The 259,767-nt window shown below is 31.9% G+C and overlaps 1 protein-coding gene and 1 pseudogene across 3 annotated transcripts; one reads left to right on the top strand and one right to left on the bottom strand.

Moving 5' to 3' along the window:
* Positions 1 to 65,609: 65,609 nt before the first annotated feature.
* Positions 65,610 to 71,527, bottom strand: LOC118205780 (uncharacterized; annotated as a pseudogene). Its single transcript, XR_015040344.1, has 3 exons — positions 70,752 to 71,527; positions 70,063 to 70,380; positions 65,610 to 67,500 (listed from the first exon to the last, which is right to left on the bottom strand). The product of XR_015040344.1 is annotated as an uncharacterized LOC118205780 (transcript).
* A 314-nt stretch (positions 71,528 to 71,841) lies between these two features.
* On the top strand, positions 71,842 to 243,391 carry Spt6 (transcription elongation factor Spt6). 2 transcript variants are annotated; one of them, XM_085813573.1, is made up of 39 exons: positions 71,842 to 71,860; positions 117,519 to 117,652; positions 118,260 to 118,379; positions 121,331 to 121,404; positions 131,530 to 131,646; positions 131,728 to 131,803; positions 137,931 to 138,012; positions 141,453 to 141,549; positions 143,641 to 143,733; positions 149,397 to 149,483; positions 149,590 to 149,802; positions 150,338 to 150,427; positions 150,598 to 150,740; positions 153,752 to 153,981; positions 163,847 to 163,976; positions 167,318 to 167,468; positions 167,596 to 167,691; positions 170,901 to 171,005; positions 171,103 to 171,246; positions 185,961 to 186,091; positions 188,591 to 188,708; positions 195,885 to 195,961; positions 196,088 to 196,223; positions 196,733 to 196,870; positions 198,970 to 199,137; positions 203,098 to 203,225; positions 203,756 to 203,921; positions 209,587 to 209,776; positions 209,849 to 209,997; positions 212,319 to 212,459; positions 213,297 to 213,403; positions 213,559 to 213,647; positions 214,651 to 214,766; positions 214,892 to 215,014; positions 217,057 to 217,290; positions 224,728 to 224,926; positions 231,759 to 231,907; positions 232,739 to 232,872; positions 242,548 to 243,391. In XM_085813573.1, exons 2-39 carry the CDS (start codon positions 117,547 to 117,549, stop codon positions 242,726 to 242,728), a joined length of 5,028 nt encoding a protein of 1,675 aa, XP_085669699.1. In that variant the 5' UTR covers positions 71,842 to 71,860; positions 117,519 to 117,546; the 3' UTR covers positions 242,729 to 243,391. The 2 variants fall into 2 exon arrangements, with proteins under 2 accessions (XP_085669699.1, XP_085669698.1); XM_085813572.1 differs by lacking the exon at positions 71,842 to 71,860 and adding an exon at positions 93,708 to 93,850.
* Positions 243,392 to 259,767: the final 16,376 nt, after the last annotated feature.

Raw genomic sequence — 259,767 nt, 5'->3', positions numbered from 1 at the left:
TTTATGCTGAGATATAAGTGATTATGAAACGGTTTTACTCGAGATATATCAAGCCACCAGTTTCAGCAAATATAACTTAGACGAGAAAAATGTCATTTTGAGTAACAACGTGTAATTATGGGCGTTTTTAGCCAAATGCTTTGAATTGTACGAATGCTGTAGGAATAGATATTTTTACAACGAAATACTTTGAATCCTTTAGAATAAAAAGGTTAAAAACGACATTGGTTTTACTCGAAATATTTTTTGCTTTTGAAAGAAATAGAATTATTTAGCAGTGAATTATGGAGCTTTGGAATTTTAACATTAGCACTAAGCCGACTGCATTCGTGCAGTAAATACTGGAACTCGCTCTGGGTAACTCAAAACCCTACTACCATTTATCTCTCCGGGCATTTCAAACCTAGTACCATTTTTCTTCGTAAATAAAAATGATATATTACAAACAAAATAAGAAAACAATAAAAACATTTATTTTACAATTGCAAATATTACTTGCGTTCAGTTTATACAATTTTTATAGATAGCATGTTGATGTTTCATACAATTTTTTAACACTTGCAGAGAAATTAGGTTACTTTTATGGGGGAGACTTTAAAAATGAGCAATGCTTTCGTCGGGAACCGCGGACCTCTCTAGTACGCGCCGAGTGTGCTGGCCATTACACCACGGAGGCATGCTGAAAAGGCGGGAGAAATAGCTTATATACTCCCCTTTTAAAGGGCGACTGGGTTTTAGGGCACCCAATCGCTAAATCCTGGTAGTGAAGAATCATCATTCGACACCTTTTAGTTCGAACGCCACTGTAGAGACATTAGGATTTTTTCGAAACAGGGGACATGAAAAATGAGCAATTGCCTGGCCGGGACTCGAACCACGGACCTCTCAAATATGCACCGAGTGTGCTGGCCATTACACCACGAAGGCATGCTAAAAAGGCAAGGGGGAATATCTTATACACTTTTAGAAAATGAATCTAGAGTTTCTAGTTTTTTACTAGGACATAATACACATCTTTTATAAGTTTCTTTACGTTTTATATTAAGTGGTTCTTTAATACTGAAATCCGATTATTTTTCACTTCTTGAATACTTTGTTTGGTTTCCAATTCACTATGTTCTTCTCAATGATTCATGTCGCATGTTTTTCAGAAACAAGTGTCTGTTTCAAAATTTCTTTTTAAACCATTTGGTAATTTTGTCTTAAAACAATAAAATATTCTTTCTGAGAGACTGAAGATGCTAGTTCTATTTCAGTGTCTGTGCCATTTTCTCTACAAGGGCTGTGATTACTAAAATATTCTTCATCCAAAATATCTTCCTTATCATCAACAAAGAAATCATCATCACTCAACAGTTTCTAAAAAGATTTCGTAAACTTTTCATACCATCATCCTAAGGTAACATGCCATGTTGAACAACGAAGCAAAATGAGGAACAAAATCCAAATAACGCCGAATCTTGCACGAGTATTACACATCGGAATCATTTCCAAGAAATCTGCTTTAAAAACAGCTCAGTTATGGAAAGGATATGATCTTCAATTCAGCTACTAGAGATTTTAGCCTGGTACGATTAAGGGAACTTAATTAAACAAAGAAAGCAAACAGCTCGGGTATCTCAGATGGGATGCGAGATCTCACTGGTTAAATACTAGATTAAGAAGATGATAAAACGTTTACAGTATTCAGATTTTATAGCCCTGGAATTTAAGTTTCTTGACGATTGTCGGAATGATAGCGCATTATAGCGAATTTAAATATGCCATTTTGCATTAAGAAATGTGTATTAGGGATTAGAAGTTAATCTTTTTGACTATATTAGGACATATCCAGTCCACCAGTTTGTTTATTATTATTCGCCTGTTACTGTTAGTTTAAACGATTAACAAATGATATTGCTGTAGCAGTAATTTTCACTTTACTAATTACGTGCAGCAGTATCAACCATAGTAACAACAAAATGAAAAGAAACAGAATGTGGAAAACTAGTAATAAGTGCGGGATACAACAAGAAGAAGCATGCGTAAGGCGAATTTTTATTGCTTCATGTGTTCATGTCATGATAGCGCTGATAAAAGATATGTCCCGTTCTGTCACAGCCGTACCTGTATCACGTGTCGTATTTGTATCATGTGGTAAAACATTTAAAAGATTTAATGCGTGCGGGCAGTTGTTGTACCAAGTGAAAGTTTTCCGGGGAAAATTTTATTGGCGATTTTGAAAGTTTTAGTATCTCTTCCCGACATCACTCAGACGATTTTACGCTTGACTATATCATTAGAAAGATCGAAAAAGAGCGAAAAGATCCTTTGTTTCTCTAACCATTTCGAAATCTGTTTATCAATTTTACATCTCTCTGCGGGGGGGGGGGGAGAGAACATCACGGCGCACAATGAACTGGAAGTTGATCTGTCAGCACTATCGTTATATTCAGGGCAGATGTTTTTATTTTATTCGGCTTATAATTCCTTACTAAATGTAGTATTTCATCTCAATGTACTCCGTTTTTGATATGATTTAAATCAAATTTCTCGTCATTATATTACGGATACACATCAAATAGTTTTCTGATTGCAATTCTCTAATTTCGACTATGCGGAATGTATTCTTTACGCATGCGCGCATTGAAAGAAATGTTTAATAAAGTAAACAAATAAATAATTTTTATTGTATATTTTAATACCCTTTAGATCATAATTGCTTTTTATTTCATAAATTAAGTTTTCATATTTTTAATTTTATGTTTTCATCATGCCATCTTACCAGATTTAAATTGATGATCTGTAATCCGGAATCGCCGAAGTCCCGACGAGTCCGGATTAAAGACTTTTGAGTGTAGTAATTTTAGAAATTTATCTGAATGTCTCCTGTGGACTTTCATTTAATAGATAACTAAGGCCAGTATGGAAATTAGGACATTTTGATATTGAAGAATAATTCATTGCTGCCTACTCTCCTTTTTTTAATTTTTAGTCTTAACAAAGAAAAATGTTTCTCAGAAATAAATGGAATGTATTTAATTAATTAAACTTAAATTGGGCAAATTCCATTCTCTCAATCTCTAATGATTTTCAGAATTTTTAAATTCTATTTCATTTGAATTGTACTTGTTACATTTTATTGATGTTATTAAATTTCATTTGGTCAGAGTTGTCTTAATCTGTAGTCATTTCTAAATTTTTATATGAAGATTTAAAAAATGGAATTAGCCAAAGAATATAAGAATTAAATGTTAATGTATTTTACAACAGAATTGAATTTCAAATAGTTCAAAAATCTAGTCCATGTAAATTTGAATTGAATTTTAATTTGATTTTTCTATTAATTCATTACATTTATTTAGGCACCTAGAATGTGAACATGGTAAATAAAATGGCAAGTACCCATTCCTCAGTATATTTTGGTGGGGAAAACTTCTGAAATTTATGTTCAGTTTGTAGTAATATTATTCAGTTAAATTCATATTTGTTTAGGAATTTCACAGGGTGGGTGATCTTCTGTGCAAGATACTGAGAAAATTTTGATATTCTTTATGCTAAGAATAATTTTAAGAATTAATAAATTTCAGTTTTTTTTATATGATAGACTGATTATTCAAAGTAATATACACCAAGGTCACCTTGGATGATCAAGAGCTTGTATCATACATGCATATTAACTGTTATAGGATAGCTATGGACTTTGGTCCTTCAAATTGTTTTATTAATATATATACAGTATTCAAAGAACTACAAAAGGATGGAATGTAGTAAATAAAACATTTTTGCTTCTGATAGAAGTGTACGACTGACTGAAAAATGTAACAGCCATCATTAAAATTCAACATCATTTGAGAGATCTTTCTTAAGTATAGTACATACTTTTAAAAAATGAAACTGTATATATGAATTTTTGAAATAATGTAACATATTAAAAGAAGATATTATATATTGAAGTGAATTATGCATTCAGTATTCCAATAAATTTTCCATTTTATACATTCTTAAATCAATATAAGAATTATGAGTATTTTTAAAATCATTAGTGTATGTGTTTTAGGAAAACTTTGGTTTAAATTCAGGCTTAGATACTAAGAGTTCTGTTTTATGAAGCATAAGTATCTAATATTTGTTTTGCAATTAAGTTGAACTCAAATCATTAAATGTGAATGACATAATAGAAAAAAAATCAGAGTTATTTTATTGACTGTAATGATGATATGTTATCTCTTATCACAGGAAAATACTTGGTATTTTATTTCAAGGAAAAAAAAAAAAAAAAAACAGCTGGGATGTTCTGTGGAGCAAGGTTTTTAAATTTTTAAATCCTGTTCCTAGAGCAGACTTGCTAGTTCTTGGTTGTAGGCAAAGTTCAAATGGTATTTTTTAAGAACCTGAGGTTTAAAAAAAGGGGGGGGGAATAAATAAAAATTTATTTTTTATAGAAAAATTCATTTATATTTCAGTAGTAGTTATTATATTTTGTGGCTATTCATTGAACGAAATGTAAGCTTTTAAATATTAAGCTTTTTTTTTGTAAATTTTGATACGGATTAGATCATAATTGCTCTTTATTCCATAAATTACGGTTTCATATTTTTAATTGTATATTTTCTGCATGCCATCATACCAGATTTAAACTGATGATCTATAATCCGGAATCGCCCAAGTCCTGACGAGTCCGGATTACGGACTTTGTACTGTATAACAGACTTATAAAGGGCCCCATATCTCAAATAGCTTAGGACCTTATTAAGTCTAAATATGGTTCTGCATACCGTTAAGCACGAAGTTGGAAGCAAAATGGTTTGTATATTTCTCGCTGCTCCTGGGAATGGGAAATTTACCTTTGTAGGGTTTTTAAAAAAAAATTTTTTTTATTTATTTTTTTTATTTTAAACAGCTTTCCTGTTTTTTTTTTTTTTGTTTGTTTGTTTGTTTCCCACCTACAACTCCCTACCAAAATGAATTTTCAAAATCCCGTTTTATATAAACGAGGTGGAACCAGTATTTAATAAGAAGTCTCAGGGAAAAATAATGACCACGTCAATTTTTTTTCTTCTACGGAAGTTACTTCCGTGGAAGAGCTTAGTAATGCATGTCTTCCTTCTGGGCATGTCATTGCTTTAAGCTAAATCTTACTACGTTCAGCCGTATTGTTACGTGGCTGTTAGTATTCGCCAGTGAGGTTTAATTAAGGGCCAACTCTGTTAGTTATTTTCTGTACAGCTTTTTCTAGTTTTTAGTTAGTTAGCATTAGTTTCTTATTTTCTATCTTAGTTAAAGCCCAAGTGGAGACTTCATGTAAGCCCAGGATTGGCCAACTATAAATGGTCTCAAGTTAAATAAAAGGATATTTAAACCCTACTTTTGATTTGTCGCTCTAGACTTTTAGAAGTCAATGAATAGTCGCTACACAATTCTCAAGTATTCTAGATACTAAAGGCAGACAATTTTACTAGAATCTTGTATCATTTATAGTGGAAAATTATATAGATCAGTATATAACTATTATGAAAATTTGAAAGCATCTGCAAGAAAATTGGAATGCAAAATACATTCATGTTTTATCAGGATAATGATTCTAAACATGCAGCCCTAAATGTTCACATGTGGTTTTCATACAACTGTCCGGAAGTTATCACAACTTCTTCCTTCATTTAGTCTTCAGACTTAAATCAAATTGAACATGTATGAATGGAACAACAGTTACTCAAAAAATATAGATAAATGCATGTGAAAGTGTAACTTTAGCTAAAAGATATCTAACCATTATGAGTATTGAATGTCCCGTTATTTTATTAATTTATTTTTTTTATTGACTCTTTCTTCAAAGTATTCGAATACTTATATGAGTTCATTTTGAAAACATTTTGAATATCTTTTTTTTAACCAAAAATGCTTAAGACTAATTTTTTTTTTCTTCAAAATAATGAACAATAGTACATGTGAAAGAAAAGTCATTCTACTGATTATTATTAACTGATATTTGGAAATAAAATCAAAGAATGCAAGTGTTACAAAATTAATTTCATAGGTTTTATAATTTCATGAGTTAAAACTGATATTTTAAATTTAAAAATACAAAAACATGAATATTTGTCTTATTCAAAACATGTTTGTAAGTGCAAGTATATATGTCTAAATGGCTGGCAGTTACATAAGGCATAAGAACTTTTAAAGACATACGATATGTTAGACTTCATATCTTAAAATAATTTACATTAATGTCATAGTAGAAAGACAATTTGACTGCACTAAAGTGATTTCTTTAGGGTATGCTCTTTCCCACCTTATTTTACAAATAAATTGAGCAGAACGTAATTTTTTTGGCCATATGATACCTTCGGCTCTATCTAGTAATGCCGAAGTGGCACTTGTAGTAGTTCATTCAGGAGAAGGAAAATCTCGTAGAAGATTGAAGGGGAAAATTGATCGCAATCAGGCATACTGGTGGTCCTGGTACGTACGATGAGACAACAGTTCAGTGATTCTTAACACAAGTTGATTTTTATGTTATAATGTAACCTGCTTGTAAACAAGATTTTGCTGGAGCACAAAACAAATATAACAGCACAGAAGGGCTATTAAGTCCCAGAAGTATGTTTTTCATTCAATCTTAGCCATTTGGTTAGGTGAACGGATCAACAGATTATCATGGAGAGAGAGGAGGCTTTCAGAAGAACCGAGGAATGGTGTTTAAATCATACTATAGAATTACGTCCATCTAATCTTATGCTTATTATGCAAAAACTAGAGGAAGAATATTACTCAGAGATGTTCCCAATCAGTCTGAGGAATAATTAGCTTATCTTAATGATCTCAAAAATCAAATCGCAGCACTAAGCCAGTACATTATTGAACTCAAACTGAGGATGAATCCACTAATTACTCCCAGCTACCATGGAAACTAATAAATCTACCGAATCTACTAACGCTAAAATTAAGCGTAAGAAAAACATAACGGATAAAGAAGGTTTTACTACACCTCGCATAACACATAAACGCACTCTTTCAAACGCAGAGGTTAATGAGCCAGCACAGAAAAACAAATTCCAGGGATTAAATCTCGAAGACAATATGGATTCTATTAACGAGCAGGGTGATTTTATCCCCCTCCCACTGTCCTAGCCGACTTTGCAGGCGACTGGGACAAATTAAAAGATGCTATTGAAGAAAAGTTACAAATCAAAAAATTCCGCGGAAATTTATCCGGTGGAACTCTTACCATCAGAGTTTACGACTCTGAACATTACAGAATGCTGACTGATTTTTTAGATAAACTTGAACTTCCCTACCATACTTTTAAAATGAACATCGAGAAACTGCCAAAGACTGCTGATATTGAACGTATCAAATCTGAAATAAAAGAAATGGAAATACCCATCCAAAAAAACCGTTAAATCACTCATGTTATTGAGGGGAAAATTATCCATTTACCTATATACTTAGCTGAATGCACCCGCAATAAAGAAGGTAAAGCTATATATGACATAAAGAAATTAAGAGGACTCGACGTGTTCGTGGAAACCTTACAAATCTCGCCCTGGCCCCATGCAATGCCATAAGTGCCAGCGGTACGGGCATACACGGGATCGCCGCAAATACAAAGCATGCTGTTTAAAATGTGCAAAACCTCACGAGACCTATACTTGCTCCCAAACAAAAAATGATAAAGATAAACCTCCAGTCTGCCCTCTGCGGAGCAGATCACATTTCTTCTTTTAAAGGTTGCCTGCCCTGAGCACCCATTTAATATACAGAAACAGATTGAAGAAATTAAAGCCAAAATAGAAGCGACGAAGAATCTATTCCATTACGACAAAAACGAATTCCAGGCGCTCAATCCGAAGGAGATCCCTAAACGTAGTCCTGCCTGGCAACAATCATCCAGAGATGAAAACCAACCGAAAGGATCAAACATGACATTGATGTCATGTTAGTCAATGAAACACATCTTCGAGCTTGTGACAGATTCAGAATTCATGGCTATCAGAGAGGATAGACCCCAGAACAGAGGAGGCGAAAATGCTATCATAATTAAAAGCCATAATAGCCAAGGCTTTGATAATATCTCAAATGAAGGGCTACAAGCACTGCCTAACAGATGTATAGTACTTATCACCAATATTTTCAACGCATGCATTCGTCACTGCTATTTTCCCTCTCAGTGGAAGCATTCAATAATTATTAACATCTTGAAACCTGGAAAAGACCTTAAATATGCCAAAAATTATAGAACCATCAGCCTGGTACCGGCTCTCTGCAAAGTTTTTGAACGTGTCATCAGTACGAGACTTACCAAATTGGCATTGATAGGAACCAATTTGGTTTCCGAAAAGGACACTGTACTACTTATCAGATACTCCACCTGGTAGAATTTATCGCCCAAGAATTTAGAAAAAAGAATGGTGTAGCAGCATACTTTCTCGATTTTGAGAAGACATTTGACCGAATCTGGCATGCTTGGCTTACTCCACAAATTGTAAAATTTCCTTCTGCCTAATAGCTTCATTAAACTTACCTACTCTTATCTCTACTGTCGCACGTTTCAAGTAAAGATGTGGAGAAATTCTCTCATCAAGAAAGAGATTTTCCGAGGCGTCCCTCAAGGGTCTGTTTTAGGACCGAAATATTTTAATATTTTTATAAATGACATGCCTGTCCCACTACACTCAAGTATTTATAAATATGTGGACAATACAGTTATCTTAACCAGCTCTAGAAATCCACAAAATGGTCTTGACAAACTCCAAATGCAAGCTAATCTAATCAACAAATACTGTGAAATTTGGAAAATTAAACTTAACGCAGATAAATGTTGGGTTGTTTTATATCGCAGATACAGAAAAAATTTTCCAGTTAATTCCAATATTAAAATAGATAATTCACCTGTTCCAGTAGCAAGCTCATATAAATACCTAGGAGTGTACGTCGACAAAGCTTTAAATTTCAAAGACCATATCCAGTATACCATCAATAAAGCTAATGCAGCATTTATGTCTCTTTACTCCCTGCTTGGAAGGAAATCTAAATTAAATCTGAATACTAAGAGAAATCTTTATATCATCCTCATCAGACCAATTCTACTCTATGCAGTTCCTGCATGGGCAACTGCCGGATAAACTGAACGCTAGAAAAGAAACGTCTTACCTAATGAGATTCTCCGTAGCATAGCAAATGCCCCTTGGTTTGTGCGGAACGCGCAAATCCATAAGAATTTAAATATTCTCCCGATTCATGATCAAATACTAACTACAGCACACAACTTCTTTCAGAAAAACAGAAAAACTCACAATACCTAGCCATTAAAGAACCCACAGATAAAAGACCGCGAACTATACATCATAATGCATTATGGTGGTAGTGTACAGTGTATATCTTTTATTTCTACTTATTTTACGTATCTTATTATTCTTTATTACTTAAGATCAGTTTACGTTATGCACAAAGCTTATGGACTTTGATTGCAACTTATATTTCTTACTTATTATTTTCATTTAACCAAGAATTTATTTAGTACTGTGTATACTGTGTAGTGTTTTTAAGCAAAGACTTTGCTTTCAGTGAAAATTTTAGTTCGCGGTCTTATGACTCCTTCACTCGCTATTGGCCACCTCGCATCACGTGGTGTTTACTGTGCAACTTTAAAGAAATTAATTTTCTAACATGATTATTTAATTTTACTGTATCCAAATTGTGTTTCTGAAGAATAAGGACATTATTAAATCTTCAAATGTCTGTCGGATCATTTTTTTTTTTTAATTCTAGTGGTTTCGTGTCTCCTTTATCCTAAAAATCAGTTCAGTACCTGTTGCGCCTGCGCGCGCATTTCATTAACGTCGGCACATGCGTCTTGAGCTCTTGGAGTTTGTGACATGAGATTGTGAGCTAAGAGCGTGTGAGAGAATTCGTGGCTTCGAGTGGCCATGAACGATGTAAATTAATGAGAATTAAAGTGAGATATAATACAGTCAATTGTTCCTGAGTTTATTGAATTATAGTGTAGTGCATGTGCAAAACAGTACCTAATCTGAATATATTTTTATGAATATTTAATAAATAGATAAACAAATAACAGGTTTTAAACAATAAATTTATTACATTTCAGTTCATTGTAAATTAACACAAGAGTTCTATGTCTCAATAGGAAAAATTGGTAAAATTAGACAAATGCTGTATTACAATACAAATAATAAAACATAATACATAATCAAAAATAAATAACTTAGTGAATGTGTAAACATCTTAAAAAATATCGCTAGTCTTGTATTCTTTCAATAAACAACACAATCCCATTTAACTATAACTTCTTTGTTTTACTTCATAAATAATAATTACTTATTGCAGCAAAATCTGTATTAAAATCAGATAATAATCTATGAAAAAAAGCTTCCAGAAGCCGAAACCAAGAATACGAACAACTTTCTGAATGTAGAAATAATTTTAACCATATAAATTGATCCATTTGTGAAGCACCGATGACTCACACAGCTTTAAACAATACAAAATTTGAGTCACACTCGATGAGCATGGCTCCGAAAAGTAAGGCCGCTATGAATCATCGATGATGTACATGGCAGTCAATGTGTTAAAGTGCATGTAAAAACTCAATTACTAAAATAAAATAATTTTTTAGCTAATCGTGCATAGTTTAATATCTGTACAGCTTAAAAATAACTGTGTAAACTGTTTCATTTGACTTATGAATAATTTAGTGGGCAGTTTTTTTATTACGCACATCGGTGCTACATAAACTGCCATAAAAAATCAGCTAGAATAAGCTAATGTTTGGTCTTCATGACAGCTGGACGTGCTAGTCATGAGAACAGGCAAAGGCCAAATGCGATAATTCTTTATATCATGACCTGCATTCTCAAATATAATTTTTTAAAACTGTTTTCGATAATTCGAATAATGTTATATACCAAGTTCGCAATGCCAAAAATGAAAAAGTGGCAAGCATATTAAAAAATGTATTTAAATTATAGCGATTTAAAAATATGGTTAACTGATAAATGTACGAATTATTTAAAATTTATAAAAAGTATTGTCAGTCTGTTATTGAACAGTTACATTATTTATTATATTTGTGAGACGAAAATGCATAGTTTCTAGAGATTCTTAGATTCAATAACGGTAACTGTTAAAAGTTAGCTTTAAAAAAAAATGTGGATATTGTCTTTAAATATGATTAAAAAAATGGCATAACATTTGCATCATATTCAAATATCACACGAAATAATTTTAAAAAAGTTTCCCTGTGAAATCATTCACAAATATTCAAACGTGATGAAATCGTTCATCACCTTATTTGTGACGGAATAAAACAAAATGCAGTAAACTCTCTAGTTGCGTCCATCTCTGAAAAGAACAAAATATGTCTAAGACTAATATCGGTACTGAAAATCACTTTCGCACAAGATCGAAATCATATGGAACCTTGAGAAGTAGAGAGGATCACCTCAAAAACAGGTAAAATCCTGAATACTGTTAATTTTAAAAAAAGTTGAAATAACTTAATTTTTTAGAACTATCCTGAAACTGAAAGCGAAACTAACGATATATTATTTTAGTTAGGTGTTGCGTTGTTTAGAATAAAGACATAAATATATGAGAACTTCATTAATGTTTCTTAAACTTTTTATTTACACAGGAGTTCATCTGTCAAATTTATTGTAAATCACTTAAAATTGCTGAATATGAATTATTTTAAAATTACGCTATGAATATACATTTATAACAGAGAAAGGAATGTGACATTCCAAGTCATTTTATGTCTCATGATTATCAATAAAACATCGGTAAAATAAATTAACATCTCTCTAAGATCTAATATGAGGTATGGTTTTTTCTACAGCCAGACAGGTCGTGTATCGTGACGGCATAATAGACAGGACACAGATGAAGAGCCCCTATGGCAGTCGGTCTCATTCCTGCAACAAGACAGTTTTCAACTCCAGGATGGTTCTTGGAGGGGGGAAAATTGCCTCTTAAGAGCGTCCCAGACATGCTTTATATGGATATATTATTTCAGTTAGGTGTTCCGTTGTTTAGCCAGGTGGCAAATATCCTCACTTTCCAGGTTACTGTTGACCAGCTGAGCCCTATGTGGATGAGCTTTGTCATCCATTAACAGGAACACCGGACCAACTGCGCTCCTGAAACATACAATCTAAGATTGCCTCTCTATACCTCATAGAAATCAGAAAGCCTTTGTCAAACACATGAAGGGGGTGTGGGGCCGTTCAGCATAATACCTACCCATCTATTACACCTCCACCACCGTAATGATCCTTTCCCATGATAAGGGGAGGGATGGTATCGTGTTCCAGGCTCTTTCCAGATGCAGACACAATAAGAATCAATGGCCAGGCATATCTCGGCTCGTGTAAAAAGCACGCACTGAAGTCTGTGTATTGAAGTGAGCGGAACGCAAATAGCAGGTCTTTTGGCATACAGCCCTATCTCATGAAGCCTTCAGACAACTGTAAACCGTGAAACTCGGATTTCAGCGGCAGCATATAGCTCAGGTGAGAGTTGTGAATCTGTAGCAGTTCTGTGTCGCAGCGCTGAAAGAGGCAAATAGTGAGCTTCAATCGTCGTTGTGGATTTTGATCGGCTTTGGACCTTGGTTGTGGATCTTGGTCGAACTTTTCAAAGTCCTGAAACTGTTTCCATAAATTGCTGACGACACTGGGTGTAACATTGAGCTCTTTAACTACCTCCGCTTCTGATTGATCTGGCGACAATCTACCGTTAATTGCCGAGCGTGGCTTTGAAACAGGCATGTAACTAACTGGTTTTTACCCGAATCTGGGAGAAGTCATCTAGGCCATTGGCTTTATACATACACACCGTAATCGGCGTAAATTTATAACAAATTACTGTGTCTACCATTGCATTTAACTCTTTGATTCCATCGCAGAAGTGGCCGCTAGTCCGAACTGGTGATAAAAAATTTTCCAACATGTAGATAGGTGATTTACTGTAAAGTGGTGCCAACTAGTGGTTATAACTAGTGGTAAAACACATGAAATGGAGGGATGAAAAAATCCTCGAAGTCTCTGATATACACAGCAAAGGGGCAATGAAATAAGAATACAAATGAAGTGTAATATAATATAGATATTAAAAAAGGAGATATCAAATATACACCAATATATACAGGTGCAATCACAATGCAGATTAATATCCAGTATTGTAATGAATTGTTGAAAACCCCTCGTGCGCTGACATTCTTTTCATGATCATAGCTCCGCAGATACGCACATGTATGATTACGTATTCGACTCTGAATATTTGCATAATTCTTTCGCGGCATAATTAGTACCTTAGATTCAAAACTTTTCTTAAAAATAAACATAATTTGCAAATTCTCTTAATTTTGCCCACGAGTGACTTAATGAAAAGTTCATTGAATTAAATTCAGTAATTTTTTTTAATTCCTTGTGCTATAGTCATTACGTTTGTCAATTAAGGATGCAAAAATATCATTTCAAACAATTAATAGTAATCAAAGTGTGACATAATTCATGAAATTTTTCATTAAATCAGGATATTGTCAAGTCGAGGTTATTTTTACTTAATCATATTTTAGGAAAATGCTAAAACTTTAGTGTATGTTTCCAAACTGCCCAGGTCTTTTATGCATGCAAATAAAAATATTGTTTTTCTTTTTTATTTTAATATAAGATAAATTTTCCCGATTTCATACACTTCAGATCAAATTAATAAAATAAATTGTTAATTCAAAGTTGAAAACAGCATTCAAAGTCGGGAGCTTAATGAAATGACAATTCTCTTTCAGTATTGTCAGTGTATGGTGTCTAAAACTCAGGACTAGTCACCTGGTGAAGTACAGGTAACATAATTTTTAGAATTCAGGAAGTTACTTGATGGCAAAATCTTGAAGATATATAGATTACATTGGGAAGCCAGTCAGAACGTTCTCTTCCTTTTTTAAACCTCTTGCTACTGAACAAGGACAAAAATTCTTATGCATATATGACATGTTCTTGTATTGCCTTCTTTATAGAACTTAATAAATTTTAAAACAAATTGCAGTTATATTCCTTTGAAGAATTCTATCTCTTAATTATTATAAAAATCAAAATTAAAGAAAGATATAAAAAAGGATGCTCATTATTTTTGAAGTTTTAATGTGAAAGATAAAATAAATATTACATTACACTGAATTATAACTTCTGAAAACTGGCAATTACAGTTAAAAGTCGTTAATTCGGACACCCATAATCCGGAATAATCTATAATCCGGACCTCAAAGCTAAAAACTTTCTGCGCATGCGTCGCGTTCACGCATGCGCATAGGCGTTTACGCGTGCGCGTAAGACCTCTACGGCTGCGAATATGCATGTGCGCATGCGCATAATACCTTTACGCATGCGCGTTTAATGTATAAAGGATGGTATAAGCTAAAATTATCAATTTCAGTTAATGTTGCAGATTGCGTTGTTCTTTAATCTTCGAATTGGATATGGCTTATGATTTTTTGCAGACTGTTAGAGCAATTTTATAAAAGTAAGCTTGAACTTCCGATTATGTCAAATAGAATTTCCGATATATATTTACTGATATGTAAAGGATCTACAAAGCGAAAGTATGTTTCGAAGTCCATTAAACAGAAAGTGGAATTGCTGCAAAAAATGGATAAAGACATATCCTTTGATTATCTAATCATTCCGAAATATGTTTATCAATTTCACGCTGCTCTGTGGGGGAAGGGAAACGACACGGCGCGCAATGAATTGGAAGTTGATCTGTGAGCACTATCCTTATCTTCAGAGCAGATGTTTTTATTTTATTTGGCTTATAATTCTTTACTAAATGCAGTATTTCATCTGGATGTACTCGGTCTTTGATATGATTTAAATCAAGTTCCTAGTCATTATAATTCGCTTCCGATAGTGAAGAAAGTGATTCAGAGGTTATTGAAAACGAAAAAATTTCGATTGACAAATTAGTCGGTATTCTCGACACAGCAATTGTAGGATTTGAACAGCGGAACTTTGTAACTAAACAAGAAATTATGTCTGTTTAATAGAATTAAAGAGAAAGTATTATCACATGAAACGAAGCAAATTAAACAACTTACATTGAAAGAAATGTTTTATAAAATAAACAAATAAATATTTGGGTTTTTCTTTTTGTAAATTTTGATACCCTTTAGATCATAATTGCTCTTTATTTCATAAATTACGGTTTCATATTTTTAATTTTATAATTTCTGCATGCCATCTTACCAGATTTAAACTGATGATCTATAATCCGGAAAAATCGATAATCCGGAATCGCCAAAGTCCCGACAAGTCCGGATTAACGATTTTTGACTGTATTATGCAACAAGGATGATAAATACTTCAATAGAATAACAAAATGTAGCCCAATGAAGATTCAAGAAAAAGATTAAGAAATGCTCATGTTTTTTATTACATTGCTCCTTAAGCTAAAAAAAATTTAGAACTACCGCGAGTGATTCGTTTTCTCATAAGCTCAAGATTTGATTATCTCTGAAAACAATCATCTTGCAGAGGTAAAATGGCAGTATCGAATAAAAATTCTAGTGAATCTAAAGTAAAATGAAATAAGTTTTGTACACACACTGCAGTTAAAAAAAAAAGTTGTGGTTGGATAAAAATGCACTTGGTTACATATGCGGCATTAAACTGACATTTCAAGTTTAATAATTAAACGCAAAAACAAATTTAGATGGAAAAATCAAAATTTTATGCATGCACACACACACACACACACACAGGGGGGAGGGTAAAGATGAAACTTATTTGTTTATTTTTATTAACAATAATTTATCCTTGCACTGTAATACATAAGAATTATAACTATCTCTGCCATATTCACTAAATGGAAAAAATGAATAAAAGTTTATATTAGGATATTTGAATACAGCAAAGAATATGAGGGCTATCTGCCTACCCTAAGGAAAAATGGCTCACATTTACGTTACACACAGGAAAAGCCATACAGCCAGTACTTTCACCTATGATCAAACTTCCAGCATTCAGCAGTCTTAACTACTCAGCTACGTGTGGGACTAAGTAAATAATCAGAATTAATATTTAGATATTCTATGACTTGAACCTAAGTATAATATATAGTGTTTATTAAAATGTTTTAGGTAAATCTAATATAAAAAAAAAAAAAAAAAAAAAAAAAAAAAACTTAAATGTTTCATTTACTGATATTTTATGTATGAAATATATGTCTTCTAGAAAAATTTTAATTGCTTAGATAAGGAGAAGTCTTTTGAGTAAAAAAAATCAGTATGTTGGGATTCTCCATCCACACATTAATAGTTCAAAGCACATTGAAATCATTAGAAATGGGCTAGCCGTAAAGGTGGTTTTGTGGTTTTTCTGGATCCTAAATAGAATACCAGCCATAAAGGTAATTTTTATCTTTAGATAGTTAAGTCATTGTGTGCTTTTTCATAATCATTAAATGCTATGTTACAGAAATTTAGGTCAGTTATCTAATTTGTGATTATATTGCTCAAATGTGTAAAGCTTAGTTAAAATTTTGATGTAAGCACAATATAAAGATACCACACTATCTTGAACTTTTAATTATAACAGTCTTTGGAAGTTTTTAAGGTATTTAATTTTTAAATGTGTGAGTAGTAAACTAATACATATCCATGTCATAATACATTTTAAGCTAATAATGAAATGCAAGATCATTACAAAGAAATTGGATTATTTTTATAATTTAACTCAGAAACATTAAATCATTATTTAGCATTTTAATGTACATTTTTGAATAAGAAACTTGATTATACACAGATCTAATGCTTTTTTAGAATGAATTATAAATAATTAAGGACATCAGCATCTCCTCAGCTGGAAATATAACCAAAATTAACAAAACCACAGCACTAACAATTCTGTTATTAAATCAGCTATTAAATAACAAATATAATTACTAATTTTTCAATAATTTAAAGTTATTATAAAAATATTTCACATTATAATATAAATGTTTCTCCCTACAAAATGGTAAAAAAATTACTGACTAGCTTTTGAACAATTAAGTACTATGTGACGTCATTAGATTATTTTGAAGCAGGAGGTGTGAAAAATATGCAATGTTCTCACAGGAACCCTGGAACTCATGTATCAAGTCTGTTTTCAATTACACCATGAAGACATGTGGAAGGACAGGAGAAAATACTTTTTAACTATCTTACAAGTAAATGATCAACAAACATTTTGAAAGAAACAGAATACATCTACAAAGGGTTGTAGGAAAAAATGTCACCCGGAAAAAAGGGAAACGGAAAGAATATCCCCGGAAAATAAGGAACGGAAAAAATGTCACCCTTCGTTTGCAATGGGAAATATAAGGCATGTTTAGAAAGATCGCCAATCTGGGTGATAAAAGTTTTATCTCAACAACCGTAACTTCGGATGAACGGAAACATGTGCGAGTAGAAGCAAGAAGACGTGTTGGCTGCTTGTTTCTTCCATGGAGCCTACCTGCATAGTTTCTTCGCTAAGGTTAAAAATAGAGGGTTGTTTAGAGAGGGAAGCTTTCGCGATGGACGCCAGGGGGGAAAGGCGGGTTGTCCAGCGTCGGTCATTGTCAGGTCTTTAGTAACAGGGACGTAGTTAGAGTGGGGGCAATGGAGGCAACTGTCCCCGGGCGCAGAATCCAAGGGGCGCCAAACTGATGTTACGGCATTTTAGAATTAAATGTTTTCCATCCTTGGCAAGCAGTAGGGGGCGCGAAATCTTCAGTTGTCCCTGGGCGCTGAAAACCCAAGCTACGAGTCTGTTTAGTAATTACTCTCCTCGCACTGCATGTAGTTATAGCCTTAAGCTGCGGTTTAGTGAAACATTTATTGATGCACAACAGAAAACTAATTCACCCTGAGCTTTGGTATAAGAAACAGTTGTAGATGCAATTTCAAGTTACGGTTTGCGATAAGAATAGGACTACATTTTTTACCTAATTAATTTTCGCATAATTTTTTTTTTCTCATTTGATTTTAATTAAAAGTAACGCATCTGCCCAGGAAACATTTGTTTAAATTTGCACTTAAGTTTGAAAACAAGAATACCGCAATTATTAAAATTAAGTGGTTTATTTCAAAATTATTAGTCCAAAATTATTAGTCTCTGAGGGACTAATGTTTTCATTTTGCGTCGAATCACTCTGAATGTCCGTTTCACTTTTCAAACTGTTGCCACCAAATATTGTGATAAAACAACGGTACCTACAGCCATCGAGTTTCGAATGACGTAATCCTACTGCGAATATGGGCAACTGGAAGCCCAAATTTGAAATTTGGAATTCGTTTTATTATCGATTTTATATTTTGTAACGAATTTTTGATTAACAAACTCAAGAATTTCAAAGCGAGCCATGGCAATGTTGTACAGAAAAAACATTTTTATCTCCAGCGCGTGAGACTGTGAATCGGAAATTCTAAAAATGTGCTCAATTTAAAATTATTTTGCGATACTGCTCTTGAACTGAATTTTATGGTTTAAGTGCGAAGAATATGATATTTAATAAATAAAGATAACACACAAAATGTTAAAAAAAGGCCCCTTTGGACGTAATTTAAAATCTGAAACCTTTCAGATTTTTTATTTTACTAAAATTTTAAAATCTAATTAAAATGGATCCCATAACCACGCGATCTGGATTTAAACATTTAATATGCAATGAACCCTCTTATGGCGACCTCTTCCAAAATAATTTCTCAGAGTAGAAATTAACACTTGTACCGAGCATTATCTCTTTAAGATGACCACTTCCAGCAAAGACCAAAATAATTAGAAACGTGGATGATCGTATTAGAGAGGATTTAATGCATTTTACAATGCACCAATGCGTAACCTACTCAAAGCCAGACCATCTAGTAGCCCATAAACGATTGGCGACCATCTCCTTAAGACGATCACTTCCAAAAGTGACCGGCATTTCTATAGGTATAAACAAACACTTGCACTGAATATCATCTTTCTAGGGTGGTGATCTTCACAGATATCAAAAATCAACTAGAAACATGGATGGATTAGGATTATTCAATTATGGCAAAGCGCACGAGGGCTATCTACCGAAAGGGAGGGATGCCTTCGTGGAGGACTTTCTAAGTTAAACTGGCTCGTATACACGTTACACATGCGGAAAACCACGAAAACGCTCATGCAGCCAGCCCGTTCGCGGGATTGGAATCTCGGACCGAAATACCAGTGTTCAGCGTCTTTACCGCTCGGCCGCTGATAGGCTGAAATCTGATGGATGGCTGATGGATATCTTAGAAAGGATTTTTACTTATAGTAGTTATATTAATTACAATTACGTGTAGAGCTTATGAAAACTTAAAAGCGGCCGAGCGGTTAAGTTGCTGAATACCCTGGTTGTTATATCTGGGTACGATTCCTAGCAAAGCAGCTTTTTGTGGTTTTTCCCCTATATAACGTGGTTACGAGCTAGTTTTCCTTAGGAAGCCCTCCACGAAGGCAACCATTCTCTTAGGCAGATACCTTTCGTGCGCTTTGTTATAGTCAAGTAAACCAAACCAAATTAAAGAAGCTTATTTATTCTACTCTCCAAATTGAGCTCCAAATAAGTCATACGTGGTAGCTTTTCGTATTCATAACGTAAAACGTATCAAAATGGGGAAATTAAATAAATTTAATTATTTAACTTGGTTATCTAGAATTCCAGTTTTTAATTTATCTCTTGTTTCCAAAAATCTGAGCATGAATAAATGTGTAATAAAGCATAGATAGATAACTTTGAAATTCAGAGAATAACTTAAATGAGCTTTGACCACTAGCAGCCGAGAGGTAAAAATAGTTGAATATTGGTAGTTCGACTGGCACGTCACGAAAATTTCCTGTTAAGCAGCACATCCGCCATGGCGTTCAAACCATGGCGGATGTGCTGCTTAACAGGAAATTTTCGTGTTTTTCTCCATGTGTAACATAAATACGAGTCAGTTTCTATCAGACGTATGAAATAATTTTTGTCAACTACTCGCTATAAACAGTCCTCCATGAAGGCATCCATATTCACTTCGGCAGATAATCTTATGGTACTTTGCCATAACCTAAATAATCTGATTTGATGATCATGCTAATTTTTTCTCATACTGATGCTTTAATTAATGTTTTATTTATCATAAACTGTGTTAACTGCTTTAAATTAATCAAATCAGGATTTTTTTCTGTTAGATTTCCTTTTTGAAATTTTTCACATCATTTTAGAAGCCTAAATATGTCAGATCGTTTTAGTAAGACGTATTATTTGTAACTGTTTTACATATAAGTACAGAGAATCTCATGACGGCGAACTCTAAAAGTGTTTCCTACAACATAAATAAACAGGCTTTTATACATTTGCCTCTCTAATGCAACCATCTATATAAGTGGCTTAAAAATCGCTTGAAGCCGCCGTTAGTGGTCGCATTAGAAAAGTCTCATTATATTTGCATTTTTGTGGCATTTAATAATTTCAGTTACATGTCTGCCTTATAAATTATAATATTGATTTTTCAAGGTCGTGTAACAACTTTCAATATAAATTAGAATAGTAATAATCTTTTACATTCCATTCGGATTATTGTATTCGTGCGAAAGCCTTGAATCAATTGTTGATCATTATTTTGTACGTATGCTATTGCAAAAATTTAAAAATTCTTAATTATGATATTTTCCAATATTCGGGCTTTAAATGCCCAAGTTATTTAATTTTATGCCAAGATTTAAACTTTGTGCATTTACAATAAGAAGGTCTTAATTCTGGAACATTTTAACATCTGAAGCTGGTTAAAACTGGTTGAAATGTGTTGCAGTCGCAGTTCGTATGCAAAACCATTCTCGCATTGATTTGTTTTATGCTTAATTTATAGCAATTTCCTTAAGTAACCAAATTTTAGATTTATATCATTTTTTTTTAATTGTGAAAATAAACAAAAAGAAATGAGAAAATTTTTCTTTCTTACATTATAATTATTTTCAGTTCATCTTTTATGATAATTAGTGTATTTTTCAATTTTCCTCAACTGTCAAATCTTGTTGTATTTCTAAATATCTTTAGATTATTTACAGTCCCTGCAATTTTAGAGTTTTTATGTTAAACTCTAAAATACTTATTAGAATTTTTATTAGAAGCATTTAATGTAATTAATGACGTACGTCGCCCATAGATTCGCAAATTTTGAATTTTCAATATTGTTGCAAGCACTTGAGCAGAAAATTCGTCTTTTCTAGCAAATTGCAAATTTTAAAATTCAAAAAATTCAACTCCATCAATCCAATTTCCAGACTCAATTAAAAGCACTGAAGTTATTTAACATTTAAGAACTCTCGGTGATTTAGAACTCCCCGGAATTGGTACTCAAGAAATGATTTCAAAAATGCTCTTCTACATCTATTAATAATTGTTCTATCCCTTGAATAGCTAGTATCTACTGCATTTTCTCCTCATTTCTTCTTTGGTGGTTATTTGAATCATGGCAAAGCACGGGAACTGTCTGTCTAAGAGAAGGGATGCCTTCGTGGAGGACTTAACGAAGTATGAGAATGGGAAACTTGATTGTATTTACCTTACACAGGAAGAAATAACTAAATTATCTTGCAACCAGCTTGTTTGCTGGGATTTGAGCCCCTGTCGAACTGTCAGTGTTAAGCGACCGCCAGAGTCGTAGCTAGGGTTTTCAGCGCCCAGGGACAACTGAAGATTAATTCTACAATGTCGTAATATCAGTTTGGCGCCCCTTGGATTCTGCGCCCGGGGACAGATGCCCCCTTTGCCGCCTTCTAGCTACGGCCCTGGCGACCGCTGGAGCGCTGATGAGCTGCATTATGTATTCTACTTAAGAATATAGAACACAAATGACTGTCAATTTTATTATATCATCAGTGTTTGGTAAGTTTCCCTATGAAAATAAAATTGTTAGAAATATGAGTGAAAAGACATGTAAATATTTTGAATTTGGATTCAATTTAATCCCCTTCATGTAACATATAATGCTGTAGTTTACGTAATAGCATTTAAAATTTTTGAATATATTAACACAAAAGGATACGGCAATGCTGTTACGGCATTCGACAAAATATGTCTCGTTTACGTATGTATATATACGTATATATTCTTTGCAGAAGGAAGAAAATTATAGCCAATGCAGAAAATTTCTAAATTCAATTTCGCCAGATAAATTTTACATAAAATGAAAAAACAATTTTCAGTACATATAAATAATTAATTGAATGAATGTAAATTTTTACTGCAGAATACATAAACTTATTTTCAGCTCAATGTAAAACTGTTCCAACGCAAAATTTATATTATAAGAAAAAGTTAAATGTCTGTTATGTCGAATATTTCTTCATTTAGATTGCAGAGACATTCGATATTTTATGGAAGCAGGAGACTTGAAAAATGAGCAACCCCCTCTCCGGGAATCGAACTGCGGATCTCTGGAATACGCGCCCAGCGTGCAGACCACTACACCACGAAAGCACGTCAAGAAGGCTCAAGTCTAAAATTTATGCATAATTAGTATAATTCTATATTTTGCATATTAACATTTTAAAAATACCTGACTAAATTACTCCTGGACGGTTGTGTATAAACCTATGGTTTGTTTGATCAAGTGCGACTCATTTGTTAAGTATTGAATGGTGAACTCGCTTGCAAAACCTTGTGAATTTTGTTTTTCTTGAAAAATCGGCAATACTAAGTATGATTGCTAAATATTACATTCTTTTTAAGGGAACATTATAGTATAATAATAAGAATATTTTCTCCTGGGATATACTTTTATCAATGATATTTTACTGTAGCGCAGTTTTGCTAAATTCCTATAAATCAGTTCTAATTATTCTAAGCTGATTTACTAAGACTTGGAATGGTGCTCAAGGCCGGCGCTAGACGTTTTGCCGCACGGTGCCTGCTTTACAACTTCAAAATTCTGCCGCCCAGCTCTTTCCAAAGTTCTAAAAATTTTGCGTTCTCTCAATTCTGCCGCCCGGTGCGGCCGCACCGATTGCATATGCTCTGGCACCGGCCCTGATGATACTAGGAATGTCTAGGAAACGATAATTCAGATAATACTTATTATCTGAATTGTCATTTCCTCATAAACATGATGCTTATTAAAAATTACAGATGTTTTAATTAATAACAACCTTAAAAACTGGTTGTTAGTAGTTTTAATTTGACTCCATACACTTCAACAATTAAAAAAGCCAAAAGATAGGAAGTTTCCTTGTCATCTCTTTTTGAGTCCTTTTCTAATACTGCTAAAATTCTGCATGATATTTGTTTTAGAACTGCTAACAAACTGCTAACAAAATTTTAAATACAAAACTTATACTGCAATTTTAAGTCTGAAAAGTAATTAATTCAGACTTGAAAGCTCTTGAAACATAGAACTTGAGCTCAAAACAATAAGAATAGAATTTTGCATTCATTTTTTTTAATTATACGATTGTTGCTTCATTGATAACAATGTTATAAATAGTTCATTTAGAATTACACTACAATTGCTGCATTAGAATCCATATTTCTTACTAATTATTTAAACATGAAAAATGAGAACTATAATATTTATATGTACTTTTTAATCTCCAAAGTCATAATAAAGTTTTCTCCTAAATAGGAAATTGACTGTTTTCAACAGTTTTCGCCTCTTCGTCAAGATGCATTTCTTTTACGGTCCTAATTAAAAATTACAGAACAGCAGAACATAATCTTCTATCTCACGAAATTTGCTAAAACAAATTCTTTCGCATTAATTTTGAATTTTATTTAACTCTAACTTATTCAATATTTCGAGTTCTGGATAATCAAATTAGCGGTATCATTCTAAAGCTGCAAAATGTAATTAAGAAGCTCAGCTTCGTTTTTAATGATTCATTTTACCACGCCACTGGGGAAATAAAAATATCTGAGTTTTCAGATTTTCAATTACGTCCAAAGGGCGTTTTTTTAACATTTTGTGTGTTACCTTTATTTATTAAATATCATGTTCTTTGCACTTAAACCATAAAATTCAATTCAATAGCAATGCCGCAGCATATCTTTAGAATTTCCCATACACACTTCCGCGCTCTGGAGACAAAAAGGTTTTTCCCAGCCGTAGAGTGTTGCCATTGCTCCCTTTTAAATCGCTGAGTTTGTTACTCAAAAATTCGTTAAAGTTTTACAAAATATAAAATCGATAATAAATCAAATTCCAAATTTCAAATTTGGTCTTCCACATGCCCATATTCGTAGGAGGATTACGTCATTCAAAATTCGATGGCTCTATGTACCGTTGTTTTATCACAATGCGGGAAATATACATACATTTATGCAGATTTTTCATTATTTAAAGGAAAATTTGAAAGCTTTCATATTTCATATTGCACCCAAAAGGATTTTTTTAACGTTTTGTGTGGTACCTTTATTTATTAAATATAATGTTCTTCGCACTTTACCATAAAATTCAATTCCACAGCAATATCACAAAATATTTCAAAAGCGCAAAATTTAAGAATTTCCAATACACAGTTTCGGGCGCTGGAGATACATTTCTTTTTTCGTACAGTGTTCCCGTTGCACGCTTTTAAATCGATGAGTTTGTTAATTAAAAAATTCGTTAATGTGTTGCAAAATTGGGAATAGCTAATAAAACAAATTCCAAATTCGGAATTTCAAGTGCTCATGTTTGGTTGGAGTACTGCGTTATTCAAAATTGGATGGCTCTAGGTACTGTTGTTGTTTGAAAATGCGGAAACATTCATGCATTCATGCAGAATCTTCATTATTTAGTTTCTTTAAATATAATGCATGGCAATAATATTTTGTAGCAACAGTTTGAAAAGTGAATCAACGCAAAATGTCGTTTTGAGACTAATAGCCCTTTGGGTCTAACGCCCCTTTGGGCTTAAAAAAAAATAAATAAATGTTAGATTAGCAAGTTAAAAGTCAGAAATAGCAACATTTAACCGATAAGAAAGTCAGAACTCTTTACTACCTCGCTCGAAAAATGCAATTTTGAATAAAATGATAATTTTGCTTCTTTATTAAATTATTCTTATAACAGGGCTTGCATGAATGGATTATATTCTACTATAAGAAATTTTTTCATACCAATTAATTGCCACAGTTAGAGACAGAAAGTACAGTAAACCCTTTCTAAGATGACCACAGGTTCATAAGATTTTGGGCTTTTGCGAATTAGAGAAATAGCTCTCAGTACCGATGTCCAAGTTCTCAGAAATACTCATCATCATAGGAAGATGATCACCAGAAGAAAGTTCACTGTTCACATTCGGAAGTGCATTATTCTATAAATGAAAGTACATTAAGCCGATTCGATTGCGTGTATGGCCGTATCTATTTATATATAGGAAAAATTTTAATATAAAATAAATGTAGCGTAAAATATATGTTACCGTTAAAGCGTATAATTAAGTTATTTCCTCGAATAAGTAAGTATTTGGCGGGGGTGGGGAACTAGCCAAGCCGGTTTAGCTAATTATTTTAAAATAACTATATTAATTAGTACAGAATATAATATTCTATAAACTAACCAATGATAAATGCCGCTCAGACGGTGTAGTGGTTAGGGGAGCCAATTTCGATACCTAACGTCTTGGGCTCGAATCCAGGGGAATGCATAGTTCTAATGGTCCGTCCCTTCGTAGGAGGCAAAGGTGGCCCACCTATTAGGTGACTGCATAATAAAGTGACAACTGCTTTTGGTCAAGTCGAAGTCGGCTGGGGGACCATCATTCATAGTTAAAAAAAAAAAAAAAAAAAAAAAAAAAAAAACTTAATAACAAAAAAAAAAAATCTCAAAGGTTTCAGGTTTTAAACTACGTCCAAAGAGGGCGTTTTTTTTTAACGTTTTGTGTGCTACCTTTATTTATTAAATATCTTTGCACTTAAACCATAAAATTCATTTAAATAGCAATGTCGCAAAAGAATTTTAAAAAAGCATATCTTTAGAAGAATTTCCGATACACAGTTCCGCGCGCTACGGAGATAATTTTTTTTTCGTATAGTGTTGTCATTCCTCGCTTTTAAATCGTTGAGTTTGTTAATCAAAAATTCGTTAAAGTTTTACAAAATATGAAATAGATAATAAAACAAATTTCAAATTTGGGCTTCCAGATGCCCATATTCGCAGGAGGATTACGTCATTCAAAATTCGATGGACCATAGATAAACAATAACCAACCACAAATATAATATGTGGCGCCAACGTTAAGCCAACCATCATCAGACGTTAAACGGATTGTTGCTGTATTCAGCCAGATTAAGTGAAGTTACTCAAACTAAATAGTACCTACTTTAAATTCAAATTAGATTTAAATTTTCACATAGTAAAATAATTTTAATATTAATAATAACAATTTAGTAACATAAATTTATTCATACTAAAATGTACTCGCGGGCCGTAAAAATAATTTGGTGGGCCGTATATGGCCCGTGGGGCGACAGTTAGACAGCCCTGCAATATAACCCTTTAACGCGTTCGATATTATTTTAATAATTATTTTAACTAAAAACTCTAGAAACTTAATATTATGGTCCTAGAGACAAATAGTATATGAATTTAAAAATATCTACGCTTGCCCATTGTTCTGTGATTGGTGGTCGCACTGTGAAACCACCGCGCGTCTAGGACTTTGAAACTTACCGAGGTAAGTAGGATAAAAAAACTTAACTTTCTCCGTGCGCGTCTCCAATAAATGACGAAATTTACGAATTTAAAACAAAATGCATGTAGGAATTGCATAATATATAATATATATTTTTTTACATTATTTTACAAAGTACATCGTCAGAAAAAAATAAAAAATAAACATTTATGTAAATTTTCTATAGCAGTGAAAGTACCTACATAATAAGGACGTTCGGCTACATGGATTAAAAAACTCAGTAAAATAGGGATAAAAAAAGACTCAGTGTTTTTTTTTTAATTTCAAAGAACAAATATTTTTTGTGACACTGTTCAAAGCATATTTTGTCTTTTTGGTACATGCATGCCCACATTGCACGTTTCGCCACATGTATCTTCTTCTATGAGGTTTCTTCCTTGTGCTACAAAATGTACACTGATTGGATCTAAATTTCACTGGTATATGTCCAATTTAGTTTCTTTTCACCCGGCACATGAAATTTGTGGGTTTTTTATGTTAATGAGGAGGGGCTTGGTCTTTTTAGCTTTGATACGCATCATTCGTTTTCCATTCATACCTATTTTATTCGAATTTTGTCCCAAAATATACAGAAAATATTTTTAATTTAAATAAAACTTTACGCGATTTCTATTTTTAATTATAGCAAAGTATATTTGCATTACATTTAAACCACAGGAAATAATTTATAAAATCACAATACTAGCTTGGGGAGCAGGTGTGTTGAGCAGTGGCTTAGCTACGATTCCAGCGCCCGGGGACAACTGAAGAATTTGCGCCCCTTTATGTGTGCCAAATGGGAAAACATTCCATTAAAAAATTTCGTAGCATCAATTTGGCGCCCCCTGGATGCTGCGCCCGGAGACAAATGTCCCCCCTTGCCCCACCCTAGCTACGCCACTGGTGTTGAGGTCAGAGAAAAGTCTCTGGAAAAGAAAGACTTTTCACTGGGCAGGTGCATGTATTGTTTAGTAATAAAATAACTCTGTGATTTCAAAACCCCTTATCTATATCCGGGTAAAAATAAACATCCTATTTGAGAAGCAAGCAAACGCCATTGTGAAGAGCAGTTTCAAGGCGCGACCAGCATATTCACAAAGCCTATAGAACGGCAAAGAATCAATCTTGCCTACGGGCTGCTCTCATTAGAGGAAATATCTGCTTGGCGGCAATATTTCGAATGGCGAGTTATCGCCTTGTAGGCGTGGTAATTAACGCAAAACAAACGTTATTTCATTCGATATTTTTTTAGTTTATGAATGAAAGCTTAGAGGAATTGTGTAGAATATATTTTAAATAACCTACTGATCTTATTAATAGTTTATTTGTATTTGAATTTAAACTTTTAAAAGTACGTAATTGTTTTACAAGAAAAAGGTGTTTACATGGAGATAGCATATGCACTTTTTCGTCATTTCTGTTGTGTAAATTTCCATAGCGCATTAATTTATACAAATAAAGGAATATTAAAAAATTAACCAAAGGAAAACATTCAATAAACAGTTAAGGGCGTCGAATACCTATTCTTTTTACCTAAATTATGAGTAACTATAACTAAAATTATATTTTATTCCATTATGCGCTATTTCTATTGAAATGCTTTTCGGAATCTTGGATAGTAATCTTGCTACTGGTACCTACTACAAAGAGTACAAACCAGTAAATAAAAATAAGAAAAATTAAAATTAACAAAAATAGAAAAAATAAAGGCGTTTAATTTTTAACACCACAACCGAAGGCGAAAAGATAAAATCATTCAATAAAGTTAAAATAAAAATAAATCCGTGCAAAGCAGAGTTTATGAAAGCTACGAGCGGGGGTAGAACCGGCGATCTAGAAGCATGAGATTTTTTTCCCGCGCTCGTTACCGCTGAGCTTCGGTTTCTCCGATGGATTATGCTCACTTTTTGGTACACGACGCTGAAATACAAATTGTAAAGGCGATGAAGCAAAAGTCGCCAGCCAAGCACTCGATTCTGTAACCCTACCGTTTCCTGTTTTAAACGGTCTGTAGGTTTTGTGAATAAACGCGCGACCACCGAGCCTCTAGTGGCGCAGTGATCGCGCCCTGAAACCACAAAGCAAATGCCATACATATAGAGGTTTTTTTTTATATGCAGTTTAATTATTGCTATTTTTCATTGTTTATGATAGAAATCCTGATGTGCGATGAATAACTTTTGAAATTTAAAGTTGTTTATATTAATAAAAGGAAGTTATTTTGTCTCACTGAAAACGAATTTTAAAAGGCATCCGATTTGAAGTACTAAGACCTAAAACATGTATGATTCTGCAGTCATTTTGTGTTATTTAGAGGTAAAAGATCAGTAATCAATTGATTTTCACTCAAAAATTTCGGAAGAAAGAGGAGAAAAAAAATGGAATATTGGTGGTTTCAGGGCGCGACCACCGCGCGTCAAAGGGATAACAAATAATAACTGCAATCTTATAGGAGTCTGGAGTTTTCTTTTATTATGATTCACCAGCAAGTTGACTTGAAGCTCACAAATTAACAAAGAAAAAAAAAAAAAAAAAAAAAAAAGCAGACATCAGTTATGGCGGCAAGGAAGGAACCGGCGAAAAACCCATCCTTCACCCTCGAACCCCACGCGCAGAACAGAAGAAAACCCAGTTGGTGGAATTCCTTTCAAGAATGTTCTCATTCGATGACGAGTACAAAACGATGCGTAAATGTAACGTGCTTGTTTGCCTGCACACTATTGATAACAAAATTCTGAATGTGTTTGGAGATGATGATATTAAACCTTCATTAGCATCTTCTATAATTAGCTTTCCTGTCAGCAATCTCTTTAATTTTGATGCGCAATGTTTATTCCAGTTTATGAGCAGTGTGTTTTTAAACAATAGGATTCTTTTAAAGCCTCCTGAAACAACAATGCCGATGAATGATTTTAAAGTCGTGGAAAATTATTTTCGGCGATCATAGAATTTTCTTTATACAATGCCAAATAGAATTTTAGACACTGTATTATACAATACGTTATAGAATACATTGCATTATAGAATTTTTTCTATACATTTCCGGCTACACAGAAAATTTTGTATCACGTAAACTTTTGCAGGTAACGATCACGACTGAAGTATATCTACATTGTAAGCATTCCTGCGAAAGGAAAAAAAGAAGGCCTTAAAAATTTTTCTGTTGACTCTAAGAAGGAAGAAAAATTGCTACCGGTCACCAATCATTCGATGGCCAGTTGGAAAGCATCGCTTTTTTTTTTTCTATTATTTTTTAAACTGCAATGTTCAGAATCCCCACCTGATCTCTTTCTTGCTGAGAAAATTCACGATTCATTCATTCTTTGACCAGGATGAGAAGAAAGCACTAGTTATTGCGTCTGGTTTACCTTCCACATTTTCCAACCTTAAAAGGCTGCAAACAACAATTCAATTTTATTGGAACTGCAGTTCCAATAAAATTAACGTTACGAGAATTTTCGTTCTAAATATGATAGCGAATTTGTTACTTTTACTGCTAATTTGACTAGTGTTTCTGTATCACGGTACGCTATTCCGAATCAAACAACATGATGGTATAATTTTAGCAATACGAAGAAAATTTCAAGTTTTCGTTTTTCGGAACGAAATTGCTTCCGTGCAAGATTGGCAAAAGTTTAACCCATATCACACCAAACACTGAAAAAATTAAATTTTTTTTATAAATTTTTAAATATGTGGTTTTCTAAGACTCTGTATACATATAAAATCGAAAAACTTACCGAATTTGTCTTAGTTTGATTAATACAGCCTATCTTACAAATAATGCAATGGTATAATTCGCTGCTAATCATTCTTACTTTAGTGGATTGGAAGAAAGCATCTTAAGCATAGTCCAACGTTACATTTTTTACACATAAGTTGTTGGCTTTGCTGTGCAAGGTTTGTAGAGACATTAGGTTAATTTGGAAGCAGACAAGATGAAAAATTAGCAACCGCCTTCGCCGGGAATCGAACCATGGACCTCTGGAATACCTGCTCAGCGTGCAGAACCACTACACCACGAAGGCACACTAGGAATTTCCATTCCATTTTCCGCTGTTATACTGGACTTAGCCTGCGTGGATTGCAGACTTTTTGCCAGTTGTCGTTTAATAAGGGTTCCTGGAAGTACTAAAAACAGAACAAAGGTGTCGCAGAGACAAGATGTGAAAATAAGGGAAAGTGTAGCACTTTCCCAAGTAGCACCGGAACGTTCCAGAAACGTTCAGAGACGGTGTCACAGCGTTCTATAACGGTGTTAGGTGTATTTAGAACGTTCTACACAACGTGCTAAAGTGGTGCATGTAACAACTGTGTTTTTAGTACGTACATTTCGACGTACAACACTGGTGTTTTTTCAAACGTTCCCAGAATGTGTTATAAAATACGTTTGACATAACGTGCTAAAGTTGTTCGTGTTAGAACCGTGTTCTTAGGACGTACATTTCTACGTGAAATACTGGTACTTTTCGAAACGTTCTCAGCATGTGCCATAAAATACGTTCTAAACGACGTGCTAAAGCAGTGCGTATTATAACCGTATTCTTAAAGTGTACATTTGAACGTACAATTCTGGTACATTTCGAAACGTTCTCAACAGGTACTATGAAAAACGTTCTAAACGACGTGCTAAGGCGGTGCGTATTATAACCGTGTTCTTAGAACGTATATCCCTACGTACAGCTTTGGTACTTTTCGAAACGTTCTCAGCATGTGCTATAAAATGCGTTCTAAACGACGTGCTAAAGCAGTACGTATTATAACCGTATTCTTAAAATGTACATTCGAACGTACAATTCTGGTACATTTCGAAACGTTCTCAACAGGTACTATGAAAAGCGTTCTAAACGACGTGCTAAGGCGGTGCGTATTATAACCGTGTTCTTAGAACGTATATTTCTACTTACAGCACTGGTGCTTTTCGAAACGTTCTCAACATGGGCCATGAAAAACTCTCTAAACGACGTACTAAAGCGGTGCGTGTTATAACCGTGTTCTCACGACGCATATTTCAAAGTACAACACGTATACTTTTCGAAACGTTCTCAACATGTGCTATAAAGTACGTTTTACAGGACGTTCTAAATCTGTGCGTATTATAACCGTGTTTTTAGGACGTACATTTTTAAAGAACAATACTGGTACTTTTCGAAACATTCTCAGATGTGCTATAAAGTACGTTCTGCATGACGTGCTAAAGAGGTCTGTGTAGTTCTGTGTTGTGTGTGCATGTTCTTACAACGTGCATTTCGACATAGAATACTGGTAATTTTCAAAATGTTCTCAATATGTACTATAGAGGCCCCCCAGCGGCCGAGCGGTAAGTCACTGAACACTGGTAGTTCGGTCCGAGGGCGCGAACGGGCTGGCTGCATGGACGTTTTCGTGTTTTTTTTCCCATGTGTAGAGTGTATACGAGACAGTTACCTTCAGAAAGACCTCCACGAAGGCCTCCCTCTTCCGTGTAGTCCTAAGAGCGGAGCACGTAAATAAATAAAAATAATGTGCTATAAATTACATTATACATGACGTGATAAAGGTAACTGCACAGTGATCTTAGAATGTTCTTTTCAGAGTATCCACTGGTAATTTTCGAATCGCTCACAGCATGCTATCAAATGCATTCTACATGACGTGCGTGTTACACCTGTGTTCTTATGCGCATTTTTAATGTATATAATGTATAACATTGCAGTGTTGTACCATGGTCTTTGTTAAAACGTCTGGTGTAGTATAAAGTACATGCTACTCAGGTTACAATTATAGCAATTACCTAGCCTTCAGGCAACCGTTAAATTATTCACTTTCAATAAATACTTTAATAACATTTATTTTGCCGCAGTATTAGTTTTAGAAAACATTTTCATTAAATATGCATTGTAACGACAGTTTTATTCGTAAGGCTTTTATTCCAAATATAGATAAAATAATGTTACTTCAAAACTGTAGTCTCTTATTTAATGTAAGTTACTTAGAATTTCATAAAAAAAAATAATAATAATATTTAAAAGTTCCTGTACATTTTTTCAGATGGAATGATGGCGATTTTTTTTTAAAAATTTCGTATTAATTATATAAACAGTACCAGTTATTTAAAAGTAAAATTTGAAATTGCTTCATTAAGAAGTAACTGGAGCAAAAATATTCAGAACACTGAAAAATTGTAGAATCCTAACTATTTAACGAATCAAATTAAAAAGTTGGTGATGCAACTAAATAATAAGTAGAAGTTCGCATAAGTAGAAGAGCATCTCTAAAAATAAAGGAATTAATGTTTTACACTGTTATTATTAAAGTCATGCGGTAATTTCGAAGCAAAATAAAGTTATCTGTGGTAACCATACAGTTAGAATGAGAAGAATGTTTGGTCTTTTGTAGTGGTGGCTCCCTTTAAAGCGATGCTGTTTAATTCCACTGTTTATAGTCTCAAAAATGTTGCTTACTTTCAAAAGTAATTTCCTCAATTGATCACTCTGAGAGTATTTGTTCACTTGAGTCATATTGGCATCGCTCCACATTTTAATAAAAATAAAATCATTATTATTAAGTATTAACTATGTTAAATTTATCTCAGGTATAGAAAATACAGCAAAATAAGAATTTTGAATTGTGGAATAATGTAAAAAGACCTGTACGAATGTAGTCTTTCGCGGCATTTTGATACTAGCAAATTGCTAGTTCTTGAAATAACTGTTATACTCTTCGACCGAACGTAAAGACATTTCGAAGTCCACTTGGCGAATTGATGTTCAGTTATTTTGGTATGAATAAACTGTTCCGGAGTAGCAACAGAACGTTCTCCCAAATGTTCAAAGGGCGTGCCATTCGTTCTATCCCAACTACCAACTACCTCAAGAACGTTCAGAGGACGTTTAAAACAAGTGCTTCACGAACGTCTCGAGAACGTTAAAGCAGAACATTCTAAATTAATTGTATATGTTACAGTTCTAATATGGACAATAACGTCAAATACTTGTATTCGTAGTACATTCATAAAACGTGCCATGAACTTTCTAGTAGAACAACAGTGTGAATAGTATGTACATTTCTATGTGCGATATTGGTATCTTCCATAACATTTGGAACATGGGGTAAAAAATTACATGTTATTCGCGTTATAAATACTAATGCACATATTTAGAATAGCAACAGAATTATGATGATCTTAGGAATGGAAAATATTCTACACTGCGTTCCAATAAGTGTTTGCTACACCCTGTTGTTGGTGTGCAGGAAAGTACAATACTGATACGTTTGGCAGTGTACTATTCCCCCCCCCCTCCCTTCCTAAAATGAAATGTACGTATTATTCGCTTAATAGGTGTTAAATGTGGTTGGTGACGAACTGTTCCTTTCAAGTCGAAGATGAAAATAACCACTTAATGATTTTTATTAGTCCAAAGGGGGAGTTTGCCCAGATGGACTATTAATTTCGTTTTGGCATTTTACGTTGATTCATTTTTCAAATTGTTGCCACCAAATATTATCGCCCTCTATTATATTTAAAGAAATTAAATCGTGAAAAATATTATTAAATGTATGTATATTTCTCACATTGGGATAAAACAACGGTACTTACAGCCATCAAATTTTGCATGACGTAATCCTTCTGCGAATATGGGCATCTGGAATCCCAAATTTCAAATTTGGAAATTCTTTTATTATCGATTTCATATTTTGTAAAACTTTAACGAATTTTTGATTAACAAACTCAAGGATTTCAAAGCGAGCAATAGCAACGTTGTACAGAAAAAACAGTTTTATCTCCAGCGCGAGAGACTGTATCGGGAATTCTAAAGATACGGTCATTTTAAATTTTTTTTTTTTTTTTGCGATATTGCTCTTGAAATGAATTTTATAGTTTGAATTTGAAGAAACATGATATTTAATAAATAAAGGTAACGCACAAAAGGTTAAGAAACGCCCCTCCGGACGTAATTGAAAATCTGAAACATTTCGGAATTTTTTAAAAAAATTTTTGTTTAAAAACATTGTTTGAGGAATTTTGTTAATTTTACAAACATGTAAACACGGGCACAATAATAATTATAATATTAATAATAAAAGATACAGATTTGGTTCAACATAATCCATTTTCTGGCTTGAACATTTTTCACGATTCTCACCCCCTAAAACAGGCGTCATAAAGAGCATATTTGGCAGGCACTCAAGTCAAAATCTCTGGCGCGCCCCCTTCACATATTGCAATAACCTGTGATATTGTACAAGATTCATAATAAAGCAGCGTGATGTTATATCAAATTTAGGATAAAAAATAAGTCAATTTAAAATCAAACTTATTTTCGAGCGCATGTGAAATAATTAACAACACATGTTCCAAACATTAGAAGGGCACTAAGTAATTGATCAGTGCGTTACCGAATATCAGTTATAGTGAAAACTGAAAAGTGAATGACATCAATAGAAGACCATTATATAACAAGCATTAGTAAGTGCTAACAAAGATATTTTACTAGCCATTCTTCTTATCTAGTACACGCTAATGCTTAATTGCTTTTCTTTGGAAGAAATGCAAAAAGGGCTTGGGATTATTGCAAGATTCGGATCTCTAAAATATGCCACAAATGGAATCCCTTCCGAGTGACCACCAAAGGATTCACATGTACACAATTACATCTTCATAGGAAAATTAAAAATTGAAAATTAGGCAAAATAAGAAATTTATGAATTCAGAATATGTTGATATTTTACATTTGTTATTCATTTTCATTGACATAAAAAAAAAGAAGAGTATGTAAAAGATAGTTTTTTCAACAGCATTTTAATTTCATACTCTATATATTTGTTGCTTTAATTTTTTTTCCTGTTTAAAAACTCTGCGAAAATGAAAATTTAATCCTGTTATTTTTCACAAATTTAAATAATTTAATCATTATTCGAAACATCACATATATGAAGCTAAAATTTATCAATGATTTTTAATTACATGCGAGAAATTTATATCCGCATCGAAATTGTTAGGAATATTATTCATCTGTAGATTTTCAAATGAACTTATATAGTTTCTTTAATATAAATGTGTCCTTTGTTCATATCAACTTTTAACTCAGAATTTGATTTCCTGTATGAAAACCCTATCATCCAATTAACTAGAAAGCTGTTTATGTATTCCTTCTGGTATTCCTTGCATTTAGTAAATATTCGCTGTTTTAATGAAAAGCAATTTTTATTTGCATTGCTCACCTATTGGCAATAATATGTAAACAAAGTATTCTTGAAAACTCTTAATTTCTTGAACAATCGTGAAATGTAGACCAAGGAGAAATGAATCGCACATAAAAGCTTATGCACATTCGGAAAACATGGGAAATAATATTTTACTTTATTTTCGAAAGTTTTTCTCGCAGAAGCCCATAAGGACATGTTTTTCATTTCCTTAAAGTTTCCCTTTGTGACTATGACTCATTCTTGAGGATTCAAAGATTTGCACCAAACTTGGGCATAAAGATGAAAGGCCTCAGGTTCCCGCTGCTTTTGACCATTCTCAAACTGGCTGTTAAGACCATGGAGGTAGGAAGTAAGAAGGAGTCGCCCTAAACAAGTTTCTCCGTACCCTGCTCTGAAGCACCGGCGATCCCTACGTGGTGACCAAAACATTGGGTCATTTATCATTGAGTTCTATGGGATTTGACGCGTTCGGGTGTAAATATTTTGTAATTACGTCGCAAATATACATATAAATGTATATATTTTCTTTTTTTACAACACTTCAGAGTCCTAAGTATGTGAAAACAACATATTTTTAAACAACATTTCATTCTGAACGGAATTAAATGCTATACTTTTCACAGGACAGTTTTCTCAGAATGGTTTAATTTGAATGAAATATTTTCACAAGTTTTCCTTAATTACATTAGAAAAAAAATTAAGGTAATTTGATTTTATATGGTTAAGGTACAAAAATTAAGATCAAAGTTTATTGTATTATTAATATTAAAATTATGCATTATTTCTTTTCTATTTATAGAGCTTCTTCCTAAAATACTTTCTTAAATATGACATGATTTTTTGGCTTCTTTTAAATAGAAAAATGTAAGTCAATTTATAATTAATGCTCTATTCGGTTCATTTTAAATTAGAGAATTATTAGGAATTAAATAGTATTTGACTTTCTCTGAACATTTCTGAAAGGGAATAAAACAAGTTTTTTTTTAAGTATTATTTAAAACTTGTAACTGAGTTATTATAAAATGTAAAGGGAATAATTCTTTTAATTATACTTATCAGATTTTTTTTTTTACCCTTCATTTCAACAATACATATTCCAAAACTCTTTATTACGTTCTTAAGTGCGCATCTCATAGCATTTGCTTTACAATATCTTTTAACAGATTGCTTTCCAATACGAACAATTCTTGCTTAAATAGTTTTATAACGTATTTGTCAACAGGATTTCAATTTATGTTTACTATTCAATATTAAGGTTATTATATATTTAGATAACATTTATAATCATTATAAATTAGATACATTTAATCATTAGATTTCTTCACAGTACTTTTACAGTTGTTTATAAGTGAATAAATTCTTCATTTCAAATACATTTATAAATAATTTAATGAATATTTAAGTATTTTGTCAAAGGCAGATACATGCTTTTTGCAAGCACATGCATAAATACCCATACATATTTCCTATTTATCATTTCCGGCATGTGCAAATCTTTAATTTCTGTGCATTCACTATATTTTTCGTGTAAAGTAATTTACACTAATTTAGCATACACCCGAAAGTTTTACATAAAAATATATATGAATATAATTTGAATGAAAATTATAAGTATTATTTTTAATACCCACTCAAAGGTCAGTTTTTCTTCAAAATTCCTCCACGATGGCATCTCTCTCTTTAGACAGATAGCCCTTGCATGCGTTACTCTATTTAATAAAAACTTATCTGACCTATGTGCCTAATTACAAATATTTTAACATACATAATTTTATATTTACATTTAGCTATCAAGTTTCAAACTTTTCAAATCTTCTAGAAAATAAATTTTGGCAGATCTCTTTTAGCAATTTTCTTAAAATCTATATTTTTGTAGTGCAACAGCTTATAATTTTATAAAACAAATTCATAATCAAAATTGCTGTTGTTAGTTATCGAAAAATAACCAAGATGTGATTTTTGCGTAAATGTCACTAAACTATACAAATTGCTATTATCCATCCCACTATGAATGTTTCTTTCATGCGAAAGTGTCCCTTTTTCGATTTCTATGGAACTGTCGTGTGTTGAAATACTATCAGAATCTTGTCAAGCGAGCTTCTGAATGTAAACAAAGAACAACCCCGTCTGGTGACCCAAGCTTCAAAGCAGTGCTTCACTTCTAGCGCGGAATGGCCCCTCCTCCCTTTCCTACCTCCATGGTTAAGACCAAGGAGGTTAGAATAGAAGGAGGGAGGGTTCGCAGTTTCCTCCACTATCGGGGAATGAAACTCCGCCGAACAAGCGGTGTCCATGTTTGTGACTTCAAAACATTGCATTACGGCAGTGACATGTACGTGTTTCTAAGCTGATCCGTGCATTTATTTTCCAGTAAAATTACGTTAAATTTATAATGAAATCCCCCGCTATTGTTGAATTTTTGTTTTAAAGTAATAAAGATGATATCCATAATTTACTATGTACAGCAAATTGTTAAGAAATAGTTCGAAATCTAAATGCATGCGCATAACATTAAAGCCTTTAAAAAATGATGTTTCTGCATATTTCACGGATTCGCTTAGGTTAGAAAATAAATCTTAATAAAATAAAACAGAATTCATTGATTTCAGTTTATGCGCATTTCATAGTTATTAATCTCAAAGAAACTGCCTTTAATTAAGTTGAATTACAGAAATACACCTATATAAGTTTTTGGATACATCTTTCCACATGTTCATTTGTGTAAATATTTTACTTAATTTTATCACTATACTGCTCAGAAATTTGTAAGTTTATACAAAAAATTTTTAACAACAGAACAGTTTATCTTAACTTTAAAAAATGAATAATAATTAATATATAAAGAAAAGCATTGCTTTATTTAACACCTTTACAATTAATAAAAATAGTAACAATTGATTTCTTACTTTTCATGAAAGTTATAAAACGAATTAACTAAAACGTTCAAATTATACAATTTAAATCCTACCATATAGCATTGTATCTTAAGGAACGAAGATACCAGCTATAAACAGAAACATTAAAATGTATTTAATATATTTTGATTATAGTTATATTAATTAACCTATTTTAAGTCCTTTTTTTCACATCTGGAAAGAAAACCACATGACATTGTGATATTTTTTGACATAGCTGTCATATTACATAAAAAAAAAAAAAAAAAAAAAAAAAAGAAAATTAATACTTACGTGTGAAAAATAATGCCCGGAATTTTTTTCGAGAATCTATTTATGCATCCATATGCAATACAAGCTGACATGCTTCAAAAAGAAAAGAAAAAAATGTTGCAATGACAGGCTTCCTTGCACAAGTCACGGTGATAACAGGAAGATGGCCGCCAAGCTTCACCGTTTGAGTTGAACCTTCCCTCCTTCTATTCTAACCTCCTTGGTTAAGACATTGTGGGGCGCCAAGTGCCTCGCCTGTGGCTACGTCTGGTAACAATAAAGCTGATCTTTCCGGTTACCGACCGCGATTGTCAGGTCTTTAGTAATTACTCTCCTCGCACTGCATGTAGTTATAGCCTTAAGCTGCGGTTTAGTGAAACATTTATTGACGCACAACAGAAAACTAATTCATCCTGAGCTTTGGTATAAGAAACAGTTGTAGATGCAATTTCAAGTTACGGTTTGCGATAAGAATAGGACTAAATTTTTTACCTAATTAATTTTCGCATAATTTTTTTTTTCTCATTTGATTTTAATTAAAAGTAACGCATCTGCACAGGAAACATTTGTTTAAATTTGCACTTAAGTTTGAAAACAAGAATACCACAGTTATTAAAATTAAGAGGTTTATTTCAAAATTATTAGTCTCTGAGGGACTAATGTTTTCATTTTGCGTCGAATCACTCTGAATGTCCGTTTCACTTTTCAAACTGTTGCCACCAAATATTGTGATAAAACAACGGTACCTACAGCCATCGAGTTTCGAATGACGTAATCCTACTGCGAATATGGGCAACTGAAAGCCCAAATTTGAAATTTGGAATTCGTTTTATTATCGATTTTATATTTTGTAACGAATTTTTGATTAACAAAATCAAGAATTTCAAAGCGAGCCATGGCAATGTTGTACAGAAAAAACATTTTTATCTCTAGCGCGTGAGACTGTGAATCGGAAATTCTAAAAATGTGCTCAATTTAAAATTATTTTGCGATACTGCTCTTGAACTGAATTTTATGGTTTAAGTGCGAAGAATATGATATTTAATAAATAAAGGTAACACACAAAATGTTAAAAAAAAGGCCCCTTTGGACGTAATTTAAATTCTGAAACCTTTCAGATTTTTTATTTTACTAAAATTTTAAAATCTAATTAAAATGGATCCCATAACCACGCGATCTGGATTTAAACATTTAATATGCAATGAACCCTCTTGTGGCGACCTCTTCCAAAATAATTTCTCAGAGTAGAAATTAACGCTTGTACCGAGCATTATCTCTTTAAGATGACCACTTCCACCAAAGACCAAAATAATTAGAAACGTAGATGATCGTATTAGAGAGGATTTAATTCATTTTACAATGCACCAATGCGTAACCTACTCAGAGCCAGACCATCTAGTAGCCCATAAACGATTGGCGACCATCTCCTTAAGACGATCACTTCCAAAAGTGACCGGCATTTTAAAAAATATAAACAAACACTTGCACTGACTATCATCTTTCTAGGGTGGTGATCTTCACAGATATCAAAAATCAACTAGAAACATGGATGGATTAGGATTATTCAATTATGGCAAAGCGCACGAGGGCTATCTACCTAAAGGGAGGGATGCCTTCGTGGAGAACTTTCTAAGGGAAACTGGCTCGTATACATATTACACATGGGGAAAACCACGAAAGTGCCCATGCAGCCAGCCCGTTCGCGGGATTGGAATCTCGGACCGAACTACCTGTGTTCAGCGTCTTTACCGCTCGGCCGCTGATAGGCTGAAATCTGATGGATGGCTGATGGATATCTTAGAAAGGATTTTTACTTATAGTAGTTATATTAATTACAATTACATGTAGAGCTTATGGAAACTTAAAAGCGGCCGAGCGGTTAAGTTGCTGAATACCCTGGTTGTTATATCTGGGTACGATTCCTAGCAAAGCAGCTTTTCGTGGTTTTTCCCCTATATAACGTGGTTACGAGCTAGTTTTCCTTAGAAAACCCTCCACGAAGGTAACCATTCTCTTAGGCAGATACCTTTCGTGCGCTTTGTTATAGTCAAGTAAACCAAACCAAATTAAAGAAGCTTATTTATTCTACTCTCCAAATTGAGATCCAAATAAGTCATACGGAGCTTTTCGTATTCATAACGTAAAACGTATCAAAATGGGGAAATTAAATAAATTTAATTATTTAACTTGGTTATCTAGAATTCCAGTTTTTAATTTATCTCTTGTTTCCAAAAATCTGAGCATGAATAAATGTGTAATAAAGCATAGACAGATAACTTTGAAATTCAGAGAATAACTTAAATGACCTTTGACCACTAGCAGCCGAGAGGTAAAAATAGTTGAATATTGGTAGTTCGACTGGCACGCCACGATAATTTCCTGGTAAGCAGCACATCCGCCATGGCGTTCAAACCATGGCGGATGTGCTGCTTAACAGGAAATTTTCGTGTTTTTCTCCATGTGTAACATAAAGACGAGGCAGTTTCTATCAGACGTATGAAATAATTTTTGTCAACTACTCGCTATAAACAGTCCTCCATGAAGGCATCCATATTCACTTCGGCAGATAATCTTATGGTACTTTGTCATAACCTAAATAATCTGATTTGATGATCATGCTAATTTTTTCTCATACTGATGCTTTAATTAATGTTTTATTTATCATAAACTGTGTTAACTGCTTTAAATTAACCAAATCAGGATTTTTTTTCTGTTACATTTCCTTTTTGAAGTTTTTGACATCATTTTAGAAGCCTAAATATGTCAGATCGTTTTATCAAGACGTATTATTTGTAACTGTTTTACATATAAGTACAGAGAATCTCATGACGGTGAACTCTAAAAGTGTTTCCTACAACATAAACAAACAGGCTTTTATACATTTGCCTCTCGTATGCAACCATCTATAGAAGTGGCCTAAAAATGGCTTGAAGCGGCCGTTAGTGGTCGCATTAGAAAAGTCTCATTATATTTGCATTTTTGTGGCATATAATAATTTCAGTTACATGTCTGCCTTATTGATTTTTCAAGGGCGTGTAACAACTTTCAATACAAATTAGAATAGTAATAATCTTTTACATTCCATTCGGATTATTGTATTCGTATGAAAGCCTTGAATCAATTGTTGATCATTATTTTGTACGTATGCTATTGCAAAAATTAAAAAATTCTTAATTATGATATTTTCCGATATTCGGGCTTTAAATGCCCAAGTTATTTAATTTTATGCCAATATTTAAACTTTGTGCATTTACAATAAGAAGATCTTAATTCTGGAACTTTTTAACATCTGAAGCTTGTTAAAACTGGTTGAAATGTGTTGCAGTCGCAGTTCGTATGCAAAACCATTCTCGCACTGATTTGTTTTATGCTTAATTTATAGCAATTTCCCTAAGTAACCAAATTTTAGATTTATATCATTTTTTTTAAATTGTGAAAATATACAAAAAGAAAGGAGAAAATTTTTCTTTCTTACATTATAATTATTTTCAGTTCATCTTTTATGATAATTAGTGTATTTTTCAATTTTCCTCAACTGTCAAATCTTGTATTTCTAAATATTAGATTATTTACAGTCCCTGCAATTTTAGAGTTTTTATGTTAAACTCTAAAATAGTTATTAGAAGAATTATTAGAAGCATTTGATGTAATTAACGACGCACGTCGCCCATAGATTTGCCCATAGATTCGCAAATTTTGAATTTTCAATATTGTTGGAAGCACTTGAGCAGAAAATTCGTCTTTTCTGGCAAATTGCAAATTTTAAAATTCAAAAAATTCAACTCCATCAATCCAATTTTCAGACTCAATTAAAGGCACTGAAGTTATTTAACATTTAAGAACTCTCGGTGATTTAGAACTCCCCGGAATTGGTACTCAAGAAATGATTTCAAAAATGCTCTTCTACATTTATTAATAATTGTTCTATCCCTTGAATAGCTAGTATCTACTGCATTTTCTTCTCATTTCTTCTTTGGTGGTTATTTGAATCATGGCAAAGCACGGGAACTGTCTGTCTAAGAGAAGGGATGAATTCGTGGAGGACTTAACGAAGTATGAGAAAGGGAAACTTGATTGTATTTACCTTACACATGAAGAAATAACTAAATTATCTTGCAACCAGCTTGTTTGCTGGGATTTGAGCCCCTGTCGAACTATGAGTGTTAAGCGACCGCCAGAGTCGTAGCTAGGGTTTTCAGCGCCCAGGGACAACTGAAGATTTCGCGCCCCTTACTGCTTGCCAAGGATGGAAAACATTTAATTCTACAATGTCTAAATTCAATTTCGCCAGATAAATTTTCCATAAAATGAAAAAATAATTTTCAGTACACATAAATAATTAATTGAATGAATGTAAAATTTTACTGCAGAATACATAAACTTATTTTCAGCTCAATAAAAAACTGTTCCCACGCAAAATTTATATTATAAGAAAAAGTTAAATGCCTGTTATGTCGAATATTTCTTCACTTAGATTGCAGAGACATTCGATATTTTATGGAAGCAGGAGACTTGAAAAATGAGCAACCCCCTCTCCGGGAATCGAACCGCGGATCTCTGGAATACGCGCCCAGCGTGCAGACCACTACACCACGAAAGCACGTCAAGAAGGCTGAAGTCTAAAATTTATGCATATTTAGTATTAATTCTATATTTTGCATATTAACATTTTAAAAATACCTGACTAAATTACTCCTGGACGGTTGTGTATAAACCTATGGTTTGTTTGATCAAGTGCGACTCATTTGTAAAGTATTGAATGGTGTACTCGCTTGCAAAACCTTGTGAATTTTGTTTTTCTTGAAAAATCGGCAATACTAAGTATGATTGCTATATATTACATTCTTTTTAAGGGAACATTATAGTATAATAATAAGAATATTTTCTCCTCGGATATACTTTTATCAATGATATGTTACTGTAGCGCAGTTTTGCTAAATTCCTATAAATCAGTTCTAATTATTCTAAGCTGATTTACTAAGACTTGGAATGATGCTCAAGGCCGGCGCTAGACGTTTTGCCGCACGGTGCCTGCTTTACAACTTCAAAATTCTGCCGCCCAGCTCTTTCCAAAGTTCTAAAAATTTTGCGTTCTCTCAATTCTGCCGCCCGGTGCGGCCGCACCGATTGCATATGCTCTGGCACCGGCCCTGATGATACTAGGAATGACTAGGAAACGATAATTCAGATAATACTTATTATCTGAATTGTCATTTCCTCATAAACATGATGCTTATTAAAAATTACAGATGTTTTAATTAATAACAACCTTAAAAACTGGTTGTTAGTAGTTTTAATTTGACTCCATACACTTCAACAATTAAAAAAGCCAAAAGATAGGAAGTTTCCTTGTCATCTCTTTTTGAGTCCTTTTCTAATACTGCTAAAATTCTGCATGATATTTGTTTTAGAACTGCTAACAAACTGCTAACAAAATTTTAAATACAAAACTTATACTGCAATTTTAAGTCTGAAAAGTAATTAATTCAGACTTGAAAGCTCTTGAAACATAGAACTTGAGCTCAAAACAATAAGAATAGAATTTTGCATTCATTTTTTTTAATTATACGATTTTTGCTTCATTGATAACAATGTTATAAATAGTTCATTTAGAATTACACTACAATTGCTGCATTAGAATCCATATTTCTTACTAATTATTTAAACATGAAAAATGAGAACTATAATATTTATATGTACTTTTTAATCTCCAAAGTCATAATAAAGTTTTCTCCTAAATAGGAAATTGACTGTTTTCAACAGTTTTCGCCTCTTCGTCAAGATGCATTTCTTTTACGGTCCTAATTAAAAATTACAGAACAGCAGAACATAATCTTCTATCTCACGAAATTTGCTAAAACAAATTCTTTCGCATTAATTTTGAATTTTATTTAACTCTAACTTATTCAATATTTCGAGTTCTGGATAATCAAATTAGCGGTATCATTCTAAAGCTGCAAAATGTAATTAAGAAGCTCAGCTTCGTTTTTAATGATTCATTTTACCACGCCACTGGGGAAATAAAAATATCTGAGTTTTCAGATTTTCAATTACGTCCAAAGGGCGTTTTTTCAACATTTTGTGTGTTACCTTTATTTATTAAATATCATGTTCTTTGCACTTAAACCATAAAATTCAATGCAATAGCAATGCCGCAGCATATCTTTAGAATTTCCCATACACACTTCCGCGCGCTGGATACAAAAAGGTTTTTCCCAGCCGTAGAGTGTTGCCATTGCTCCCTTTTAAATGGCTGAGTTTGTTACTCAAAAATTCGTTAAAGTTTTACAAAATATAAAATCGATAATAAATCAAATTCCAAATTTCAAATTTGGTCTTCCACATGCCCATATTCGTAGGAGGATTACGTCATTCAAAATTCGATGGCTCTATGTACCGTTGTTTTATCACAATGCGAGAAATATACATACATTTATGCAGATTTTTCATTATTTAAAGGAAAATCTGAAAGCTTTTATATTTCATATTGCGCCCAAAAGGATTTTTTTAACGTTTTGTGTGGTACCTTTATTTATTAAATATAATGTTCTTCGCACTTTACCATAAAATTCAATTCCACAACAATATCACAAAATATTTAAAAAGCGCAAAATTTAAGAATTTCCAATACACAGTTTCGGGCGCTGGAGATACATTTCTTTTTTCGTACAGTGTTCCCGTTGCACGCTTTTAAATCGATGAGTTTGTTAATTAAAAAATTCGTTAATGTGTTGCAAAATTGGGAATAGCTAATAAAACAAATTCCAGATTCGGAATTTCAAGTGCTCATGTTTGGTTGGAGTACTGCGTTATTCAAAATTAGATGGCTCTAGGTACTGTTGTTTTTTGAAAATGCGGAAACATTCATGCATTCATGCAGAATCTTCATTATTTAGTTTCTTTAAATATAATGCATGGCAATAATATTTTGTAGCAACAGTTTGAAAAGTGAATCAACGCAAAATGTCGTTTTGAGACTAATAGCCCTTTGGGTCTAACGCCCCTTTGGGCTTAAAAAAAAAAATAATAAATGTTAGATTAGCAAGTTAAAAGTCAGAAATAGCAACATTTAACCGATAAGAAAGTCAGAACTCTTTACTACCTCGCTCGAAAAATGCAATTTTGAATAAAATGATAATTTAGCTTCTTTATTAAATTATTGTTATAACAGGGCTTGCATGAATGGATTATATTCTACTGTCAGAAATTTTTTCATACCAATAAATTGCCACAGTTAGAGACAGAAAGTACAGTAAACCCTTTCTAAGATGACCACAGGTTCATAAGATTTTGGGCTTTTGCGAATTAGAGAAATAGCTCTCAGTACCGATGTCCAAGTTCTCAGAAATACTGATCATCACAGGAAGATAATCACCAGAAGAAAGTTCACTGTTCACATTCGGAAGTGCATTATTCTATAAATGAAAGTACATTAAGCCGATTCGATTGCGTGTATGGCCGTATCTATTTATATATAGGAAAAATTTTAATATAAAATAAATATAGTGCAAAATATATGTTACCGTTAAAGCGTATAATTAGTTATTTCCTCGAATAAGTAAGTATTTGGCAGGGGGGGGAACTAGCCAAGCCGGTTTAGCTAATTATTTTAAAATAACTATATTAATTAGTATAGAATATAATATTCTATAAACTAACCAATGATAAATGCCGCTCAGACGGTGTAGTGGTTAGGGGAGCCAACTTCGATACCTAACGGCTTGGGTTCGAATCCAGGGGAATGCATAGTTCTAATGGTCCGTCTCTTCATAGGAGGCAAAAATGGCCCACCTATTAGGTGACTGCATAATAAAGTGACAACTGCTTCTGGTCAAGTCGAAGTCGGCTGAGGGACCATCATTCATATTTAAAAAAAAAAAAAAAAAAAAAAAAACTTAATAACAAACAAAAATCTTAAAGGTTTCAGGTTTTAAACTACGTCCGTACGTTTTTTTTAACGTTTTGTGTGCTACCTTTATTTATTAAATATCATATTCTTTGCACTTAAACCATAAAATTCCTTTAAATAGCAATGTCGCAAAAGAATTTTAAAAAAGCATATCTTTAGAAGAATTTCCGATACACAGTTCCGCGCGCTACGGAGATAATTTTTTTTTCGTATAGTGTTGCCATTCCTCGCTTTTAAATCGTTGAGTTTGTTAATCAAAAATTCGTTAAAGTTTTACAAAATATGAAATAGATAATAAAACAAATTTCAAATTTGGGCTTCCAGATGCCCATATTCGCAGGAGGATTACGTCATTCAAAATTCGATGGCTCTATGTACCGTTGTTTTATCACAATGCGAGAAATATGCATATATTTATGCACATTTTTCATTATTTAATTTCTTCGAATATAATGCAGGACTCTAACACGAAAAGAATGGTCCTCCAGGATCAAAGTCTCTTACACCTAATGATAAATCGTTAAAGTGGGGAAAAAAATGACACTATAAAATATCTGTCGTTTTATAAATTAACTGATGATAAACCGTTAGTGTTTAGAAAATTATATTTCATATTATGGATAGATTAAATAATAACGGAATGCATAATATAATATTATTGCTAGATTCGTTAAACCGTAATAAAAAATAACAAACTATACTACGCCAATAGTTCTGTTTAGCAGCTTTCGTGTGCCGTCTTTACTGACAATTCGTCATTTATCAACACTTTAATGTGAACAAGCTGTTAGCTTTCAGTTAGGGATGGATGAAATTTAGTTTAAAGACCGGCAATCATTATTTAACAGAGGAGAAACATTTGCTCCCCGTGAATTCTTTCCTTCCGGGTGAGGTGGGTCGGTTTCTTTAAGGGAACGGGTGAAGCAAACCACGGGGGAGAACATACGATTTTCCCGCAGGCAAGTTGGAAAAACCTGCTATCGAAATGACCTTGCTCAGCTGCAGCCAGCTCAACGTCTTACCCTTAAAACCTCCCTCAAGAGAGCCCGCTATAACCCTGCCCGTTTGGCAAGTTTCCCCATCTCCAATCGGCGACATTATTTGGCGAGATTTTAGAGTTTCTTTTTTTCCGTTCCTTATTTTCCGAGTGACATTTTTTCCGTTCCTTATTTTCCAGAGACATTCTTTCCGTTTCCCTTTTTTCCGGGTGACATTTTTTCCGCACACCTCTACAAAGACAAACTATCAGGACAAACTGGTAATATTTGAGTTGATCTTCATTACTAAAATAACCTTAAAATACAAGTTCTAGTAACCCAGTACAAACATTAAATCATTATTTACCATCTGAAATGTATATTTTTTAAAAAGAAAATTAACTATATAGAGATCTAATGCTTCCTTAGAATGAATTATAAATAGCTAAGGATGTCAGCATTTTCTCGCCTAGCACAGGAACCCATAAATTCAAGAAATCAGTGTTACCTACTCTGCTATTAAATCAGTTGCACGTTAAAGTTTTAATCTTTAATTTGCACAGATTTAATCAATATATATACTAATTTTTCAATAACTGGAATAAAATCTTTAAATCTGTTTATTTTTATGGAGTCAATAAACAGTTTATTTTTGTATTTCTTATATCAAGTGCCCAGAAAATATCCAGTATGATCATTATGTATTAGTTTCTATACTATATTAACTTATCAGTTGTATTTTGCTGTTTAACTTGAAGCGAAAAATCAATGATACTTAGCTTTTAGTTGCCTTTCATTTTTTAATTAATCTCAAATCAAACATAGCTCAGTTTGCTTTATAAATGAAACTAGCTATTCAACAGAAAATTCTTCAGCAAAGCATGTCAGTGCTATTTGTCAAAAGGGAGGAGTGCTTTTGCGGAGGACTTTCTAGAGGAAACTGGTTGGTATCCAAGTTACACATTGAAAATTTGCAAAAATGCTCATGTAGCCAACCCTTTCGATTGGAATCCAACTCAGGTCAAACTATTAGTATTCAGTAACTTTACTGCTTGGCCACTGATGGGATCCAAATCAAACATATGTTTAATTATTAAAATGAGCTTTTGAACAGAAAATTCTAAAAGAAACGATAATTACTTATCCAAAACAAAAGTAACATAAATTTATCCAAACCATTTTAATTTGCTAATTAAAGGATATTTAACTCATTAACGGTTTGGTCCGGATTTTCTCGTTCTTTTATACAGGTCTCTTAACGGTTCGTTACGGATTATTGTTAGTTTAAATGTACCCTCGAAAACGGACAGTCCCGTGTTTTTGTATTATATAAAAAACACGCTAAAAAGGACTAGCCCGTATTTTTGTATGTCTTCCAACCCCCAATGCCTAAGGGGACAAGGGTCCATGGAATTCTGACGACAATGGGTAATGGCTGTCATTAGCGTGGGGAGAAATCTTCTTGATGTTTTGGGATAAAGGCCTTACACTGACTCTAAAGAAACAAATTTATTACCAGTTACAAAGTGAATGCATATATAAAGGGATTTAAGAATTTCCGTTTTAGAGCAGTTATTGAATAAAAAATAGAATTTTTTACAAAATGAACGTTTACCTATAAGAGCATTAATGAATTAAAACGAGAAAAATAAAAGTAATAAATGCAAACATAAAAATCTGAAAATGCAAATCTTTCAGATTTTACATTAGGCCCAAAGGGCGTTTTTTTTAACGGTTTGTGGGTTACCTGTATTTTTAAATAACATGTTCTTCGCACTTAAACCATAAAACTTCAGTTAAACAGCAATACCGCAAAATAAATTTTAAATGAGCATATCTTTAGAATTTCCGATACACAGTCTCGCCCGTTGAAGATAATTTTTTATATTATTATTTTCATGCCTTTGCTCGCTTTAAAATCGTTGAGTTTCTTAATTAAAAATTCATTGAAGTTTTACGAAATATGAAACATATAATAAAACAAATTCCAAATCTCGGCTTCGAGATGCCCATATTCGGGTGGAAATGTACGTTATTCAAAATTGGATGGGTCTAGGTACCGTTGTTTTATCACAATGCGAGAAACATACATATATTTATGCAGATTATTCATTATTTAATTTCAAGGCAGATAGCTTCGAGTGCTTTGCCGTAATCTAATAAACCAAAACCATTATTTAATTTCTTTAAATATAATACAGGGCTGTAATATGTGGTAGCAACAGTTTGAAAAGTGAACTGACATAGTTTTCAACGGAAAATGAAAAAATGAAGTTAATAGACCTTCTCGGCTAACGCCCTTTGTTTTAAAAATAATGTATCGTGTAATTTAATGGGAATACGAGATTAAATAATTCTCTTTAAGAAATTATTTATCTACAAATTTATATCACGAATAACAAAAACGTGAGGCTGTCTTGATAAATTTATAAATATTATGCATCTGACAATGCGATTCAATTATTTGATTTCATAATTTAAGAACCTATGATTCTTCTTATAAAACTGTACAGGAATTTAGCAAAGAAGCTATTAAGTAATCTCTTATTACCATTAATCTATGCGATAAATTATTATTATTATTATTACTATTGGTGCAGTCTTTTACTTCCAAGTATCCTTTTACCTCAAATAATCGAAATGATATATAAATTTAAAACAAAATTCGCCCCAAAATCAGAAATTAGGTTATGAATTTCATGCAAATTTTATTTCAAAAGCTATTTTACGCTCTGTAAAATGATGCAAACTTAAAAATTTTGAGATTTTTAGTTTATTCTTAAATGGAAATATGCGCAAAAAATTTCTTCGACATTAAATTTTAAAAACTCTAAATCGAATTATTATCATCCGTAAACGGTGTGTGTACAAAATTTGAATTCAATAGCTTATCGATAAGTAGTTCAAAAATCGACGACGAGCTTTTGATTAAACACCGTGAATGAACTGAATACAATTTTTGGAACAGCTCTATTTTTAAGCACTTTGGAAAGATCGGTAAGTTGTTGATATAGCATAACCGTTATTTTTATAACATTCTTGGCATTATGAAACGTGTAAGTGACATTCATAAGCGATTCCCGACAGTTCTGTTCATTTGTCAAAGTGGCTGCTTTTGAAAATATTGTGAAGCTCACTCGATGTGCTCCACTATCTATGATACTCATTAAAGATATTTAATTATGTTTTATTTCTATACAGAAATACTGGTAAAATTAAGAGGTCAAATATTTAATTATTTGAGTTATATAACTACTTATACTGTCTCAAGAAATTTTGAGTCATTTTGTAAAAATAATCTTTTCTTTAAAATTCCTTTTTCACCCCTACCCCCTATGCTTCATAACTTTATTACTATTCTGATGAATGGAAGGTTTGTAGAGACATTACGTTTTTTTTAACAGCAAGAGACATGAAAAATGAGCAATGCCTTACCCGGGACGCAAACCACGGACTTCTCGAATGCGCGCCGAGGGTACTGAGACCACGAAGGCATGATAAAAGGGCGGGAGAAAATACCGTATGTACTCCCCCTTTTAAAGGGCGACTGGGGATTAGGGGACCGAATCGCCAAATCCTTGCGGCGGAGAATCATCATCCACCACCTTTTTTGGTTTGGGTGCCACTAGAGAAACATTAGGTTATTTCGAAGCAGGACATGTGAAATAGGAGCAATGCCTTCGCCGGGACTCGAACCACCAACCTCTCGAATACACGCCGTGCGTGCTGACCATTACACCACGAAGGTATGTTAAGAAGGCGGGAGAAAATACCTTATAGGTTATGAAAACCAAAAGTTCAGTAGGTAGTCACAAATCTAACTAATAAATGCTCTACAAATACAACTTTTAATATTTTAGCAGAATTTTTTGGAAACGTATTTATATAGATTGTTGTAGAAATCGACGCAGTTTGATGCCAATTTAGAGGAGGGGTTGTTTATGAGCGTATTAAAAATGCTTTTCCCACTCAAAATGTTAACTACTTTAAAATAATAATTCATAATCGCACTGAATCTGATGTTTACAATTATTTCCCCTGAGATTTCTTTAAAAAGAAAGAATTACAATTGTGTTTAATGCAGAAAATTTAATGGAATTATCATCTGCGCAAGAGGACGGAAACTATCAGGGAGGACTTTCCAAGGAAAACTAGATTTCCTTCACATTGAACGTAGAAAACCTTCACCGAACAAGCGTGTTCACCAGGATTTGAGCTTATGTAGGATTACCAGTACTCAGCGGTTTTAGCGCTTGGCCACTGGGGCCCGCAGACCGATTAAAAATATTGTTTAGAAACCTTTTATCTTGATTTAGTGTGACAGGTGCCGTAGTTTGAAGGTTAGAATTACTTGAATACAGCAAAACACACGAGGACTATCTGCTTTTAAGGAAAGAGATGCCTTCGTAGAGGACTTTTTAATGAGAAAAGTCTCATATTCATGTTCTACATAGGAAAAAACATGGGAAAATACCATTCAGCCATCGTATTCGTTCGTCAGGGTGTAAATCTAAGTCGAACTACCAGTATTTACTGGCCACTAATATGGCCGTATTTTAATAGGGGAAATAACTGTTGGATTGTAAGGCATCTAAATTAAGAAATAAAAAAAATTCACTTCTGAGGTAATCTTAAACCCAAATTAAGTTTTTTATTATAATTATGAAAGAGTTCAACTCATTTGTTAATTTTCAGATCGTTAAAATTAGTGTGGCTGTAATGAATGATTATTTAGACCTGTTACAGGAAACAAATACATCAAAAGTTTCCTTTAAAATATCAAGAATTACTGAAAAATCTTCTGTAATTTATAAACGAGAAAACGTATTTAACCAGATTTTACATGTGTGAAAAAATAATGAATTTTGATCTCCCCTAGTAGAGACATTTGTAATTATATTTCTAGTTCCAAATTCAAAGTGAAAAATCTAGGTGCCTGAAGCCAGAGCCAGAGCCTGAAGCCTATCGATTCTTCTCGGCTTCTATTTTCAGCGACGAAATAGATCAACTGTATGGAATTTTTATGATTTTTCTCAACATGTAAACTAAATGCTTGTAAGTGTTTCTTAGAAAGCTCGTCGGAAGTAGAATATCTCTATCTTGGTAAATAGATATCGTGTGCTTTAGTAAATTTAGCAAATCTAAACACAGAGCCGACAGTACTATGTTTGAGGCCTTTCTCTAACATAGTCGAATAGTGTATCGAATAGTCGAACAGTGGAAATCACTCTACATCGCCCTCTTTTACTTACTTTTATACTTTTATCTCGATATTATATATTGCATCCACAAAAATTTCTCTAAATTAATATTATTTGGATTCGAAAACAATTTTATGCTTAAATACATCTTTCCAGATGTTTGTCTTTTACTCACTGAGAGTCAATGCTTCTTGAAGATGTCAATTCATGAATGAAAAATTATTTCTTGCTTTTCCGGTTTCCTCTAACCGTTCCCACAAAAGCCGAACATTTGGGCAAAAACAGGCCTCCTATAACAGAAATCTTGACTTTCCTTTTCACTCAAAATTCAAGCATTCCAAAATCTACTATAAAAGATATACTCCCTAAGGTATAAAATTTTTGTTTAATGAAATTATAAAATGAAATATATATATATATATATATATGCATTCTAATATATACATATGCTAAAATATGAATGCATATATATATCATTGATTATATATTTATATCATTGATGACATATATATATCAATTAAACCATTAGACACACTTACACACATACATAGATATAGAATCACATAGTATCAGTAGGTGAAAGAAGAAAATAAATCCTACTGGTGAAAGATTGCTGAAGAAATTCAAAGTATAATGAAAGTTTCTTTTATCTTGGAATCAAAGAACTTTTTTATCGCTTTAGTTTTTGGGAGACTATTAGATTAAAATGTAATAAATAAATAAGTATATGGAAGAAAAATAAATCTTTAAAGGAAGAAAAAGGAAAAATAGAACCAAACAATCAAATCATTTTCAGCATTAAAACCAATTTTAAATGCGACAGTATATTTTTCTGCCGACACGAAAACTTAAGAAAATAGACAGAAATCTGCATTGTTTCACCTATCAATATACGACAAATGGAAAAACGATACAAGAAAAAGTAAATTTGAAAAATTTGCGAAAGCGGAATAATTTCGAATGCTGCACAAACAGAAAGATACCATGCAGAGACATTGGATTTTTTTCGAAGCAAGAAATGCGAAAATTCAGCAGTGCCCTCATTGTGCTTCTAATAAGGAGGTCTTCCAAATTCTAGTTGGAAGGACTTCCATTTATAACAAGATAATGAGAATGACATAATTCCTTTATTATTTGTTTCATTTAAAGGGCGAGAGAGAAGAAGCACGAGGCACTGTCGGAATAATTCATGTGCTAACGAATTATCGTCTGACATGTTTTCGTTGGGGTGCCATTGAAGAGACATATCGTTTTTACGAGGAAAAAAAAAAAAAAAAAAAACACGAAACATCTGTTATCCTATCAGCGGAACACGCACCACAGGCATTCCGACTGGTAGTCCGATCTACTATCACTTACACCCCGAGTTCAAATTCTAGCTGAAAGAAGCTCCATTGAGCAATTTCCAGCTCAAAGAAGAATGAGATAATTTCTCATAATCAATACGGATATATAACTGATGATTCTAAAATTTTATTATCATTAAGACTGGAAAAAATACACGATTTAATTCACTTTCATACATTTTAAAAGAAGTTAAATTTTTCAGAGAGTTACTATAAAATATTTATTAGAATGTCAAATTTAAGCATTTCAATTATTTATATAATAAAGGATTAAATTTTATATTTATATAATAAAGAAAAATCGTTGATAATATCACTCTGATTTTAGTGGAGATATTTTAAGAAGTAAATAAGTGAAAGCTGGAGGAAAAAAACTATTTCAAGTTATATGCTTATCTTAAAAGTAACGAGAGAAAAACTATGTTAAAAGAAAAGGCACGCATATCGAAATTGTTTCCTGTACTGCTGACAAATTGTTATATGGCATACATACTATAATGTTCATGAATAATTGATTGCTACTAGATTAATACAGGCATAGCATATTTCTAGGGACTGATTTGCTGCAATTTCCAATTTGATTTTTACATACTTTTATATTTAGGACACTAATTACATCACACTGAAGATAACTCAATGCAATAATTCCATTGCAGTTTTATAGAAAATTATAAAATTTTCAGTTTCAATAAACAAATATATAATATTTCGATGACTCAGCAGGTAACATAATTTATTATCTTTCAAGTTTTTTTCGAAAACACCTTGGCAGATATAGAATCAGCCGCAGACTGTACTAACTTTAACAAGCGCAGAATCTGAGTGTTCACATTTTTGTTTATAACTGCAATAAGAACAAGTATAAGTTTGAAAAGTTTACCAATGGCTATGTGGATAAAAGAGATGATCATAAGTATTTTGACCTGGTTTTGGTTTCTGGTCAATACGTTGGCTGTAAGGAAGATTTCGTGATTTTTTCCATGTGAACTAGTTTTCTTTATAAATTCCTCTAAGTCTTTCGTTAAGTATATACAAAGTTGCTACATTAAACATTAGTAAGTGTTTACATAGGTAAACATTTTAAAAGCGACTAGCGTAAAGAAAGATTATTTAAATTATGTTTTTAAAATGCAAATTCAGAACACTGAAAACCAAACAGTAAACATTATAAGACTAATTTAATAATCTTTGGTTTGGCTTACTTGAAATCTTTACTTAAAAAAACGTTGAAATTTACAATGTTTACAACAAACTATTATTCTGCCATATTCATCGATTGCGTTAATCAAAATCTAAAATTATTTAACGTAAAATGTAATTATCCGAAAATTATGTAAAATGAGAATTTTTTCCCACTATATCTGTAGCTTACAATGGCTAGAAAAAAAGATAGCTCTAGATAATGAGTATTTCTACAATGAAAAAACTCTGACTAGAAATAGTCTTTGGAGACCTTAGTGTCAGTTAGCCTGTGGAGGTCAGGTTTCCTTCCAAGTCGTTTTCTTTTCCCAGGAGGCAGGGGTAGAAAGGATTCTTTCCGATTATTATTACTTTTAGCAAAGACGTTTACAATTATCTATTCAATCCTTGCTAATCAGACGAATTTGAGAAGAAAGGGAAAGTTGTAGATAAATTTTGCTTCTTCCAGTGCCAGTTACAAATCGTACAGTTGTTCAATAACATTTGAACTATATCATTAACGTTGCTTATTACTAAAATGTACTTGTTCTTTAAAGTCCTTGATCTGTTCTAAAATTAATACCGCAGAAGTTTCAGAAGTGAAGTACAATTTAAAGCTACTTAACATTTGTATGCATATAAAAAAGTAAAATTGTTTAAAATGCATATAGTTTAATGCTTCCTGTTTTATTTGGAATAATATTTCAAAAATAAAACTCGTGTTGGTTACGACCCAAGCAATACTTAACGGGATAAAGAGCCGTACTTTGATAATGCATTCAGTTTTCGTCGTTTTAATAAAAATGCTGGCTGCATGGGTGTTTTCGTGGTTTTCCCCATGTGTAACGCGTATACAAGCAAGTTTCCCTTAGAAAGTCCTCCACGAAGGCATTCCTCCTCTTAGGCAGATAACTCTAGTGTGCTTTGCCATAATTAAATACACCATCACACCACCGATACTTATGTTGGTAATTATAAACTACATTTACCTATACAGAAGTATGATTAATACACTAATATCACAGAATGTACGCTTTTTATGCTCTGACAAGTTTTGTCAAGATACTAATTTTTAGTTCATATACAAGTCGTAAATTCCCTAGCCAGATTCCTTTTTTATATAAATAGATGCATAGAGGACAAAATGGAACAGTTAATTATATTTTTTATTCTTTTACAAAATTTAATTCTTTTAGATATAATTTTTAACGGTAAACGATATTCTACTAAGTTATAATATAAAAATTATTACTAATAATAATTTATACCCTAATATTTGTATCCTAATTTAATAATATTTATATCCTCATTTATATCACTCAAAACAGAATTGGAAAACTTATTCAAATCATATTTATTCAAAACATTTTACGAAGTTTTGGGAAAAAGGAATTTTGGGGTTTGTTTGATTTTTAACGATGAATTCAATCATTGAAACATTTTTACCGTGTTTCATCATTCATATAACATTAGCAAAATAATTTACTAAATAATTCTTAGATGTAATAGTATTCTTGTTTATCTTTTGTTATATGACTAAAAATAAATAAAAAAGCGGCTGGTATTCAATATTTATATTTATTTAATTACAAATACTTGTCTATTGGTACTTAAGACATAGTCTTTCCATATTATCACTTTTCTATTCGGCCTTGAAATTATGTTAACGACCTAATAGAATTCGGAAAATCCTATGATTGCATAAAACTGCGGGAGGTGCTAATAATGACAAATTTTAAATGAAAATAGAAATTTATTTAAATAAATTTATTTAAATTCTATTTGTGCGTGTCTGCTTTATGCATTTAATCTATCAAATGCAGGAAAGTGAGAAAATCCATCCAACACAGAGAAATAATTCTTCTGGTCTGTGCTAAGATTGTATCAAATTCATTTAAACTTCCGCTTAAATTCGAAATGCGATCTCTCAAATCAACGAAGGAATACATTTTTGGCTTTAAATTCCACATTAGTAGCAGCTGTATAATAGCTAAACGTACCCAAAATATTTGTAGAAAACCGCCAAAATTCTAGAAATTGCTATAAAATAACGAAAAATATTAGGAAGATTATTGCTTGCCATTTCCATGCTGAAAAGATCAAGCGTTTACGAGGATGAGCTCGACTGTAAACGAACAACTTGTGGAAAAAATTCAACGCTAAAATATAAATACGTATGCCAAATTTTCCAAAAATTCCTGATAAATATTGTACTCTCATCGTAAATCTATATGGACTTATAATGTGATGAAAACAGTCGGTAAAAGAATGGATTAAAATTTAATTTTCAAAAATAAATTGGCCTACTAAAACTAAATAAAATAGATTAGTAAATAGTAAAAAATTGTGTAACAAAATAAATAATGATCTTTTTTAAAATACTGCCCAATAAAACATGTCGAATAATTGAAAATTTACAAGCTTGGAAGCTAAAATTCTAAAAAGATTTCGGAAAATTCGGCCGTCACATGTTAAAAGAAACAAGTCTACAGGCTACTAGTACAAAGAAAGAGGAGGGAGACGAAACGAAACGCAAGCCATTCAATACCGGGGAGGCAATTTTATGGCTTATCCATCACACTAAGGGGAAGAAAACATACTGCCTTAGGCTGGGCCATCTTAGAGAGATTTCAGAAAACGAAAGCGATTTTTTTGGAGGGGTTTGTTGTCTGACAACGCGGCCGTTTTCAAAGCATTTCGTTCCGAGAGGCGGGCTCGTTGATGGGTTAAACAGTTTATTTATAATTTGAAACCATGCAATATGATTTCTTAATTTTTTACAAGGTTTAACCATATACAACATGATACACCATTTACTTATTATTAACTAATTGTATGAGGTGCATAGAAATTTGATGAAAATCTCAATTATAAAGTATAATTTACATATCACAATGACAAGTTTACATAAGTAAGTTGAATCAAGGATATTTTGTTGTTGCGTATCTGTTACAATATAAAAACAGGATCAAATTAAATTAAGATAAATTAAAATTATTAAACATTTATTATTATACTTGTTTTGTGTTATAAAAACCTGCTGAAATCGGTGTACAGTAATAGCTATTCTGATCATTCACAATTTACGAATTTTATTTGAGAAAAGATAACGTAAGTTCAAAATTATAAAAGAACAATCTAACTATGAGATGATAGAAAATAAAATTAGGACTAATATTTTGAAACTACATTTGTTCAAAGATTAATAAACCATGCTTCATATCGAAAGACATTTGATGATCCTGATAAAAACTTAATTCAGGAAATAATGAAAATTATTTCAGTGATACGAATTATTGTTATAGTATTAAGTGATTAAAAAATATTTGAGAGTATACTGTAAATGCTTCTCCTTATAAAATAGCGTTTAATACGTTAAAGCGTTAAAATTAGTGATTAGCTTATGGAAAATTTCTGTCTGCATACGAACAACAAAGAACAAAACATTTCAGTAAAGAACAAAGAAAATGCGCGAAGATCCCAAAATCACGACAAATTGGCGACATTTCAGTTGCTCTTCATTACTATGACAAACATAAAGTTCTTCTTCTAGTAACCACTAGCGTCTACATCTCAAAACGGCAGCCTATGAGAGAGGCAATTCTATTATTTTCATCGGGAAGTACGGGATTTAGAATGGTTTTCTGAGGAATGCAACGGCAGTAGACTATATGTTTGCCTACATTTATTTGGAAGTTCAAAAAATTGCTAAAGTGGATTGCCTTAGTTTGTACGGTTACTTACAGGGAAATATTAGGCAGTTTTTTCGGTTTGCTGATAGAGGGCAAATAGACAATTTACCTTTATAATCCGCGTTTATCTATTTAAACTTCAGAAGATTTAAGATGAAGCGAATATATTTAACACAACAGAACACAATCTTAAGACTTGTAAATCTTTTAAAAGACAACAGCAAATTTTTAAACATTACTGTAAAAAATATCTTCTCTTCTAATTATAATAAATAATGAGATAACTCATGGATGAATTGTTAATTATATGATAACTATGCATTTATAAAAAGTTTTTAATAATGAACTATAAATAATATTTTTAATTATCGATGTATTGTTTTTTAAAAGATTTACAAATCTTAAGCTTGCGTTCTGTTGTGTTGAATATATTCACAGTTTAAATAGATAAACGCTGATTTATAAAGGTAAATTATCTATTTGCCCTCTATCAGCAAACCAAAAAAACTGGCCTAATATTTCCCTGAAACCAACCGCAGAAACTAAGGCAATCCACCTTTGCAATTTTCTGAACTTCCTAATGTAAGCAAACATCGTGCACTGCCGTTGGCGTTCCTCAGAAAACCATTCTAACTTCCCTACTCCCCGATAAAAATAATAGAATCGCCCCTCTCATAGGCTGCCGTTTTGGGATGCAGACGCTAGTCTAGTACAAAGCTGTATTTTGGTCTAGTAAACCGGAGACAAAACTCTTCATTTGAACGTCATGCGTGATTGACATTCATAATTAAGAGTGAGCATAGCTAATGTGAGGAATGAAACCGTTAAGGGTTTAAAAACCAGAAATGAATGAGGAGTCCACTCAAGGGACGAGAAGTTCCTTCGACTTTCAATTTCGCTAAGGAAGGGTCAGTGACCTGTGCGATAAGAAAGATCGAAGAAGAACGCAGGCGATTTCTGCACGCTTTGCGTGGATGAAATCGAGACAGGCGTCTCGCGTAACCTAATGCTGATTGGTTATTACAGGTCACGTGGTTTTCTTTCTTTTGGACGTCAGCATTAACACTAGAACTTAGCTGTGTAAGTTTACCACTTTTGGCGAAAATTTAATATTTAGAATCGCCAAAATAAAAACGCCATATCATAATTGCTAGTTGCATCGTTTGTGATGAATTACCAAAATAATTCATTAGTAAGATGGGGAATATTAAAAGGAGCAACAGTTTGCTTAAAAATTTAAGGTTCAGAAGTGGTGTCAGTTTTTTCAAAGTGAGCCAGAGTCAGGCCCAAATGTTAATACAACATTTTGTTTATTTAACACTGTTTATATTATATTGTAGTTCATTAGTTTGCGATGTGCTGTTTACCACTTTATGAGATGAATATATTTCAAAGACTAAATTCATATTTTGATGTTCAAAGTAAAGATATGATCACATTAAAATGGAATATATAACGCATTTTATAACATATGGAATTATTTGCATGCATTTCTCCGGTCATAACTAAAGAATTATAAAACAAAATTAAGAATTCAAGTGTGAACAGGCATACCAAACAGTATATTTGAAGTACTATAGTACACAGGAATTATATAGAAATTGATTTGAAATAACTGGGTTTGTATTATAATAAGTAAGTTGCAATGACAGAAATATTATGGTAATGCCATTGTGAATTAAAGTATATTTCTGCTATGCAGTACTTTTGCAACTGATGTCAAAATTAAAATTGCTATATTTTATAACTGCAGACTGGTTTAATAGTTATAAGTGTATCTACTTATAATTTCCATTAGAATATCATTTATGTTATTGATAATTTGTCAGTATGTTTTCTGATGTTAAGGAATTACATATTAACATATTGTTTATTTTGAAGATACAACTTTTGTACTTTTTTTTTTTTTTTTTTTTTTTTTTTTTTCAAATCCATTTCACTTAATAAATAATGTGAGGCATTTCAATATATATTCTTTCACAAGATATTTTGGCCGTTCTGTTATCGGAACCAGATTCAGAAATGTATATATCAGAGTTGGCCAAACTTCATTTCAGTAAGCACGTTTGAATTCAGGAATGTTCGAGAGCTGCATCTAAATTTTCTAAAAGCCACAAGTTCATATTTACATCATTATAGAAGTAGTGGAGGAGGTTTTAAATAGAAAGAAATCCCTGATAACTTTGTAAAAAGAGTCTAAACTAATTAATTACTTCCTTTTGGACACTGAATAATTTTAGTTTACCATATTTCATACATATATTTTATATGCATGAGCCGCACAAATTGCCTGCAAGAGCCGTATAAGGCTCGCGAGCCACACATTGGCCACAATTGGTATATATATTTTGCATGTGCATATATATATGTATGCATACACACACAAATAGACATGCACATGTATATACATACATACAATCAATCCTCATAACAGAAGAGTATCAATATTTCTAGCAGCTGCTTTCTTAATTTTGCATGAAGTTATCCTCGTTATGAAATCTCATTTTCATATTTGTTCAACTACCTTTCTTCTATAATTCAAGGTAATTTCATATGTTGTATAAAAATTAAAAGCAGTTTTATAGAGTGTTCGTAAGATTATTCTTCATGTCCACCTGTGATTTTTTAATATTGTGAATTCATTGTATTCCTGATTACTTGTATTTACATTCCACAATAAAATATGAGCATATAAAAAGTGTGGTTTCATTTTGGCATGAATGCAACTTCAGTACTTGGTTTAAATTTCACGAAACTTTCCTGAGTCAATAGGTGTTTTTCTAAAATTAATACCATAAATACTTAAATATACACTTATGCATTATTTCATTTAGCCTGTTTATATTATAGACTTTTAAAAATTTAGTACCTTATTCATATTCAGTTCTTGTTCTTCATTTTTAATCTAACTGATATGCAGTTTGAAGTTTGCTCACATGGTATCAAGCTTGTAACAAATTGGTTAAATGTGGTACTTTATGGTGTATTTTCAGGAAAAGCTATATCTTTAAATTATAATGTTTTTTAAATGTAGGATTATGAAAACTATGTCAGTGCTTGCATTGTTATAGTATTCTGTATTAAGAATTAGTCAACTTTTTATATAAACCAACAGATTTTTAACATCTGAGATAAGTATGAGTAGTGTGCTCTCTAAATTTTTTATTGCTTAATATTCAAATTCTCCATAATACAAATGAAATAGTTAAAATTATCTTTCAAAAAATTAGCAAAAATATACAAATTTTATTCAGCTTTATTTTCCTAAAATAAACACTTGCATTTATGCTGGAAATAAAGCAAAGATAGCAAATTTTCGTTATTTCATATAGCCCACCAGAGGCCAAGCCGTTAAGACACTGAACACTGGTAGTTCGGTCCGAGGTTCGAATCCTGCGAACCGGCTGGCTGCATGGGCGTTTTCATGGTTTTTCCCATGTGTAACGTGTATACGAGCCAGTTTCCCTTAGAAAGTCCTCCACGAAGGCATCCCTTCCCTTAGGCAGATAGCCGTAATTAAATAAACCAAACCAAAACCATTATTGATCTTCATCAGTAACTAATAATAATATATGTAAAACAATAATAATAATTCATAATAAATTTTCCTGGTCAAAAGACAAAAAAGAAAAAGTTAAAGTGAGACATTGAAATCAAATTATGAGCCATACTGTGCACTTTTATAACAACTTTTCCATATTAAGGAACAAGTAGTACAACAAATTATACATGGCAGTAGATAAAATAAATAAGTTGCATTTTTTGTTAAATTTTTATAAGACATTAGAATAAAAATATACAAATTGCACCCACACAGAAAAATAATCTTAGTTGTTAAAACTATAGTGTTCTGAAATTATAAGTTTTATAGTAATTAATGTATGCTAATTTTTTCAAATAAATGTATATTTGTGTGCTGAAACAGCTTAAATTAATAATACCATATACAGTCAAAAGTCGTTAATCCGGACTCGTCGGGACTTCGGCGATTCCGGATTATAGATCATCAGTTTAAATCTGGTAAAATGGCATGCAGAAATTATAAAATTAAAAATATAAAACCGTAATTTACGAAATAAAGAACAATTATGATCTAAAGGGTATCAAAATTTACAAAAAAAAAAAAAAAAAAAAAAGCTTAATATTTATTTGTTTACTTTATTAAACATTTCTTTCAATGTAAGTTGTTTAAGTTGATTCGTTTTTTATGTGATAATACATTCTCTTTAATTCTATAAATAAACAGACATAATTTCTTGTTCAGTTACAAAGTTCCGCTGTTCACGTCCTATAATTGCTGTGTCGAGATAACCGACTAATTTGTCAATCGAAATTTTTTCGTTTTCAATAACCTCTGTCACTTTCTTCGCTATCGGAAGCGAATTATAATGACGAGGCATTTGATTTAAATCATATCAAAGATGGAGTACATCGAGATGAAATACTACATAGAGTAAGCAATTATAAGCCAAATAAAATAAAAACATCTGCCCTTAAAGATAAGGATAGTGAATTCATTGCACGCAGTGTTAAAGATAAACAAAGTTTAGATAAACAAACGTTAAAGTTTAGATAAACAAGCGTTAAAGTTTAGATAAACAAAATATATGCCTTTATCCATTTTTTGCAGCAATTCCACTTTTTGTGTAATGGACTCCGAAAGATACTTTCGCTTTGTATATCCTTTACATATTAGTAAATATATATCGAAAATTCTATTTGACATAATCCAAAGTTCAAGCTTACTTCTATAAAATTGCTCTAACAGTCTGCAAAAAATAATAAGCCGGATCCAATTCGAAGATTAAGGAACAACGCAATCTGCAACATTAACTGAAATAGATAATTAGATAATTTTAGCTTAGCTTATCCCGTCCGTTATACATTAAACGCGCATTCGTAAACGTATTTTGCGCACGCAGAAATTCGCAGCGGTAAAGGTCTTACGCGCATGCGTCAACGCGACGCATGCGCAGAAAGGTTGTCGCTTTGAGGTCCAGATTATGGGTGTCCGAATTAACGACTTTTGACTGTATATGTTTTTTCAAATAAATGTGTGTGCTGAAATAGCTTTAATGAATAACACCGTATTCATTAAGCTATTTAATTTGAATATAAAAAGTTTAAGGGCTATATACAGAAGTTACGTAATATATTTTTCTTATTTATAATTGAACTAAAGAACAAAATAAGGAAAAGATCATTACAAACCTTGTTTTTTATGGAACTCTTAAGTTTCATACATTTTATCATGTTATTATAATTATGGCGAGTCTTTAATCTTAATCTTAAAGTGACTTAAAACTAACTTAAAAGTGAGATCTTAAATCTCCTGTGGTGAGAAACAGTTCTAGACATCCTACTTCACTGAATTTAATATTTTTTTCACATTACGTTATGAATGCATGTTCTGTGTTTGCTTAAAATTGATGACGAATATGGCGTAACTTTAGCGACAGTATCTTTGTGCATACGTTTATGTGCTTTTAAATATCTCATCACATAGAAAGATGCACTGCAAGATTTGCATTACGTTTAAATATTTATATAATATGGATATGTTTAAATATCCATCTCAGTAATAAAAGCAAAGTGCAAGCTCTTTGATTTAAACAAACTGGTAACAATTGACGAGATACGCAGTTGGAGGAGAACTAGAAATAGAGCCAAAAACGTTTCAGGACTGTCATGTGATATAGTCAATGACAGTAAAGATAAGCATTTTGCGTTATCTATCTTGAGATGCCTGTTGCAGCATGGCTCTAGAAACTTCTGGATGAATTGGTCACAGGGCTTCGAAAATAGGTTTTCGTGTCATAACGAACTTTGCATTTATCTTGCATAACACATCCTGCAGAGTATAAATACGGGTCTGAGAACAAGAGAGCTTGTGAATCAGGTGCCAGACTTTGCAGTTAGCTGAATTACAAGTTAGTGTTTATCCTGAGAGAGTGATTTAGGAAACTTTAGAATTTATTTCATGAGAAGTGAATTGCTAAATATCCCTATTCTCCTTGATTTGTTTTCAGCCATTTTTGTTCTGTGTGTAATAGTATTGTGCCTATTCTCCTAATAAATTGTTCATACCATCCTGCTTATCTGGACTCATTATTTAAAGAAACATCAACAATCCTATCACCTAACTGGACAATGATTATGTATATGATAAATGTGTAATTCACATTTACAGTAGAATAGTTATTATAAAGCATGACTTTATAAATAGATTTAATGTATGCGTAGATTAAGTATAGGATAAATGCATAGCTTAGATATACAGTAGAACAGTTATAACAATTTTATTAAATTTATAATAAGATACATAATTAAATTAAAATGAGACATCCAGATTAGTTACATAAAAATCAAATAATTTGTTATAAATACACAAATTTTAAAAATACTTAAATAGCATAATTTTCTTAAACATTATTTAGTGACTTTTCTTTTAAACTTTTGGCATTCAATTCACTGCAATACAAATGATCATAGCTGGGATCTGAATTAACAATTAATTGATTTAATAAAATAGGTTTGGTATTATTTTTTTCTGCTGTTGAAGGATCTCCAAACTGTACTTTTTTACACACTTTTCGTTTTTTAACTGAATAAAATCTCTTTTGGGGAACAATTTTTTTATTTGTTGGTTCTTTTGAAATTGAAGCATGTGCTTTATCTAACAAAGGAACTTCTAATAAATGTTCAATTGCATTTAAATGCTTTTTTATTTGTGTAGCAAGATTAATGTCCATATTTTCAATGCAGTTTAATTTTTCAGAAATTGAAAATGAAGATTGAATAAGTTCACTAATGCATGTTTTACTTACTGTTAAAGATTCATAATTATTCCTAGTAGGTATTCTGTTTAGAGGGCCTATATAAGGTTCTGTCTTTTTTTCAGACATGATTACAAAATGTATATGTTTACACATATTATTTAAAATAGAATAATCATGGCATGTACATTTATAAGCTTTTAAACAGCATGAACAAAGTCTACAAGTTATGAGGCATAAATCATTACAAACATGATCTCTGATAATTTTATAAGAATTTTCTCCCAGTTCTGATGAAACTTCCCATACATCATCTTTTTTTACACAGTTAGCATTTAAAAGCTCAGCAGCTTTATTGATGACGTTGAAATGTTTTTGTTGTCTTCTTTGTTATTTTTCCTTTCTGATATTTTATGTAAGTGTCAAACTTTTGATCATTGACAAGATTAATTAACTCGATGATACATTTATCAACCCGTTTGGTTTTCTTCCCATCTAAATAAATATATTTTAATTTCCGATGAAATGTTTCAACATACATATTGGTGTTGATTTTAGCCCCTTTTCTGAAACAGTATGCCCACATTTTGGCTCTTTCAAAATAGTATGTCATAAAATATTTATGGAATTCTCGCGTGTCTTCATCTTCACATAGTTGCTCAGAAAATGTTTCTAACATTTTGTTGAACATTTCTTCATCTAATTCATACATTAAAGTTTTCAAAGTTTTGTACACTGCTTGTCTTTTATGTTTTGGCACAGAATTCAAATGACCTTTCCATGCTCTGTCCACATGCCAAGCACATAATAATTTTTGGCAAGAACCAAATGTATGCTCCCATGCATTATAGAACATGGGAGCATCATCGCTCATGAAAACCTTTGGCTTGATATCAGTGATCTTTTTGATGCAGTTAAAAAAGTTTACCAAAATTTTTTCTGATACTGTTGATGATATTAAGAAAGCAACTGGTATGCCCTCTTCATACTTATCAACGACAAGCAATGTTACAAGTTCAAATCCATAAGCAGAAATTCCATGTGTAGAATCAATACAGATTCTATCATTACCAAATTCTATCAACATTTTTTTTTGAAATTCTGTCATTATTGCTAACATGAAATCATTTTCGTTTACATTTGCATATTTTTCTCCTTGACGTTTATACATCAGAACGGGGTTGAATTCCATTTGCGACATCGTATTAACCCAGGACCAAACACTTGTCTCATCATCTGTTAAAATTAATCCTTTAGAATTAATGCTCAGACCAAAATCCCTTTTAATGTTATGCAGGTCTTTTCTCGTTATTAACTGTTTTGTTTCAATATCATCTCTCGAAGAGAATCTTGCATCTTGCAAAATTCGTTTCTCTTCCACCCCCTGCAATAATTTACCTGAAATAATTTAAAAAGATAATTAGGAGATAAAAATTATATATACTATATGCAAAATAAAGTTTTTCATTTATATGAACTTGAAAAGAAAATTTTATATTATTTTATACCTACTAAATATGAATTCCATGCAAACAATGGTATGATATTAGAATATCAGCTTGCAACTGAAATTTTTTTTTAATGAACATTTCATTGCCCTAATCAATTCTTTCAACAATATATAAAATAGTAAGTGTTTTGAAATTTGAACATCAACTTAAGGAGTACAGCAACTGAGACCAATATTTATCCAGCGCTTTTTGCATTTCTGCCTTATAAGACACAAGCAACGTAAGTTGCAATGTTTCAGGAAGTGAAATGTTGGTACCCTAAGTAGAAGCCGGACATTATAAAATTTGATTTTGAAGCCACAGCCATCAATAGCTGTATGTTAGAATTTCCCAGTTCGACTATATTCGGTTGTAACTTTCATTTTAATCAATGTTTGTGACATAAGATGAATGGGGAGAAATGGGTGTAATAAAGGAATATAAAGAGAACGAAGATATAAGACATGTCTGTAGAATGATTTCTGCCTTAGCTTACTTGCCAATAGAACATGTAGATGATACTTAGAGCATTGTATAGGAAAAAGCTTTTAGCATTGACAAACTTACCACATTCATTGATTCTTTTGTCGAGTAGTGAATGGAAAATCAAAATATGCCCATTAAAATACGGAATGTACATGGACAGCATCATAAGACAAATAATTCTGTTGAAAGGTGGAATTCTAAATTAAACACAATCACTGGCAGAAACCAGCCTATTGTGCACTTATTAGTTAAAATACTAAAAGAAGAAACACAAAAAAGTGTCTTTTAATTTGAAAGCCAGAGAATTAGGCGACCCTGAAATAACAAGGAATAAAGCATATGTAAAATTGGATGAAAGAATTAAAAACATCCTAAAAGAATTCGAAACATCAAACAATTTAGAAAAATGTCTAAAATCTTTAAGTTTTGTAACTAGGTTGGACTAAATTGTAAATTATATTTATGCCTTTATAATAAAGGATAGCTAGTATTTATTTACTAGTATCTGTTTTGTATATTTTACTTCTAATATTTATTTTTACTTACATTAATGCAGCTAATTAATTTTATGGTAACTGCACCTGTTCTAATATTTCACTCTAAAATACAGTTTTCCACAAAATCCCTGAAATTTTTATTTTTATTACATTTTATATTTACACAAAAGTTTTTATTTTTATTACATTTTGCTATGTTTAAAATGCATTCGCACTATAATATCATAACAATTTAAATACATATAAATAATTAAATATGATTGGCAAAAATGTATTTATCATTGTAATTCGATAATCGAGTGCAAAAACAGAAAACATCGGTAAAAGAGATTTGGCACTTAAAATACTGTTTTAAATTATATTTGCAATTTTTAAAAGTATTTATTTACTTATTTATCTGCACCCTTTATCTGTTCTAAGATGGGGAAAAGATGTGCAGCTCTAACCACGATGAGTTTCGAAGTGTCTGCTCTGGTCGCGAAATTGTACGTGTCCGCTCTGGCAAGGTCCGGTGTAGCCACACCACCTGTTCACAAATGTGACAATAGATTACTGGCAAAAACTCTAAACTGACTATTAGCTCATTAGTGTAATATAGTTACTGAAAAATGTAAATATCATGACAGATGTATCTTATATACTAAAAACTAATGGAATAAAAAAAGTATCTTTAAATTTACAAATATGCCTATACAGTAGATTAGTAAGAAATATGATACTTAATTTAATAATAAGAAAAACAATTGTTACAAATCTCAGGTTACTTAAATATAGATAATTAATCACTTTTATATAAATATTTAATATGCTGTTTATTTAATAATAAATACAAGAGAAAACAATTTACCATAATTTTAAATCAGGCAAAATATTAATCTTAGTTTCATCTAGATTTTGAATCAAACTTCAGCATTTTCAAGGTCCCTCTTCTTCAAGAGAATTATCCAAATTTATATTAAAAGCAGATGACAGAGAAACACAAACATTGAACCATTCAGATAAAACAGTAATGAAATATAACAAATTAAGATATTAGAATTATAAATGTGTTAATTCCTTCATAACACATTTAGAATTATAATATCTTGGTTTTACATGCTTCATTATTATTTTCCACAACAGAGAGTGTTACGTTCATCTTTACTTTGCTCTACCCACTCCTTCCATTTTGCAAAAGTTTTGTACTCCTGAAGAGATACCTGTGTCTGATTGTCCTCAAAGCTGATAATTTTATTTAAAATCTATGCAAATTAAGTCTGCTGTTAAGACTAATTTTAAATTTCACACCCACGTGTTTCTCTCCCAATCTGAATTTTCCATGAATGATTTTCGTTATCAACTTCATTAATATTAAAATTCATTCACTTTTGGAATTTTGAACCACCTGTATATTAATGACAGCTAGAAAGGCTCCAACTGCATAAGTAATTATAGTTTTATTTAAGAGAAATTAATACAATCAAAATACGGTCTAACACATAACTTGCCTGCTATACTTTGCTTTTCTTGTTTAGGAATAGGGAGATGACAAAGGGATTTTTCATGCTTGTAATGTTCTTTAAAATATACAGCTTCAAAACGATTGCCAAAATCTTTTAGTATGACAGTAGCTGTGCAAGAGAAACCTGTTTTGGAAGTCCCTTGTGCTTTTAGCTGTCTTTCACCTTTGCCTTTTGCTTTGTATGTCCCACTTCTATTACAGCAAAACAGCATCCTGGTGTAATTTTTATGTTTCTGCCCAGATGAATCTACCACAAAATGAGTCTTTGTTTTTCTTTCTTCATCCGATAGCCATGAATAAAAGTCTAATAAATAAATAAATGTATAAATTTTCATAATAAGGGCATCTGATTAGTAAATAAAAATATGCAGATTGCAGCCACACAGAAAAATAATCTTAATTGTTAAAACTATAGTGTTCTGAAATTATATGTTTCAAAGTAATTAATTTGTTAATTTTTTCAAATAAATGCATATTTGTGTGCTGAAACAGCTTAAATTAATAATACCATATATATGGTGTTTCTTCAAATAAATGTATTGCTGAACTAGCTTTAATGAAGCTATTTAATTTTAATGTAAAAAGATTAAGGGCTATATACAGAAGTTACGCAATATATTTTGCTTATTTATAATTGAACTAGGAAAACAAAATAATAAAAAGTTCATTGCATACCTTGCTTTTTTTGAAACTCCAGTTTTATACATTTGGTCATATTGCTGTAATTATGGCAAGTCTCTAAGTGAGATCTTAAATCTCCTGTAGTAGGAAATAGTTCCCGGCATTCGTCTTCGCCGCATTTAATATTACTTCGCCTTATATTATGGATACGTATCCTATGTTTAGCTAAAGAATTTTTTGTACAAAATTGCTTCGTACAATACGTACACGAAAATGGTGCAACTTTATTATTTAAATTCGTGTATTCTTTGTGCATACGCTTCTCATGCGCTTTCAAATATCTTTTCGCATAAAAAGATGAACTGCAAGATTTACATTTAAACATATCCATTTTGATAATAAAAAGAAAGCAATATCCTTGATTTAAACAAACCGCTAACAATTGGCGAGAAACACAATTGCAGTTGGCGAAAAACCAGAAATAGCGCCTAAAACCAAAGAATCTCTTACAGATTCTTTGCCTAAAACGTTTCGGGAGTGTCACGTGGTATACAGCCAATGACAGTGAAGATACGCATTTTCCTCTTCTGGTCTTGAGACGGCTGTGAAATCGAGACCGTTGAAAGATAATGGGGTGAGAGGAACTTGCCTCCGGCCCTGGGAAAGGTTATGTCGTGGCTACTCTGAAAAGCAGCAGAATCGCTAATGCCTTGGGATGAGCGGGGGAAGGGAGCCGGTCCATGGACCAAAGATGGCTGAAAGGGAGCCAAAAATGGCGGAGGAGAGAAGAGAGGAGCGATAGGGTAGGTGGGGGGGAGTTTTCACTCCAACCGCCCGCAGGGAAACCGTTAGTCGCTTAACTGCGAAAATAACTGGAGAACTTTTTCGAAGCGCGAGGAGTGGATGGGGGGGGAGAGGTAAAGGCTATTGTAAAGGAAAGAAAAGCTAGGAGAGGAGAAGTTTAACGGTAAAATTTAAAGGGATTATTTTTGCGTAAGAGTTAGCAGGTTGGAGTTCAGGCTGGATTCGTAATTGAAGAAATGCAAGCTTGATGATTGTGGCTGAAAATAAAACATGAAAACTGTTGTGAGGAATGGTTAGGAATTTTAAGTTAATTATTAAGAATTTAGGGGATTAATTTAAGGTAAATTAGGATGAGTTAGGTAAGTCTGGCAGTGGTGGTTTAGATGGTTGTATAAAATTGCTTATAACTTTATAGTTAATTAAAATGGAATTAAAGCGAATTTTTTCTATGATAAATTCAGTTTTTTTTTAAATTGCTTTCTTTGATAATTGGTAAAGGTCATGGCAAAGGGAGATATGATGGACTGAGCAGCACGGATTTGATTGTCAAAGTAAATGATGCTGGATTAGGTCCAGGGGTGGGAGAAATAAGTTTAGATTGTCGGGTTAAGCCCGTGAAGTGCTTTAGGAAGAAATAAGAGAATTCCCTAGTCAAGCAAACACCTCCGTTTTGGCTTCCTAGGAAAGATGTTAAATGTTCTCGAGAGAATGCTCCTAGGTCGCTTGGCAGAACTGGGTTCTGCCGGATTGTATACAGGGAGTGAGTGCAGGACCGGGTTTTCTATAAACATTAATCTATTAAAGAATTTGGCCGAATTGTGCCGGAAATAGGCATCAAGGGGTTGAAATTGAAGATCATTATGAAGCACTTCATTTCGGACATAATAGTGAGCATTAGTCAAGATACGAAGTGTAATACTCTGAAACACTTGAATTTTCTTGAGGTGGCTGTTGGCTGCTGTGGACCATATAGCTGCTGCGTAGGTGAGAATTGGGAAGATGGTACTTTTGTAGAGGAGGACTTTGTTTTTCAGGGAGAGGTGGCTGATTCTATTGATGAGGCTGAAGAGTTGATTTCTGGCTGTTCTGGCTTTTGCTATTGCGTAGTTAATGTGAGTGTTCCAGAGTAACTTCGAATCGAGATAGACTCCTAGATATTTATAAGAATCCACCCAGGGTATATCCTCTTCAAAGAGCCTGAGTGGTTGGAGTTGATTATGGACATTCCTCTTCCTGGAGAAGAAAACTGTGGCGGCACTTTTGGCAATGTTAATTTTAATTTTCCAGGTAACGAGCCAGGACTCTAAGTCTGATAAGTACTGCTGAAGGTGCATGAGAGTAAGGTGTAGTGATGAGTGTTGTGAAATGATGGCTGTGTCGTCTGCATAAAGTGCAAGATCAACACTGGGTGATTGTAGTATATCATTTACATACAAGTTGAAAAGTAATGCGCTAATTATTCCTCCCTGTGGTACACCCGCCTGGATAGGTCTAGGAGAAGAAATAGAGTTTTTAACTTTGACAGAAAAGGAACGATTACTGAGATAAAAGTGCATTATGTGCACAAAGTTAGCCGAAATTTCAAGTCGCATGAGCTTGAATAAAATTCCGATATGCCAACACCTGTCGAAAGCCTTTGCTACATCTAAGTAAACAATAGCTGTAGGCTTTCCACTGCGAGATCCTGTGTGAATGATTTCTTCTACTCTCAGTAGCTGGGTCTGAGTTGAGTGTTTAGCACGAAAACCGAATTGTTGAGAAATGATTATATTTCGGCTTCGGCAGAAATCATTCGGGTATCTAAGCAGTATAGCTTCGTAAATTTTACTAAGTGAAGACAGAAGGCTGATCGGTCTATAATTTTGAGGGACCTTTGGGTCCATACCAGGTTTTAGAATAGGAATTACACAGGCATTTTTCCAGCTATTAGGAAAGTATTTTAACCTAAGCATGGAATTCATCAAAACTGCTAGGTAAAATACAAATTTGACAGGTAAGTTCTTAATCATGCGATTAGAAATCCTATCTAGGCCAGGTGCCTTGGTAGGTTTGAGATTTTTGATGAAGGTAGAAATTCAGTCATTGTTGTGATAATGGGTTCCTCAGGTTGATCTGAGGAGAGAAAAGTTTCAACTTGGTGTTGGACTTCATGCGTTTGCTGTGCACAGGAATCGAACACGAGTCCAGTATTAGGTGAGAATTGTGTTTGGAGGCTGTCCGCAATGTGTTCAGCCTTCTCGGTGTCTGTGAGTGCCATCCGGTCATTGACCGTGCCCATTAGGGGGGGGAATGTCGTGTCTGGGTTTGCGGAGCCGAGCGCTAGCATCCCAAAGGCTATTATTAGAAGTCTTGAGGGACTTGAGATAATTTGTATATTTATCATCTGAGAATTTCTTAATGTCAGACTTAATCTCGTTCTGGATCCTTCGCAGTTGAGTTCGAATAGATTCAAGACGTGTGTTTTGCCAATCTCTGCGAAGGCGGTTTTTAATTTTGAATTTTTCTTTAATATTGGCCGGTAATTTGGAATAATTTGTTTTAAATTTGGGTTTGGAAGCCGCATTAAATGCGTTTATGAGGGTTTGGTTGAGCCTTTGAATGGCAGAGTCAACTTCCTGATTATTGCTAATTTGGATAGGGGGAAGGATACCAGATTCCAAAACATACCGAAAATTATCCCAACTTGTTGAGATTTGCGCCGGTAAATTTTCATTGATTTTGTTAGAGTTAAGGGTGAGGTGTACTGGATAGTGGTCTGAAGACAATTCCTGTATCACCTCTATCGAATAAGCTAAAGGAATATTTTTGAAGAGAGCCAGATCAATAATTGAGGAAGCACCAATACCCCCAGGAAACTGAAAATGGGTAGGTGCATTGGGCGCAACAATTTGGATATGGGCGTCCTGAGCCCAGTTTTTTAGTTTATCGCCATAGTTGTTGGCAGTGACACAATCCCAACTTCTATGACGAGCATTGGGATCTCCTGCAATAATCAGGTTATTAGAAATTCCACAAAGTTTTCTGAGATCGGAGATAAAGACAGGTCCCCGTCTCGGAGGCATATAGCAGGACGCTACTGCTATAGGGGGGCAATTTGGAAGATAAATTTGCACAATTGTTGCCTCTAAAGCCTCTAATTGTGGAGTAGGAATTCTTGAATGTTTCAAGGAGCATTTTATATAAATGGAAGTACCGCCACTAGCACGAATAGTGTCACTGTTGCTATCCGCTCTGTCATTGCGGTAGCAGGTGTAATTCGCGATATTCGCACTTAGTCCCTCAACCAGGTGTGTCTCAGAAATGAGGAATAGGTCCAAGTGGTGCTCACTAATATAATCCCGGACTTTGTGTATTTTCTTCTTGATGCCATTGGCGTTCCAGAATCCTATTGAGAGTGGGTCATGACGAGACGTCTTTCGCCCACGGTGGTTGCCCTGCGAATGATGTGTTTCGGTGATCATGCATATTTGTATGTCATGTTTTTCTAAGAAATCGTACAGCTCATGGAGCTTTGTAGTAAGATTTTGTGCATTCCATAACGCCACAGAGATAGGTACAAATGGTTGGGGTAGATTATTCATGATTGATGACGGGTTGCATGACTGTTGTTTGTGCGGATGCACTGTTAAATTGGGCGGTAGTGTCCTTCAGCATGGAGTTTATTCTATAGCTTTAGCTTTTTAGCATTTATATTGGAACAGCTTTAGTATTGGTCCTTTTGGCGATTTTTTGAGTTGGCGACAAACTTCTATTGCCAAGGTAGACCCGGCTTTGAAAATCGGAAAAAAAATGGCGGATTTTCAACAAAACCCGATCTAGACTAAATAACAATCTTTAAAAATAAGCTCTTGATTAGAATAAACAGTCTTTCTCTAATTTTCAACATTTCTAGTACTGCTATGATAAATTTCTGAAACACTACCATAAATGAATTTATGGTAAATTTATTTAATGAAATGATTGTATTATTATTTAATGAAATTTACAAAAGGTTAATATTTTAAAATACAAAATATAATATTAATGTATTAACTATTAATTTTTAAGTAATTAGTTAATATTTATATTATATTAGTATTTAGCTAACATTTTAAATTTACAAAAGGTTAATTTTTATGTTATGAATAATGAAATCTACAAAAGGTTAATAAATGCATTTCAAACTAGTATATGTTATTTTCTTAGATCCTGTTATTAAAAGAAAATAAAATATTTCAAAGAAAATCAAATTAAATTATAACGATTAAATTTTGTACCAGTGTTAGAAATACTTTATGATTAAATTTTGTAAATGGTAAAACTATTAAGAAGTGTGTATTTTTTAATCCCTCAATTTATTACAATTAATTTATGATTATAATTTAAAAGCTAAAATTAAATTATCATAATGAGTTAATTTTGTACCAATGGTAATCATACACAACAACGATCATCATAACTGATGATTTCTGTGAAAGATTCGAACAGTCATTGGAATCCACTAGTGGTGGAGTGATAAGCCACTGAACAGTGACAGTTCAGGTTGGCTATATGATAACATTTGTGGTTTTCCTTACATGCAATGCGAATCTGAGCCAATTTCTCTAAAAATCTCCTTTATGAAGGCATCCTTCTGCTACCAGCATATATATTTATTTTCTATTCATAAATACCGTTCTCTCTTCTTATTTCTTAATTATAAATCTTACTTCTGAAGTGAATTGTTACATCTATAGGTCGAAAAATATGGTCAATATGTTTGCAAAATCCTCTTCAGTTTTGAACAGCATTTAAATAAAATAAATAATTTGTGTACGATGTAAACAAAAAATGCATTACACTATTTCATGTAGTGAATAATTAATCAGGGAACAGAGTATAATGTAACATTCTTTTATTTTGTAACCAAAGTTTTTTTATGTTTGGGATCTTTACTGTCAATTTTCCCATCTGTTTTCCTACCAAAATCCAAATGAAGTTTTTAGTTTGTAAAACAAAGCATGTTTTGCCTTTAGAGGCCACGTTACTAGGTTGCTAGATAAGATAAGATTTGTAGTCTTCAGTCCTGCATTATAATTGCTGGTAGTTGAATTCCATGCCAGTTAAGTTTTAAACCAGCTTTGCATTAAATTGATTTGTGTAGCCTTAGGCTATAAATTTATTTGAATTTAAATTTAACATTTGAACTTAATTGGTATCATAAATTATCTTGCCACAAGTGGTTGACTGAGTCGTAAGCACAAAGTGTGCCTTCTGTTCAGTACATTTAAAGTTTTTAATAGAATAAGAATATATCTTAATAAAAATATACCTAAACTTTATAATAATTACATTTAAAGACAGTAATAATAATAATAATTACATTTAACTTTATAATAATTACATTGAAATCAGTATCTAAGTGCTTGCCATGTGTTAAAATTTTTATATATAAATTGTACTCTTACTTTTATTATAGAATTTTTATTACAAAAAATTCAGATTTCTGTTAGATTAAATGTTTAAGTAATGTAAAAAATTTGCATAGAATTTAAAATAAAAAGTTGACTGTTATGTCAACATACTATTAATAAAAGTAATAATACTCAGTGAAGGTTATTCATATACAATTATTAAATTATGAGATATATAAAATTTGAGAACTGTAAATTATAAGCAATATATTCCATAATCTAAGCAACATAGTCAGACAAATTATAAAAATGTTTTAAAAGCAATAATGAAACCTAATTTTGGTCTATGAATTCATGCAATTACACATCTCTATAGTTCTAATTTAAGAAATGAGGCAAAAAAGTATTTTTAGACCATGTTAATTTTGATTATTGTCCATTTTAAGAAACATCTAAAGAAGTCTAAATTTGCATGTGCTTCCTTAGCAAAGGAAACACCAAGAGTTTACCTCATGCTACTAAAAATGTGTTTTTTATCTTTGGGGGTGGGGTGGAGTTTATAATATGCAGAGTTGACATATGAAAAAATGTCAAGACTCATGTGTTGTAATATTAAAAGCATCAGTTTTTGGCTTTTTAAAATTCGTTAAAGTTACTTGGACAAAAATGGCGGCACGGTTTTTGAGCTCAGTATTTAGGGTTACCATAAATAACAAGGTTATCATAATTTTTCATTTATCGCTCCAAAATGTTGCCAACAAAATTTCTCGCCAAAAAGGACTAATACTAAAGCTGTGCCTTTATTTTATGTGCATTGATTGCAAGTAATCTATAAACATTTTCTTGTACTTTCTTTCTTGCAATGTGTGCTTTCGTATCGTACTGCAATAAAATAAGTCAATGTGTGCTTTCATATCATATTCATACTGATATTCTAATCTGAATTCAGAGGAACTTTAATTTGCCTATAGAGTAGCAGCTTATAACTTCGCAGTTGCTAGAAATATCTGGCTTAAACAGACCTAAGTTCTCAGACTAAACATATTTGCAGTATATTTGTTATGGGACATTTGTAGCCTCAGTCTCATATTTAGTTTATAGCACATTTAATGTTTTTAGTATTTATTGTACGAATTAGAAATAATAATAACTTTTTAGAAATATGTATGCCATAAATTTGTGTTTTGTTAGACATGGTAATGCTCTCAAGTCTTAATTGTTCAAAATTCGACAAAATGCAATGGTATTGTATTTCATTTTTTAACTGCAGTATAAATATAAAAATTTCATTAAACCTGCTAGAAGGAACCATATTTTGTAGTATTTAAACACATATTTAGTACATGCGTTATGTAATGGAAAGAGTAATTTGCTTTAAACATTTCCTCATCTTTATAGTATTTTATATATAATGCATTCAATTCATAATATGAATTGAGAAGTCTCAATAAATTTTAATAAATTAATATTTCTTGATGTCATAAAATAATGCTGTATGCAGTTAATAAAAGTGGATTTAAATGCTATAAAATAAACTAAAAATAGTTTGTTTCATTTTTGATTTTAATTGTCATAAATATAAATCATCTCCAACTTACAGAATATGATAGTGAAAATTTTGCAGTATTTCCTTCATGATTTATTTAATTGAATTAAGTAAACTGAAGTCCTTGGTAATTGTTTATGATTACAGCAAGATATTTGAGAATTATTATAAATGAATTGTATAAATAGATAATGCAAACTTCATGCATTACAATGACAGTGGATCTTGTTTACAAAACAGAGATTGATTCTACTGCAGACCTTGTCAGCCAATTAGCATCACTGCAGCAGAGACTAGCTGAATAGCTTTCAAAGTATATGCCAATCACTTCTTCGTCATTGTGATGCATGTATTGCAGTTAGTAACAGTTCATCTAAACAATTCTGATAAATATCAAGCATTATTTCTTGTAAATATCTATGATTAAAATGGCATTTTATTCTCTATGTTCTTTGCACTTAATACGTTTCTGTATTCATGTTTCACATTCCACAATACATTGTATTGCGAAAATTATTACTTAAGCCATGCTTGACTATAGAGGCAAATAAAAATTAAATTTTATGTATATTAGGAATAGAATTTATATAATAGTTGAATGTAGAGTTCATATCATAAATCATATACATAACTACCTATCAAAATGTTTTGCAATGAAATTTATTATCCCCCTTTTTACGAAATAAAAACAAAATGAGGCATTTAACACCTGTAAGTAAATAATGAGTAATAACTGTAAGTAAATAATGAGGCATAGAAAATCTGTAAGGCATGTAAATAATGAAACATGTAAAATATGTTACTCATGTAAGAGCAATACAGTTATTCAACTAATATGTTTAACAATAATATTGATTCTAGATTAGCTAATTGCCCCCTTCTTGAAAAAAACATATAATGCATAGGACATTTTATAGAATTACAGCTAAACTCAAATTACATATTTTTTAGTTATTTAGTAATAGTTTGACTTATTTTATTGTGATTTTTATTTTAATTTGATTTGGCTTGGTCTGCATGATTTGTTTATGGCAAAGTATGTGAGAGCTATTTGCATAAGCAGAAGCATGCTTTCATAGAGGACTTTCTAAAAGACACTCACTCGTATCCTAATTACACATGCAGCCAATCTGTTTACCTAGAATTGCAGTCAGGTCAAACTACCAGCTTTGAGCAACTTTACTGCTCAAGCCCTGGTGGGCACATTTTTGTTATGACGGAATAAATTTTTGCATTGTATTTTTACATTTTTCTTTGAAACAGTTATGGACTTATTTTCTGTTTTTAAGCTGTGATATTGAGACTATTGTCATTTTGCAAATGACTTGTATTCATACATGTGCCCCCAATAATACTTGTGTAATTAAAATCTTGCTCAATGCTTATTATGCAAAGTATTCAATTTAAAAGTGTACCCTTCATAAAAATCATAATTGTACACATTCATAAGACATACCTTGTATATATCATACATTCAGGTTTCAGCCTTAGAAGGCCAGCGAGTGATGATGTTCCATTTGGAAAGATTGATTGGAATGAGCCTGTGCGTGTATCTAGTTATGAATGCTTCATAACTAGATAGATACTTCATTTACTGAAGAATACTACTAAATTATATAGATATTGAAACTATCAAAGTGGTAGTACAAGAATTGGATCAAAGTATGGAATCATTAATCACGGGATACTATGTATGGCTTGACAAATCTACTCCATACATTGATCTTTGCATAAATTCACCTTTGAAAACTGCCAAAAATATTTAACAAAAAAAAAAAAAAAAAAAAAAAAAAGGGGGGGGGGAGAACTCTTAATGTTATGCAATGAAAGGAATGGGTTTTTATTTTTATAGCAGGCTACACTTCCTGACAATAGATAAATTAAGTACACAAAGTAATGAAATCTTGCATCTTAAAAGGAAACCAGACACTTTTTCTGGTAGTAATGAAGAAAATCTGAAGGTATTCATTTCTAAAGTTTTCTAAAATTGCCAGAAGAAAACTTCCAAAAAATGCTACTAAATATGTAATTAGTAAAAAAAGGTTGTCATCTTGATTCATCTAAACCCCAAGATAGCAGTCAGCCTTCTACAAGTAACCCAAATAATCCTTATAGTCAAACTGAATTTGTCACCTCAACCTAGTTCAGTTTCATGTATTGAATCTCGGAGAAGTCGTGAATGTCATATTCTTTCTGGCATGTAGGCATTTGAATTCTGCTGAAGCAAAAGTTTCCTAGAGCAGCCGATGATAGAAAAAGATAAATACAAGACCATTAGCTAATGAGTTGCGCTTTATTTTGCATACACAATCTTATGCTTTCAAATATATTTTCATTTCAGAGCATGTTTGCCAAAATGAGACCTTCATTTATTACTTACTTAATTATCATTTATTATTTTAAAAAAATATATTTATTACAGAATTTCAAAATTTTAGTGATCAGTTTATTAATTAAACTTACTTAATTTTTACAAAAGTAATTATTGAGATATCTCAGACTATTATAAATCTCAGTATATCATAAATTTTAAGGTATGTATATATCTGAAACTGTTAATAAGAAATTGGGCACATTCACATTATGTAACTAAATTCATTTCATAAACTTGGTATATTTTTAATATATTAGAGGTATTTTGAACTGTGAGTCATAATTGATTTGGTTTAGTTGATTATTGCAAAGCAAACTAGGGTTCTCTTTCTAAGGGGAGGATGCCTTCGTGGAGGACTTTCTCGGGAAAACTAGCTCATATACATGGTACAGGTAGGGAAAATCATGAAAACACCCATGCAGCCAACCCAATTCTTCTGAAATCGAATAGGAACTGCCCATATTCAGTGATTCTTTACCACTCAGCCACTGGTTACCCGTGACATAAGATATGTGCTGTCATTTACACTGAGTAAAATAAATTCTGCTTTATCATAATTGATGACACTTTTGTATGTCTTGCATTAAACTCGCATTTAAAATTCTTTTACTGTAAATGCAAACTTCAATAAGGGGAAAAAATATCTCATTCAAGAACATTGAGATTAATAGTTTTAGAAATTTTTATATTACCAAGAGTAATTTCTTGTAAATAGTTATTCAGAATACCAAGAGTAGTAAATTACAAATTACAATGTTATATAGAGAAGGGAATGAAATTCTAAAATAAAATGCATTATAGATAGAACCATTGTACAGTGTAGATTATCTTGTATAAATAAAGCAACAAGAAGAAGAAAGTTCACAAGGCTTTAAACTTTACATGTCAGTATTGAAAAACCATTCTACAAAAGGATGAGAAGTTTTACACTGAATTTTGATCATGTTGTTTAATGTTTTATTAAATTGTACTTCATTTCTGAAACTTCTGCGGTACTATTTTTAGAACAGATCAAGGACTTTAAAGAACAAGTACATTTTAGTAATATGCAACGTTAATGATAAAGTTCAAATATTATTGAACAGCTGTACGATTTGTAACTGGCACTGGAAGAAGCAAAATTTATCTGATGATCCAGTCTTCATTTAATGAATTAATAGAGAATGATACAGGGTGAGCTGCTGGTCAGCATGTTAGTTACATACGAAAGTTAAACTACTTTCTTTTTTCCCACCGACAGTGAGGCAGCCAATCCATTGGGGCAGTTAGCATAGGCAAACTACTATTTGCTTGTACAAAAACTGTACTTAAAGCTTACAGCTTATTTTAAATAAATTTCGTATACTAATTACAGCTCTCCCGAAAAGCTCTGTTTTCTATCTTATTTGTTTTAGATTTCAGATTAAAGGAAAATAATCAGTTCTGTTTCTCAGAGGCGGGATTCCTGCCTGTTTGTTTTTCGTGGTTTTCTACATGTGTAACCCAGTTTCCCACTGAAAGAGCTGCACGAAGGCCCATAGCTCTCGTAAATAAATAGTGGAAAAAAAAAAAAAAAAAACAAATTCATTCAAATTCAGATTTTATGTAAAGTACATCAATTGATCGATGTATATCTTTTGCATTGAAGAGGGGGGAAAAAGAAAACTGCAGTTTTTGACACCATTAGGAGTCATACATTAAAAAAAAGAGATTCTTCTGTCTAGTAGAAAAGGTTATGCTATTAGAATATGACAGAGTAGATGTGGGCTATTTGCATAAGGTGAGGAATGCTTTCGTGAAGGATTTTTGTAGGAAAGCTCACTCATATTCGCATTCAACAGGTGGAAAAACACGAAAACAAATCATGCGCTCAACATTTTTGCCTGGGATCGGATACCGGTTGAACTACCAGTATTCGGCTGCCACAGATAGGACTTCTACACTTACAAAGAGCCTTTCGCTTAAGAACTGTTTATCACCTCTTTCCTTCCCGATGTTAGGCTTTTGTCGTTATTAGGGAATGTTGTTTACTGTTGTTTGATTTCAATGAATAAAGGCAAAGCAGACAAAGCCTCTCAACCTGAAAGATAAAATGCCTTCAGGTAGGATTTATAGGAAACTGGTTCGCATTTGTTTCATGCATCCGAATTTTGTTTATGTTTCTTTCATTTAGCTCAAAACATACGAGTACTCTCTATTTTAAGAAAAGAATGTTTTGGGGGAGTATTTTATAAGGGTAAATTACTTGTATTAATGTTACACATAGAGGGAAAATCACGAAAAGATCCGTACAGTTAGCTCGTTCATCAGTATTCGGAGCCAGGTTTAATTACTGTGGTTCAATGATCTTAATCACTTGTGTTCTAATGGGCCTCATGAGCTTTGCATTTTTATTAATCAGGCTAATTTATGCCGAAATCGCACGAAATTTACCAAAATTTAAAAAACTGCTTTCTGATGAAATATTCCAGTAATTTTGATTTATCAGAAATTTCGAAATGTGTCAGGTTTCTGGAGTATGTGTACATGTGAGCATATAATATTTAAATTTAGTCATTTTAAACATAAATCAGATAGCATATCTTTTATGATACATTGAGTAATCTTCAGTACTATGTAATTAATTCCCTAAATATGAAAGTATGTAAAACTTAAATTAGGAATTATAGCAAATCATTCCATAGAAATATGCTATGCCAGTATTAGTCTAGAAAGGATCAATTATGCGTAAATATTGTAGTAGGCATATTAGGTAACAATTTGTCAGCAGTATAGATATCATTAATTTAAAGGAGATAATAATGATATGTGTGCCTTTTGTTTTAGCATAGTTCTGCTCCCGTTACTTTTAAGCTAAACATATCACTTGAAATAAATTTCTTTTTAAAATCAGAGGGATATTATTAACAATTCTTCTTTATAAATATAAAGTTTATCCTTTATTATATAAATAATTGAAATGCTTAAATTTGGCATTCTAATAAATATTTTATCTTAACTTTCTGAAAAATTGAATTTATTTTAAAATGTATAAAAATGAATTAAATCCTGAATTTTTTCCGGTCTTATGATAATAAAATTTTAGAATCATGAGTTTGTATATTCGTATATATTATAAGAAAATATCTCATTCTTTTTTTAGGGCTTATGTGATGTAAGTGATAGTAGATTGGACTAGCAGTCGGAAGGTCTGCGGTTAGTATCTGTGCCAGAGCATAGAGGATTTTTCGTATTTTCTCCTCAGAAAAACGGATTGTATGGAAACGTGATAGACGATAATTCGTGAACACATGAATTAGGCCGATAGAGTCTCGTGCTTCTTCTCTTTCGCCCTATAAGAGGGAAAAAATAAGGAATTATGCCATTCTCCCTATCCTGCTACAAATGGATGTTCTTCCAATTAGAATTTGGAAGACATTGTTGGTAGAAGAATAATTACAGCACTGCTGAATTTTTGCATTTCTTGCTTTGAAAGAATCCAAGGTCCGCCTTTCGTAAATTTTTCAAATTTACTTTTTCTGGTATCGCTTTTCCATTACAGTATGTTGATAGGTGAAACAACCCCGTAAAACATTTTTTACATAATTTACGTTCAAGTTACATTAAAACACAATTTTCGGAATTAAACTTCCTACATATGGGTTCCCTCTTTTTTGATACTTCTAGTAAAATTATATTAGGAGATAATATAATGAATATTTCTTTAGTAAATAAATTATTATTATCTTACTTTGCGCAAGTATTAGAAAAACTTCTTTTCGAGCTAAGTGAATTTTAGATCATTCAACATATTTATATACACCGCATTTTATAATTTCATTACACAAAAGTTTTATACCTTAGAGAGTATAACTTTTCTAGTAGATTTCGTATAGCTTGAATTTTGAGGGAAAAGGAAAGTCAAGATTTTTTACAAATAAAAAAAATAAAAAATATGTACTTTCCTCCATTCAATGCTGTATCTCTTTACTGACATGTGGGTGCGATTATGGCAAAGCCTCGAGGGCTATCTGCCTAAGGGGAGGGATGCCTTCGTGGAGGACTTCCTAAAGGAAACTGGCTCGTATACACGTTACATATGGGGAAAACCATGAAAACGCCCATGCAGCAACCCCATTCGCGGGGTTCGAACCTCGGACCGAACTGTCAGTGTTCAGCGATTTTAACGCTCGGCCGCTGGTGGGCCTCTCTTTAATGACGAATTAACACCAATAGATAGGCTGTTTTCTCGCGAAGGTTCGGCCTTTCTGTAAAAGATTAGGGGAAACCGGGAAAATAATAAAATGATTTTTCACCCATGAATCGACATCTTCAAGAAGCATCGACTCCCAGTGAGTAAAAGCGACCATCTGGTAAGATGTATTTTAGCATAAAATAGTTTGCAAATCCAAATAACATTAATTTAGAGAAATATTTATGGATGCAATATATAATTCTTAGATAAAAGTATAAAAGTAAGTTAAAAGGGACGATGTAGGGTGTTTTTTGCTACTTTTAATTAGATTTGCTAACTTTACTAAAGCACGTTATATCTATCTTCTAAGACAGGAATATTTCACTTCCGGCGAACTTTCTAAGGAAAATTTACATGCATTTAGGTTTATATATAGAGCAAACCATGAAAATTCCATGCAGCTGATCTATTCCTTCATTGAAAATATAAGCCTAGAAGAATTGATAGTGTTGTGTTGCTTCAGCGACTAGATTTCTCACTTTGATTTTGGAATTAGAAATATAATTACAAAGATCTCCACTAGAGGAGACCATAATTCATTATTTTTTTCACACATATAAAATCTGGTTAAATATGTTTCCTCGTTTATAAATTACAGAAGTTTCTTTTTCAATAATTCCTGATGTTTTAAAGGAAAATTTTCATGTATTTATTTTTCTTGTAGCAGGTTTAAATAGTCGTTGATTGAAACCACACTAATTTTACCTAACAATCGGAAAATGACACAAATGACGTGAACTCTTTCATAATTATATTACTCATTAGCATTACAAAAAACTTAACTTGGGTTGAAGATCACCTCAGAAGAGTTTTTTTTAATTTCTTAATTTAGATGCCATACAGTCTGGTAATACATATCTTATATAATAATTAATAATAAGTGTGGTTATACATACTACAGTCATATGAGTGGCCGATAAGAGCTCTAAATATTAGTTGTTCGATTTGGATTCAAACACAGACGAACGAATGCGATGGCTGTGTGGTATTTTTCCATATATAACATGAGTATGAGCTATTCGTTAGAAAGTCCTCTATGAAGGCATCTTTCTACTTAAAAGCAGATAGTCCTCGTGTGTTTTGCTGTATTCAAATAATCCTAGCCTTCAAACTATGACACCTATCACTCTAAATCAAGATGAAAGTTTTCTAAACAAGATTTTTAAATTGGGCTGTGGGGGTTCCAGTGGCCAATCGCTAAAACCGCTGAATACTGGTAATTCGACATGGGTTCAAAACCGGACGAAAGCGCTTGTTCTGTGAAAGTTTTTCAACGTTCAGTGTGGATGAGATCTAGTTCCCCTTAAAAATTCCCTCCACGATAGCTTCAGTCCTCTTGCACAGATCCCAAATTCATTAAATTTTCTTTATTAAATACAATTATAATTCTTTCTTTTTAGAGAAATTGCAGGGAAAAAAACTGTAAACATCAAATCGAGTGTGATTACGAATATTTTAAAATAGTTAAAATTTTGAGCGGGAAAGCTTTTTCAATACATTCATAAGCAACTGATAATTAGGGAAAGAAAAACATTTTAAATTGGCATAAAACTTTGTCGATTTCTACAATAATTTATATAAATGCGTTTTCAGAAACTTCTGCTGAAATATGAAGAGTCGTATTTGTAAAGCATTTATTAGTGAGATCTGTAATTATATACTCAGCTTTTAGTTTTCATAACCTTCTAGTCATCAGAATAACGTCATTAAGCATAAGGGGGGACGAAAAAGGAATTTTAAAGAAAAGATTATTTTTACAAAATGACTCCAAATTTCCTGAGCTAGTATAAGTAATTATGTAACTCAAATAATTAAGTATTTGCAAAAATTTTGTTGACCTCTCTCAGTCTTACCAATATTTCTGTATAGATATAGAACATAATTATCGATAATGAGTATCATAGATAGTGGAGGATACAGAATAAGCATCACAATATATAATTATGTTTGTCGCAAAAGCAGCCATTTTGATAAATGAACATAGCTGTTGGGAATCGCGCATGAATATCACATGCATGCTTTATAATACCAAGAATGTTATAAAAATGACGGTTATTTGATATCAGCATTTACTGAAATTTCCAAAATGTTTAAAAATGTAATATTTAAGAGTCAACAAGTTTGTTTAAAAAAATTGTATGCATTTCAATCACGGTGTTTTGTCGCTATAATCGTCATCGATATTTAGACTTTTTCTCGATAAGCTACCGAGTTAAAATTTTGTACTCACACCGTTTACGGATGGAAATACGGCAAGATAAACCGAGTTTTATAAAATTCGATTTAGAGGTCTTAAAATTTAATGTTGAAAAATTTTTTTGTGCATATTTCCATTTAAAGAATAAACTAAAAATCTCACAGATTTTAAGTTTGCATCACTTTACAGAGCGTAAAATAGCTTTTGAAATAAAATTTGCATAAAATTAATATAATTTCTGATTTTGGGCGAATTTTTAAAACTTTATACTTTTATGAGGTAAGAGGAATTTTGGAAGTAAAAGACAACCAAAAGGATAAAAATAATTTGTTGTACAGATTAATGGGAATAACAGCCCCTTTGAAAAATTCCTGTACAGTTTTATAACAAGAATAAGATTCTTAAATAACGAAATCAAATAATCAAATCACATCGTCAAAAGTATAAGATTTATAAATTTATCAAGAGAGCTTTTATTATTCGTGATATAAATTTGTAGAAGTTTTTTTAAAGAGAATTATTTAATCATGTGTTCCCAATAAATTATATACAGTCAAAAGTCGTTAATTCGGACACCCATAATCCGGAACTCAAAGCTACAAACTTTCTGCGCATGCGCATAAGACCTTTACCGCTATGAATTTGCATGTGCGTGTGCGCAAAATACGTTTATGAATGCACGTTTAATGTATAACGGATGGGATAAGCTAAGCTAAAATTATCTATTTCAGTTAATGTTGCAGATTGCGTTGTTCCTTAATCTTCGAATTGGATCCGGATTATTATTTTTTGCAGACTGTTAGAGCAATTTTATAGAAGTAAGCTTGAACTTTGGATTATGTCAAATAGAATTTTCGATATGTATTTACTAATATGTAAAGGATATACAAAGCGAAAGTATCTTTCGGAGTCCATTAAACAAAAAGTGGAATTGCTGCAATAAATGGATAAAGGCATATCCTTTGTTTATCTTTAACGCCGCGGCGGCGTGCAATGAATTGGAAGTTGATCTGTCAGCACTATCCTTATCTTAAGGGCAGATGTTTTTATTTTATTTGGCTTATAATTGCTCACTCAATGTAGTATTTTATCTCGATGTACTCTGATACGATTTAAATCAAATGCCTCGTCATCATAATTTGCTTCCGACAGCGAAGAAAGTGACAGAGGTTATTGAAAACAAAAAAATTTCGATTGACAAATTAGTCGGTATTCTCGACACAGCAATTATAGGACTTGAACAGCGGAACTTTGTAACTGAACAAGAAATTATGTATGTTTATAGAATTAAAGAGAATGTATTATCACATAAAAATCGAAGCAACTTAAACAACTTACATTGAAAGCAATGTTTAATAAAGTAAACAAATAAATATTAAGCTTTTTTTTGTACATTTTGATACCCTTTAGATAATAATTGTTCTTTATTTTGTAAATTACGGTTTCATATTTTTAATTTTATAATTTCTGCATGCCATTTTACCAGATTTAAACTCATGATCTATAATCCGGAAAAATCGATGATCCAGAATCGCCGAAGTCCCGATGAGTCCGGATTAACGACTTTTGACTGTAATACATTATTTTCTCATTTTGATTCATTAATAATTTTATGAGTCATAAATATAAATTTATTTTATAAAAACTTGTTTATTTTATTCAATACTTGTTCTAAAACGGAAATTCTTAATTTTTTTTATATATACATTCACTTTGTAGCTAGTAATAAATTTGTTTCCTTAAGAGTCAGTGTAAGGCCTTTATCTCAAAACATCAATAAGACTTCTCTCTGTGCTAAGACAGGTGTCTAGAAACTGAGAATCTGAAGGAGTGATGTCACATCCAGTACAGGAATTTTAGAAGTTGAAGATATCAGATGGCGCCCTCTAGTGGGAGGAAAAATCATTTAAGATATCTAATCTGAGAAAAGGGAGTACTGCTTTGCACAATCATCAATTATTATTTTTATTTAATTTTATAGAAAATAACCTGATTTAAAATTATAATTCAGAATGTTAAACAACATTTATCTAATTTTTACGTCAGCTAGTTTAATTTTCATTATTATTGAAAATTCTTTGAATTAAAAAAATAGATAAATATCATTTTTATAAAAATCATACTTAAATATCTTATATAATGCTCATTAAATTAAAAAAAAACATATACAGTCAAAAGTCGTTAATTCGGACCTCAAAGTCGCGTTGACGCATGCGAGTTTAATGTATAACGGACGGGATAAGCTAAGCTAAAATTATCTATTTCAGTTAATGTTGCAGATTGCGTTGTTCCTTAATCTTCGAATTGGATCCGGATTATTATTTTTTGCAGACTGTTAGAGCAATTTTATAAAAGTAAGCTTGAACTTTCGATTATGTCAAATAGAATTTCCGATATATATTTACTAATATGTAAAGGATATATAAAGCGAAAGTACCTTTCGGAGTCCTTTAAACAAAAAGTGGATAAAGGCATATCCTTTGTTTATCTTTAACGCCGCGGTGGTGTGCAATGAATTGGAAGTTGATCTGTCAGCACTATCCTTATCTTAAGGGCAGATGTTTTTATTTTATTTGGCTTATAATTGCTTACTCAATGTAGTATTTCATCTCGATGTACTCCGTCTTTGATATGATTTAAATCAAATTTCTTGTCATTATACAGTCAAAAGTCGTTAATCCGGACTCGTCGGGACTTCGGCAATTCCGGATTATAGATCATCAGTTTAAATCTGGTAAAATAGCATGCAGAAATTATAAAATTAAAAATATGAAGCCGTAATTTACGAAATAAAGAACAATTACGATCTAAAGGGTATCAAAATAAACAAATAAAGTAGCTTTGAGGTACGGATTATAGGTGTCCTAATTAACGACTTTTGACTGTAATTCGCTTCCGATAGTGAAGAAAGTGACAGAGAGGTTATTGAAAACTAAAAAATTTTGATTGACAAATTAGTCGGTATTCTCGACACAGCAATTATAGGACTTGAACAGCGGAACTTTGTAACTGAACAAGAAATTATGTCTGTTTAATAGAATTAAAGAGAAAGTATTATCACATGAAACGAAGCAAAACTTAAACAACTTACATTGAAAGAAATGTTTAATAAAGTAAACAAATAAATATTAAGCTATTTTGTAAATTTTGATACCCTTTAGATAATAATTGTTCTTTATTTCGTAAATTACGGTTTTATATTTTTAATTTTATAATTTCTGCATGCCATTTTACCAGATTTAAACTGATGATCTATAATCCGGAATCACTGAAGTCCCGACGAGTCCGGATTAACGACTTTTGACTGTAGTTAACAGGTTGATGTTATGGAAAATAATCAACAAATATTAAAATAAAAAGTTATATTAAAAAAGAAATAAAAATATTTATGATCTGAGCTCTTCTAATTTTTAAAGCATACAAATGTTTAAGAAATGTGTAATCTATGGATGGAAATAAATGACTTAGTTAAAAAAAAAAAACATAGTAACATTGAATAAATCATGTTTAAAATAATAATTTAAATATCACTTTCTTCTTTAGAATTTGAATTCTTGTTCAGAATTAAAGATAAGGCTATATTTTGTTGTTCAATAGGATTTGGTTTTACAATTGGATTTCTTGGTTTTTTACGAATTCTACGTGTAGAGTACAAAGGTCTCTGACAGGTAATGTTTTTGTTTGCAGGGACTTTTTTAAGATTATCTTGTGACGTAAGTGAACAATTGGTTGATGTAATGGCATATATCTATTGGTGAAATTAGTCTTTCAACTGCTTCAAACTGACTATCTGATGATATAGAATCAATAATGCTTGTAATTTTTTGTTTGAGTTTCTCTTTTTTAAGAGAAAGGTTTAGGTTTGATAGAGGGGAATCATTTTTACTTAGCTCGAAAACTAATGAGTCTGACTCTTTATTTTGATCAGCAACATGCATATGTTATCATCATCGTTTTGAAGAATTACTTCTTCAGAATTATTTCCAGTGTTCATGGATTTTATTAGACATATTAAATGGATATGTTCCACATATTCCATTTTATGCTGGAATCTATACAAGTAAACGTATAATTGTGAATACATGACTTGCACTCCAAGCAAGTTAATTGGCATTTGCAATCAATGCCTGATTGTTGTACAAAATACACATCTTGGATTTCTGATGTTGAAATTACATTCCAGCCAGTTTCAGTTTTCGAGACCAGTTCATTAGGAAGCTTTAAGCTTAAATCATGTCTCTTACAAAGCTCAATGAACTTATTTGTGAGCTTTGCTTTATGCATGATTATTAGTCTATCAAATAATTTGTCTTTGATAAATTGCATAAGTATGTTTATCGATTTATCCAATCTTTTTATGTGTTTACCTCGTAAGTAAACATGCTTGATTGTGCGATGCATACTCTCAACATACATACTGGCATTAATACCACAGTGTAACCTGTGACAGTATGCTCATGTTTCCACGCAGTTTGCATAATTAGATACAAAATATTTTCCAAAGTCAGAAGTTTTATCATTATTTAACATCAACGAAATAGCTTCTGTTAACATTTTACGAAAAGCAGTGGAATCTCGCTCTTCCAAAAGTGTGCGTACTATTTTATACACCTTCAGTTGCTTTTCTGTTGAATTATTTTTTTTAAGATTATTTCTTCACGCACGGTCTACATGCCATGTACAAATTAATCTTTTCTTTGGAACTTCCATAACCTGGCACTTTAAAAAGAGTGTGCCATATCAGACATAAAGATATTAGCCTTAACAACTTTATTTTTTATGTATTTAAAAAATATCGAAAGGAAAATTTCATCAGTTCTGTTTGATATTAGAAATCCACATGGAAAGCCTTGTCTGATATCATTGAGACCAAGAATTGTTATCAATTCAAACTGATATGCATTCAATCCGTGTGTCCCATCCACACAAACACAATCTGAGCCGTATTTTTTTTAAAATTTTAGATTGAGCATCTGTCGTTATCATTAACACAAAATCTTAATTTTTTTAATTCATTATGATGTTAATCAACAGTTCCCTGAGGTTTATAATAAAGGACAATGCTTTCATTGCTTCTCATTTCATTTACCCGTGCATTTACACTTGTACCATCATCTTTGTTTAGTATGGGTTAAATTGTATCTATTTTCAATGTTTAGCAGATCTTTCCTTGTTGTGAGATGAATTCTATCCAAGTTACAGCCAGATATCGTATTTCGAATATCATTAAGGATAACACATTCAATGGTATGTTTGAAGCAATTTTTGTTGCTAGAAGTTGTTTTTCTATCTTTGATAAAAACATGTGTTTAAGTTCCCTTTCGTGAGCGATGTGTGTTTTCATAAAAGAAACTTTGCATTGACCACTTTGATAGCTTTTATTTTTGATGGACAATATGAATTGCTTTTTTTTTTGTAATTTTAGATGTCTTTTACCCAAAGATTTTGTTGCAAAATGACCTGAACAGTGACGGCTGAAATAGTGATATTCTATACCAGATGAAGTTATTTTAATTCCACAGTCTTTTTAGATCTTTTGTTTCTTTTTCAACACTGAGCTTTCATGCTTCAAACTCTTCAAAAGATGAAAATAAAAAATTATCACATTCAAGCCTAATATCGTGTTTGGAACCGAAATGGGCTTCAAAATTGGTTTTCAACCCTGTAAAATCACACAAAGGACACTCAAGAGGCTTATTATCTTTCTCTTTATGCCTTAAGTGCGTTTTGCAAAAGTGCACTTTGCAACTCCCATTTGAAGCCACTGTTAACTTTATTGATTATGAGCAGTACAAACTCATTTTCTTCGTTTCATTTTCAGTATTATCTTTAACTCTCTATTTTGAGCAATTACACACAAAATAAAAGTGTTGACTACCCACTTTATTTTTCTTACTTCCACCACAGTCTTTGATGAAACATGAATTCGTTTCACTTTCTAAGTTTGCTTTAAACTTTTCGAATTCTTCAAGTGAAGTGAACTCTAAATCATCATATTCAAGAGTAATGTTATGCTCGTTACATACATGAATTTTAATCTCGTCCATTTTAGCACAGAAATCCCACAAACTGCATTTTATTTCCACCATCTTTGAAAATGGCGGGAAAAATATGATATTCTATCTTATTTTCACAATTTTCCGCCTACTAGAGGGCGCCACTCTAAAATTCGGGTAGTGGATGTGACGTCAGTTTTTCAGATTCTCAGTTTCTAGACACTTGTCGCGCTAAGTTGCTACAGCGATTTCGAAAGGCATCATAGGAAAAAGTACACATTTTTCGGTAAACTTCCGGTATCAGGGTCTCAGTTATCTGTAAAATTCAAATAAAAATATAATGTTGCCAATTAATGAAACTTAAATAGTTGCTAGAAAACTGTTCTGCTCATTAAGTCTTATAATATTAAGATCTCTCAACAATAAAGTATGATATACGCACTTATAAGAATAAAAGTATTGATTTAAGGTTTGAATGGATAATTTTGTAAGACGATCTATTTGATAGTTGTTTAGAGCTGTGGAGTAAGGCTAGTAGCTCTACTGTGGAGGGATGAAATTCAGCCTCAGAGCAACAACTGAAGTGAAGTGATGTAAATGTATGTATTAACTCGTAGACAAGATTTCGCTGAGAGCAAATATTGTACTATAGTAAGTGTAACATTTTTATTTAAACATTTGTGTTTTCATAAAAATTATAATACTAATCCGATGCAGAATTTGTAAGTGTATACTTAGAATAGTAAGATTTGTTTTGATTTTTTTTCGTGTATCACTGAATGTCCTTTTTGGTCCAAAATATTTTTCGTATTATCTTTAGTGGGAACGTGTATTGTGCGATCGAGATATACATTTGGTAGTATTTTAAAATGATTCACTTTATAATATATTTATGTAATAATGCTACACGAAGCATTTCTAGTTAGTATATTTTTTAAAATTAGAGTTTCATTGACCTACTCGGTGGATTTACCAGTCATTGCTTTGGTAGCCATTGTCCTATTTTGTGATTTAGAAAAGAGAGAATGTTTCATTAAAACGTTGGCAGTAATAGTAAGATTTTAATGAAATTTTTTTTTTTAAAGTAATGATTTTGAGTAACTGTAAAGAACTTATTCATTTAAAACGATGGGTGGGTAAAAATATATTTAAAGGTACCCCTTGCCGAAACTTAACGATTTTTGGCAGTACATGAATACCGAGTTGTGCAATTATTTGACTTGCGTAGCGGCGCCACAAAGCCAAAATAACAAGACAAAGAATTGCACAAACTCGGTAACCATGTACACATCAACCTATTTTCACTTAAAAAAAACATCCCAAAATTGCACAAAAATGGCATTGTGCACTCCCTTCACTTTATAAATGCACACATAGACCTATTGTCACTTAAAAACAGGTCAGATAATTGCACAAACTGGGCTAAATCGCCGCTACACAAAGCCAAAATAACAAGACAAAGAATTGCACGTACACATTGGTATCCATGTACACTTCGATCTGTTTTCACTTTAAAAAACATCCCAGAATTCACAAAAATGGCATTGTGCACTCTCTTTATCCATGTACACCTCAACCTAATTTCACTTCAATCACATAATTGCACAAACTAGGCTTTGCGCATTCCCTTGAGTTTGTCCATGTACACATCGATATATTTTCACTTAAAAAATCAAATGAGCAACCAATTCTACAGTAGAGGCAACAAAAAATGCATAATCTCAATAAACTACATTTTAAACCAAACAATGAAATAACATAAAAAAGAAAAGCCTGTTATGTATTTAAGCACTACACAAAGCAAATATCCCCTTACTTTATTTAGAAATTCCTTCATCTTCAGTCTGTGGCACACAAAATTCCTTAACAGCATCCAAAAACTTCATAAAATTATCTGACCTAGAATCCATATATTGGCGTCGCCACATAAATTCACAAAAATAAGAGTAAAAAATATCCTACATAGTTCCGGACTGTTTGGAAAATGGCTACTAAGTAAACCTTCATTTACACACCAGTCAATTAATGCACTTTTCCCCTTTCGTTCCAAATCGTACAGAAACTTCAAATTAATCTTACTACATTCAGCCATTCTGCCGTCTAAACAATGAAACAAGCAATGCACTTCCTAACCAACACACACCACGAAATGCCTTATAAGTACATACCATGATTCAAAATTTCCCGGAATAATGCAAACGATTACGTCATACTAGGGTTTCCATAACATTCAACTACTCTCGTTACCATAACTGAAACAACAAATTCACGATAATACAGGGGTACCCTAACATCAACTCTAACCCGTTGGGCGATATAAGTGTAAAGTCATTACCAGTTTCAGTGTTTTTAAATTTCTAAAAAATTTTATTCACTTAAAATCTAGTAGAATATTTTAACGGCTGAGTTGTAACGGCCAGGAATTCTTTTTTTTTTCCGTCAACTTTAGAATTTTAGAACAGTTCAACTTTTTTGTCGCTATAGTCATGTTTGTTTACAAGTCCCTTGAGCACTAGTGGTGAAAATTCCTAAAACCTGACAGCAGTACTCATTAGTAGCTCAAAGTAGATATCAGTTCCTGGATTTTAAAAATTTACATTTTTTTACTCATTATTCTTCAATAAAAAAAGTTTGATATTAATTTTAATAACATATACAATTAACACTTCTGATACATTTTGATTATAAGCTCTGTGAAAAATCAAAACTGTGAACTAGCGAAGAGCATTTTTTACCTATCTTTATGGCTCATAACTACTATTCTGTTCATAAATAATAAAAAGAAAGGGTACAACTCTAATATACGCCCTAATTTCACCAAATGTGGCGATATGTGTTCTGCGCTGGTTTTTGGTGCGATTGCGTGTTCTATGGCAACCCTGTTGACATTGAAAAATCTTTCGCTGGAGCTCGTTGGTTCGCCTCTGTGTCTGAGAAGATGGGAGGGAAAGATAAAATGGTAGTTGTTGAATTGAAGTTCGGCAAAAGGAAATATGATTGTGGCTATCCTGTTGAGGGGTAGTGGGTATTTGGAAGTGTGGAAAGAGGGTCTGGGAGATTATTTTTATTGGCAGTGCATGATAGAAGTAGGGATTTGTGATTTTATTTATTTGTGAACCATAGTATAAATTTTCTGGATAGTGTGTCTGGCTGTCATGTAAATACGATAGTGATTACGTGGCGGCATGTTAAAGGCGGTATGAAGTTTATATTTCTGCAATTCGAAAACGCATTAATTCATGGTAAGTGCATTTTAATTTATCCTTGTTGTTATTTTGTAGAATGTTATGTTCATTGGTTCTTTAGTATGAATTTCAGTCGTTATTGTTGTTTTGGAACTACTCTGATATGTGCCCTCAAGATGCCAATTTTCTTGCCAAACATTTTTGGTCAGAAACTCCACGTTGCCATATTACTATCTAAATTTTTTGTCTACATTTCGAACTTTAAGCCTAAAATGTCTCCAAAACACACAATTTAAGCTAAAAATCCGGAAAAAAAAATTAGATAGCCAAAAACGTAAATAATAAAATATATTTGACAAGAATCCATGTACACAGCGATATGTTTTAACTTAAAAAAACATCTACGAATGGCACAATATAGGCAACGAATGAATCTACGAACTACGCACACCTCACTTTAATAAATTAACAATAAATTTCGAAGAATACCATATACACAGCATTCTGTTTCAACTTTAAAAAACATCTACGAATTGCACAATCTAGACACTGTGCACTAATCAACAAAATAAACTAAAATAAATTTCAAAAATTCAAAAAAACAACAATAACGACAGAAATTCATGCTAAAAAAACAATGAACATAACATTCTACAAAATAAGAACAAGAATAAAATGCACTTACCATGAATTAATGCTTTGGTTGATCTTTGGATTATGGTAACTTGGCGATTTTTTGCCGAAAATTTGGCGACCAACTCTGCTACAGCAACCCTCTATTTTTTTTATTTTCACCGCCATTTTGTCTTCACGAAGTAAAGACGTTTCTTTTCTTTTTATTTACTGAACACTTTTTCCAACAATCTACTAGCCGAATTACACTTATGCTAGAAATTTTATGTAACAAAACTGCTTAATCATGACAAATATTAACTGCAAAATTGGGAAAAAGTGCACAATCGCAAACTCCTTGCGTGTTTTTCAGAATAGCACATACACATAAACCATTTACACGTCGACTTATTTTTACTTAAAAAAAAAAATCCCAGAATTGCACAAAAATGGCATTGCACACACTCTTAACTTTATCCATCTACACTATTTTCTCATAAATTACAAAAATTTGCACGAAAATGCAAAAAAATTCTGTGAATCTTTAAACTCGGTAAAAAGCATATATATGAAATTACCTGATCGCGAAAAAGTATATACCCTTTCCAAGGATGAACATTTCCACATATAAAATAAATAAAATATCCAAAAACTTTTACCTCTAAATTATATATTATATTATAAAGGTCACCAACGAATTCGTACCGCAAACATTACAAATGGTTACAAATACTTAGTGTCAAATATTTAAATTATTTCCATACAGGTTTACTTCAACTGAAACGTATACCAAATTCCTACAAACATAAAATTCACAAAATAACTATCATTTAATTAAAATATCACTAAACCATGTACATGTCGACTTATTTTTACTTAAAAAAACATCCCAGAATTGCACAAAAATGGCATTGCGCACATTCTTCACTATATCCATGTACACTGCTTTTAGAAAAATTTCACGAAAATGCATGAAAATACTCAACGTATTCTACTCAAACGTATTCCAAAACACTACAAACATATAACTCACAAAATCACGATCATTAAATTAAAATATAATTAAATTAAAAACACTACTTAAAATATAAATAAGCACATACATTAAATTAATAAAAATTAGATTACAATCCTAATTACTTTAAACTAAATCCTTGCTAATAACAATTTTCCAATAATATCATATTAATTTACTTACTCCTTACATTTAGAACAATGCATAAAAATAATATCCTCAAATGATTAAAAATACTAACTTACCTAATCTTCAGAATCTTCATTACGTGGCACGCACACTTCCGCTATTTCACACAACACACAATGAAGCTTAATACAAAATAATATACAGTCAAAAGTCGTTAATTCGGACACCCATAATCCGGAATGATCTACAATCCGGACCTCAAAGCTACAAACTCTCTGCGCATGCGTCGCGTTCACGCATGCGCACAGGCGTTTAATAGTGCGCGTAAGACCTTTACGTCTGCGAATATGTTTGTGCGCATGCGCGTTTAATGTGTGACGGACGGGATAGGCTAAGCTAAAAATTCAGTTAATGTTGCAGATTGCGTTGTTCCTTAATCTTCGAATTGGATCCGGCTTATTATTTTTTGCAGACTGTTAGAGCAATTTCATGAAAGTAAGCTTGAACTTTCGATTATGTCAAATAGAATTTCCGATATATATTTAATAATATGTAATTTGTATCTACAAAGCGAAAGTATGTTTTGAAATCCGAAATCTGTTTATCAATTTCACGCGGCCCGCGGATTGGAAGTTGATCTGTCAACACTATCCTTATCTTCAGAGCAGATGTTTTTATTTTATTTGGCTTATAATTCCTTACGAAGTCTAGTATTTCATCTGGATGTACTCCGTCTTTGATATGATTTAAATCAAGTTCCTCGTCATTATAATTCACTTCCGATAGTGAAGAAAGTGACCCAGAGGTTATTGAAAACGAAAACATTTCGATTGACAAATTAGTCGGTATTCTCAACACAGCAATTATAGGACTTGAACAGCGGAACTTTGTAACTAAACAAGAAATTATGTCTGTTTAATAGAATTAAAGAGAAAGTATTATCACATGAAACGAAGCAACTTACATTGAAAGAAATGTTTAATAAAGTAAACAAATAAATATTAAGCTTTTTCTTTTTGTAAATTTTGATACCCTTTAGTTCATAATTGTTCTTTATTTCATAAATTACAGTTTCATATTTTTAATTTTGTAATTTCTGCATGCCATCTTACCAGATTTAAACTGATGATCTGTAATCCGGAATCGCCGAAGTCCCGACGAGTCCAGATTAACGACTTTTGACTGTAGTACTACAGTTTTCCAAATTTCCCCCCTTTTCCATTAAAGAACTGTAATTCGTCCATTAATGTCACATGACATATCTCAGGATCTCTCATTTCCCTCGCACAAAATAATGCGTAATCGGAATTAAGTACTTCTCACATTATTACCAAAGTCCTAGGTAGTAACCTTTATCGCCTCCAAAATGTCACCAAACTACCAGTTACCATATTCCAAAGATCAGCCAATGCTTTTTCGAACAGCAGAAATACAAATTTCATACTGCCTTTAACCTGCCGCCACATAATCACTATCGTATTTATATGACAGCCAGACACACTATCCAGAAAAGTCATACTATATTTTACAAATAAATAAAATCAGAAATCCCTAGTTCTATCATGCACAGCCACTAAAAATAATCTCCCAGACCCTCTTTCCACACCTCCAAATACCCACTGCCCCTCAACAGGATGGCCAATATGATATTTCCTTTTGCCGAACTTCAATTCAACAACTTCCACCATTTTATATTTTCCCCCCTATCTTCTCAGGCACAGAGCATGACGCGAACCAACGAGCTCCAGCGAAAGATTTTTGAACGTCAACAGGATTGCTATACAACACGCAGTTGTGCCAAAAAAAAAAAGCGCAGAATACATATCACCACATTTGGTGAAATTAGGGCGTATATCAGAGTTGTACCCAAAGGAGTATTGTGTAAGAAGTAAAAAATTTTAGGAAACAATTTAAAAATCTGTATGACTGATATTTGCATTTTTACAGTCTGTGGTTACTATTCAGCTACACTAAACGTGTGTGGTATATGCATGCATAAAATGGATATTGTATACATATTAAAAGATATGCCAAAAAATCAGTTTAGTTAGAGTACAGAGAAGAATACCCCTTGTATTATCGCGAAGTTGTTTTATTTATGGTAACCTGAGTAGTTGAATGTTATGGAAAACCCTTATATGACAAAATCGATTGCATTATTCTAGTAAAATGACTGAATGTGGTAAGATTAATTTGAAGTTTCTGTACAATTTGGAAAGAAAGGAGAAAAGATCATTACTTGCATGGTGTGTAAAATGAATGTTCACTTAGCTGGCCATTATTAGGGTTTCAGTTTATAGGAAGGAAATGTGTATGTTTGAACGTCGGAAATGAGTACGGTCAATTGTTGCTACAGAGGATTTTTTTTACTTTTATTTTGTGAATTTATGTGCCGTTGCCAGTATACAGATTCTAGTTCAGATAATTTTAGAAAGTTTTTGGATGGTGTGAAGGAATTTTGACTGAAGTCAGGAAAATTTCTAAATAAGGTAAGTGGATATTTCCTGTGTGTAGTGCTAAGATGAATTCCCTTTTTTATGTTATTTCATTGTTTGAGTTAAAATGTAGTTTATTAAGATTATATATTTTTTGTTGGCTGCTCCTTTCACTTTTTAAGTGAAAATAGATCGATGTGTACATGGACAAAGGGAGTGCGCAATGCCAAGTTTGTTCAATTCTCGATTTTTTCTTAAGGGAGAGTCGATGTGTACATGGATACAGAGTTTGTGCAATTCTTTGAATTGTTATTTTGGCTTTGTGTAGCAGTGATTTTTAGTGCAAAAATCGCCGCTACACAAAGCAAAAATAGCAAGTCAAAGAATTGCACAAGCTCAATATCCACGTACCGCCAAAAATCTCAAATTTTCACCAAGGGGCACCAGTAAATATATTTTTACCTTTTTAGAATTGAGAGAAGAACTTGGCAACAAAATTTCAGACCTACAGAGACTGCAAAATGTCTAGCACTGGCCCTGAATAAGCCTTAAGTATTTATTTAGGACTTCGATAAGCCTTAATCATGTGTTGGAAATAGTCATTAGCATGTGAGAGAAGAAAGATAAAACTCAGTGAAGCAACATGTATTTAGTTGAAAATCTCATGGTACATGAACAATAAAATGTAGATAGCGAACAGTAGCTAAGCTTTATGATGATAGCCATGATTTCGAAAGCATTCAAATATCACAAACAAAAAGCAAAATTTTTTACTTAATAAAATTTGTAAAGAAGTGTGGAAAAGTGGTAATAAATAAGATGATATAACAGAAGTTTTTTATTCTGATGACAATGCCAAATCATCAAACACCTAACAGTAGTGGCATAGCTAGGGTGGGACATCTGTCCCTGGGCACATCATCCAGGGGGTGCAAAATTGATGTTACAAAATTTTAGAATGAAATGCTTTCTATTCTTGGTACTCCGTAAGGGGTACAAAATTTTCAGTTGTCTCCAGGTGCTGAAAATCCTAGCTACGCCTCTGCCTAACAGACGGCAAAGTATGTAGTATGGTTCTAAATCCTGAAAATATTGTTACCAATAAACAGTGAAGAAAATGACAAAGGGGCTGTTGGGAATAAAAACATTTCAATTGACAATTTAGTAGGAGTTCTTGAATTTGACAATTTAGTAGGAGTTCTTGATGGGGCAGTTCCTAGACTTAAATGGAACTTTGTGAAAGAACAAGAAATTATGTTATATATATAGAATTGCACAGAAAGTATTAACACAAAAAATGTAGCAAATTAAACAACCTACATTGGGGGAAAAAAAAAAAAAGGCTTATAAAACTAATAAAAAAAATGAGCCTTCTTTCTTTTTTTTTTTTTAGTCCAAAGGGATTTGAATCCCGAAGGACTATTAGTTTCGTTTTGGCATTTTGCGTCGGACTCATAAATGTCGGTTCACTTTTCAAACTGTTGCCACAAAATGTTAAGAGTCCTGCATTATATTTGAAGAAATTAAATAATGAAAAATCTGCATAAATGTATGTATATTTCTCGTATTGTGATAAAACAACGGTACATGGAGTCATCGAATTTTGAATAACGTAATCCTCCAACGAATATGAGCATGTGGAAGACCAAATTTAAAATTTGAAATTTGTTTTATGATCGATTTCCTATTTTTTAAAACTTTGACGAATTTTTGATTAACAAACTCAAGGATTTCAAAGCGAGCAATGGCAACGTTGTGCAGAAAAAACATTTTTATCTCCAGCGCGTGAGTCTTTGTATCGGAAATTCTAAAGATATGCTCATTTTAAAACTATTTTGCGATATTGCTGTTGCACTGGATCTTATGGTTTAAGTGCGAGGAACATGATATTTAATAAAGAAAGGTAACACACAAAATGTTAAAAAACGCCCCTTTGGACGTAATTTAAAATCTGAAACATTTCAGATTTTTTTTTTTTTTTTTTTTTGTGTGTGTGTGTAAATTTAGATTTGTTAAAAATCATTAATGCTTCATTACTTTATAAACCACAAATACATATTTTAATTTTATGATGACTACACACCATCTTACTAGATTTAAACTGATGATCTAATTAATATTTGGAAAAAATTTCAAATTCAGAATCATCGAAGTTATAATGAGTCCGGATCTTAGACTTTGTACTCTATACATACTTAGAGAATAAATATTTAAATTATTTCCATAATTTGATAACATGATAAGCACCTATTTTTTCTTTTTCTGTAATAAGCTATCTCTTAACTCCAAAGCTATTTTACGAGTCTCTTCTAACTGGTTACGATGTTTCTCAATAATTGGCTTCTTTTACATATTATAATCAGATATGCTTTAATTGCTAGCCAACAGCATTTCTTTTTCTGATTCTATGTCCTTTACCTATAACATAAAATAAATATCAGTACAGTTTGAAATAAATTTCAGCATTAATACTCAATTTTTAAAAAATAATCTTTCAATAAGGATACAAAAATAAAGATAACCTGTTTTAAATCATGAACCATTGATTCTGATTTTTCATCATTATTCAAAATGACCTTTAGTTCAACAGCATTCAAATGTTTTAGCAATCCAGTAAGATGTCTGTAATCAGGAGTAAAGAGAGATGCTGTGGAATTCATCATTCTGCAACAAAAAGTATCTATTATAAATATTACTATAAAACTATCTATTAGAAATATTACTATAAAGCATACAAAAAAGCATGTACCTTAAATGGACACAATGTTTGTTATGAACACAAAATAATAAAAACTAAGAAAAGTGTTTAACATTTGAGACAAATAACAGACTATGATGATGGAATACTACAGAGGGCTGATAAATTACCTTAAAAGTTCTTCAGAATACTTACTGATTATCTCATGGTTACAGCATGTGGCCCAAAATGCTGTTTTTAGCATATTTTCGTGCCAAAAACATCATTTTGAAAAATGAAAATAGTCAACCCACGCATATGCGTACCAGCTATATACTGTGTGTGGGGGAAAAAAAAAAAAGAGGGGCAGTTCTATATGTCCCGTTCAATGGGGCCGATTGACGAAATTCAAAACGACGTCTCGAAAGCATGACTTGGGAAATTTATTAGAGTTATATATAGTATTTTTCTAATATAGGTATTTTTAAAAAAAATAGGACTTTTTCTGAAATGACATGCCAATTTTTTTCCATATTTCGATTTTACGACTCAAATTATGCCAAACTGTGAAGTTTTTCAAAAATCACACAAGAAGTTTTTAAAAAATTAGCTCTCAAAAATTCAGCTACTCAATGTTGATTGAATTTGATCAATCAACTCAGTAATCAGTACTAAAGAGAGATGCAGTGGAATTCATCATTCTGCAATAAAAAGTATCTATTAGAAATATTACTATAAAGCCATACAAAAAAGAATGTACTTTAAATAGACACAATGTTTGTTATGAACACAAAATAATAAACACTAAAAAAAGCGTTTAACATTTGATAGAAGGGTACTATTCGATTTTGAGGGCCGTAAAAATTCGCCAGACTGTTGTCGATACCAGTGTTGCCAAAAATAATTGCAACAACCTTAACACAAGAAGGGAAGTATTATGGTAAATAACTTTGATGTTTTAATTCAGATGAAAGTTAATTTCATATAATACTTTTTTATTATTATAATTTATATAAAAAAGGCTAAACATGACTGAATGGAAGCATAAGAGTAAATAACTATTTCAGATCATTATTATAATTTATATAAAAATTGCTAAACATAACTGAATGGATGCCTGCATTGCTGTTTCGCTACCGAGTTATCGCTAAAGCATATTTTTATCTTGTTGGTTGTTCAAACATAATTTTCTGTAATGAATGATGCCTTTTCTATGAAAATATTCTCGGTAAAGTGCAGAATTGCCCACTTATTTGTTTGCCGCTTTTTACAAGGGTAAAACAATTGGATTTTTCTCAATTTTCTTTTACTTTTTAAGTGAAAATAGGTCGTTGTGTACATAGATAAAGTCAAGGGTGTGCGCAGTGCCATTTTTGTGCAATTCTGGGATGTTTTTTTAAGTGAAAATAGGTCGATGTGTACATGGATACCGAGTATGTGCAATTCTTAAAAATGCATCAAGCAGTGGGAGATTCTGCACTTTACCCAAAATTCTATTGCAGACTTTTCTTCATGGGCAATTCCCAAATTGTTAAATCCATGGGATATCAAAAAAGGATTTAAAAATTAAACTAGTATTTCAATGGCGTCTTAACTCTTTGGCATCGAAGTCGCCCCAAGCGCTTGAACGTTCAGACATCGGCTGGACGCCCGAAAACGCCTGAATAACTTCCTACCCAGTGCTTTCCCCCATCACGTTACTGCATTACTCATTGCATTCAGGTGTTGTTAAATGACATGTCAATCATTCTTTTGAAGCTACTAAAAGTAGTTCTTATCACCTTCTCTTTCCTTTGTTTACTGTCAGTGTTTAGCTTTTGATGCCCGACGTTGCAATCCCGTCCCAAGGGGAAACTTCACACAGTGTCAAAGCGTCGAAGAAAGAAGTTCTTGCTTTACTTAAGTAAGGCTATTGTTAGCGCTGTAGTATTCAACTTGTCGTGGGGGAAGGAAAAGCGTTCCAGAAGAAATTCTTAGATATGGGCGTTTTCGATGTTTGGGGAATTGAGATTTTGCCCTCTCTTGATGCAAAAGAGTTAAGAAATATAGAACTAAATAAACTTACACAATCTGAAATCTGCGCATACGCTAGATTTGACGCGCTGTTAAATGGGCGCGTTTGCTAGATTTGGTGTTTTTGCGCATACATTTTCGCTGCAATTTTTTTACGATCCTCAAAACAAAATAGTACCGAGACGAATAACAGACTATGATGATAGGAATAATACAGAGGGCTGATAATTAACCTTAAAAGCTATTCAGAATACTTACTGATTATCTCATGGTTACAGCATTTGGCTCAAAATGCTGTTTTTATCATATTTTCGTGCATGTACATGAAAATAGTCAACCCACGCATATGTGTATCGCACATGTACATTGCGTGAAAAAAATAAAAAGAGGGACAGTTCTATATGTCCTGTTCTACTGGGCCGATTGACGAAATTCAACTTGCTTTTTTTCACGTCTCGAAAGCAAAATGCAGGATATTTATTAGATTTATATATATTATTGTTCTAATATATATATTTTGACATTCTAATATATATATCTGAAATTACACGCCAATTTTTTTGCATATTTCGATTCTACTACTCAAAATATGCCAAACTGTGAAGTGTTTAAAGAATTAGCTCTGAAAAATTCAGCCCCTCAATGTTAATTGAATTTGACATGCATTTATTAATATCTCATTTTTTTATTTAACTTACTCGATTCCTTCTTCCAAAATTCAAAATTTAGGCTTAATCCAAATTTAATTTGCACATTTTTTATGATTTACTTTTAAAATTTGTATTTAAAAATTACTTTTATAAATTTTTTGAAAACATTTTTGTATTATAAACTATAAAATTTTTTATACCGTCTTAAATTAGATGTATTTCTAGGCATGCTTGCAAAAAAATTAGAGTTTTTTTATTCAAAATTTTCTAAGATATACATGAGTTTACAAACTGGCATGTTTTGAAATTTGGTGTACTTATTATAAGCTATAATAAGGAAAATACAGCTCAAGCACTTTGTTAAAATTAGTTGAAAGAATGAATGATTGACCTTTTTTCTGCTTGTGCATCAATGAAAAAACAAGAAAATAAGTAAGTTGCCATAAATTATGAATTTCGCCCCGTGAATTATTCTTGGTGCAAGATGAAAAAATTCGTTAAGAAAATTTTTTTCATTTCTCCATTAATTTCGCACCAAATTTTACAAAATTTAATATTTAGGCATAATTTGAGTCATAGAATCGAAATATGGAAACAAAAATTGGCATGTTATTTCAGAAAAAGTCCAATTTTGTGTCAAAATACCTTTATTAGAACAATGTTATATATAAATCTGATACATATCCCAAGTCATGCTTTTGAGACATGAAAAATGCTATTTGAATTTCGTCAGATGTAATTTAATTGCTTTATATTTACCCATTATTTTCATGACTGTAGGAATGCAGATATCAGCCATTTAGATTTTTGTTTATTCTCTTAAAATTCCTATTTCTATTAGAAAGCTTTTTGTCATTATTTATGAATAGTGCAATACTTATAATGCCATACAGATAGCCAAATAAATAGTTTTCTTTAATTCACAGAATCTTGAGTGCAGGTAATCAGAAGGTAATGTTTTCAATTAAAGGATGTGGTTATGTACATGGTTTATACATGTTTTTCTCATAATACTAGCACTATTGCAAATGTAAAATTAATAAGTTATATTACAGCACAATCTTCTGGGAACTCTATTTAAACAATACTGCTCGGGATAGCTAACGTAAATTTTAACTGCAACAAACTAACAGACAAGAATACTAATAATAAACAGTACATAAGTACAGTCAAAAGTCTTTAATCCGGACGTACATAATCCGGACCTCAAAGCTACAAACTTTCTGCGCATGCGTAAACGCATTATGCGTCTACGCATGCGCATAATACCTTTATGCATGTGCATAGTACGTTAACGCATGCGCGTTTGATGCATAACGGACGGTATAAGCTAAGCTAAAATGATCTATTTCAGTTAATGTTGCAGATTGCGTTGTTTCTTAATCTTCTAATTGGATCCGGCTTATTATTTTTTGCATACTGTTAGAGCAATTTTGTAAAACTAACCCTGAACTTTCAATAATGTCAAAAAAGAATTTCCAATTCTGGAGCTGCCAAAGGATATACAAAGCGAAAGCATGTTTCAATGTCCATCAAACAAAAAGTGGAATTGCTGCAAAAAATGGATAAAGGCATGAAAAAGTGACAGAGAGGTGATTTGTTTCTCTAACCATTCCGAAACCTGTTTATCAATTTCACGCTGCTCTGCAGGGGGGGGGGCAACGTTGCGGCGCATAATGAACTGGAAGTTGATCTGTCAGCACAATCCTCATCTTCAGGGCAGAAGTTTTTATTTTATTCGACTTATAATTCCTTACAAAATGTAGTACAGTCAAAAGTCGTTTAACTGGACTCGTCGGGACTTCGGCGACTCCGGATTATAGATCATCAGTTTAAATCTGGTAAGATGGCATGCAGAAATTATAAAATTAAAAATATGAAACCATAATTTATGAAATAAAGAATAATTATGATCTAATGGGTATCAAAATTTACAAAAAGAAAAAGCTTAATATTTATTTGTTTACTTTATTAAACATTTCTTTCAATGTAAGTTGTTTAAGTTGCTTCGTTTCATATGATAATACTTTCTCTTTAATTCTATTAAACAGACATAATTTCTTGTTCAGTTACAAAGTTCCGCTGTTCAAGTCCTATAATTGCTGTGTCGAGAATACCGACTAATTTGTCAACCGAAATTTTTTCGTTTTCAATAACCTCTGTGTCAGTTTATTCACTATCGGAAGTGAATTATAATGATGAGGAACTTGATATAAATCATATCAAAGACGGAGTACATCGAGATGAAATACTACATTTAGTAAGGAATTATAAGCCAAATAAAAAAAAAATATCTTCCCTGAAGATAAGGATAGTGCTGACAGATCAACCTCCAATTCATTGCGTGCTGCGTCCCCCCTCCTCCCCCCGCAGAGCAGCGCGAAATTGATAAACATATTTCGGAATGATTAGATAATCAAAGGATATGCCTTTATCCATTTTTTGCAGCAATTCCACTTTCTGTTTAATGGACTTCGAAACATACTTTTGCTTTGTAGATCCTTTACATATTAGTAAATATATATCGGAAATTCTATTTGATATAATCGAAAGTTCAAGCTTACTTTTATAAAATTGCTGTAACAGTCTGCAAAAAATAATAAGCCGGATCCAATTCAAAGATTAAGGAACAACGCAGTCTGCAACATTAACTGAAATAGATAATTAGATAATTTTAGCTTATACCGTCCGTTATACATTAAACGCGCATGCGTAAACGTATTATGCGCATGCGCACATGCATATTCGCAGCCGTAAAGGTCTTACGTGCACGCGTAAACACCTATGCGCATGCGTCGACGTGACACATGCGCAGAATGTTTGTAGCTTTGATGTCCGGATTATAGATCATTCCGTATTATGGGTGTCCGAATTAACGACTTTTGACTGTATTTCATCTCGATGTACTCCGTCTTCGATGTGATTTAAGTAAAATTTTTTCGTCATTATAAATATCCCGAATACAAATCAAATAGTTTTCTGGTTGCAATTTTCTAAATTGGACTATGCGTAATGTATGTTTTACGCATGCGCACGTTGATAGAAATGTTTAATAAAGTAAAGAAATAAATATTAAGGTTTTTTTATGTAAATTTTGATACCCTTTAGATCATAATTGCTCTTTATTTCATAAATTACGGTTTCATATTTTTAATTTTATAATTTCTGCATGCCATCTTACCAGATTTAAACTGATGATCTATAATCCGGAATCGCCGAAGTCCCGACGAGCCCGGATTAAAGACTTTTGACTGTATTAGCCTGCCGAATGTGAATGCTAGTTATAATCCAGCCATAAAAGATGAGCATCCTGCCAAAGTCATCAGCAATACCTCCTATGGTATACTGAAGAAACTAATCCTAAAATTAATATTCAACTAGCTTTGCTTTTGCACTTCATTAAATGCTATAATGGATTTCTACTATTTTTTTGAATTTTGTCAGCCATATTCAGCTGATCACTTCATGTACACATACTTTATTTTGATAGTAGGATTGCATAACTTATGATAATAATCTACAGTTCTGTAGGAGGCAGGTCTTAAATTTTAATAATCTTTTTTTTGGGGGGGATAATAGTTAATTTAAACCCTTATTCTTAAAAAGAACAGTTTATTTATTGAGAATTAACTTTGTTTACATCAAACAAAAGTGCAGCTGTTTCGAGTGTGTTGTTATGCCTCGCTCACCTATAATTGGCACTAAATTGTGCTGCTTGTCAGTAGTTTCATGGCCCACAGGATAAAACACAAGTATCTAATAAACTAATATATTTTTACACATTAAAAACTGTAAATTAACTCTGCAAGTAATAGGTCAATGATCACCAATATTTTTTTTATGAAATAAACCATTCACTTATTAACCACGATTTTGGAAAATGATAATTTGTACACTGCTTTTCAGAATTAAAGGATAATCTGAATAATACACTTATTAATTAAAGTTTTCAATTAATATATAATGGTCAAATTGTTTATGTGAACTACTTGCAAAACTAGATTTCTAGTACAGGAAATATGCTATTAGGTGACTGGTAACATGTTGCTGAATGGATGCAAGTTTGATTGCAGGTGTGTAGTTTCGTTTAGAGTTAATGTGGTTTCCAAGAATGATCAATATTTATTAATTATGGCTCACAGGCATCATTTAAATGAAGGGCAAAAGTGACAGTTAATGGTAGAATCAAAGGGAGAAAATCCCGAATGGGAATCACACAAGTTTTGAATTCTCTCAAAGTGTTGCATCAAGAAGTTGGAACTGATTTTTAAGCAGTGAGTATTCATAAGAAATTTGTATTAGATATTTAGAAAATGAAATGCACAACATAGATCAATAAGTGTCACACTTGTAAAAAGAAATAGGTCAAAGATGGTAGGCAAAAGGAGCTAAAATGCAAGTCCAGATAAAATTGTACTCTTCACAGAATAATTTACCAGTTTGAAGATTAATATATGGAGAATAATTAATTAGTAATTTTAATTAATAATGCATTTAATCATAAGTTTAGGTAATAAATGTTATTTATACAAGAAACAAAATTTATTATATTTTCCATGGAGTTTTTTGACATACACAATATTATACAGCTGGACATGATAAAATCACATAGAAGATTGTACAGTTGGTTGAGCAAAAATGACATTTCTTATGATGAGAAGGTGAGAATCGATAAGCATTTAGTGGATGGTGTAACAAATAGGAGAGAACAAGAAAATTCAATATCATGTAAGACACCTAGAGAAAATCATGAAAAACAAAAGTAAGTTGGTGTAGCTATTAGTCAGGAAGGCTGGAAAAATAATTGTAATAACAAGCAAAACAGGCATTGGATGTGAGAGCTAATAAAGGAATGAAGTAATTTTTAATGAGCTGGCCAAAAATGTGTAAAATTAAAGAAAAGACAAATAAATTCAGTTGTAATTAGAATAGTGTTCAGTGAGTATTAAAAATATTGCCTAAGGTGCAGCAAAACTGCACCAAACCATTTTCTATTAAGAGCATCTGTAATATCATAGTCCATGAGTGGGATAGGTTTGTTGTTAGTAAGATTAATCTTATTGAAAATTTTTTTAGCTGACTGTGCAACTGAGAGATGCATTTTGTGTCAGGATCGCAATATCATCTGCATACATGGCTAGTGTAATGTTAGGTAAATGCAGGATATAGTTTGCATAAAGTGAAAAGAGGATAGGACCAAGGAGTGAATCTTTTCGAATGCCCTGAAGGATTTTTCGACATGTAGAGTATGTATTATTATAGTGAACAATGAAGTGTCTATCATATAGATAGAAATAAAGGATGTAATCTGGGAACCCCAGAGTGATTAATTTGTTCGTAAGCCTCTGCAACCACACACAATCAAAGGCTTTCAATATATCACGGAAGAGTGTTCCAGTAGTTTCGTGAAGACCTTGTGCAATAAATTCTGTCACCCTGTATAGTTGGTAGGCCGTGGAGTGTTTCTTTTGGAATCTTTGCAGTTGAGGAATAAGGATTTTGTTGTCATCTATGAAGCCGTTGACATGATGGAAAATAACTGCTTCAGGAATTTTGCCGAGCGTGGAAAGTAAGCTAATGAGACGATTAGCAACCAGGTCAGCAGAGTTCTTTCTGGGCTTTAGAATCGGAGTAATGATAGCAATCTTCCAGTTGGTTGGGAAATTTTGGAGCTCAATCATAAGGTTGATAATGTTAGTGAACAGGCAAATCATCTTCGCACTTATATTTCTTGATCATCTTGTTACTGACTTGATCTACCCCCGGACGTTTTTGATTTTCTTCTCTTTTCAATGTATCTAATCACTTCTGAGGGCATGACAACAGGAATGTTGTTTGTGTTTGTTCTTGAGAAGAATTGTGTAATGAGTAGTGACACAGTATGTTCTGCTTGAGGGTGGGATATGTTGTGAGTGCAAAATTGAGATGCATAGTGATCTGCTGGAGACTCAGATTACTCAATTTCGGTGTAGGCGATTACAGTAGGGCCGTTAAGGGACAGAATGTTTGTTTTGAGTCTGTTATACTTTAAAAAAGCATTCCAGACAGAACTTTCATCTTCTGAAAGTGATTCCAGGTATCTGGTACAGTCCAATTGTGCTTGTTCTTTGATAAGGGTCCTCACTGCATGCCTGAGTCTGTTCATGATTCTTTTGCCCTGTGGACAATATGATATTTGCCAAGTTTTCCTAGCATAGTTTCTTTTTACTCCCTTATACGAAGTAAAGGAAGTATTGTAATCAAGAAAAATTCCGCGTACCATATTTCGACAAAAATATCCATTTTGACCATTATCGAAAGCAATTTAACAATGTTTTTGCGTGGCATCTGTATGTAAGGACAGAATAAAGGAATCTTTTTTCCCCAAATGGATTATAAAACTGGTTTAAAATGGATTCAGAATTTTCATGGCATCTTTACATACATATCTCGCATAACTCAAAAATGAATAGCCTCAGAACATTTAAATTTTGTATGTGGGACTGCTATAGCATGTAGATGTGCACCTCCCTTTTTGGTTGCAATCTGCCACACCAATATATATATATATGTATATCCACTCTATTACTCAGCTCATTTTCTTTATTCTTATATGTTTATAAATTGTATATTTTTTGCTCTAAAATGATTTTATTATAGTACATTGTTCTAATCTTCCAGTTAAGGTTTTTAGGCCTTTAGTTATCCTGCATGTTATAGTTATAAAATTAGCAACAATTTAAAAGTTGTTTAAGTGTGGCTAAGCCTAATTTTTTTTTTTTAACCACAGCAGCCATATTTGTTTACATTTGAAACTTAGCAGAATACTGGATTTGTTGCCAATCTAGAGAAACTAAGCTTCACAACAACAAAATAACATTGTCTTTTATTATTGCGAATTAAATTATGCTTAATCCATTCTAGAATTAGCATTTAAATTATTAAATTATCTCATATATTGACTCAGCATAGCATCCACAACAAATTAAGTCAGTTTCTACGCTTTCAGTGTCTTTTTACTGAGTGAGACCAAAAAGTAAACTTTCAGTTTTGTGCACCGGAAAATCCATCTTGCCCGCTGGCCAAACTGCTTGTTTTTGCATAGAAAGTGTAATTTTATCCGTAAAAAAATTGTTTTTAATTGTTTTTACTGTATTTGGTGTTTTATATTTTTCTGTAGCTTTCAGTTTTTAGTATAAATATTTTGAGTTTTTTTAATGTATTTTTGCCTTGTCGCGAAGTGAGAGCAGAAGTGAAAGAGAAATATATCTCCAATGAAATTCCAGGAAATAAGTTTAAATGAAATGCAGGAAAATATGCATATAATTTAAGATTCTGTACAAGGAAGCCAGAGTGTGAACATCAGATTTTTTAAAATAAGTTCTCTTATTGCAGGATTTTTAATATTTTTTTCTTTCTGCAGCTTGTTTGCTATTTTTGGTGTGTGCAGAGTGTAATTCATTTGTAAATTCTTTAGTCAAATCATCAAACTCATATCTTGTATGTATGTTCAGGAAAGTGTACTGGATGTGTCTAGAGCTTTGGCATATTCTGCCCAGTTAGTAATAAGGGCTGCTCAGTGTGGTGTATTGTCGCTATTCATGCTGATGTTTGCCATAACCGGATTGTGATCCGAAGAAAGTTAATTTATGCTGTCAATAAAAATCAGAGCATTTATATTTTTAAGCAGGAAAAAATCAAAAAAATCTCACTTGCGGAAGCTCTATGTGTTAGTTTATCTGGAGCTGTAATAAAAGTATTGGCTGTTTGGGCAAGTTTGTATATTGTTCTACCATAGTTATTAATAGAACTGCAGTTCTACACGAGGTGGTGTGCGTTAAAATTTCCACCTAAAGTAACTTGATTGTTAGTGTTGAGTATTGTGTCTAAATCAGAAGACACATCTACTACAGCTTTATTGCTTGATATATAGATGGAGACAAAAGTGATTGGATGAGTTGTGTTTGAAGTGATTGTGATGGCTAAGGCTTCGACACCTGAGAGCCGTATAAGTGTTGTGAGATAATGGAAATGGAGCATTTGCCTGGAATAAGCAATCCACCTTGGGCATTTCCCCCAAGTGCATATCTGCCTTCAGTAGGTCTATCTAATCTGTGCTTGACATAGTAAATGACTCTGGAATTGTTATGCGACCAAGCATATGTTCCTCTAATGGAAACTTAAGTCAGGACTGTACTTGTGTAAGAAATATGATTTGCATTCTATGTAACCATACATTATTAGGCTGATTCATTTTAATTTAATGTTAATTTTGTTTGTCATTTCAAGAAAAATATACATTTTATCAATAGGATCACTAGCTGCTTTTAGCTTAGGCATATAATTTTTGAATACATTATTCATAACTTTCATGCCATCTTTTTCAAATATTTCATTTAATTCGTTCATGTAGATGAACTGAGTAAAAAATTCAGAAATTTGATTTATACCATTTATATCACTAGTACTGGATAAATTTTGAAATAATTTACTGTATTATTACTAGGATTGTTAACCAACTTGACAGGTACAGCAGTAGCCGAGTCGGGGGTAGTAGCATTGTGTTTGAGGTTATTGTAGCAGCCTCTTTTTTCACCATATCGGTGTATGAGATGCCTGGCTTTACAGAGGTACTTTTGCTTTGGCTGGGCTTATTTTTAGGGACCCATGATAGGAAGCAATGTGGGGTCCATGGCAATTACTGCACTTGGATTCTTCAGTCCTTCCTTTTTGTGGACAGTCTATTGTTTTGTGTGGAAGAGAGCTTTTCACACATCAAAGTTGAAAATAACGATTGTCGGAGGAGGTATCATCGGCAGTTATAGCACTGTGGCATTTGATTCTTGGATATAAATTTTTCAACAGTTACAGAGTAGTAGATCTCTTAATTCATAATTTTTTCTTTATTCTCATTTTTAACAAGTTATACCATGAATAAAGCAGAACTGTGGAGTCGGTAGGAAAAATGACCGACTCTGGCTCCTGGAATTTTAATAACTCCAACTCCTTCATATATATATAAACATATAAACATGGGTACAGCTTATTTTTTTAATATACAAGAACTAGTAGATGGAAAAACTGACATTAGTACTTTCTAAGAAACAGTAAAACTTCAGCAAGATCTTCTTTGTTAGAGGATCATAGATCTGATATGATAAACTTCAGAATTGAGAATATTAATCATATATTGATTCTCGCTTAGGATTCAAGGATTAAAATGAAAATTCAAGGATAGTGCAAAAAAGTGTGTTTCTCTGTGTTCCTACAAGGGAAAATTGTAAAAAGGACTGCCTTTTTTTTTTCCTATCCTCATACATCACGTCGCCTTTTCATTACAGATCAATCGACAGGTAGGTTTTTTCTAATAGATTCAGTGAGTGATGGCTGATTAATTGTTGCAAATAAATCTGAACTGAAGGCACCAGTACTCAACTTTTCGTGATGCTAATGGTTCATCCATTAATGTGTGTGGTCGCTAAACAATAACTCTTAACTTTGGTTTAAGGTGCTGTTTTACTTTCTCTTTTTATATTTGTAATGTTACATGCTCAATCACAGGTGCAGGTTTTTTATATTACTTCAATTTATCTCCGGCTAATCTTTGGAATACGGTAACAGGTAGTTTGGCGACATTTTGGTAAGTGATAAAGATTACTAGCTAGGACTTTAGCAATAATCTGAGAAGTACACAGTTCGAATCACAGATTATTTTGTCTCAGAGAAATGAGAAATCATGAGACATGTAATGTGACATTTTCTGGAAAATTCCAATCGGGATTTTAGCTAATAAGCACTTAGAAACAATTTCGCTGCTAAAGTGCAGAATCGCCCACTTATTTGTTTGGCACTTTTTATAAGAGTAAGAAGAATTGGATTTTTGTCAATTTTCTTTGACTTTTTAAGTGAAAATAGGTCGATGTGTACATGGATAAAGTCAAGAGTGTGCGCAATGCCATTTTTGTGCAATTCTGGGATGTTTTTTTTTTAAGTGAAAATAGGTCGACGTGTACATGGATACCGTGCATATGCAATTCTTAAAAAGGCGGCAAGCAGTGGGCGATGCTACACTTTCTCCCAATTTCGCACCTAATCTTCGTCATAATTAAGCATTTTTGCTCCATAAAAGTTCTAGCATAAGTGTAATTCGGCTAGCAGATTGTTGGAAAAAATGTTGAGTAAAAAAAAAATGCCTTTACTTCGTGAAAACAAAATGGCGTCTAAAAAAAAAAAATAGATAAATAAATAAAAATAAAAATGAAATAAAAACTAGCAGGTTGCTGCAGCAGCGTTGGTCGCCGAAGTTTCGCCAAAAAATCGCCACGTTACCATAATCCGAAGATTCACCTTATCTCCTTATTTACATTACAAGTGTCTAATTCGTTTAACAACAAATCCAAATTTTTAATGTACCTACCAAATTAAATACTTGTAATATTTTTTCTGTAAAATCTTCTTGTATTGTTAATGTATTTGGTAAATTATTGTTACAATATCCTGGTATTACTAAATTACTGGGTCCCAATCAACCTGTGAAGCACAATACTGGGCATTATATAAATACTAAAAGTCTTCCAGTTACTGCTAAACCTAGATGGTTAGCTCCTGAACGCTTAAAAATTGCGAAAGCTGAATTTCAGCGCATGATTCAACTGGGACACATGAGACCTTCCAAAAGCCTCCTATTCATTGCCCTTGCACATGGTGTCCAAGAAAGGGTTTGTTGAATGGAGACCTGTTGGTGACTATCGATCTCTTAATGCTCAGACTGTAGAAGAAAAATATATTCTTTGCATATATGATTTTACTTCAGAATTCTATGGTAAACAGATGTTTAGTCACATTGTTCTTGTAAAAGCATATCACCAAGTTCCCATAAATCCGGATAATGATCATAAAACAGCTATATGTACTCCTTTTGGTTTGTTTGAAAGTTTGAGAATGCAGTTTGATCATTGATTTCTCAACCTTTCAACGGTTTATCGATGAAGTCACTAAAGATTTGCCTTTTGTTTATACAATTATTGATGATTTACTTGTAGCTTCTAACAATGAACAAGAGCATTTACAACATTTATACCTGCTATTTTCTAAACTTCAGGAATATGGCTTATGTGGAATTGAACCCCTCCCTGATTGTGTAAAATGTATCCTAGATTTTCCTCAGCTACAGACTCTCACACAAGTATGCTGACAACCACACATCACCAGTATTGCATCATCCAAAAAAAAAAAAAAATTTTTCATCTTCATTGGAAATAATTTTTTTCATAAAATTTGCTGAAACTCCCTGATTCAAAGAGAGATTAGAATGACCATCTTGGTGAATTACTGTACCAAAGGTGCGCATATACAGTTGAAGCTTGCAGTGTTTATCATTTTGAAAACTTTCATTTGAATGAAATTACTGAAAAACTTTTGAAACCCCCTGTCTTAAATTTCAAGGATTCTCAATCTCTGCTTTCCAAGAAATAACTCCAATTTAGTGTCAGGTGTATTCTTACAGTATAAGTTGATAATATATGTTATTTTTTAAAAACAATTTCTGCAGTTTTGCTCTTAAAAATTGAAATAGACTAGAGGAATAAATGAGTAAAAAATTGATGCATTGACATTTTTTGTAGGTCTCTGTACAGATAGAATTTTTTCAATATGGCTGATTTTCTTGAAAGCGAAGCAGAAGAATCGGAAGATGAAATTATTAATCGTAAACGTAAAATGTCTGATGATGAAGATGATGAGGAAGAGGAAGAAGATGGTAAATTTTTCACTATTTAAAAATTTTCTTAATTATGAAAATAGGAAAGGATAATATTTGTATAATATTTAACTATGTGTTCTGTCTCATTTAAAATTATATTGTTCCTTATATATATTCTATCATTTCTTTAAATAACTTTAAATGTTATTTCTATTTCTTATGCTTTCTTATGTGGAACATTATAAAGGACTCAATGGTAAATTTTATTATTCAGAAACTTTCATATATTTATTTGCCCACTCAGTGTATTTTTTGTGTGTCCTTATTACTTTGTTTAATCCACCTTACCATTTTAGCATTTGCATTTATGTTAGAAGTTAAAGTTTGTATTTATGATTTTCTTACATTTAATCACATTTTTCATATTCATCAATTTGTGTTTTTATCAGTGCTTATTGTTTTTGGAAGGCTTGAAATGTTAAAAATATTTTTATAGTAATTCCATTTAATAAATGCACTTATGTATAAGTTATTGCAATGACTAAATTAGCTTCCAACTTGCTTATTAAATTAAATTTCTTTCTAATATATATATATAGAGAGAGAGACGCGCATGTATCATATTGTTTAATCATCATTTGATTGATACTTTTCATGTATATAGATGAAGAAAAGTTACGTGAGGAAATGAAAGATTTAATTAATGATGACGAAGAGGAGGAGGAAGAGGATGATAAAGATGAATCAGATGAAGAAGTTAGTAGAAAAAAGAAGAAACGGCATGGTTTGTAGATTTTTAAACCTTTTTACAATTTTCTTTTAAGATGGTTTTTTCTGAAAAATTTATTTATTGAGAAAAATATCTTTTTTAATCCAAATTCTGTACCATTTTATGAATTTTATTTTTTTAATACGTCAAATAAATATCATAAAGGGTTTAGATTGACCCAACTTATAATCGCTTTTTATGCTTTGCATTATTGTGGTGAATCATTCCATTTTAAATCGTCCTTTATTATTCTTATCGTTATCAGCTGTCTGTTTTTCTATTTGCTGTTTGCTCATTCAGTTCTTCCTGTCTTTTACTGTCATGTAAAGAAAACATTTTTATTTTTAAGCATAATTTTTTAAATAGACATATATTTTACTTAACAAACTATGGGTATATGCACACAAGCAAATTTTGCAGTTACAATTTATAGGATCAAAGAAAAACTTTAAAAAAGTTCTAAGCATTAAAAGTTAATAGTAGTAGTGTGTAAAGTAGTGTCTTTAGTTTAAAATTAACAAATGCTTTCAAAAAGGAATTGATGATATTATAACTTCAGACCTCCTTTATTTTAATAATAATAGGTAATCAAAAATATGATCATTATCATGCTCTAAAATTATTTATGATGTACTGGCCAAAGGCTGGATTCCTCAGCAAAATTTGTTGTATGCTTTTCTACGAAATGTAAACTTAGTGTTGATTTGATCTCTTCTTTATTTGCAAATGTTTTTCATATGAAGGAATTCTGCAGAAATTTAAAGGATGAAAGTTTAATAGTGAAATAGTAGGAGAAATAACACTTCATATCCTTTTAACTTCATATCTTTTGGTGAGTAACTCTTAGAGTGGAAGTTAAGCATTATCTTGAAAAACTGTAATGCTTTTTCTCTTGGTTTATTTTAGGTGATTCTGTATAAAAGTGCCTCAGACAATCAGTGTGGTCTTTGATTGACCATGTTATAGTCTGTCCATGTCTAATACACAACAATAAACGTAGAAAGAACCCACTTTTCTTTGAAAGTGATTCATTGTTGTTTCATTTCATGGCTAATAATGTTTTAATTTTTAATCATAAACCTTATTTAGTTTTGCTGGTTTGATAAATTTTAGGGGCTTCATACTTCCGCTCCATGTGAATTTCTAGTAGAATATAAATCATCATAGATTTTTTTCATGTAACTGCTAGTAATTGCTGCTTCTGGTTATTAAACAAAGATAAATTAATACATTAAAAGTAAAACAAATTTTTCATAAAATTCTTCTGTAATTGTTTTAGCTGTTCTTCCCATGTATACAATGATTTGTTTTCCCTTAAATTGTTATCAGAGAGTTTCACAAACTTCCCATTAAGCACTGGTATTCTACCAAATGATGTGATCAATGTTCCTTTTACCAATTTTGCAGCAAAATACTGTTTTTCTGCAGTGATATAAGCAAATTTCACACCACTTCTAGCAAATTTCACAAGCACATATTGAGCTTAAGGCAAAAAATACTAGGATTTGTGTACAAAAGGTGTCGGAACTTGGAACACAACTAAAAGAACGCATACAAAAATGATGATACTGCTTGAGTGAAGAGCAGTTATGAACATGGTTGTTTGAAGAATGGTTACGTGCATTGGTTGCCAGATTTCGGCACATTCTAAAAGTTCGGCGGCACTTCAACTAAGGTGGTTGTGATTATACAAAAGTGCCCCTTGCCATAGCCTTATTCTAGTGTGTGAAGAGCATTCGGTTGAAAATAGTGCATGTAAGTATTCTTTGCAGGAATTATTAGGGGGAGAAGATAGAAGATATATGGTTTCTTATAAAATTTTAGGCAAAATAAAAAGAGGAAGGGAGGAGGAGAACTTCTAATCATCTACAAACGAACTGGAATATTATTGGTATTTAGAGTGACAGTCTGAAGATAAATACATAGACTCAAACATTTAATATTTCTCATGGAGCTTGATCAGGAAGTCATACACACTTTTGTATGCAGCAGCAAGAGAAGAAAGTTAGAACACATATTTCGCTTCCTCATTACAGAAGTGAGCCACTTTTGAATGAAATTATAAAAGATGAGAAATGATTACTGTATTATAGTGTTGATCATTGAAGGACTGTTTAGCGAGTTGCAGAACAGCAACATGAGCTTTAATACGAGAATATCATCCTATAAAAATTTTATTAAGTGTATGGTAAGATATCTAGAAAATAATCTGCTATGATGTAAACAAACAATACATGTAGATGTCTACTTCCAGCAAGCGGACATAGAGAACTGACATCTAAGTTGCTAGCACTTTTCAATCATATAAATTTTGTCTTTTATCCTGACAATACCAGACGTTATGCTTCTTTAATCACTCAGCCAAAATTACTAGGCTTTAATTGGGAAGTGTGTACGAAACCTAACTAGTTCAGTGCAAAATTCTGGCTTTGCACAGAGTGACTTTTTGCCAACTCTTTGACTTAAGTTAATTAAGTGTAGCATTGAATTCAAAGGAGTGTTTAAAATAAACTTTTTTTTTATTTAGCTCTTCAGGTTAATAAAAAACATATAGCTCGTATAGCAACAGAGCAACCACTGCTTCTTGTGAAATTTTACAGCATGCAAAATTCAAAGTTAAATTTAATTTAATTTTAATTTACAAGGTGAAGTCCTAAGGTAAGTTTTGGTTCTGATCATCAGTTTTGTGAACAAACATGGCTAACAAAGGCTAGCATAAATTTTATTATGAGCTATAAAAATTTATTTTCCTGACTATTAATCTCAAAACAAGTTACAATTATCAAACATTAGTGTTTCAGAATTAAATAATTTTGAGAAAATTTTTCTGTTTTACTTCAAACAGAATGCAATTAAAACTATTTAAAAATAAGTATAATTGAAGTATAAATATAAGTCATTGTCTAATTGGATTAATTTGTTCTTATACCAAATATGGTTGTTATGTACATATTTATATATTTTAGATGACTTTGATGATAGATTAGAAGATGAAGATTATGATTTAATTGAAGAAAATTGTGGTATCAAAGTCCGAAGGGTAAAAAATACTATTTTATATAATTTTTGCTCATTTGCATGTTATATTGTTATATACCTATTGGTCCAAATAATGAATAATTAATGTTTTCCCCTTGAAATGCCCTTTTTGAAGTAAAAGATTTAATTCAAAATACTGCAGTCAGACCTTTTTTTTATTTTTTAATTTTTTTATCTTTCTGTTAAAATCGTTTCTTAAACTGTGGGTTGGGACTTGCAGCAGGGGGTCACCAAAAGTTTAGCAGTTTTGATATTTCTTTAACTTATTATAGTAAATTTACTATTATGAAATATTTTTACACAATGTATTTGAAAATAGATAAAGATAAGGCAATGCACAGGGGTGTTTGTGCTCCGGGGATCGTCGTTCAAAAGGAAGTAGGAATAATAATGTAATAATGAATTATTTATTTTGATCTGGATAATTTTGTTTGCTTTGAAAGCAGAAAACGCAAAGTCAGTGTGTGTGGTGAAAACTTTTCCTTTCTTTCTCCAAAGGCAGTGATAATGCGTGAAAAGGGGGAAAAAATTTCTTTTTTGTTCTTTCCTTATTGCGAGTTATGACTCATTCCCCCGGTTCTCGGACATTCTCTTCTGGATTCTTTTCGGCAAGTAGGCGCGGCAGAAAAAAAAGGGAGAGACTTCGTTGGACCAGATGTGCGATCACGTGACTCTGGGTTCAAAGGTCTTATCTCTCCTGGCGTGGCGCAAAAAAGTAGAGAAGGGGGATTTTTCGCCGTATTAGCTATTTGTCATTGATCGCTTCTCAACTTTTTTTTCTCCGCTGTGTAAAATTTTCGTTTCATTTATTGATGCACGTGTAAATTTTTCGTTTCGTTTATTGAAATATTTTTTTATTTATGTACGCAAGAGAATTTCACTATGAAATTTCTCGATATAAATAGTGATATTATACAATTAGAAGAAGGTGTCCGGAATGCATTTAGGGGGAATTTGATTGAACGGAGAGATGGCAATGGGGATACCATCGGCACATGGTGCAAGAAAATAAATGTTGCTGGACAAGCATATTGTGTTTTTTGTAACTCTCTGCTGAAGTATGGTGGGGAAGGAATCAAGGCTTTCACAAATCATTCTAAAACTGTGACGCACATAAAATATTCAAAGTGCATTAGACATTCAATGACTTTAAGTAATTATGCTAAATAAAAAAATACTGATGACTTACTGGAGACAGATGCTAGGCCATTGGATATAGTGACAAGAAAAGCACGCCAAGAGGTATTAACTCTTTAACTGTAGAGTTATTTTGATGATTTGGGTACACAAATTGTCAAATTTTTTTATTGGAAAAATCAAATGTTTAGTACAAAATAAAATATACTTAAGTAGTTAAAAATTGATATTTTGAAGTACATGGGTAAAATTTTTAAAGTTTCGTAGCCACTGCATATTTGCTTGAGGCGGCTGCTACTCAATATGGCAGTTGTAAAGTTCGCTTTTAGCGGAGCATTATTTTCTAAAAATGAAACAAATTATTTTCTAAAAACAAATAAATGAAAAAAAATAAAAGTGAATACCTATTCGAAGTTCAGTAATTCAGTTGTGTGGTACAACTGGAAACACTTTTCCAAGCACAAACCAACTCCACATTCACTACACCAGAATCATGTTTCCTTCCTTATCTTTTTCCCATTTTTATCCTTTTTCGAACAACACACTTTGCACTGTCTTGTAGGCTCATGTTTCACAGAAGTAGGAGGAATATAGGAAATAAAATGTCGTTCAGTAAGACGGGCAGGGTTATCTATTGTAGGTGGTCTGCCAACATTCTTTTGTCTAGAAGCTGCATCATCATATTTATGTAAAATCTCTTCTACAACTTGGATTCGAAATTCTAAAAATGTAATACATTTCCCAACTACATTTTTATAGAGTAAATATGACTTCCAAAGTATCTTGTCTAGTAAATGTAAAAATATCTTTTTATAATATTTTTATGACGTTTTCGGATTGTTGGATGAAAGGATATTTCCTAATCACAGCGATCTACACCACCCATATTTAGACTGTAGTCAGAAACAATCTTCGGCTTGAGTATATCTTCATTTTTTTTTTTTTTTTATTTTTTGAGGCTGACCATGGAAGTATCATAAATACTGCTCATCAGACACACATCCTTCATCTTCGGTTGAAGAATCTAAATCATCTATATAACGTTTCAAAGAACTGGACGCCATTTTACAACAAAAAGATCCCGTGCACTTTGAACCAAGGAACTTATAACCTCTAACCTTTGAAATCTTCAGTAAAGTGCTGTTATCTATTGAATTGAGCGCACATTAACTTTTCCCGATATACAGTCGGGTTTGACAAAGAAATGAAGCCGAAATAAACGTCTCCCGATATATATTCGGGTATAACAATACGATGCACTCAAAAAAAATTACCCCGAGTAATACTCGGGCGTGACATTTTGGAACACCAATCTCGGGCATGACAGTTAAAAGGTTAATAACTTCGTTTATCGCCGAGAATTCTCTTTCTTTCAATGTAGCTCCCAATTTAATTGAACTCTGCAAACAGTTGAGCTGCGATCAGTTGGCACTAAACTCGTTGGAAATGTCCAGGACTACTGCATGTCATAAGATGAAATATGGGCTCGCAAAAACTATTAAGGAAAATATCATTAAAACTTTAAAGGAGACTCCATTTTCTCTAAATTTGGATGAAAGTACTAGCAATGCTCAAGAAAGTATACTGGCAATATTGATGCAGTTTTATGACAACAATCAAAATAAAGTTGTAGTTCATCATTTTGCATCTCTAAAGATGGAATCTTGCAATTCAGAAGCTGTTTTTAAAGCAGTTGTTAATACTATTGAAGATAATAATATTCCATGGGCAAACTTAATTAGTGTATTAATGGACTCATGTAACACCATGCGTGGAAAAAAAAGGGTGTTGAAACCAGACTACGATCAAACAAAGCACCTCACTTATTAGATATTTGATGGTGACACATGTCACACAGCTAATAACTGTGCAAAAAAAATTGCTTCATGTTTTGATAGATACTTAGAAGATTTGTTTGATGACATATATTTTGATATGAAAAGCTGCAGTAAAAGAGAAATTTTTTTCAAAATCTGTGAATCCCTTGCCATTAAAAAACTAAGCCCTTGAAGAGACCAGACCATAGGTGGGTGTACATTTTATGTGTTTTAGAAAGAATCAAAGATCTGTGGGATGCTCTTATTGCGTTTTATTTTCACTACTTGGATAAAACTGATAAAGGGGATTATTTTTCTTATGTTGAAACTGTATACAATAGAAGAAATATTTCTGCAGCTCAGAAAAAAATTGTTGAAGGGGTGTATTCTTGCTTGCATTCCCAACAACTCACAAAGGATGCTTTAGCTCGGAAAAAAAAAGAATACTAAATGGGTTATTTGTTATGCAAAACAAAACTTTATTGCATATGGCATTATATTCAGCAGTATTACCAGAGTTCAACACATATATTAAATTATTTGAAACAAAAAAAAAAAAAAAAAAAAAAAAAAAAAAAAAAAAAAAAAACAATGCTTCATTTAATACATTCCAGTATTTATAAATTGATGGCAAAATTTTTCTCTTTTTTTATGAAGCCAGAAAATATAGAATGCACATCTTATAATGATTTATTAAAGGTTGATGTCACAAATCCAGAATTCCATCTACCTAGCAAAGTAATATTTACTGGTGCAGAAGCTTCCACTCTCCTGAAGAAACTATCAAAAAATCATCCAATAGCAAAAGAATTCCAAATTTCTCTGATGAAAGCTTATACTAATACAGCACAGCATATGAAACAGAAATTACCCCTTAAAAATTCATATCTAATTAGTTTTACAGCATTAGATCCAGAGCTAAGAGGTAAAACCAGTACAATATTAGCTTTTGAAAAATTATCATCTTTTATGTCCCATATTTTTAGTGATAATGAAAAGTCAAAAGTAGAAGCTGAAATAAGGTTATACCAGAGTGATAGCCTGCCTTAGCTGCTTCCATGGCTCATTAGTGGAAAGTGCATTCAACTTAATGGATACACTTGTCACTGAGTATAGAACCTCTCTTAAGATTGATTCCCTAGATGCAGTGCAGACTATTAAATATGATTTAATGGCTTCTAAGGAAACCTTATGTGAAAAATATGGCTAAAAAAATCCAATGACTGATCCAATTCACAAAGATCTCTTACTGAATATGAACAGAAGTTGGAAAACATATCAAGAGGACTTAAAAATATGTATTTCAGATGAGACACCTATAAAAGTCTCTGAATAACCTTCTACATTAGCAGAAAAGCAAACTGCTTTCTTTTAATGTGCGCATGCATGAAGCATACATTACGCATAGTCGAAATTAGAAAATTGCAACCAGAAAACTATTTGTGTATTCATAATATTTATAATGACGAAGAATTCGATTTAAATCATATCAAAAACAGAGTACATTGAGATGAAATACTACACTTAGTAAGGAATTATAAGTGGGATAAAATAAAAACATCTGCCCTGAAGATAAGGATAGTGCTGACAGATCAACTTCCTGTTCACTGCGTGCTGCGTCATCCTCTCCCCCGCAGAGCAGCGTGAAATTGATAAACATATTTCGGAATGATTAGAGAATCAAAGGATATGCCTTTATCCATTTTTTGCAGCAATTCCACTTTTTGAAAAATATGGCTAAAAAAATCCAATGACTGATCCAATTCACAAAGATCTCTTACTGAATATGAACAGAAGTTGGAAAACATATCAAGAGGACTTAGAAACATGTATTTCAGATGATTCACCTATAAAAGTCTCTGAAAAACCTTCTACATTAGCAGAAAAGCAAACTGCTTCTACCTCTGCATGTGCAGTTCTCGAGGAAATTTCTTCAACTGTAAATGAGGAAAATAAAAGTCAACCTTCCTGCAATTATGAAGTTCACCACAAAAGAAAGACAAGCCCACAAACATCAGAAAATAAAAAAAAGCAGCAGAAATTAGATAATTTTTTTTTAAAGAATTAATTCAGGTAATTTAAAATATTTACATAAAATGTAGTAGTTTATATGTTTGAAAATTTATGGTTATTAATTTTGCAAAAAAAGTAATTCATTGAACTTTTATAATTAGGTCATTCAATACTTCATAATTGTAATTTTTCATTTCTCTCCCCCCCCTTCTCGAAACTCCAAAATGTCGGTAGTAAGTCCGTAAAAGTTTCAGGGAATTTTTGGGGTCCCACAAACACCCCTGCAATGCAGACAAAGGAAAGAAAACATTTCGACACATTCTTTTTATGACAGAAATGTTCATTTTACTTGCTTTGCAAGTTACGCTGTCATTTCATCTCTTACTTATTTAAAATTTTCACATTGTTCTATGTCTTAAAATTAGAAATTAAAGTTAATGACCTAAAACTGCAATAGTATATTATAGTACAAGTGAAAAAATTGACAGTTTCACGCGCATGTGTGTCGGATTTGTGCAATGCTTATGGGGTCCCACAAAATTTTCATAAATGTTATGGGGTCCTGGGGGTCGGGAAAGAATCTCAGTGATAAAAGGGGTCGCGGATTAAAAAGTTTAAGAATCCCTGCTTTAATGTATCAAGCTAATTTTTCTGAAATTTTATATGCAAAGCCTTATGTTTGTAAAAAAACTTCTCAGTAGCTGAGCTAGTTTGTGTGTGAAGCTGTCTTATATTTAGGTCATCATAAGATATTTTTCATGTAATATCAACTTACGTACTGTTTCAGTTATATGTATTAATTGTTATAATTGCTTAGGTTAAATGTATGTAATTAAAAAGAGATAAAGGTTGTTTTGGAAAAGTATTTTGTTTATTAAGTTATATATATGTACATAGAAGCACAGACTACATTACAAGGTATTTCGCTCGCCTTCTTGGCATGCTATCGTGGTGTGGTGGTCTGCATGCTGGGCGCATATTCCAGAGGTCCATGGTTTGATTCCCGGCAAAGGTGTTTGCTCATTTTTCATCTTGCATGCTTCCAAAAATCCTAATGTCTGTACAGCGGTGCTCGAACTAAAAGGGTGTTGGATGAGGATTCTCCACACCCAGGATTTGGCGATTGGGTCCCCTAAAAACCCCAGTTGCCCTTTAAAAGGGGGAGTATATATTAGGTATTTCTCCTGCCATCTTGGCATGCCTTAGTGGTGTGGTGTGGTGGTCTGCACGCTGGGCTGGTATTCCAGAGGTTCGTGGTTCGATTCCCGGCGAAGGCGGTTTGCTCATTATTCATTTTGCCTACTTCCAAAAAATCCTAATGTCTCTACAACATAATAAACAAGATTTCAAAGTTAAAAAAAAAAAAAAAAAAAAAAAAAAAAAAAAAAAAAAAAAAAAAAAAACCTTCTTGAGTCATTCTAATATAATATATTATTGTAAAGAGCTGAAAGTTTAAAAAGTTGGTTGAACTTTGCTATTTTTCATTTCATTGGAATAATTTCATAACAGGAATATTTTCGATAGATTTAGTAACAAGGCATTTTTTGGAAATGCTTTATAGGATATAGGTACTTAAACTGAGTGATTTCTGTGTTTAATAGACGGAATATGTTAATAAAATTTTTTTATGTAGGGTATTATAATAAATATTTGATGAACTCTTTTGTAATTATTTTTAATGCATGGAGCACCATATAATTCATCAAGGCAGCTATAACTTTTAGTGTAAATAATTGTAATTAATTTTGCAATGAATTATTCTTGTTAAAACAGAGAAATAACTTGTATTTGGAAACTATTAATTTGTCTAACTGAACCATGCTGTCTAATGTAATAATGTGTAAAATACAGTTATTTGCTCTGTTGATAAATTTAATTTTCCTTCATTATGTTTTTTAGTTATCATACTAATACACAACCTTCATTGTAAGGATACTGAACAATTAGTATAATGAAATTTCATCAGTTATCTCACCTCCTTGTTGTATCAGTCTCCCATTATCATGCATCAGTTATCCTACCCATTGATAGTTCTCTGCATCAAATGTTGTTCCAGAATTACTTTTTGCATACTTCATTTAATAGCACAGAAAATACAATATAAAATCTATTTTCATCCTGCAATGCTTTGTTATATATTATTTTTTAATAAGAATATATTAAAAACAAGGTTTGTACAGTTCTTAAAAGTCCTTAGATTTTTTGCAATCGATTTTTGGTCTTTAAAAGTCCTTAATTTTGGCCAAAAGCTGCAGGGAACGTCCTTAATTTCAATCTTTTGAAATTTCTATGTATTTTTACGGCTGCCATTTTGAGCATGAACTAGCATTTTGGAGGCTTATTTTTGGTGATTCATTGAGAAGTGTTTATTTCATGGGTTATCCTTTGAATTTTGTTCCTATTTCTAATATAAGCAGTGCAATACTTGAGCTTCTGGGCAAGAAGTGAAACATAGCATTTTGAATTTTTTTTTCTTTTTTAAAACAACTTTTCTCTTTTAGGAATGTGGATTCTGTTGTTAAACAGCTCTAAATTTGGCGACTTATCATCATTTTGGCTATTTTAAGATAAATTTCTATAAAAAAATTTTTAAGTCAGGGATTTGGGAATTTTTCAATGCCTTTTTTTTAAACATAGATAAATTTCAGTAAAATGATGGTAATATATTAAAATTATACTTCAGAAATGACGTTAAAATAAAACATTTGTATTTTTTGCTGTCATATTAGAAAGTGACATTACTTTCTATTTCAATGGCTTTATTATTACATTACTTTGAACTTCTAAATATATTCATATAGAATTTTCATTCTAAATATATGTAGTTTTTAGAATAACAGAAATCTTTAATTTAATCCAAAAATTCTAAAATGAAGAGGAAACTTATTGAGGAAAGAAACTGAATACATAAAGAGACATAATTATTCTTTAAAGATATGCACAGTTATTATTATGTAAAACCAGTTCTTTATAATTTCAGCTTTTACTGTAACTTCTCCTTTCTGATTCCTTACCCGAATGCAAACTGATTAGATAATATTTAAACTGACAGCTCTGATAATTTCAGCTTTGTGTTATTGCTGCCGACATTTGAATTTATTGCTACAATAGAGTTACTGAAACAGCTTATAAATTAAGTAGTCCTTGACTTCTGGTCCACGTTTTTAATTTGACTTTTCCTGTTATATTACATCACCACGAGCTGTATTTGATTTTGTTAGCATAAGAACGTACTTTTATGTTCAAAATTCTATTTAAATAAGAGGTTTACTTAAAACTTTATCAAATTTTTTAGTTAATTTCAGACATGACGATAATTTGCTTCATGTCTGTCAGGTGTTTTGGACAATTTAACTTTTGCCAGATCAAGTGAAACCTCATTAGTTTATTGTCGAGACATTGACAAGTTAGGAGATGAAACGGAAACTAGGGGGGATATTGGTTAGCATATTGAAACAAATTTCTTATTAGAAAAAATTATTAAAGAGAAGGAAATTGATATGAATTAGTCAAAAGGTGCATAAATATTTTGTAGCTTTTAATGTGTAATTATCCTAATATTGTTTAAAAATCAATTATGTGTGTTTTGATATGTGAAATTTTATTAGTCTGTGATTTTAATAGTGCATTTTTAACAAGTATTAAATAAAGTTTAATAGTGACCATGTAAATCTATAATGACTGAGGTATCTACCTACGTAATTTAATTATTTTTAACTAATTGCTAAAAATTATCTTTGCATGTTAAAGCAAGTTATTGGCTTTCATTAATCCTCACTGTCATCACAAGATACAATACAGAAATGTAAAAATTAACGTAAAACTTATTCCTAACAACTAATGAGACTTGAAATAATATGAAATAACTAATCACCTGTGGTGCTTTAGTGGTTTATTGGAATGTTAAAGTATATTAACTACGTTACAACTCTAGGAACTCTATACAAAGCTACTACACTAACTGTGTCAGACACACAAAGCATAACTAACTTTCAGAACTTACCAACCATGCCCAGCATCTGGTATCAGGTCTTTCTCTAGGCATGCAGTAGCGGTGGAAACAGCCAGTCTTCTGTTATGGATTATGCTGATTATGATTTTACTTCTCATTTTAACCTATACCATTTAATATAAAATCTGCTATTTATTAAACCTCTAGACTGAATAAGTGCAGGAAATGAAACATAAAAGAAAAAATCAGCATGAAGCTAACTGTATGTAAGGTATATTTTAATTTTGAAACCTTTCTTTTCAATTCTTCTTTCCACTTACAACTTCCTACCATAATGAGTATTTAGAATTGTACTGAATGCAAATGAATTAGAAGTATTTAAGGACGGTTCAGCTAACTTTGATAGAGAGTGTTATGAGTTCTTAGTGGTGCGTTTGCGTTCTGACTAAGTCATTGTTGAAGCTATTGCACTCGGCCGTATTATACGTGCCTACTGATATTCGCTGGCTAGTTTAAGTTAAGGGCCAACTGCGTTAAGTAATTGTGTGTAGCTTCGTCTAAGTTAAAGCCCGAGTAAAGGCTTTTCTGTAAGCCCGAGAAGAAGCCAACTGTTATTCTTATTTGAGTGAATAAAACTCCCTTCTCGAGTCTATGTGTATATCTTCTCGAGTCTAGTCTATGTTTTGAACTCGACGATAATTTGCTAAATAGTTCACTAGGTTCTTTGACGTTTTTATTATTGACAAAGGGAAAGGAACACTACATTTAAAATGTCACTAATCTTCTTTAAAATATATTCAACTATTATAAGTGTAAAATATTTAATTTTATTTGATAAATGTTACAAAATTGATTTTATTGTCTAATTTGTTTTATAATTAATTTATTAAATTATGTTTAACTTAGGGATTCTACTTATGGATCTATTTTATTCTTAGGATGGTATTACAAAAGTGAACTTCAGGCATAAATAATATATTTAATTGAATTATTCAATCCTGTTTGCTGATAGGTCTTTAATTTTTTTTATTAATGGTCCTTAAAAGTACTTAATTTCCACGTGCAAAAATGTATACGAGCCCTGTAAAAAAGACCCCTAAATAGAGGAAAGTGTTAAGCTCATTGTTGTTATGATTTATTGCTAACTTCTTGGCTGAACTAGATAAGTGGGTTACATTTATGATATAAATTGTGATTAATGTTACAGAAAAAGAAGTTCAAGCGACTTAAGCGAATTGAAGATGAGGAAAGCGATGATGGAGATGCTGAAGATGGTGATGACAGGGAAGCAATTGCCAATGAGCTCTTTGAGGGTGATGATATGGTAAGCATTTATTCTTTCAGGTTTTCCCATTTTATTTTATCTTGTTTTGAGAATGTTTAAAGCATATTTTCATATGTGTAGGAAGGAGAAGATGAGGCTCCTCGTCAACCTGCAGATGACAGTCAACTAGCTGTTGAAGAGTCTGGAGAAGAATCAGGTTCGTTTGTGCAGTTTTTCCATTGAATTAAATAAAATAGAACTCCAATTATCTAAACAAACTGAGATTAAAGTACTTATTTATTGTAATGAAGGGAGGAAATGTCTTCGTTTGTTATCAAAAAGAAAGTATTGTGCACAGTAAACATTATGGTATACCCAGTGGCATTGCAACGGGACTCTATTGTGCCTTGGGTGCTGCTCGCAGAGGGGCACCAATGGTTGGCAAGACTGTACATTCTTTATATTATATTACTCTATGTTTTTTTGGGAGGAGGTGCCCAAAAAGATATCATGTGCCTAGTGCCAGTTATGCTCGCTTTGCCGCTGCCTATACCAGTAATTAACAACAATTAACTTTCAGTATTGAAAAACATTACACTCTAGGACCCCCTCGCCCCTCCAAAAAATAGAGGCGGGAGAGCTTACCAAGAAGGAGTAATGCCAATTGGATACAAATTGATATGCATGCAGGTTTCAGTGGAAAATGCTAAATTTTAAAGTTTGCCAGCCAATGAACAAGCATGTGACGCTGCAGCACATTTTAACTACGCAACTGACAGGATATTAGAGGAGAAATTTGGATTCCAGGTCATAATTCTTTGTGAATTTCATTTCATTCCATGTACATAATACATGCTTGCATACAGGTGCATGAACAATATGCACAGATGTCAGAATTTGAGAGAGGACATGTAGTTGGGCTGAAAGAAGTTGGTTGATCTAACTGGCGAATGATTCGACGTTTGGATAGGAGCAATGCCATTATTCGGCAATTTTGACACTAATGGGTGAACCATGGCCTAACACAGCATCAAGAAGGAAGCATATGGCCTAGAGAAACAACAGAATGTGAGGACGGATTAGTCATCAGGGCGGCATTCAGAGCCCCATATTCATCATTATCATCCCTACATGCAACTGGCACTTCAGTGCCCACAAGGACAAGTAATAGGAGGCTTAGAGAAGGGGACTGAGCTTATGGTGCTGCTTGCACCAACAAGTCTATTTGTAGTGGTGTCAGGCTTATTCAACCTGCAGTGTTGCTGATTGAAGTAAAATTATCTTAAGTGATGAGTCCTGCTTCGAATGAGCCTAAATGAAGATGTGTCTGGAGACGTCCCAGACAGGAGTGATGATCTGGGGAAGTGGTGCGCAAACTGGGGGTCGCAACTCCTGTGGGGGTTGCCAGAAGTTTTTTAGGGGTCCCCAAATTTTTATGAAATGCATTATGCCTGCATGTTGCATACCATACAATGTACATATAAAGAGTGAAGCGCCGTCCCTCACTGTTTAATTGCAATTTCATGCTGTCTGCTCTTTCTTTGACCGTAATGCGTAATGTATGTAAAGTGTGAAGACGGTAGATAGCGCCCTCTTTGCGGTAATTCCCCAGTTTTACTGAAAAGCGCCTATTTGACTAGACTAGACGTTAACCGCAGGGAGAAGGGGAAAAATTCGCTTCCGTGATCAGCCAATCAGATGGCGAGGTACGCGGTGTATCTGATAGTCAGAGTGAAGACGTGAAGTGTTCGCATGAAGTTGTAGCATGTAGCAGTTGGCCTGCAATTGTTTTAGTTTATCCTCAAGTTTTATCATGTGACGTTGTGTAATTATGATTTTTTATATTTTTATCGGGCTTTGCTACTCTTTGCTATCAGGTATGTACTTTAGAGAATGATATCTGTTAATTTTATTGAATTTCTCAAAAAAAAAATGATAAAATTTTATATATTATTTGTTTTAGTTTAAATAATTTTAACCCCTATCTTCATAATGGATAAATGGGTAATACGTACATTAGGTACATCTTCAGCTAACAAACGAACAAATACTGATGAGGAGTCGCAAAATACTGAACTAAATGCCCAAGCTAAAAAAATAAGAAAATACAGTGAGGAATTTATTAAGTATGGTTTTACATTTTGTGTTGTTGATGATGAAAAACGCCCGATATGTGTCATTTGCAACGAAAAATTAGCAAATGAGAGCATGAAACCAGCTAAATTGAGAAGGCACCTGGAAACTAAACATAAAGAACTTCAAAATAAACATGCCGATTTTTTTCAAAGACGAGCTGAAATCTGAAAATTCAAAGTGCACATTTAAAGAAATTTACAACAATACCTCAGAAAGCATTACGAGCTTCTTTAGAAGTTTCTTATCTAATAGGAAAAACAATGAAACCCCATACAATTGGAGAATCCCTTATCCTTTCTGCAGCAAGTAAGATGGCATAAATTATGCATGGCGATAAATATGGAAATGAACTAAAAACAATACCATTATCAAGAGATACCGAGTCTCGGCGGATTTCCGAAATGTCACGAAATATCGAGTCAAAAGTCATAAAATGCATACAAAATTCATCTGTATTTGCTTTACAACTGGATGAGACTACCGATATTACTAAAATGTCACAACTAATTATTTACGTTAAGTTTATTTTTAATGAAGATGTAACAGAAACGTTTTTATGTTGCAAACGTTTGGAAGAAAAAACAACTGGAGAAATAATATTCGAAGTAATAAATGAATATTTTGAAACAAAGTCCCTTACCTGGGCAAACTGTGTTGCAGTTTGTACTGATGGTGCTGCAGCATTAACAGGTTCGAATAAAGGGCTCAGAGGCTTAATTCAGAAGGTGGCGCCTCATATGGTATTTAATCACTGTATGATTCATCGGCAAGCTCTTGTTGCAAAAGATATGGATGAAGAGTTGCACAGCATATTACAAGACGCTGTTAGTTCAATTAACTACATTAAATGCAACATCCACAACAGCCATCTCTTTTCAATACTTTGCAATGAGATGGGCTCAACGTATGAGAGATTACTGTTACACACCGAAGTCAGATGGCTTTCACGTGGGAAAATACTACGACGGATGTTTGATTTGAGAGATGAAGTGTACATGTTTTTAATCGAAAAGAAACATAGATTGGCAAGTTATTATATCAATTAAGTTTGGCTAGGGAAGCTGAGCTATTTAGTTGATATTTTCGAAACACTTAACGACTTAAATTTGAGCTTGCAGGGTGAGAATTGAACTATCATAACTTCAGCCAGTAAAATTCAAGCTTTTAAGTATAAGCTTAGTCTCTGGCAAGCTGAACTGAATAAAAACAACACCGACGTGTTCCCTTGCTTTAACGATTTTATCAAGGGAAATAATATAGATATATTTACATTTAAAAACATCATTTCCAATCACATAGAAAAGTTAAAGGAAAATTTTTCGAGAAGATTCGAGGATTTTCCTGAAAACGATTTTGGTTGGATTCGTGATCCATTTTCCTTTGACATATGCAGTTCCAACTCTTCAAATTATTGAGAAAGAGCAATTGATAGATCTAATTAGTGATTAAACTCTTCGGAATCAATTTAAGACGCAGCCTTGCCGAAAATTTTGGCTATCCATGGAAAAACAATATCCTGTTTTATGCAAGAATGCCATCAGAGTGTTAATACAATTTGCATCAACGTAATTATCTGAAACAAACTAGTTTCAATAAAAACTAAATACCGCTCACGTTTAAACCCTGAAGATGATATGCAAATTGTAATTAGCAACATACATCCAAACATCGCTGAGATAATTAGAAACTTGCAGCCACATACATCTCATTAAAGGGCAATTTACTGATTTTTGTGTTATACAAAAATTATTTTCTTAAAATTATAAATAAAATTAATATGAGTCAGATATGATGATGTTTTTATTCGATGAAACGAAAGAAATGCGCGAAATGTACATTGTATTTGTGAACATTTATCTCTAGGGGTTGCCAAAAATTTTCTCTCTACAAAAGGGGTCGCAGTCGAAAAAAGTTTGCGCACCACTGATCTGGGGTGCCATTTCATTTAATAGCAGAAGCCCTTTGGTTGTCATGTGGCATCATTACAGCACAGCAGTATATCAGCGATATTCTACATCCTGTAATATTGCCCTTCATATCACACCTTCAGCAAGATAATGCCCACCTGCACATGGCAATAGTTTCTACTGCTTGTCTTCGTGCTTGCTCTAGACTACTTTGGCCAGCAGAGTCACCAGAGCTGTTCTCCATTGAGAATGTTAAGATCATTATGAGCAAACCCCTCCATCAGTTTGGGATTTTGGCATGATATATCGCAGGAGGACATATGCCAACTCTATCAATGCCAAGCCAAATAACTGCTTTCATAATGGCCAGAGGTGGACCAATGCATTATTGATGCACTCCTTTTGTGAACTTCTCTTGAATAAATAATCGAATGTTTCTGAAATTGTAGTTTTTCTGTACATGCACACTGTGCAAAAAATAATAATAATAATAATAATAATAATAAAAAAGGGGGGGGGACAGTTCTATATCTCCCATTCTACTGGGCTGATTGGCAAAATTCAAATTGCGTTTTTAATGTCTCGAAAACGCGACTTAGAATATATATATATTAGATTTATATATAGCCTGGCATAGGTATTTTGACACAAAATTGGACTTTTTCTGAAATAATATACCAATTGTTTTCCATATTTCGATTCTATGATTCAAATTATGACCAGATGTTAAATTTTGTAAAATTTGGTTCGAAATTTATGGAGAAATTCAAAAATTTATCTTGGCAAAATTTTTTTCATTTTGCACGAAGAATCAGCAACACTTGGCGAACTTCTTGATATGTGGCAACCAATTTTCCTATCCCTTCAATTATGCCGGAGTGTGAAAAAAGGCACCTATTGTGCATGAGTGGAAAAAAGGTCACATCGTTTTTACTACCAAATAATTTTAGCAAAGTGTCTAAACCACATCTGATGTTTTATCGCTTTCAACAAATATGCCAAATTTCAAAACCAGTCAATATATAAATTCATGTATATCTTCGAAAATTTTGAATAAAAAAAAAAAAAAAAAAAAACTGTAAGTTTTTGCTCAGAAATACGTCTACTTTAAGATGATGGTAAAATTTTTATAGATTATAATTCAAAAATGTTTTTGAAAAGTTTATAAAAATTATTTTTAAATGCAAATTTTAAAAATAAATCTTAAAAAATGGGTGAATTTTATTTGGAATGAACCTAAATTTCGAAATGTGAAAAAGAATAAAATAAGTATAATAAAAAAAGATAGATTAATAAATATGTACCAAATTCAATTAACATTGAGGAGCTAATTTTTTAAAAACTGCTCATGCCATTTTTACAAAACTTGGTAGTTTAGTGTAATTTGAGTCGTAGAATTGAAATATGGAAAAAAAAAAATTATGTTATTTCAGAAAAAGTCATATTTTGCATCAAAATATCTATATTAGAACAATGCTATGTATAAATCTAATACATATTCTAAGTCACGCTTTTGAGACATGAAAAATTCAAGTTGAATTTCACCAATCATCCCAGTAGAAAGGGAGATATAGAAATGTGCACCATTTATTTTATTTTATTTTGTATCCTTTTTTTAAGCAGTGTACATCACATCTATCGATTTTTTTCCCATTCGGAAAGTTTCTTCTTGGTGCATCATTTTTTTTTGTCTTAGTGTGTATTGTTTAAACTAATGAAAAATTAACAGTTTGTTAGCAAATTAATAACAAACAGTAGCTTTCCTTGGTTTAGTAAAAAGAACAAATGGTCCAAATAATGGGCTTCCAAGCGTTTGGAATTCAGTTAAAGTAGAAGTTTCCAGATTACTTCTCTAGAGAGTTCTGGAGAATTTTTATATGATTTTGATCAGGATGTTTATGTAAAAATCAGTATATTATATTCAACAGTACTGAGATGTATGTACTTGGGATGTTAATGAGGCTAACAATAAAACAAGGTATCTTTCTTTCATGTAACTAAAATGTTATATTATATATTCAGCATAATTACATGTAGGATATCAATCAGTTTATGTCGAGAAACATCTGAAGTTATTTTAAGAAACGTTGCAGAAAACCATGATCATATGATGAATATATGAAACAGCTCATTTGTCTGTAAAATAAGATCTCCTATAAAGTGGATTCAAAATTTTGGCATGCATTAGGCTATGTGTAATATAATCTTTCTATTTGTAACAGATATTAATGCAAGTGCATTATAAATTTTAAAGTTAATGAATTAATTTTTTTTTTAATCAGAGAAATTTGTTTCAAATAGATGAATCCGATTTTATTGTCGATGATGATGGTCAGCCTCTCTCAAAAGGCAAAAAGAAAAGACATATCAAATATACTGATTCGTAAGTATCTAAATTTGTGTTTGTGTGAAAAAATTTGTATTAATTTGATTCGTACAATTTTTTTAAAATAATGCATTATAAATAATTTTAATAAATAGACATAATTTTATCCTTTTTATTTATTTTTTCAATTTTCATCACTTCCTTTTTTACAAATGCTTGGTTTTGTTTATTCAGTTGAAAGAAAGCTATGGCAAAATCCTTTAGCTTGTGTTAAAGATTATTTTCTTTGAACTTTTTGTTTTTATATGCCGTATATATTTTTTTACAAATTTTTTTTAAAACAAACTTAGACGAAACTTTTAGAGACGTTTTTATCTTATGAAAATGCAGTTACTCAGTGCATTATTTGAGACAAAAACCTTATGATGTCCGGTAATGAATGTCAGAGAACAAAATCAGGCAGTAGGAACTACTTTCATTGTTGGTACAAATCTAGTTCTCCATTAATGTCTTGCCTAATGAGATGAATTTGTGATGTGTGAATTCTTTCTGATTTAATTTTTAAAAATTAAAAAAAAACTCTCTTTTTTAAAACTCTGGTCATTGTCTTTTTGACCTGTTGGCTAATGACTGCGTTTTCATAAAAAGGATAGTTAATTATCGATCCATTTGGCATAGTTTTGAGCTATCCTAATGCTTTGCCTTCTTTTTGGGGGCAGGCTTGGTGGAATTCATATTTTTTGCCTGAACCTATCATGTAAGATTGATTTGAACATTTCTTACATTATCTTGAAACTTACTTGATGACTAGAATAGCAGAGAAACATGCCAATATGACAATCAAAATCACAATAACAACCTTGTATTTAGCGTAAGTATATTAAAACACTCAATCGATTTCAAGGGCAGCTAAAGGTCCCTTCTCATCAGGAGAACGGAATTCCTAGAAAGGGGAAAAAAGAAGAAAAATAAAGCATTGGCAGAGGAAGTTCGAAGCATTAGCAAAGGAAGTTTCAAAGTTCAGACTTGGTGCGTTAAAGTGCAGTTGCCCCTCGCTCCCTATTTTTTTACTTCGCTGATTTTCTTGCGTTTTAGTCTATGTGTCGTATATTTGATCAGAGAGCCTGGCTCAGTAAAAGTAGGTGGCCATTCAAAATCCGGTTACGACCACGTGCAGTGCTGATAAGGACCACATGTTTCTGAGACTCCTATGTGAATGCTTTATTTTTCTTCTTTTTTTCCCTTTCTAGGAATTTCGTTTTCCTGATGAGGAGGGACCTTTAGCTGCGCTCGAAATCAATTGAGTGTTTTAATATACTTACGCTAAATACAAGGTTGTTATTGCGATTTTGATTTACTTGATGACATTTTGGTCCTTTCTTCATTGCTTTTAGCTATAAATGCATGTACACTTTTGATATTCTTATTAGTATTACTCATAAAAAAGTTTCTACCAAATTGTTGTTGGGCAGTTTGAAGCCACCATTGGGGAAGCTTGCTGCAAGCTGGATAATCATTTCGCTACACAATTTTCATCATTTTGAATCTTTTGTTAGGAGTTTTAAAATATTCAAAACAAAATGTAGAAGTTGTCAATGTATACCACTTGGGATGAGTTTGAATCCTGGGTAAGGTTGGATATGTTATAACTGTAGTATCTTTGTGAATTGGTATTTAACCCCTTCGCGCCGACTGTCACGTCTACGTGCCAGCAATGAACAGACTCACCTCCCGGCCGACACGCAGGCGTGCCAGAGCATTTTCCCGTTCACTACCGACTGTCACGTATTTGTGCCAGTGTGCTAGAACGTTTGAAAAACTATCATTTCTGCCACAAGATGGTACTGTATGTCCATATGGTTTCAGATACATGTACATTAGACCTTCTACTCGAAATGAGAGAAGCATGACTCACATACACGTGTTTTTGATTATATGAACAAACGGGGAAATAAATGTTTCCGAATGGCGTGATTTATGACGTCTCTTTAAATCACACTTTATTCGCACGGGGTAGTTGTTTACTGTAAGTAGAGAAGTTTTATTTGCGCTAAAGCATTGGGTATTTCCATTTGCAGTTCAGTTTTTAGAAAATAATTAGATATTGATAGACGTAAATTCTTTCTGTTTTTACCGTTGCACCGTCGAAGCTTCGAAGATGTTTAACAGAGCATGAAATAGCAGAAATGATGCAAAATATTTCAGATATTGATTCTGGAATTTTGATATTCTGATATTGATTCTGGAAGATTAACTGAAAGACATTTTCCAAAACTTTGTTCAGAAGAGACTGATAAGAAAATGAGAGGACGATGCTTCGTTTGTTCACATTCCCGGAAAATTCCTCCAAAACGGCAAATGAGTTATTACGAGTGCAAGGAATGTAACGTAGGACTGTGTGTAGATCCCTGTTTTCAAATTTTTCATACGAAAAGAGAATTTTAAGTAATATATTTAGTTTTCAGATGTATAATGTTAAAAGTCATAAAATGGTGAGTAATGAAAATAAAATGTGTAAAATATGCATTTAAACAAGAAATAAGGTAATTAAAGTATAAAGTATAAAAATATCTATAAAGCATAAGCCATTTAAATACTCTATAGAGCATTATTAAACAGTGCTTTGATACTTCAGAAATTTCATGGATTTAGGCTTAGTAGCAAAAAAAGTCCCCGGCCCTGGACAGACGCTCATGTAAGACACTGCTGGCCTCCGCTATAAGCGCGCGTTTGCGCTACCCGGCACAAAGGGGTTAAGTCTCTTTGTGCAAAGAGAGGTTAGTAGGATATGAAACTCAGTCCAGTTCTGGTCAAAATTAAGATGGAGTTACGTAGATATATTGTTGTTGTTGCTAATACTCACTTTGTTTAACCTATAGTCAGCCCAATGCCACAAAATTCCTCGTGGCAAGGAGCACAAATGTACACCTGTCGTTGCACAGTCTTGTGCACCTTGCAGGTGACAGTGTGATTTAGCTCAGTTCCACCCCCAATTTTGATGGAGAGCACCCTTGAGAGACAGGTCCAAGGGTCTCCCACCCCTCTTTCCCTACCGCCAACCTTTCGAGAGGACTTCCGGCTCACTGTATATGTAGAGTACCCTCATGCTGCACAAACACTGTACATTTACAAACATCCATGCCTTCTTCGGGATTCTTACCTGGGCCATTTGGCATACTGTCAACTATGCTAACCACTACACTGGTTGGGCAGCACATAAATATGTATTTTGTCTAAGCTAACTAATCCAGTTAGTTCAGTTTTTCTAACATAAATATGGTGGGTACAGAAGGGTAGCTAATTCTAATCTAGATATAAAATGATGTGACATGACACCTTTGGATGTTAAAAAGCTTCCTATTATTTTGAATAGGTTATATACTTTACTCTTTTTTATAATTAAAAAAATTAAATTCTTTTTCAACCACTTGGAGTGTATTCATATATGAACCAATACTGGATTGGATTTTTATACTGGATGTATTTTTATATTTCAGAGCATTGCAAGAAGCTCAGGAAATTTTTGGAGTTGATTTTGACTTCGATATGGTTGATCAAGAAGGAGATGAATATGAAGAAGAAATTGAGGAAGAGGTATTAAACAACATTTTATCAGAAATATAGATATGGTCATTTAAGGTTGAACATATTTAACACATTTATCTTGCTGCTAATTTTCACGTAACCTGTTTTTAACCTGTTTTCACGTAACCTGTTTTTAAATTCTACAGCATTCTGCTTTGAATATATATATATATATATATATATATATATATATATATATATTTTTAAATCTGTTTTGCATGTCAGTATAGAAAAGTTATTTTTCTTATTAAGCAGAAATGTAATTTTTATTGATTTAATATGCATATTCAGGTAATATTAAATTCAGTCAAATAGTGTAAAATTAATTTTTGTTTTATTTAGTGGATGTTTAAAATTATATGTCTTGTAATAATATTAGAAAGAAAGAGCTTTGAACATTTTGAAGACGGTGGCCAAAAAATATGTCAGAGTTGCTGTGTCCCGAAAAGATGGCTCTGATTGAAATATCAGCGAGAGAATTTCCGTCTTCTACTTCTCAGGATTTAGAGATATTTTTCGTCTGATGACCTTTCCTACCCCTTGTCTGATGACATTTGTGAATATTACTCACAACTTTATGGTTATATAAATTCCCATTCGTTTTTCCTCAACAGTGGAATGTTACCTCAGGCAAAAACTTCTAGAGTGTTTCATGTAATTTACTTGTTGTCTAGAATTCGGCAGTAATAGTGCTATATGAAAGATGCAGCATGCTGTGCAATACAATGAAAATGTAATCAATATATTTTTTTGAAACTAAAAGAAGAATATATTTAAAAGAATGCACACATAAAAAAGAAACAAAACTTATCAGAGTAATGCAAGAAAAAAATGTAGAGTGATATAACTTGAATGATAAAATGTTTACTACAATATGAAAGATAAAAAATCAATAAAATATTCTTTTTTATTTAAATTAAATTTGACTTTTTGTTTAAACTAATATTAAAAAGAATACTCAAATAGGGGATGCTAATATCCTAAAAAATACGAAGGTATTTTGTTAATATATATGTAGAAAGTTAAAATTGTTACTCAGTTTTTATAAAAAATGAATGCAAATTGCTGATTTGTGGAAGAAGCAAATGGTCAGACATTGTTTTTGTATATAAATTAAAATTGCTAATCAATGCATGTAATTCTAAACTATATTAACAGTTTGAAAAACAAAAGCCAATAGAATGTTTATTGATTTTCGGCATACCTAGGAAATATTTGCTACCAAGGCCTAGTTGTATTTGCATAAGTTAATACTCCATCGCTCTGAAATTGCAACTTCATGGGTTTCCCTAGTTTAGGGATAAGTGTCAACAGAAAAGAAAAAAAAATTTTTTTTTATCCTGCTAGTCTGTTACCTGAATATTAATAAAGACGACCCTCTAAAGGAAAGATTCAGAAGCTCCCTTGCTGTCCCAACGTTAAGGGCGAGTGGAAGTGCATTCCAATTTCTTGTCTTTTTAAGTGAAACCGTTCTAAACAGCCTTTTAAAGGTGAATCAGTAGGTAATTTAGAAGAAAAATGTCCCCCATTTATTAAAACTGTAATATGAAAAAAAGTGTATTTTATCACAAATAATTAGAAAAAAGTGGCTATCTATTTTTTAATTAATGCTAAATATGACATGTAATATTATCCATGATTTCATCAAAGTAGCATATAGAGATCTGCAGATTGGACAGAAGATAGTTGTCTTATTTACGAAACTTTCTAGAAAAAAATATTTTTTGACATGTCAATAAAAAATATAAAATGTTTACTGTTAGCTATAAAATACTATTTTTTAGTGCTAAAGATGATTGTTAATCTTCAAATTGACATAATATATTTATTTATATGTTGTAAACTCATAATAAATCAGAAAAGAAAGTTTTTGAACATTTTTTGGCATTAATTTAAAATGTTTTCCCCTTTGTATTTTTGAATGATAAAGTTCCTATATTGTTTTTTTTTTTTTTTTTTTTTTTTTTTTAGAATATGAAAATAGTTATATTCTCATATAACTCATTTACTAACAGCATTAAAAAACTTTAATGAGTTAAAAAAATTTTCTAGTAAAATTTTTATTTAAATTTATCTATAGTACTATTTGACTATTTATAGTATGAAGAAGAAGAGGAGGATGAGGAAGGAGGAGAGGTTCAACCAAGACCTAAAAAAACTCGTAAGCGAATGCCAAAGAAAAGTATATTTGATGTAAGCTCTTTTAAATGTTATGTTTCAGTTGTCTAAGTGATTTTAATCATGTAGAAATATATTCAATCCTCGCAGTACTTCATAATCTTCTAATTTATATTCCTTTTGTAGCGTCTCTATATAGTTTTAGGGCCCACCAGCGGCCGAACGGTAAAGTCGCTGGACACTGGTAGTTCGGTCCGAGGTTCGAATCCCTCGAACAGGCTGGCTACATGGGTGTTTTCGTGGTTTTCCCCATGTGTAACGTGTATACGAGCCAGTTTCCCTTAAAAAAGTCCTCCACAAAGGCATCCCTCCCCTTAGGCAGATAGCCCTAGTGTGCTTTGCCATAATTAAATACACCAACACCTATATAGTTTTAGGAGTACAGTAAAATTCTGTGAATCTGCACACATTGGACCGAAGGTTGTATAGATTAATGAATCATGTGGATTATAGGTCATATCTTCCTCAGTTTTTTTCCATTTATCCCTTTTTAATTTTTACATTCATAAGCATGAAAAAAACAATATAAAATGAATTTAAAAAACTCCCAGCAATAAGAATTTCCTTCAATTAAATTTGTATGCTAATTCTGCCATTATATTCCACATATGCTCAGTTAGATTAATAATGCTGTAAAAGTGTTAGAACTGAAATTTTGTATTTATTAAAAGAAAATTTCTCTATACTTTTAACCTTGTTTTCTTTGTCATGTGTTTTCAAGGCACACTTCTAATCTTTAGAAGAAAAAATTATGTAGAATTCATGACCAATGGAAACCAGCTCTTAAATTTTTTAAGGAAATAAATGCTTTTAGAGTTATGATAAAAGACTATGAAAGGTATAAAATACTTATATAATTAAGTGAATAATAATAAGTAAATGGAGATGTGGCTACTACTTCCACTATTAAAAACAAGCGTGAGAAAAGTAAAGTAGCATCTTCAATAGTGAGCTAATGTATCTGATAGCTGTAATAAAAATGGATAAAAAAATAAGCATAAAATTGATACAAAAGTCTCTCAAAGTTTTAAAAAACTGCTTGCCAAGGGAAACATTTGCCAATTACTGTAAGTGCATCTTACGAAGGGTAACAATATCCATCCCTTATTAAAGTCACTTCTGTTCCAAGCTTATTTGAGTTAATTAAGTGTTCGAGTTTAATAAGGGGCAATTTCAGTATTACAAATTACAGTATTAGTATGAACTTATTTAGTAAGATAGTAACTAACAGTAATCTAATAATTGATTCATAAATTAATTAAAAATTAATGCTAAAAATAAACTATTCACAAAACTCAGAAATTTTTTTAATTTATGTATTTGTAAAAAAAAAAAAAAAATATAATTACCTACTTGATGCAATTTTAAACTTTTAAAAAGATTTGCTCTATCTGTATTGGTTTGGCATTGTTCATTAACAGTGTTTCAATTGTATTTTCAAGTTCATAAATCTGCTGGTAGCTTTTCTGATATCCACTTTTCAACTGAAGAGTTCTTTTTAGAGTTTGCAGTGCTTTTAGTGATTCAGCTGAGGTTGGCATGCAGTCACTTTCTTTTATATCACTTTTACTATCAGTTTAAATTTCTGCAGCTCTTTTAACACTTTCTATAATATTGTAATTGGTGTTTTCATTATCATCAATTGCAAGGAATTCTAAAAATGAATCTTTGTAATTTTCCTCACTGATATCTGAAATGTTTGAAATAGTGTGCAATTCCTCTGTGGCATCTTCTAAATAAAAACCTTAAAGAACTTTATTTTCGAAAAGCAGTTTTAACTGTGTTTTGGGAGACTGCCTGCCATGCATTGACTATAATATGCGTAGTCTCTAGGAAAGCTATCGACTTAGTTATCTCCTTCAAAATGCTTACATTTTCCACAAGATTTAGTTAAAAATAATTTTTTTTTTTTAAAGATGCCTTTTCTGTAATAACATTTAAAAGCCTGTATAATAGCTAGGTCAAATGGCTGAATGATAGAAGTTGTATTTGCAGAATGATATCAGAGGGGTGTGCAGTGCTGTTATCTCACAGTAAAGCTGCTTTTTTGTTTTTCAGTTCTCTATCCCATTTCAAAAGAAAATCAGTAGAAATACTGTCATCCATGAGTTCTTGTTACTATGTTAAGTTAAAAGTAAATTCCTGCCTCTTTTTTTAATCACTGACATTTTCTATTTTTTCCGATAACCACTGGTGTCTTTTTAATTGTTACACCCATTTTGCACATTAATAGCACAGTAAGTTGTTCTTTTAATTTCTTAAAATCAGCTATTGTTTCACATTTAAATGTTAATGTATGCTCCGGTAATGTTCTGCAAAAACAGACCAATTCCATCTGTGTTTTTAATTCTGTGTAGCTTGTAAATTCCTGCCTCTTTTTTTAATCACTGACATTTTCTATTTTTTCCGATAACCACTGGTGTCTTTTTAATTGTTACACCCATTTTGCACATTAATAGCACAGTAAGTTGTTCTTTTAATTTCTTAAAATCAGCTATTGTTTCACATTTAAATGTTAACGTATGCTCCGGTAATGTTCTGCAAAAACAGACCAATTCCATCTGTGTTTTTAATTCTGTGTAGCTTGTATACTTTTAGAAGCCTGGTTAAATTGTATTTTAGTCATTTCTGTGCCGAATGATGATCTTGCTTTTTGCCATGTAGTTTTTTAATCAACAATGTTATTTCTCTCTCTCTTCTGAGCCATCCATCAGCTTGCACAAAATTTTCCCCTAGCACTTTAGTGAATTCTACAGCTGTTGGTAGTCAAAAGAGCTCTAGAAATTGGAATATTTTTTAATCTCATAGCTTCAAACCATTCTAGAAGAGTAGTTTCAACATCTCTCGATTTTTCATCCCTTTTGCTCTTCCTTGAGGCATATGCAGTTTTTAGTAGTTTTTATCAATTTTATTTCTTTGTTTAAGTAAATTGCATAATGCTGTTTGGGAAATCCCCATTTCAAAAGCTACTTCTCTTTAGTTGCATTTACCTAGCATATTATAAATCTTTCAGCAATTTATCCTTTTCTTTCAGGGTTATCTACTGCAACATCAGCACTCAAGACTTTGAATTTTGTTTAGACATTTTTTACATTTTACAATGCACACACATGCAGCAAATAAAAAGTATTTCTTGCTGTGAGATGTTGAAATCCAAAATTCCTTTTTCTTGCCCAGCAGAAAGATTTCGGTTTTGCCTATCAAGTTTACCTCTCACTTTGTGATTATTGTAGGCATAATCAATGCTTTATTTTCTTTTCAGCTTGCATTGACCACTGTTTTTTTCCAATCAAAGACTGATAATGTATGCTAATACAAGGAAGCATTTCATGATGTTTTATAGGAACACCCTGCGAACTTAATGTGTGTATGCACATCAGTCGCTCGTCAGCTGGTGTTCAAGAAAGGGAAACAGTGTTCACTTAAGCACCACCTTGTCTTTAATCATGTGAAACATTCATTCATTTATAATCAGAAATTTTTCCAATGGCTATAGAGGACTCTTTTTGTTAATCTTAAGTTAGAGGTATTTTGTTGCTCTCAGCTCAGGTGGATAAAGAGAACTGCAAACAGTTGGCTGACAGGAACTAGTAAAGTGTACCTAATACCCCAAGGGGGTCTTGGTTCTACTTACAGTGGCCGAAATTTCTCCTAAACCTTTTTTTTTTTTTTTTTTTTTTTTTTAAGCATTGTGTAACTTAAGGTGAATGAACTACAAACAGCTTCTATCAGCCACAAGCAGTTTATTCCAGGCTGAATAGTTAGACCTTATTTTGAGTTTTATAGGCGAGTTTAATAAACCACAGTTTTTCTAATTGATTAGTGTATATGTGTTTTGGTTCTTATAAATTTGAACACAATAAGCAGTTGAGTTTATTAACAAGTATATTTAATAAGTGGCAGGCACCGTTTTTGTTTCTATATTTATACCTTAATAATTTTTTTTTTTTTTTTAAATTTATACACTGTTTAGCCATCATTCAATGTTCTCTATTCTTGACATGGTTATTCAGCAAAGAATTTCATTAAACCATGGTTTGCATTCAGTGATTAGTTACTTGTTCACAGACATTTTATCAGAGTTTATAAAACCAACCTTTGTTTTGTTTTCTGATTCTGTATGTCATGTGAATTCTAATAAAATGCATAATAATAATAATATGAAGATTTGTGTTACTAGGGATTGCAGTTAATACACTAGTGAAAGAGCTTCTAGATGAAAAGAAATTTTATTTACATGTTAGATGAAAATTATTTTTACATACTTAAGTTGCATCTTTGCTAGAATTATGCGTATTCTAGCAGTTGCATCTTCTTTCTGGATATAAGCTATATTTTAATTCTAGTTTTACTAGTTTAAGAATTCTAGTTTTACTTTCTTTAGTTTTCAAAGTCTTGAGTGCTGATGTTGCAGTAGATAAATTAAAATCACAGTTTTACAGTTTAATATTAGAAAACCTGGTTAAAATTTTAGAATCAATCAGAAATGACACTCAGGGGAGTTTAATTGGAAATTGATAAGTGCTGATAGAATTTTAATATGCTATTTTTAAAGCATGGACTAAATTTAGATTTAGTATGATTGATAATAATAGCAAAATCAGTGCTATGAGCAAAGTTATGATGTTTCTGAAAAAAATCAAGGTCTGGTACTGTTGTTAATTTTATACAAGCAAATTAAACTATTGCTTTTCTATAAACTATTTCAAATTGTAAAAATATTTTTTTGAATGTTTGAATACATTAGTACTACTTGCATTAGCACTACTTGCATCAGGTAATAATAACTTTCAGATTGCACCTCTCAAATATTAGATAATATTTATAATTTGTTATTCAGAAATCGAATCTCCTTTTTTTGTATATTTATTTGTTTAGAAACTAGTTTTGTCAATGCATAAAAATTCTTTTGATTTCTGCTGAATCCTGAACTAAAACATAAATTTAGTGCCATTTTTATTACAGAATAACAGATTATCAGTTATATGCCATAAGGGAAATTAAGTGTCATATCTCTAAAAGTCTAGAGTTTTAGGCAATTTATGCATATTCTGTGCTATACTGGGGGGTAAAAAGATCTTTTTTGTTGTTCATGTTCAAATTTTTCGATAAATAAGAACCAAATATTTTTAGAAGTGCAGTATGTTTGTTCTTTTCATTCACCTTCCCCCCTTTTTTTATTATTCCATTTTTCACATCTGCTGTAATTTTTTAAAAAAGATATGATTATCCATATAAAATTATTTAGCATCATTTCAGGTAATAATAAATTTATTTTAGGAAGTGTGACAGAACACCTAAGGCTTATCACCTTAGTACAGGCATTTTAAAGCTACCTGAAGTCTTTTTCATTGTTGCAATATTACAAAGATTTTCGATACTCAATTAAACAGACAAGCATTTTATTCACTGAACTCATATTTCAATTGGTTTTATTATATTAATCATATTTTGTGATTTGATATTTAATGTTTGATTTCTGATTTATTTATTATATATTGCATATGTTCTTTAATACATAGTATTATAAGTAAATTGAGCTGCTATGGAAGTTTTTTACTTCCTTTCAATCCAATTGTATTAAAATAATGAATCATTAATTTTATGAATTTGCATTATTGCATATTTTATGAAAAAATGCTTTATGATTTAAATAAGAAGGTTATTTATTTACCTAGGTTTTTGAACCCATTGAACTTGAAAGAAGTCATCTTACTGACCTTGATAATGAAATAAGAGCTGCAGATATACCTGAAAGATTTCAAGTATAACAAATCTTTTTTTTTTTTTTTTTCCAGTAAAAGATTTTATTGAAAGACTGTTTGTCTTTTGAATTAATTATAGCTATAGAATTTAATTTAAAAATTACAGCTCCGTAATGTGCCTGTAACTGAAGCAGCAGATGATGAAATAGAAGAGGAAGCTGAGTGGATTTACAAACAAGCATTCAGTATACCTACTATCTCAATCCAAGAAGGTGAGCATTCGGGTTCTGGACATCAGCCCATTGGTGGACGTAAAAATACAAGTGCTATAGGAAAGATAAGGGAAGCTTTGAACTTTATTCGAAATCAGAAGTTTGAGGTATATATATTTTAAGAGCTTGATAAGTTATTAACCGATGCTTTAATGATAGTTTTTAGTATTTGAAACATTTGTTGTTTGAGTGTTCCCTTTCTTCAGGTCATGTTAACATTTGCTGCATTATGTTATATTACCACAGCATTAATTATAATATATAGCTGGGTATACTGTTTGCTTCCATAGCTGTTGCCAATCTAATGGCAGAATAACTTTATCTTTTTTCTTAAAATATGTATTGCTTATAAATTTATCATTTTGTATGTTAGCATTTTATAAGCAATATATAATCTTCCTACCTACATATATAATTCTTAGCTTTATTTTATTTTTAGTAATATACCTGATTTAATTTATACATATTTGATAATATTTACTTCGTAAGTGTAATTCTTAAAAGAATATTTTATAGCCTTATATATTTAGATATAGTTTTTTAGTTTTTAAATCAGAAATAGAAATGGATTGTGCATCATAAAAATAATTTTATCATTATTATTAATTTTACAAGTATTCATAGACAATTTTCATTTGGCAGGTACCATTTATAGCTTTCTACAGAAAGGAGTATGTTGAGCCAGATTTAAATATTAATGACTTGTGGACTGTGTATAAATGGGATGAGAAGGTAATTTTGGTGTAATTCTTATTTTTCAGTCAATTTTTGTTTTTGCTTTGTAAACTAAATTTGGAACTTAAGAAAACTGCTTGTGTTAATTGTTAAAAATATCTGTAAGGGGTTTTAATAAGTACTTTCATGAAAAGATTTTTTTAAATTAATAATTTTTTTAAAAATAGTGGTGCCAGTTAAGAGCGCGGAAGAAGAATTTGCAAAGACTTTTTGAAAAGATGCAACAATATCAGTGTGATGAAGTCATGTCTGATCCTGAGAAGCCTCTATCTGAAGGACTGAGAGCTCTGGATAATGGTGATATATTTAGGTATGCTTTATTAATTTTATTTGAAGTTTAAAACAACAAAGATATTACTTCTTAGTTGTATAATGCTACTTCCCAGTTACATGAGTTGTATATCACATAAACTCTCGAACATAAATGCTGTTCATTTTTTTGCTGCAAAAATCTGACTATTTTAATCAAAATTTAAAAACATATATACCATATTTACTCACATATTTTTCCTCTAAGCATTTTAGCACAAGGTTCTAACAGTTTTTTATAATTTATAATTTTATTTTTATTATTTTAGAATTATTCTAAGTGTTTACGTAATTTTGCCCTTCCTCAAAACATTCAGAAAGTGAGCTTTCCTAAATTTTAAATTGGAGTCATGCACATAGTGATTTGTCATACTAATTTGTTCATGGATTTTGGGTGCATGAACTCTAACTGATGAAGAAATAATAGTGAAGAGCTGTAAGAAAATGGGGATATTTGATACTGTTGATTGTTCTGAAGACCATTGCACATGGAAAGACAGACTGAATGGTGACAGTATTGATGACTTATGAACTTATGACACAGATAGCAGTTCCAGCAGCAATAAATTATTTGAGGCCTAGGGAGTAGTAGTGGACAACAGCAACATTGGGTTAGGTTCAGGATAAAATAAGTAGAAAAGAAGATGTAATATTAGATATGGATAGTGTTAACATTACTATGTATTCTTGTTAAAATGTAGGTTTCTTTTAAATAAATTCTGATAGTAACTGGTAGTTTATCCATGACTGCATTTCATTTATGTTATATAACTGTGTCCTTCAGAAATTCAATTATTTCATAATGTTCCCCTCTCGATTTTTGTACAAAAGATAAATTAGTAAAAAATATGCATGTAAATGTGGTATATAATCAGATGTAGTTATGTATTTTTTTATGTAATATAAACTGTGCTATTTATCTGTTAGCCAAGTTGTAAATGATTTATTTGTAAGCTGTTGCTGCACTTATTCAACTGCTGACATCTCAAGAATCACCAACTTAAAAACTTTATTGAAAATTATTAAAGTACAACAAATCAATTTGTGAATGGCTCCTGAATGTATTTGATTTAAATATCAAAAAATTTATGAAGATCTTTGTTTTTTATTTTTTTAATATATAAAGTACAAAGTTTTCCTAAACATAAGTTTAGGGACTGGAGGAATGTATAAAAAGTTAGATTTCATAATTCATTTCATGATTGTGAAAGTAAAGAAATCGCCAAAAATCTGCTGAATACTGGTAGCTAGTTTGCTCTAGGCTTAAACCCAAGCAAACAGGGAAACATACTGTAGGTTTCTGTGAGTTTTGTACTGTATGTCACTCATTTCTGTTTGTGTATTTTTATTATTGAAATTTTTTGTAATTCATTTTCTGCTGTTCATTGTAATTAATTATCTCTTTTCTTTACCGACAGCACCAAAAATCTCTTCTATCAGTGACTTATTGTGCTAATCTTCCCTTGAAATTCATCTCACTACCTTCCACTTCTTCGTCTTGAGGTTGAGTTTGTCAGGTATCAGGCATCTCTGCTATATAGCATTTTGTGCCGAATGCACCAAACCCAATGCTTGCCAGCTCCATTTGTTTGGGTCGCCCACTTTGTTTATAAACCCTAACAGCCCTTTAGCAGAGCCTCTTTAGTATTAAAATACCTAAAGTAGTCAACGTTATTAGAAGTTCAAGATCAGTAGTGTGTTCCTTCAATAAGCGTTTTTCAGGATGTTCCTCAATGAGTACAGCCATCTTGACTACCATAAGAGCCTCCCTGAAGGTATAACCTTTAGATCTGTCTCTTTTGGCAGTCATCAGGGCTTTATTCTGCTTCATCCTTTGAGATTTCCTTTTTTCACCTGTTCCCTGGTATTTTTTCAAACTAAGTACCTGTGGCAATTTTCCGTTCCTGAGCACCTTTCTTTCTCTCCTTCTTCTTCTTCTTCTTCATTTTGGGGGGGGGGGGGTGGGGTGCTTTGGATATTCTCTTTTTGATTTTAATTTTATCTAGAGAGGCAGTCATGCTTTTAATAGCTTCCTGTCATACCTTCCACAGTATGTGCAAAATTTGATTTCATTCCATTAATTAATTTTAGCTGCAGATGCATTCAAAACAGGGAAAGTAATTTTATAACCATCCTCTAGATGTTCAATGTTCGATCAGGTTTTTTCTTATTAATTTTGATTTGTGAAACAAGGTCTATGTAAAAGCTATTAGCATATTAATGTTTCCTAAACTATACAATTATTCCTAGTACAAAAATTTGTAACTGAGCGTATTTATTTTTTGAACAAGTACAAATAAAAGTTAATGAAATCTGTATCTTTGAAATTTTTAATAAGATTTATATCTCATTGTAAATTAATTAGCTCAATTAATAGATTTTCTAATATGTTATTCATGTTTGTTTTTAAATGTAATGAAAATAATGTGAACTCTAACTTCAAAGAAATAAAAATTTTGAAATCATTGCTGCAAATGCATAACTGAAATGTATTCACAGGCCGCATAAAATTCCTTTGTGGACCATTTGCAGTCCATAGGCCATCAGTTTCAGACTACTGTTTTAAAGTATATCAAGTTCCTTATTATAATTTTATAGGTAGAACGGAAATAAGCTGAATTATTTCACTTCTTCAGTTGAGAACTGATGGAAATGGTAGCATTTTTTATTTATTTGTAGAATTTGCATTTTAAATTTAGTTTTTACTGTTAAAATTATTCTCTAAGTTGAATTATAGCTACAACTTTTAATGATTTGATTCTTAAAGCCCTCCATCAACAAGTGTAGATAGTTTGTCTTGTGACTTCCAGCAAATATACTAGCTGCATGGCGATTTTATAGTTTTTAATCTGAATAATGTAAATACAGGCTTCTCTTAAAACTGCCTAATTAAGCCACAAGGCCCTTTAGGCAGATAACCCTGGCAAGCTTTGAGACAGTTAATTAATCTGTCAAATAAATTACCGAATTCAAAATATACAGTCTTTAAATAGTCCATGTACTTTTTTGTAGGCTAACAAAAGCCCAGACAGTCGAAGAAGTGCAAGATTGCTATTTACATTTCATGTTATATTATGGACATGATGTACCTGCCATGAAGGAAGCATTAAAGAAAAAAGAAATGAAAGAAAAGGAATTAGAAGGTAAAGAAGTACCTGAGGAAGAGCAAGAAGTTGAATCTACTAAGATTAAACACGTACCACACAAAGATGCTTATGCTGTATGCAAAGAGGCAGGGATTGGTAAGTTACAGAATTTTAAACTAGTGTATACTCTTTTTTTTTTTTTTTTCCCTAACATCACTGATATATATGTTTTCTCAAAGAAAATATTTTAAATTTGTATTTCGACTATTAAAAAAAAAAAAAAAAAAAAAAAAAACAGTGGCTCAACAGCTCTAGTTGGGCCAAGGCCAGCAGTGTGCCCTAAATCTGCATTCTTGACTGTGGGCCCCGAGGTGCATGAGCATATACCCTGAACAAGTGGCCAGCTTGTCACAGGACCCCCGATGTTTAGTCCCCAAGCTAGCTTGGTACTCATTTTATCGACCCACTCAAGGGATGAAAGGCTTAGTCAATTTCGCGCTGCCCGGAGACCGAACCCCGGCGCAGTGACTGCGCAACACGCTAGCCACCGTGCCACCGGGCTTCTGTATTTTAAATTAATTTATATTAAAATTTCATCCATGGTTCAGAAATTATATTTAAAATGCAACATTAAATAACTATATTATTTATTTCTACATATTATTTACTACTTTCTTGGTGCTCCAAATCCTCTAAACAGCTGTGTATTTGATGATTTGTTTATTAATAGCTGTAGTTTCTGTGTAAAACAGACTGTTGAGTTTTATGTATATAAAGCATGGCAAATGCAAAAGAACAGGGTAAAGTATTTCTAACATATGGTACCCCATTTATAGTGATAGTTATAATAAAGAACTTATTATTATCCACCATTTTCCCTTCAGGCTAGATTTCATGTGATTTATGCTTGTCATAGAAACAGTAGTCAAATTGGCAACAAATATAACAACTTTGATACTGGATTTATTTGGAAAATGCTCCCATAATTTACACTCATAATGAATAATCTTAGCAGAACTGAGTAGTGTTTTTCCAGCCTTATGAGGTTCAGAAATTATACACATATGTCAAAGATGAAGTAAACTACTTTCTTTTGATTAATGTCAGAGAATAAATGAATGCTTTAATAACTTTTCTCATCAACAGTGTGGTGAGGTTGGAGTTGTTGAATTTACAGTTTTGGAAATAATGCCAGAAAAGGGAATGTCTTGCTGTTAGTCTATTGATAATCAAATGATTGACATTTTAGTAAATTTTTAAATCAAAAGATGAGTGCAAAGTAATTTATTGTTTTATTTACTTTTTCATTGTTCTCTTTGCTCAACAAAACTTGTATTTCATAGACATAATACAATATGACATCTCAAAATGGTAGAACTGTATTCTACAGCGGACACATACATTTTCTACTATATCCAGTGTTCTCAACTTAGGTTGACCAGTAGATAGATATGTTGAGGTGACTAGACCTTTTAAGACAGATTCGGACTGTTCTGGAAGATTTTGCCGAAAGCATATAAGCAAGCCAGATTGATTTAGTCAATCGGTTTATAATCTGATTCTAGTGAAATTAAACTCAGTGCTTCATATAAATAAACTGTGATATAAATTATTTTATGTAGTATTTACTTCATTTGTTGTTTTTGATAAAGAGTTTTGTGATTTTTTTTAGCCCAAAAAGGCTATTAATTTCGTTTTGGTGTTTTGCATCGATTCGCTGTGAATATCTGTTTCACTTTTCAAATTGTTGCCACCAAATATTATCACCATGTGTTATATTTAAAGAAATGAAATAATGAAGAATCTGCATAATTGTATGTATGTTTCTTGCATTGTGATAAAACAACAGTACGTAGAGCCATCAAATTTTAAATAGCATAATCCTCCAACGAATATGGACATCTGAAAGCCTAATTTGAATTTTGGAATTTATTTTATTATTGATTTCATATTTTGTAATACTTTAACAAATTTTTGATTAACAAACTCGAAGATTCAGTGGTAACACTGTACGGAACAAAAAAATTTTATCTCCAGTGCACAAGACTGTATCAGAAATTCTAAAAATATGCTCATTTTAAAATATTTTTGATTAAAATTATTTTGCTTTTTAACTGAATTTTTTGGTTTAAGTGAGAAGAACATTATATTTAATAAATAAAGGTAACACACAAAATGTTAAAATAGCCCCTTTGGGTATAATATAGAATCTGAAGTCTTTCAGATCCCCCCCCCCTCAATTCCAAATGAATGCCCGAATTAGCAAATAGTACTAGTAGAAACATCTACTGTTATCCCCCTCTCTTTTATGTTCAATGATGCACTGATTTTTGAAAAGTGGTAAACTTTATAGTTCAGATAAAGAAATGTCTTCAACCAGTGGCACAACTGTGAAGAAACAAAAGTATCATAAATATGATTATGGTTAAAATAACACGATGAACAATTATTAATTTAGAAGTTAAACAACAAAAATCAGCGTTGTATTTTCAAATTTTCACAGGACTAGTTTTGATGGTTTTACCGAACCATCAAAAAAACCAAAAAGCAGCTATAAAGCAAAAACCAACGTGGAAAAGGACTTTAGGATAGCCGTATCCAGTTTAATTTTACGGTTTGAGAAAACGTGGAGTGATTTACAGGCTCATCGATCATGAGAAAAGAAAGATGCATGAGTTTTATTTATTTTTATCTCTTACTTACAATCATTCATTTTTTTGATTAAAGTAGGGTGCCATGGGAAATTTTTAATCAAAAAAGGGGCCATGACTAGGAAAAGTTTGGGAATCACTGGTAAAAGAGTGATTCCCAAACTTTTCCAAAGGTATTTTCTCCTTCATTTCTTCATGCCTTCATGGTGTAACTGGAAGTAAGTTTAATTGGTAATTGGGTGGTGTAAAGTTCCCTGGCAATGCCGCTGGGAATTTCATGAATTTCCCGGCTTTGAAAGATTCTGAAAGGTTTCAAAAGTGTCATCTGAACTAAAAGATAATGGATGATAATTTGTCACCATTAGAATTTGGTGACTTCACTCGCCTTATAAAAAGGGAGAGGAGTATGTAAGGTATATCATGTATATATTTCATTTTTATTATTCTGAGGTTACGTCCCTCGTTACCACCCTCTTATTTTAGCATTGTCTCTCCTGCCTTCGACCAACAGTAATTTCTTCCTCCTTACCACGTGCTTTCATGGTGTAATTGAAAGCACGTCTTACAAGTAATCAGGATGTCTAGAATTAGAATCCTTCCAAGGACATTGCAGATTTCTTCAGTTTCGTGGCTTCAAAAGTTCTAAAAAGTTTCAACTGTACAGATTCTTATACTTGGAAGGGAAAAGGAGAATGGAATTAAGGACCTTTATTTCGATCATTTGTCATTGCTTTTCCTTTTATTTGTTTATTTATTTAAGGAAGCAAGTGCAAAACTCCTCATGTTCCACAAAGTATGCCATGAAGCTTACAGATGTAAGTAACTCAGTAACAGAGTGCAATAATACATAATATCTGTAACTGAAGAGAATAAAAAATATATATAATACATATTCTACTATAATAAGAATACTAAAATATTCTGTAAATAATAAAACTTTAATAATAATACTATTATAAGGAAAATAAATCATCATAATAATAGTAAAATGTAAAAAATAATACTAATATGAAGGAGATATGATAGAACATTAATACATACAGTGGATAAAATACAATAATAATACAATGCCACATAAGATAATAATGCAAAATACATAAATAATGATACTAGAAATTTAAACAATAAATAAAGTTTTGCAAGACAGCAAACACTTCAGAACTCTTGACAAACAGAAGGCTAGCAAATAGAAAGTTGCCTTAAACTCACCTTAAATATAGTTGTAGTAGGCGCATATAACCAGCAGTGCCATAAGATGTGCTATGCATCTTCTACAGCAGGGCTGTCCAATTGGTGGCCAGCGGGTCGTATACGGCCCGCCAAATTATTTTTACGGCCCGCGAGTACATTTTACTATGAATAAACTTATGTTACTAAATTATTATTATTAATATTAAAATTATTTTACTATGTGAAAATTTATATCTAATTTGAATTTAAAGTAGGTATTATTTAGTTTGCGTAACTTCACTTAACTTGGCTGAATACAGCAGCAATCTGTTTAACGTCTGATGATGGTTGGCTCAACGTTGGCACCACATATTCTATTTGTGGTTGGTTGTTGTGTATCTATGGTTGGCGCATGTGATGCGCACACTACCCTGCGCTATTTGGCTGATTTATGCAATGGTGCGAGTGCAGTCTTGTCTAGAATTTGTTGAGGGGTGACTATGTTATAATATTATTAACTTAATTTCATATTTATTTATTAATTAAAATAATTATTGAATATGAGTGCTACTAATAAAAGAAAAATAGATCTTCGAAAATTGAGAATTTCAAGATCGCTGGGAGATAGATTATTTATTTATTCTGAACAAGAATGGTAAACCACAGTGTTTGGAATGTTTACAAATCATATCTGTGTGTAAGGAATATAACTTGAAGCTCCATTATCTTTCCATGCATGAAAAAAAGTATCATTCGTACACGCGAGACATGAAAATACCACTAGTGAAAAAAATGAAAAAGCAGCTGAATAATCAAACGATTTATTTTAATCAAGAACCAAAATTTCAAGAAGCATCTGTAGTTGCATCGTTTGAAGTTTGTTTAGAAATAGGCAAAGAAGCTATTTTTGGATGGAGAATTCATTAAAAAATGTGCCATAAAAATGGCTCAAGCATTTAATGACAACGAAATGGTAAGAAAATTTCAAACAGTATCTCACTTTCTCACCAGACTGTAAGCCGACTTGTAAATGAGATTAGCATGCACGTCACAAATAAATTAGAAAACCTAACCAATTGTTGCTGCTATTTTTCAGTAGCATTGGATGAAAGCACAGACATTTCCGATACAAGTCAAATGCTTATCTTTATAAGAACTGTAAATGAAAATTATAATTATTCACAAGAACTTTGAAAATTACGATCATTACACGGAACAACAAAAGTTGAAGATATTTACAAACAATTAAATTCATTAGAGTATGGCAGATTTGGCAAGTGTACTGCTGTCGTAACCGATGGTGCTAGAGCTATGACAGGCAAAAATATTGGGCTTGCGGGACTTTTGCAAAAAGAAGGAATAGCATGTCGTATGTAACACTGTATTACCATCAGGAAGCATTATGTCGTTTATCCCTACAACTGAAAGACTTAATCGACAGAATTTGCAAAATTAATAATTTCATTCGCGCCGGGAATCGTTCCCTTACACACCGAAAATTTAAAACATTTTTGGATGAATTGGAAACTGAGTATGGAGATCTGCTTTTACATAGTAACGTTCGTTGGTTAAGTGCTGGAAAGTGCTTGAGGAGATTCTTTACACTTCGAAAAGAAGTTCATCTTTTTCTCACAGAAATTGCTGTCGATGAAAATTTGACAGCAAATTTAGTTGATAAAAATTTTATTTATTCACTTCCTTTCCTAATGGACATTACAAATTATTTAAATATTTTGAATAAATCCTTGTAAGGACAAGATCAAAATGTGTGTTGCCTTTATAAATATGTTACTGGATTTAGAAACAAATTAAAATTGCTAAGGTTTAATTTGAAGTAAAATAATTTATTTCATTTTGAATCGTGTAAAAAGATCTATGAAGAAATGAAGGAATGTAATATAGAAGCGGATTTTAAAATATTTCTACCAAAATTGGATATGCTAATTACAGATTTCAATGAAAGATTTTCTCAATTTGATGATCTTAAACTGTCTATTGATTTATTTTGTGATCCAGTTAATATTGATATTAACTCTGTTGATCTTAAATATCAAATAGAATTATGCGACCTGCAGGCTGACCCATTTTTTACATCTCGTGGAGTAACTGGAATAGAAATATTCAAATTTTTAGATAAAGAGAAATATCCAAAATTGAGATATTTTGAACTTTAAATTGTATCAATGTTCGGAAGTACATATATCTGCGAGCGTGCATACTCCGATATGAAATATATAAAGTCAAAATATAGAAACAGTTTGAGAGATTCCACTCTTGAAGATGTAATTAGACAAATATTGATGTGGACATAAAAAATATTGTTGCTAAACAATTACGGCCACAATGTTCTCATTAATATATTACGAATACTTACGAATACAAAGTCCACTGGTCACAGTATTAAAATGAAATAATTAATTTCTTAAATTTTCATGATCAGTTAAGATCTGAAGATCTGAGTTAATTATAAGCTAGTTGAATGTACTTTTACTTAGAGCAATAAAAACCATTGGGAAAAAGTTATTTGTCCTCTAGGCCTACATGAAGCAAGGTTTTCAGCATTCCCATCAACTGAGTTTTATCCCAAACAACATGCTTCCAATAAGACTTGGGAACAGATATCATGAAATCAATATTACTATTAGTCAATTGGTCAGCCCTTTCATTAGCAGTACCACAGAAGCGTAGCTAGGGTTTTCAGCGCCCGGGGACAATTGAAAATTTTGCGTCCCTTTCTCTGTACCGAACGGAAAACATTTCATTTTAAAAATTTGTAACATCAATTTGGCGCCCCCTGAATGCTGCGCCCGGGGACAGATGTCCCCCTTGCCCCACCCTGGCTACGCCACTGCAGTACCAGGAATCCCACTGTGACCTCAGAACATAAGTAAAATGAATATCTGCAGTTTGTTCAGTCGTGCATAATATGGAGTGACCACTTGATGATATATCATGTAGAAAAAAGTGAATCTGTGCAAATAAGGTATTTAAATTTCTCATGATTATGGCAAGAGTTATATATCAATTTAACAAGAAGATTTAAGCTCAGAAGTGCAGCCTGGGAAACAGAACATTCATCTTCTTTTTCTTTAACAGTGGTAAATTTAAATTTAGCATATTTTCAAAGATGACATCATTGATTAAAATTTTTCTTCAAAGTGAAATATTGTTATTGAAATCATGCAAGAATGCACTTCTTTATTTATTTCTTTTATGTGCTCTTTAAATACAAAGGGTGTTTTGCTATAGCATACAGTCAAAATAATACGGCCAGAATTTCATGCAATATAACTTGATTTTCTTTTTATTACCCTTTTGACGCACAGTGTTTGCACCCTGAAACCACCAATTTTCGAATTTTTTTCTTCTCTTCTTTCTGAAATTTTTGAAAAATGACTGCAGAATCATACATGTTTTAGGTCTTAGTACTTTAAATCGGATGCCTTTTAAAATTTGTTTTCAATGAGACAAAATAATTTCCTTTTATTAATATAAACAACTTTAAATTTCAAAAGTTATTCATCGTACATCGTGATTTCTATCATAAACAATAAAAAATAGCATTAATTAAACTGCATATTTTAAAAAACCTATCTACATTTATGGCATTTGCTTTGTGGTTTCAGGGCTCAACCACTGAGCCACTAAAGCATGGTGCCACAATCCTCTAGATGCTCGGTGGTCGCGCCTTAAAAACCACTGCTCTTCACAATGGCGTTTGCTACTTTTCAAATAGGAATGTTTATTTTTACCCGGATATAGATAAGGGGCTTTGAAACCACAGAGTTATTTTATTACTAAACAATACATGCACCTGCCCAGTGAAAAGATCTTTCTTTCCTAGAGATTTTTCTCAGAACTCGCCACACTTGCTTCTCAAGCTAGTATTGTGATTTTATAAATTATTTCACGTGGTTTAAATTTAATGTAAATATACTTTGCTATAATTAAAAATAGAAATTACGTAAAAGTGTTAAGTTAAAAATGTTTTCTAAATATTTTGGATGAAATGCGAATAAAATAAATATGAATAGGAAATGAATGTTCCATACCAAAGCCAAAAAGACCAAGCCTTCCCTCATTAACATAAAAAAACACAAATTTCATACGTGAGATGAAAAGAATGTAAATAACGCTGGAATTTAGATACCAGTGAAATTTAGATCCAGGCAGTGTACATTTTGTAGCACAAAGGAGGAACTTCATAGAACAAGATACATGTGCGAAACGTGTGATGAAGGTCTATGTATGTACCAAAAAGACAAAACATGCTTTGTACAGTGTCACAAAAATAAATAAATAAATAAATAAATAAATAAATAAAATAAATAAGTAAATAAATAAATTGTTCTTTGAAATTTATATATATATATATAAAAAAAACTTACTTTACTGAGTTTTTTATCCATTTATCCGAACGTCCTTATTGCGTAGGTACTTATATTTTCACTGCTATAGAAAAATTACATAAATTTTTATTTTTAAGTTTTTCTGAGGATTTACTTAGTAAAAAAATTACATAAAAGCAGTTCTTACATGCATTTTTTTTTTTTTTTTTTTTTTAAATTGGCAAATTTCATCATTTATTGGAAATGCACACAGAAAAATGTAAGTTTTTTCCCCCTACTACCTCAGTAAGTTTCAAGGTCCTGGATGTGCTTTGGTTTCACAGTGTGACCACCACCCACAGAAGAATGGGCAAGAGTAGATTTTTTTTAAAATTCATGTATTATTTGTCTCTAGGATCATAATATTCAATTTCTAGAGTTTTTAGTTTAAAAAAATTATAAAAATAATATCACGTGCATCAAAATGTTAATCCAAAAAAGAAAACTGAAGCTTTGATAATAATATCCACTCTAAAACAAAGAAGCTTCTAGTAAAAGAATCCTATCCCAAAGAGGCATGCTGCATATAAAACAAGTAAGTGGAAGCCCAACTCTTGGGAAGTTAAGAACCAGTTATCCCCTGCAGATTTGCTTTCTTCAGAGAAAAATGTAGAAATTAAGCTATGATGGTCTCAAGTAGCCGGCTGTCTCAGTTTACCTGACAAACAGATTCTAACTATATGCATGACATGGCAGGATGTTTATGAACAAAGAAAACTACTTAACGAAAACAATGTGAAAAGCAGATCATAATGGTGCTAAAAATAACATTTGTGATTCAATTTTTTTAAGAGCGTCTCATTAGAGAAAATTATTTCTCTGTTTTTCATCTAATTTATTGTAAGAAAATAATATAATATTTGAAAATTGTACTTGTGGCTCTTTTGGGAAGCCAGTTCATCAAAAGTGCACCAGCCTGAATAAAGAAATTTTTAGCCACTATAATTGTGCAGCTATAGAATAGAACAGTTCTGAAGCAGTTTCTTCAGTCCTTTTACTTTTGCCATATAAATTCAGATAGGTAGGACACCAAATGACATATTTTGCTGAAGTGTTTTTGGCAACGTTGTCAGGAAATTCTAACAAAGAGCAATAGTCTGTTTCCTGGCAAATGTTACTGAAGATCTGCTGTTTATGTAAGATCCTTCCAGTATTGTTTTTCCTGCTGTCCAGAATTTATGAGAGTTTGTAAGTCAATTTTGACAATTTTATTAGATTCTCAAGTTTGGCCTCTTAATATGTGGACTAAAATTCTTGAGCAAATTTCTCCAAGTTATTTTAATCAGTGGTTGTATTATTTAAACATAATAAACATAATGTTATTAAGAAAAAGAACTTTTGATTCATGAAAGTTTCCATCAGGGCCACGTAAATTAGTGTATGCTAAATTAAAGTCAATGCCTTTTTCTCTCTCAGCCTAGTGCATGATCGAATTTAAAATAGTGAATGTATCTATGAGGCAAATATAAATTTTAAAAACAAATGGAATATCGTAATAAAGAAAAATTGACATAAGAAACTAGCAGATGAAAGATAAAAAGAAACACATGTGAAAAAAAAACGAGTTACCATTAGAGGCCAAGGATAACATTTTAGGTAATTTATTGCGGCTGCCAAAAAGATCAACATAAAACTTGAAAAGGATAAAACTATACTTCTTATCAGCAATAATGTATTTTTAAGCGATTGTGAAAATTTTTCTTCCCCTCTCCTTTTTTGTGTGTATAAAGAACTGAAATTTATTTTCTTTGATTTAGGAATACTTAATCTATTCTTGAAAATAATCTTACAAAATTATCTATATTTTTCTAGATGGTTTGGCCAAAAAATTTGGTCTAACACCCGAACAGTTTGGAGAAAATTTGCGCGATAACTACCAGAGACATGAAGTAGATCAATATCCAGTTGAGCCTAAAGAAGTAGCCTCTGATTACATTTGCAAGTAAGATTATCGTCATCATTCTCTCCTAGCAGAACTTTTAATATACACAAAATTTTATATATGCCGTATCTAGAACAAATAACAACCACATGATGGTCTCAAACTATAGTATGCTACTTTAAAATAAGCGCTTCAAGGCTGTTGGGTGACACTCCATTATTTGCAGTTATCATCATTGCACAAAAGAAATTTGTGATTCTAACAAATTTGAGCATTTGACCTTTTTCTGCAACAGATGTTGCCATGATTTGATTTGAGTGGAGGAAATAACCTTGAAGTGCCCATTTTAAAGTAACAGATTATAGCGTGTTCAGATTATCAACTTTAAAATATTACTTCTTCTTTAAGAATACATTTTGCCTTTTAATATTCTAAATATTTTTTTAAATTTAAAATTTAAAGGAAGTACATAGTATGAAAATACACTTCAAGCATTAAAAGATGCTATAAAATATTGCATGATAATTATAATTTTATCTTAAAAATGTATACAGTCGATTCCGGTTCATCGGACCACATCAGGAAGAGATCATTTTGGTCCTAAAAACCGACTGGTCTGATTACACGACTATGTCCTATGTTGTAAGACGGGACGTGCTATATGTAGCAAAAGTAAATGCACATGTAAATCATGTACTAAAATGTAATTATGACCTTTATTGTGCGGTACACATGTATCGTGAACATACATGTACAACAAGAACTACAGTCGAACTTTTTTCATTGAGAAAATTAATTTAGAAACAAATTCTAATAAACGATCTTCACAATACTCAGCATGTAAAGCACAATAAAAACAAGCTCTTACCAAGTTCCAGTCAACATTTGAAGAACTTATCCAATGTGATCTGACGCTTTCTCTTGACGGATTGCACGTGAACGAAATCGCCACAAACATCTAACACAGCAATGGGATTTTCTTCATTTCCCTCCTGCATGAAATATCAGTGCAAAGTTTTAGTGCAATTCCTTGCATCCTGTGTTGCACCAACTTATTAGTAGCATCATCATCATCATCATCACTTTCTTGGTGTTCTGATGCTGTTGTATGTTTTGCTGCAACTCGAGCAACGATTGCAGCATTGTAATCTTCATTTTCATCATAGCATTGAAGCTCATTGCCGATGGATAAATATTCTTCATAATATTGTACCTGTTGAAGTTCCAAAGGTTCATCATCCTTTTCACTTTCAATGAGCAAGCCCACATCCATCTCCTAAACCAAATGCTTAAAGTCAGAATGAGAAAAACAGTTCTGAATTGTCTCACTGCTCACTTTTGCCAGCTGTTGGCCACGAATGTAACTGCTTGTAAGATACTGACCTTTGCACTGACTTCGCTGGCTTTTGACGATGAGGTCAGCAAACTTTCTTCAATTACTTCAAGGATGTAATTAACCAACCTTGTAGGATAAACGGTCTTTAAATTTTTTATGATGCCTGTGTCCATTGGCTGGTCCTAACCTGTGGTCCTGGGAGGTAGAAATTCCAGCTGGATGTTCTTCAAGCAATCTAAATAAGGATGTGCTGCACAATTGTCAAGAAGAAGCAGCACTTTTCTTGACTGGTGTTGTAGCTGTCTGTCCCAGTCCTTCAGCCATTCTTAAAAAAGTTCAGGAACCATCCACGCATTTCTGTTCACACGATAGACAACTGGTAAACTGTCCATCCTAAGTCCTTTAACGCAGCGAGGCTTAGTGCTTTTTCCTATAACCAACAGTTTCCTCTTGTCCAGTTAAGCGATCCATCGCTGTTTTGGAGCCAGAGAGTGCAACATGTTTGTAACTTAACAAGCCATCCGGTGTAGCACGATAATACTGCCCAGTTGCATTGTAGATGTCATCTGCTGAAAAAGTTTCAAGAAACACAGGCAGTTTTTTTTATTTCCATTCTTCAGCAACTGCACTCTCAGCACTTTCTTTCTCGCCATGTGCTTTCTTGAATTTTGTATTGTGTCTAGATTTCCATCGAGGCAACCAACTGTCCGTAGCTTTAGAGTCATTGTGGCCCAACTTTTTAGCGAGTTCTTCTGCTTTTCATTTTAATATTGACCTGCTTACTTGTGCAGCTCGTCCAGTAACAATGGTTAACCATTCATTAAGGGCCTCATCAACGTATGGATCCTCTCCTTCATGCTTCTATTTTTTTGGAAGTTCCTCCTCATCCTTCACATTGTTCGCATTCTTCTCACAGCTCATTCTCTTGTTTTATGAAGTGCGAAATTGTAGTCTTTGCCAATCTGGTAATTTTCACAAACCAACGCTGACTAGTGTTTCGTGGTTGTTGCTTGATCTTATCCAGGAAACCAATTTTTTCAGCTAACGTCACGTCCCGTAGTGGCATTTTGGCAGACAAGACATGCGCACAGTTCACTGATTAAAGTGGTCTAAAGAAACCGTGGTGTTTCAGGGTTAAGATGTTGAGGTCAAGAGGGAGATAAAATGCTCGCCATTCAAAGCTTTGACACTAATATCATCCCAAAAGGGTGGTGAAATGATAGCTTCCTCATGTAAACTTTACTCATGGTTGACAGGTGGGAATTCCTTTCAAGTGGAGCCGGACACTCTATTGTTCATTTCCTTGAAAATCGGAGATGCAGTGGGACCAATAACCTCGCTGACGGCTACTGGTGGCTCTGTTTTAAGAAAGGTCAAAGAAAATGGCATGCGTGTTCACCTACCACTGGTTTTGCTCTTGTCATGTACTTTAAGGAATTCCTGACATTTGAAAAAGCATTCTTCTGGGGAGTGCAGCTACAGATCTTCCCATATGTCGTGGACCACCTGTATGTGGCCGACTTGTGGCTTCTGTTTCTTATTCGGTCTCACCTCTTTTGGTCCGATTAAACAGAATTTTGGTCCAAATAAGCGAATAATATTAGGCTTATGTACATAGGATTTGTTTCGATTCTGTAGGATTTGGTCCGAAAAAGCAGCTGGTCCGATTATCCGGTTGTCCAATTAACCGGATTCAATTGTACTAAATTCATTTTAGCTCTGAAAGTAGTGCCAGAACTTTACACCAAGATTATAATTACTCCTTTGTTTTGGTTTGAAAGATAAAAGTATTTCATTCTCTCCATGAAAACTGATTTTTTTCTGTTCTCTTCTTTTTTTACATTGGCTTTAATTTCTGTATTTTTGGTTTATGTGTTATTTAAGCATAAAATATTTTTTAATGCATTTTTATGTATTATAAAAAATTATTGCTTGAATTTATATAATGTGAAGAAATATATAATTTTTGTAAATTGGCATTGTCTGCTTGCATTATTAATTATTTCTAATTAATTTTATTAATGTACTTAATTTATGTAATTTTATTAATGATTGTATTGTGTAGGCGATTTTCAACACCAGAAGAATGTTTATCTGCTGCCAAATTCATGGTTGCTAATCAGATATCAAAGGAACCTGCTGTGCGTAAGTGTGTTAGGCAAACATACTTCGAAAGAGCAAAAATATCTGTTCGTCCCACAAAAAAAGGAATTAAGGTAGAATAAATTTTTTTCATATACATGTTTTGCTTATTAAACATTGCATTTTATGTCATTAAAGTATTTATGATAACATATTATTATGAGTAATAATTTTTCCCCACATGAAACGTCTGTATTATAGGAAATCGATGAGAATCATCCATGCTACAGCATGAAGTATTTGAAAAATAAACCAGTAAAGGACTTAAGAGGAGATCAGTTTTTAAAACTTACTATGGTATGTAACATTTAGGAAAATTAACTGAAAAATGCATATTTTATCAAGAAAATGTCTTGTCTTAAGGATATCTTATTTATGAGGGTTGTAACTTTAATTATGATAATAATTTAGGTATGGACTCTGTTATTAAAGGATGAAGAATCTTTGTGCATGTAATTTCCACTCATTGTTAAAAAACAGTTTACTGATTTTTGAACACGCAATCCTCCATCCGAACATGTGCATATTAAAGGCTAAATTTTGAACTTGTTTTTTATTGATTTCATATTTTGCTTGAATTTAATGTTATTTAGATTTTTATCAAACTTTAAAAATTCTCTCCTTCACATTCATAACACTCCAAATGAATTTAAGCAGCCTCTTATCATGATTACTTCTGTACTTCCAATAACTTCATTTTTTTATCCCCCCAAGAATATTGTGACTACACCACTTTAAACTTCCAACTTGTGTCATGTCACTTCTTGGTACTTCAAGCATTCAACCCAGTTGTTTTTACTTGTCAATGGAGTGCTCTTGGCCAGTGGTCATATAAAAACAAAGCGCTCTGTGGACCGAATTCGTTGCATTTGACAGAAAATGCGGGAACGAGTAAAATTACCCAGAATCCAAAAGATAGTGGAAATAAAGCTGTCCGAGCTGGTAGCAGTAATGGTAGATTTTATTACAGTTATTGCTGATGTGATTAATACAGGAATTTTAATGAAATAAATAAATTGCATAGGGGCAGTATAGATGATGTTATGTAGATAAAAGGTAACGATGTGTGGTTAACAAAACTTTGAATGTGAAAAGGGAAAGCAAATTGCAAATTTCACAAAATCAGTATTTACTGTTGTGACTTATTCGAGGCCTTTTATAAGGATGTTCAGTGGTAGGATCGTAGTTAGTAAAATTTTCAATGCGGCAAACCATGGAGCATTAATGATGGCCCTAAGAATTTTGTTTTACAAAACAACACTTTTCATTTTATGACTTTTAGGGGCAGTTGCCCGCCCATACAGGTACCACATAGAAAAGGTTTGGTCATAATAAAGTTAGATAGAGTTCTTTTCAGTTTTTAAGTCCAATTTAGATTTTCTGTCAATGATACTATAAATTGCCATATATGCTCTATTAGCTTGTATTAAGGGCATAATCTATATGTTCTTTGGTGTTCTTGATCTAGTATCACGCTGATATATTTAGTGGAGGTAACAGCAGAAACTGTTTTTTTCATAAATTTTGATTTCTGTATTTACCAGATAGAATTTCTTGTGAAGTCAAAAAAGTATTAATGCAACATTTTGCCGCATTTGATTTTATCCTCCAGAGATTGCACCAGTGAGTTACAATATTAAGACTGAAGTGGAGGTGATCTATGGCAAGTTTTGGATTTCTTGAGAATGCCAGTATTACGGTATCATCAGCATATTTTGCGAATTTACTACTGAGTGGTTCAGGCATGTCATTATCGAGATTAAAAAGTATCAGTGCGAGGGCGGATCCCTGTGATACTCCAGTACTAATTATTTTCTTCCTGGAGAGAGTATCACCGATTTTAACCTGGAGAGTCCTGTTATAGAGATATGACTTAATTAAATTGAGAAGATTAACTTGGAAATGCATATCATATAACTTGTATAAGAGACCTTGCTGCCAGATTTTATCACACGCTTTTTGACATCTAAGAAGCAAGCTGCAACTCCGTTTTTTTTAGTAAAAGCTTCAGCTGTTGTTTCAGTGACTTTGTAGAGTCATTAGGTTAATTGGGAGCAGAAGAGATGAAAAATTAGCAACCACCTTCGCCGGGAATCGAACCACGAACTTCTGAAATACCGGCTCAGTGTGCAGAACCACTACACCGTGAAGGCTTCCTAGGGAAGTGGGAGAAATACCTTATATACTCCCCTTTTTAAAGGGCGACTAAGGTTTTAGGGGACCTAGTCGCCAAATCCTGGGTGCGGAGAATCGTCATCCACAATCCTTTTACTTCGGACGCCACTTGTAGAGAGACATTAGGATTTTTTGGAAGCAACAAAGATGAAAAATATGCAACCGCCTTCGCTGGAAATCGAACCACGGACCTCTGAAACTGCTCAGTGTACAGAACCACTACACCACGAAGGCATGCTAGAGAAGTGTGAGAAATACCTTATAACTTTAAGTGCTTGCATGGTAGTGATGCAACCCTGGCAAAAACCAAATTGATTATTTCTAAGTATATTATTACTTCAGAGAAAAGTGATGATTCTGATTTGAAGTACACACTCAAAAATTTTTCCAATGCATGGAAACAGGCTTATCGATCTGTAATTAAGAGAATTTTCGGGATCTTTGCCAGGTTTTGGAAATGTTAAAATAACCGCATGTTTTCACTGCTGGGGAAAATAAAGGTTGCACATGCAAGCATTGATGATATTGTTAGTGAGAATAATATATTTTCTGGGAAGTTCTTTAATAACTTTGTTTGAAATCTGATTGAACCCTTGCACTTTCCTAATATGAAGCTTGCAGATAATGTCTTTCATTTCTCTACTGTAGGAGAGGATAATTTGATAATATAATTGTCGATTTTGTTCAGCATCAAGGAATTTTCTTCTAAAACATGTTGCATATGTTCATTATTGGTGGTGGAGTTTGGGGTAAACGTTTCTTCTTAAATTTTGGCAAAAGGATTAGCAATTTCTTCCTCAGATTGAGCTATTTGATTGTTTTGTTTTAAAGGGCCAATTTGATGGGTGCCTTAATTTCTGAGTGATTTTGCAATTTTCCATATTGTTTGCTATTTAATGAAATGTTTTCCAGTATGTGATTCCAATGTTCAGAGGTGTGTTCTTTTATAAGTTCATCAATTTCTTTTACAAGGCTATTAAGAGATCTTTTGATATTAGGATCTCTGATTAGTTTTCAATACTTCCTTACTGTGTTTTTAATTTTGATTTTATCAAGAATAAAGTCCATTAGGATTACTTGAGGTAGTTTCTTTTGTAGAGAATTAAATTTCCAATCCACTCTACATGCACACAGCATCAGAAGAAAAAGCCGCTGTGTTGTGTGAAATGTAAATGGATAGTACTGATTACATTTTCATTACATATACACATTAGTACTGCCACTATTATAATTCCAACCCATTCATGTAGATATATATATATTGTGCTTTCTTTTGTATTGCATATTTGTTCACGTATTGAATTCTTAATCAAATATAAATTAATCTTTAGGCCGAGAGAGATGGTTTTCTAACTATAACAATTGCTATGGATAAACAAGGTAGCAACGATGGACGTCATGTATTTTTAGAAGAAATTAAACAACTATACGAACGTGTATGTATATAAAACATTTTATATATGCATGCTTAATTAAATTCTGATTACATGCAGAGTTTATTGATTGTAATATATTATTATTTCTTATACACAGGATGAATTCAGCAAAAATGTCCAAGAATGGAATGCACAAAGACAGCAGGCCCTAGAAATAGCATTAACTAAGCTTCTGTACCCTACATTTCAAAAAGAATTGAGATTACGTCTGCTGAACGAAGCCAAAGAAGGAGTAATCAAGGTACTTAAAATTTTTTCTTTTCCCCCCTTTTTTTTTGTAATTATCAATTACGATGAAAATGTTATTTCTGAGAAATTTTACGTATAGCAAAGTATAAATGTGCAACAGCTATTGCTTTACAGAAGCTTCCTTAATTTGCTGTTGTGAAATACTGTCCATTTTTAAATGTTTTAATCAGTATGCATATAAATTAACTGTGCTTGAATATACAAGTTTTCTTATTTCCTGTTAAGAAAAAAAGTCATGAGCGTGACAGTGTCATTATTCAGATGCAGCCTCATTCTTAGAGCTAGAGGTATATCATTGCCATATTCTTATTTTTCCTTCCATTTTTTTTGGGGGGGGGAGAATTCAAGGGCTGCTGTAGAGTCACATTTGTGACTGCACGCTAGTTTATTTACAGCTTGTTGAGAGATTTAACTTCTGTTGTGTTAGGGAAAAACACCTAATATGTCTGACAAAACATTAGAAAGCTGAAACAATCACCCAATCACCTGGGGTAAGTTTCCCTTAAAAGCATTTTTATGTACAAATTTTTATAGAGCTCTATCAACTTCTGTATAAATTTTTTGTATGAGTTGTTCTCATAGTGTTCTTAACAGAGCTCCTGGTGAAATCAGAGGACCAAACAAAAAAGCAGAACCCTTTTTACAGAGCACAAATGTGGAATGTATGGAATGCTTTCGCAACAGTGACTATATGGTGAATTGTGCAGAGAGACTTGCACATGTTTATTGTAAGAATTGCAAATAAAAGTGGGGTTAATACTTTTGCAGGATTGATTGGTGCAGTTTTGTTGGGATCTCTGCCAACTTTCATTGTTCAACTGTAGCTATTTTTCACAGTAGATGGCATAAGTGCCAAAAATTTTAATTTGGGGAATTTAAAAGTAATGTATCAAATAAATTTAGTCTTAATGAATTGAGTGCAGAGTATTTCATCTAAAGCTGATAAATATTAAGTAAAGTTCCATTTGTATCTACAATTATTCTATGTACATATATCCACAATGACTAACCCTGATTTAACTTTGGCTTCAAGCGACTTAGCGGATAAGGCAAACAGAGAAATAATTTATGATCCTAGTTCTAGCCATCACATTATTGTTACTTCATTCTGAGTTGAGGGGAAAACCTCTAAACAGTATTATTCTAACCCCACGAGCGTTAAATGGGAAGTATTTTGACTCAAACTACTTCAAAAGCGGGGCTCCCTTACCATGTGGATATAATTAAGCTAATTCTCTCCTCTGTTAAATTTAGTGAGTGAAATTAGTTTTTCTCCCTATGGTATCTTCGTCACAGGATTGGTTGCTAAAATGTTATTTTATCTCCTGTTTGGCTAAAATGTTATTTTACCTCCTGTTTGGCTAAAATGTTATTTTACCTCTTTGGCTACATTATAGTTTGCATACTAACACATATGCTGTATATTGCTCATACCTTAATCAAGATATGTGCCGAATAAGAAAGTTAGTAAATATGCATCAGTAATAGAAACTACGTAAAATGCTTTAAATTTCCAGTTTCTTTAAGGAATTGCTTCGATGATGGTGAAAAATTTATCTTGCATTCTTTACAGTTATTTTCTTAGAAAATACTTTTTAATATACAAAGGGAATTTGTGAGAATTTTTGCCCTCATGTTCTAATCTTTTGAATACAAATTATTCGCAAATTATTTTAATATTATGTTTATATTTAGTTTTCAAATATTTTAAGTTTATTCCAGATTAAAGTATTAGATTTAAATAATTCTTTAGATTGCATCATAAATTTATTAGAAGTTAGTTATTTATGACATCATTTTGACTTTTGAAAAATAAGTAAAGTATTGTAATCGCGAAAAATTTCGATTTTCATATTTCAAAGGAAATTTCCATTTTGATTAGTTCCATCATGACGCTTACACGTATGTATGTCGCATAACTTCACCATAAAATGCTGAAATTTTATATTTGGAACTTATGACTAGTTTTGGTGTGATGTGTGTCCATATGTGTGTATTCATGTATATCGCATAACTCAAAAACGGTAAACCATAAAATGTTGAAAGTTTCTGTATGCGATTGCTACAACATCTAGTTGTGCACCTCCCTTTTTATTGCAATCGACAGTTCCAAATGGGCATTTTGAAATGGAAGAGCCTATTTCATTTTTAAACGAAATAGGTTTAAATGAAGTTTAGCAAAAAATGTGTTTAATTTATTTGGTGTACAAGGAAGTCATGTGATGTGTGATGTCCGCATCAGATTTTTTTAAGATGTTTCAAAATAAATAAATATATGGTTTGAATATCAAACGATCTCAAATATATGAGCTTTATTTGTTTGTAAATATTTTACAGGAAAGATAAGAAGTAATCTAAATAGCATATCTTGAAGAGAAACACATTAAATACACTTTTTTTTAAAGCAAAATTTAAAGAATAACTGATTAAATTTTCTTTAAATACCTTTTGTAGAATATCATATATGAAACCAGATATTGTTTTCTGAAAGACAATTCGTAGAGTGATTAGGTTTTTTTTATGCTAAGGACGTGAAAAATGAGCAATGCCCTCGCCAGGATTCGAACCTGGACCCCTCGAATACACGCTGAGAGTGCTGCCATTACACCACGAAGGATGCAGTGAGAAGTTAGAAAATACCTTATATACTCCACCTTTTAAAGGCCGACTGGAGATTGGAGACCCAACTGCCAAATCCTGGTGGTGAAGAATCATCATCTATCCCCCCTTTTTTTAGTTCGGATGCTACTGTAGAACATTAGGTTATTTGTGGAGGAGACACATAAAAAATGAGCAAAGCCCTAGCCGGGACTCGAACCTTGGACTTCTCGAATATACGCCGAATGCACCTTGAATGATTACACCTTGAAGGCATACAGAAAGGAGGGAGAAAATACCTTATAACTTTAAGGAGGAAAGTATTGTTTTAAAATGAATATCCCACAATAATTTTTGTCTTAAATTGTCTTTCTGAAAAATACTTTTTGTAATGTTCATTCTATAGTTCATCTATAGAATAATACAGCAATATTTCTATACATAAATTTGATGTTCTTAAAGTTATGTTATCTAAATGTATTTATAAGCAGTCAGTTAAAACACAATACAACAACTGCACAAGATCTACGTAAAGATCCATTTCTATCATCTATTTCCATATATTCTATTATCCGTTCCTGTCTATTCTATGATTAGCCAAAATAAAGTTATAATTATCCTCTTGAATATTTGAACGGGTAAAATATATCAATATGGCATATGCGAACAAGTAAAATTATCTCATTACTGTAAGGGATGTTTAATGTGAAACTTCCTTTAAAAAGGCGGCGAAACATATGACAGTTTTAGATTTAGTTTAGTTTATTTGATTACGGAAGTAAGAAAGTGTTATCTTACTAATGAAAGTATGTCTTCGTGAAGAACTTCCCAAGGGAAATTGGCTGGTGTTGAACCACAGAAGGAAAATCATCGAAGCGTCCATGCAGTCAACCTGTTTGCCAGAACTTGAGTCTGGGTCGAACTACTAGTGTTCAACGATATTACCGCTCGACTATTGGCTAGCCCATACCTATTTAGGAAAATTTGACTTTGAGTGCTATGTTAAATTTTTAAATCTATGTGACATGCAAATTATTTAGCTGATGCAATGTAATAGCAAATTCTTTAATGACTCGATTCTTGTAGTTTTCTACAAAACTGGGGTTTTTGATGGCCGACTGAATAAGACCACAAAATATGGTCCTTCGATACAGATTCAAATCATGGCGTACAGCCTGGCTATATAGGAACTTTTTAGTACTTCTCTGTGTGAAATACAATTATGAGCCTAGTTTCCGTTCAGAATCTTCCATGAAAGCATTCTACTTCTTAGTCAGATGATTCAAGAATGTTTCATCGTTTTCAATTAAAACAAATAAGCTTTTTAGGAAGTATTACGTAAAGCATACATTAATCATTTATTTTTTCCAAAATATTCTTATTAAAAATCTATTTAACAATGATTATATTGTTTATATATCCTAGTAAATTATGAATATTTTTTTAGTTTTTTGTTATCTCTGTTTCTGTGTATTATAAAAACTCAAGCATTTAGAATTTTGCACAAAAATAAAATCTTTCTTTAGTAACAAATATAACGTTTGCAGTCGAAATTATGTAAGAAAAATACAATTTTTTTTTTTTTTTTTTTTTTTTTTTGCAGCAACAATATGCTTTGGCTTATTTGACTAATGCAAAGCATTCTAGGGCTATCTGCCTAAAAGTAGGGATGCCTTTGTTGGAGGACTTTTTAAGAATTCAGGATTAGTATTCCATTGTTTCAATGCCAAGACGCCTCCTGAAATCTTTGTTATAAGTATTAAAATTTTAAAGCCTTAAAATCATAGTAAATACAGTTTCTGAAACTTATTATATTCATACAACTGCTTTGCAGTTGAAGAACACTTTCTATTTTGAAATTTCTTGCTGTAGGACTAATGTAAAAGTTAAATTTTGTAAATTAGTATATGTAGATAAAATGATTTATATAGCATAAAGATATAATACGAACTTTTTTTAGATTGAAAAGGTGACGATCAGTTTAGAATCAACAATTTAAAAAATAATCAAACATAATATCCATTTGGAAATACATTCCATATAATTTTCGAAGTTAAGATGTCCAACAAATCATATAATGCTGTCGTGCTGGTACATTTATAAAGACTTACCCTTTTTTGCCTTGCGTTCCCTGGTGGTGCAAGTAGTAGCAGATCCAACTAGTAGACTGAAAGACCTATGATTCAAATTTCAGTCGTTAAGAGAGGAGAATATATGGAATTAACAGCACGTCCAGCTGAATAAGTTTGAAGATTCATGATTGTGTTCAAGGCCTCATCAATATGCCGAACAGTTAAGACCTCTGAATCTGAATACAGGTAGTTCGGCCTGGTTTGAGTTCGATCTCAGGCGAACGAGCTGATTGCATGGTTGGTTTTCATGGTTTTCCTTATGTGTAACACGCTAGCTTTCTTCAGAATATCCTCCACGAAGGAATCCCTCCTCTTAGGTAGATAGTCTTCATAGCTTTCCTGTATTTAAAAAACCGAACAGGTCATGACTGTGACCCTGCCGAGTGCGTTGTTAAGTTTACCTGTTTCATGGCTTTAAGCACTTAATGGATTCTATATATTATTATTATCAATGAATTCCTATCAGGAAGTTATCCAAAAATGTATTAACAGCATAGATTTTTTGAAGATATTTTTCTTTCTGCGAAAAGTACTCAGTAAAAAGACGGATTTCGAATTTGAAATTTTTATTATATTCGGTTAGTAAATTAATTGATATAATGTTACTACTTAGTTATCTATGCTTTCATTGGAAACCCTTTAAGGACATATTATAAAGGAAAAATTATTTTTGCTCTTTTTTTAAGTTCTGTGCATTATAATATTAACAAATAAAGCAATATTTGCATTATTGCTGCCTTACAAGTACTTATACAATAAAATAAGCACTGTAACACAGCAACAACGATTAAATGCCTTCTTACATAACAACCCCAATTAAAACTACTAACTAAAAAACAGCAAATGAATTTCCCAAAATGTAGACTTTCTAGTATGTTGTAAAGTAAGCTTTAAAATATTTTGGAAGAGCTAGTCAGAAATTATGTGAAAGAAAGTGACTCCAGTTTTCATTTTTACAAACTTTTGTATAATGTATCAATTTATTTTAAGCCATTTTAACCAGTAATTACAACTTAATATTGTTTCAAATTAAAAATAATGAATAGAAGGATTCACAATGCTTGAACACAGCATATTTAAAACAGTACAAGACTTTGCTAGGAACCTTTGTTAGGAGGAAGCAACTGATTGAAAGCATGTGTTCAGATTATCACATCTGCCATTTATGTTGTGAGAAAAGGTACGTCTTTTGTATGCGTATGTTTAAAAACTTGTTTTTCTGTTCCGTATGTAAAGCAGTCCCCCAGGGGTGTAATTACTCTTAGGCAACAAATCTGAACTGCTGCAGTTCTTCAAAACCGCAAACTGAATGCATCTACGATGACCTTACTGAATGATCAAAGCCATCCGTTTCTGTGAACCATTTTAAGTTTTCCTTTAGAAATACAGAAGGTTACATGTACAGGTTTTTTACACATCTACAGCTATTCTTTTTTAATCATTGTCATTTAACATAAATGTAAAATCAATCAATATTTAGTCATTCCTTCGTGTAGCATGTCAAAAAAAATTTCTCTTAAGTGAAATGTTCATGGTTTGAAGTTGCTATGTGTATTTCTTTAATTTAAGCTATGGAAGTTAAAAACACGGCAATCATCTGCATATGTGAAAACAAAGTTATGGTAAAATCTAATACATGAGATTAAATTTAAAAAGTCGTGTTTTGTCTAAAATAATGATGTTTTGCAAAATCTTTTCCATTATATGTGACGATTTTCTCTAGAAGGAGAAGCTTTTTTTACTGCTTAGACCTATGAATCTTGGGCATAAGGCTCAGATTTTATGATCAGTTCTCGCTGACTAAATAATGTAGTACTTTGATAAAGAAATTAAAATAAGATTAGCTTTTATTATTTCGGTAATTCTAAATATTTTTTAAATTGGATTAATCTAAGTTTTATTCAAAATCATCTAATGAGTCGAAAAGGTTCTTCAGATTGCTGATAAGTTATCGAAAAGGAAACTGTATTTGATATGTTAATCAAGTTAAAATATCATTGCAACTGTCTAGGCAACATTCAGTCTAAGACTGATGCTATTTTAGAGGAAATTAATATGCATTTTAAATAATAAATAATACAGATCATTCTTCTTTATTATCTTTATTATGTGTCATTTGCCAACAACAACTTCACCATTCACCAACAATATATATCCCAAAACAATAAAATAAAATAAACAAACATTAAAAAAAAACTTTCGTGCTTTCTTTTTTATTGGTATTTAGTTTTTATTATTTAATTACTGCTATTTTTTTTAATTCAAATTTGTAACTCCTAGAAAAGTTGCGGGTTACATTTCGGAAACTCAGATGTTACGCTGTATAGTATTTTAATAATTTATGTAACAAAATATGGAACTTTTAACTCGGCTCTTCGTTGCTGCTTGTAGTTTCATTGCATTGAGCAAAGTAATATATATTACGTAAAGCATGAGCACACAAGAAAATCAAATTTTTTTTCTAATAAAAATCACATTAATATCAATGTACATAGTATTGTTTCAAAAAGAATAATTAAGTCGCTATTATTATATTTACTATTAAATTAGTTTGTGTTTTATAAACCCTAATCAAGAATATGCTTATTATAACTTATTAAAATATACTATTGATTTTCTAATTTTTATCTGACTTATTGCTTAAGTAATGTTATTCTTTATATGCAATTGCATGTAATTCAGGTTAACTGAATGCAGTACTATTCGGTTCGTGCGAATTAATTGAAAGTTTTTAACTTGCCGGTTTTATGCATCTACATAATCATAAGTAAATTTATTTAAATAATGCAAATACTTTTAAATGCTATTTTTTAATTGAATTCACAAGCATTTTGCATATTTCTGAGCATTTAGTTTGAAATCTAAAGGATATTTTATGAAAATGTTATCTGTTTAAACATAGTATTGGGAAATTTTTAAATGCTGCTTATTTATTTAGTGAAGAATGTTTGCGTCATTTTGTCAATGGCTAAACATTGGACTTTCTTGGCAATAAAACGTAGAGGTCTAAAATGAAGAAGAGCAACCCTCTTAAACTCAAGTACTGAGAGTTGTCATTTAGAGATCTCCAGGGTTCCAGAAATAAGGGGGGCGGGAGACATCTGCACGGCCGCTTTAAGGCGGTCATAACGATTTCGAGGTCTTCACCACTGACCGCCTAGAACCGTCAGTAACGCTTTCAAACACTTTTCCAGTGACTACCTAGAAGCATTGGTAACGCTTTCGAGGTAGGCCGTCTTGGCCGCCTAAACCTGGTTGCGCATCGGTGGTTTTAAGATTCAGTGGTAATCTAAGTTTGTCGAAAGTGTAGTGGTTCAGCAAAACATTATATCTCATATCAATAAATCAAATTCAATAATCACCAATCAATAAAATATAAATTGATTTAATTAAATATAATCATATCTCAACTTCAGAATCTCACAACTGTGTAACACCTTCCATCGAGCCACTGCATTGAATCTCAGCACACTTTCAATGGCACTCTCAGCGCCCTCTAGCATAAACGGGTCTTACCATTCTCCCCACTTAAACTCCCATGGAGTTTACATTTTAATTTCCAGATATTCAAATAAATTTAAAGTCACTAAAATTACACCAAACTAAGTATTAAATTGGTAAATTATTAAATATAAAATAAAAGTTTTTCAAGTTCATTCAGTCTTTAAATGGTAGAGGAATAATTTTGTTGATGGCTTGCCGAAGAACATCTGTTGAGGTTTTAACTTCAACTACTCTGACCAGATCATCAGCTCCAGGATACACTTGCTGGATGTCATCTAGTGGCCAATGCAAATGATTGGGGTTGGAGTCCTTCAGCAGTACTAGTTGACCAATCTGCATGTTTGGCTACGAACTGCTCCATTTGGCACGATTCTGTAGTTGATTTAGATACTCGAAATGCCACCTTTTCCAGAATTTGGCTTGGAGTCTTTGAACTAGTTCCCACCTGGAATGAAAAGAAAGAGAATTCGAAGCAGTATGCAGTTCAGGAAAGGATAACATAGCACTTCCTGTTAAAAAATGTCCCGGAGTTAAAGGCTTAAGACATTCGGATCGGAAGAAAGTGGTGATAATGGACGGGAATTCAGAACTGCTTCTATCTGAGTAACTAAAGTAGTTAACTCTTCAAAATTCATGATAGCTGATTTTGTTACCCTTAACAAAATCCGTTTCACTGATTTTATGTTTGCTTCCCACAATCCGCCAAAGTGAGGAGAAGCTGGTGGGATAAATTTCCATTGGATGCCATCTTCTGCACTAAATCCTTGAATTGGGTTAGATTTGCAAATATCATTATATGCGTTCAGAATATTTCTCGCACCTTTGAAATTCGTGGTGTTATCGCTCCAGATAACGGCTGGTTTGGATCTTCTAGCAATAAATCGTCGTAATAAAAGAAAAGCTTCTGTTGTTAACTCAGAAACGACTTCTGAATGCACTGCTTTAGTACAGAAACAGATAAATAATGCAATATAAGACTTTAAAGTCACCTTTGACCTTTTCAAATTAGGTTTCGTGATTATAGGTCCTGCGAAATCTAATCCGACCTTCTCGAACGGTCTAGAAGGTACGACTCTGTCCCTAAGTAGATTACGCATCACCTGGCTTACCATTTGATTCTTCCTTCTAAAGCAAGTCATGCACTTATTTATTACTCTTCTAACTCGATCTTTACCAGTCGGTATCCAATATGACTGTCTTATTAAAGATAATGTAGTCTGTACGCCAAAATGTAAGGACTTTTTATGATAATATTCAATAACTAAATTAGTGAAATGATGATCCTTTGGCAAGAGTGTCTGATGTTTCTGTAATTCAGAAAACTCAGAATACTCCAGTCTTTCTCCTACTCTCAGTACCTCATTTTTGTCAAGAAATACGTTCAGAGATGATATTTTACTATTTTTTGGAATAGATTGTCCATTTTTCAAGCACTTTATTTCCCTTTGAAATTCAGTTGACTGTACGAGTTTTACTAAAACTTCAGTAGCATGTCTTAACTCAGAAGCACATATGAAGTCTGTTCTCAACTCTGGATTTGCTTTACAGTTATTTATAAATCTCAAACATAAAGCAGTTATCCTAATTAATTTACTGAATGAGGAGTATCTTGTGATCAAATTGTTTTCATTTTGGCTATTTTCAACAGTTGCATTTACAACAACTGATTTCTTAAACTCTAACTTATCGACATCTACTTCACTTTCTTCCATTGATTCTAAGGAGGATGGCCATGCTGTATTATTCATTGTCAACCAACAGGGTCCATGCCACCAGAAGAGCTTGCTTAAGGATAAACCCATAGAAATCAAATCGGCGGGATTATTCTTTCCTATACAATGATGCCATTCTTCTGGATTGCTGTATTTTTGTATTTTTTTTATTCTATTCTTCACGAACACCTTATGTCTATTTGGATCACCTTTGATCCAGTAATAAGCTATTGAGGAATCCGTCCAAAAATATCGAGTAACTGGAAAACTTAGTGCAGTTACAATTTTATTGCTCAATCTTGAAGACAAAAGTGCACCCATGAGTTCCAATCTAGGAATCAAAAGGGTTTTTAATGGAGCTACCCTGCTCTTTGATGCTACAAACCTAGAAATGATATTTCCACTCTTTAATTCTGTACGTAAGTACGCAACAGTACCATAAGTTTTCTAAGATGCATCTGAAAAACAGTGTAATTGGATAGTGATTGCATGACTGGGCGAAGAATTTTGAAAATAATATTGGGAATAATTATTTCCTTTACATCTTGGATCTCATCGCACCATTTATTCCAAGCAATTTCTAACTGTTTGGGCAATTTTTCATCCCAGTCTAATCCTGAACACCAAATTTCTTGTATCAAGTACTTAGCTCTAATAGTATATGGTTCTATAAAGTGGACCTACTGCTTGTAGTAAGTGTCTTTTTGTGTTAGTTCTTTTTAAAAGAAATTTTTCCAGATTTCTGGTATCGAAATAAAACGTATCAGTTTGTTTATCCCAACCAATTCCCAATACTTTTGAAGCTATCAATTTTCTATCTAAAGCCTCTTCACCCTGATCTACATTGAAGTTTAAATTCTTTAATTTTTTACTTAGCTCAGGAGAATTGGTTTTCCACTTTCGAAGGTTCATGCTTACCTCTTTTAGAATTACACTCTCTTTACAAGTCTTTAAAGCCTGTTGAACAGTGATTTGCCCACAAATAAAATTGTTGACGTACAATGATTCATTAAGATGCTTAGGAAGTCAGACGAAATATATCTACATACCTTATCAAGTGATGTTTGATTGTGGTTGCAAGGAGGAACAGGCTAGATCTCACCCCAAATCCCTTGTGATCCGAAAGATTTCCAATTTCTTGTTTTCATCATCAGTTCCTGGATCTTCTTCCCAGAAGAATCTGGTGTAGTTTCATTCATTTTCATGTATTTCAATCTGGAGAAAAGCCATCTTAATATCTGCAACAAATGCTATCGGATTCGTTCTAAATCTAATCAAAAGAAGAAATAGGTTAGGCATAAAATTAAGTCCTGTGTATAAGCAATCGTTCAAGGATAATTGACCTTTTACATGCGCTGAAGCATCAAACACAATGTGTAATTTGCTTGTAGTCTTATCTGTACGTATTACAGCTCGATGTGGTAGATAAAATGTATTTTGGCGTAAATTTGCTTCGTCAACTGGGACAGGTTCAATAATATTCTCTGAAAGATAATTCTTTAGAACAGTGTTACATTCACAAAATAAGGACGGGTCATTTGTAAAAGATGATTTCAGTCTCAAAAATCTTTTCATTGCTATCTACTCGTTATTTTCTAATAATGTCTTCATATTTGGTTTCCAGGGCAATTTCACTTTGTATCGCTTATTTTGATATGTAATTCTTTATTCAAATTCACTCATTATTTCTTTCTCAGTGGGTTCTATTTCCGCTACTTCTGCCTTGATACCCAAATTCTCTAAATCCCAAAATTCCTTGAGTTGATCGGAAATATTGGATTCGTTTACCGTAACACTCATTGCAAACGTTTCATTTAAGTTCATGTTTTGGCCTTGCAAACACCACCCAAATATTGTTTCAACTGCAACGAGGGTTTTGCTTAGGCATGTAATTCGACCAGTGACAATATCATAATAGTGTGTGTGTACACTGACAGCTCTATGTTAGAGAGAGCACGCAGTGCCAGAGCAAGTATCCATAGCGAGCTTCTACTTACCCATTGGGTCCTGTTATGTCTTTGATGGGGAAATCAAAGCTATTGCTGTGGCTATTCAACAACTGTCAATTCGTGGCCACTCTTTTGCAGAGGCTGTCATATTGTCAGAGTCCAAAAGTGCACTTCAAGTTTTTCAGAGTAATCAAAATATTTCCAAAAGAATTTTAGATTGTAGGCCTCTACTTAAGGCAATGGCACCCAGAATTTCTTTTCAGTGGGTTCCAGCCCACTGTGGAATTATGGGAAAGAAAAAGCTGATACATTAGCCAAGAAAGGACCTTTGATAATGAAACGCATTAATTGACCGCTTTCTTTTGACATGATTAAATTGTTTGTTAACCTGACTCTTAAAGAAAATCCTTGAACAGAATATGATTCAACATGCTGTGGATAAAAGTTGGAGGATTTTGAGGGGAAGAGACAACTTTCATTCTCAGTTTTCAAGAAAAACAGCTGTAACTCTATTTAAACATCTGACTGAACATGACTGTTTACAAGTCCACCTCTACAGAATTGGAGTGGTGGATTCCCCAAAGTATGTTTTGTGCGACTCCAGTCAGTCTATGATTTTTGAACATTTAAATATTTGTATTTCACTTTCTCAGTACGAGGACATGTTAAAAGTACTGGAGAGATTTTTTATAAAATGCACTTGAAAATATTCAAATTCTATGTGAGAATTCTATGAAAGTTTCCCCCCCATCACCAAAATATTGCTGCTGTAAACTAGGGGCATGGATACCATTGCAATTTCTAAAGCCCATTTCCTTATGAAAATGTATTGATCTCTCTGTACATTGCTATGTGTTGTGACTTATACATCGGAAACCACTATTCTTAATATTTACAAATATCAGATGGAATTTATTCTTTAAGAGTAATATAATTATAAATGGATTATTTTCTTTCTGATTTATATGACTCTTTGTTCATGTGTGCTATGTGACATCTTTCTTTCTTTCTTTTTTTTTTTTTTTTAAAGAAACTAAAGACTTTTGTAAAACTTCAGCTAATGTGATCATGTAAAAATTCTGATTGTAACGAATGAATTTCTTAATAATCAAAATTTTTAGCATGTAAGGGTTTCCTAACTGAAAGTGGCACTGCCACAATAGCAATTGGAATGCTACCAGCAGCTATGCCACATTACATAAACTGAGAAAAAACAATCAAGACCGAGTAACATGGCATGCTGTCCCACAGGGTTTTTCTCTTCAATTATAATGCTCATCCTCATGTGGCTGTTGTGTGCAAAACATTGTTAGCATAGTTTCATTGGGAAAATCTGGAACATCCCCCCTACAGCCCTGACCTCTGACCTTGTAACTACCATGTTTTTGGGCTGTTCTAGAAAACTCTTTAGGGACAGCAATTTGCAAACGATTAAGAGGTGCAGGCTGCTGTTTAAAACTGGTTCCACAGCCAACCCCCAGAGTTTCTCGGGGTATTTGTCATCTCGTGAACTGCTGAAACACCTGTTTCAACCTTTAAGGCAGCTATCTCTACCCTATATGCTCCATATATATTAGTTTTTATTTTGTATACTTATTTACAGCAATACCATTAAACATTTGTCACACCAACTGTAGTGCCCTTTACACTTGAGCCATCCTTATAACTGTATTTATTACAAAATGGTAATTATATCAGATTGTTTTAGAATATTACAAAGTTGAATTAGATGTTATACTAGTAAATGTTATTAGTATAACATGCAGTTAGTAAATACCATGTTAAAAATATAGCAATGTACAGCCAATATGTCAAAAGCACCCTTATATGGCAATGTATGCATTTTCTTTTAAAGCTAATAAACTCCCGATTCGGGCCTGGGAGGATGCGCGGGACACATGCCTCTTTACCTATGTTATGCATCAGGCATCCCCGTCCTCCGTCACCTACCTACCTACTAGTAAATATTTTGGAGTAAAGCTGGAAGCAGTATATGAATCTAAAATAGTAAAATAGGAAAGAAAGATAAAATTAACTTAACTCTGAAAATATAAATTTAAAAAAAAAAAAAAAAATTAAGACAGAACTTATTTACTTTCAGAGTATGTGTGTAGGAAAAAAAGGACCAGTAGAAAGCAATAAACTGGACCATTGGAGGAAAAAAAATCACTAAAATCTGACCCTTTGTGGGCAAGAAAGGAGTTTTACTTAGGTAGATAAGGGGCCATCCATAGTGGGTTTAAATGTTCTGTTGAGATGCTATATTATGATTTATACTTTGACTATTAAAAAGAACTGAGTTTCTGATTTGCTTTGAAAGTATAACTACTTTCATTTATTCATAATAGTGTCTTGGAAACGAAATTATTTGAGTATCTTAGTATTATAGCAAGAATTTTATTCAGTCATTTCCAAGTAGTATGCAGGTGTGTAAGAAATGACTGAACATATACTGATCTGTAATTTAAGAGAATGTTGATTGTGAACTTTTGGAAATATGTGTTATAAATTTTTCAAGTTAATGCTATAGGAAATGCATTGAAGAGTATGTTAAAATGAAAGCTTATGTAATTTCCATGTTTGTTTAATTTGATTTACAAATAGTCTCCGGTAAAAAGTATTATTTCAGATGGAGTCCGTAACATCTTGGTACCCAATTCAAAACATTAATCATCTCATAACATTCAATTTATTATTATTAAGCTATAAACCTGCTTGGTTTTATTCTCTCTTCTGGTTCTGGAAATACATACAAATAGTATAGTATTTATACTGTGTGCATGTTTGAAATTTTTTTTTGTTGTTGTTTAGGCATGCTGTAGAAAACTGTATAACTGGCTGAAAGTGGCTCCATATCAAGTTGATCCCCAGATTGAAGAAGAGGATGATTTTGATACAAGATATGGCACTAGAGTGTTAGCTATTGCCTATTCTCCCACAAGGTATTTCCACTTCTTTCCTTTTTTCCCTCCTTTTCTTTTGGCAAATTTTAACAGCTGTTGTGTTATTGTTACTTCATGTTTCTGAGAGTGACATCAGATCAAGTCTATGAATTTTATCATAACCAGGGTGCAAGAGGAGCTATGAATGTAGTTTTGCTTAGGTAGGATTTAGGTATTTTATAGGTGTCGGTGTAAATTTGTCCAGATGTGTCAGAGATTTGAAGGAGAATCCTGTGGAGAAATATCTGGAGATCTTCTGGAAAGGTTAAGGGGAGAGGTATGGGAGATCAAAGTTTAGTATGTTTCCAAAACTTTTTTATATGTTAATAAAGAAAAGCAAATTGCAAAAAGTTATTTTGAGTTTTCATAGTACAGAAATGGACTCATTAAATTTCGTAGCTAGCAAGTGTTACAAATTTTGCTTTTTAATTTTTTTGTAGTGTATTCATATAAAAATAGAAAGAACTAAAGCTAGCGATGAAATGATTTAATAATTTTGGTGTTCATTTTGCTGGAAAAAAATGATGAAAAAAATGAGAAAAGTCTTAAATGATTTTCTATGTTTTAATTTTTGAATAATAAATAGTTCTTTATGAGTGTATAGACTTCATAAAGCAATAAATGTCTTTCATTATAAAAATAATTTAGTTTCCTCAAAGTAGATTTGTTTCTTAAAATACTTTTTTAGTTTTTAAATGTGAATATTTTATTTTAGAAAATTGATTTCCTTCTAGTTAAGCATTTCCCCTTTTAATTATTATCTGTAATTTTGACCATAAAAGAGCAATGGCCTAATACAGTCAAAAGTCTTTAATCCGGACGTCAATAATCCGGAATGATCTATAATCCGGACCTCAAAGCTACAAACTTTCTGCGCATGCTTTAATGCGTTAATGCATGCGCATAATACCTTTACACATGCGCATATGAGTCTACGCATGCACATAATACGTTTAATGTATAACGGACGGTATAAGCTAATCTAAAATTATCTAATTATCTATTTCGGTTAATGTTGCAAATTGCGTTGTTCCTTAATCTTCTAATAGGATCCTCCTTTTTATTTTTTGCAGACTGTTAGAGCAATTTTATAAAAGTAAGCTTGAACTTTTGATTATGTAAAAAAGAATTTCCGATTCTGGAGCTACCAAAGGATCTACAAAGCGAAAGCAAGTTTCGATGTCCATCAAACAAAAAGTGGAATTGCTGCAAAAAATGGATAAAGGCATATCCTTTGATTCTCTAACCATTCCGAAATCTGTTTATCACTTTCACGCTGCTCTGGGGGGGGACGCGCAATGAACTGGAAGTTGATCTGTCAGCACTATCCTTATCTTCAGGGCAGATGTTTTTATTTTATTCGGCTTATAATTCCTTACTAAATGTAGTATTTTATCTCGAAGTACTCCATCTTTGATATGATTTAAATCAAATTTCTCGTCATTATAAATATCACGAATACACATCAAATAGTTTTCTGGTTGCAATTTTCTAATTTCGACTATGCGTAATGTATGCTTTACGCATGTGCACGTTGAAAGAAATATTTAATAAAGTAAACAAATAAATATTAAGTTTTTTTTTCTTGTAAATTTTGATACCCTTTAGATCATAATTGCTCTTTATTTCATAAATTACAGTTTAATATTTTTAATTTTATAATTTCTGCATGCCATCTTATCAGATTTAAACTGATGATCTATAATCCAGAATCATCGGATGTCCCGATGAGTCCGGATTAAAGACTTTTTACTGTATCAGAATGACACTTAAAATAGTGGTTATTTTCAATGTAATTTATTTCATTACTTTTATTTGATCTGAATGTTTAATCCATTATAGAGATTATAAACCATTTTATGAAGTAATATTAAGGCTTATTTACCTAAGGGTAAAGAATATGTCAAAACAGGACTTTTTAAGGGAAACTGGCTTTTATTCACATTACATGTGGAGCTAAACCACCACACACAGAGCTACAATAAGACAGCTTATTTGCTGTGATTCAAACCCAAGCCAAGCTATAAGTTTTCAATGGTTTTTAATGCTTAGCCATTGGTGTGTCTAATGAACCTTAAAATTAATACTTGTATTTAATTTTTCCTTAAATGATGAATTATTAAACTTGTCCACTAGATTATGCAGTTATAATTTCTTATTTTATATAAGAACGCTTTGATATTGGAAATTAATATTATAAATATATCAAACTAAATGTGAAGTTAACATGTTTCATTATAGAATCATGTTATAACTGGTTTAATAATCAGAATTATGCATTTTAAAGTAACATTAAGTCAAATTTGGAAGTGTGGAATTCTTTTTGAAGCATCATCTCTGCTCAACACAAAAACTTCTCTAGTTTATTTCAAGTGTAGCAGATTTGTAATACCATTTTATCTTACCTTTCTGTAATAATTGTTTGTAATGCTTGTAAATTTAAGTGTGTAATATTTGTTATATTTAACTAATTTACTTACTTATTTGCATCTTCTTCAGAGAAGTGCCTGCTTTTTCTGCTTTAGTTGATGGTGATGGTGAAGTATTAGAATTTCTTCGGCTTCCATATTTACTTAACCGGAGGAATGCCTGGCGAGAAAAAGACAGAATATTAAAGGTCGGTATATTTATAATTGCTGTACAGGTAATCAGACATGTAATATTGTATTTCATAGTGTTGTAGAAAGTTTCTATTAATTACAGTAAGTCTAATAATCCAACAACCAGTGATAGAGTGCATTCGATAATCTGTATGTGTGTATCTGATAGGAATGTTATAGTTAACTCTTCCAGTTTTTTGCTATATTTCCAGTTAGATCACTGAATCCCCTAGTTTTTAATTTGTAACCTTTAATAATGAGTGTTTCTCAGCAATAAATTGAATTTATTAAATTAATGGAACTTAGATATGCAAATTTCATTTCTCAACTTAGCATACATAATACTTCTTTTTAAATTTTATTTGATCTTAATTGTCTTGATCGACTGCAAATAGACATAGAACCTTGTATGTCTAACCAGCTTTTAATTAGTGAAAATTTGTATGTACTGTATATTTCCTAGTATAAGATGAGAGTTTTGGGAACTTTTTCTAAAGCTAAAAAGGGGGATTGGCTTGTATAAGTATCTGCTAATTACGCAAAAAACAGATATTTTCCGTTAGTTGATAAGTTGCTAATATTGTTCTGTTAGATATCAAGTGATAAATTGCTAACTATTGCATTTTCAAATTTCTTTATTTTATATTTTTTAAGTTTATGGAAAAAAATTAAATGAAGTGAGTTATTAATTTTATGCTGGTTTTGTGTCATCGCGAAAATGAAAGATCCGTTCGCAAAATTTTCACCTGGCTTTCTTCACTTTTGAACTTGTTTTTCACTTACGTAGAAATGTTGAGCAGCCATACTGTTGTTTGAATTTTCAGCAAAATATATTGTATGTAATTTGAAATTATCCATATAAGAATTTCTGTTTCTCACATAATAAATAAATACAGAAAATAAAACTAGCATTAATACCACGTACAAGACAACAAATGGAATGGATAAGTATGCTGTCTTCAGATCGGGTTACGAGAGTTAAGATTATCATCGTTGGCTTCTGGCATTTTACTCTACAGTAATTTGATTAGAAAATATACCACTCATTTTGCCTGCCTGGCAACATTTTTCCTTCATGGCGACATGTTTGAAGGTTACAAGATTTTCTTTTCTTTTTCTCTTAGATTTTGAATTTGGGTAAATTTTTGAAAAAAAGCACTTTTGTCTTGTACATAGATTGGCATTCGGAAATATATAGTTTTGTTTTACATCAGGGCATGGTACATTATTAAGTTTATCCACTCTATAGTTTGTAGATTAATTATTAATTCAGTTTTCATTATGTTTAAAAGTACTTTCCTAAATTGAAGCTTTCCTTCCTTAATTACAGTTTTCTTCGTAAAAAAGTTTAAGAAAATTACAAAATGAAATTACCCTCAGAAAATTTACAATATATAAAATTTACAGTATATACAGGTGTATCAGTACAGCATTGACAAACTTTTAGTAGAGCTAGAGTACACCTAGATGGGAAAATCACGTAGAAATGCATGTTGGGAAACGCTTTCTTGGGGCAGTAGTGACGACACAAAAGTCAAAGAAAGGAACAAAAATGAGAAAACATGTTTATTATTTGGAGTACAACAAAATAAAGAAAGACAATCATCATCAAAGAAGGTATTCGAAATTACGACTCGGACCATGATGCAGAAACCATGCATAATGCGTCTTCCATGCGCCAGAGAAGTGAAGCCTGCATCACGGGCCAGGGTCATAATTTTAAACACTTTCCTTAATAATGATCATTGTTTTTTTTTTGTTCTTATTTGTAGGTTTCTGCTGTACTAAACATAATAAAACATGTTTTATCTCACTGTGTTCTTCCTTTTTTGCATTTTGCGTTGTCACTACCACGTTTTCCAACCAAGCATTGCTATGGGAATTCCCATTGTCTAGGTATATCCTGAAAGTTTGTCACTGCTATACCCTGTATATTATATACCCTGTATATTAATGTATTTATATGAATATTATAAATAGTTGAATAATTTGAATTATGCATTATAAAGCAAATTTAAATGAATTTTGACTTTTTTAAAAATAGTTCTACTGCACAGTGGGAAAATCCTCCCATAAACTGCCAATTTTGTACCTGAGAACTTCTTGGGTTTTCATATTTCAAAGTTAGCAGCTATAGATTGCTGCTTGATAAGTTGACTATCGTTCAGAAATAATTTACTTCAGAGCCAGCATCATTAGGTCAGAATGTTATGAAGTGAAAGTATTGCTAATCCTGTGATTAATTATTTTGAGGCGGTGAATTCAATCCAAAGTATTTCTTCAAATAATTCTTTAATCACATTTTCTAAAGCTGAAATTTGTTGATTATCAAAACTAATACACTTGTATAAAATTTATGGACCATAATAACCACAGAGCATAGAGAAGTAATGAATCTCCATATTATCCTCAGTGATTTTTTAAGAAGAAAGTGAACATTATTAACTCTGAAAAATTTTTGTGCAGCAGATTCCAAAACAAAATGGTACCAAATATTAAGTTATGGATATTCTGTAGTTGCTGTCTTTAGAATGGTTTTAGTCATTAAATGTTACTTCATGTAGTTTTGCATTCTTACAATATGTTAAATTCTCTTCTTAAAACAGATTTTATTGCATTACATTGATTGGTTTGACAATCCTACATATTTGGTATTTCAGTATTACTGAAGTCTAAAAGTTGCCTGATTATTAAATGTTTATTGTATTTTTTTAATTTGAATAAACTAGAAATTAGAACTGATTTTGAAGAGAATGTAAAGTAGAAATAAGTAACTTTTTTTTTTTTGTAAGATTTTTAATTATTATATGTGAAAAGTTTTACACCACTTTAATGCTGTACACTTTTGAGATTGGCAACCATGCTCATAATAATCTCTTTGAATCAAGCAGCAGCGCTGTTTTCGTATGCGTTCTTCTTATTTTCCAAGTTCCAACTGTTTTTATAACAAATCGTGATATTTTTTGCCTTGAACTTAATTTTAAAATGTGAGCTTGTGGAATTTGCTAACTATAGAAGATAGTGTGTTAAAATTTCTGCAGTAATATGTGTATAATTTTTTAGCATCAATTAATTTTTTTAGCATTTGTTTCTCATTCCCAAATTCAGTTTTTTCCACACTTTTTGTAAAATATTAAAATGTATGCTGTTCATGGTATTTTAAAATATAAATTAATTTGCATTAAGTATATAATGTAAGAATTCTTGTGAGCCCCCCCCCCTTTTTAAATCCTATGCCTAATCTTAGTTTTTTAAGCCATTAATCTTTATTGGGCAGCCGAATAAAGTTTTAAAACAAACAAAATACCGTATTTATGTGAATCTAATGTGCATCCCCATTTTAAAACTTTAAATAATAAAAAAATTGTTTGTCGGTGAATGTAATGCGCATCAATGATATGAGGAATTTATTGAATCTTATTTTATACAACAATTGATTTGTATATAAACTATCAATTAATGGTATGATAATTTTATTTAAATTTAGATACCATATTTTATACAACAATGGATTTATACATAAAGTAGCAGAACATAGAATTAACCTATTAGTGGGCTATTGTCATGCGAAATAATCATTGTTAATTAGCACCACCGTATATACGGTACCTATAGTAAAATATGAACATGAAATAAATCGTAACATTTCTATCTAGCTAACAGTTTCTACAATCAGTGATTAATAGTAAACGTCTTTATTCACTAATGTTTTCATCACTGGAATCCTCGCTGCTCTCTTCGTCAGAAGCAGATTCATTTCTTCTTTCCTCATCATCGTCATCGTCATCCTCGGCGCTCCAGAGCACGTCATCGTCACTGCCATTCAATGAATTTGAAATGCAGCATTTCTTAAAAGATTTCACAATCATTGGTGCTTCGATGCTTTTCCAAGCAGCAGAAACCCAGTGTGCAACAGTGTGCGGTGCAGCACGCTTAATTTTTCCTGTCGGGGTCAATACACGGTTTGGCTCACAAAACCATTTTTCGTACTCCGCCTGAACGTACCCCTTAAAAGGTTTATTTATACTAACGTCCAGGGGTTGTAACACAGACGTCATCCCTCCAGGAATGATAACAAGATCACTGCCTAGGCTGTGCATCTTCTTTTTTACGTCGTCGGTGAGATGACCACGAAATGCGTCCAGACAAAGCATTGATGGTGGATTAGAGAGCCCACCGGGACGGCGTTTCCATACATTTTGGAGCCAATCCGAGCATTAATGATTCCGTCATCCACCCCTTCTCTTGGTTTCGAATCAGGACATCATCTGGGAACAGCTTTTCATTCTTAGGGGTTTTAGGGCATGTTTTCCGTTTGAAGATTAAGAAAGGGGGAAGTTTGCACCCGTCTGCTGTTATTGCCAGCATCACTGTTACGCGTTGTTTTTCACATCCCGAAGTTTTGATGATAACTTCCTTAGTCCCCTTCTCCGTAATGGTGTAGTTACGAGGCATATCAAACCAAATTGCCGTCTCGTCAGCGTTGCCAATTTGCCTCATTGAGAAATTCTTTTCCTTTCGAAGTGTGATGACATACCGCTGAAATGTTAGTAGTTTTCCCTCATAATCTGCAGGAAGCTTTTGGCATATTGTTGTACGGCGTCTTAGAGATAAACCCATCCGCTTCATAAACCGATCCACCCATCCACGGCTAGCCTTAAACTCTTGTTTCGGTATTCCAAGAACTTCAGCCTCCTCTTTTGCTTTATTTCTTATGGTGTCACTAGTAACAGCTTGTCGATTCTTCCTCCTTTCACGTAAAAATTCCAAAACTTTTTCTTCAATTTTAGGGTGTCTTCCTTTGCGAGGGCCAGTGAATTTCTTTCTACTAGCTTTAGTTGCAAACAGTGCCAATTTCTGTTGCCGCCACAAGCGAACATTGCTTTCAGCTACGTTTAACTCTCTCCCTGCCTTTCTATTGCCATTTTTTTTCAGCATAAAGAATTACTTTACGTTTGAAAGTAGCGTCATATGACATTCTTCTCTGTTTGCCCTCCATTTCGTGACTACGTACTCTGCAGTTTGTATCCTCTATGCAATAATGTGTCAACGATAAATGTAACGGTAAATGTAGTCGAGAAATTTGGTTGACATCATCGGCGAACTTTGCACTCGAATCTAATGCGCACCCCAATTTTGAATACTACATTTGGCCAAAAACGATGCGCATTAGATTCGCGTAAATACGGTATATGAATATTTTCAGAATTGCTGTCTGCAGTGTCATTAATATTAGGGCAAGTTGTAGAATTGGTCACTAATCATGTAAGCCAGACTACGTAATAAGCATACTGTTAAGTCCGCCTCATTTTGATATGTTTTTGAAATTGATCATGCCTGGTTCAGAGATTAAAAATTTGCCACTTCCACAGCTCTAGGTGAGTTATAGAGAACTGAAGTCTTCACTAAAGAACCACAGGCCTTTTTTCAAACCAATTATGTAACGTTTTGTCGATGTACATTGATGCTAGACTTAATGTATTTGTTAATACTAGAAAATTCAAAAAGAGATTAATAGTAGAAAATTCAAAAAGAGATTAATTTTAGAAAATTCAGAAAGAGAATGTAGTTTAGTTAAATCTTAATGAGCCTTCTCAAAGCAGTAAATGCCACAGTGGTTTGGAAAGAACAGTTTGGTTGTTATTAAAAAAAAAAAAAAAAAAAAAAAAATTATCACTAAGGAGACCAGAAGAAAGTGCTGTAATGGTTGCCAAAAAAGGTATTATTTGATGCAGAATTTGAAAGTTTCTCTTTCTGAAATTAAACATAAGACCTTAATTTCTACTTAATTAGGTGAGTTATTGACCTGTCTTTGTAAATTAACTACAGTCTTGAAAAGATGTAAATAAACCTTTTTCTTAAAAATGTCAATTTAAGAGCTACTGAACCTGTGCATGCAAATTAAAAGTCTGCCACTTGTGGCTGATGGATACCAGAGCACTGAATTCACAAATTAAAGTAATTTGTAGCAAGAGACTGATAAAATGCCATAATATATGATAAGAAAATGGATTTAACGTAAAATAATCTCTTTAAATATATGAATACCTGTACTGAGGTTTATTGTGATTGGTGCTTATCCCATCCCAGTTTGACAGTATGCAACTTCAGGGTGGTCTGAAACCAATGATTGTCTGAAAGCAAAAATCTCCTAGAAATTATTTTAAAAATTTCCAAGATATGTTTTTTTGTCGAATAATACTTAAATGACTTGGATGTACCCCGATTAAAGAAATATTAATGGTGTTGGTGTATTTAATTATGGCAAAGCACACTAGGGCTATCTGCCTAAGGAGAGGGATGCCTTCGCGGAGGACTTTCTGAGGGAAGCTGGCTCGTATACACGAAATTTTAATGGTATTTAAAATAAATTCATAGAAGAAATCATGCGTCCAATTTGCAGACAGCAGTCTTTTGTGAATTGTAGCAGGAGCAACAGTTGTTAAAAATTTCTAGCTCGTGGGGGGGGGAAACATGTTCAGACTATCATTGATTATGTTATACCTCTGATATGTAGCTGGTTTAAACAGAAGATTTCTGTCAAGGGCAAACACATCAGATTTGACCTGTAATTTATATGCTAAATTCAAAAAGTTTTTTTAAGTCGAATAAGTATATAATTGGCCAAAAGCTATATCTTAGAAGTTCTTCAAATAATTTCAAGCATATTTTTGCCTTCGGTCAATCATTGGTTCCAGATTACCCTGAAATTGCATAGCTTCAGTGGGGTTGGAATGAGCACCATTTATAATAATTCATAGAGCATTGTTTTGAGCAATTACCATTTTAGAACAAGCATTGAACTTGAGTCGTATTCCAAACAGATGTCATATACCAAAGACTACTCAAATTGTTCCACAGTTGGTCACTGATTGCTTGAATGCTGTTATGGTAACACATAACTGAAGAAATTTTATTAAGTAGATTATGTATAGTATGAGTGCAGCTTAATTTTAAAAATTTTGTTTTCTTATCAAGTTAATACAATAAATACCTGTTAACTGATTCAGAAGTTAAACAACAAAATGCTATCTCCTGTTAACTGTGCAGCAGCTGGATTATTATCTGAATGTGGTTTATTTGTTCGGGTGGGGAAGAAGGAGATTCCTATTCTCTTTAAAGAATTTAATGCATTTTTGCTGTTTGCCATATGTAGAATACAAAGAAATGATAAAATAAATTTTAAATTTCAGGAGAAAGATTTGAATTCCTTAAAAAATCTAATTCTTTCAAAGAAGCCTCATGTTGTATGTGTTGCTGCAGAGTCAAGGTGTGTGATGTTTTTATTTTAAAAGTTTTTTAATGTATTTGTTTTTATGTTTTTAACATATTAATTACATGTTAAATATGTTGTTTTTACATTTTTACCATATTATTTGAAATTTAACTTATATAGGGAGGCTTTAATGATTGTTGATGATGTGAAAATGATCATTAATGACTTGATGGACAGTGATCAATTTCCTCCAATTTCTGTGGAATTAATGGATAATGAACTTGGAGTTTTGTATATGAATTCTAAAAAAGGGGAGGTATGTATGTTTTTTGTACGTGTATAATGTTTTACAATGAAATAGAACATTTAGAGATGTTGGAATAATATTAGCTGTTTGAAAATTAAGACTATTCCTTTAGATTTAGTGCTTCAATCAGTGCTTGATTATTAGTTTTAAGTTATCAGTAATTTAAGTTTGCTTCCTATTAATTTTCTTTCCCTTAAAATATTGCTGATACTGATTTAAATGGGGTGAAACTGAAATATTGTAAGCTCTCATAATTGAGATTTTGATTAAATCAAAATTATTTGAAAAATTCCATAGCACCTTTATTAATTATTTTGTCCTTTTGCAAGTTAAATAGCATCAAGTTTATGAAGTAAATGAAGTCACAATAATCAGTTTAGAATTACATATGCTAAATTTGTTTGTAATGAAATGAGAGGGGTTCTTTTTTTTTTTTTTTTTTTTTTAATGTTTGTATAATATACAAGTATTTAGGAAGGGACGAGTTTTCTTGCTTCATGAATTTTCATTTTTTTTAGTATGACTTCAGAGATTACCCTCCACTTTTAAGGCAAGCAATCTCACTTGCACGTCGTTTGCAAGACCCACTCATGGAGTTTTCCCAAATGTGTACACCTGATGAAGAAATATTGTGTTTGAAATATCATCCATTACAGGTATAGATATTTATCTCTATGCAGTATGAAATTTTAAATTTTAGGACACCTTGAATGATAGTTCAAATTTATGTATAATCTAACTTTTTATTGCTGCTGCTTTAGTGTTCATAAATTAAAAAAAAATATGGAAAATTGCAGTAGCTTAAAAATATGTAATGAATTATAATTAAATTAGGTGATTACTTTTTTACATCATAATATATAATATTTATGAGTCATTTGATATAAAAATCCATACATAATATTTAATAATATCAAATTTAGTTATAGCTAAGCCTACTAAATCTAAGAGTAATGCTATCTTTTGTAAAGAATTTTTGTGTGAAAACTGGCCTGTATTATAATACACAAGGGGGCATGCAGTGAACTTCCAATAGTTTTGTGATTTTAATCAGACTACTGTTGGGCACTTAATGGCATTGAAAAATGGTATATAGTATCTGCTTTTAAAAGGTTGTGATTTTATGCACGTTATTATTTTCACTCTCATATTTATTAATGAAAACTTATTAGTTATATAACTAATAAAGAAATCAGATTTGCAGAAAACTCATGGAAAAATGACTAAGAAATCATTATATTAATGCTAGGAAATTCACAGTAGATCCAAATCAACAAGGCACCTGAAGTTATGTGTAGCTAAATTTTGAGTGGATTCCAAGAATTCTCAAAGCATCAGGAATGAGTCTGAAGCTTCTCAAATTTGAAGTTCCAAATAATGGCCAAGTATTGTCTGTTAGAAGACACAAAATTTAATCTGGCAAATTTTGAATAATTTCTAAATTTCTGTTATTGATTCTACTCTTTTTTTTATTCTTAATTTCGTACAATTTTTATTTATTTTATTTTATTGAAGTAGCTGGGAAGGCCCAGGGAATAAAACTGTATAGAGCACAGATAGGAACTGCTGCCAGGAAGCACATTCTTATTAAGATTAAAGACATGATTCAAAAGCTATTTCTCTGCGACGTGTTGAGAGACTAAGGAAGAGGCTGTGTTTGTAAGGGAAGCTGCCTCATATCCACGTTACACATGGGAAAAACCACAAAATTGCCGATGCAGCTCAACTGTTCGCCTGGAATCTAACGACCAGTGTTTAGTGATCTCCTCAGCAACTGGTGCTTGCACATTATCGTTAGCCTACTCATTAGCCATAAATTTTTTCCCTCATAAAATATTTTTAACCATAGAGATCAAAGTGGTGTCATTCTGTTCATTAGTTAAAATTATGTTTGGTTGTTCATTGCACAGCACTGTTGTGAACCTTCTATTCCAGTATGTTGAATTACAATTAAAACTGGAATAGTGGAATTTACTATCATTACTACTGAAAAGTTCAAACATGTATATGTTTATCCAATGAATCATGGTTATGCTGAATTCTTTATAGAATGAAATATGAAAATTCCTATTCATATTGAAATATATTTCTTATTTATGCACTTCAGAATTATTTTAAAATACTTTTAAAGCCATTACAGATTTTCATTCTGTTACTTAATTTAGGTAAATTAGTGTATTTGAGTGTATATAGTACTTGTATGTGTATTTGAGTGTATATAGTACTTATATGTGTATTTGAGTGTATATAGTATATTTGTTAAAGACTTCTTTTACCTGTTACTTCGCTTGCGTTGATGTCCTTAAATAAGTTTCAACTCCAAACAACACAAAAATCATTTCCCAGTGTCCTTGCTGTATCATACAATGTTTCAAATATTGCCAACCATTTCTCACAGTGCGAAGGGAAAAGAAAGATAATAATAATGATTCTTATCACTCTGTTTTTAAATAAAATTCTTAAATGTTTTATACTTTTCTGTTTTTGCTGGATTATTAGTCGCTGAAATTTTCTGACTGTTTTCATCTTATGAATAAAATCTTTTATTAGTAATGAGTTTATTTTATGCATTGTGAATTTACTTGTGTTTTGAATAAATTGCTGTATTACAATTAATCTTACAAACTAACTGACATAGTTTAATTATTATTTCACTTAATAAATATTTAAGTTATGTGTGTTCTTTATTTTAAATAATAAATGTATTAAAAATCTTAATTCATATGAAACTGATATGCATAATTTGCAATTTTAGGATGAATTAAATAAAGAAGATTTGTTGAATGCACTGTATTTAGAATTTGTAAACAGGACTAATGAAGTTGGTGTAGATTTTAATAAAGCTGTTGAGTTTAATCACACAGCAAATTTGGTGCAATTTATCTGTGGTCTTGGCCCTAGAAAAGGTGGATTTTTAGTTAAAGTAAGTACATTTTGGAATAATTTTTAGTAACCCATGAAAATAGCATCATTTATAATATTTTAAAATTAGTTATGTATTACATTAATAGGTTATGTTATTTTATGAATAGGTTAGATTAGGTTATTTCCATTGTGATATATACCTAGTTTTTTTTTTCAACCTCCAATCCCACAGTATGATGGCCAGGTATGCGGCAGGTGGTTGGTGTGTGTAGTAGGCGACTGCGCATCTCCCCCTCCACACGCTCTGTTACTGGCGTATTCAACACTCCATTTTCTGTTGAGTTGCAGTCACGTAAACACGGCTGTCGCTATTGATTGTCCCGCCAAGTGTGAATTGCGAGCTGTTATTCATTTCTTGCTGGCAGAAGGGAACAGTGCAGCGGAAATTCATCGAAGAATGAGTCGAGTGTATGGAAACAGCTTTATGAGTGATGGCGTTGCTTGTGAATGGTGTCGAAAGTTTAAAAATGGCCGAACTGATGTCTATGATGAAGGGGGTCAAGGATGCAAGTCTGTCGCTACAGACGACATTGTTCAACGAGTTGACCAAGCGGTTAAGCAAAATTGAAGGTTCACTATAAGTGAATTATTGATGAAATTTCCGGAAGTTTCAAGATCTTCCGTGTACTCTATCGTTACTGAACAGTTGCGCTACAGAAAAGTTTGCGCTCGCTGTGTCCCACAGATGTTGACTGATGACTACAAAACTCGCTGAATGGTTGCAGCGTTTGAATTTCTTGACCATTACAATACTGACGGAGAAGAGTTTTTGAAATCCATTGTGACAGGTTATGAGATATGGGTTCAGTATGACACGCCCGAAACGAAATGACAATCACAACTGTGGATGCACACAAATTCTCCAAAGAGACCCACAAAATTCAAATGAATCTTTAACAACCGTAAGGTTATGGCAACTTTTTTTGGGACCAAAAAGGTGTGTTGCTTGTGGAGTTTATGCTGCCAAAACAACAATTAATGCAGATTCATATTGTGAAACTTTGCAACGCTTACGGAGAGCTATTCAAAACAAATGAAGAGGCATGCTGACTTCTGGAATTGTTCTGATCCACGACAATGCCCGTCCTCACAGCGCTCGAGTAACCCAACGGCTCTTTCAGCAATTTCAATGGGACATTTTCGAACATCCACCATATAGTCTCGACCTAGCGCCGAGTGACTTTCCTCTGTTCCCTGAACTGAAGCAATGGCTTGGCAGGAAGAGCTTCCAAAATGACGTGGAGCTGAAAGAAACTGTCACAACTCACTTCCAATCATTGACGGGGACATTTTGTGAAGAGGGTATTGCAAAGCTTGTGCAATGATATGACAAATGCCTCAATCGTCAAGGTGATTATGTAGAGAAGTAACCTGTATTGTACATTACTTTTGGTAATAAAATCTTTTTTGTATATTGACCTGTTTTTTCTTTATAGCCCATCGGAGGTTAAAAAAAAATAGCCCTCATATTATGCTTAAAATATTTACAGTTAAACTTTTACCTGAAAAACAAATTACTCTGTAAAAAAAATTATTTTGTTTATTACATTTTTTTCATTCTTAAAAGATATCAATATTTTTCAATATATGTTTTTAAAATCACTTAACTGATATATAGAATGCTATCTTTGCTGCCCAGACTGTATAGTGGGTAAGAGAGCTTGCAGCGGCACTGAAGGGCCTGGGTTCGAATCCTGGAGAACGCTCAGTTTAAACTGTCAGTTCCTTCATGAGGAGGTGACCGGTGGCCACTTGTTAGATGCCTCCATAATAAAATGGCCACCACTTCTGGCCTTTGGAGTCGCCAATTCTGAATAGGCAAGTGCCTGACAATGGATGTTAAAAAAAAAAAAAAAAATCTTTCTCCATGTTTCTATTCCATTTCTTTTTGTAAATAAGTAAAGCATCATCATACCATGTAGCATTATGCAGTATAAATTGAACAACTGTTGTCATGCTACTTATCTCTTTTTGATATCTTTTTCATTGCTTCTTGGAATCAAATGATTAAATCTCAGCTCTTGAAGGATCAGCCAACATATTGATTTTTTTTTTAATTGCTGCTTTGTTGAATGATATTTTTAACTTATTTTATTATCATATAATATGAGCACTGAATTTTTTATTGTCAAAAACTGTCATTGAATCATGTTTTTGTTAAAAAAGTTTTTAAATTTGAGATTTATTAAAGACTAGTTTTACCCGTGGCTTTGCTTGTGTTGATGTCCTTAAATAAGTTTCAACTCCACGTGAATTTTAAAAATACACTCCGTAAAATTTCAGTAAATCCTGCCCTTCAATACCTATAGGCCGCGGATATATTGCATTTATGCCTGACCAAGGGGTTGTTTTTAAAAATAAAGAACATTCAAGCGCCTTAAAATGTTAAAACGATAGTTCTTATTGCACAAAGTAAAATGTAAATGCAATTTTAAGCAACAATAACAGAAATATATAACATGAATGAAAAGATCTGTAAAAAAATATGAAACAAAACATTAAATATATCACAAAAGCCGAAATGTTGATAATAGTTTCAAGTCAGTGAGTTAATTAGAAGTCAAGTTATTAATTTTTAAATAATTTTCCACGTGTAAATCCCTGAACTTCGACCTTTTCGCCAACCCAACGGTGGACGGGATACCAGCTACCTCTCCTCCATCACTTTCAAATCACAGCATGTCAACAAAGAATTATCAATAGCAAGTGGAGTACTGTTTCATCTGGGATTAAGCTGTAAATAATTAAGTGACAAAAACAGTTCCACCACCATTGTTCCGATCATTCAGGGTGCGACACAAGTTTCTAAATTTCAAGAAATTTGGATAATTAGATCAAAAGTTATAATTTTTATCACCAATTTAGTGGACCCACATGGGAAGACCTAAGAAAAAATCTTTAATGTCACTATCGAGTCTCGTTCAAATTAACGTTTTCAGAGTTTTTAATTAATATCTCAGCTGATTAAAGTCGTCACAAAGATGAGAATGGTATTGGATTCCAACGAATTTTTGGAATCGGGGGATATGTGTCTCAAAATTCAACCAACCGCCGTTCTATAGATATTTGGTGAAAAATTAATTGGCACATAGCCGAATGGGCAGACCCAGCAAAGTAAGTGAAAAGTAGTTTTTAATTAATATCTTGACTAATTCACATGAAGACATTTTGTAGCATATAATTTTTTCTAATATATCAAAAATATTTCTTGAAAATTTCATGATGATCGGTTAAGTAATTAAGGTGTGAAAGCATAACAAACAAACTTACATCCGCATTTTGCTTACCTCTTCCAGAAATTCTTCTTTTAGTTAAGTATTATAACAACAGTTATTTTAAGCTAGATAATAGCAGAAACTGAAATTAGCAACCTCTCAGCTGTGCACTGCACAATTTTTGCACTGTCAAAACTAGTAATATTGTGTCTTTGTTACTACTTCAGTATTTTAAAGTTCAGGTGAATTCAGGACATCTATTTAACTGGTCAAGCATATCACATTTCCATCGTATTTAGGATGAGTTATACAGCTGTATTGCAGTGTTTATATATATATATTTTAATTTGGAATCTTTATAGGTTTTTTTGTTTTAAACTAAGGCTGTAACTGTAGAATGCCTATTTATAGTCAGGATTGATCATTGAAATCAATAATCAGCTTCTCATAATTTCTTTTTAATGATTTCGAACTTCTGATAGTTTTGTACTCAAGTATTACCAGTGGGTGAGCACAGTTTGATACACTGATAAGAAACGGTGGGATTTATAGTACTTTTTCTGTCATGATTTGCTTCCAGAAACTGTTGTTCCAGAAACATGTATAATGTAGCATTTGGATGCAACCTAATTTTTAAAATAGCTCATAGTTGCAAAACATGATAGAATATTTTGTTCAGGTGATTATATGAAGATAAACAAATGTTCAATTAATTTTTACCCTTATTTATGTTTTCTTTTTAGACTCTAAAAATATGTAATAAGCAGTTAGAAAGTAGAACACAACTAGTAACTGTTTGTAAGATGGGACCAAAAGTTTTCATTAACTGTGCTGGTTTTATAAAGATTGATACTGCTTCCCTTGGTGAAAGGTATGACTGTTTCTTTGGCATATATGTAAAATTATAATTTTGATATTTATATATTCATTTTGTAATATTTTTTATGCTTCAATTATTTTGTCATTATTAATATAATATCACATTTCTCTCTCTCTCTCTCTCTCTTTTTTAAGTGATTTGATCAGAATAGTTTAATCTTTATTTAAAGAAAGTTAACTGAATAGTCTTCATGAATTAATTCAAATTAAATTAGTTTTAAAATGTTCTTAAATTGTGTCAGTTAACATTGCAGGCTTTAGGTTTTTTTTTTTTTTTTTTTTTTTTAATAGAAGAACAAGCATTCTGGTTACTAAATGTTACACCTTTTAAAATTAACAACAACAACAACAAAAAAAAAAAAAAAAAAAAAAAAAAAAAAATACATATTTTTAATATGTATGTTCTTTGGAAGAAGATGCATTTCTAGAAATTGTTAAATACTTGAAACAAATGCAGGAGTATAATTATAATGTGTGTGTGTATTGCAATAAAAATTTAAATATTAATAAATTATTTTACAGTACTCAGACATATCTTGAAGTTTTGGATGGATCTCGTGTTCATCCAGAAGCTTACGAATGGGCCCGAAAAATGGCTGTAGATGCTCTTGAATATGATGATACTTCTGATGATGCTAATCCTGCTGGAGCTTTGGATGAAATTTTAGAAAATCCTGAAAAGTTAAAGGTAAAATTTTCTATAATAATAAAACTGTTAAATTTTTTTATCTAAATGATGTAAATGAGTTTTGAAGTAAATATGTAATATTGACATAATTAGTTGAAAATTTTAACTGATAATGTAGATTTCTAGCTTTTCATTTAACTAGTAAGTTCAAATAAGTCTCTGCTGTTTTTTTTTGTCCAAAAATACGTATTAATTGTGAAAGAATGGTGCCTTATATTTTATTCAAAGTACTGTCCATTGGCAGTGTACAGTTACTGCATTGGAAAAATGCCTATCTTTTGAGGCTATCCATGAATTGACCCAATGTTTGGTATCTTCATATGATGCGAAGCACTGCTTACTTCATATGATGCGAAGCACTGCTTACTTCATATGATGCGAAGCACTGCTTAGACAGGCCATGCATCATCGATTGAAACAAGTAACATTCAGAAAGAATAATGTCTGGTGAATATAGCGGGATTGGGAAAACTTCCCATTTGAATGTTTCCAAGTAGATTTTGACTGGCACTGCAACATATGAACAAGGACTGGAAAATAATTTTTTCATGTCTGTAGTAGTAGTGGGCAAGTTTTTCCTTGAGTGCTTGGCTCGTTCTTATCAGTTGTGTTCACCAGAGGACCCTGGCAATAATTTTATTCTGTTTGAGCAACTCATAATACATTACACCAAGCTGATCCCACCTATACATAACATGATCTTTTCCCATGAATATTCAGCTGGGGGTGTCGATGTTGAAGCATGGCCAGGTGGTTCCCATGATTTGTTTGGGTTATCGTAGTGGATCTATTTTTCATCAGCAATGACTAATTTTATGTAAAAAAAAACTTTTGTTTATTCATAGGAAGCAGCATTTCACATGTAAAACATTGGTGTTCAAAATTTTTCAGTTTCATTTCATATAAAACCGAATTTCCTTGCTTTTTATTCATTCCAATGATTTAAACAACGTGAAATTACTTGTTGAGTCATTCCTAGTGTAAGTGCAAGTTCTACTTGCATTTGGTACTAATCTTCATCCAGTCTTGCTTCCAGTTCCACCACATCTTTGTTCCTTTTTGTCTTTGCCATCAGTTTCACCATTTTTAAACTTTTGAAACCATTCTCGCAACTTTTCTCACTTAAAGCACCATATGTTTCTTCAAGCAGTTGATGCACCTCAACTGCAGATTTCTTCAAATTAAAGAAGTAAATCAAAAGTTCCCACCTGGCTCAAAACTTGACGTTTGCTCAAAAAAGTATATAATGCCGATACAAAATTGCTAATATTTTAAGGTTATGTTGTTAACAGATGTTCAACCTTACGATATGACAGTTTATGTAAGACAAATTTAACCATATTTTTTTTTAAATGAAACAAAATTTATTTAAAAGTTAGGAAAATCCTGTAGTACTTTTAAAAAGACATATTTTTATAATTTCATAGGAAATTTCATAGTTGATGAATATGGGAACTAGTTGAGTAATTTGATAAGGCATTTAGTTAAAGAGCATCTAGATGTGGTTCAGATATCTTTTTATTTATTTAAAACTATTTTTCCCATTTTCTGCAACTTAAGATTTTAGTCAGATTTCTGTTTGCGAACAATTTGTTGATTTATCTATAATAACTGAAAACTTTAATTTTTCATATGAGTTTTAAGGTACAACGAAACATTTTGTGAATGCATTTAACTTTCACATTTGAGAATGTCTATTAGTCACTATTATGATTGTTGAAACTGAATGCTTACTAAAGAATGTACACTGCGTAAAAAAAAGTGACAATTCTATATCTCCCATTCTAACTGGGCCGATTGACAAAATTCAAATTGCGTTTTTCATGTCTCGAAAGTGCGACTTAGGATATATATTAGATTTATATAAAGCCTGGCATAGGTATTTTGACACAAAATCAGTCTTTTTCTCAAATAACATCCAATTATTTCCATATTTCAATTCTACGACTCAAATTATGCCTAGATATTAAATTTTGTAAAATTTCATGTGAAATTTACAGACAAATTCAAAAATTTATCTTGCACAATTTTTTTCAGTTTGTGCCAGGAATAATTCACTTGGTGAACTTCTTAATATATGGCAACCAATTTTCCATTCCCTTCCATTATGCCAGAGTGGGAAAAAATGCACCTTGTTCCTAACTTTTTACATTGTGCATGAGCGGAAGAAAAGTCACTTTGTTCCTACTTTCAAATATATTTAGCAAAGTGTCTAAACCACATGTGACGTTTTATCGCTTTCAACAAATGTGCCAAATTTCAAAACTCGCCAATATATAAATTCACGTATGTCTTCGGAAATTTTGAATAAAAAACTGTAATATTTTGTACGTATGCTTAGAAATATGCCTACCTTTAAGATGATGGTAAAAATTTTATAGATTACAGTCAAAAGTCTTTAATCCGGACGTCCATAATCCGGAATGATCTATAATCCTATATATAAGCTACAAACTTTCTGCACATGTGTCAACGCATAATGCGCTGATGCATGCGCATACGCATTTACGCAATCGCATATGTGTTTACGCATGCGCATAATACGTTTACGCATGCGTGTTTAATGTTTAACGGACGGTATAAGGTAAGCCAAAATTATCTAATTATCTATTTCAGTTCATGTTGCAGATTGTGTTGTTCCTTAATCTTCTGATTGGATCCGGCTTATTATTTTTTTCAGATAGTTAGAACAATTTTATAAAAGTAAGCTTGAACTTTATGTAAAAAAGAATTTCCAATTCTGGAGCTGCCAAGGGATGTACAAAGCGAAAGCATGTTTCGATGTCCATCAAACAAAAAGTGGAATTGCTCCAAAAAATGGATAAAGGCATATCCTTTGTTTCTTTAACCATTCCAAAATCTGTTTATCAATTTCACGTTCCTCTGTTGCTCTGGGGAGGGGGTTGTCGTAGCACGCAGTGAACTGGAAGTTGATCTGTCAGCACTATCCTTATCTTCAGGGCAGATGTTTTTATTTTATTCGGTTTATAATTCCTTACTAAATGTAGTATTTCATCTCGATGTACTCTGTCTTTGATATGATTTAAATCAAATTCCTCGTCATTATAAATATCACGAATACACATCATATAGTTTTTTGGTTGCAGTTTTCTAATTTCGACTATGCGTATTGTATGCTTTACGCATGCGTGCGTTGAAAGAAATGTTTAATAAAGTAAACAAATAAATATTAAGCTTTTTTTTTGTAAATTTTAATACCTTTTAGATCATAATTACTCTTTATTTCATAAATTACAGTTTCATATTTTTAATTTTATAATTTCTGCATGCCATCTTACCAGATTTAAATTGATGATCTATAATCCGGAAAAACCGATAATCTGGAATCGTCGAAGTCCCGACGAGTGCGGATTAAAGACTTTTGACTGTATAGTTCAAAATCTTTTTGAAAAATTTATAAAAATTATTCAAAAAGACAAATCTTAAAAATAAATCATGAAAAATGGGTGAATTTTATCTGGAATGAACCTGAATTTCAAAATGTGAAAGGAAGAATCAAATAAGTGTAATAAAAAAAGAGAGATTAATAAATATGTACCAAACTCGATTAATACTGAGGACATAAATTTTGAGAGCTAATTTTTAAAAAAGTACTTGTGCGATTTTTACAAAACTTGGTAGTTTGTTGTAATTTGAGTCGTACAATTGAAATATGGAAAAAAAATTGTATGTTATTTCAGGAAAAAGTCCAATTTTATGTGAAAATACCTATATTAGAACAATGCTATTTATAAATCCAGTACATATCCTAAGTCAGGCTTTCAAGACATGAAAAATGCAATTTGAATTTCGTCAATTGGCCCAGTAGAACGGGAGATATAGAACTGTCCCCCCTTTTTTCGCACAGTGTACATGAAATCATCTCTTATCATTTAAAAATGATAAAAATTTAAGATTTGTTAGATCAGACTTATATAGAAATCAATTGAATTAAGAAATGATTTTTTTTATTCTGTTTAGTGAAATATGTATCTGTATAAGTTTTTACTGTATTTTTAGCAAGATAAGTTAATTATGTTTTAAGAAATGTAACATAATGTAATAATTATTTATACAGATGCTGTTCGCACATTTTTTAGACGATTTTGGTAAGCGGTAATAAAAAATCGTTTGCTGCAAAAGAAGTAATTGCAATTGTACTATGTTTTTAAAAGTCAAAGTTATCGTCTGTGGCTTTAAAGTTTTGTTTTTATTCAAAATGGCGAATTTAACAAAGCAGCGGTTCGAAGGCTACATTTACGCTCTTTCCGAAGAGAAATATGTATACTTCGTTATCCAAAAGCGATGTGAGAGTCATGGTTTTGTGATATCTAAAGCGTCGATAGGTAATATCATCAACAAGAAAGGAAAAAAACGTCAAATTGGAGCCTCAAGTGGGACAAAAATTCCAAACAAGTATCCAAGGAAAAAACGGACATCTTCGACTATTGCAAAGGAACGTTGTTTAATGTTAAAAAAAAATCCCCCTAGTCAAAGGACAGTTGCAAAATCATTAAAGTGCTCGGTGTCCACTGTAAAGGAAATGATAAACGTTGATTTAAATCTTAAGAAAGCGAAAAAACGCAATGTGCATCGTCTTCTTCCAAAGCATATCGCTCAACGCTGGACACGCTGCAGAATTCTATATGAGAAACACTTATCCAAAGAAAAATGGAAAACAATTGTCTCAATAGATGAAGTATGGATGTATTTAAATGATTGTAATAAAAAAAGAGCCATTTATTATCATAAAAGGGGAGAAAAAATTTGAAGTACATGTTTGAAAGAATCAAAAGAAAGTTTTTCTAAGGGATTCATGATTGTTGCTGGTTTTTCTTATAATGGCAAGTTAAAAATAAAAGTTCAAAAAAATGTCAAGATTAACTCCAAATACTATCAGGAACATATTTTATCGCCAATTTTTCTGAATGAAATACCATCGCTTTACCCTCCGTGCCATCAATCTGTGAGACTCAATCAGGACAAAGCTAGCAGTCACACATCAAAATCCACTATAAATTTCTTAAAAGAAATGGAACAAAAACTGGTATCAAGGCCATACCCTTCACTGATATCCCTACTAAATCTCCCGATGTGTCACCTATGGATTTTTGTGCTTTCAGACTTTTAAAAACTGCATTATCCAAACGTTGTCCCAAAACCCTAACAGGACTCTGGAAAGCTGTTCGGGAGGAATGGGATAGAATACCTCTTCTGCCACTTCAAAAGGCATTATTTTCCTGGAAATTGCAGTGTCAAAAGATAGTTCAGAATAAGGGATGTCAAATAGAACATTTAAAACACAAGAACTTTATGTAATTTAGTTTTGTGAATACAATATACATCGTCTAAAAAATGTGTGAACGGACTCTGTAGCTGTGTTGGAACTATTTTTATATTTTTGTTTTTATATAAAATATAACAACAATAGTTAGGAAGTACATTATTAATTTCTTTATTGTTAAAAACTTTTTATTGTTTTCTGCAAGGCATTCCGAATAGATTAGAAAAAGTATTATTATCTTGCTGAAATACTGATATTTGATAAGCATGCCAGAGTTTATTGTTTTGTAAAATCATATATCATTCATACAGATTTCATGTGTAGCACTTATTTTATTATTATTATTATTATTATTATTATTATTATTATTATTTTTTAAAGGATTTGGATTTAGATGCTTTTGCAGAAGAATTGGAAAGGCAAGGTTATGGAAATAAAAGTATTACTTTGTATGACATCAGAGCAGAACTGAATCATAAATATAAAGATTTAAGGACACCATACAGACCACCAAATACTGAAGAAGTGTTCAATATGTTAACAAAAGAAGTTCCAGAAACATTTTACATAGGTATAAATTAGTGTTTTATAGAATATATTTTTCTTTTTAATTATTTTTTTATTAATTATTTTAAATTTGCAGGTAAACTTATTCTGGTGGTTGTTACTGGTATTGCCCGTAGAAAGCCTAAAAATGATCAACTTGAAAATGCAAATCCAATTCGAAATGATGACAGTGGTCTGTGGCAATGTCCGTTTTGCTTGAAAAAAGACTTTCCAGAGCTCAGTGATGTATGCTTTTCAGATTTTTACCATATGCTTTGATTTATAGTAATCCTAGAAAGAGATGTTGTAAATATTTGTAATTTAGGTTATATGTACTTTTTACTGTTTTTATTTATTTAGTGCATTATGTATAATTTTAAATTGGTATCATAAACCTCTTGGGTATCTGTTTTATATATTATGTTATGTTTTGTGTATGTGGATCTTTTAATTTTGAATCATTTTACATTTGAATTGCAAGTATTGTTCTCGTAAAACTTGAAATATAAGCAAAAATTTTTCTGTTCGAGTTGGCTGCATTTAGCAATTTTTTGTCAATTAACATTTTAAAAATTCTCAGAAAATGCATTTTCAGAATTTTAGAATCACTGTATCAAGCTCTTGCTTGGTAACTATTATTTTAGACTTTGCTCTATCTGTAATTTTAGTGATCTGCAATATTGTGTACATATCAGGGAGAGTTTAATTTATATCTCTTTTTTCTCCTCTTTCTTTGTGGGCTATATTTATAGCTGTTTATCTTGTATTATTCCGGCAAATAATGCACACATTTAATACAAAAAATAAGACCGACATTTATGTTTGCGCATCATACGCTGTATATAAAAATGATGCATTTCTAAATAAGGAAATGAAGAGCATGCGGACATTAGATTTCTATGTGTGCTTAATGCTGCTTGTTTAAAAGAAATAGCACAGCTTATGAACTTCAAAATTTTCATTATCGAAATATTTTTAATTATAGGATAGTAAAGCATATTAATTATTGTGCTTTCATTCATTCAGAGAAAACATCTGACTTCAAATTCCTTGTTTTCGAGTCAGAAGTGCATTCTTACCCGAAATTATGTTTCTCTTTACTCGAAACTCTAGAATAACAGTCTTGTGCACATCTGCATTGAATACGACCTTTGCAGAATTATTTATTCCATCAAGCATTTTCCCCACACACATATTGTTCTGTTTATCGCTTTCATTTCAGTCATTCAGTCATCGCTCTGAGGAAAATCTTCTTGCATATGTATCTCTCAGGTCTTAAAAAAAAGTAGGGTGCATGCTATACAGTGAACATACCTCTGAATTTAAAAATGTAGTTTGAAATTATTAGGTGCACGTTATACATCAGTATATATGGTATTTAAGTTCCAATTTCTTCCTTTTCATCTGGCATACTTATTAAGGAAATCTGTGTAAACTCGTCAACACTATCACACAAGTATTATTAGTTGTTTTTTACAATATAAATAAAACAAGCACAATTTCATTTAAATTATAAAAAAGTGTACCTATAGTATCTATGAGAAAAGAGAAAAAATGCAATAATGTCATTCATGGAAAAATGTTACTTCCTCCCTTATTTATTAATTTTTATTATTATTTTAAAAGTTGTCACGATAGTATTAAAGTAGTAAAAGCAAATCATTATAATGAAAAAGCAGCAATGAATAAATTGGTATAAGGTAAATAAAATATGCCAGGTAAGGGTCTAGCCATTTGTGTTTTTTTTTTTTTTTTTTTTTTTTTTTGCTGCCATTTAAGAATGTTCAACCAGACATTTTACATTTCTTTCCATGTTTTATTTGTATTGAACCAGTTCGTACTCTTGAAATTTATACTCTGTTGAACTGAATTCATTTGACATGTTTTATTTTGGAAACCACAATTATTTCAGAGGGACTTATTTCTTGTAATAGGAAATCACTTTACATCAGATAATAATTTTATTGCTAAATTTTCTGCAAAACATTATGCATTGCAGATATGATCTGTAAAACAAAACTGTTTCTGAAATTGCTTATTAAAACTAATGTAATGGAAAATTACCTAAACACAGAAATTACTTTTTTGTATGGTATGTATTTTTAAAAATTTTTATTAGTAATAAATGATTTTATTAGTAATATTTGATGTGTCTGTCATAATTGAAAAGCATATTAATTATTTTTACTTATTCAAATAGTAGCTGTGTTTTTAAATGTTTTTAAAATATGAATAATGTTTGCATATTTTAATTTGTGAGCAATCAGTTACTGCTTTATTAACTTCAGTTATTTTAATGACACACACTTGTTTATAATGAAAATGTTTGAAAATAAAATTTTCAAATAAAATTTGAAAGACAAATAGTAATTTAATAATGAAAATCACTATATTAAAAGAGATGGTAATACTTTAGTTTGTAATGTATTCAAAGGGGGGGGGGAAACGAGACATATCAGTACTATTTATTTTTTCATATATATATATATATATATATACACACACACACACACAAATATACATGCGAGTATATAAGTACGAGTATATACTTTTTATAATATTTTCAGGTCTGGAGTCATTTTGATGATGCAAGTTGTCCAGGACAAGCAATGGGTGTACGTGTTAGACTTGATAATGGGATTTCCGGGTTCATACCAACTAAAATGATCAGCGACAAGCATGTTATAAATCCTGAAGATCGAGTTAAAGTGAGTCTTTGATAATTTCAAATGAACTTTGATTTTAAATTACTCAAATTATACTTTTTTTTTAATGTAAAATTTTTACGATATATCAGGTATTCATAGAGAATGTGCTTGATAATCATGTTACAGAAAATTTATGAGAAAATCATGATTACTGATTCTTGAAATTTTTTGTCCTTTGTATTTCAGGATATATGATTCTGAAGAAAATTTTCTAACTAGATAAATTTTTCATTTCTAATTCTTATTTTTTCCCCTTCATTGCTTCCCAGAGTGCTGCAATGAATAAATTGGTAATGAATAATCAATAAATGAATAATCCACATAAATTTCACCTTTGAGTTATTTTTTCTTTTACTAATAATTCATTCATTTTACTTCTTAAAACCCTATTCTGGATATGAATTTTGACAACTTTAATTTACAATATTTATATAAAACCATTTTGCAATTTCAAATGATTGGAAGAATTTAGCATTTGTTCCATTTTTTCCTTTGATGAAGTCACAAAATTGCATGTATTTTCTCAGATGATACCTGTATCTTTTTTCCTTATGCTATTCAAATTAGTAGTTCAAGTCCTCATCCAGTAGTGTTAATAGGTTATGTAAGGTGAGCTTTTGCAATAAAGAGTATGAACTTATGTTCAGAGAAAACTAATTCATAAATCATTTTTTACATGCCCTGTATTTATTTACATATCTTGGCTAATTAGATTTGTGAGCTTTATTATATGAAGTGTGTGCAAGCATCAGTATTTTTTAATCTTGAATTTGCTTATTGTTTGATTATGCTTTAAAAGTGTAATTATTTTTTTGGTTATATGTTTGTTTGTTATAGATTGGATTGACTCTTCATGCCAGAATAACCAAAATTGATATTGAAAGATTTGCTGTAGATTTGACTTGCAGGTCATCTGATCTCAGTGATAAGAATAATGAATGGAGGTAATGTACATTTAAATTTAAAATCTGAGAATACGAAATAATTATCTTCGTATTTATCTTGAAATTTAATGTATTGTTCATGGGTTTTTATACATTAATGACATTGATAACATTTGGTAAGTATATAATTTTTTCTTTTTATATTTTTTACACAGACCTCCCAAAGATTTATATTATGATTATGAGGCAGAAGAGAAGGATCATAAGATAGAAGATGCTGCTGCAAAGCAACAAAATCGGCAAGGTAGAAGATGCATTGTGGTTATACCTAACAATCTTTTTAAATAATTTTAAACATATTCATTTTTCTAAAAATTGTGAGTGTGAATTCTTACCCATATATTTTCATTGCAAAGAAATTTTTTCTTCTGTAAAGGAATCAGGTTTTAAAAGTAGTTTTTATAACAATAATATGTATTTGATATTTTATGGGCACACTGCAAGAAAGAATGAGAGTAGTAGTGTGTGGACCTTGTTCTTAAAGAATAAGAAGTTTTGTTTGATTGGTAGAAGTTGATATGTTTTTAAATTTACTTTGTCTGTTTTTACTCTCTGTTATCGTATAAAAAATATGAGCATAAGAAATGGCACTAATAAATTGAAATTTCTGTTATGAATATTTATAAACTTTCAAAATTACCAATGTATTAATAAAAACTTATTAGTGAAGATTGCTGTGTTATAACAATGTAAGTTTTACATTAAATCAAAAAGACCTCATGTATTATGTTATATTTGTACAATTATGCGTCTGCAAATACAATGCTTTTACTAAAACTCTGCTATTGAATTCTAAACTACTTTTTTTTTTTTTTACTTTTGTAAAATCTGAAAATGTTTAATTTCATTTTTTCTTTCCTTTTTTATGTCATATTGTGTAAGTTGAGCTGATTTAAGTTTGATATTAACATCGAGTCTTTAAAAATAGGCCTTTTGGTTGAAATATGTAAAGAATAAAAATGTTGAATGCTGCATTGCTGAGCAGTTTTATACGTGTTATGCATATGTATCTTTCTGTGTGGCTGAAATGACTAATTAAATTTTAAAAGTATACTCTCTTCCTGTCTCTCTCTCTCTCTTTTTTTCTGAGCAATTTAGTGGCTGTCTTTACAGATATTTTTGGTTTTGCTTTAATAATTTTTTTTAAAAAATTAAATAATCTCTGTATATTTTAAGCTTAAGTAAAATATGCTTATGTACATTTATTATATTAATCTTTTAATGAACTTTTTGAATCGTTCTATTAGTGTATTTGAAGAGGGTTATTGTCCATCCTTCATTTAAAAATGTAAGCTTTAAAGAAGCTGAAAAAATACTTGATACAATGGAACAAGGAGAAGTGATCATTCGACCAAGTAGTAAGGTATTATCTTTTGTTTCCTTCTAATACAGCTTTATTATCAGCCTGTTTTCTGTCTTTGACATAAAACTTGAAATTTTAAATTTATCTATAAGAATGCATTTTTATTTATTTCCTTAAATTTATAGGGTAGCAATCATTTGACAGTGACGTGGAAAGTTGCTGATGGTATAAACCAACACATAGATGTAAGGGAAGAAGGAAAGGAAAATGAATTCAGTCTTGGTCATTCTTTAATTATAGGTGATGAGGTAAGTGATTTTTTTTATTTATTAGTATAAAAGATTATTCTCTAACAAGTGTCTATGTTAATTATACTTAGTGTAATAGAATGAATGGTCGTATGGAATATGAAATGGAATATCGATAAAAACATGGAAAAGAAAAGTCATTTTAATTGCAGACATTTACAAGAAATAGTGTTAGATGTGTACAAGAATTGTTCACACGAATGACCAAAAATTGCAGTATATGCATCACAGTGATGATAGATGGCATTTATGGGTTGCAGATTGACTCTCATGAAGACCTTGGCTTTTTCATTTGAATGTGTGAAAGCAGCTAAAATAAAAAAACAGTACTCGCCACTCACTAAGCCTGAATTTTTATTATTGGTCAAAAGGAACTTGTTTCTGTCTTTAGCGTCTCTTATTCAATGTCACTGTTGGTACCACTAGAATAACTGCATGCCTATCAATATCACTATTGTTAGTACTAGTATCGGTTTAATGTCACCAAGGCCTGAAGCCATAATTAAACTTCTATAATTTTATATAATGTTCATCCAACATAGTTGATTTTTTATACTTGGTCCTTAAATACCTGCTGCTGTGTTACCACATGTACCGATTTCTAATCATTCGTGTATATATGTTGAATCCTTGAATTTCATCTGCTTTCTTGAGAGAAAAAAAAAATGCAGCTTATACATGAAAAAAATATGGTATTATTTATTGTGAATATTCATGATTAAATTCCCTTTTTGTTTCCTATGATTTTCATATTTGCTGAGTTTTCACTCCTTTGTGCATTATATTATTAAAATTGTTACTTTCATTTCTTAGTACATTTCATTGCCATCATACACAAATGTGTGATTTATTATCTAATATTCTATCACCTAAGCAACATTTGTTTTAAAGTTATGACCAACAATTCTTTTACACCTGCATATAAAATTACTTGAGTGTAGATGTAAAATAAAGAGTGAAAAACTGAAAGGTGATCCGTAATGATTAGGGGATTATTGTGCTAAGAATTATTTACGAACTTTAATTATCAAAATGTTATAAAAAGCTTCTTTTATAGATGTAAATTTTCATATGAATTATTTAAATAAATCTTAGCTGTTTAGTATTTTCTTAAATTACACTGAAAATGCTGTGTATTTAAAAAAAAATTACAATAAATGAATAAAATTTTCTTCAATTAACATTTTGTCAGATGATTGATTATTTCATATGTGCGATTTAACTAATACTTAATATAAAGGATTTTTATATTAATCATCTATTAATGTAAATTTTGAACATAACTACATTCAAAGGTCTACTTCAGAAAGTATCCATGTACTACTTGCAGGGGGGGGGAAATTGTTGGATAATTTTTTTATTACTTCACTAAATGGTGTTGATTTGTAAACATTTCTTAAGAAAAAGAATAAGAAAATGAAAGTTCAGTGAAATCAAAACTTATAAGAGCAACCAGTGCAATAAAATAAAGATCTGTCAATGAGAGAAAGGAAAGAGAAATAAAAAATCCTGATAAATAATAGCAGCAATTCAATAAATACTATGATTTTTTAGCATTCAAAATATTTTAACATAATCATTTAAAAAAATTTTGAGTATCAAATTAAGTACAAGATTCCTACTTTGAGATGTATATTTTTACTTCAGAAACTTTCATTCCAAAAGCAAAATTTGAAATTTTGGTTTTATTCCTTTCTGATTTGGAATGAGGGAATTGTAGTCTAATTTTATAGACTATTTATTTATCACTGTAGTCTTAATTTTATAGACTACAATAAATTTAGAAAACGTAAATCGTGTTTCTAAATTATGAAGGCAGTTTCAAGTAACACTATATTTCATTATTTCAAAAATAATTGTGTTTGTATACATGAAAACATTTTTATTCACTTGAAAGGGTTTTACTTTGAAGATTTAATTCTTAAATTCAATTTCTGAGTTTTAAAATATCTTTTGTAAACTTTCAGAGTTTAGTTGAAATTTTTGGTTTTAATAAATATATTCATATTTTATTTTTATATGCACCTTATTTTAATTTTTAGTCATTCGAAGATCTGGATGAAATAATTGCGAGACATGTGCAGCCCATGGCTGGTTTTGCTAGAGATCTCTTGAATTTCCGGTATTATGTTGATGCTGATGGTGGAAAAAAAGAAGAGATGGAAAAGATATTGTTTGAAGAAAAGAAGAAAGTTGCAAATAAAATTCATTACTATGTGTCAGCTTCACGAATGTTTCCTGGAAAATTCTTATTATCATACTTGCCCAGAAATAAGGTGAGTTTAGTAAACATGTTCATTAAGTGGTCTTTTATTTTTGAATTTATCAGAAACACTTGAATTAGAATTTTTGAAGTATGTGGCATCAGTAATGATTTATCCAGAAAAGTGAATGCCTTGATACAGAAAAGCAGTGAGAACAAACTGACTTTAAAGTGTTAGAAATGTGGTAATGAAGGCCACATATGATGGAACTGCAGAACACCATTGCATTCCCCTCCACAAACACACACGCTTCTGTGTGGTATATGAAATTACATGAGTATTCTGTATGTGTATATAAGATAAAAATATGTAAAGCAAACTTCTAGTTTTAATTGGTAGTGCTCCTCTTATCAATCTTAACCATATAATTTCAAAATTAGTCGATATCATGCTTCCTTACATAACTTTGCAATGCCGATACCTCTTATCCAATCATAAATCATGATTTCCATTTAAAAACTGAAGTCATTTGATTCTTCCATGCTTCTTCTGAATGCATAGTCATTTTCTTAGTTTGTTTGGCTACTGTTAATATGTTGGGCTAATTTCTGTCTTATCATCCATTGTTTTAAGGTATAAGCTTCCAAAGAGTTGTAGGGTGTATATTCTATCCATAATGATGTGTGACGTTTATTATGCATTTAAAGAATTTTGTTATCTACTGATAAAATTATGTGAATCTATGGAAACATGAGTCTGCAAGTCCATCTTTTTGTCTGCACAATAGATCTCTTCAAATCCATTACAGGTATATCTCAATCTATTACAGTTAGCCGATGAAAATCAACCTATCTCGTGAAACTTCGATGGAAAATTCTTCAGTGGTTACCCTTTTAGAAGCAAATGTCCATATATAAGGAGTAGCATGATCTATAATAATGTTAATATACTTTTAAGAAGAATTATAGAATTTAAACCAATAACAGTATTAGTAGATAACAGTTCTGAAGGTTCACTTACAGATCCTTGCATTAAACCAAATTTCTTTTATTTACTTTTCTTATTAAACTGACATACTTCACAATGTTTACACTAATTTCTAATATCTTGTATTATTCCTGCCCAGTAATGTTGAGAAGATAACAGATTTAGCATTCAGGATACATCAGTATGACAAAACTCAGTAGAAGCATTTTCAAGTAATTTAGAGCAAAGAAATATTGGTATTAGAATTTGATACAGCAGATGTTTCTTTATAGTTTTCCTAATATTTACATTACAAAAATTTTCCAAATTTTGATTTTCTTCAGTTTCTTTTAATGATAATAAATTAGTTTGTACACACAAATGTTTGCAAATAGGATTCCTTCTTATCAGCTTCAACTTTGGTAGAACTTTTATTTTATCTAAAAATACATATAAATAAATTTGACTACTTGTAGAATAATCAAAATAATCTACTTGTAGGATATTTTCTATTTTTAAGCCAAACTAAAGCAGCATGACCAATATGGACAGCAAAATGACTTCCATGCAAATAGTAATAAAATTTATCAATAGCATCTACAGTTGTTAAAAATTCCAATTCAGTAATTGCACAATTTCTTTCATAAGTTTTTCAGTTTTATGAATGGGAAGCTATAGGATATAAATTACCCTCTGGTGCTGTTGTTTTAAAATTGCACTAACAGCTTCTTCAGATGCGTTTACAAATACATGAGGGAGAGATAATTTGGATTAAATAGTGTTAAAATGGGCCTGGAAATTAAAGCATCTTTTAAATTTTGAAAGGCTGTTTGACATTCAGTTGTCCACTTATACAAAGTATCTTTTTTAAGAGGACCATAATTTAGAGGGACCATAATTTTTCCATTAATTTAGTATATATTTGTAATAAACATTCATACTATCAAGAAATCTTTCTAATTTTTAAGTAACTTCAACATCTACATTTCCGGGTTGATATTTTCCTGTTTGAACTCCATATCCTAGAAGTTTTTTTTCCCCCCTTCCCCCTAGCGGAGTGGCTATTTGAACGTTTTAATTTAATATTTTGTTTTTAACGTATATCAAATATTATTTTTACTCACGCTGGGCTTCCGAGGCACGATCAGTTTGTTAAAGCTATGTAAACCCTACCCCTTAATACTGAAACACCCCCTTTGACACAAAGGAGGCATTTCCGGAATTTTGTTTTATTCTGTTCGGACTAAAAGCCATTTTAGGCCTGGCGCGAGTAAACGTGTTTCTAATTTCGAGTTTGAAGTGCACTGGGTTCGTAGCACAACATGGCTTGCAGATTATCATATGATGAAGAAATGGAACGATTACGTAAATGGCTAAATGAAGTATCGACTGATGACGAATCTATCGAAGGTGATGATTTATTGTCTGATTGTGATGAAAGGTTTAGTGAGCATAATACATCGTCTGAAGAAAAAATCGAGTCTGATGAAGAGGACTCTATTGATTCTAATTCAGTTTGTGATTGTTTTATTGGAAAAGATGGAAAGACAATTTGGAAGAAAACAAAGTTTCGTCAAAATGTTCAAACTTTATCGCGAAATATTATTTAAAAGTTGCCTGGAAATGTTGGAATAGCAAAAAACATTACTTCTCCTCTTGAGTTTTGGAGTTTATTACTGGATAAAAATATCTTAAATACGATGTCACCTGTACAAATATATATATTGACACTATCAGTTACAACTTTCAGAGAGAACGCGATGCTAAAAAAAAAAAACTCTCCGAAATTAAAGCTTTTATTGGATTGCTATATTTATGTGGTATACATTAATCATCCCAAGTGAGTGTGAGAGATTTATGGCGAACTGATGGAATGGGAATAGAAATATTTCATAGGACCATGTTTCATGATCGTTTTTTGTTTCTTATGAGATGCATAAGATTTGACTATGTTAGAAACAAGCAAATGAGAAAAGAAATGGACAAACTTGCCCCAATAAGATATGTATTTGGCTCATTTGTGCATAATTGTCAGGAGTTTTACACAGCTGAATCATATGTTTCAATTGACGAAAAACTCGAACCATTTAGAGGATGCTGTTCATTTCGACAGTACATGCCAAAAAAGTGTGGAATAAAGATTTTTGCTCATGTTGATGCAAGAACTTTCTTTGCATGTAATTTAGAAGTTTATGCAGGTACTTCCCCAAGGCCCGTATCATGTAAATAATTCACCAGTTGAAGTCGTCAAAAGGTTAACAGAAAAGTTAAATTCTGTGAGAAATGTAACAGTCGACAACTGGTATACTAGTTATGAACTTGCAAAATATCTCCTTCAGAAAAACATTACTCTAGTGGGCACCATAAAAAAGAACAAGAGGGAAATACCGAAAGAGCAATAAAAATCGTAAGGTACATTCATCCTTGTTTGCATTCCAGAAAGACATGACTTTAGTGTCGTATGTTTAAAAAATATATATATATATATATATATATATATATATTATTTTTTATTTATTTTATTTTATTATTATTATTATTATTATTATTATTATTATTATTATTATTATTATTATTATTATTTTTTTTGTTAACCTCTTATCTACAATGCATAATGACGGCGCCATTGACCAAACAACAGGTGAGGCAAAAAAATGAAATAATAACATTTTATAATTTGAGGAAAGAAGCTGCTGATGTGGTGGACCAAATGTCAGCAGCATATTCAAATGCAAGAATCAGCAAAAGATGGCCGATGGTTCTGTTCTTTACACTGCCAAATACTACTGCAATCAATTTTCGAGTATTACTCCAATGCTCGAAACATCCATCCTTACAGCACAGGAAGCGGAGTCAGTTTTTGAGAGCTCTTGCAACAGATTTGCTGAAAGACTACACAGCGGAGAGGTGCACTGTACCATGTCTGCCTCGACATTTGCAAGAAAAACTATCTCCCAAGAGCAAAGAACCTACTGCTAAAAAAACAGAAAATAATTGAGAGAAAAAGGTGCTATATTTGCCCAAGTTCAAAGGACCGAAAATCTAAGATAATATGTACAAAATATGAAAGAAATGTCTGTGAAGATCATTCTATTTTAACATGTACCAATTGTACATAAAACTTGGTAAATTTTTTTTTAAAAATTCTGTACATATATTAAATAAAATTAGAGCTCTAAATATTGTCTTAAATTATGTTGTTAGTAAATGCTTAATGGGGTGTTTAATGACCTGCATAAAATATAAATCCATAAACGGGCCTCGCAGGCCCGGCGCAAGTACTTGCGTAAGTACGATTAGTGCGAGTAACGCCGGGTTAAAATGTCCTGAATACTTCTCAAAATACAATGTCATCAAAATAATTTAGAGCAAACTGAACTTGATATTTATTTAAAATTTGTCTAAGTTCCTTTTGAAAAAAAACACCTTGGGAATTTTCATTGGGATGGAACCTTGGAAATTCAACATTTTTCCTTGATAGCAGTGTCAGCACGGACTGTCATCTCACTGTGCCTCTTACTGGCAATGATTTTATCTTTTTCCAGATACTGTTTGTGGATAATGGCACAGCAATCCCACTAGATGCAAAGCATGATCTTTTTGTTAGTTAAACTGCACTTGATTACATCTGCACCAGCAGTTATAGTATCATCGATTTGGTGGCATATGCCAACGTGCAGGGATCATAGGATGTGATTTGCAGAACACTGTGTGAGGCTTGGCCCAGATTTAAATGCTTGCCATTGACACACCATTATAAGGAGTGACACATAGTGCTTGTATGGTTCCACTTCACTCAAGCGGAACATTATCCAATACAAGAAATATGATCTTCAGCAACAAATTATACCTTCTGTCAATGCTAATGACCACCGCATACATGTCTGGAGATGTAGAATTCTTCTATGTACCATTTGTTACAGAGCTGGGACAGCCGTTCACCATTAGTTGTACTGTGAGGTAATTTGACTTTGCACCAGGTACACTGACGACACTTCACAGTCATCATACTGCCAGGTTTTCCAGGTTCTATTTCCAGCAGGACAATGCTTCACTATATACAGGATGGCTTTTACAAGAATGTTATGACTGGTCTCCCAGCTTTCCAGACCTGTTGCCTGTCAAACATGTTTTGGACATGTTGTGCAGGCAAATTCAGCCATGTACAAATGCATTCCAACTTGCTGACCAGTTGCTTCATTTGTGGCACAATCTACTGCTGAGGGACTTTGATAGCTTAATGACTCCATGGCCAACAGAGTATCAGCGTGTATAGTTGCCAAGGGTGGATTTACTACCTGCTGATTTTCACATTCTTTGTATTGCTACTCATAAATAAATGCCTTTTTCTCCAGTTTTTGATCATTTGTTTATTTATTCAAACACTATACTACTGCCGAGTTTTATAGCTGTGGCTCAGTTCTTTTTGGGAGCCTCTGTATATATATATATATATATATATGCACAATATTGTAACAAAATATATATGTATATATATTTGCAACAGAGTGCATATATATTATATCTAAATGAATAAATACAAAGAAAAAAGGCAGTTTAAAACTTAATCCAATTCCGTGCTGAAAGCCACAACAAATGGTGGTAATAGTGCAGTATAAATTTAAATAAATTAAACATTTAAAATCCATTCCATATTTAATTCAAAATAAACCATACATATACCATATTCATATATATATATATATATAAACAGAAACGATGTGACAAAGGAAAAAATGCCGAAACGAAAAAAGAACTTGCGTCTCTGCATTGTCATCAGGGGGTTGGTTCAACAAAAGAAGTAAATAAGTCATCCTGATTTTGACCCAACAAAGACACAAATTAAAATTTAATACTTAACATAATCTTAGATTAAAGTTTAATACTTAAAAATAATCTGTATATGTGTATTATAGTGTGAATCGAATCAAATGTCCCAAGGTAAACTTTTAAGTATTTCTTTTTATTAAAGTTCTAGTTACAATATTGTGCATTTTGTTTTAGATGTGTTTAATGTTGAGAAGTCAATATTTATGTGTTTATGTGCATATGTCATTCACCTATTTATAAAGAAATTGTAGTTGTAGAGACATCAACCCTCTCTCTCTTTTTTTTTTGACATTTCTTTATGCTTTGAAAAAAATAATACAGTCAAAAGTCTTTAATCCGGACTCGTCGGGACTTCGGTGATTCCGGATTATAGATCATCAGTTTAAATCTGGTAAGATGGCATGCAGAAATTATAAAATTAAAAATATGAAACCGTAATTTATAAAATAATGAGCAATTATGATCTAAAGGGTATCAAAATTTACAAAAAAAAAAGCTTAATATTTATTTGTTTACTTTATTAAAGTTCAAGCTTACTTTTATAAAATTGCTCTTACAGTCTGCAAAAAATAATAAGCCGGATCCAATTCGAAGATTAAGGAACAACGCAATCATCAACATTAACTGAAATAGACAATTAGATAATTTTAGCTTATACCGTCAGTTATACATTAAACGTGCAGCGAAAACGTATTCTGCGCTTGTGCACACGCAAACGAGCAGTCGTAAAGGTCTTACGCTCACGCTTAAACGCCTGTGCGCATGCGTCAACGCGGCGCATGCACAGAAAGTTTTTAGCTTTGAGGTCTGGATTATGGGTGTCCGAATTAACGACTTTTGACTGTATTATACTGCCTTAAGTTACCGTTGTCATTCTTCGAGTTGCTATTTTGTATATCAACAAGTACTATTCCATAAGCATCTGAATTCTGATTTTAAAATGTATCATTTTATTGTAGTCTTTTTCTATAAATATTTCTGCTGAATTAATAAAAGTTCATATTTTAGAATATAATAACTTTTCTTGGAGTAATTTTAAGTCTTGAATTATAATCTGTTTTAATTACATTTGCACATTTCATATTTATTTTACTTGTTAATGAGTAAATATCCTGTGTGTTTATATTACTTATAATAATCTGCAACATTCAGTCTTTATTTGGAAACAGTTTGGTAAAAGACTTTTTGTATTTCAAGAGTTAGTGGTTAACCATAAGTAGCAAACAATTGCTTTATTTTAAATCTTTTGTAAAGGTAACTTGAATATTGATAATTAATAAATGACTTGAATATTGATAATTATAATTATTATTCATTTTATTATATTGAAATATTTGATGGTTATTTAAGCATTTCATTTATCATATTTACTCAAAAATAACATCTCCTCAAATACAAGCTCCTACTTATATTTTTAAATAAATTTTATGAAATAAAAATAGAGGTTAATATTTAATTTTGCTTGCAGTAATTCAGGCAAGATAATCTTATAATTATAGTTTAGTTAGTAATATTTAATGTTATAATTATTTTATTTAGCATAATAATTAAATTTTTTCACATTTTATAGTTTCATTTATCAAAATGCCCATTTATAAGACCCTACCAAATTTTATAATAAAAATATAAAAAAAGGGAATCTTATTTTTGAGTAAATATAACTTTGTGGCACAAATTTTGTTATGAAGTAATATTTAACTTTTAAAATTTTAGGTTAGGCATGAATTTATTACTGTCTTACCTGAAGGATTACGTTACCGCAAACGTGTCTTTCGGTCAGTAAATTCTTTGTTCAGATGGTTTAAAGAGCATTTTAGGGACCCAATACCTGGAACTCCTACTGCTATGTCTGTTCGCACACCAATGGGACAGTCTTCTTATATAGGAAACACTCCTAGTATTAATCTTGCAAGTATGTTTAAATCTTATTTTTTCCATTTGATCACTTAATCATTTAATGTGTATAAATTTTTATTATTGTGATATATTAATATTAATTAGACTTCAAGGGAGTTGTATTATTTTCATTTAACATGTAAAGTTTTGTCTTGGTAAAACCAGTCAATGAGAACATATAAAATCTAGAAATAATCCTTGGAAAGTTTTGCCTCTGTGCAGAACAAAATATTTTTAACCTATTTTTCTCATGCTTTTCCCATAACTGGTTTTCAGTTTGTTGCCATTCAACAAAACAACTTTATTCAGTCTCTTATTAACCCTTTCAGGACATGCGTCCTATATATGCATTCCCTAAGAACGTCACTTACAGCTGGGTGTCTCATCCACACATCACTAGAGAATGCATTCAGAGAACGAGTGATGCGTATATGCATTTTAAGCTGGAACATTTTTCTGAAGGCCACTAGATGGCATCCTATGTCCATTACTTTTGAAATGAACACAGTTTTAGGTTTCTGACCTTGAGTTTGACATATTCTGCCTGACTTTGGTATTTTACTCATCAACTTTTGCGAGGGGGAGAGGGAAAGCATAAACAGAAGTGGGCCCTTTAAATCACCGCATGCTAATATAAACATTTATGTGCCTGATTTCTATCCAATTCCTTTTTTTTTTTTTATTCTATTTTTTCCTCTACTATATATAGGGTCTTTTGGGTTACTGTGTGGAATTCTATTACGTTTTGCATTGCCTTCAGATATATTTCTGTTTCTTCTCTTTTTATTTCGGAAAGCCTCACCTCCAGTCTATTATGGCGGGAAGGCACTATTTACCATAGGAAGAATACCCTCGTATGGTTAATGAACCATTTACTAACGCATATGAGAGTGATGATTCATTTTCTAAAGAGTTAGAAAGTGATACTTCTCCGTGCTTCGAGATTTACCATACTCAGTCATCATTTTAAATTTTATTACTTCTTACCATAAATAGTCTTTATTGTGTTGTTTTATTAATTTAAAAATTTATTGATGGATTTTTATCAATTAAAACTTTGGAGTAATTTGAATAGCGCTTTCGAAAATTATTTTACAAGGTAAGCAATTTTTACAAGATAAGCAAGTATATTTTCATGTAAAATAAAGGAAAAAATTTTATTAAGTGCTAACTTTAACATATATAAAAGCTCAAGTAATAACCTAAAATGATACCAAAAATTACCATGCCAGAAGTGAAACTTTTTTTTATTATTATTTTTTTTTTATGTAAAATTAGGCTTAGCGGTGCAAAATCTTCACCCTGTATAGTGACTGCCTTCGATTCCCTTCCATCCCACACGAGCACCTTAAACAAAGGTGCGCCGTCGTGAAAGGGTTAATGAACAAACCGAGTGATTTAAAAGCGTAAAGCACATATTTCTTTTAATGTATCGAATTGACATATATGAAAACACATTTAACTTATAAATTTTTATGGATATTTGCAGCTTATTTTTTGAAATTTTTAATGCAAACTTCTTTGAGACATTAGACTGTAATCTGAAGCTTCCAGTTTGTCTTTTGCTATTATTATTGTATTTTTTAGTGTAAGATCAATCCCAAGATTTTATCTTCACATCTTGTGTACTTTATAAATGAAGTGAAAGTTAAAGATTTCTTTTAGTGGCTTTAATAGGGATGCAGTACCGCAGAAGATAAAATAAATAATCATTTTAATTTCAGATAATGACAGTTGACAGAGTAACCCTTGTGCCTGTATAAAATTTTCATAAAATTATTTTTTTTTAAACTTTATATATAACCTCTATATCAACAGTAAACATTAAGTGTTCTTTAGTGCTGAGAATTAATCTAAAGCCTGTTGTAGAAAATTAAGAAAATTTGAATATAGTAGACCCCTAGACACAGTGGCATCTAAGGTAATAAACAGACAGATTTCCTCATATGAAAAAGTGCATCACTATTATAATCGACAAACTCAAATATGTCATATCACTCAATAAAGTTTTCTATGAAACAAATACATCAGTTGAAATTGTTGGATAGCATTAAGACGAAACAGTGGAAGGCTGAAGATCTGACTTGTCTACCAGAATATCCACAATGAAATACTGTGGTTCTTTTTTGGCTAGGTACAGGCCATGATTGCCTGTGCCATCATCTTTACCGAATTGGTATATTTGCTCAACCACTCTGTGTTCTGATGGTACCCATAAACAGAGCTCATCTTCGTTACTGTGGGGCATTCTTGATTACGATTCTGAGGCCAACCAATATTGGCGTGCCAGAGACTGTATTAGGCAATGACTTTCAGTCACTTCTGTTATGTTCTGTCTTTGAACTTCTTGTCATATTTTGTCTTGACATTAAAAACATAAAAGAACCAAAGTAGTTTCATCTATAAGACATTATGGTGCCTTTTTGCTTTGTGTGTGAGAGTATGTGTCCACAAAAACATTGTATTCCAGTTCTCCATCGAGCATCAAGCATTGCTGCAAGCCATCTGGCATGCATTAGCCAATAAGCACAAAGCAAGATCGAGGTTGTTGTTCCATTCATTTTGCCGCTGAACATTTGGAATTTCATGTGCTTTCATGAAAAAGTTTTAAGAAATGGCATTTTTTGTCTTAGTCTGCGAAAAAGTTAAAATAGTTATGTGCTTTTCAAAAATCACACACTCATGACTTTCTTTCTATTATTTTGTCAAGGAACTGTAATATATTTGTGATGTGTCCCATTTATCATTATAATTTTTTGATTTTGCACGGTGGAAAAGCCGATGTTATTAAACATGCGCATATGCAAAACCACAAGGACAGAATGAGTTCTATTGAAAAAAAAAATGAAAAATGGGGATAAAAACTTATTAATGCAGAATCCCTATTATCTGCCTTTTTACTGAAGCATAACATGCTACTGAATGGATTGAATCATGCTGCAGCTTTATGTAGAAAAGTATTTCCGAGCAGCTAAGAAATGGTCAAATGCAAGGACAAAAATTATTGCAATTGTTAAAGAAATGGGTATGAAAAACAAAATCTTCATTTATTGATTGCATTAAACATACCTGCCAACTTTTATGAATTTTTCGTAATTTTTACAAAAATGCGTTTGTCTTTACAATTTTACGATCGTAATCCATTTTTTACGATTTTTTTCCTTTTTCAAGTGTTTTTAGTGATTTTTGTCAGAATTTTAGAATTTTTTGCCAATTGCATCGTGTTTTACTGACTACTTTGAATCCAGTAACCTGTGGTTTCTCCCAACTCGCCGCTTAACCAGCCAATCCAATGTGCTGAACTTGTTTCTCCCACTCTTTTCTTTTTCGAATTTTCTTAATACGTCGTTGTTACGAAATGAGTTAAAAAAAAAACCGTATTCTCTATATTTTCGGCCTGTCTACAAAGCCGAATTTCCAACAATTAAAGAATCCTTCAAAGGAAATAACTATGCATTTTGCAACGTGTGCGTGTGTGACTTCATAATAAGTCATGGTGGAAGAAGCGACGTTGTGAAGCATGTTAAGTCTAAAAAGCATGAAGTTAGTGCTTCAGCTTCGACAGCGTCAAAGAAAGTGGATGATTTTTTTTCAAATTCGGCTACGAATTCGGATGCCGATGTTATTTTGGCAGAGTGTTTGTTAACTGCATTCATCATCGAACACAACGTGCCGCTAAGCGCTGCCGATCACGCTGGTCAACTTTTCAGACGGATGTTTCCCGACTCCAAGATTGTTCAGAAATATGCTTGTGCTCGCACGAAAACATCTTCTATTGTGAATGAAATTGCTTGCGATGCACAAAGTAAAACGATAGCTGCACTCCAGAATTCAGCATTTGCGGTGTCAATTGATGGCAGCAACGACAGCGATTGGAAGCTTTACCCCATCGTTGTCACATATTTCTGTGATGTTTCTAATGAAATGAAAACTCATCTTTTGCGTCTTCCATTGTGAAATGGAGACGCTATGGGGGAAAATATTGCCTCCTTGGTAATTAATGAGTTGAAACAACTAAACATCCCGATATCAAACTCATTTCATTTGGTGCAGATAATGCTCATGTCATGGTGGGTGACAAAAAGGGTCTTTCCTCAAAAAAGAACAAAATGAATTAATTATTATTGAATGCCCATGCCACTTAATTAATTTGGCAGCAGAAAAAGCTGCAGCTGCTTTACCACTAAATATTGACCAGCTTCTGATTGATGTGTTTTTCTATCTGGGAAAAAGTGTAAAAAGGAAAGAAAACCCAAAGAATTTCCAAGAACTGTGCTCTGGTGAAACGAGAAAAATTCTGAAACATGTATGCACGAGATGGTTATCCTTAGGCAGAGCGCTAGGAAGGTTTATTGAACAGTGGGATGCATTGCTAAAATATTTCCACGAAGAGACCAAAACGAAACCACAGATCCCATCAAATTTCTCGGCATATAAGATTCCGAAAACCAACTTTGCTTCTAATCAAAATGCTTTAAAAGGAAAAAGCCAACACACAGAATCAAATCCTTTAAAAAGAAAATGCTTAGACTCCTCAAAGGTCAACTTTGTTAAAGAAGTTGAAGGGAAGAAGAAACAGTCTTCTATTATCCAGGAGGAAAGGCTTTTCTATCTTCTTTCTTCGGATTTGAACAAAGCATATTGTAGTTTTGTGTTAAGTACCATTAAGATTTTTGAAAGTGTAAATAAACCTTCTACAATCAGCTTTACCAAAATCTCCCCTGCTTATCCAAATTCTTAATGATCTTTTGAAAGAACTTTATTTTAAGTTTATAAAACCGTCCGTTGTGAAAAACAATGTGTTGATTTGTGTTGCCTATAATAGTTTGGCAAATCAAAAGGATGACAATGATCTTATAATTGGAAATCAAACTAGGGAACTTGTAAATTCTTTGAAAGATCATGAGAAAAAAGAAGTTTTTCAATGTGTTAGAAAGTACTTTCCCTCAGCCTGTGATTACATTGTAAGGAAGTTTCCTTTGCAAAATGAAGTTCTTTTAAATGCTGAAGTGGCATATTTGAAACAAATTGAGAATTCATCTTTTGAAAAGATTCTTTTTTTATTGATAAATTTCCATGTTTGTTAACAATTAAAGAAAATGAATGCCATAATGATGCTTTAGATGAACTACAGAACCAATTTTTTGCTGCATAGTTTGAAGACTTTGCCAGTTCTGGAGAAGATAGACTTGATGTCCTCGTTGGTACCTTAAAAAGAATAAAAAGAGCTGATGGAACACCAAAATATGATAGACTAGCAAGAGTTTTATGTGCTATTCTCGTAATTCCACACAATAATGCTGAGTGCGAGAGAGTCTTCAGTATTGTGAAGAAAAACAAAACTGTTTCGTTCTTCAATTTCACCAAAAACTCTAGAAAACATTTTAATTGCTAAATGTTATAAGGAAACTAATTGTTATGACAGGAAATTTTCCAAAGAATTTTTGGCTAAAGCTAAAAAATGCACTCTAAATTCATTGCAATAATTTTTTTGTGTAACATTAAGTTTTTGTTTTATGTTTCCTAATAAATTTTTTAGTTACTACTTAATTGAGATTTACTAACGTAAGTACAATTTTCTTTTTTCTATTTGTATAAATTGTTATTTTTTTAATATCAAAGCATGGTATTAATTCTTTGTGTTCTTCTGAATTTTGGGGAAATCTTCTGAATTTTTATCTTTAGAGATTGGCAGGTATGCATTAAAACAACTCCATTCTGCCTACCTGCAGATGGAAGTAATAATGCTGAAGCAAGATGGTATCTGATTCTTGTTGCTTTCTTTAATCTAGTGGCTTCAGAAATTGAGTGTAGTTGACATTCTGTCCCCATTTTAGGAGATTTGACAGGCTTTAATTTAACACAGCTAATTATTAAAACTTTTAAAGAAAATGCAATCCTTTGGATAATGCTTAGCACTTGCCAATACACCAGTAATGGTAGGCATGAAGACTGAAAAGGGTGCAGCTCTTACGCTAAGAGTTCTAAAAGGAAAGGAAAATTTGAAACAATTCTAACAGCTGCATAATACTCATGAAATGAAAATGAAATCACAAATAAAATTAGAAAAATTTTGAAACGTGTGTACATGCTGGTTCTCGATGCTGCTGGAGTTAAGATAAAAGGTTCTGTTGAAATTATAAAACACCTACTTACATAAACTTGGACAAAGTTATAAAAGCAGCAAGGATTGACACACAAAGGAGATGAATTGGAAAACTGAAAGAAAAAAAATGGAAGTTTAAATTACAGTGAATTGTCTAGAATAAAATTAGTCATCCTGACCAATATTAATCCATTATATTACTAAATATTATATTATATTACTAAATTATATTACTAAAACAAGGACCAAATGATCCAATATTAGTAAGGAAGCATTAAAAAAAAAAAAAAAAAAAAAAAAAAAAACATTAGCCAAAAACAGGCCAATACCATGGAATTTCATTCTAAAGCAAAGCAAAATTTGCCACTGTTTACAAGCATTATATGAAACCTGATTCGAGTATTTTTTCACCTATTAAGCATACAAGTAATAAAAAATGTTTTTTTACATGTAATTTTTTTACTATTTGCATTTCCGAATTAGTAAATGAACTTTCAGATTAATTTTTATTTAAAGTTAATTCAGTATTAAAAAGTATATTTCCTATGTATATATTTTTATTCGCAAAACAAAAACAAAAGTCCTTCAGGGACAAAGCCCCTTTGGACTAAAAACTAGATTTAATGTTAACATCAAAATTTGTTCTAGTTCAAAAGCAACTTAAATCTTTACATCATTACCTTGTATTAATTTTTTTTTTTTTTTTTTTTTTTTTTTTTTAATTTTTAATTTTGACTTTCAGCTCTTGACCCTCAAGCCATTCAGAGAGCTGCTGCCAATATGCCAAGTCATGTTTTCAATGCTTTATCTCAAGTTGCCGGCCAGACACCAGGTGCTTTCCAGGCTGCCAGTAATTATACTGGTGGTTATAGTGGTGGTTTTAACTATCAAGTATGTTCTTGTTTAATTTTTATAGATGTTATCAATGCATATGTAGTTTTAGAAAGTGTAATAAATATTACTGTATTTGTTTACTGAGAAATGTTGTCTTTTGTATCAAAAAAGGATAATTTTGTCAAATTTTATTAGTTTTAGCATTTTAAACATGAAAGAAAGTTGAATGTGATATAATATTTTTTTTAATAGTTGGACATGTGTTCAGTATAAATTTTTCATGGTGAGAGAATATAGTAGTACAAAGAAAAGTACTTCTAAAATAAATGTTATTAGTATTTTAAGGGAAAATTAACAGTAACTAATGTCCATATAAATAAATAAACTGTTGTTAAAAATGAAGTGGAATAAAATTTTTGTAGAGATGAACTAAAAGAATTCTTTTGGCATAATTGACCATAATATACCTGGTATAATTATCTTTGGATCATTAATTTATTCCTGAGACTTATTCTTGCAAATTAAGCATTTATTAGATTAAGTTTGTGGACCTTTTGTATATAAATTAAAAAGAATTTTTGGTTTTGTTTATAGATTATGTTTAAATATCAAGTCACATCAGAACAATGACTTAAAAATCAATAAAAATAGTTTTCATTCATGTTGATTAAACTTGCCATTTTTTACATGTTTTTCAATGCTTGGAAGTTATTTATAAGTGTAACTGATTTGTTTTATATGCAGTAAACTATATTGTGTTGATATTTTACATAATTTATAATAAATTATGTAGATATTGATTCTATTATATCTTATGTTATATTTATTCTATTTAAAAATTTTCAATGAATTTTAAATAGTATTTCATATAAAATATTCCATTTTTAGCCATACACACCTTCACAGCCTGTTGCTACACCTTTGGTAACTCCATCCTATCATGCTGTTCCAACACCTGCCCACTCACAGGTTCCAACTCCAAGATATCCTCAAACTCCACAACAGAACTGGCCAACTCCAAAGTAAGTTTGTTGTTACATTTAGTTGGAATTTTGGAATACTTGTGCTGAAGTTTCATATTTTCCAGAATTTGTAATACAATTTTATCCTGAAAAATTTTCTAATTTGATATAAGTTTTAAATAAAATTCGCCAAATTATATCCCTGTCTAATGAAAATCTTAATAATAATAATAATAATAATAATAATAATAATAATAATAATAAAAAGAGGAGAGATTTTGATGGGTTCATGCCTACGTGAACTTTTACAATCTGAATATTTGCTTTTGGGGGGGGGGGATTTTTTACATTAAATTAATAAATTTCTAGATAAACATGGCAGTTGCTTTTCATTGCAGTTAGCCGATTTCTGTATTGCTGTGCTTTCTTTTGATATAACTGGATAGATTCTCCAAAAGCCATATTTTGTTTTTATGAATAAGGATATAAATTAACTGTTACTGCTCTATTTTTCTTGCATTTTGAAAAAATAAAATAAAATTTAGGGCCTGGCAGCTGCAGTACAGCAAACAATGGAATATTTTCATTGGGATACTACCATAAAATAAGTATGTATTAATGAACACAATATGGTCAGCTAAATATCTAATAATTTTGTGCATCTCCAAATCAGATGATGGTGGTTCAGTGGGTTTACTAATTTTAACACTTTTACATTTTAAACAATATTTTAATTACTATATACAGAGCGTATTCTTAGGCCGCCGCCTTCCACATGAACAAACTTTATTCTCTACAACTAAGCGAGCAACAGCGCCCTCTAGCCTTTTTCTTCAAATTACACAACACTCCCCACCTGAACTCGGTGGAGAGTTCATCTTTCAATAATATATTCTAGAATATTCAATTAAAATTTCGACAATAAATCCTGGAGAAATGGTTAAATATAACACATGCATACATAATTAAATTATAAGCACATAAAATTTTACAAAACATTAAATGATACCTATCAGCAAGGTCAGGAGAATCAAACCTAAAAATACAAAATACAAACATTAGTTAAGTTCCATATTATATAACAATTGTATAGGCCTTTTTAAGGTACCAGTAGGTGTTTTAATTATGCAAGATCTTATTTTACCATCTCTGCCTGGCATTAATTCCAAAATTTTACCTATTGTCCAAAGATTTCTGGGATGTTTGTCGTCATGAATCAAGACAATATCGTTGATTTTAAACTGAGATGCATTAGAGTGTGGAGGACAAATATTGGCAGATCTCAGATTAAAAAGATACTCTGATCTCCAACGCTTCCAAAAATGATTTAAAATATCTTGATGGTATTTATCTCGTTTAATAATTGAATTTCTTGACCCAATCAAATTATTTGATGTTATTTTATTAGCAGGCAGGGATAACAATCGTCTACCAACCAGAAAATGAGAGGGTGTTAGTGGAGAAGGTTCATTGGGATCGGTAAACACGTAGGTAATTGGTCTACAATTAATCATTGCCTCGATTTCAATGAGCACTGTTTCAAGCTCTTTCACAGTAAGGGATGATCGACCAATAATTTTTCGCAAGCTGGATTTTATGGTTCGTACCATACGCTCCCAAAACCCTCCCCACCATGGACCCCTCTCAATAATAAATTTCCAATTTATGCCTCTAGCAGAAAATAATTCTTTCACAGATGAATCACTCAAAGTTTTAAAAATATGTTTTAGTTCTTTATCAGCTCTTTTAAAAGTCTTGGCATTATCGGAATACACGGTGGTACACAGTCCTCGGTGAGCTAAAAATCTTCGGAAAGCTAGCAAAAAACTTTCAGTGCTGAGATCAGTTACTGTCTCTATATGTAAGGCACGAGTGACCGCACACGTTAACAACAGCATGTAAACTTTACCTTGCCTGTCTTTCGTAAAAAATGGACCGGCGAAGTCCAACCCGGTCACAGCAAATGGAGGCGCCTCTTGGATTCTGTCTGGAGGAAGTGGAGCGATGTCCTGTACCCCAGGACGAGCACTATATCGTTTGCATATCACACATTTGCTGATGATAGTCTTAACACGCTGTCTTCCCTTAATGATCCAATATTTGTCTCTGATCTGAGTTAGTGTTGAATTAACTCCAGCATGGAATACCCTTTCATGCGAGTCCGTGATGATCAACTCGGTAAACTTGCATTTTGAGGGTAATAGAATAGGATGTTTTAAATTCTCATGACAGTCTGCAAATTGAATGCGACCTTTCAACCGAAGAATTCCCTCCTCATCAAGCCTTGGATTAAGGGAGTAGATGGAAGAATCGAGAATTGATTTTTTATTTGATAACTTAATTATTTCCGCTTGATACGATTCTCGTTGCGTAATTTTTACCCAATAATGTTCAGCTGCATTAATCTCAAAAGCACTTAAAGGTCCATTCTCTATAGACCTTTTCCGAAGCCTCCCAATAAATCTAAATACATAGGCAGTAATTCGAAGTAATTTTCCTAAAGAACTGAATTTTTCTATATGCAAAATTGGGGATTCATTGTTAATTACAGGTGCAGTCAAAATAATACCTTTTCTTAACTCCAACGATTCTGAATGTGGTTTTAATTTCTTTTGTTTTGGAAAGTTTTCAATAGGAAAACGTAACCAGTGTGGCCCATGCCACCACAAATCATTCTTAATTAGTGACTGAGCACTAATTCCTCGAGTTAGTAAACTGGAAGGATTTTGTTTCCCTTCGCAATGGTTCCACAATTTTTTGTTGCATATACTCTGTATTTCTGTAACACGATTGGCGATAAATGGTTTCCAATTATTTGGCGAACCTTTAATCCAAGTAATGGCGATTTCGGAATCACTCCAAAAATAAACATCCTCAATTAAATCACCAAACAATTTTTTCAAATATTTATACATTCGAGCAGCCATGAGTGCTCCCATTAACTCTAAACGAGGAAGCGTGATTGCTCTTAAAGGTGCAACTCTGCATTTCAACATGATAAAGGAAGTTTTAATTTTAGAATCACTCGTACAATATCTGAAATATGAGATGGCCCCATATGCTTTAGGACTAGCGTCCGAAAATAGGTGAAGGCTTATATTCATTTGATCGTCATCAAAGAAATTTCTCTGTATCGATATTTCAGTTAAATCATTAAGTTCCTCCCGCCAAATGTTGAATTTGTCCTTAATCTCTGCAGGAAGGACCTCATCCCAGTCAGAACCGGAACACCAGATTTCTTGCATAATAATTTTTGCCCGAATAACAAAGGGTGCAATAAATCCAAATGGATCGTATATTTGGGCGATGCTTTGCAAAAGTTTCCTTTTTGTAGCAAAATCGTTTCCAGTAGAAAAGTCAATTAAATTTTTTAAATTTAACTTTATATCGTCTTCAATGGAATTCCAAATCATGCCTAAGAAATTCGATTCACTAGTTAATTTTTTGTCTGATTCCTTAATCCCATCTGAGACCCATAAATCGTTTAATGCTTTAGAATTAGTTCTTAATTTTCTGAAATTCATCCCAGCATCCTTAAATATATTAACCGCATCTACAGATAACCGATATGCATCTTCAACCGTTCCTGCTCCAAAATATAGGTCATCGACATAGACAGAAGAATTTAACATTTGGAAACTGTCCAGCATTTTATCTTTATATTTTCGAATGTGATATTTTATAGTGGCGGCCAAAATGAAAGGAAATATAGTCAAACCGAAAGCTACGCGACACATTTGCATAATCTTAAAGGAGTCATTATTTTCATTAAACCAAAGAAATTTTAGAAATTTTCTATCACCTTCAGCAATTCCTATCATCAAAAAGGCTTTTTCAACGTCTCCACAAAACGCTATCTTAAACTTACGAAAATTTAACATAATGTCTAGTATATTTGGATTTAGATTAGGTCCCGATTCAAGGCAGTCATTTAACGAATTCGTGTCCTCTGTCCTTGAGCTAGCATCGTACACAATTCTTACCTTAGTAGTTTCACTAGGTCGTATCACTGCTTGGTACGGCATAAAATATCCCAAATTTGTATCATTATTTGGACATTCCTCCACAATTCCTTCTAATATCTGGTTCTCAATTATATTTTTATATTCCTGAAAAATCTCCGGAGTTTTACTCAGTTTATTGTGAAGGTTTGCGAATCGTTTCTTAGCTACCTCAAAATTATTTCCTAGATTATTCGGACTGTATTTCCAGATTAAATTTGCCTCATATCTTCCGTTTTTAAACTGCAAATTTCTTTCAAACTGGTCTACTATTTCGCAGTCAATATCGGAATAATCACCAGAATCATTAATTCCCATATGTTCTAATTCCCAAAAACCTCTTAAATCTTTCAACACAACAGTGTTTGTCATTACTGCTAAATTTTCAGAACAATTTTTGTTTGTTTTATTTTTCTCGATTCCTGCGGCAACCCAACCAAACACAGAACTGACTGAGTACAACCCTTCAGATATTTTAATTCTTTCAGAATAAACTACATTCCAGAATTCATCCCCCCAATTAATATCTCAACACCTATGTTATTTTTTCTTGCGCAATCGGCGATCTGCAACCCCATATGCTCCATGAAGTCTGCAATTTGTTTACTAGGCACACTGATGGATGCCGAGGAAATAACATCCGAGATCAAACATTCAATTTTTATTTTATTATTTTGTTTCCAATTCTGAATTTCGATTTCAAGAACCGGATAGGAATGATTCATTGCCTTCGTCGCACCAAATGAATAAACAGAAAGTCTTTCATAACGGATTGGAGTAAGTTTTAAATGGTCGGCCAATTTTTTCGTTATAAAGGATCTGTGACTGCCTTGATCAAGAATTAATCTAGTTAATTTTGATTTATACTTAGAACAAGCATAAACTGTACAAGTTTGTAATAATATTTCCCTGGCATTACAGTCATTATTATTATCACCTTGAGAAACAAAAGCAATCAATTTTAAGTTTTGAACTTTATTTCTTTCCTCAGAATTCAAAGTCAGAGATTCAGTTGCATTTTCGGAATAACCTTGTTCCGAATTTTTGTTTACAAGGGATTTATTAGTACAAATCGATTCATTGTGATACATACCGCCACATTTATTACATTTAGTGTTATTTCTGCACCTTTTTGATGTATGGAATTTTTTAAAACAAGAAAAGCAGCGGTTTTCAGATCTTAGTTTCTTTAATTTATCAGAAACATTCACTTCGCATTTAAATGACTCGTGCAAATTATCACAAAAGATGCATTTTCGGTTAACTGCAGTATGAAATGCAGCCGTGGGTGTATTTTTTACATATTTTCTAGTTTCATATTTTGATTGATCGACTCGCGGAGGCACAGGATTTTTCCTTTCGCTTAATACTAGATTTGAAACTTCCCTGCATTCTATTTCCGTTTTAATAAATTGTGTTAATTCCGAAACTTCAACTTTATCTTTCGATCGTCTTTGCCGATTAAATTCCAAAATTAAATCGTCCGGAATTAATTTTAATAATAGTTGAATTAATAAATGTCCATATGAGCCAGAAGTTACTTCTAAAGTTTCCAAATTACGAATCGAAACTTCTAATTCGTCATATAATTTACGTAAAGCCTTTACGTTAGCAGAATTTTTAACGGCTTCTAAATTGAGAATTTTATTCATGAATGAATTAATGATCAGGTCTTTTCGACCATATCTGTCCTTTAGTAATGCTACACAACTATCATAATTACTTTCTGTTAACTCAAAGCCTGACACAACATTCGAAGCTTGTCCCGTTAAGAATGTTTTTAAGTATACAAATTTTTGTATTTTTGAAAGCGTTTCGTTTTTATGTATCGAATTTTCGAAACTATTCCAAAATTCATTCCATTGTTTGGGGTCTCCCCAAAATTTATCAATCATTAATTTTGGTAATTTCAGCGTACTACTCCCACTAGAACTGGAACTTACATGCAAAATTCCATTACCACTAGACTGGTTTAAATCAGAACTTTGGGGATTCCTCGCTGGCGGTACTGCGGTAACCATACCTAGAAACTGCTTAATTTGACTACAAGCAATTATACATTTGTCATTGTATTCTTCGCTTATACTATAATCTTCTTCAATTAAGTTAACATCAATTAACTCTTGTATTTCATCATCAAGCGTTCTTAAATTATTTTTCTTTTCGGTTAATAATTCAAACAATTCTCGTAATTCTTTAATCAAATTTTCCTCCCCTTCAATTTTTAATTTATCTTCAATCACTTTAATTAACCTAGTAACAGACGATCTCAATGTGGAACGTTTACGTTTCAATCTATCTAACTTCTCTTCCATTTTATTTAATTTAAATACACCCACGACAGCAATAATAAATACTTACTAATGTACTACAAATAATCACTAAATAATTAATTTAAGATTTCCCTACCTTTATTTGGAATTCTATTGTCACTTGAATATGAAATATCCATTGAAATCGAAACACTTGGATCGAACACCTAAAATCTTCACAAAGCCTTAATTCCTTACGCCGATGCACCATCTAATAATTTTGTGCATCTCCAAATCAGATGATGGTGGTTCAGTGGGTTTACTAATTTTAACACTTTTACATTTTAAACAATATTTTAATTACTATATACAGAGCGTATTCTTAGGCCGCCGCCTTCAACATGAACAAACTTTATTCTCTACAACTAAGCGAGCAACAGCGCCCTCTAGCCTTTTTCTTCAAATTACACAACAAAATATGACCCACAAAACAATAATAGATTGAAAGAATTTCCTGCTAGGTTCTAAACAGAACATCTGGTAACATCTGGTAAAATCAAAGAGTGAGTAATAGAAATTGACAAAAGCCTTTTTACAAAGCACAAATACAAAGGAGGTCAAATACCGATTGTTTATTAAGTAATAAAGCATAAGCTCCTACACAATTCTGTAAGAACGATTGGACAACTTAGGTGAAATCTCTGCCAGCTTTCACATTTGACAAGATAATATATAAGTACTGGTATGAGTTTTATTAAAGCTGTGCTGTTGAATCATGCAATTAGTTCAGTAATATTCTGTTTGAGAAATTTTATAATTGTGGTATGGTAGAAATTTAAAATTGGATCAATTTGATCAGTATTTCTTTGTCTAAAAATTATATGCAAACTTATTTTCTGTTGATTGTCACATTCTGCCTTCTGTATCAATGTGCTAATGCAAATGAAACTTCACTTATATTTAAATCTTTCGAAATCAAATCCATGAATCAGATAACCTTGTTTCTTTTGGTCTTCTGAAAACCTATCGACATGAAACAAAGTAAGAAATTTTTCAAAGAAATGGGTTCATTCTAGAACTTGTTTGAGTGGCAGGTTTCTATCTGCAACTTTGCAGGAAATGTTGCCTTCAGAGAATTCATGTAGGTGGCCACAAGGTTTTTGCAGGCTGGTTTAGGGAATAGCACTGGAAGTTCAATTTCATTTAGTTTATCAGAAAATATTCTGCTTTTGTACAGAATAGGTCCTCCCTCTTTCATACATTTGGAAGAAGTTTCTTATTGCATTTTGTATTCATAAACCTGATGAGGATTTTAGTTTAATAAGGCAGTTTATAATAATTTGACAATTTACCATGTTCTTTCCATCTAAACATAGCAAAAGCATTTTGCACATGAAGTCCGGCTTTGTCCCTGAAGGACTATTGTTTTCGTTTTGCGTTGAATCACTATAAATGTCTGTTTCACTTTCCAAACTGTTGCCACCAAATGTTAGTGTTTTGCATTATATTTAAAGTAATTAAATAATGAAAAAGCTGCATAAATGTATGTCTATTTCTCGCTTTGTGATAAAACAATGGTACATAGAGTCATCGAATTTGGATGACGTAATCCTCCTACAAATATGGGCATGTGGAAGACCAAATTTGAAATTTGTTTTATTATCGACTAGTAGCTTCGCTGCCAGCCTTTGTCTGGCTTTTAAATATACCGGAAAAATGGCTGAAGGGAACACCAAACGTTAAATTTAAAAACTGCGTAGAATTTTACTCTGCAGAACAACTTCATAAAAAAATTATTACTTATAACAAAATTAAAATGAAATAAGCAATATCAATACAAATATTAATTATCCTAATAAACAAATTAAGCAACTTCCCTTTTCAAAATCGTAAGAACTCAAATGGTATAAAGGAGGTTAAAAACTTTGTTTCCTAAAAAAATCACTCAAAACTTTTCAATATCTTAGAAACAGTGAATGAGCAATAATTAACATAAAAGAATGCAAAAAACAAAAAATTCTGAAAAGCAAAGTGTAATTAATGATATTTTATCTTATATTTTCAAGAGAAAAAAATTACAATGAAATAAACTATATCCCTTAATACAAATATTAACTATCCTAATAAAAAAATAACCAACTTTCCGTTAAAGAAAAAAAATCGTGCAAAACTTTTCAATATCTGACAAACAAAAAATAACATGAAAGCAACTCAAAAAACATAAAATTCCGTGCAAAATTTTACTCTGCAGAACAACTTTAACAAAAATAAATAAATAAATAAATAAATAAATAAATAAATAAAAATGTATTTTATATATATATATATATATATATATAAATGTAAATGAAATATGCCAATCTCTTAAAAACAGTGACATAAGAAATACGATGAAAAACTGTTGCCAAACCCATATTTCTAAAAGAATAAAACTATTCAAAATGATGCGATTTCATCAAAAATCTATCAACAACAATAAGACGGGAAAATTGTTTCCAAAATCACATTTTTAAAGATGTGAGATGTGAGAAGTGTACTTGGAAGCTTCATTTAAAAAATCTTTTAAAAATACAAAATGTTATCATTTTTCCAAAATTCTTTTTGTAAAAGCAGACGCAAGGATAAAAGTTTAATGTGTCCAAAAATTAAAAAAATAAATAAATAAAATAAAATAAACTGTACATTTTTAAAACTAAACTTTTTTAGAAAAAATCCCTTTGAAAAGGTGTTAAGTTCCCTTTGTTAAATAAATTTGTATTTAATCGATTTATTGAAACACGAAATTTATTTTAACTTCATAAAATAGCTAAGTGCCTACGTTTCGTGACGATGTGAAAATGGAGTGTATAGCGTAAAATCTCGCTTTCCTATAGCCCATTATGTCTCAAAATGACGCGATATCGTCACAAAACATAAAATAATAATAATAATAATAATAATAATAATAATAATTTGAATTCGAATTTCGAAAAAAATGATTCAAGGTGCACTGGTCTAGATGTACCTATGTACCAAATTTCGTAGCCGTGGGTCTATTAGCTTACGCATAGCGTGAACAAAAGACACACACACAGACAGACTCTTTATTTTATTATATGTAGAGATATCATATTTTGTAAAACTTTAACAAATTTTTGAGTAACAAACTCAACGATTTAAAAGCGAGCAATGGCAACACTCTATGGGGGGGGAACCTTTTTATCTCCAGTGGGTGCGGAACTGTGTATCGGAAATTCTAAAGATATGCTCATTTTAAAATTATTTTGTGACATTGCTACTGAACTGAATTTTATGGTTTAAGTGCAAAGAACATGATATTTAATAAATAAAGGTAACACACAAAACGTTTAAAAAAAAGTCCCTTCGAATGTAATTTAAAAATCTAAAAACTTTAAAAAAAAAAAAAAAAAAAAAAAAAAAATATATTCACCTTTACAAACATATACTTGAACCAGCTTTAATACTTTTTTTTTAAACTATAGGGCCTCAAATCCTTCTGTTCAAGACTGGAAACGCATGGCCGAGATGTGGGCTAAGAAAAATCAAAACAACTTGATTCCTGTTCAGATGACGACTCCACGAACTCCAGTCAACCGTGGTTCACCAAGTCCTATGATAGAATCAACACCTGCTGATGCCACACCTCTTATTGATGAATTTTAAATAACTGAAAACACATTTCCGAAAATATCAGTCACGTATATAAAAGCGTGTGGAGTGCTGGTTCGCTTGTGATAGAATTCTGCTTAATATAAAACATTTACAGATTTTTATTTAATGTGTATATACTGTGTTATTATATTATATTTTTCTGCTTATAAACTTAATGCACTGAGAATGTAATTAGTTTTTTTGAAATACTGGTAAATTTAAACTATAATTTAACAGGCATTAGTTTATCTTTCTGTTGAAAATGATTAAAATTTTTAATATTGTATGAAAATCATAACTGATATTCATTAAATCTTATACCAATATAAAATGAAGACATAGTATGTGCTGTCCTTTTTAAAAGGCATAACTATTTTATTGCAACATACTACTGCAGTTATATGAACTTTACAGATTTGTAATTTGTATATAGAGACTTGTAAATAATCATTCATTATTGGTGGAAGAACCTGCATGTTTGTGCGGGTGCATTCATTCATTTTGCTCAAGTTTCTAGAAACTTTGTTGGCTGAAATGCGACAAATGAGAGAGCCATACTTTTGAAAAATAGATTTCTAGTATAATCTGTACATTTTTGGAAGAATGTTTTTGGACAGAGATGAATTGATCTTTTTATTATTAAGAAAATCAATAAATATATTTCTTAGCCAACAATTTAGTTTTTTGTTTATTTCCTTTTTGTGCAGAAATTAAACAAAGTGAAACAACTATAAACACTTTTTCTTCAGTAAAGATGTAATCATAGTTATAAGAGGTTGTAAATCCGTAATATTTTTCTTACAGTATAGTGAATAAATATTTTTTAGACATAAATATTTTTCTACAAAGATTTGTATGTAATTGCCATTTGAAAAAACATTATAATTTCAAACTATTGAACTGCTTTTGAATTTTTATGATACAAAAATGCCACCTTTTAAAATTTTTTGTTTAAAACATTTGCTGCAGGATAGGCATCCAAAATTTTATATACTGTACAAAGTCTTTAATCCTGTCCATAATCCGTACCTCAAAGCTACAAACTTTCTGCGCATGCGTAAACGCATAATACGTTTGCACATGCGCATAATACGCATTGTACATTAAACGCATGCGCGTTTAATGTATAACGGACAGTATAAGCTAGGCTAAAATTATCTAATTATCTATTTCAGTTAATGTTGCAGATTACGTTGTTCCTTAATCTTCTAATTGTTTGCAGACTGTTAGAGCAATTTTATAAAAAGTAAGCTTGAACTTTCGATTATGTCAAAAAGAGTTTCCGATTCTGGAGCTGCCAAAAGATCTACGAAGCGAAAGCATGTTTCAGTGTCCATCAAACAAAAAGTGAAATTGCTGATAAAAATGGATAAAGGCATATTCTTTGTTTCTCTAACCATTCCGAAATCTGTTTATCAATTTCATGCTGCTCTGCCGGGGGAGGGGACATCCCAGCACACAATGAACTGGAAGTTGATCTGTGAGCACTATCCTCGTCTTCAGGCCAGATGATTTTATTTTATTCGGCTTATAATTCCTTACTAAATATAGTATTTCATCTCGATGTACTCCGTCTTTGATATAATTTAAATCAAATTCCTCATCATTATAAATATCACGAATACACATCAAATAGTTTTCTGATTGCAATTTTCTAATTTTAACGTATCGTAATGTATGCTTTATGCATGTGCGCATTGAAAGAAATGTTTAATAAAATAAACAAATAAATATTTTTCCCCCCCCTGTAAATTTTGATACCCTTTAGATCATAATTACTCTTTATTTTATAAATTACAGTTTTATATTTTTAATTTTATTATTTTTGCATGCCATCTTACCAGATTTAAACTGATGATCTATAATCCGGAATTGCCGAAGTCTCTACGAGTCTAGATTAAAGACTTTGTGCTGTATATATATATTGGCTGTTGGACAATCCGACTATATTATGCTTTAGCTCAGGCATCAGCAAACTACAGCCTGCAGCTAGTTTTTAATCTGGCCCTGGGAATGATATTTTTTACGTGAAAAATAAATTACGCACTATATGCCAAAGCTGATATTTGAGTTGAAAAGTTGTGAATAATGACTGAGTGGCGCTATTATTGTATTCTCTGATTTGTCATTGGTTTTTAAAGCACTCCCAGCAGGCAAATGTTTGTGCATCATGCAAGCATGTTGTTATAGTGGTGTTCATAGTATCGTCTGTCAAGGTACTCTGCAATAGTTTTATTTTATTCATTACCTACCATCACCATATCACTCCCAAAATTATACAAGAAAGGAAAAGTAGACTTGTCATGCTTTTAACCCTTTCTGGATTGCAGCCTGATCTCCTAGCCTCTCACTATGAAACGGAGTGCTGGGTTTTGGTGATGTACCAAAATGACGGTGGGTAAGCCTAATTTTCTAAAAAATTTAGCAAAAATACATTTTTATTCGAATTTACTCAATTTTTTTCAAATATTTCAGGAAATGTATTTATCTTTATGCTTGGTGAATTACAGAATTAAAGACATACAAATTTTGCAGCTATTATCATATATGCAGACAATCAAAGAAGAATTTTAAAACAAACGTTCAGCATTTGTTAAGCAACAGTTGAAATATTTAATGTAAAGCAATAAACCTACACAGGTATATCCACACATACATATATATATATTTACAATGAAATTTAAAATTTGTTTTCTGTAAGATATATTCTGAAATATGGATCCATGCAGAGTCCTGTATTAAATCTTTGCACTCAAAGTAAGATGTTTTCCATGAAGCTCACTTCCTCTGCGTAGCTTTGGAGTGAACAAAACAATCTTCTCATTTTTTCTTTGTTCTTATTAAGAATTATAGATGAAAAATGCCTTTCTGAAAGATGAAATGGCATCATAAATATTGTTGTCATCTTGACACCTTGACACCAAACAATGGCGTAGCTACGGTGGGGCAAGGGAGGACATCTGTCCCTGGGCGCAGCATCCACGCGGCGCCAAATTGATGCTACGAAATTTTTTAATGAAATGTTTTCCATTCATGGCACACAGAAAGGGGCGCAAATTCTTCAGTTGTCTCCGGGCGCTGGAATCCTTGCTATGCCACTGACACCAAAAAAAAAAAAAAAAAACCTGAAAAAGTTATTCACACAAAAGAAAGAACGCCCTGCATTACTTATGAAAAGAAGAAACTAAATAAAAACTGGACTTACACTAGATACTCTTCCCTCAAAAAGCCAGTGGAAAGAAGAAAAAAAAAAAAAAAAAGCATGTGTGCAGTACGCTTATTTGTATTACTGAATACTGCCATCTACCCTTCAGAATCAAATGAAACAGTCCAAGGTCAAAGTTCGGGCATCATAATTCCCATTTATCTCAGTACCATGGCCATAGGGTGGCATTTGTTAGAATTAAAAATATTTACATATGATTCCATGTGACTGTCATGTATATGTTACAGTAGTCTAGACAGGTGCTAATCCTCTGAGATGCAGACGTCATACCCATCATAGATGAACTAATACTACCGTGGCATATACGACACATCCGTACGGAAAGGGTTAAAGCAGGATGGAGTGCCAGTTATTTTGTCCACAGTTGCCGCTCAAACAGGAGAGTAAAGTTCCCTGACTTTTCCAGGTGTGTTTCAAGAAAATTCCAGGTTATCCACATAGTGCGCATTGACTGTGATGAGGATAAATTAATTATGGTACCAATAGAAAACACAAATTTTTGCCAATTTCATATCACACATGCATATATATATATATATGTAAGAATATAAAGACTATGTAAAAGATTAAATTAGCAGCGTAAATTAATTTCCCTTCTCTATTCTAAAAATAGTAACCTCTATTTGCACTGCATCATTTCGAGATGAAGATTTAAATCTCCAATTTCCTAGTCATTCTCCACTTGCTCCTGATCATTGTTTCTGAGCTTGAATATATTACATATATATATAATCCCCCAAAGCATTATTATTATAACTATAGTAGAAGTTGTTTTCTCAACTGAGAATTGAGATAAGAATCTGTCCTTTGTGATGGCATACTGTCAGAATTGGTTTCACAAGTATGCCAGAGAAAATTGCCTGTTAATAGAAGCCACACTAAATGACAAGAATAATATTAAAGTTAATTCATTAAAGATTAAAAATTGGATTACAAAAATTGATGGTATTTTGGCGAATATAGGTATATTGAATGGTCAGCCTAGATGACTGATTATTATTATTATTTTAGTGCAAAATGACAAATAAGAGAAGAAAAGGTTTAAAATTATTTTTGTTATTGTTGTTTTTATGAGAATGGGGGAATTTTCTTTCATTAAATATGTGCTGCGCATGTGAATCTCTGGATTCTCGAGGTTACTAGAAACTTGCTTTGCCTTTCTAAAAAGACAATCCATTTGGTGCTGCAAAAATTGGCTCTACGCCACCTGTTTGAATGACGCTCATGCAATACATAATTTGCCAAGAAAGTTATTATTTCCAACTGGCACGAAAATTGCTTTTCTGAGGATTGCCGTACGAAATTCCGACTTTTCCAGAATTTGAGTAAAATATTTAAAAGTCTCTGACTTTTCCTGGTTTTCCAGGTAGCATGGCAACTCTGTTTATCCCAGCGTATGAATAGCTCATTTATGAGCCACGGAATGAAAACCATTTACAGATGATGAATTAACTGAATTATGTTTGCTTGTGCCAACCGAAGAAATGTGCTAAAAAAAATAGACATGTTTCAGTTTGTCAGTCTTTCTGCGAAAACAACTGTAAGAAGACCTTGAGGACATTGGGATCCATATTGAGTCATTTAAAGGACAAGGCAAAAAATTCCAAATGGTTTTCGTTGGCATGCGATGTGTCAACAGGTATTACTGGTACTGTCCAATTGCTGGTATTTATTTCAGGTGACTGAAGAAATAGCTTCTATGAATAGTCTGCGTGGAACAAGTACAGGTGAAGATATCTTCATGGAAGTCAAAAAAATGCTATCACAATACAATTTGCAATGGAATCAGTTAAATGTGTCACAACTAATGGTGGAAAAAATATGAGTGGAATGGGGAAAGGACTACTTGGACAAATTTTTAAGGCTTGTAAAGATGCTAAATGCTTAAAAACTGTGGTAATTCATTGCATTATTCACTAGCAAGCTGTCAAACACTTCAATCTGCTATATGTTATTGAACCAATCGTATCAACAGTAAACTTCATTCGTTCTCATGGACTTAACCATCGCCAGTTTCTTTAATTTTTATTAGAGGTTTAAACTAAAAACATATTTTATGCATAAATATGATTTTTTTAAAAATATTTTCGAAATATTTAAAGCTTATGAAGACAATTAACATTTATTTGTTTTCCTTATATTTTACATTTCACGTAATTTTTAAATGCATAATTATAAGCTTTATCTTCATATACAGGGTAACAAAAAAATTTGAGTAATTACTTTTGATGTCTTCTGAAACTGAGTGAACTGCTTCCAAATAAGAATCATGCCTTTGAAAACATTTCTCAAAATGTTAATTGGTCAAAGGATTTTTTAACACAGGGAAATATGGCTAAACTCTTGAATGTAAGTCAGCAAGCCATAAGTTATTCGCATTGAAGTAAAGCTGCCTTAAGTAAAGATAGTCATCATATGAATAATAGATCTGTCCAAAGTGCATTTATGGCCCCTGTATAGGCCCTTTTCTTTTCTTTACTTTTTTTTTTTTTTTTTTTAAAAAAGATATTTTAAATTTATAACAACAGATGAAGGTTGAATTTTAGATTTTAACAATATTTCAGAATACAGCTTGACATAGGTAATAATGAGAAAAATTTTATGCTTTCATATCCCTTCTTTTTTTATTTGATTAAAAAGATAATAATTCATGCAAATTAAAGTAAATCCTGTGAAAATTAGTCATTGAATGTCATGCAATCTATCACAATACAATTTAAGAGTTTTTAAAATGAAAAGAACATCAGTGAATAACTACATTTATTTAAAGAAAAGATTTATTAATGAAAACGAATGACAACTTGCACAAAAGTTGCACTAGGCAAATATTTGGGATGTTTTTATTACTGAGTTATCATGTTATGGACCAACACTTATGAACCAAATACTTATTTGCTCAATAACTGTTACTGTATTCTTTAAAAAATTTCTAGAGCACTTTGGTATTCAAGATTATTTTTTATCTACAACTTTTTTCCCAATTTAAGTGTAATAGCCTATAGTGCTTATCTACAGGTAGGAGGACATAAATCTGAAAATTGAGCAGTGTATTATGCCATGCTGTAAGTTGACTACTGCACTGCACGGCATTTTTTTTTTTTTTTTTTTTTCCCTGCAATCTTTTAAGTATGTCCATCAGCAAACTAAGATTTTGAAGATTTCTTGGGTGAACTTTGTTCCAAGAGAATACAAATTAGCTCTGAAAAGCATTTCCCTTAGTAATATTTTCTTTATACTTTTTAAATTGGTTTGCATGTAAACATAGTTTAAGGTCTTTAAGATAGTGCAATATTTTTACATGCATTATGTTTGTGTGTAAAATGATTAAAATAATTTTTCTTTCAAATATATTTAACAAAGCACAATTATAGGTTTTTAATTTTAAAACATTTATTATGGATTTTAAAATATTATTTTAGAAACAGAGTATATCCTTATAGTGAGTTATCTGAGTAATTGGATTGTTTTCAGATTTAAGAAGTAAAGGATATTTTATGTACATTTCTTTACAAAGCTATATCTATTTACTAATTTTCTTTCAAAATATATTCATATTCATAGAATTGAAGAGTATTTTGTACAAGCAAGTTTTTATAATTTTATTTTTAATTTTAGTTCTCATATCATAATATGTTCTTATGAAGATATCAAATAGCTTTGTGGATGCATAAAAATGCAAAAATTGTTTTGTTAGCCTTGTCTACTATTTTCAAAGGAAACCAGTACTATATGGAATAAGTTTTGATGTTTTAAAGAATTTTTTTTAAAAAAGGATAAGAATAGTAAATGTTATATTGATTCTTTCGTAAAATTGAAGCAATTTGGAAATCAAAACAAAATAGAATTTAACATTAGTGGGCAATATAAAATAAATATTGAAAATTATAACAAGCAGTGACTAATATATATATTATGTCTAAATCAATTAGTGTTTTTTTTTAATGTTTCTTGTCAAAGCAAGAATTGGCATATAGAAGCCATAGGAATTGAATTTAATATCAAAGGATTGAACTTGTTTATTTATTAACCCTTTGGTGATTGTGAGATAAGCAATTCTTTCTTCCCAAATATGAGCAATATCTGTCAGTTCGTAAATTTGTAATCAGAGCTGTGTTCATTTGCATCCACTGTTCCACTGTGGTGCATAACAGGTTAAGAACAGTAAATAACCAATTAAAAATACACTTAGAGAAGCGTTATTGCAAGAAACTAAAAAAGAACTTGAAAATGCAATATTTGTTGCTATTTCTGTAGTTGAAACAACAAACATCAGCCACAGAGCTCAGATATCCAGTGAGAATTTGTTGTTTACTCACATTAGAGTTACCTTGACGAATTATAGTGCACTAAAAAACTAGTGGCAGAAACATATGATGGTGCTGCCATAATGGCTGAACAACATAATTATGTCCAAGCCAGAAATATTGAAACATGCTGTTTTCGTACACTGTTATGCTCATATATTGAATCTAATTTTCTCTCAATCTATTGGATGTATAAAAGAATGTAAAATATTTTTTCAAACTGTGACAGAATTATCTTCAATTTTTATTTTTTAAATCTTCAAAAGATCTCATGCCCTAGACAAAGAAATCAAAAAGCATTTTCCTTCAGCCACACCTATTAGTTGGAATTATAATAGCAGGATTGTGTGAATTACATTATGTAATATAAAACAGAATTAAACCATTTGAGTGTCTCAATATGGTTAAAAGTCGAGAAAAATGGCATTCCAACACAACAGTTGTTGCAAGAGGATTTATACAATTTTTTAACAGATTTTGATTTTTTTTTTAACTAGTTTTTCTCAAACACTTGTTACTAGTTTTCCATCAAAATAAGGGGTTTGTTAAGGCTTTTAACACTCTCGTTGACTTCACAGTCTACCAGTCTTCTATTACACTCCCTCCTACTAATCAACTTTTTCCTCTTTTTAGCTTCATTAATAAGCATACATTTCTTTGCTCTTATGCCATATACAACAGCAAAATTATAATTATTAAATAGCAAAATTATAAAAAAATTTAAAAGCAGCATAACAGTATATGTTTAGAATTCCCAATGCAGGCAAGTGTTGGCATACATTTTTCTGTTCAGTTTTTTTCTCAGTTCATCATATCAATATTCAGTTTTCTTACTAAGATAGCTTTACAAAACTTTTTTTTGTCTTTTTCTTATTAACATTTTGTGTGTTTATTTTATTTATTGAATACCATGTTTTTGGTGCTTACACCACGTAAAATTCGATATAACAGGAAAATCACAAAATATTTAAAAATAGCACACCTTTCAAATTTCCGACAGACAATCTCGCACGTTGGAGATAAGAATATTTTATTCCGTACAGTGTTGCCACTACTTACTTTGAAATCGTTCAGTTTGGTAATAAAAAATTAATAGAAACTATTACAAACTATGAAATAAATAATAAAACAAATTCAAAATTCAGGCGCTTATGTTCTGGTGGAGGACTACATTATTCAAAATTTGATGACTCTGGGTACCATTGTTTTTTCACAATGTGAGAAACATACAAACATTCAAGTAGATTTTTTATTATTTAATTTTTTAAATATAATACAGGGCGATATTTGGAGCCAACAATTCAAAAAGTGATACAAGGCTTGTAAATATTTAGATGCAAAATGCCGTTTCGAGACTAACGTCTCGTGTCCCTTTTGGGCCAAAACAAAAAATTAAACAACTTAATTAACTTAAATTACTGAATTTGAAAAGAAATCGTATATGAAACAACGGATATATTGATACAAAATGTGTCTTGAAAAATTTTCAGATATAAAATCTGTAGAACTTTTTTCACTTTTAAATGTTAATAATTTTACAGATTATGAAAAACAATCCCAAACAGAGTTTTCATTCTTTACGTTTTTTGATTATGTAAATTATGCAGTGAATAATAATAGTATTTATATTCATGTCCAGACTACCATATTGGCAAGTGACTCACAGAAATAAAATATAAAAAATATTATTATTAATGAGAATCTAAACAAAGATGTATTAAAAGAATTGCATAATTTAATATCATTAATTTTTATGGTTGCGTCTAGAAGTGCATCTGTTAAGTTCAGTTGTTAAACCCTGAAGTGAATTCACATATTCACAAGGAATGCTCAGTCAGAGGAGAGACTGTCATCATTAGGGTTGCTTTCAATAGAAAAAGAACTTTTAAATACTTTGATGGAATTAACGACAAATGGTTTTTATGATGATGTAGTTAATGTCTTTATAGAAAAAAAATTGCTGTATTAATTTAGTTTATAAAAAATAAAAAACATATCCTTACATCTGTTTCCTATCAATGTATCTATTTTAGAATCACACAAAATAAACTGTTTATTTTTGTCATTTTTAGTATTTGTTTATAATTTTTATGGAAACACGCCTTCTCTGTCAGTAAATGCCACCACAAGCCACTGGTATTCACGAGTTTCCTGATTATAACACAGCTGTTCTATGCTTGGATGTATGCTGGTAAGAAGCACCACAGTTATAGTACTATTTTAAATCCTTTATTTTTTTATAAGACTAGTGTACGAAGTCCATAATAAATTTCATAAAGTGTCAGTCTCGAGAGAAAAAGTGATAAATAATTGCAATCTGTAATTTCCATAGTATTAAGATTTTCTGCTATAGTGTTGTATACAAAATTTGATTTTTTGTTTTTGTTTTGTTTTGTTTTTATGAAATCCAGGAGGACCACTTATACTGAAAACACTAAAGAGAATTAATGCATATTATTAATGCAGAGTTGCCACAGGCATATGATTGACACTGCGTGGATAAGACACCAGCATACAACAGATGTTACTGAAAACACTGAATTAGAGAACTAGTGCACATTATTAATGCAGAGTTGTCAAGGCATACGATTGATACTGCACAGATATGCCAGTATGCAACTGATGTTACATAATGTAGTTGAGAATTACAATTAGCTACAGCACATATTTATGAGAGAAAAAATTTAATTAAATTATTGTTTCTAGGGTCCTTCATAGGATTGACACCAAAACATAAACAATCAGTTCCATGCAGTGTCGGTCCTGTGCCGCATTTCTTGAATGAATATGCAGTTGAAGGAGTCTAAATGCTTGCTTACCAAAATAATAAATTTCAATTTTTTATTCTTTATTTAAATTTCAATTTTCTTCTTTGAAAAAAATTATGTAATTGCAAAATGTCCATATTTTTCTGTAATTGCAATCATATGTAAGATTATGGGCAGTATTAATCTCCTGGTAATTGTGTTAGTTCTTAAAGAATAAAAATTGAAGGAATGACATGATGATGGTTTTTATTTTGACATTTTATTCATATAAGAAAGCAAACTCAAGAAATTTTTATAGAACTTATGGAATTTTAGACAGTGATTACAATATCCCTTTTGAAATCATATATCTTGAAAATAACATTGTGGAACAAAGTAGAGAAAATTCTCCAAAGATGCAAGCTCTGAATGGAACTAAAACATATTGATTAAGCCATATCATTAAGAAGAATTCTACATATTAAAGGGGTTAAATGCACACATTATAGCAATCAGTACACATTATAGCAAACCATATACAATAAGTACAAAATTTTATGCATGCAAAATGTTCCACAAACGAACATGATTTTCAGCAACAGCTTATACAAATATTGTTTTCACAACATTTAAAAAATGTATTTTATATATAAAACAATGAAATAGGTTATTAGGATGCTCTGTGTTGATTAATTCAATTACATGTTGGTTTTTCAGTTATTTTCCATTCAGAGTCGTAGCTAGGGTTTTCAGCGCCCAGGGACAACTGAAGATTTCGTGCCCCCTACTGCTTGCCAAGGATGGAAAACATTTAATTCTAAAATGTCGTAACATCGGTTTGGCGCCCGGGGACACATGCCCCCTCTAGCCATGCCCCTGTTTCCATTTGACAGGGAATAAATTAAATACTGCTGAAGTAAAAAAAAAAAAAAAAAAAAAAAAAAGAAAAGTAATGTTGGTTCCCAGTTTTATTTAATTATAAAAATTAGTATTTAATTCACATTAAAGACTAAATGTTTGAGATAATTCAGTAACCTCACTTTTTCAGAATTAAAAAGAGGAAATTCTTTAACTGTGACCTTCCAACATCAGTTGCATTACTTCATGCATGAGCAGTCAAGCTATGTCCATTTCCTGCACGAACATATTGTTCTGTGGACTCTCATTTTTGGCACTGATAATTTCCTTAAATTCATTTCTTTAGTATAACAATTGAATTTTTCAGAAATTTTATTTTGTCCCTACATAAATGCATGAAGATTTTTATATAATTGGTTTCAAAACATTTAGTTTCTACTTTTTGAGTTTTTTACCGTGCATAAGAATTCATAAGAGCATTTTAAGCTCAGAAAAATATCAATATTTAAGAATGGTGTACTGAATATTTCTTAAAGAAATAGTTTCGTCTTCTTTAATATAATGAAAATCATAGTTACATATATGCTTTTTTTTAATGCTTATCATATCCTTATATATCATATGCTTATGCTTTTTTCTAAGAATTAACACAGTTTACATATACACAAATTCTGTATATATATGTATATATAGTATATATATATGTGTATAATAATAATAATTTAGATTTATTGAATGTAGATTCTTAATTCAGAATGAACAGAAAACATCACCACATTATGTAAAAGTCACATAATATGGCTGTCAGTTCTGAAATGGCCAGTTAACACTTATTATTTTAGCCAGTTATTATTTTTAGAACAGAAAGGAAAAATATAAAAATTTAAATGAAGAGATAAGACTATATTGCAAATTTAAGTTAGAATTCGGATTTAAAAATGATCTTACGCACACAGACATTTATACATATATGTAATAACATACAGACATATATATATATATGTATATGTATATATATATATATATATATATATATATGTAATAAATTCAAAAGCAGGAATTTTGATTGTGTAGATGATCCATAATGCTTAGGAAATTGGAGGCAAAGACAGATTAAATCTTCAGTTTTATTTTCTGGAACATGTTGCGGATACGCACAAGTCAGCACATTAAATGTGCTATTTCCAAAAAGCTTACATTTTAGATAATTTTGTAGCAAGAAAGCAGAGCAGACAGACAGCAGTCCAGCTAAGCCAAAGCATTGAAAGTAAGTGCGTAATGTTCAGAATGAAATCTGAAGTCAAACTGAGTTAGTTTTGATTCTCAAAGCATTTTGATTGGATAGTTAATATTGCTGAAAAATTATTATTGGCTGGTTAAGTTCCATTTACATCATCAGAATTACGTAAGTGTCATATGACATGGATTTTTCTCGGAATGAGGCAGTGCAAATACATGTTGCTATTTTTAGAATACAAAAGGAAAATTAATTTACGCTGCTAATTTAATCTTTTAGATATTCTTTTCTTACATATATATATAAATTAATGTAAAATTCATATAAAGAAATATATTTATATATATATATGTATGTGTGCAAGATAAAAATAAGTAAATCAAAATTACAATTTAAATTATCAGTAGCCTGTTAATACATCATTTTTAATTTGGGTATTTTCCCTCTTTGTTCTAACAATAGTAATAACTATTTCTGGACTGCAGCATTTCTAGATCAATCCACATCATAAGATTTGTGTAATGCTGATGACGCAGCTAATTCCAAACCTGAACTCAAAATTTTGAGAACTGAAATCTTTCTGTTGGAGGGCTTCCATATTGGATTAAGTGAACACCTTTGCTTCTACCTCTGTTCTCTACAAGACATTGTCTCACAGCTCTTCCTATCACAACAGTATAAAAAGACTAAAATTAGCTCGTTGAGCTGTTAATTCAAATAGATAAGGGATTTAAAACTTAACAAAAGCCACTTAAAATATTTAAAGGTAACCTATTTTGTTTTCAGAAACATGCTGTAAAAATGAAATACTTATGAATAATACAATATATGAACTAAAAATTTTACAACATCAAAAATGGGAAATAACAGAGTACAAATATTTTTTTTTTATTAATCTCCTCTGTTTAGAGCTTCAAACAGAACTTATCAAGGGAAAAGTGTTTTGAAGCCTCAAACCAAGATGCCAAACTAGAAAAACATAAACATGTTTCATCCTAACAAATTCACTGAGACTTTAAACTGTTTTAATTGAATTCGCTATTCTTTAAAGCAAAAACCAAGGGCTGTCTCGACTGTGAGAATTAAAAAACTTTTTTCTTTTAAAATCTAGTCAAAGTTATAAAAAGAAAGGAGCAGTTTTGCTGAAAAAGGATAAATGTTTAAAACAGAAGATAGAACTAAAAATAATACCTTTCAGTTGACGCTAACTTCTGCAGCAAAAAAGCTGTGAAAATTCCTGACGCATAAAGTTTGCCAAATTTCAAATGAACCTAACAGAGAGGCAACCAGAAATTGGACACTTTATTACAAAGAATAGCAAGGCATTTCAAAACCTGAGACAAGTCATCGCTATCTTGTTGCTATGCCAATGGAGGTTTCTGGAAAGAAGGGGGTGCGGTGGGGATCGTAGTCAGAGCTAATCAGTTAGAAAATGGCATTGTTTTTAACCCTCTGAGCGGCACAGGATTTTAGATCCGTCATGAAGCCCGGTATTTAAACAGCATTTATTAATTGAGTTTATATATTTACTTATTTTAGACTGCATTTTTATAAACTTACATTCATTAAGATGATACACTGCTCGACACTGAAAATGCAACATCAAGAAGGAGTGGTCAAAAAGTGATGAAATTTGGAAAAAAGACAGACAGCAAGCAGCAATAAGTGATCTTTATTTCAAAATGATAGTCAGAATACAGAGCGAGAACAGCGTCGAGTCAGTAGGATGTAGGACCACCGCGGACAGCGATGCACGAAGAAACACGTCTAGGTATGAGTCAATAAGAGTACGGATGGTATCCTGAGGGATGGCTCTCCATTCCCTTTCAACCATATGCCACAGTTCATCTTCTGAATGAGACAGAGGCAGAGTCTGCAAACGGCGTTCAATCACATCCCACACATGTTCGATTGGTGACAGGTCAGTAGAGTATGGTGGCCAGGGAAGCATCTGTATACCTTGCAGAGCATGTTGCCAGATGCGAGCACTGTGTGGTTGGGCATTATCCTGCTGAAAATTGCATTAGGCAGCCCCTGAAGCTAGGGAATTGCCACCGGCCGCAGTACATTATCTAAGTATCATTGGGCCGTCATAGTGCCCTGAATCTGGAATCGTAGGCAATAGCGCCCCAAACCATTATACCACGTTGTTGCACGGTGGGGCGTTCCACAGTTACTGCTAGATTAGATCTGTCTCCACATAGACAGCACACACGTATCGGGCGACTGTCACTGGATAAACAGAAGCGTGACTCATCTGAGAACATGTTTTGCCTTTTTTTCATCCACATCGCTCCAGTCTGGCACCATTCTAAATGTTGGCGTCTATGCTGTGGGGTCAATGGCTGTCTTTCTAATGAACGCTGTGAGTGCAGGCCACGTTCAACCAATCGACAAGAAATGGTTCTGGTCGACACGGGAACATCCAGGATACCTTGCGCATGCTGCAGAATCGCGGTACAAGTGACTTACGGGACCGCCACAGCTTGTCTGCGGATGTGTCGATCCACGCGTGCTGATGTCACTCTGGCTGCACCTGCACCCCTCCTTTTTCTCACATTTCCTTGTTCCAACCATGTTCGGCATAGCCGATGCACAGTGCTCACATCCATGTGGGTATCAGCTGTGATTTGATGTAAGGAACAACCTGCCCTTCTCAGTCCGATCACCATACCCCTCGTAAAATCGTTTATCTGCTGGAAGTGCCTTCGTTGATGGCGGACTGGCATTCTCTCCTATTACACATATCCTCCGGGACAAAAACCAACTTTCTTTGATAATTTGTCTGGCAGAAATAACAACATGAATATTGCCCATTCTGAACATTCCTTCCCTTATATCTTACTTCACGTGCGTCTACTCTAAAATTTGCATAAATTTCTGACCATTCCTTCTTCGTGTTGCATTTTCAATGTCGAGCAGTGTATTTACGTTATTAAAGAAAGTAAGAAAGCAAAATGTCTTAAATTAGAAGCTAATATATGCCAAGTAGCAAAACTTCTGATGATCGGATGATGTCATAACACACAGAGAGTTAAGCAGTTTGTTCTAAAATAGAACAATCCACAATGGCTAAATGTCTAAGTTTTATCTCAATCTGGCCAAAAAAACAGTGGAAATAGAAAAGTGTTTGTTAGTAAAAGTCATCATTCTTTATGCAATCAAGCTATAAAAACATCTTAATGAAAAAGACCTTTTTTATTAACAGGATAGCTGCCCAGTAAATCATTAGAATACTTAGCTAATGTTATTCTGATCTTGAAAGCCAAATTCAAAGAGAATAGAGAAATTAAATTACATATTTACATTAAATCATTTGTGCACATCATCCACTAGTTACCTCCTTTGCAGGTTTGGGTAAAAAATTTCATGTCACTTAAAAACAAGCAATTTAAAAGTTCAAGTAAATGCGAGCTTTAATTAAGGAATGTGAAATTACTAAATTGGGAATTTTATATTCTAGGAGGATGAGAATAAAGTTTTGTATTTCTTCTTGAAGAAAGTCAGTGTTATTGCAAATTCCTTTTATTCTAAGTATTTGAGTATTAATTGTGTTTATAATAACTCTTTTTGAAATGTCAGAAGTGTTAAGAGTGTGACACTTAAATTCTCTTCGCTTCTTAAATTTTTAGTCCGTGAGGGACTACTGTTTTTGTTTTGCAATTTTGCGTCGAATCACTCCGAGCATCCGTTTCACTTTTCAAATTGCTGCCACCAAATATTATTGCTCTATATTATATTTGAAGAAATTAAATAATGAAGAACCTGCATAAATATATGTACGTTTCTTGAATTGTGATAAAACAACAGTACCTAGATCCATCAAATTTTGAATGACGTAATCCTACTGCGAATATGGACATCTGGAAACCCAAATTTGAAATTTGTTTTATTATCGATTTCATATTTTGTAAAACTTTAACAAATTTTTGATTAACAAAATCAAGGATTTCAAAGCGAACAATGGCAATGTTGTACAGAAAAAAACATTTTTATCTCCAGCGCATGAGACTCTGTATCGGAAAATCCAAAGATACGCACAATTAAAAATTATTTTGCGATATTGCTCTTGAACTGAATTTTATGGTTTAAGTGAAGAACATATTTAACAAATAAAGGTAACACACAAAATGTTAAAAAAACGCCCCTTTGGATGTAATTTAAAATCTGAAACTTTTCAGATTTTGTTTTTTAAATTTTCATAATTTAGTATATAAAGATCAAGTTAGAAGATGTCTTTTTGCTGAGGGCTAGTATTGTTAAGGCAAGAAGGATAAATATTTGCATGCTCAATTTGTTTAAAGTTATTTATAGCAATAATGTCATCACTATCAATTATCATTGGATTTAGAACAGCTTAAATATTTTAAACATCTTGTAAACATGTTTAAAATATTTAAGCTGTTCTAAATCCAATGATAATTGAAATTTATATTGTGTGAAAAGGAATAAATTACAGACCGCTGAGGAAATAGTCACACCCATAGGTATACCTCGTACTTGATTAAAAAATTTATTATTAAATTGGAGATAATTGTTATATTATAATCTGTTATAAATATTAAATTACTTCACATATATACTATATTATTAAAAAAAGTATTTTATATGCTATCTCTAAGGAACATAAAATCAATTAAAGCCATGAATTTAAATAGTAAAAATTTTTTAGTCAGTAT

This window comes from Stegodyphus dumicola, chromosome 3 (genome assembly GCF_044657685.1).
Source record: "Stegodyphus dumicola isolate Sdum_Otavi_A_Nest chromosome 3, ASM4465768v1".
Classification (NCBI taxonomy): domain Eukaryota; kingdom Metazoa; phylum Arthropoda; class Arachnida; order Araneae; family Eresidae; genus Stegodyphus; species Stegodyphus dumicola.
Note: the sequence above shows the minus strand (reverse complement) of the source record. Positions and strands in the feature narration are given on the sequence as shown.

Excerpts from the sequence above, each read along its gene's own strand:
- Spt6 (XM_085813573.1), top strand. The coding sequence starts at position 117,547 with ATGGCTGATTTTCTTGAAAGCGAAGCAGAAGAATCGGAAGATGAAATT. Across the intron at positions 186,092-188,590 it reads ATTGCCTATTCTCCCACAAG|AGAAGTGCCTGCTTTTTCTG; the intron begins GTATTTCCACTT and ends CATCTTCTTCAG. Across the intron at positions 195,962-196,087 it reads TGTGTTGCTGCAGAGTCAAG|GGAGGCTTTAATGATTGTTG; the intron begins GTGTGTGATGTT and ends TAACTTATATAG.